Below are 243,793 nucleotides of genomic sequence, written 5' to 3'. Positions count from 1 at the left end.
GTCGTCTGGAAAAGAAGATCGTCTCGATCATCCGCGGGGAGAAAAGCGACTCGCCAAACAACCTACTGTCCCTCTTTACGCGCAAATTCGATCCTCCGTGTATCGGTTATACGATAGACACCAGCAACTTAGTTACGACGAAAGATTCGCCTTGCTTCGATCGGGAATCACGGCCTGCTCTTCGATTTGCTCTTCGATTCCCCGAGACAGTCCGAGACAGTGTTCCTTGCCGCCGCAACCGAGAAGATCCGAGTCTCGACGATTTACCGACGAGAATCGCCGCGGCGACGCCAGCACGGAGGCCGTGGATCGCGTCGTCGTCGACCTGCGGAGAATCGAAGAACGAGGTAGCGCGAGTCGCCTCAGCGTTACCGACGACCCGTCGTCGTCCGTCGAGCGAACAACGAGCACAGAAGCGAGGAGGACGACGACGACGACGAGAAACGGCAGAATCGAGAGGCATACGCGGCGAGCGAACAAGAGCCCCGATCTTTGGTGGCAGCGATGCGGGGCCTTGTGCAGCCAGACGACGGGAACGTACGCGATCGCAACAGGGATCATCAGCGAAACAAATTCGATATCACGATATATCGTCGGCGTCGATATCATCGAAACGGATATCGTCGAGAACGGAAAGGCAACGTGGACAAACCGAAGGATATTGGACCGCGTCACGAGTCAGTGGCGTGGGCCGTCGACGGGGACGATCGTCGTCGGGACGGACCGGGGACGTTAACAACGTTCCCGAGCTTGTGTCCATGCGGCTCGATCCGCCCGAATTCACGGGACCACCATCCACGTCGTACGATTGGAACAACGGCAACGACCGCTGCTACTCGTCCTCGGGCTTGCCTCTTCATTTTCTTCCGTGCCGATCTACCACCGCGGGAATCTCTTTCTTTCGTTTCCGACTCTCGGTCCCGTTCGTTCGTGGTTCCGAGATTTTCCAACGGCAACGACAATTCACCGCAGTTATCGCGTACGGTGTCCATCATCGTCGATTCTTGTCGTCGGTTCGACGTTGCTGCTCGATCGAGCACGGAAACGGATCCGAAACCAGAAACGCCACTGCCTTTCGTGTCTCTTACGACTCGGTTTACCGCAGCGAAGTGCGCCCGCGCATTCGCACGCTCACCAATATTTTGCAGAAAAAAAGCGGTGATTGTCGCGTACAGCGAGGGAACGATCGGTTCGAGTTCGAAAGCGAGGAAAAGAAAAACGTCGATGACTATGCCGACAACGGTTATGACGACAATGACGACGACGACGACGACAACAACGACGACAACAACGCCGACACCGCCGAAAACAAAGATGACGACGACAACGACAACGATGACGACGACGACGATGACGACGACAACGACGACAACGACGACAACGACGACGACGACGACGACGACGAAGACGAAGACGAAGACGACGAAGACGAAGACGACGAAGACGACGAAGAGGACGAAGACGAAGACGATGACGACGACGACGATGTCATCGACTACGTGTGTTACGTCAATGACTTTATTTTATCGACGTGCCAAGCATCGAGGTCACGGTCTTGTTATACCGGAAGCAGGAAACCGAGAACGAGATGGAAGAAAGATGACGATCGGGATCGCGCGATCACCGAGGAATCCGTCAATTTCTCTGGAATTCGTATCGCGAATGTTACGAACGTTCCTTCGGTCGATGTATTTCCTTACACTGCCTACAATGACGAGGACGATGATATCGGAAGCTACCGTGATATCGGGGAGTCGTCGCGTGTCGTCGCGTCGTCCCGCGAGATCGGGAACGTTCGTGTTGGACAGGAAGAGTATCGAGAAGAGACGAAATTTTGTCGAGACGTTGGCAACCACGGGGACAAACTCCAAGTGAGGAAAGTGGTGGACGATGGTATTTGTGACGACGGAGAACGTTTTCGTAAATTTCGAAGCCGTCGTAAGCGGAATGCCGATTCGGGACGTGGTACGCGCGGAAAGGTTTGCGTCGCGAACGGAAACAGCGGGAGACGCGAGAGCCACTACACTGCCCGGTTCCAGAAGCCGATCATCCCCAACGGAAGCAGCGAGAACGAAACGAAACTCTCGAGGAACGGACCAACGACGACGAAGGTATCCAACAACTGGCGCGGCCGAAAGTACGGATTGCTGTTCATCTTGTATTTATTGGCTTGGCCGCTGGTGTGTTCGACGAATCTCTCCGGACAGTTCATCTCCGGTTTTACCCGTAATCCATCCCTCGGCCCAGTCGAAAACCTTCCGCGGCACAATGCCACGCAAATTTCCTCCTTGTTGTTGTCGTCGAGCGTCGCGCATCAACATCAACAACATCAGCAGCGTCAACAACATCAGCAACATCAGCAGCAGCAGCAGCAACAGCAGCAACAACAACAACAACAGAAGCAACGTTATCGGCAACTGGAGGAAGAGCACGGTGTGCGAGAGCAATTGGTCCGGGACGCCGAGTACGCCAGTAACGGACATCACCGTCGCCGTCACGAAGAACAACAACAACAACAACAACAACAACTACAACAGCAGGAAGACCAAGGTCGCGAGCAACGAGAGGTGGAAGAATCGTCGTATCGAGATCGCGGCGAAGCCGTTTTCGAATCCGAATCGACACATCCTTACAACGAATATAGCTGGGAGATGAACCAAATAAATCCTTGGTTATCGGCCTGCGATCTGGCGGGCCCAGCGCCGGCCGATCTTCAGGGTAGCTGCGGTCCACCGGAAGTACCGAAATATTGTCCGGTCGCCTGTGTGGCAAGCTCGAAGGGAAACGCCGGTAATGGAAACGATGCCGAGTTCGTCGAGGTGATCGAGAAGGTCAGGGTCACCGGAAGGAATTGTTATTGGTCGACCGGTGGAAAGAAGGAGGCAACGACAGAGACAGCAGTGGCGGAATCGGAACGGTTCGACTCGAGTTCGATAAAGTCGTCCGGGACGGACGGCGGTGAGGTGGCGAGTGACAAAAAGGGAAGGACCGACCGAGAGAAAGCCGAGGGCGTACGGATGGATCCGGAACAGTGCCTTTTTTATCTCGAGGAGTCACATAAGAGGGACATCTGTCGGGATGATTTTGGCCGGACCAGTACGCGAAGTTTTTTAACCCCGAGGGAGAATCGATATTGGTTCATGAGCGGGTTGCGTCTGCGGCACTGCTGCGACCACGCGGTGGTCAACGCCCTGGCACCTGGCAAGGGTGGTCCGCTCGAGAATGTGCTAAACGGTGGCCAGAAGTGCGTCGATGCCCTGGACAAGCTGTTGCACGCCGATGTGTTAGCCGCAAGATTGCATTGTGAGTTCGAGGAAGTGCTCGCGCGATACGACTGTGCACAGCCCTATTCGGTCATCTTCAACTGCACCCACTGCAAGGTAACTGCTCTTCACGCTCTCTTCTCTTTCCTCTCTATTCTCTCCTCTTCTTTTCTCCGTTTTCTCCTTCTCTTCTTCCTTCGTCTCTTCGTTTCCTCCTCCATCTCCGCTCTGTTATCGTCGGGCGTACTCGTTCGACCAGCCTTTAGCCGATAACCGACCAACTTGCAAAGTAATCGCAAAAGTTGGCGAACGAAGCGCCTCGTCTCGCCGATAACCGTCGTCCTCGTGAAATCTTTTCTCCCCTTCTTTTCCCGCAGATGAGGGAAAACGTGGAAACACGGTATTTGGCAGACGAATCGTCGGGACGCGCCTTCCAACAACCGAACGATCTCCTCGTTCGTTCGATTCAGCGCTAAGAAACGTTTCGCGCAGAAAGTTTGCCAATTAGCTACGAATCCCGTTTCCCTCTCTCCTTGTATGTCCGTTATATTTCTCGTAACGAGTATCTTACCTCGTGCAAATTCTTCGTATCGCGCGCAACTTGTTCCACCTCTTCGCGCTCGATAGCGAGAGTCTCGGGAACATCGCCAAGAAATTGATCCGATTAATCGTGCGATGCTACCGACTATGAAAAATCCTTCGCCACGGTGTGCTTTCGGACTGTCGCTGTGTCAGTGGCGCCAGGTTTAAACGGCGTTCAAAATTTTCGGCCGATCGCGCGGACAGAAGTTTACGCGAGAAGAGTAGCACGAGCGCGATATCGATTCGAGCGATTAGCACGACCATTCGTTTGCCCCATTTGCGGCTCGTGATTTAATGCCGGATTCAGATCCTGTCTTTTATCCGTTATATACATATGTATGAAGCGACGATTCGTTTCTTCGTTCGTTACCTCGATCTGCATCTGCGCTCGGTGCTCCGCCTCGAACGTTCGTCCTCTTTTTTCTCCGTCGATGCTGCGACTATCCGCCAGAGAATCGTCGTAAGCGCGTCGTTGCATCGTACGCGACCGCGACACGTTTGGAACGCGTGCCGGATTCTTCGTGGGACGAAACGTCTGATTGTCGAGAAAAAAAAAGAAAAAAAAAAAAGAAAAGGAAGGGACTGATTAATTAATTCTGTTCAGCGTTCGATGAAAGTTGAAGGATCGTTGACCTACAAATTAGGAGAACGAAAGTGGATGAACGAACTTGGACGAGATGGCCAGGATCCCGGTTACGGTACGCGAGTCTGTTTTATATAACGCGAGAACGCGTTAATTGGCGGCTGATTGTGAGCTAATCGGACGAGTTCGTTTAAATTCATCGGCTCCTTTTCTTTCTTTTTTGCTCGAACGAAACACGTACGAAAAGAGGGCGCATCGTGGTGGCGCATCGACGAGCGAAAATTCCTAGCAAAACGAATCGAAGCACGTGTATCGGTATCCGACTAGAATCAACGTTAAGGACAACGTCTCGGAGATACGAACGTGCCTCGCGTCTCGATCCCAATCAGTCGGATCGTTGCCAGACGGCTAATCATCGAACGCGTTTCCTCCGGATTGATTTTCTACCCTTATAAAGGAACGTGCACTTATATTTGTATTATATTTATAAACCGCGTATTCGCGATATTCTGTGGATGGCGCAATTTCTGAAAGAAACCTTAATTACGCTATACTTGCTACTTGTTCGATTAGAACCGCTCGTCTCTCCTCGGCAGCTACCGATATTGTTTTAACATGCAACGAGTTGGTACGATCAAGTAGTAAACTAATTTGTACGACGTCCCCGACGATTATATCGGAAATCAATTTGCAGATATTCCAGTGCGTTGAACATCGTGGCAGCCGTTATCAGTCACGTGTCGGTCGGTGGTTATCGGTTTTTATCGTTGAAACTTTTTCGGCCCGACCGATTTCCCGTGCGATCCAACGAAACTTTCTACATAACGTGCGAGCATTTTGCGTTACGTCGTTACGTTGCTATAGGTAGGTGATACCGGAGCCAGCAAGGGTTGAAAGGTCCCGAGTGCAGGTGTACCGGAGACTATGACCGGCGCAGTTGCAGTTGCAGTTAAAGTTGCAGGCAGGCGACGGGCAGCCGGTCATTGCTTTTCCGTGCTACGAAATTGACGCTGGCGCCGGCGTCGGTGTCGGTGTCGGTGTCGGTGTTGGCGTCGGCGCGTTTATGCTGCTTGCAGGATCTCTGTGTATATAGGTGCGCAAAGTATACACGCGGATCGTCCGAGACAGATGTAGAGGGAAATCCTCGCGTAACCTTGTTAATGGCTCGTTGTCCCTTCTCGATACCGCTGTCCGAGCGACGTATCGTTCGTTCGACGTAACGAACGATTAGCCTGGAAAGCGAACGTTACGCGTCCAACCGTCCACGATTCGGCCTCCGAAAGTTTACGTTTCTTACTCGCCGTTTCGCCCGATGATGGAAAACCGCGAAATCCGGTCGCGCGATTACTGCGCTTGCTCCAGCCTCGCTTGTCCCTTGGTACGTGCTACGAACATGTGCGTACTGTCCTTATACACGCGTACGAACACGTTGACGCGTACCAAGTGGTTTAACGATTAAACGTCAAGTATAGTCAACCGTGCGTCGGTGCGAAACTGTTGGTTGGCCGTGGCAGCTAGTTTGCTTACGACTTGTTCGTAATCATGCGCGTGCCTCGGATAACCCACGATTTGCTCGTAAACTACGTATCCTTAGCGAACGAAATTAGTTTAGTCGACGAGACTCGAGGTAAGAACTGGCCCGTACTTGATCGTCGGCAAAGCGGCAAGCGTAACAGCGATCTCGTATCGAGAAAACTCGTTAGTACGTTAGTTAGTCGTAGGTAGAAAAATTCGGGACGTACAAGACGAACGGCAGATCGCCAGGTTAAAAGAAGGAGCGATCGGTATGGAGCGTGGAAGGCCGGACAGATGAAAGAACGGTTTGCAAAACGATAGAAACGGGGGAAAGAGGGAAAGACGAGAAGAGAAGCGAACGATCGAGCGTGGAGCGTCGCTCGAGGGGAAACTCGAAGCAACGAAAGATGGTGGGAAAGAGGCGGAGAGACAGAGAGAACGTACGAGGTAGCAAGATCACGTTGCCTGTTGCCAAAGAAACTTTTATTTGGCGCGACCCGTAACTCGTTCTCGTTGCCTTCGAGCGAAATCCGAGTTTGTAATTCCGATAAAATACGTCACGGACCAATAAAAATGGCAAAGATTTGATCAATTGAGATGGCTTGAACGGAACAGCGCAAAAAGCTGTTTATGCTTGGTTACATTTTTGGCGAACGGTTATTACCGATGTACAATATACGCAGTTGCAAGCTGTCCGATGCAGTGTGCGGCCACTCCTCTTCCTCGTTCGTTTCCTACGTGTGTACATTATCCATATACGTGTAGCTACGTAGATATACGCGCATAGCTATATGTCGCGTGTCCTATGCAAGTTATGCATACATGTTACTCAACGATACGACGTTGATGTCTCTCGGCTCTCGTGCAGAATTCGATGTAGGTGGACACTTGGGGTAATTGGCAACAAACTATGCGGATGAATGCGACTCTGCCACGGTGTTCCTTATTATGTCGACTAGCTAGGTGTTTCCTTCCAGTATCTCTCGTTTCCGATGCGCCACTCTATGCTATCTCTCTTTTGTTTGAAATTTTCCCTCATTTCCATCGTCCGTACGTTTCTCGTCGAGTACGTAACGCGCGTCGACCGATCGAACGAGCGCCTTTCCCCGTAATTCATCGTTTCGTTGTTTTAACTAAGCATATCTCGGTAGTGGGCAGATAGACGGATTTGGTAGATTTTAGCGCGGCTTTACGCGATGCATTACGAGGAAACGACGGCTTCGTTGCTCCGACTTTCGAACGAACGAATTACGGTAATCGCGTTTACCGCCGGGGGTCGGAGAGCGCGTACTTTTCAGAAGCGTCGTGACACGCGGAAAGCGTTACATTCGACGAACGTACGGCGAGCTGCGACGAAGCAACGCTACGTGAAATTTGACGACGAAGGAAAAGCTATGATTCGCAAAGAGGGCGAACTGTAGCTCGAAATGAAAATATCGGTCTCTCGATACACGATAACAAGTCGACGAGATAGGATGTCCCCGATAAATGTTTAAGCGGTTAAATCGAGTTTTCGCGAGGTGGCTAACGCGTCTCGTTCGATCGATCGTTCTAACGAAGGCGAATTAATTAACAAAATTGACGTCAAGCTGGACCGTCGACGCGAGTCGACGCGCGAGACGACGCGTTCCTCGATATTGCTGGTAAAAATAAGCTGCGTTAATTTCGGCCGGCCGGAACACTGGTGGAATCGAGCGACGAAAGGTCGCGTTAGCAGTGCTGAATCAAGTTGCCGTTTTATTCGAACGCGGCCCTGTTCGTCTGTGACGTAGTCTCGACCTCGGGTCTCCATCGTTTCTTTCAACTCGCTCGAATTAATTAAACAAAACTGACGTCAAAGCGCGACCGCCGCTTCTCAAACTATCGCGGACGATACTATTTCCTGATACATATTTATTTCCTTGCTTGTTCCTTTAACTCTTGCCATTCGGCTTCCAGTTGCTTCCAGTTATCGATCAGCCTTACGACTGTACGTGATCTTTGCGACGTAACGGTACCATTTTACCATACATACGTATGTACAGGGTGGTTGGTAACTGGTGGTACGAGCGGAAAGGGGGTGATTCTACGCGAAAAAAGAAGAATAAAAATTTTTCTTTTGTTTTTTTTAATTTTATTAAAAATCTACAGTGAGATCCGTTATAACGAGACGCGATAAAGTGCAGGCGTACCGAGCGAAAATTCAAAGTCGATTTTCTCGAAAACGAAGCCTCGAACGAAAAATTCTTATTCTATATTTTCGACTTCTTTTTTCGCGTAGAATCACCCCCTTTCCGCTCGTACCACCAGTTACCAACCACCCTGTATACAGGTATTACTGCGAATTGTAACGCGTACGTCGCGTTATCGCGCTTTTCCCCGAGTAATCGAGAAAAGGAATTAATCGGGCAGAAACGAATCGCTCGTCGGACTTGATAATCGGAACAGTATGTCGCGTCGAAGGAACGAAAGGATACGCGCGTGCCGAACGTCTGTCGCGGAACAGATTCGAATCGAAAGAGTCTAGAAGAGGGAAAGAGGATAGCGGAATAGAGAAAAAGGGGAATCGGAGGGGTTGCTCCGAAGGTTGGGGTGGACGAAGGATGGTCGAGGAGAGGGGAGCCGGTGTAGGAGAGTAAAAGGGGTGGGAGGATGCGAGGTGCAATCAATAGCGAGATTGCCCTCGCTCGGTAGCTACTCAACGCCAATAGAGGAACGTTATAGACACGAGCGTAGAGCTGTTAGCGCTGTTACGATTGTATTATAGATTCGCAGCTCTGTAGCGAATTCTACGTAGCCGAAACGCGTGCCCAAGGTATCGCCATCGGGACTTTTCGATCCGTCTGTCGGATGATACCGCTAGCGTCGCGCTTACAGTTCGATCGGCCACGATCCTCCGTAGCCGATAATAAGAGATAATTTGACCGTGACCTGATACGATCGATCGTTGCTCCAATCTGTAGACGCCGCTCTCTGTCGTAAAACGTTGGTAAGATGATGTTGGAAATATTACGTTTGTTTTCTTTTGTTGTCCCGCACGTGTTCGCCGTAATAAAGTCGTGCAAATGACTTTCGTTCGTGCAAAGAAATTCTCGAATAAAATCGGGGCTTAGCTGCCATTTCGTACCGGCTACGAGTACCTATTATTCTAGCCTGCACTTGGGCGCTACGAGTACTCGAGAACTGTGTTGCACAGCTCCTTTTCGCGTCAAGATTTCGCGCAACTCGAGCGAAACGCGCTTCCAGCCGCGAAATCCTTTAAATTTCTTACCCTCGTCGTGACTCAGCCTCCCTTCATCCTCTTCTCTCTTCGTCCGCTGACTCTCCTTCTCTCGCTCTTCTCTTCCCTCTGCGAGGAACTAGGCAAAATACCTGGCGGCGGAGAACGCCTGCAAGACGATCGTCGAAGAAACAAGGGAAGAAGAAAAAAAAGAAGCGTGTCTCGGAGAATAAGCAGATCGTGTGGAGAAGTCTGGCCTTTTTATAATTCGACGACGCTGTAGCAAATGCGACGAACGCGATAGCGGAAACCGGAAAAATACTCGAAGAAAACAACCATCCTGACCCATATATCGGACGGAATTGCAAGGCAGCGTCGAATTCAGTCTACTCTCGCCAATCTTTCTTGTCGCCTACTTACCGTCCTCTCTCCACTTTTACACCACGCGTTACGTTCCTTCGCGTGACATTTCAACAGCTCGTTTTTACTTTCGTATAGCAAAAATACTAAGTTTACTCGTCGTCGATATTTCACTCTATAGGTGGTTGTTTTAATCGAAAAAATTCCTTGAAAATTGAACTGAAAAGAAACGCTCGCTGACGTTCCTTCTCTTTCCGCCATACGTCGACTATCTGGCGAACGTATCCGAGTGGCAAGCGTCATTTAAGGAATACAATGGAGGAAATCGGAAGTCTGCTGGTCTATCAACTAGTTCACGAAGTTGCAACTATGCGATCGTGTAGTCACGTGTGCGCTGGTTCGCAACTTACCTAATCGATATTGCAGGCATCCTCGTAAAATATCGACGGCTGTGAAATACGTATATGTACGTAGATTTACTGCGAGCGCATGTTGTCGAATAATCAGCGAATAAGAATTCACGTTCGCAGCTTTATACGCGCGTACGAGACGTTCCGTTTCTATTTTCTTTGTTTTACTTTATAGTCGACACCGTTGCGGGACGTAACGTTACCGACAGATTCCCCTCGAAACTTTCTATTATCTTTGAGAAACTTTCTCCTTCCACGAGTATTATCCTTCGAGGTTGCGAACGTTTCTTGCCACAAAATTGCACGGTTTCGCTTTCCTGTCGTTAGTCGATGAACATCGACCAAGAAATTGGCAACGGTTCGTGTAATTGGTAATCCTAGTAGCCGACGTAAGCCTCGTTGAGCGCCAGAGACGTACTCGATAACGACCATCGAGACGTACACGTGCACATGTCTCAACACGAGTGTACTTCTCTGTTTAACGCAGGTACCGAGCCAGGCGAGTACACGCGATACGATCGAAGGTGTTGAAACGCCACGAATTCATCGTCTTTCGTTCCTTTTCATCGTTCCTCCGTTTGCCCATATCGACCTTTTCTTCTCTTCTTTTTACGAACCTTTCGAGTGCAAGCGAAGGATTCGGCACGCGAAATTGAGCGATTAGTATCGTGGAAAAGAGCGTACTATTTATCACGTGTATGGATGTAAACGCGTCTATTACGCGGCGATATTTTAACCACGGATTTAACCTGATTCCAACTTGCCACAACTTTCTATAATTTATAGGAAAGATTCGGCAAGACATTTATTTCGCTCGAAGAAGAAACGACTGATATTGAACGTCGATAACTCGTTGGCAACGGGAGCATCCTATCGCTAAATTTACACGATCGAATTCCTTGTGTTTCGTCCCTGAGATACGCTAGCTTCTCCCTCCGTACTCCCTCGATTCTACTCGTCAAAGTTTTCTTCTTTTCCTTGTCGAAGAGAAAGACAGGAAAGTTGGCGCGTGAGAAGGTTCGCCGTGCGATTCGAACGAGAACGTCGAAAGGGTGTGCGGAAACAGCGACGAGAAGAGAACGAAGGTGAAATACGAACGATGGTACAGCGAACCGGATAACGCAGAACCGGAGAGGCAATGCTGCGCGGATGAAACACGGATCGATGTCGCAAGGGGGCGACATCGAACATCTTTCCGTTAAAATTCCTTCGGTTTGGGACGAGGGAATCGATTCGACCGAGAGAAACCAGCGACTACGATGGAAGGGCCTTTTCTTTCGCGCGACCCCGTTTCTTGCGAGTTCTATCTTCTTCGACCTCTGTCTCCGTTTGCCCAACGATTCTCTGCTAGCGATACGTATCGCGATGGTCGTTTCTAATTGCTTGAATCGCGAGCAAGTGTAAAACGTTGTTTGAAGTTTTCACGGGTGTAACATCGGTGAATAGACTTTGTAAACAACGGGTATCGGTTCTCATCCTGTGGCTGTACAGCCACAAGACTTTCTCGATCGATACAACGAAACGGCACAGAAGATTGAAAAGGTTCTAACAGGACACACGAATCGTCCTCTTTTATGTTGACGCGCGCGAAAAATACTTGCCTCTTCTCTCCACTCTACATCGAATCGCTATACGTGAAAAACGACGGGACTACGAGCGGATATCGTATCGTTCGCTAAGGATTCTTACGCGCGTATATTAGTGGACGCTTTCGTACGATAGGCATCGTACGATCGGTATACAAACAAAAGGAAGTCCTATCGCACGTGGCTGCAGATGAAACGAGGTAAAACAGACCGCTACGAAAATCTCAGCTATAGAAGCTTTTGTTTCTCATCGAGAGGGAAATACATATGTACGCGGATGAAAGTAGCGCGCTCGACTTGCGCTAATCGCGAAGAAAAGAAATTCTTTGTAATCGTTCGGCCTGTGCGTCTTTCAGCTGTAAAACTTACTTGACCGAGACAGCGTTCTCTCTCTATTACCATCGATGCTGGTAGTTCAAGTAGGTCAAAGCCAGAGGTCGCGCGTTACAGGTGAAAACGATATCCGATCGTGCGAAACACGAACGAGCAACAAAGGAGTGGCAATTTTTTCTTTCTGTTTACCTTGTTAGGAAGCTCGAGGAGAGGCGTAGTAACGTCCTGGAGAGAACGTTGGAAGCGAGGCTCAGAGGTAACGTGGTTCGCTTTTACGCGATACGTAGCGCAGGTTGATACTTTGCGAGCTACGTCCCGGGAATACCAGACCGTGTGTGGTCGCCACAGTTCCCTCGCGTCCATTTAAAAATTACAAACTTTCCACGGCTGACCGCTAGGAAATTGCCCGTGAGAAATTCCTGCTTCCCGCAAACCGCTTCCTCGTTTCCTTCTGCCTTTTCACAAATGATCTCTCGGCATCCGCGAGCTCCACGAATAGAGGTACCGTGTCGCGAAACCCTCGCAACGAACGGCGGTCGAAGAAATTAGGAAAACGAAGCTCGATCGATAGAAGAGCGAAGCGAGTCCTGTGGTAGCGAACGACGCGGCGCGATACAGCGCGAGAGGATAAAGGAAGATCGAAGGGATCGTTGTTGTTCGCCATTGGTTTTTCGTACGCGTTGGTCACCGTCGTATCCTCCGCCTGATCGATAACAGCGTACACGTGCAGAAAGATCTTCTCCAAGAGCGTTATTTTCCTCGGTTTAACATCGACGTTACGCCATACGTCTTCACGGGGACGTCCACTTTTCTCTCGTCGTCGTTTACGTTTCTCTTCTCCTTTTCTCTTCCCTCTACGCCCTACGTCCTATCGTTGGACAAAATTAATTTTCAGCATAGCCCGTAGATCGCCGATACGTACCAGCGGATAGTGGTTCCCAAGCTGAAATCGATTTTCCGTGTTTCCAGAGGGGAGAAAGACGACGCTAGTTGGAGGCTGATATTTTCGATTCGCCTAGAAACGGCAGCGGTAGGAAATGACGAATTCTGTCTGTGTTTGCGAGTGCTGCATAGGTATATTTAGATCGTCGTATCTGGCGATTTTTCTGCTTCTACTCCCGAGCGATAAAGACACCGATATAGACACGGTCGGCTGTTCGTAAATATTCGAAAACTTTTATCTGGAAATACCCAAGGGAACGCGGTGCCGTTCTTTCGAATCGGAGCCCGTGAAACAGTCGTCATCGTCGTAATCTGATACGAATGAATTTAGGAAATAGGACGACCGCGTTTAAAAACTCGATCCTTGTTCCAAACTCGCGCAATTGTTCCTCGAATTTGCAACGCATACCGGATGGAGGATGAAACTCATCGACAGCTAGGGAGTGAGCTGATAACTTTTTATTTTTTTTTTTTTATATATTCCAGGATCGAATACGTCTATCGCGCGACCTTCGATCCACGTACGATCGCGTACGTCCTTAAATCCTCTCATCAGGTAAACGTATGTCACGTGGCGGTATCACGTTACCACCGCGTATTCGCCCTTCTTTCGATTATCGATGTTCGTTTCACGTTCTGGTCTCTTCGACGCAAATAGCTGCAACGTAACTAGCTATTCAACGCCGTAAATCGATCTCCGAGTCCCGAATCCGCCGCTCTTTCTTCAACTTTTGCCACGAAAACATTAAACAGGTTTGATCCGATCGGTTCACGGCCCTTCGTCTCTTCCGCTTCTCAAATCTTCGGCGCTGCTCGAACGCTCGACGCGCGAGACGTCTTTAAACCTTTAAATTTTACATCGGACAACTAGTTAACACTTTACCGACCGCTTGCGGTTCAACAGCATACGCACGTCTGACCGTCACCTCAGGTGCAGATTCTCCCTGGCGCCGGCTCTGTTTCGGTTTCAAATTGGTATAAAACTGTGTGACGCAACTGAGCAAGCACCTTAGTACTAAATAACAAATTAAATAAGAAAGATTGTCGATAAAAAGCCGAAATCGGCTATCGGTCGGTAAAGCGTTAAAAAATTGTTTTGTTCCACGAACGGCCGGCTAATTTCAGCGAGGGATACTTGGCGCTCGTCGCAACAACACGTAACGATCTCTGTATCGCGTTAGTTACGAGCTCGCTGGTTCGGGCACAACTCTGCGGTGCATGTCACGCTCGCGCTTTGCAACAATAATTTCCCATTCGCGGCGATTATTTATTCTCGTCGCACGATCTTCTCGTTGTCTGGCTAAATGCCTATTGTCCGTTCAGTGGAATCATCGCTGCTTGATCGTTAACGGTCTCGAGTGGGATACGAGCGACGCTCTCGGTGATTGCCAGCTCCGTCTTTGCCGGTGGGTGGTTTTTACGACGATGGACTGCAGCGAGAAACCGTGGCGTTGCAGTCGCTCGTGATAGGAGTACACGGTGATCTATTAACCTTTTGACGACCGACAGAAACGATAATTTTCGATCGTATAAAGCACGGAATAAAAAAGAGAAGAAGAGAAGAGCAGAGTCTAACGAGTGACATTTCATCGCCTCCTTCTCCTTCCGATTCGACGATATCATCGGAAAGGTCTAAGCGGTCAGAGTGGTCGATGTGAAGCTATACGAACGGTAATTGTCGCGTTTAGCGCGAACCACGTAAGCGTCGTGAGGGAACGTTTTCAATTTTCGCTCGCGTAAGTCGGATATCGGAGATTCTCGGGTCCCTTTGTCGACCGTTGAAATTCATTACCGCTCGTATTTACAGCGCAATACCCAAGTTTAATAAGCGGACGCGTTTACGGCCGACGTATGTACATACATCGTTCGACACGAACGAAGCTTCGCTCAACGACCGTGATACGCGTACGTATCGTTCTTTGTTCGTAATCGTCCGACCGAACGACATCGAATTCTACCAAACTCCGTGCCCACTGAACGCCAATTTCTCCGCGTTTTCTTCGTTTTCTCTTCTCTTCTCTTCTCTACGTCGTACAACTTGATTTATACGATTCGAGCCGTACAGCCACCGCTTCCTTTTCAAACGAAAATTTAGCGATTTAGTTGGACAAACGGTTCGTTGATCGAGCCTAGCTGGGTAAGCAACGGTGTGGGAAAGGAGGAAACGTCGTGTACTCGAGGCACGTTTTGTCGTTCTTTGTTCCAAGTTGTTCGAGCCTTTGTGCGGCCGGAGAAGCGACACTTGCCAGCGGCTGTCGTCTTGCGAGCAATTGTCTCGGTAAGAAGTGGCGCCCGGTCGACGTATAAGAGCGTAACTACATGTTTTTTCATTTGTTCGCAAAACTGCGCCTACTCGAAGAAAGTGAAAAGCCCTCGGGAACCGCGTTCGTCGTAATTAAATCAGGTTCGTCGTCGAACGACCGCTCTTGCGATCGAAAATTTCTTACTACTCCGAGGCAAAGGAGAAACGACGAGACGGTTCGGCTGATCGATACGTCCATCGTCCTCGTTCGCCTGTACAACGTCCCTCTGGTCAGCCCTCCGTCGCTGTCCGATCGAAGGTGGGAAGATGGGAAAATTTTCATCCGCGTTTACACGACGAAACGTCGTCGTCTTCGTCGTCGTGTTTCCAGATGGCGTTTAGGTAACGAGATCGCGAGAATTCATAGACATCTCCGTACGATTTCTTTTCTGTTCTTCTTTTCTGTGAAACAACACGCTGAAAAACGCTCGAAATAATCGATATTTACTTGGCTGGGAATTTCGCCGTTGGAAAATGTCGATCTGCGAGGTTCGCGCAGCTTTCATTTTCTGGGGCGAAACTAATTGGAATTCGGCACGCAGCGACCGAGTAACCAACAATATTGAAACTCGCCTGTTTGAAAGCGGTGCAGGTGTACCTATCCGTTAATGAAATCTACGCGAGAGCAAATCTATGCCCGGTGAAATTCCGAATATCGAACGTCGGAAGAGAAGACGAGCGTGGTTGGACGAAGCAACATTTTCCGTTGTTTTCTCTCTGATCGTACATCGATAGAACGCAGACGAGGGGAAGGACGCAGGAAAGGGGCACGCACGATCGAGAAACGTCCTTATCTGGACAAGGACGACGAACACGCGGAGGCAGGATCCAACAAGAGTAAGAGGAGGAGAAAACCACCGGGACGAGGCTGCAGAAGGTGCAGCAGGAGGCTGTGGAAGCTGGCTCGAGGAGGGGTAGGATTTGGGGTAGCATTGGTAGAACGGTGGCACGGATATGGGCCAGGTAACCAGGTCACCGCGACTAAGGGCATTGCTTTTGCAACCGCCAACCACCGCCGCGCGCCGCCACCGACACCCCGTCACCCCATTCGAGCTGCTCTAACCTTCCCTACCCCTTCCCCTCTGGCCCCTTTTCTTTTTTTCTCCCTTTTCATCCTTCCATCCTTTTCCATGTTTCCATCTCTCTCTCTCTCTCCCCCTCTCCCTCTATCTTTCTCTCTGTCTCTCTTTCTTCGTTGCTTCCTTCATCGTCACTCGATACACGACGCACGACACGACACGTCGAACAACAGTTGCATCTCTCTGTATCTGCGATAGGCATCTTTGTTCCTCGATGTTGTATCGCTTGACGCATCTGGCGTTTCAGCGGTGCTCTTATTTCTCCTTTTCATTCTTCTCGCGTCTTTTCTGCTCGCGGTCTTTTCGTCGTTCCTCTGGAGAACGAAAAATACTTTCTTTCATTCCACCGAGCTATTCGACAGAGATCCGTCGAGGTTTCTACACGGCCGAGGAACTTGCTGCGGGACTGGCGATAGAATTTACCACGGCGTTGCAGCTCCATCGAGGGATCTTTGACGGTGGAAAGGAATCGCGAAATTTTCTTTTCTCCCTTTGCTTCTCGATATTTCAGCTATCGCAGCTACGAAAAATTGCAAAGATCACGCACGGCCACTCTCAGTGCCGCGTGTTCTTCATTTCCCATTCGATCGAGCCCCTTTGCCACCTGCTGGCGATTCTCGCCGCTGATTAATATCGTTCGAAGGATGGAGGTAAATTTCGCGCGTAACGTTGCAAGAACAACAGCGGCGTTGCCATAACCGGCAACACTGTTCGTCGCGAGAATCGCAGGAACTTCGAAGATCGAAAGGCTGACGACTCGTTGACGTTTCAGGTTTGCACGAATTATGCATTCGTCCCCGTGCGATCTGTACATTCGCCGTTTCCCTTTTCTCCTTCTCCGCTCGCTTTCGCAGGTAATTAATCCGGCGCACTCGTGGCACTCGTGGGCCGAAAAGCTCGTTCACGAGCCAAGTGCGGCGTAAACGAGAAACACCGGAACCGAGGCTACGGTTTCCGGTTGCACGAGCATCGTTTGAAAATTTCCCAGCGGGGAAATTAGCACGTACGCCAGGTCAAGCCGAACATACCTCGCGCTAGTCGTGTCACGGTCGTCGCGATCGAGGCTTCGTTCGTCGCGAGACGCTGTCCGATCCTTAGGATCGGCGGTGAAATCGTTGGTTAAATTACCCAGTTACGCGAAACGAAACACAGCGCGGTGGCGTTTTTTCTAGAAAAAAGGGAGAAGAAAGAATCGTTGGCGCAAAGAGCATTACTAATTTCAAGCCTCTCGTCTTTGATCTCGACGGCCTGACCGAGACAAAGGATCACTCCGGCGTATTCCGAAAGAGGGATAAAATTAATGTCACGGATCCGGGGTGAACAATGACAGGCGGAATTACGGGTCGTTGTATGCGCTGTACGTGCATACACGCCGCGCGTCGGAAAATACGACCACACGGATACTCGTGCGATGTACACACGTAGACCTCTGGCTGCGCGCTATCTGCCGCCCGTATCGAAGAGGAAGAAAAGTAGAGCGAGAAGAAAGCAAGTTCGGCGTCGATGTACGTTAGCCCGGGTGAAAAGAAGCCAAGTACGCGGTCCATCGCGACCGATGAAACGTGTATGGTCGTGCGAACAAAACGCACCATTTCCACCGACTATATCCGATTTCCCGTTTCTTTGCTCCTCTCTCTGTTTCCAGTCCGACCAGTGAATCGGAAACGTTGATACGTGGTTGCTGTTTCGTTCGTTATTCGGGTTAAGAACCATCTGGTCGATCCGACGAAAAAGGAGAAAGAAGAAAAAAAGGGACAAAGAAAAGGAGAGAAATTTAGTCGGCGGGAAAAAGACAGAAGATGGGAAGATGGGATAGGAAGGAGGCGGAACGTACCCGCGCAGGTTGCGACTCGCGTCGTCGCGCCACGTAACCGCGAACGCATCGGCGTCGCAGAATTCCGCGGAAGGAAATCGGAAAACGACGTATTGTTTGAAAGCTGCGCTTCGTTATAGCGATCTAATTGTAAGCGAAGGAAGGGTAGGGACGACCGATCGAGGGGGATGAGTCGACAGAGCGCAAGGTGGGAGAAGACTGATCGGCGAGCGACGAGACACGAAGCGGGTAAAGGGACAGGGTGGACGAGACGGCTGAGATGGGACACAGAGGGACGGGGTTGCGGGTGGAGCGAGTGGAAGACGAGCAGCACGACCCGGGGTTGGCAGAGGGACGAAAGGAAGGACGTAGCCCGAAGGGGAGGGTACCGCATCTGCCTAGCTCGAACGTAGATACTCGACAGAGGCTGGAGAGAATTGGGTCAACCAACTTGGAGTGCGTACTTCAGGTGTAGCTACCTATCCGCCGATCTACCGTCCTAGTGTTCTCGGCTATTCCTCTCGCATTTCTTCCCGAGCAATCTTTGCCCTTTCTTTTCTCGTTAACCGTGCGGCGAACTGCCGTCGCTCTTGGCACTCGTCGAGTCGAAGAAGCTGTCGCAGCCTCGGAGTCCTTGCCACAGCTTCGACGCCGATTCCACCGCTCTATCGGTCCGTTTTCCGATCAGACGAAAACACGCGTCGATATCTATACGCGAAGCTACGATACTCGCACCGTGAGATATCGTCGCGTTGCCGGAAGTTTCGGTTTACGAACAGAGTCTCCCTTCCGCGTCTCCGGACCAGACAGAGGGTAGCTCGTCGAGGATTTTCGCAGATTACGTCCGCCACGTTTCTTAGTCGATTCTTTGCAATTCGTAGAATTCTTCAGGAAGCACTGTCATCCCCGTTAACCCGGAACATCGTTCCGTTCGAACCCAGTTATCGACGACTCGTACGTTTTCCATAGGAAAAGAACGAAAGGAAAAGGTGGCATTCGCGCGAACAAAGTCCAACTCCGATAAGTTTCTATCGTATTGGCTTGGCAACTAAGCGATCGCGGATTTTGTCATTAGGTGGCATTGACAAAGTTCGCGATCGCTTAGTTGCCGAACCAATAGGCCCCGTAGTGACGCTCGCACCGGTTCCCGGGCCTCTCTCGATCGCAGCCGGGTCATCGTGGAGGTTTTTAGTCGTTTGGCGGAAGTGTTGTCGCTGCCAGATGAAAGAGAGTTTGCGTTTCGTCCCGGGACTACCGGTGGACTCTAAGGCTATGCCCGGTAGCCCCTGCTTTTTTTTTTTTTTTTTTTAGAGTTTATTTACCAAGATACAATTTTTAATACATATTGGGTATTCACAATAAACTATGAATTTCGATAAGGTGTGTTAGGCAAAAGTACCGATACGCGACGCTACGACGTAGCCATACTATATTATGTGTCGGCGTTTTACATTTTTTGTGATTTTAAATCTATTCTTTGGATTTAAGCCGCTGGGAAGAGCGGAGCTTTTATGTAATTTTGTTTTTGGTTGATTTTTTTGTCCTGAAAACTTGGTCGCAAAACAGGACTCATCGGTAGTCAACGTTTTGGGCGCTGTATGCCTTTGGGGGGGGGGATAATAGGGAGGGGACGGGGGAGGGGCCCGGTAGTCCTATTTTTTTATGATGTTTATTTAACCAAGGATACAGTTTTTGTTACATTTTGGTATTCATAATAAACTGTGAATTTTGGTAATGATGTGCTAGGCAAAAGTACCGATACGCGACGGTACGACGTAGCCATACTATATTATGTGTCGGTGTTTTACAATTTTTTGTGATTTTAAATCTATTCTTTGGATTTAAGCCGCTGGGGAGAGCGGAGCTTTTCTGTAATTTTGTTCTTGGTTGATTTTTTTGTCCTGAAACTTGGTCGCAAAACAGAACTCATCGGTAGTTTACATTTTGGCGCTGTATGCCTTGGGGGGGATAATAGGGAGAGGCGGAGGAGGGGGATGTCAAATAGGTTTATTTACAATATTTACAGATTATTTACAATTACACCTGTGTTATGCGGTGTCAGAGTTGTGTTCTGTCGGTTTACTGGTTTTCTCTCTTGTTTTATCATGGATTTGGAATCCACCAATATTTCTTTGTGTTTTTTCTGTGTTTGTCTTTAGTGTCTTTCATAGGGAGGGCCATGTTGTATCTCCACCTAGTGTCTGCGGTTTGTCCGTTTAAGTTTTCTTCGTAGAGTATGGTTTTGGTTCCTATTTTTCTTTTTATGTGGTATATTACTGGGATGTTATTTTGATCTTGGAGGTAGTTTTTTTCGTCTAGGTATATGAACGCTTCTGGGGGGATGGCCAGGTAGTCCCTACCTTAGACGTAGAGGCAGTCTTACGCTAGGTGCGGTATTTGTATCGTGACACCGTATTTCGACCACTAGCGAGATGGACAGACTCGTCGTCGTCGTAGCCCTCTGGTGTTGACGGTTGGTACCCGCGGATCGCCCGGGAGGTGTTGCGCCGCGTTGATGTTGATACCGATCCGCCACAATCGGTTGGAGTCGGACACTACCACGCCGCTTTCCCCAGAAGCGGCCTGGCGTCCGTGCGGATTTCCTCCACGTAAATATAAAAAAAAAGTTGCCAAGCCAATAGTTTGTATTATATCGTATTGCATTATACGTTGCCTACATGATTCGGCAGCCGAGTCACGCGAGTCTCGGCACGAGCGAAAAATTGCAAGACGCGACTGCTGCCGATGCAATTCCAACGCATCGTTGTATGTCTGGTCGCGCGAACGGTTGCAAATGAAAAACGATGCAACGACCGTTAAATCGTGTTAACGCGAGTACCGCGCGTGTCGTATGCACCGTGTGAGCGTACCCTTCGCCACGGTGAAATTCATATTTTGCAATTGGGACGCGTGCTTGCGTCGCGCGTTCCTCTGCGACCAGCAATTGGCGGAAAAGCGACCTTATCGCGACAGGGATTGATCGTAAGATTCGGCCGTTAACGAGCCGATTTTGGCGGCGAAAAGCGAGCGAGTCGAATCTCCGATTATTCGTTGCTTTTCGTAGATTTGTTCCGGGTCGCTCGTTTTCGTATGACAGCGGTCGTACAGCTGGACTTGCCGGGCAAAGCACGAGCCAAGGTTACGGAAGAAGGTGAAACGCGTAGCCCGTTTCACGCTCCTGTATCGCCGGGATACCGAGCAGCGCTTCTTTCAGCTGTGTACACGAAATACTTAATAAAGCGGAGCGACGAGACGAGAAGCGGGATAACGAATACGGATAGAGAGAAGAGCCGGGGATAAGTCGCCGTGGCGAATAAAAGGGTTTTCCTGCAACCAGAGCGTAATTATAACGCGCTCTTAGAGGATGCGCAGAAAGTGTAATATTTAAAGTAGGTCAGCCACTGACCCGTCTTATTGCCTGCTCTGACCTCCGATCGTCGCAAATAGAAGTCCGAAAACGGAGCGTAGAAACGAGAAGAGAGCGATAACATATTCGTTGGTTGCACATCGTGCAAACGTGTTTTCTCTTTCTAACGGCCGACTGGAATTGGTCGATCCGGCGCATTCTAACGCAGACTAAACAGATCGTTTGTGATTGCAGGAAGCGTATAGGAAATGGGTGTGCAGCTCCCTGGTGCCTTACTTTGCTCATGGGGAACCACAGGACTTGAATAGCTCCAACAACTGGGCCGGAAGCAGACTTAGGCCCTGTCGGTCCTTTTGCCAATCCGTGGAGCAACGTTGTCCCTACTTGCTTCCGGGTGATCGTGCTCCCGCGTATCCCACGCAATACGCCGGCGAACCCACTTTTCTTTGCAGAGGTAACTCTTTGGTCGTAGATGACGATCCGCCTGTACTTTACCACCATCTTCTTACCGCTTGTCGTCCCTCGCCCTCTATCGAACCACGCGCCACATCGCACAAGGGTAATAGCATTTTTGGCACCCTGTTAATCCTCTTCAAAGTCGTCCGACCAAATGGCCGATTTCGAAAGGCGGATAATCCTGCGACGAAACGCGTGGCTGGTTTGAAGGAAGACGCGAGACGTGGCACCTGTAAACGGAAATGATTTCAGATCCGAACATCCCCGAGACCGGAGAGCAAGCCGCGAGGGCATTGCACAGCAGCGAAGAGAACGAGTGCTGCTTTCATGCGTGTTCCGAGGAGTTGCCGGGATCGGGTATTTGCGCGAATTGCACGGACAAGGAACCACGGAGACGCGGCAACAACCACGATCCTCCAACGGCACCCCGTTGCGAAATTAATCCCATTCAACCGGCTTCCACAGGTACGTACACGTCCTTTCTTTACGCCGATTTCTTTACGGCGGTCCGATTCTCCGGTTGAAAGAAAACGCGTCGCAACCGTCGCGGAAGAACAGTAGCGATGGTTGGATCGCGATCCCTCGCGCTACGAATAGCGGATATCGCCAGACGCGCGGATGACTCGAGCCTTCGGTTACTTTCCTTCGTACGTTCGTTTCTTTACCGCGTAGAAACATGGAAAGATGTGGCGTATCGTACGTTGGATCGGACGTAAGACAAAGGTTCTGCGTTTTTTGTTTCGACCAGGTGGAGGATACGAAGAATCGGGATTCACGGACAGCAGCCTGGAGCGCGAACAGAGACACGACTCGTCCACTTACTCCGCAGCTGCGTCGATTTCGAGTACGGGGCGACAACAGGGAACGTTGGTGTGCGGAACCGGCGATGGTGTCGACTCGATCGCCAGCGTTTCCTCCTCCGATCGATCGGCAGCCTCGATCCTTCCGCAACTCTTCTGGCTATGCTCCGTTTTAACCAGCATCCTCGGCAACGTTCGAACGATTCCCGTCCTCTGGATCGCCAAGATCCTTCTGTGGCCGATCGTGCCGCTCGACGGCAACGAGGGTAGCGATGGTCGCGATCACCGTGGTAATCGTTGCGGTAGCGAATCAAAGTCGAAGAAATCCAGCGGCCTGATAGATATCGTCGTCTGGTTGCGCCGTTGCTTTCGCGGCAACTACGTCGGCGCGCGTTACTGTGCGAATCGGTTGCTGGAAAAGTGGCTGGTGATCGAACGTCGATGCCGAAGCTGGTGGTGTCGCTGCTGCTGGTACTGGTGGTGGTGGAGATGGCGAAAAATATCATCGGCGAGCGGTCGTGTCCGATGGAAATTTCCACCTCGACGGCCGCGTGGGAAAAGTCGTTTCGGTCGATTCGTCGACGCGCGTCATCCTTCGACTACCGGTGCTACGCTAACTCGTATCGTTGCAACCGCCACCGCCACCGCCACAACCATCGCCACAGCCATCGCCACTACCATCGTCGTCACCTTTCCAACCACCGTCGTCACCACCATCCCCACCACCACCACCACCACCACCACCACCGTCGTGAAAAACGAATCCTTTTTCCATTTACGAAAGACGTATCGTGATTCGTTGTACGAGCGTTGGATCCAGTGTTTCCTCGTCGATTCGTTCACGGTAAAGTGCCTATGGCGACGATGGTGCTGGCGGTGGTGGTGGTTGCACCGATGGTGGCGATCACGAGAAACGCATTACGGCGGATTTGTCGGAACGGCGATATCGCTCGGCAGAGAGGATCGTTTTCGTGGTTTCCGGCGTGATCGAGACGAAGCGGCCAATCGAAAAAGAAAAGAAAGAAGAAGAAGAATAAGAAGGAGAAGGAGGAGAAAGAGGAGAAGACGGAGCAGAGAGGCTTTAGAAGTTTCCGAACAGTGGACTCGATCTTCTTCGGCTGGAAGGCGACACTTGAAATTATTCTCGAGGAAAAAGGACCCACCATAGAGCAGTTCGTCTACGCAAAAGCGTAAAACACAGGTTTTTTCTATCGGTATATCCAAAGCTCTGTCGGCAAGTACGTATTTGGCCGTACCTTTCTCGATTTTCGACTCTCGAGAGATCCAACGTCTTCGAGCGAAGCACGCATCGCGGATCGACTGGAATCCGAGAAAGAGCGTACAAGCAAGGCTGGCAGACGAGCGTTAGAAAGCGCAGAGAAGAAAACGCGAAACGTTCAAAGTACGTACGTACGGAGATGAAAAATACATGGAACAGAGTGTGAGAAGGATCGGGAGGAAAACTGGTGCGACGTAATTTTCCGAAAATGTGTACACATAGAGGAATAGGGGAAAGGAGAAATGGGGAGAATCCGGGTATCGAAGAGACGAAGAAACACGTCGACGTCTAAAGTTCGGACGTGAGGACAAAAGGACGTGAGGACAAAAGGACGTGAAACAAAACGATGAAATCGTAACGTCTGTCGCTAATAATAATAATAATAATATTAATAATAATAATCATAAGAATAATAATAATAGTAATAATAGTAATAATAATAATAATAATAATAGTAATAACAATAATAATAAAAACAACAATAACAGCAAGAACAAGAACAACAATACACAACAATAATTAATTAATTAAAATATTAACGAGGATATCGACGACAATGACGGAGACGGTGACTGCGACGGTAATTGCAACGACGACTATGACGCCGACGTTTCGACGATAACGATGGAGACGGCGCCGACGATGACGACGACGACGACGATGACGACGACGACGACGACGACGACGACGACGACGACGACGACGACGACGACGACGACGACGACGACGACGACGACGACGACGACGACGACGACGGCGACGATGATGAAAACGATGATACACAAACGATAACGATAATGATAACGATAAAATGGTGACAAAGGACAATGAATAAATAATAGTTTACGGATAATAAAGTAAATGATAACGATTAAATAACGAGATAACGATAAAAGGTGGGGATAATACAATGGAGTAACATTAACGTTAACGATAGAATGATTACGATTACAGTTATTGTTACACGTTCGATGCGTCGTATGCATTCGAATTTAACGAAGAGAACACGCACATATACATTGAACACACGGAACCAGCACGTACACACAGATAATTCGTTATTTCGCGAGGAGATAAAAAGCAAGAAAGAGCGAGCGTAGAGGGGAAGATTGCGCCGTAGTATAACGAAGCGAGAACAGCGTACGAAAGAGGAAGAGCGAATACACGTGGAGACGCGAGAAAGATAGCGAATGCGAGAGAGCGTGAAAACGGTGAAAGTCTCGGGAACGATAGAGGCGAGAAGATGCCAGTACACGTTTTCGTATAAGCCGTTAACGATTAACGAGACATTTAAAAAAACACAAAAAAAAGACGTAGGTAGATAGTACTTCGGTCGTGAGACAGAAAATTGGAGAGCATGTACGAAACGCGCGAATCAAGATTCGAGCAACTCGACTGCCGAATCGATACGAGAAGAGAATTATACGACGGTAGAACCGGCAACGGTTAGCACACGGAGATAAATAAACACGACGTTATCGAGGTATAAATATGTGTTCGTTTAGACATTACGATAAATAAGTATTACATTAATATAGACGTGTAACGATATAAATTATTGGAGAGAAAAGAGAGAGGAAGGGCGCGAGTGTATATGCGTACGATTGTGAGGGGCAGAGAGGAAGAGAGAGAAGAGGTGCGAAGTGAGGAGAAGAGTAAAACGATAGAGTAAACGAAAAGTAGAAAATAAGAAGAAAAAAAAATTGCAAGAGAAGCTAGAGAACATACGTTGACTAGAAAAAGAAAAAAAAAAATAAAACGTAGGAAACTGATGAATTTTTTATAGAGGAATATTCTAAAGAGATATTATGAAAATAGTGGTATAAAGGAAAAAAAATTTTGTTTTTCACGTTCTTTCCTGCACAGTGTACGTGGCTTCGAATTTTTCTTTTTCTTTTTTTTCTCGAAAACGTTGAACGTCACACACAGGATATTTACACGTTACGAAATAGCACGTGTGTAGAAGAGAAGTCTACGAAATCGATTATTTAAAGGAGAATTAAACGACACCTACCCGCAGAATAATTACTTTTTTCATTGTCCTTGAACTTTTAGCGGTAGATGGAGACACGAGAAAAAGATTGTTCACACGCTAGCGTTACCATCTTCTTCGAATCACGAAACTCGCTTGCACATACCGCGGAACACCATGACAGAATTTCAGAGGGGACGCGTTTCGTTTCAGCGTGTGGATCGTTTAAAACAGGTGAAATCGACAAAGTATATTTGGAAAGACGAGGGGTCGTTCGTCTAACGAACGATTTCACGCTGAAACGTAAACATCTGAACGCGCGTTGGAAGCGTAGGATCTCGAAGACGCGAGGGTGACCGAACGAAGCCACGAGAGCCACTATGCGGAGAAAGAAAGCAAGAGCGAGACAAGCACGGAGCGAACAGAAGAATCGTCGTCATCGTTGTGTCGTAAAATTGCAGGAGGTCGTGCACAAGAAAAGCATGTCTTATACACGTACTTACACGCGTAATAGAGGTACACGCATATACATACATGCAGCGTACACGAAAATAAGAAATGCATGCGCGGAGATAAGGAGAACAGACACTGTGTCCCGTGTGTGCATTCATTACGTTGTTAAACATTGTCCAATACATAATTGTTACTAACGTACATTTATAAGATGAACGAAGAGAGTAGCAAAACAGAAAGAGAGAGAGAGAGAGAGAGGGAGTGAGAGGGAGAGCCTGTGTGTGAGTGTTACAAGGAGAGACAGAGTGCGAAAGACAGCGCGAATGAGAAGAGGGAGGAAGAAACGAGTGAAAGTGCGAGAGGAAGGAAACGACTGCAAGCCGAAATTAACAAAGGTATGGCCAATGCACGGGAAAAAAGACATATAAATATTATAAATATATAAATAGGTATTACGCGAAAGAATTGCCAATGGGGGAGAGAGAGAGAGAGAGTGAGTGAGTGAGAGAGAGAGAGAGAGAAAGAACAAAGAAAATAAAACCATGTAGATGAAACGGTCTTAAAAAACACGATTGCTCGACTTTATGTAAATATATGTATTTACATGTATATGTATATATGTAAAGTTTACATGTATACATATGTATGTACGTTGTGTGGGTGTGTAAACGCACATGTGAACGTCCATGTATGCGCACACATGTAAACATATATACACCTGTTCGTGTATGTATGGGAACTAGCGAGAGACAAAGAAAAATACTAGCGATGCGACGTATGCGTGTGCCGAGAGCGAAAAATAACTAGTGAGAGTCTGGCTATCCGCGACTGCTTTCCGTGCAATTTTTGCGGTTGAACGAAACAGTGGGAAAGAAAAAGAAAAAAAGAAATGATATGTATAGCGGAGTATGCGAAAAGGGAAGCGTATGGCCCATAACGATCGAACATCGACGAAACGACGGTCAACGGAGAGGGGAAGGCTGCTAGACACGGTGTAGACTTTAAGGCGATTAATTTCCGGTGAGGAGCGAGAGGATGAAACGCACAATACGCAAACGCAATTACACGAGTTACATTTTTTCGCTTAAACGACAGACGAGTCCGTCAAACGGTAACCGGAGCAATAACTTGAAACGCGTTGAAATGGCAATTCTGTCGAATACGATCGCCGTGACGTTGTGCCTGAGCGAAAGACGGGAATAAGAAAAAAAAAAAAAGAAAAAGAAAGAAAGGAAAAAGAAAAGAAAGGAAACAACAAGGTGAAAGAAAGTTCGTCCGTGTTGGATGGTTAAGAGACACGGGTGTACGCGCAGCCGTCTCCGTGCGTACACACTCCGTACGTACGAACGATGACGAGTGGGAGAAGAAAAATTGAAACGGCCGAGAGGAACGCAAAGCGATAGCCAGCGCCATAAGTGATCTATTCTTTCTTCCTAGGCGACCGCCATCTAGCCCAGATTAGTTTCGGCGAAGCGACATTGGTTGTAAGAATGGTTCAGCCTGACACGAACCACGAACCATTGAATCGTAAACGCGCGTGACTCGTCGGTAACGGGTGCGCGAGGTACGTGCATTTACGCTTTATCGATTCGTAAATACGCGCGCACCTACGCGTACGCGCTTGAACGTAAACATAACCAAGACGGATAAATCGATTTTAAAGGAAGACGCACGTATTACGTTAACGCGTTAATCGTCAGGCTGGCTGGCTTTTAATTCGCGCACGATCTATCTTACTTGGAAAGCGACGATCTCTGAAACAGACTAATCTAACGTAGGGTTTTAACGATAAACGTTTCAGGAATTTGCCGGAACCACGATTAACGCGTTAAAATTTATCCAACTCTCGTAGATCTACTCTCGCGAGCTTCGCTCTTTTCGTTATTTCGTCTCTTCTCTTTCTATCGGTTCGACTCGTCTCAATTTTCTTGTCGATCATGCCTCGTCGATCGACTTCCGGTCGATATTACTTCTCTCTATCAACCGCGTTTCGCATCTTCGAGAAACGATAAACCATAAATCGGTACCAACGCCGAAATGTTTGCTCGCCAACTTTATCGTTCTCGTAGATCGCGTCTTGCTCGTTCGTTCGTTCGTTCGTTCGTTCGTTCGTTTAGAAAATGATAAGCAATGTTCTTGGACCATTAACGAAGGGAAAAATCGACGGAGTAATAAGAATATTTTCGCATCGTTGATTCCGATATAATTTTTTTATAGATTATACTAAGAAGCAGCGAAAGCAAGTGCGTGACGATAGGAAGAATGGGTAAGGAAGCATCGTGCCAAGTACACGAAATCCTTTCCTAACAGCGTATATCCGCGTTCACTGACCAAAGCTCAGCTGCGTTTCGAACGTTCTTTCGATGTTCTCGTTTCTAAAGAGTCTTTAGAGACGCGGTCGCATTTACGTTCCGATCGATCCGAAACTCCGCTCGAATCCGAGGAGCTCTCTGCGGTGCTTCCTCTTTTGTCCATCTCCTCCCTCTTTTTTCCGCTATTCGCGCTCGAAAAGAAGCAATCGATGAACGGCGATTCTGTCTCTTGTTTGGAATTCTCAATCGCGAATCGATAACAACCGTCACGCCCATTCGCGATATCGCGCTGCTAATGCGCCTAACGCGCTTCCTTACGAGAAACTACTCGTTTCTCGAAACCCGTGAACCTTCGCTGTCAAGCTCGTAGACGCGGATTTCTCAACGAATCCGTCATCTTTTGTTTCAAGGGGAAATTCGTTTCTCGCGAACGTCACGCGGACGCTGCACGCGAATATTGTTTTCACCTACAAAGGAAAAATAATAAGGTGCGAATGGGTGGAAGCACGATAATATCGTTACAGAGGTAAAAGGCCTGTGCTTCGAGCTAGACCGTTCCTTTGATCTTCCACATTTTTACGACTGTTACTGAAAATTCATTCCGACCTTTTCCACTCCCGTTTTATCATTCCCCTCTTTCCTTCTTCTTTCACCTTCTTCTTTCACCTTCTTTTCGTTTTGTCCGCGTCACCTCGCGAGATCGACGACGAGACGCGACAACGACCGTGGTCCCAGGAATCCGTACCCATCCGACTCCAGCAAGTTGTTGGTAAAAGAGTTAAGAAATTCCCCTATCCCCGTGCGATCCTCCTAACAAATTCGTTGAAAATTTTCCTTGTCCTCTTCCAATTGTTTCTTATCGTATCCTATCGTTCGTCTTCTCCTTCGTTTCTCTCTGTCTGTCTATCTATCGTCCGTCTTAGTAAGAAGAAAAAAAGCATATCGCGCGACAAGACCAAAGATCAAAAAACGAGCAAAGGACAGTCAGAAAATCGCACAATGCTGACCCTTGGCGTCAGGATCAAGGTAAAAACACTCGTTCGATCGTTCGATCGTCGATGAGAGACATTTATTTACCTAATACCGCAAATTCGCTAGTTTTACAGAAATGTTTCGATCATTCGCAGCGTTGCTTCTCTTCTTTTTCTTCTTCTTCTTCTTCTTCTTCTTCTTCTTCTTCTTCTTCTTCAGCCTTCCACGCTGTTAACGCTTTGAATCAAAGAAATCGAGACTAACGTAACGTGAAAGGGCAGATGTACGCTTCGCGTAAGGGGGCTTCGCGTGTATCCGAATCGTAGAACACGAAGAAAAGGAAAAAGGAGATGGACAACAGCTGGCTATCAGCCGTCGAGAGAGAAGTTTTGGGTGAGGACTAGTTTGAGCGGTGCTCGAGTTTCGACGAGGAGGCTAACCATGGACACGATGATAAGATGAAAAAAGGTGAGAGAGAGGGGGGAGGAAGAGAGAGAGAGAGAGAGAGAGACTGAGAGTACTGCCACATAAAATTAGCGAGAGAAAAAGTTGAAGCAAGAGAGTGTCGAAGAAATAGGGTTGGAACGGTGAAGGGATAGAACACGTGGGTGTGTGTACGTGTGCGTGTACGTGCATACAATGTGTGCGTGACAGAGGGAGAGAGGCAAGAGGTGCAGACTACGTATTGATTTCGCAAGTCTCCCAACATAGAGCGTTTGCATAAAACAGGCCAGCAGCCTGTCGACGTCGACGTCGACGTTTACGTAGTCACAGTCGTGGTGGTTTCGTAACCGGGAACGTTTGCCCGTTTCTTCTTTCCTTCCTTTTTCTTTTTCTTTCTCTTTCTTCGATTATCGTTTCTCTTGTTATCGCGACTTATACCTACGACCGCCTATGAAACAAAGTTTAACCGAGACGACCCACTGGTATGAAAGTACGACGACGAATTAAACTACCGATTTGTTCGGAAAACGTCTCGTTGCGCAACTTCCGATCTAGTCGACGTAAATTTCACGGGTGAAACAAGCACATCGGAAGCGTTTTTTCCTCTTTTTTTTTTTTTTTTTTTTTTTTTGTTCCAGAACAAATCTGAACGAATTCCTTCTCGTATCGTCGAGAATCTTCCAATGACTTTTTTGGTAATTTTGTCATTTGCTGCTTCCCCCCTCCCGTCCCCCTTCCCCTACCCTCTCTCTCTTTCTCGCTCGTTTGCCCACTCAACTGCTTTCTTCACACGAAATAAGTTTGAAATGTAAGCGATTCACAATCCACGTTCTTCGCGGATAAATCCCCCACGTCCTCCCCCTCCAGAAAAAATCCGGCCTCAGGTTTCGGTCGTTTAGCCTGGCATTTCTTTGAAAAGAACTCGATCGTTTGCGCGACCTTCGATCGACCGGAAGTCTGTCACAATTTATCGCGAAACGAACGAATTATATAAAAAATCAAGTACGTGCGTATACAAGTATGAATGCGTGCATGCAAGAGCGAACGAAAAATATGAGAGAGAGAGAGAGAGAGGGAGAGAGAGAGAGAGAAAGTTAAAAGAGCCACTGCCTTAGCGACAGCAGGATTTGTGCTAGAAACAAGGCCTTAGAAAGTAACAAACCAGAAACATAATTAGAGTTAAGTAAGTCTGTTGTTGTTAACCAAAAAAAAAAAGAAAAAGATAACGGTACTTAGAGAAATCAGGAGGACAAAAATGTTGAACGTATTGTAAAACTAATTAGCAGTTGTATTTAAGCGCGTAACGTAAATATATACTTAACCCCTCGTGCCCGCAATTAAATAGGCGTATTAACGCATAGTTTTATGTAGGATTATTAAACGTCGCTTGTCGCATACGAAGATAGAGAATACGAAAGGGCGGGAAGCGAGATGGAAAACAGAGGAGATCGGTGATAAAAAAAAAAAAAAAAAAAGAGAGGGAGAGGAAGGAGGAAAATGGAAAAGGAAGGGCGAACACGGAAAGAGAAAAGGAAAACGAGGAAACGGTGAGAAGAACGCGTCGCTTTTATTATACGAGTATCGGTACTCGCGAAATTCTTTGTCTTTCTCTTTGACTTTGTTTTCTGCTCTTGCCTTACGAAAACAACCATATGAAACGAAACGAAATGAAATGAAACGAAGCGAAGGAAAGAGAGGAAAACAGGACGCGCGCCGATCGTGGATGCGCGTATCGGCCACGATACCAGAGGAGAGAATCGTCGAACGGACGACATGTTCGATGGAGGAAAATGAGATTTCCGATAGCGTGTCGCACTCAAAACTACCACTTTAAATCCGATGTTAGCGTAGCGTACGTATCGTAAGCTGTCGACATTTATACTATGAACTATGAGTAATTGTAGCGATCATTGTGAACATAGTTAATAGTATAGATTAGTTAACCGCACTAATTGTACCGAAAAGTGGATTACATTTAATTCCGAAAATAATTATCGAAGTCTACTTCAATAACGCGTACTTACGTTGTACGCGAATCAAGCCGAGTTAAACGAACGAAAGAGTGACTAACATACAAAAGTGAAGAAGAATGAAAATGTGAGATAAATGTGTGTGTGAGAAAGTACGTTTGAGAGCGTGTGTGTAAATGAAAAAGTGGGAAAAGAAAAGAATTTGGCGAAGGGGAAAAGGATGCAACGTGAAATTCGACGATGGATAAGAATCGAATGTATTCTCGAAGTGAAGGAAGAAATAGAAAGAATTAGACAAATTGCGGGCGCAAATGGCCGTGCATGCATGGACTTGTGCATGTATATTCGATCTGGCGTGTGTTTCTTCAAAATGCGTCGCGGAAATAAAACGAATCTACGAAATCGTGATAGTCGACATAACCTCTGAAACGACGACTCGGCGCAAACCGAGTAACAAGCATCTTTCAGTATATTCGCCTATTTTCGGTATTCGCGATCGTTGTACGGCCACCTACGTACGATGAAAATCACGTGCAAGTACACGTACACGTACACGTATACCACGTATGCGATACGATTTAATTATCAAAAATATGGTTGTTTCGAGCCCATTCATCAGCCTACACGATAATTTACCCCGAGATCTCAAGATATCGGATTGCAACGTCCTTTTTCAAATATTTGCCCCACGAAACAGCGACCATTGAAATGCGATCAATTATCCGTTAACTAATTAGGTTATTGATTTGATCTAGTTTCTAGAGTCTACTACTGGTAATAGCTTCCCCGTACACGTGACCTACACATTATACATTCGTGCACGCAAACACGTGCCACGTTGGACTGTACCATTCCAAGACGCGCACAAAAATCGAGATTCGATCAACTTTCTTCCGTCAAGTCTAATGGAATTTTTCCTAAAACTCGATCTTCTTTTCTCCGATTATTTTACGACGAAATGTTAAAATGTATCGACGCCATTTTCCTCGCACGATAACAGCTCAAAGATCGTCGACTCATCGAATTCGGCGATACGATCAAAGCGATATCTCTAACCTCTGATTTATCGACTAACTCTCTCAAAGTTTGTTCTCTCGACGTAGAAAGAACGTTGTCGGCGAAACCTCGACGTTCGTTTACATTTGCTAGCGCAGCGTTGCTTTATACCAGTGAGAAAATCGTGCAGATTTTTATTGCTTTCGCGAAACGAAGACAAATCTTTATCTAGGAAGGACTTTCACTTTGGTGTATAGCTCTTCCTTGGCTATAATGCACGATCTTGAGATGTACGTGCGGGTGAGTGTGCGTGCGTGTATGAGAAATAAAAAGAAAGGAAGTTGCATCGAAAATACGAGTACAAAGTGCACAAGTAACGGGAAAATTAAAGCTGCCGTTTTAATCCACGAGCGAAACGAGATCACGAAGCTTCCTTTCGTAATCTTTATCGCCTTTTCTTTCTTTCTTCGATCTCTTCGTTTACTACCTAGCAATTCTCGCAACAAATCACTGCTTGTTCGTCGGTTGCTCAAACTTCCAGAATTCGACTTTCAAATGGGAAGTTACGTTTTTAATTCTGATCGAATGTCAATAGGAAACAGAGTAAGCAGCCAAATCGCTGCTTTGTAGATCACAGGAAAGAAAAAACCGGCGTTAAGAAACGTATCTTACGATACTTACAGTATATATATATATATATATAGTATAATATATATACTATATATATACTATATATATACTATATATAGGAAAAGAACGCGTTATCCTGATAATAGCCGATTCTTGGTAACGCTACGCATTTTGGAGACTTATTAACGTGGTCATAGAAATTTGCAAGTTTCTGATTCTTGTGCTGCACGGGGAATATACTACGAGGCATATAAGCATTTATAAAATACACAAGAAATGCGCAACACGAACAACTAACAGCCCTATAAGATGAATAAATCTGTAATTTAAGAGCGAACGCACGAACGAAGGAACAAAAGAAAGAAAAGAGAGGAAGATGAGGTAAATACGAATGTAAGTGAGAGAAGATCGTGCGCGTGGTATGCATATGCGTATGTATGGGCGTGCGAGCAGCAGAGAGAAAGGAACTTTGCAAAAGAGAAACATTAGAGTTCCGTCTTTGAGTGTTGAAGAATGTTCATTTGTAATTGTTTAAATCTAACGAGAAATGTACTGTAAAACTATAAGTACTATAGGCACTAAAAATATATCATTTGTTGACATGAAAAAATAAAAAAATGATCCCAGTAATGTAAATTATTCCTGGCACGATGCCGTGCGAACGATCGGCGTGAGTACAAATACACATACGCGCGCATTGCAGCGATGTAAACGTCTTTAGCAACGACGAAAGTTATAAGCGTAAAGAGAACGATACGTTGTGCCGTGTTAAGGATTATTAGGTAAGAAACGCGATTCTCTACTTTCTAGACGAATCGGTCTGCGATTCGATGGAAAACAAAAAATACGTCAATTAGATACCTCGTCGAGTCTTCGTCTCATCAAGGTTCAGGCTCGGCAATACTAAACTCCTTTCTCAACACTTGTCCCTATCAAAGAACATACCTTGAGGGATAAATGTTCGAAACGAGTAAATTGTTGGTGTTCAGAGTAACGCTTGTGCATATTTTTTTAACGAATTCTCCCCATTTGATCATATTACTGGTCGACATATCGTTTGTTTCATTTTTTAGTTTCTTTTAATTTCCTTTATCACCTTTTCCCGCCTAGTAAGTAACGATGAAACTTTATGTGCGGTAAGTAGGATATCGTTCTTTGTACGATAAATCGTAGCTAATGTATACGATGGTTTTAGTTTAATGTATAGAAACAAAGAATGGCAGGGATCGGTATAGCTGAATGCACAATCAGAAGCAATTATTATGAAACAAGTTTGCATGAAAAATTTTTATTTACGACGTATAATGGATGTATTATGTACAACGATTGGAATTATAAAATTCGTCTCATCGTCATTTTTCTTGCCATAACGTTCAAGTTTTACGTTTCTTGTTTCGAAACATACTTCTAAATACAAACGAACATTTGAACAGATACGACGGATGGCTTTGCTTTCGCTGCAAATAACTTTTACAAACTATTAACGATTATACGCGTTACGATGAATTACAATTAAGATGATTCCAGCATCGACGTAATGACGGCAAATAAATAAGTGTGAATTAAGTAGAAATAGGAAATAATCAAAATTTCGTTTCTTCGGATTATCGCCTAATTGCTTCGATGACGTCAGTGTAGTCGTCGTTATTGATGTTGATGGTGCTGTTGCTGATGTTGCGTTGTCTTGGCAAGAGCTTCCATCTTGGATTGATTCTCCGGGGGAGGCGGAGATTGCTTCGTCTTCTTCTTTTCTTCCTCGTTCTCTTTTACCGATGGAGGTGGTAGTGCATTCAATAAACCTTGTCGAAAAAAGCTATTTGTTATATATTTGTTGTTTGTACATAAGGAAGACGATATATAGAATATACTTTCGTTTTAAGAGATATACCTTAGTTTATACCTTAAAAGTACATACTTCTGAGTAAATTGAACGATAAAGAAGGTAAAAATGAATGGTATAAATGGCTTACCAACTGTTTCTCCTTTAAGGGAGGCGCCTGCAACGATAAAAAAAGATAGAAACAATATTTTCACACTTTAAATATCAAACGTTTAAGATTCTGCTAAAGAGCGAGTCGAGAACATACCGTTTCCACGATATTTGTTTAATTGCTGATAGACTTGCTTCATTCTCTCGATGTTGATCCTGGAGCTCTTGCTGTGATTCACCATCGGTAATGAATAGTCTTTGCCAATAATACATTTGGCTGCACGTTGCACGCTAAGTGGTGCGTTCCACGGTTCATGAATATATCTCGTAGGAAAATTTTTCAAGATCGGCAAGTATCGCCTGTATCAAAATAAAATACAAAAGAAAACAAATCACGAGACGAAGTCATCCGGTATCGTGTAGTATAGATTACGAGATGTCGAAAGTTAAAATCACACTTGAAACTCTAATGCCGAAGTAAACTAAAGTTACCTAATGTAATCGCCATTCGGATCAGCTTTTCTGCCGAATCTCACCGGGCAATAGCAGTGGAAGAATTGTTGGAAGAAAGAACTGCACGACAACCACATCCACATTCCCGCGTTCACCGACCAATCAGCATCTAGCAACAACTCGTCGAACACCTTTGACAAAAATTTCGATTAACTTTGTATCTCACTAAACGAACTGGCAACCAATATGGCAAGAAAGATGATCGACAGAGATGAAACTAATGGGACAAACGTCGAACGAAACGGACTTAAGTAGTTTTATGATATCGCGAGACAGCAAAGTATGCTATAGTTAATCCTCTAGAATGCTAGTCGAAATGTCAATGTATAACAAGTGGCATTTTACCTTCATTCCTTCTTCCCAGGAGATCCAAAGGTCGCCTCTGGTCAAGAAACAGGCGACCGCGTGTCTAGCCAAGTGATGTATCCAACCTTCTTCTCTTAGTTGTGTCATGATCGCATCGATCCAGGGAAATCCCGTTTGGCCCTGTCCGACAAACGTCTTTTATGATATTTTTTATGAAAACTCAACAAATAACGGACGATTTGTCCATAAACGAATTCACTCACGTTTGCCCACTTGGCAAGTGCTTCGACATTCTTGTCCCAAGGGATTTGCACGCAAATTGGATTACCCTGCATCCGATCGAAATTTGGGTTCTTCGTAGCAGCGCAGTAAAAAAATTCACGCCATAAAAGTTGTCCGTGCAACGAAAGCGGTGGTACGGCTTTCTTTATCTATAAAACATTAATACGAATCGAACTCGTGTAATCTTTCAATCGAATGCCGATAATTGTGACTAATTTATAATTTATAATCGCAGCAGTTGCGATCCACATCGATCAAATAATAGATAACGTTACCTTACCTTCTTATAGAGATCAGTGAGCTGATAATAAAACAGCCGGGTACTCAAGCATCCGAATCGTAAATAAGGTGAAAGACCGGTTTGACTGGGCAACAATGATTGCGGGGTCATTTTCGGTCTGCCGAAACTAGCCACCCAGGCCTTCCTTTCTAGATGACGCTCCAACCGTGCCAGAGCCTCGCTTTCGCCTCCAACCCATACAGGCGGAAGAAGACCCTCCGTGTCGAAGCCTGTTAATCATTAGAATAACTAACTCCTTACAACGAAACTCTTGATCCAGTTCCCTCTACATAGCCGACTTACGAGAACGACGTCGCCGTCGAATCACTCGAAATAATATACGCGATAAACAAACACGTAAATTTACCAAGTTCTTCGAGCGTCGGAACACCGTAATGATCATCGTGATCCTCTTTCAGAGGGGTGTAGGCCGAACCTATGCAAGCAGAAGTGACAGTCGGCACCGATGGTTCTGGAGGATCCATACTGGCAACCACATTTTGAAATTGATGATAAGTCAACGGTGGCTTGCCTCCGTTCCTCTCGATGATCCTGAAACGCGAAAGGTACGATCATCGATACTCGCTGACATCGTGACATACGGGAAAGAATATTATCACGAAATTTATAAATATTATTGGAAGAGAAAAAAACATTACACCACTGGAAGAACTAGAGGATAGCTCGTGACGTCTATCGACGACCGATAACCGGCTAGGGAAGAGAAGCGAATTTAAGAATGGAAGGTTGATCGAATGAAAGTATTTCGACTCACTCGTCCAACTTGTAAAGAGTATGCGAGACCTTTTGAACCACCGAGATACCAAGCTCCTTGCAGAGTGCCGAGATGTTGTGGTCTCGGACGCGTCCGAATGGCTCTGGATCTTCCTCGAAGGTCAAATTCGTGGTACCCCATTCCTTGAACAATTTCGGTAGAGCGTCCGCCGGCTGACCTCTTATCACGAATAGTCTGGAGTTTAATTTTCTCAAGGAGCAGTCGAGATCTTCCAAACACTGTAGCAAGAACCTGTGGAAAAACCGAATTGTAAAGCAAACTGTATTCGTTAAACGTTAACTCTCGTACTCACCTCCATTTATTGATGCCAACGTTGGTACTTCCGGCGAACCATGGATCCAAAACGAATACGCAACGAAACGTAGTGGCTCCGGTAAGACCTTCCCTCAGCGAAGGATTATCGTGAAGCCTGAGACCTTTGCGAAACCAATGAACCGTATGCTTTCCACCCTCACCACGCACCGTCACATCCGGATTTATCTCGCTGCTACGACTACCCGTCATTTCCCCTCCTCCTGCTGGGTCGATTTTCTTCAAATTCGTCTTTTCTCCTCTCGATTTTTTCAAATTTTCGGTAATAACAGCGGTGTTCTATCAAACAAGCAGCACATTTTTAAACAACTAAACAGCTCTCCCTCTGCTCTTTGTATCTGTCCCTGCGTGTTCTTGTCACTGTTTCACAGGCACAGAGTACACACACAGTCGCGCGTACATACAGACGCGGGCGCGCGCACACGCACATACATATACGCACACGAACACAGACGCAACATTCTTTAACATTTCTTTTTATTTTCTTGCCCTCCCCTCATTCCTTTTCCCTCCCTATGTTTTCCTTTTTTCGTCGTTCCCCTCCTAGGAGAGAAATAATCCGAAGGATGCACTTCTTTGTAAATTTTTAACTTAACCACCAAAAATGGAGCAGTATCTTCAGTCTTCGAGTATCATCGTCGTGACAAATCGATTTCGTCTCGTTTTTACGTCATCAAGGTCGAGAACAAGATCGATCGATTTACTATTCTCTCGATTGAGATTTTCTACCGTCTATAGAAAGGAAGAATTCCTGCCGCTCAAACGTGATCGATTTATATCGCGCGCCACTATCTATTCTCTTCGTAGTTTCTATAGGTTTGACTTTTCCTTATCTTCTCCAATTGGTCCTTTCTTTTGTTTTTTGCTACGTCTCTAGCGCCTTTTAATCTTATTTGTCTTTCAGCATCATTCGATCATTTAGTAGTAGCTAGAAGTAGCTATTATGTAGAAGTTCTTTAAACAGAACGGTCCCAGGAGAGAAGTTAGAGGAAGAAAGCACGGTAGACGATATCGGGGTATGTTGTCTGGAAATTTGTTTTACTTTGCATTATAATCTTATAAAACACTCTTGCAACAGTAGGTCTCGATCATTCCGATTTAGTCCGATACGAGCTTCGCATACACCCCCAAAGAACAATGAAAAAGAAAGAGAGAGCAATGAATCAACGAACCCGTGCGTCGGTATATCATGCATCGCCTAATTTCTACGTCCGACACATTTCCGATATTTCTACTGTGGTGCACGTTACGCGCCAACTGACGTATGACGTATCACGGTCGACTCTACTGTAGTACGCAGGGAGGGGAATCGATAGTAACAGGCGTTCGGTTTATCGTTGCCGTGTTATTATGTCACACTTGTAACATTTAGAAATGTCTACGCGAACGTAAATACCCTCTGTTAAGTTCCGTTCACCCGTGTCAATCGTCTTCTTAAACCTTCGTACCAGAAAAGAAGAGTGACGATTAACGCGTTATTATCGCGATATAACGTGTTATTTCGATGAATGGCGGCAGGTATTAAGATACAAATTGGAAATTTATCGCACTGTGGCTAGCTACCGCAACTTCTATCGATTACGATTGGAACGATCAATCAGAACCCGAACAGTCAAAATCACAGAAGTATTATATCCCTCTATTAGTTATTTCTATTTATAAGCAAATCCGTAAAGACATTAGAACTAAATATGAATAAAAAATAATGAAATAAAGTCTATCAACGATACGACGTATGACAAATAATATATGTATTGTAGTATTAGGTTTTTCTTTCTGTGAATTAATTCCAGGCCGATTCACGTAACTAGCACTCCCCGTCATGCCCGAATATAGACGAGTATTATATAATTATATGATTGTAATACCTGTTTCTCGGAACGTGAAGTTTCGTGGACGGAGCTCTTTCGCAGCCACTGTCTATTCTCCTTGAAATTGATTTCGGTGATCGATTGATTACCGGCATCCTTCGTTTAACGTGCAAATTGTCACAGCACACATCCTCAACGATAGGTCTTCAACTTGATCTACTACGATAAGAACCAACAGCATCAGCAATATCGAATGGTATATCTACGAGGCGATCGAGCTTTCTGACTTCAAAATTACTCTCTTAAATCCAAAGTTATAACTCTTCTAAGAATAATGTTTAATTTTCTACGGTCTTTTTATAAGATCCCTTTATAAAATCCTTGTACAATTAAAATCGTTTAAATTTAATTAATTAAGTAAAATTCATTTAGACGCTAAATAATTTCGATAATATTTTGCAATTTATATTTTTCCCTATATGCTATTGCTATAATCGCTCTCTTTTAATGGCTTGAAAAATGTGACGCAAATATTATAAATCTCTGCACATAGTCGTGAAGTCGGGGTTCTGTCGATAAAAAAGGACGCGGCATAACGATACTTGCTTCTCAATATGTACTGTTTCATTTAATGTTAAGCGATTCGATCGAAGAGAAAATTTTACATTCGATAATGGCTGTATGTGTTACATATATCCATAAAACAAAAGTGAAACAAATGTAAATAAACAAGTACAACAATTTGATAAATCGTTGCAGCAAAGATTGATTAGATAACACAAAAGCTGCATGTGCTTATCTGCGATTAATGTTTACTTGTAAATATCGATCATCCAATTATAGAATGAATATTGTATCAATCGACAAGAGATCGTTAGATGATCGATGAAAAGCAGGAAAGACACGCTTTAAAACTTTAAGATGATACAAGATAAAGATGGTTGGTTAAGAATGTCACTACTAGCAACGGAAGATTGCGTTGCGATAACCGGAATTAGCAAGGGAGCGAAGGTGAAATACATTGGGAAACAAAACGTCTAACGTGCATTTACGAACGAACACTTACAATCGTGTGGATGCGCGGACATTTTAATGTATCCGAATTCGCGATATTGTTGAACGTTAGTTAAACGACGCACTGGACAAACTTATCAGAACTAGAAAAAACAGCATACACATTCGATTTAATATTCCACGCGTTTAGATGATTGAATGATCATGCAAAGATAATAGTAACTCATTGGCAAGATCGGCGGCGATTGTTGCGACCGGTGAAATTCGATACTTGTTTCGGATAATGGAATTTTTCCAGCTTTCCGGGAGAACGAACGTAAAAGTAATTTGCAACGAACGAACGAACGAACATGGATGCGAAACGCGCACAAGAAACAGTTGCTCGCATATGCCAACGTACAACGTACAACTTGTCCAGTAGACATAGAGAAGGAGAGATATGCTGTAAGAGCAAGGGGACGCGGAGCCACGCCGAATGCAACGTGACAGCGTCCCCGCGTACCTTGCAATTGGCCAACTCGATCACGTGGTCCATCGGTCACGTTGCACCCGCCGTGGTTCTATACGCCTCTTCTATATATGTATATACCGCTTATCATTTCCTTTTTCCTTTCCTCTTACTGTTTCTTTTCTTCTTTTATTTTAGCATTCGTACATTCTGCTCATCATTCGTTCTGTCATGCTCTGAATAGGTAGATACCGTTTTTTTTTTTCATTTAATCAGTCGATATTGTTGCACTTAACTAACACTTTTCGCGGAGAAAGTGCATCGTCTTATTATTTTGTTATTTCATACAACCGATGCAAGGATTACTGTGAGATGCTGCAATTGTTCTTTTTTACTCCACTCTGTATTGACTATTATCGACTGATTTCATGCGAAAATTTCATAGACTTTAATATCAAATCTAATCAAAAATTCTTACTCTGGTCTGTAAACGCATTTACAAAATGATCTCTACTTTACAAAAACTATTGTAAAAGAATTCATCAATTTTTCTTGCTAGCCCATAGAAATCTCATGAAAGCTCATTATATAAATCTCGTACGTTAGGATATTTACCTCTAAGATACCCTTGACCGAATTGTCACGCGCATACGCATTACCATTTTTTTCAGTACATATTACACTATAGATATACACCAGTGATGTAACGCGATGCAGCTGACTCGGCGTTGATACATCGATCACACACTGGATTCCATAAACAAATATACTCTTTAATTCGTTTAACTGTAAATTTTAATATCGACCGGCGCGTTTAATTTAATTGTGATTTTACAGTATTGATAATTTTATTGGTTGATACAAATCTATTCAAGAAACTTAACTATTCAGACAAGTACAAGTATATGTATAAAGAGAAATGTTTCGTAGAATAATTACATCTGTTTATTTGTATTGATACATAAAAGGTATCAGGAAGAACAATAGTACAACAAGGTACTCGATGATTGATTCCTTCCCATTACTTTCGATACATTATTTCTATCTGCAAGTCGTGCAATGTATATAAAAATGACTTTTCAAAAATCCATGTTATTCACCGTTGTTACATTATTCTTGTATTCGTTTTTCTGTTTTCAAATCTGGATTATATATATCTCGCCATTCCTTATTTACTGATACATATTGTTCGACGATATCATGTAATTAATCTATATGTAAATGTTTTCTTTATACATTCGTAAATCTTATAGCTTAGTTAGTTTAATCCCTTTGAATCTTCATCAATACGCACTTTTAGTACATTTGCGCGATAAGTTGTATTCGAAGCTATAATGTATTAATCTTGATTAATTTACTTCCTTCGAAATCGTACACTAGTGTATACGATATTTAATTATATCTACTAATCATATATATACATATATGATTTATGTATCGTATGAATGCATGTATGTATCTACGTGAATTGAAAGACTATCACTATTGACGGAGTAAGAAATAAATCTAACGAGATGTCTGACGCATATTACTCTATTATTGTGTAACAACATGTTACAACGCTGCTATGCAACTAGCGTTGAAGCACCTCGATATCATATTTATGCGTTCGCAAAAATTCTTTCCACTTTCTCCCTATTTTACTTCTTCCACTGCCGCCCCCACTCCGTTCACATTCCCTCAAATCCCCGTCGTTCATCGTTCATCAGAAATAACTTGTACTCTGTCGATGCTATTAATTCGTGTACAACTATAAACGCATGACGGAAATAACAATTAGTAAATCATATGTTTGAAGTCTTCTGGTCGAAACATAGTTTATGTCTGTAATGTTTTGTTCTGTGTACCGCGTATGAAGTTAAAAAGATACACATTTCGATCAAATTAGTTATTACTTCGTCGAAGATTTAATACTTTAGAGTGCGGTGAAAATAAGAAAGAAAGAAAAAAAAACGGAAAAGGAAAGACAGTGTGGAAATGAAAAGAAAAAGATCGGAAGAGAGACAGAAAACTGTTGATACGCGCAACAATTACAAATATTCCAAAATATTGTATATAACAATATGACATTAGCAATATGATTACGAAGCGTACGAAATCAAATTTCTTTCCACTGAAAGATTTCCCGGTCAAATCACTGTGTGAAAAAACAATTTGTCTAACTTACGAAGTTCGGTTAGAAACCGAAAATGCTACAAATTTCTATAAGATTAATAATAATAATATTACGCTTATATAATTTGCTACCAATCGTTAAGTGCGACGTTTTACCATTGTTAATTCAGTGAAATTCGTTAGATTAAAGGACATTAATCAACGTCGCTGTGGTAAATGATAAGACACAAAAAAATGCTCTATAAAACAGGAGAGAAACAAAATCTTAATTTTGCTTGGCCCATAATTGCATTTAGCAGAAAACTAGAGCTCTATATTCTCTTGTTTTTATATAAAAGAAGATAATACTATTTCAGATATAAATGTGATACTAAGTTTTAATGATTACCTTCATTTTTATAAAATGAATACTTAACTGTATAATAGTACCACTACATATTCTGTATGTATTGTTTTTAAACGTAGTAACTCTTTTTAAAGCTATAATTTTAATCTCAAGAATCCCATTTTTTATGCGTCAGTCGAATTGTGTCTCCTATTAATTATTATATAATTTGAAGACAACAAAAAATAAAAATGCTTGAGAAAAAGCTTTGCTTTTGTTTCTTTAGGATTAGTTGTTTTTCAAAATACCTTATCGCTTTGCGATTTAATACAGTACTTTTCCATTTTTAACATCAAATGTAAATAAAATATGTTACAAAACACGATCATATACGTTCATTAAACATTTTCCTGAACGCATTGTGACTTTTTGTCTCTTTTTACGGTCATAATAATATATCCAGGTACGCACATCAAGCCACGCAAATAATTCGATTAAGATAGATAAATTATTGTACAATGTGTCATTCAAACCTTTCTTTTATACTTTATAGGAACATCCATGTGGAAGGTTCGCGATTTGCCGACATAATGATCAATGTTGATAGATTATTTTATACGCTTCGGAGGTCTACCACGTTTCTTAGCCTCAGTGTTTACAGTGTGGTTGATAATCGATGATTTGGCAGTATGCGAATTCATTGCTTTTTGTACATTTCTCCCGGCATCGATTTTATATAAGTCTAACTCAATCGTTTCACTCTCAATCGCCCTCCTAGATCTTCTGGTTCGACCAGCTATTCCTTCCATCTCGTCGAACTTTGCCTGCAATCTCTGGGCCAATTCAAAATCTTCCTTTTCTTGAATAACTAATCTTTCCATTCGTTCCTGCTCCTTGATAATTTCTTCATCCGAAAGAACATTTTTCTCTACAATTATACTTGTTTCAGTAGTATTATTATTCTCTGATATACATGTTTGCATCTCGACACAAGATTCAGACAAATTACAATTGTCCATATTGTCCATATGCTCATATGTTATATTTGTGCCACTATTTATGGAACTGTTTGTGTGTCGTATCTTTCGAGTTGTTCTTTTTAAGCCAGAATTGTTATTCTGGCAATTTAATCTTATAGAAGGATCTCCTTTTTCAGAATTTTCTGTACTAGACTGTTTTTCTGAGCATACCCTTCGCTGTTTCGATTTCGATAAAGTAGCTCTAGTAAACTTAGTTCTACTTCTGTTCTGTACTGTAACAGGAACATCATCTGTCATCTTATATTCAATCTCCTCTTTCCTACATAGTCTCTTTCTTGTGTCTCTTTTCATGATTGTTTCTAAACCTGACGAGGATACTCTATTGGAATTCTTTTTATCCGTGTTTATTTTTCTTTTCTTTATTCTTTCCGCAATATTTTCAATTGTTATTTCATTCTCGCCTCGTATTTCGGATTTCTCATTGTAAAGTGAATTTAGCTTTATAGATTCAGATGGAGAACTCAAATTTCTCATTTCGATATCACTCATATATTTCATATTTGTTGCAGCCTTAATATCTTGTTTAATCCATAAAGATTTTTGTCGTTTAGATTTACATACCATACCGTTTCTAATATGAGATTTCCATGATTTTTGTACCTTTCTAATATCTCTATGCTCTTCTAATATTAAGTTTTTACTGATTTTAGTGCCATTAATTATATTATTCACATTCTTAGCATAATTCTTATTAGAATCAAATGATACCTCTGAAATATATTCAAGTTTATGCATACTATCGTCTGTCTGAAATTTTGTTTGTGATTGATTACAAGATGTTGATGGTTTCTGTTCAATCTCTTCTTTACACACATCTTTCTCCTTAGAGCTCTGTTTAGTTTTCCCTAAGATATTTAAAAGTATGATTGTTTCTACTCGTGTGACATTATATCCTGTAAAAACTGCATTGCATTGTAAAATTAACCTACCTCGAAATGCACTCCAGGAACATCCAATGATTCGTTTCAAATGTGCCTGAGATGGTGGTTTAGGTACAACGTTAGATATTCTTTTAAGTATAGGAACAACTCTAATTAATTTTGGATCTATTTGTCTTCCATCTGTAATGCAATATTATACAAATTATTTAAAAAAGAGTTGAAATTTGAACGTAAGTGTATACAATAAAAATACAATTCAACCTGTAGACATTTTTAATGGTGTTCTTGGCATGGCCTTGATAGGTTTAAAATGATGAATTTCTTGGTTAATGCTATCATGACTGCCAGCACTTTCAGCACTTCCTGTTCTTTCGTCATCGTCTCCCGAAGACACACACACTTCCACACTTAAACTTTTCTTTTTACTGTTTACAATATCATTTGGTACATGCAACTCTTCTTTGCTCTGAGTACCATATATTTTCGAAGTAGATGTTCTAGGTTCCAAGGAACATTTTGAGATACAAGGTTCAATTATTTTAGACACTGTTTGATGCTTTAAAGTTCTTGAAATAGCATTATGTACAGTTGGTTTCTGACAACAAAATTTACTTGTAGGATCATTACATGTTCTAGGCAAGTTTGCATTGTTTTTTATACTGGACGCATATCTTTCTGCACGGATTTTAGATATTAATGCAATATTTGACCTTCTTAATCCAGGATTATCTTGAGAATCTAAAAGAGGCGGTTTTTCATACTTTGAACTTTGCGCTTCTACGTTATATGAATTTACTTCAGTCATAGTGGCAACATTCAATCTTGAAGCATGAAAACAACTATTAGATACATTAAGAGAGTCCTTATATTTAGAAACTTCTTTGTGTTTGCCCACAAGCTGTTTCTTTACTAAAGATTTAGCAAGTAACTGATCTTGAGTTAATTGAGCTAGTTGTTGTTGCTGTTCTTCTTCCTGAATTTTGCGAATTAAAGACTCGCTGGCTATCTGCTCAGCTTTCCTTTGACATCGTATTTCTTCCTCTGCCATTTGAAGTTGCACTTCATATTCCTGCCGAATTTCTCCAGCTGCACTAAGTATTTTTTTAGCACCAGTATAGTCTGTAAGAGAAAAATAGTTTATTACCCAACTATTATATATCACAATAACAACAACTTCAATAACAACAAATAGGAATGATAAGTAGCACAAAATAATTCCTACTATTACGAAATTGCATTTTTTTATTTTTGAGAAGACTCATTTTATACTTTCAATCATACATGCGTATATTTCTATACATATTAATGTTATGATTATATATAACTAAAGAGGTTATGTTACATTTGTTTATCTTGTCTTATAGGAAACTTACCAGCATCCAAATCGATACTTCTGTCGTCACCGCTATATTTGCTTTCAACTTCTTTAGAAAATTTAGTTCGAATTAATTCCCAAAGACCGTTATTAACTAATGTTTCGGTCTTCGTTGCTGTACGTAGCCAAGAACCGACTCGTATTCTACAGAGAGGGCAACTCAAACTATTGTGTTCGAAAGTACCTTTCAAACATTTTAAGCAAAGATTGTGTGTGCACGGTAATGTTACTGGTTCAATCAGGATGCTGCGGCATACTGGGCATATTAAATCTCGTAGACTAATATCCACCGATGGTCGTGTCAAAGAAATATCAAATAATTTTGACGTTCGCTTCAAATATGTCGCCATCTTGCCATATTCTTTAAAGAAACATAACAACCACTATGATCATTTCGAGAACCGTGGTTCTCTTACTGAATGGAACACTCGCAAACAGCCTAATCGAAATTGCAGATCTTTTATAATTAATTGCCAATTCAGTATACAAAATATAATTTTTTTAAATTAGAACCTATTTTGATTTTCGTGGAAATTTACCTGTCTTTAATATCTTTTTCTAACAAGTTTTCTACTACATACTTTTGTCAGTATTCTAATTATTTTTGTAATTTTGCAATACATATTTTCTAAACATGCACGGCAATAATAATATTTATAATTCTATTATTTAACAGTTAAACAATGATTAATATAATATACCATTTCAATAATGAAAAATTAAATACTAACTAAGAAAATAAAAAAATTGTATTCTGATTCTTTAAACTGATCTACTTTAAAATATCATATAGGTGAAAGAAGATATCAATGTATAGATTTTGAACGATATTTATATTGTTTCACGATTTATAAATCAGATTTCTTAGGGAATTTTACCACTTTATGCCAATAGATACAACAATTAATGAAAATCTCTAACATTTAACGTATTGTACATTCTCACTAATACATTACATGCATTAACATAGAAAATTGTTAAACAATTTTAAACAATTTTTTGAGGTCCCCTGTTTAACATAAATTATATACCATTGAAAAGATCTTTTTTTGTACTTTATTCCTTTTGCCTGTTTTTGTATTTAATTATAACATTTATAGGTAACAAGTTGGTAAGCCTTATAATCGATAAAAGATATGTCGTAGGTCTTCCCCAATTTCAGACAGAAAGTAACATAGGTCAAGAACGTGTTTGTAATATATAAGGAAGTACGTGAATTCATAATCTTACGCAAGTGAAACGAAATTTGCGTTTGAAGTATTCATTAAAGATATACATACAAAGATCAATAATTTGTTTTGTGGAAAAGTAGTGAAAATGACTCGGAGTAAGTTGCACGAATATTATAATATTATTGGATGCGTCCGAAAGTTACGCACATTCAAGCGGACATAAAGTAATCTTTCATAAAAAGATAAAAATGAAATAGAATAAGATTTGGTCTTTGATGGATTTGAAAATCCATTTCATAGCCATAACGTATGCAGTTGATGTGGCATTATAAATAAAAATGTGGTCAAGGAACATCGTGCATCAACAAGTTCTTATGTAAAAAAATGTGAATAGCGATTTTTTAGTTAAAGTATTCGGTAAAAAATGTGATCATGTTATATGGCTGCAGACTATTCAAGTCGCGCAGTTGTATACGAACGATATACGTTACACATTGCTCGATTTCAAATTTAATTTTCTGATATGCTGAACCTTGAATAAATATATTTGTTGTTTTATGTGTTCCTCTTACTTTGTCCTGAGGAATTATCTCGTGCCCGCTTTTATGTAACTTTTACATGCATTGTATATATTACAGTAATAATATATTAAGACAGAAAGCAAATGTATTTACATATGTTACACAGAAAAAAAGAACAAACGTGTCCTAACAGATGACATTGACATATCCAGCTCAAAGCAACAGATACATGATTCACAACACATAACACATTCTTCACAACATTGGACGAATTACTCACAACAACAAACAAATGATTTACGAAATAGTATTACATATTACATATTACATGTTACAGTAATAAGAATATGTTTCCAAGCAAAATCGCTAATTTTGAACGTCTCAGAAATTATTAAGTTTAGAAAATAATTTAATCGTAAAAATTGTTAAAATTCTAACAGTTTGTGATCTCCTACATGAGCATAATATGCTGTATTGCATTAGTTCTTTGAGTAATCAAAATCAGTACTTCAACCATAATGATCTTATAAATGAGAGCTAGTAATGGATGATATGAAAGATTTATGATATCTATCTAAATTGGCGATTTACACTTCAGGCTGTTCCCATATAAGGCAAAAGATAAATGTATCTATTTATATCGCACAGAAAAGAAGAGCAAAAGCCAAGGATTACATGACACACAACAAGGGACAAATGGTATACCACAGCCAGGGCCAAGTGGTACACCACAGCAAGGGACAAATGGTACATCACAGCGAGGATCAAATGGTACATCACAGCGAGTGTCAAGTCAACAACAACAACAATCGGCTCATGTTGGACAAAAGCAGACACTTTTATCACCAGAGAGACAGTCACATGATGTCCAACTACAGGCATCTGGTTCAGAACAGCCACAGCAGGTATTGTTTATACTTTACTGAAGTCAAAATGAAATTGTATGTAGAAATATTAAATGGAAATTTGTATTTTACTTTTGTATATTTCTATTTAGGTAAGTGCTGTAGTTCCAAAGCAAAAAATGGCGCTTCCAAAACATTTGCAAGAAATGTACTGGAATCAGATGCCACAAAAAACTAGTGTAGGAACTGTGGGCAAAAAAATTACAGTAGAAACAAACATGTTTAGACTCATCTTTCCTAGAAATTTTGAAACAAATGTTATTCATTATGATGTAGTCATTACACCAGATAAACCAAAATGTTTTTTAAGATCTGTTTTCGAAGAATTTAGAAAAATACAGTGTCCAAAGAGATATCCTGCATTTGATGGCAGGAAAAATGCATATAGTGCAAATGATCTTCCCTTTGGTGATCAAAGTGTAAGTAAATAAATAATGTGCTTTTATGATTATACATATACATAGTTTCTTAGTATCTTATATATTTTTGTTATATATATGTATGTATACATTATAGAAGGAAGAGTCAATAACTCTTTTTGATAATGAATTCCAAAAAGAAAGAACTTTCAAGATATATTTAAAAAAAGTTGCGTTTCTCGATTTGTCATGGATCAAAAATTTAAAGTATGATGCATTTGAGTCTGACGCAAAACAGCAATGTATTCAGGCATTGGATATCATTTTACGCCATGGACCTGCATCACGATATATAACGGTAAGTTTCTTAAATAATTCAAATTTTATTTATGCAAATATTTGATTTATATACTATCATATTAATTGCATGTGGTAATGATATATAATATATAGTATGTTACGATAAATTTAATATTATTAATACATTACTTAACATGTTGATAGGTTGGTAGATCACTTTTTCAAGCACCGGAACCAGGTAGAGTTGTGTCATTATCGAATGGTTTAAATTTATGGTTTGGTGTATTCCAATCTGCTATAGTTGGATCTAGAGCATATTTGAATGTAGATGGTAATATATTAACATAATAATATTATTACCAATTGCTAATTATGTATATAAATTTTAATATGTTTTATGAATAGTTGCACATAAGGGATTTCCTAAAGAACAGTCAGTTATTGATTTGATGAAAGAATTATGTCAGAATCCTAGAACTGGTGCAGTGCTGGAGCAACTAACTCCAAGGGACATAAAATATAATCAAGATAAAATAACGAGATTTTTAAAGGGATTAAAAGTCCAATATGAATTACAAGATCAACCTTCCAGTAAAAGAGTTTATGTCGTAAATGGATTAGTCGCTTGTGCAAGAGAAAACAAATTTACTTTAAAAGATGGAAGTGTTTCTACGGTTGAACAATATTTTTTACAAATGAAAAGATATAAAATAAAATACCCTGAACTTCCTTGTCTTTGGGTAGGATCTAAAAATAGCAAAATTCACGTACCTGCCGAGGTAAATATAAATGAAAAAGAAATATGTTTATATGATTAAAGTTATTATACCTAAATAATAATTAACGATACCTGTATTTATATTTTACAGTTATGTACAATTATAGCTGGACAAGCTGTACGGAAAAAACTGGATGATGTTCAGACTTCTAAAATGATTCGCGAAACAGCAACTAATACCCAAATACGTAAAGAGAAAATTATGAATGGCGTAAGAGGCTTTTTAAATAATTTTTATAATTGAAAACTGTCAAACCAATTTGTTATCATTAACAAAGTAAACCAAAATATAAACATGTTCACAGTTTGCTAAGATGGATTTGAACCATCAACCAAGTTTACTGAATGAATTTCATTTCTCTGTACATGGAGAATTTGAAAAAGTGCCAGCAAGAGTTCTTGAAGCTCCCAAGTTACAATACAATGACAGACAAGTTGACGTATTTAAGGGAACCTGGAGAGCAGACAAATTTTTAAAACCATGTGATTTGCCAGAAAATTCATGGACTATATTAAGTTTAGACAAATACGTGCTTGATGCTGATTTACATAATTTACACGATAAACTACGACAGGATGGTTAGTACGTTAAAAATAAATTTTCCAACATAATATTTAAAATATTCTTTTATAGTAACATAAAATTTTGTTGCTATATTACTTTTTAGGTTCATCTCTGAACATGACAATTAATAGGGCACTAACTCCATTCGCAAGATTAAGATTAGAAAATGATACTACAAACATTAATGCATATTTTCAGCAAAAAAAGAAACAAAATATAAAATTAGTACTAGTAATACTTCCGAATGTGGACAATGCTTACAGTAAGTATGGTATTATTTTATACATATACGAAAGGAAAATTTTTAATAAAATGTTTTATTGACTGTAGGTATTGTAAAACAAATTTCTGAACTTCAAGTACTCGGAGGTATTGTAACTCAATGTATAAAACAGCAAACTATGAGAAAATTAAATAATTCAACGGTTGGAAATATTTTGTTAAAAATTAATTCAAAGCTTAATGGTGTTAATCACACCTTTGCTCGTTCTTATCGGTAATATTATCTCTTATGTCTTTTATAATATGCAATATCTCACGAAAGTATTTGGATACTCCTAGAAACTTTATATGTATATTATACAAAACATTTTAAAATTTCATTAGTACTATAACGAGATACGACTACAGTGATTATATCGTTAAAATTTGATACGGATCTGAAAATGTATATAGGAGTTACAAAATATGTATTTAAAGCATACACTTCACAAAGATGACCAAAGTATTTCAACATTCAATTATTCATTATATTAATAGATCACAATACGCATATAATGAGACCATCTTTAGCGCTAATTGCCTACTATTTATGCTGCATACTAATTTTTCATGTTTGCAATAAATTTCTGGTACATTTTCGTATTGGTTTCAATGCTATTATGATTACAATAATATCTCATTATAGAGTTAGTGAAATTTCAAGAAATTCCGTACAATGAACATTATATATTCATAAGAACTTTTTGTGATAATTGTTTCGTGAGCTACTATATGTATATTGTGCACTACTATATATTTGCGTTTTTATTTATGTTTTATACATAAAGTATTATTTTCTTTAGTCCACCTTGTTTAAGAGAACCATGCATGATTGTTGGTGTCGATGTGACTCATCCATCCCCTGATGCGACGAATATACCTTCGATTGCAGCTGTAAGAATCTTCTCTTCATTATCAAATTATCGAATCATGCAAAAAAAAAGTGTGTGCGCGCGCGTGTGCGTGTGTGTGTGTATATAATACCTTAACTTAGGTTGCAGCAAGTCATGATCCCAATGCTTTCCAATATAACGTTGAAATAAGACTTCAGCCGCCGAGAGAAGAAATGATACAAGACATGGAAGAAATTATGATAATTCAGTTGAAGTACTTTTATGCGAAAACGGGATATAAGCCTAGAAGAATAATCTTCTATCGGTAAATGGATTAGAATATTAAACGATATGTAAGGTTAATGGGTAAATTCAATTATATAGAATATTCTTAACAAATACTTATTTACGCGTGTATAGGGATGGTGTAAGCGATGGACAACTTTTACAAGTGATGCATTATGAATTGGAAGCAATAAAAAGAGCTATAAATCGTTTAAACAAAAGTGAAGAGCGTGACATTGCGATCACATTTTTTGTAGTTCAAAAAAGGCATCACATACGTCTTTTTCCGACTGACAAAAGAAATTCCGATGATAAAAACTTTAATGTACAAGCAGGCACTGTCGTTGATACAGAAATTACACATCCAATTTATGGAGATTTTTATCTTGTATCTCATGCTAGCATACAGGTAAGTCCTATATCTCACATTATATTATATGCCGTTATAAGTAGTTACATTAATAATTAATAGAAAAAAAACACTTATAGGGTACTGCCAGACCTACGAAATACAGATGCATATGTAATGAAAATCATATGCAGGAAGATGAAATTGAGCAACTTACATATTATCTTTGTCATATGTTTGCACGATGTACACGATCTGTTAGTTATCCTGCACCTACATACTATGCTCATTTAGCTGCTTTTAGAGCAAGAGCATTAATACACAAGTAAGTTCGTTATATGCATATGTATTAATGTCTCATATATTTATTATAAAATTATTTATATGTGTTTGCAGTGTTCCGTTAGATATTGATAAGCTCGGAGAGGAGCAGAAAAGAAAAATGACTTTACAAATAAATAAAAATTCACCTATGTTTTTTGTATAAGATATATATAAAACACATGATAAAATAAGATAAAAAAAATGGTTAGACATTATTTTGACTTATTTCAGTTAATACATTTTTAATTTAAGAACTTATCTTCGCATGCAACGTCTGTTCTACATGAGATGTCAGTTAATTATTTCTTTCACGGTTGCTTTCTTCATTACTTACAATACATAAATTACGTACATAAAATTTATCACCTTATTATTAAATAATTATTCTTATAATATAAAAATGTTATATATTCATCGTGTAATTAATTCTATTTGAATGTAAAGATGTGATATGCTGATATGTCTAATATGTCTATACCTGTAATATGACCTACGATGCTATCGTGCCGATATCGTGGGCTTGATAGTCGTGTCATAAATCATAATAAAGCTTAAAAAGAAATATTGTACTTGTTTATATATTTGTGTGAATCTGTTTATATTGTTTAATAGAGCAAGAAATTTTATCGATCGATTTTCTACAATTTCTGCATTCTGATAATACGTTAAGTCTTGGTAATGGAGTTTGGGTAAATTGCTGTTCAACATTCGTGTCGCATTTTACAAATTTCGAAGATAACGATTATTGTCCCTGTAGAACATAGAATATGTAGTCTTTAGAAAGGTATGTTAATTTTAATTTATTTAAGTATTTCACTTTAGCATATGTAATATATATGTAATATATAATAGCTTTTATATCTATCTTTTACTTTTGGTAAAAAAGTAAAGATAATAATAAATTTTTCTTTAGAAGGATTAAAATATACAAGTCGAAAGTAATACATGTATAAATTACTACATATTTATTTACTAGTAATTATAAAATAGATACAAATAAATAATCAAATATACTAAATGTTAAGTAAAGTATATTGGAAACAAAAAAAAAAATGTATGCCTACCCTTTTCTATGATATTAATCACAATTGTTTGAAATGGAAGAACAATTAGTAGGGTGCATCGAAAATAGTTACCCTCTAGTCTAGTAGTAAACAAACGCACATAGCTACAAAAGGTCATCGTACATATTTCTATTCCTGTTGATATAGTAGAAATCGATTGAAATGTATCACTTTATCATCATCATTGTCATTATCATCAATGTATCATTATCATTAATTTTGTGGATTTAAAAATGTTATGCACGTATGTTTAGATGTATAAAGTAAACAAAATGCTTAGGACAAAGTTTAAGTATTAGAATTGGTTCTTTCAGAACATATAAATCCTATTAAATAAATATGTATATAACAATATATATATTATATAACAGTACTTTTCATAATATCATGTAAGAAATCCAATTACTACTTATTAACAGAGGTATAAATATGAATAATAAGAGATATTACATTTATAGGACTTGTTGACTGAATAAAGCTTTGAAAACACGTAGGGTAAATTGCAGTCGTAGTGTAGGGAGAGATCTAAAATTAGAGATCGGTTATTACAGTTACAGTTTTCAAAGTTATCACACATGAGACAAAAATTTATAACTTACACAAATCGGTTAAAACCGGTGTAAAAATTTTATGAAATTTCATTGTTATCTTATAAAATAAATTTAACAAACTTCCATTTCTATAAAAATTTATTAATTGAAATTTTCAAATGAGTTAATTATTTGCGAACTTCTCTGCTCTTGTTCCACTTTAATCAATCTTAGCTCTTGTTCATATCTTATTCTTTCACAGTTTCTCACCTTGTTTCTCTTTATCTCGCTTTATTCGTTTTGTTACCTTTTCTTTCGTTCACCCTTTATCCTCTATCCTTTATATTTTCTCTCTTTTCTCTCCTTTTCTCTTTCTGGTGCTTCTTCCACTATTCTCTTCCCTTTTCTGTATATAATTTTGCCTCCGTCTAAGGTAGGTCTCTGTTCTCGCGGATGCTTCACGTGACCAGAACGTCTATTGATTCTTGGAGGTGAGGTAGTGCATGCGCCCTCGTGCTCGCAATATCTGCTGCCAAGGGGGTATGTGATACGCTGAAAACGCTGCTCGAGTTCCGTTCGCCAACAGAAGAGACGTAAAGGGGCTATCGTTGTATATAGAGACGAAAGGGTGAACGAGGGAAAAGACAGAAAAGGGGAGCCACACGGTCGTAAAATCTCAGTATCGCTTCGTGGGGCGCTCGTGCACGATTCGCTGTAATCGCTATGATTACCATAGTTTTCATGAGGTATGTTTATTTCTGTCTCTCTTCACCTGAAAATCATTGATGTAGTTAGACAGCTTTTTCAGTAATTTTTTCATGGTTTGTGATTACATATAAAAATTCTTCGGAAAGCTCGATATTACTATTTATTAACGGAAACCGCTGCGATAGAATATTACTTGTTGTATACGTGTCTTCAATTCTTTTATTTATTTCCTTAGTGTTATAGAGATGCTTTTCATTGCACGACGGTCGATCATGTGACGTTCTGCGCGTGTTAAAAATGTGAAAAAGCAAGTTAACGAATGGCATAAAAACCAATATTTGTTTAAATAAACGCGTGTTATCGTAATTTGAATTCTTGAGCAAGATGTACGACAAGATTTCAAGATGTATTAGCCAGTTGCTATTGTTTCACTGCAGGTTCTAATGCGAAAGTAAACAATGTTTCGATGACGTGTCACATTAAACGTTCTCCTTTTACGAGTTGTATCATTTCACAGTGAATCTTTCGAACATCAGAGTTATTCATATATTCCGCTAATTAAAATTTTTTCCTTTTCCCCCTCTATCTCCTTCGTACCAAGTTATTACACCATTTTCTATCCTCCTCTATATGTTTTAATGAATATTGAGTTGTTCATATTTAGAATTGAACGTATTGTAATTTTCTATTTTTTGAGCAAAGATTGTTTTCCTTGTAAGTGAGCGTCGCAGAATGTTTCAAGCTCATAAATGAATTGACATTTTTTGCCCGAATACCTATTCACGTAATATATCGTCGTGGAAAGTTCTGGAGTAAGAAACGTTCATGTTTATACTTATCTAATAACAAGGAGAATTATTGTTCAAATCAACTAGACTCTACGAAACTTTCGGTTGAAAATAGTTTTTACGAACCTCATGATCACCGTTATCTATTTACGTGTAATGATTCATTTTCAACGGCAATGCATGAAATTGACGATTTCTGCTTCATTGTGCATCAATGAAAAACTGGCGTAACGTAAGAAAATGGACGAGATGATTGAAAGATTCTTTATTTTGATTTCAGAAGGCAACTACAATAAAAGTTTAAGGAGACACGTGGACCATGCCAGGTTAAGGGGCGAAGTGGTGACCTAAAACTCATCCTTGGTTCTGACCCTCGATGCTTACGCTACGACTGGTGTCGACTCATTTCTTGAAGCAGCCATAGGCAGTGCCCTTCGCCTTACAGAAAGGGCTCGATGCGATGTGCCGTGATAGGGACATGAACCCAAAACTAGTCAAATTAAACGATCTCTTTTTAACATCATATTGGTTGCCAACATCGATTTAAAGTTGCTCGAAGATTTCGTGCGCGTGTCGACGAAGGACTTTTCTTCGCCGGTCCCTTCTCCTTCGAAAGTTTTCATATTCACCCGTCCTTCTAATTTTCATTATTCGCTTACCCCACACATTGTTCCTTACCCTCTGTTTAACGAATCTCTTCCGTGCGGAACTGAAAATTCGTGACTTGCTGTAAACGTCAACGTCATTATCAACATCGGCACAACATCACTATCAACGTCAACGCCACCGTCAACGTTCACGCCATCGTCAACATCGAAAAATCAAGCTGTCACGAAGAATAAACATAAAATACATCGAACAAAAAGATTTCATAACGAAATAGACAAGGTGATACGCAAAGTTTATTAAAGAAAGCTTCATTGAATAAAATACTTTACTCAATAATTTACAAACGAATAATATGCAAGATAATTTCGAAAGTACTTTCTTACCAGGTATAACATATCCACTCGGGAAATCGTCTGCGAAGGAGAGCAAATAACCAAAAAGTGTAACTCGAAGTAGTATCCAGGCTGAACTCCATCTACTTCAACCTGTGGAGGGTCGCGAGGGAGTGTATTGTGAGTTTGCAGTTTTTAACAATTTCTATAGTAAATTTCGGTATACGTGCAACGATAGACGATTCGTCATTGATACTATCCGATACACGATCTCAGATAGAGCAATCGTTGTCGTCCTGATGTACATTAAAGAAGCGCATAGCATAAAAAGTTTATCGATCAACCTACTCTTGAGAGATTGAATATCGCAAAGTCCATTGTTCGATCGGTATCGAATTCTCATCGACAGAGGCATATTGTCTTCTGTTAGATTTATCGTGAAACGCAACTTTGCAGTAGACGTTGAAGAGTTAAAAATTACACAGTTGCTAGTTCAACGCCATAAAAGTATATTTTATTCGTTTGATATTGGTAAACTAGCTTAATAGAGACAAAAAAAAATTGTCAATTTAATCAGTGCGGCGGCGGTGGCGGCGGCTCGCGTTGTAGACAAAGTGGGATGAGACGTCCTCAGCAAGATCATCACCATCTCCACAGCAACCACCACCACCATCATCATCATCATCATCATCATTACTATCATCAGCAACACCACCACCATCATCATGGATCTTCATCGAGTCCTACACGATCTCGACAAGTTCACGACAAGGTAATTTCCTTTAAGTACGTTTCACGTTTTTCAAATGTCAATAATTTATGCTGAAATTCAATTATTTCCAAGGACGAATCCCGTTTAGCGAAAGTGAAACGCGTTCTGACAGTATCGTTATTAAGACGTAACGCAGGATCTACGAGGGTCTTTGGTACTCGACTAGATTCGATCGAGCCATACCTCGACACCGGTGTGCCTTTTGTGGTGCACCGATTGTGTAATTATATCGAAGCTCATGGATTCCAAAGCGCCGCGGTGTTCCGTCTGTCCGGTGGAAGCCCAAGACTGGCAGAAAGATTGAGGGCCGCGTTTGAGAGAAGAGGAGATGCTGACTTAGAAACAGCAGCCTGTCCCCCGACTGCGGCAACGCTTCTTCGCCAGTATCTAAAAGAATTACCACAACCTGTTGTACCATCAACCCTTGTAGCTAGGCTATTGTCCATTCATGCCCGTAAGCATCTGTTACTTTAATTACCCTAGCACGCTGCCTTTTTTCTTTTCCGCTTCTTTTTATGTAACATGTTCATTTGAAATGAAAAAATCATAAACCATTTGTTCACAGAGAATTATGCTAACGATCATGACTGTTGGATTAATTTAACGAAAGAGCTACTGTCAACTCTGCCAACCTCCCACTATCGTTTGCTTGGTTACTTGGCTCTTTATCTAAGCAAGTACGAAGCTAAACATGGACGTAGTGCCGGCGTTTGCGGAGTGTTCGCCCCTGTAATTCTACCTCATGTTCCACCTGCTACCACCCTTCTTCGTGATATCTTAGCCGAAGCATCTGTGCTTTTTCCAGATTGGTAAGTTGCATATATATACCTTTTTTCTTATCTTTTTCAAGTGCATGCATTTGCTGTAAGATGTAGACATGTTAAATTGGTCAAATGAAAACCTGTTAAACCTGTTAAATAAATATCGCGATAACCAATTTTGTAGCTCAATGCCAGATTTGGGCTATCTAGGCCATATGATTATTGACCATAAATATGCATAAACCGCATTATCGTGATTCAACAGTTATATTTTTAATTAATTCTGACCAATAAAAGAAAAAAAAGATAAAGACAAGATAAGTTTAAAATACACGTAATTTTAACCATAAGAGAATGTAATTCCGAAGCAATTATAAATCGCGTTATTATCAGTGTTATCTCATAAAGAAATCCAATCGGTCGGCTTGCAATTACATGTTAGCACGTCTTAAAACTCTTGGCTCGTGTTCGCTCACGTGTATAGCTCAACTTCCTACGGTTCTACGTACAAATAGGCATGATATTTACATTAATTCACATTACGTTCTCAAAATAACATTAAGTTCCTTGTATTTTGTAAACTTATTTTTATTACATATATTCGATACCATCATTATCGCAAATTATGCTCGCTTCCTATTAAAGCATACGTATCGATCCTTGATCTTGTTGGAATAATTCAATACCGACGAATGTTCTTGAAAACGCAGTCGATACTTCCTTTTGTCTTATACTTACTTTTCGATTAACGTTCAAGGCATACGCCACGTGCTCTTGCGTATCAATATCACAGGCATGCGTTTTAGATCGATTTTTTCGGCTAGCATTTTTCTTTTCTCACATTAAATACGTAATAAAATATCGGGTGTTTTCGATCTATATGACTGCATTATTTCAGTAATGCCTCCTTGTATTAATACCTTCGTATGATAGATATGTATAATGCAACGTATCGTCTCTGCTTTCTTATGGTTTGGTCAATGATATCGTTGATATGTATCGTATGAGAAAGAGATAAAGTACGATTAAAATTCGAGATATATATATATATGTCGGGTTATGGTTGGAGTTTTGGGCGCGTAACAACTCTTCACGCGAATTAACCATTGTTTTACACAACCGAGATTATATTTACACGTATACACAAGTCTACTACAAAGATTAACAAATAATAAGTCTAGTGAATAATAAGCTTAACAAATAATAAAGTTAGTGGATAATAAGTTGAACGAATAATAAGTCTAACAAATAATAAGTCTAATGAATAATAAGTTTAACGAATAGTAAGTTTAATGAACGCTATTAACAATATTTTTGAGTTCAAACGAATCCACGGCCAACGGGATAACTCTTTACTAAGCGTAGACTGATCTTAAGCACAGAAATACAATAGTTGAAAACTCGACGTGTCACTCTCCAAAAGCAATCGCAAGAATGCCAGCCTCGTGGAGATTTTTTTCGCTATACGCTTGCATTTGTTTTCTATACTCGTTTGGAAGCATCGAGAAGGTTCCAAACACCGCTGCTAGGCAGACTCGTTGGAAGCATCGAGAAAATTCCAAACGCCGTTGTTAGGCAGCTTCTGCCTGGAGTTTGATTAGTAATACAATGTATGACCCATTGTATCCGCACCTCCGAGACAGCATCACACGTGGCTAGGCCCGCTCCCGAGGCCGCATGCCGCCACAACCACATTTCTCGGAAAACCCATACAACCACTCCAGACCTCTGTTAGGCAAAACGTACATCCCGTGACCGTGGCTACGTTCGGCGACCGATTGTCACCTCGAACCCAATCTCGCTATCACAAATCTCGAACAATTACAGCTATGATAAAATCCAGGCTAGAGTACTAGAGGATGTTCCCAAAATTTCCAAGGAACGGCTTCGGCTTTCCTTTCATCTCCGACATATATATACATATATTGTATAATATTTAATAATGAGTAATTTATTAATGTAAGTACTTTCATCTTTTACGCAAAAAGAAAAAAAAAGAAAAAATAAAACAGTAACAAGGTTTTTGTTATGTTTATTTACATACATATAACGACGAGTTTGTTACATTTACATGCAAGTCAAAAGAAATATTTTTATTTCAGACTGGAAAACTTAAAAATTTCTTTAATCTTTTGTCTCTTTCTTGTCAAATTCAAACATTAATTGCAAATATATACATAAATTTTGCCTTATTTTATATGTACGAAACAATCCTTAACATTGGATTTAGTGTATTCTATGTCATTTCATAGCGTGGAAACTTTACCCAGATATTTTAGCTAAAATTATTTTAACTTTACCACTAAAGTGCGTAGTTCCTCAATTTAGCCTGAAGAGATCATCCAGTCACGCGGTTCATGTTATTCAACTAACAATGTACTGTTTAGTACGACAAAAAATACGGAGAAAAACCTGTTTTTTATGCTTATAGAAATAAACGCTTAAACTCGTTAATAGTCATCGACTCGTATGAAACTGCGACAAATAACGTTTTTTCTGATTTTTCGTAAAGTTGTAGAGCATGATTTTGCATAAGTTATCAAATCAAAAGACAGGTTACGATAAAAAATTCTTAACTGTTATCTTCGATAATTGCTAAAAATTATAGACAGAGAAATCATCAAGTTTCCTCTTGGAAAACAGGATTACAATAAATCCTATATTAATTTTTATCAACCTTGAAATCCAAGATTCGTCGGCTGCTTCCACTCGTCCTGAAGGAAGACAAATTTCATCGATAAACGAAAATTAGCTATTTTACAAAGAATTGAATTTTTACGTAGAAGAATCGAAAATATGCTTTTCGTTTAGGATACTACGGACACCTTAGTTTTGTCTATCCTAAGTAAGAATTATTATTGACTGATTCAGAGATGCCTGAATCAATCATACGCGTTTATAAGCTCTAAAGTAATCATGAATCACGAGTCATTGTGTTTTATAATCGATGCGTTTGCAACATATGTATATCATGCAGTCTAGTCGTTCGAGGCACTGATCCAACAATGACGTAATCCTCCTTAATAAGTTTCGTCCATCTTAAACACAACCATAACCATGTACAAATACATACATAGAATCGTTGCGTAGTTACGTGTTATGTATCCGTAGTTGAAGGAAGAGCCGTTTGGCACAAGCCGGTTTCAGCAAGAAACACGCCTACCAACGAAAATAGTTCAGAAATCGAGATCCCTCTACACGAAAGTTGGCAAAGTATATATGTATTTAGCATACAAATGGAATCGTTCATACACATGCAGTTTGGCTTTACCTTCGATCTTTCGGCTATTTTTGTAAATAAGTAAACGACAAGTTTTCAAAAGAAAATGTTGACTGACAAACGTTATCGAACGAGTTTACCTAAAAATCATTGGTATTCTATTACTAGTGATTTTACGATGTAGCTCCGTGCTAAATGTATATACATCGTCGACCAAAAATAATGTTTCGTTGACGTCAAGGTGTCAAACATGCGGTCATAGATATCCATGTTACATTTGTTATAGATCGTCATTTAATACAATTTCATACTAACGAAGAAAATGATTTTAATCTTATTTCATTTCGATAGAGGCGGTTATATTATTGCACGTATGGAAGAAAGAATTGGAACTAATTCATGAATTATCTGTCATAAATTATAAATCATCGTAGGGATCGACGAAGTCATCGTTAGGGACATCGTTGGAACCACTGGGTATCGAGCTATTATCGCTGTCATGTAAATTACAAAGTCTCATTTATCAGATAAAAGTATTTTATATTGTCTTAAAAGAGTAGGATTCGTATCGAAACTATACTCATAAGTTAATCACGATATTGCTAGTGACAACAAGCTCCAAACCGGTTTCGAAGGGTTTGTTTCTTCCGGTGCAGCATAGGAAAGCAGACACCGTAGTGGCTTCTGTGTAGTTTAACATGTGAAGCATTGCAACAGAGCTATGGAGTTTAGGTGAAATTCCTATGTTAATTATGGTCAATTTTACGAACGCGTAACCAGTGCCAACAAACATGAGTCAACGAGAATATGGATAGAGAAAGAGTTTCCATTCGATCGATTCTCGAGGCTGTCACGTGTATTACATGTATATTCGCTGTATATACACTCACGGTTGATAGACAGTAAGTAGTAACGCTCGGGAAGTCGCGTGCGTCACGCTCGTCACGCGCAAAGACGAACTACAAGATCGGTGTCAGTTGAAGGAACAGAATATAGAGAAGAGTCGATCGGCAACAGCCGCAGTCTAATTTCTGACTTGTTCGAAACTTCCATTCGGTCAACGCGTACCATCGAATCGGAAGCAACGTACAACGCGCAACGCACGCGTTTGTGAACGTGAAATCGACCGTGAATCCAACTAATTTCTTCCTCGAAAATTCTAGGTTCTGTGTTTAGACTCACGACTTCTAAACGTGTACTTTCATACGAATCAGCAGACATATATCTTGACTAATTATGCGGGAATTAAATGTTGTCTGTTCGTTGTGAACGACAGTAGTTCTTTGGAACTTTCGATCGAAAAGTGTTCGCATTTCTTGCGTACGAGTCAACTGAGAACGCTCTCTCGTCTAGTTCTACAAGCAGACGACTATAAATGTTCCATCGAATCGCCGAGAGACTTGTGTTCGCGCCGGTGGTCCGCCATTGGAAAAGAAAGTTGGTGTTCGTGATTACATGAATAACTTCTACTGCAAAAGGGATACGCGTACAGTAAGTTTATTGCACGCTTCATCAACATAACAAATGCAAATAAAGGGTCGATTCCTTCCCCGTTTTCCGTATTTATCGACGATTCCTCTTCTTATATTTTCATGTTCATACTTCTTTCCGACGGAAATTCTTTTCTAAAAATACAGATAGACGGGTCGCAATTGGTCAATTCCAAGTATTGCAAAAATACAACAAGGTTAAGAAGTTGATCCATTTAATGTGACAAATTATACAACTTAATCATGCATGATATTAACGTAAGAGGTAATTCGATTTAAGAAAGAAGTCTGAAAATAGGAATATACGATGTGTTGTTATGTAATGTCAGCGCGATACGAGATCTCGCGGTTTTATTAAAATCTGCTAAAAAAGCATCCATAAAAATGCCACTTTTCTTTGCTTTCATGGTAAACATGTACTATGAAGGATGTTAATTATTTCTGAGGACACGAGGGTGTATTTCTTACGTACTTCGTTGCTAAATAATCCTTGCATTACTGGAAGCTTTTTAATCGATTCCTTTTAACGGATATGCCGACAATTTGTTACTTACGATTAATCGATAAAACAGTTTACCCTGATTTAAAATACATAGCTTAAGAGGAAGCAGTTTCTTACATTAGAATTCTAGTAAAAATATTTTCTCTTTTTAATTTAATTGTTAGCCTGTTCTCACTTTTTATCTTGTTTATCTTTATTCGTTCGCCACTAGGATATGTGCATACAATATAAAATATTATTTGGGACGATTATAAACGTCGATGTACCTTGAATGTGCTTTTCTGTACCTATGGCGAAAATAACGTCGTTACATTGTCAAATATGAATGTGTTTCCATGGGACAGCGAGAAAAATCTTACCAGGAAAGCACAATAAAACGCGTACTGACGTGACCTACCTCGTGGTTGGCGTTCTCAAAGGCATTTCTCTCTAACGCTGATCGATCACAGTCCACCGTACCTTTTTTCTCTTGTTGAAAGAACGACTCGACTCACTCAAGTATGTAACTTTTCAATTTCCCAACGATGCATTGGGTGCTGCCAGACAAGTCGAATCTAAACAAAAATATGAAATTTCGTAGCATGGTATTTTTTTTATTTACATCTTAATATTTTAGAATTAAAATTAAAAAGAATTATGTTTCATTTGATTTATAAAACTTTTGTATATCTATTCTTACTATAGTTTTTAATACCACTTATTTAGTATCTACATATTAATTTTTCAAATGTTATGTATTGGTATTACGAGCTTCTTTCTTACTCTTACTCTTTCTTTCAATACACTCTTACTTTTAATTATCTTACGTTTCGATTATTTCATTCGACATGGTTAATTTTTTGTACATTCTGATCAAGGCGGTCCTCACTGGCGTGGCAATGGAATTTTCCAATACCTCGCGTATAACGAAGGATAAAGTAGCGTGTGTAAAAATAGGAATGTTACAATGTGTATAACAAGATTGAGGACTTTGATTTCGTAAAGCACATTTTACTTCTCACTGCATTAGGTCTATCTTTGTTTCTAATATAAGTTTTGGTTTAGTAGTATCGTTCTCGTGAAAAAGAAATACATTAGCGCAAGAACCGGTGACTCACTTGCAATTTCCTCATCTTATATTATTATTATTATTACTATTATTACTACTACTGTTAGTACTATTACCATAACTACTACTACTACTACTACTACTACTACTACTACTACTACTACTACTACTACTACTACTACTACTACTAAAATATCTTTAATAATATCATAACATAAAATCTTGACTTAGTCCTTTTACTTATTGTATTTATAGAATTCTGATTTATATAGAGTATTTTTCGGATTCCTTTATCAATCATAATTCAGTAGAATAGAAGAAATAGCATTTAACTCTAATGATGGGTTTGTTTTCAGCATCCGAGATAACGTGGTGAACGGCGTGATCTCTGCAAGTGATTGTAAGATTTGCAAGGATACAAAGGACGAACCAAAAGATTTTGAAGGAGCGTCGTTGCTTTGCGCGCTGAAACCGCGTAAGCGTAAAGAACGTCACGAATCCTGTTGTCAAGAACGAAAACTGATAAGGTACGATAAACAAATGGAGAAAGAAAATGCTTTAACGAAGTTATAAAGATTATATATAAGACCAGTTTGACTTTTCCTATTCTCTCTCACGAATCGAACACTTTTAGAAGTAGTAGCGAGGAGCGTGTTCTTGAAAGTCCCGCTGAAACCACGGACACGATTAGACGTGTGAGCAGTCACGAAGATTTTAACAGTGAAAAACATTTGCATATTTTATCTCAGCTCGGACAAGACATGGGTCATGGTGTGGTGAGTTTTCTCCAATATGCAAGTAATGTTTATTACTTTTAAATTGAGCTTTACACATGTAAGGTACTTCATTTACAGAGATGCGGAAGTCTTCCCTTACATGAAAGAACAAATGTTTCACCTGTGTCCAAGAAAACTCCACCAACTTCGTCACCGTGCGAGACAGCTTTAGAAACAGAAAAATTTGAATGCGATGCCGAGAAATTGAGAAGCAGCGAACGTTTCAGTCGAAGTATTACTCCGAGAGGACGAAGGCAGGCTCGACGAAGGAGGGTGCATAAAGTTACAGACGCAGAGAATTCTAGTAAGGTAAAATTTCTATTTGTTCTTTACATGTGACATGTAACAAAACAGAATTTATAGAATTTGTATTAAATTGAAACAAAAATTCTTTCGTTAGGAAAACGAAGAAGAAACCGATAATATTTATGTCTCATCGAATCCTAATAGCTGCAATGGATCCCCAGCACAAAGTTTTTTGGAAATGTTGAGCAGTGGACCGAGCCGATCGCCATCACCGGCTCGTCCTCCAACAGTTAGTCATGAAGATCTAAATAACCCCAGCCTAACTAACTGGACTTTTCAACGACAAGAAAATGTAAACAAAACTAGGATATTAAGCTCAATTATATTCAATGACAATATTACATATCAATCTAATATTTGTAGGACGAAGCTGCCGATGCACGAGTAGAAGCTATGCTTTCTCCAAGAAATTCTTTATTACTACCTAGACGTTTTTATTCTGAAAATGAAATGCAACCTAATGCTCCGAATATCGCAGAACTTGGTTTAAAAAATTTAACCAAGTATATAAATGGCTTGAAAAAAAAGATAAAGAAATACGAAGACGAATTTGAAGAAAATTTTGGTTATCGTCCAAGTCATTCTGATAAGATGAGCAACAAGGACATCAAACGATTGTGTACAGAATTAAGTAAATTGCGAAAGGAGCATAAGTTATTAAAGGAAGATCCGGTGAGCGCGTTATTAGCTAATGCAAATAACAAAACAAGAACAACATCTAACGGTAGTCCGACGAACAACAATAACAGCCAAGAAAAATCTAGAACAGTTTCGATGGAAGAGATGATAAAAGAAATAGAAAAAAAACTAAGTGAAAAGAGATTGAAATATAATAGACCCGAAAATATGGAAGAACTAACTTATGAACAATTAATAGATGAAAAAACTGCTGTTCAAAAAGCTTTGCTTCATATTGAGAATACTTTTGGGAGACCAGTTTCTAAAGAAGATAGAGCTGTCGTGCGATCTTTATATGATAAATACAGAACTTTAAAAAGATTACTTATTAGAGCAGGCGTGGTAAGCGACATATTTTATAAATCTAATAGTAATCTTAATTATATATATAATTGTATGTATGTACATATAAATTATCTTTAAACTTTCTTTCTGTTTTTCTTACAGAGCAAAAATAAAGATAGCATTTCGGAGTTGGCTACTATTTTGGAACATGAAGCAATGGATTTTACATCATCTAATTTACCTAACAATCCATCTGATACAGAAAGGAGAGCTAGCGAACCTGATATGTCACATAGAGGTATTTTGGATTGTATAGATTCAGTAGATCAATTACCAACTGATAGTGATAGTCAGCACAGCAGTAGCGAAGGAAGTCGTAGTAACAACGAAAGTCTTCACGCACTTCCACAGTAAGTTTTTAGTATATATAATTCACTAATATCTATTTCTTAGAAAGGTATTAACAACTACTTAATTTGATATTAGAGAGGAATTATTGGTACAACAGAAATTAACTAGAGAAGAGAAAAAGCGTCTGCGACGTGCTTTAAAAGAATTAGAAGCACAATTCGAAGCTCGTGCCGGCCGTAGAATGCAAAGAGAAGATCGTGGCCCGCAAGTCACAACCGTTTACGAATCATATAAGCAGGCTAAAGCAAAGCTTCGACTGATCGATGCTCTAGTAGCTAAAAATGCTTGACGCAGTATTTAATGAATATCTTGAAATTTACATACATCTAACAATAAAGAAAACTTCAAACATTATAAAACATCCGAAATATATGCAGTGGTTATTATAAAACCGAAATTTCATACAACATTCATAAAAAATGCTATTGTGCAACAGGAGGCAACAAAAAACATCTATCCAAAATGAAGAATATTAAAACAAGACACTAGTATATATGTCTGATAATTTGAATTTATCCAAAAATCAAAATATTTTAAGAGAAGAATGGAGAGGCTGTCTCTGGCTGTAATACTTTGACTTCGTATGTATTGATTATAATTGGCCAACGATCTATTTTAAATCAAAATATCAAACCGATATAAGAACATGTACGCAAAACTCTATTCTCAACTACTCATATACTGAAATCTCAGTTATTGAAATCAGTACATTGATAAATTAATTTACCTTTAATTCTGATAAAAATGTTTATTGCGTGTAATATGATATTTGTACGAAATATTTTCAACGACAATTTCAATTATTGTAATTAACTAGATTGTTTTGATAAGACTCTTGTTATTTTAATGACTCAGTGAAGTGCATATTATAAAACGATATCATACGATAATAAATAATAAAATTAGTACCAGGTTAGTATTCTGAACTCTAAACACTAATAGTTAGAAAGTAACAGTGGCTACCGCGTTATAAACAATCTGTCGATTCGCATTCAATTTCCTTCAAATACTCAACGTCAGATTCAATAAAGTAAGGAAATGCTTATTGCATGGTTATTGTAAACTGCCAATTTATACGAATAAGTACATCACATAAAAAAATATTAAAGAAAAACATGCCACTGACCTGCTCCATTTTACATATTTCTACCAATGTTATTTAAAATTTTGTCACATTTTAATAGAAATTTTAAAAAATTTACTTCTTCCTATTTTATATTATTTGCATATACACGTATATTGCATCATATTTTTCCATGTTTGTGCATTTCTTTATGTTTGATTAAATGTTGAGTATGTAAAAACACAAAGACATAAAGAAATGAATTATTGCTTGAAAATTATTATATGTACGTATCTTGCTATATATCAATGGATGCTAACATGCAAAAGTAAACTACAAAAGAAGTATTAAGGACGAACAGTGACAAATTATGAAAATAATTTCATAATTGAAACGAATCTAACGAATACATTGTATGTTGACTTCTTTTTTTAGTAGGCATTATATATTTACATACGTCTTTGTACTCTATCGATTAATAATATTATTGCCATTTTCAAATTACTATTTTTAACAAATTTATATCTTTTTTTATATTACATGACATAGGATATCATCTTCTTTAAAAGCTAATACATCAATTGAATGAAAATAGAAAGAGCAGATATCTAGATTCTAGATTATACATTATTTAAACTAAAATTGATATTTATTTCATTAGTCGAAGATTATCATCATATTGAATGTTGAGAGTAAAGAACGGATCTGTGGGGTTATTTGTAATGTAAGTACCTTGTAAGAAATATCACATGTTATAATTGTAGAGTACTATAAACTGTTACAGTCTTATAGCTGTATTAAACATATTCATTAAAACCTCGTTAATTTTTCCGTTTTATATTTGTGCAAGTAAAATTTTAAGGCAATTATTCTGAAATATAATGCAGGTGTGACGTATATAAACAGTAGCCTTAAAATTCAACTTGATAAAGCGTCTTAAATGAAGGTGCTAAAGTTTCAGTTTTAATCTTATTAAACGAAAGAAATGCTTTGCGAATTCTAGCAACATGGAAGTGCGCCGAAGGGGTTCGCGTTTTTAATATTATGATTTTGCAGCAAACAAGAATTACAGAGCTTACCTAGTACTTATGTATTAAGAACTAAAAAATAAAACAATATAGGAAATATTCTATAAATTATTATATATTTATACATATATGTATATGATTTTAAATCTTGACTAAAATCAACCGATGTTCAAATTTTTAAATTGATTATAAAAAATTGCTGGAATATATGCGTAGTTTCAATTGGTTCCTTGCAACATATTTTGGTTTAATCTATGCTTTTTTTGTTACAAATAAATTTATGGCGGCCCCAATTCTTTAGCGCTAATCCATTTCGCACACTCGTATGAAAAATCTGATTTCTTTGAATATATTAATATTGCATTGATCCAGTCGACATTTGTTATAAAACTTACCCGCTGAATTAAAATATGCGGAATTAATGGAACAGAAAAAGATTTTTTAGACCAAAGCATTTTTTAGTCTGTGATATAATATGAGAGATATATTATTTATGTTAATATGGGAGAGTGTGTGTGAGAAGGACCTCATTTTTTTTGTGGAAACGATTTCTTGACGTGAGGAAATGTTTTCGGTCATCTCCTTCGTAGAAGGTAATCGAGATTGATGATCTGTTTAAAAGATCGTAAAATAAAAGTAGTAATTTAAGTAACGTTACATTCTTTTATACGAAAAAAAAGAAAAGAATGAGAAAGAGCGACTGAAGTAGAAAAATCAAAAGTGAAAAATCCGAATAATTTAATTTAATTTAATAAAACTCACAATTTTTTGTATTTTTTAATAATCCAACAAAACTATATTTTAACGATTAATTTCCTTTCACACGATTTTCAGATTTATTATTGTATTTACGAATATATTTGCAGAAATAGACTCATTATATTTTATTAGTCTTTTAAAAAGACTAATTTTGTATTAAACATCATAGATATCATAAGATATTTAATCAATTTTGGATGCGTATTAATTTTTATGATAAAAGTAAAAAAAAGATACTGCTTCAGGAGTAAAATAACATTTTCTATTAACGTTTTCTGAAAGAGATCTCGTACATAAAGTACAAGAGACATATCTGTTAATGTGTGATTTTGTATAATCGCTTACAAGATAAATATTATTGCCACTATTAGATTGAAATTTCGTTTACTAAAAATATAAATTACTTTTTTATTTCGTAAAAATAATTCGCTCTTGACGATGTATTTAAATATTAAAGGTAAAAATAAAAAATAAATAAACAACAATTTTAATTATTCTGCAGCGTTTGAAAACATGAAATTGTGTATATACGTATAAACGGTATGTATAGATGAAAAGCAAGGGCGTATATCAATATACGAAACTAAACAAATCTATTAGTCGTTATAACAAGTAGCATGTAGAATTGAATAAAAGAAAAATATGATCTGCTAAAAATATTGTTTTTGTTATACTGAATAACCTTAACAAAATCCTTGATATTTCTTTTATAGTGCATATTTTATATTTTAATATTTAGATTAATAATCTTCTAAGCATTATAGTGATGAGAAACAAATCTCTTATTGGGACCACACAATTGCTTACTTAAGAAAAAATATTACAAATTTTATTTGCATTATACTTTATATATGTTTATCATGTTTTATCAAATTTCAGACCACTTTTTATGACAATACTACATAAAAAATAGTTTCAATTAATATCATGTAACAAATTTGTTAATAATTTCAGCTTACGTGATAAATATGATCCACATTGTATTGTTACCATGATGTTAGTTTCAATTGCTTCTGAAATGTTTGAATTTGCCGTAAGAGACCAGCTAGGCGAAGAGAAATAGGTTCCCTTGTGACAACACTATTTCCCCTTTTGTGAAAAAGTTTTTGCTGAAAATTTGATCCATTTGATCCATTAGATTTAGTTGATGTAAATGGCATAGCTGCATACAATTTATCTGATCCCAGTGGAATTTCAGTTGATATACAAACATAACTGTTCTTTTTTTGTAATAATTTCATTTGATGTTTTAATGACATCACCTAGGATTAAAAACATCAAAACATTTTTTATAAATATTGGTATTGTGTATAAGCTGTAAAATATCACGATTTAGTCTAAGTATAAATAAAAAATCTGCAAAATAATCTTACCTCTTTATACAAGTTAACAACAGCATTTATCTCATCTTCTTTAATGCTTAATTCTTTTTCTAAATGTAGTATTTCTTCTTCTAAATCTTTATCACTGTATTTTTTTGCTTTTGCTTGCAATCTTTCATATTTTCTATAGTGTGTGTACATATGTTAAGAAATATTAGATTAATATAGATTACTGAGTTTTACTTTATCATTGGTTGACTTAACTTACGTGTTCATTTCCTCGAACTGATCATGAAGGTTAATGAGAACTTCTCTTATTCCTTTAGAATCTTGAGAATGATTAACTGTTGAGGTATTAGAAATGTGTTTATCACAAATATCGCCCTGTAATGTATTCTAGATTAATATTTTTAAACAATCTATTCATCTAGATAACTTTACCTGATATATTTTGGATTGCATTTCTGGGTTTTCCATCTTTGTGTTTACATTTTGTTGGGAAGCAAACAATTTCAACATTTTATTGTCTGTTACATGTAGTATTGTATTCAGTGTATTCAATTGATTCTCTGATCTAGTATCCTGTAAATAACAAGAAATATTTTTATGTTCTGAAATGAAAGATGAACATTTCCAATGATATTACATTTAATATTGTCTACTAAGCAAACCTTTTTCTTATGAAAATTCCCATATTTATTTACACTGCCATTAATTCCTTTTTGTAAATTCTGATATTGCTCAATATTTGATTTCAAATTTACATTTAAATTACTTACTCCTTTCCTATCATATTTTAAAAACATATTTTCATTTTCTAATAAATGATCACCTTTACTCATAAACAAATTTTCTTTCTGTATATGTATATTATTCATTTGGGAATTTATATGAGACAGTTTACTCTGTTGATTGTTTATTTGTTCTACGAGAACAGATGCAGGCTTCATACCTCTGCTAATTTTACGAATAAGAAGAGGTGTCACTCCTGTTGCAGCAATTTGCCTTGTTTTCATAATGCTCAAAACCTTTTGAATAAAGAAAGATTGTAACAATAAGCATAGCTTACTTTTATATTTAATAACATACTTGCTGTATATTTAAACCTAAATTATGACTTGGGGTTACAGAAGTACCCACTACAAAGGGTATATTTTGAAAGTTAAATCTACCGAAATATGAACGATTGGCTCTCTTTAATTTAGAAGCTAAAGTTGGCATTTCATAATTATGAGTAACTATTGGGTCGCAATATGATGCTTGTATAATTGCATGTTGACACTGATGCAAATTGTACTTTTCCATGGTACATGCAGGACTGGTTGAAATTTTCAAATTATTACTTAGATCATTATTAATTGTAATCCTTCCTCTGAAAATAGAAGTTAATATTATATTTGATATTATATAATATCATTGTTATAACCACTACCATGAATCCTTACACTGTTTTCTGACCAGTTTGATGTTGCTTTTGAGAATAATTTTTGGGACAATCTACATTAACATCACTAACATTTTGATAATTATTATCTTCATATTTTGGTTTTATGGATATGTTTTGTTGTTTATTCATAGCTGAAGATGTTAATATGTTAATATAGTTCATGTGATGTTCAAGTTTTGAATGTTTACTAGGAATAGCAGATGTGCTACCACTCTTTGCTGCTGCATTATGATAAATTTCCACTACATCATTAGATGTTTGTTGAGACTTGAATGTATGACGATTACTTACACTATCTAAAATATACATAAAAATCAATATGAAGTTTTCAAATGAACATCTTTATATGATACTTTTTTGTTTTCTTTTTTTTGTATCCTTTTTTCCTAAAAAAATTGTATCTCTTGTAGTTACAGTACTCCGTGAATTAGAACAGTGTATTTTTTTTCTTCGTCTTTTAATCTTCAATGGAACAATGTCATCTAGCTTACATAAGGAGCCTTTCTTGCTTGATAATGCTGAAGAAATAGCTTTTTCTTTTTTTTCGTTTTTTGTAGAGACTTTACTTTTATCCACGGATCCATCTTTAACATTACCAGAAATATTTAGTTTAATATCATCTTTTGCAGAAAATGATTCTTGAAGTAAATAGCTATTTTGATTATCCAGATTTAATTGTTCAAAAGATTTGGTTAAAGTTTCATTATTTCCTATTAATTCTGTAGAATATTCTGTTAGATGCTTTTGATATGGGAATTGCCAATTGTAATTGTGTTCTTCACACTGCTAATAAGATTTTTATGAATATAGTTATGAAGAACAACTTCATTTAGAATGCATATCAAATATATTCATAACTTAAACACAATATACATACTGCCATGTTATCTTTCTGAGTTGGTAGTAACGATCTTGATTCTGTGTTCTGTGAAATAGCATAAGTTTGAAGTGTAATAGAAGATAATTCAGTTTCTGTTCCTTTCTGTTTATTTAAGTTCTTTTGTTTTTCTTTTTCTTCTTCTTTCTTCTGCAGATTATTTTCTGATAAAATATTGGCTAAATTTGAAGTTGTGAAAGGTTTATCCTTGTGGATCTTATCATCTGTAACATAGAGAATGCATTTGAATTTATTTTTTATAGTTCACAATAATAAAAGAATATACAGTGAAAAAAAAATGTTTTATTGCATTTTATTGCATCATTTTCATTTAAAAACATACATAGCGTATCAGAATACTTTTCCAAGGAATTATTACAATTCATTTGTCTGGAAACTATAGTTTCATCATTATTAGAAGTCTTTATTTTATAATTTTGCCAATTTGGATCACATAAAGTCTTTTTAGTTTCTTGTATTTTTGGCATATCATGATATAACATTTTCATATATTTCATATGAGATTTTAACGAATCGCATCTTTCTTTTGTAGAATAGAACCATTGTTTTACATTTTTCACGTCTAAATGAATAAAACTCAACATAATTAAACTAAATTATTTCTATTACTGTAGTGTAAATATAACATATAGATTAATACAAGTTATTTTGATATATTTAAATCACGTATGCAAAATATATAATTACCAGTGTAATATTTTTTCTTGTAATTAACATCCATATTCTGTTTTTAGTTAATTAATATACATAGTTTAATTATCAAACAACCATCATTAATAAGATTAATAATAAAAGTTTTTTGATGGATAAAAGAAATTTGTAATAATATAAAACTAAAAGAAATCTATAAAAAATTCAAAGAATAAGAATTCACAGGTTACGTTTTTATTGTTTATCGATTACATTTTTACTTATATATCTTTTGTTTCTAACATGTTCTTCTTTCATTAAAAGAAAATCGTCTAAGGGAAAATTTTAGTTTTTAGTCAGCTTCTTACAAAAGCTCGTAAAATATTTAAATATGTATGTATTACCCGTTCTAATATTGACTTTCATTTAACTTTTCGAACATTTTAAAAATTACATTTATTATTCCAATGTTATTATTAACTAAAGCATTTGATTTTTATTAAATGTACCAAATTGTAAAAATATTAAATTGTTTTAAAAGTTGCCTATAGATTTCTTAATATTAAACGACAATCAAATTTATTTCTAGACAAGTAGAATGCAAAAATGTTCGCAATAAATATAAATAAAAATCATACTTTTTAATTATAAGACTATGTAAGTGCTACAACAATCTAAAAATACTCAGAAATAATTAAATTCAAAGATAAGTTTAAAATGAAAAAGAAAAATCTAGAATAGGGAAATCTCTGGTAAATTTTTAAATTGAATTACTGTAATACTGGTTTGTAATATTTAGCCGTTAGGTGCGCTGAAGTCTGTTTCTTGCTTATAGATATGTTGTACTTTAAGAAGACGTAGTTCGGTTTAATCCTGAGTTGTAAATGGTGGATGGCCTGTCATCGTTGTTGCGTTAACATCAGGTACGTAGATTTGTATCTCATTTATGTTTGATTTTTAATTATGACATTAACGAAAAATAATTATGATTTTTACGAAGAATTGTTGATCGCTTTATAAAGAATATCAGTTCTAATAATAAATATTATTCTTTCTTGAAATCTTGTTTCATGACACCTTTGATTACGTAAAATTATTGCACCAGACGAAAATAGTCACCTGACTTAAGAGATATAATTATTTCTTTCGTATTTTTTGTTTTAGAAAAGATCCTTAATAACTTTTAACATTTATTTTACACTTTCATATTAACCCATCAATAATAAAATATTCTTAATGATTGAATTAAATAACCTACAATATGATTGTGTTCAAATGAAAAATATTATCTTTCATATATGTAGATATAAATATAATTGTGTAGTTGCAATAGGTATTTAGAAATCTATCGTAAATTCTGCACTTTTTTTCGTAGTTTCACTTTTAATAAGATTCTTAGATTCATTTGTTCTTGCTAATCCCTATCGGTATGCCAAAAAATTGACGTTTGACCACGTTTTTCGGACAAATGTCATATGTTTCTGATATTGTCTAATTGACAAAGGATAGCTTCTTATTTGCATAACTGTTCTAAAAACTAGAAATATATTTTAATAATCCTTTGCTATTTATTTTTTACTAAAACTATTATATGAAGTAATTGTAAGTACGTATTGATATACACGCTGATTACTGATGTTGTAATAATAGATAATTCGTTATCGTCTGTATAGCGTAATTAATATGAATAGTTTTTGTTAACTTCAATATGAGTTACACAATGTAATACCATAATTAGTGTTAGTGACACATTGAATTTTGATATTATAAATTATAATCTAACCTAATATTTTTGTTTTAAACGTATATCTACTCATGTTTTGTAACATGTCAATAAAGTTGAATATAAAGAGTTTATTATGAATCTCCTTAATGTGTTTTGATTTTCTTGTTAGCTTATCTGTCTTACATTAGTCATTTATTATGATAGACTATGTCATTTATGCAGACCAGTCTGCATTATAATGCATATACATGTATATTCCCTGTTTTACCGTTAATATACTTAAATTCATATCCATATATATTAATATCTTAGTTTCAGCTTATACAAAATTTTTGTACATTTTCTTAACAACATCTGTTACACAAAAATTATTTTATGTTTTATATGCAATGTAACATTAGCATCTTTTGGATATTTACCATTTCTCAAGTATACCTCTAACATTCTAATGTTCAGGAGCATAAAAAGAAGGTATATTTTATACATGAAAAATATATAAATATGTATGTACATTTCTAATCAACATAATTTGGGCAGACATGCAGATTTAGATATGCTATATCAGCAGATTACCACTTATATTATTTCAAAGAAATATTTATCAACAACAATATCTTAATTATTACTTTCAAAAATGTGTATCTTCCATAATTGTAAGTGGTATACATATACTTAGAGTTATTGATTTCATCATGTGCTAAGTTTTAAAGTTGGCACATCATACATGGTTGTGCAACTGAAATCTACAATTAAAATTAAAGGGAAATTTAAAAATATTTTTTTATAAATAGATTAAAGTCTTGCAAAAGACTTGATTACAAAATTTTTTTACAAAACAATAGGACATATTTGTTCTTATTACACAAACATATCCTATGGTTTTGTAACAAAAGGATTGTGTAAGGAAATATGCTGTTTCCTTTAAATGCAAAATGTATTATTGATAATTATCTACCTTTTCCAATTTTTATATGAAGTAAAGTTGATAAAATTTGATAAAAGCACTAAAGATTTACTAGTAATTTTAAATAAAAACAATTAATTTTATGAGTAATTACAGATAGAGATCTTTGTACAATACAATCTCAAAGATAATAATGTACTTATATACTTGTAGTTTTAATCATATGAATTATATATAAATAGTTTAGTTATACCATAAAATAATGTATAAATATATGATTTATAAGTTTTGGATACCTAGTGAACATATATATTGATACTAATATTTGTTGCAGGTAAAAATGTATAAGGCAAGGACCCTATTTAGTACATTGGCCCCTTTAGCGCCACGAATGTGCAGGCCTGAAAGGTTTGCATCATGGTTGGTTCGAAGCCATCCTCTGACAAGGACCACACAGGTGATAGTTATCGAACCAATTAGAAAGTATAGCAAGGTAGCCACAGAACCTTTTCTCAATGGCAGTTCCAGCACTTATGTAGAAGAAATGTATAATGCATGGCTACAAGATCCTCATAGTGTACATGTGGTTAGTAGTAAATTCATGGAATATATCCTTGTTATTGAAGTAAACATTAACTGTAATTCTTTTATGAATTTTATTACTTTTATTTTTAGTCTTGGGACTCATTTTTTCGCAGTAGTACTGCTGGAGCTGCACCAGGTCTTGCATATCAGGCGCCTCCTTCTCTTGCTCCAAGTCATAACCAAGTTCCATTAGGAGCATTATTACCACTTGGTGGAGGTACACAATTGAGCCAAATACCTGTTAATGAAAAGATTATTGATGACCATCTGGCTGTTCAAGCTATTATTCGTTCTTATCAGGTATGTTAATTTTATATTGCGTATTTAAAAAAACTGGGATAACAACAACTATGTTTCAACAAAATATTATGTTTCCAAGCACCAAATTTTTTATATGTGTGTATTATTATTAAATACATTAAAAAAATTTAATTATATTTTTTATTTTACATAAGATATTCAATTTAAGCGAAATTATATAATGTTTTATGGCTTTATGTTAAAGCTTTTAGATGTTCTATCTTATCTTTTTGATTATTAGAAAAAGTGTCTTAATATTTTGACTATAATTCAGTCATTATTTGATCTTGAAACATTATAGCATGTGTTCTAGAAACATTGTATGTATGTTTTATGTTGAAGGGAAATTTCTACTATCATATTGCATGTGATATCAAATAGGAGTTTTGTTTCAATTTCCACATGTCCTAATCTTTATTTTTTTTTCTTAATACCATATTTATATTCACTAATCTAGTTGATATGTTAGTTCTGCAATTGATAAAAAGAAAAAAAAAGCAAACTTATGAAACATATAGGACATAAGAAATTGATACTGAAACTATTTCATTAAGGGCTATCATGTATTTCATGAAATAATCCATCATTGCGTCCTATCATTGAAAAAATATTTCGAGCACTGATTAAGAATGTCAGATTATATTCAAGTATTGCATAATAGCCTTATTTTATTAGATGCTTATTGCATCTATCACCTCTAGCATGTTTTACAATTAAATATTTCCCACAAATTATGTGTTAGATTTGTGATGTAAATTATAGCTCTAAATTATAACTTATTAATACATATCTAAAAAAGAGGGAAACCAATAGAGAATTAATAAAAGCATTAAATGATATTAAAAGGCAATTGATCTTCAGAAAGTAAATTAAAGTTATATTTTTATATTATTTTATATTTTGTAAAATTATAATTATACAAATATATCAAATGAAGTTAAAATTTTACCCAAAGGTTACGGTAGCTTTAATTTTAAGAAATATTACAGATTTCGTTTAAAAAATTATGATGCTTATTTTTATATGGGTTTAGAATTAAAGGTTAATTTAAAGGGGTTAATTTAAAGGTCTAAATTGAAAGTTTTAATGTGCTATAGAAATAATTAGTGAATAGTTAAGGGGTGATTACACTTTTAATAGCAATATTGTATTTCTATAATGTAGTAATGTATGATAGTTAAAAAAATAGAAAAACTGATATACATTGGGGTCCTTTTGGAATTATTCATTGGCATATAGGCTCGAGGTCACTTAGTTGCTGATCTGGACCCACTGGGTATCATGCAAACAGACCTGATACATACACATTATGCAGCCCGCAAGGGATCTCCTGAACAGGTTCTGCGACAATATATGCTTGGTAAGGCTTTTACCCAAACCAATTCCTTAAAGTATTACTTTAGTTTTTATATGTATAAAGTAAAGGTGTGTTTATAAATGCTATATTACAATCTTGGTTTTATATTATATCTGTTTAGTTAATTTTGTCAAAATTTATGTGATTATTGTGACTTTTAAAGTACCAGAGCTTTTTAAAACACCTTCATCAAATATATGTCATATTTCACATCATAAAAACAAACATCATGGTTTCTATCATATGCATTAACTCCTTCTTAACCACTATCATACCTTCCTTCTTCATAAATAATTGGAGTAATTTATGTGTATGTATTTCAAGAAAGAAGATTTTATGAAATACATGAAATTTATAAAATATTAGTAAAATACAAGAAAGAAGTTGTTGGATTGAATATATTAAGAAGGTGTTATGTGAATGTAGATCCATGATAAGTTTTACTGATACTGAAAATGTTCTTGACCCTCTTAAGGAAGAGTGAAATGTTTATCGGTTTATATTTTGCAATTTGTATCGATAGTATGTTACATATGTGTGAATAATGTTCTTAAGTTGCTACTTATGTATTAGTATTTATGACGTATTTTCAAATATCATGCACAAATAAACTGTCTAAGGTAAGAAAATGTATTGGAAATCATTGCTATGCATGCTTGCAGATGATGTTAGTAGCTTTGCTTTTACATGTTTGCAATTATAATTTGGAATGTTTGTTTCTGGAACAAGTTATTATTTAATTTAACTATCTATATCATATTACAACCATTGGTTTCTGTTTTGTGGAAGGATTTTTGAGTTATGTTTGCTTAATTTAATCCTTAAAAAATAATAAAATATTCTTGTTCTAAATACATAAACTAGGTTTAGTTATAGAAAGCATGTATATAACATGCTTTAACTGTTAACATATCAATATTAACGAATATTTATTTTATCAATAGGTATGTTTGCTTTTAATTACTGTGATGTGATGTTTTTAAAAGATAATTTTTCTCTTTTTGTTCCTTGAAAACATATGAGTCAATATTTTAAGACACATTTAAGTGAACATTAGTCACAGTGATTTATTTTAATGCTTGTAATGAGTTAAGAAGTTTGAAGAATTAAAAACTACTTGGTTCGTATGAATGTGGCGTTAAATTGACAGATTCGTGGCCATCATATTGCTAAATTGGATCCACTTGGCATCAACAGCGCTGATCTTGATGATAGACACCCACAAGAGTTGCTCTATAATTATTACTCATTCGGTAAGCCTAAATGAATGTGTTTCTGCATAAATCAAAGGAATGAAGGTTCAGAGTACACTTTATGTGAGGTATTACTATGTATTAAAAAGACTATCAAAAATTTAACTGCTTGAAGTAAGCAATATTTTGCTTCATTATTTCTTTAACATTCTCCTAACTTGAAGATGTTTGTGTAATAATTTAATTATTTCACCACAATATGATACTTGTTATTATTGGAAATATCATTTTTATTATTATGATTCATATTTCATCTCATTTCCTTCCTGGACACAAAGTACAGCATAATAAACAGAAAAGATATCTTAAATCTAAACAATATTGCAAAGTTAGTTACAGTAAAAATGAATAAAATAATATTAATATTATTTTTAAATAAATATATTTAGTGGCGAAACCTTATTGTAATACATATAAAAAGAGTTTGCTCAATAATTTAATTATTCAGTTTAAGCATAATGTCCACAGGGAACAGAGCACGTACTACTACTTACTCACAGGAACTACAATACAGAATAGCTACACTTATGAAAAGTATGTAAGAATAATAATTAAAATGAGAGTTCAATTTAAAGCTTTTGTAAAATATTTTGTTCGCTATGGGATTACATAAAAATTGGCATTAAAGGTAAATTGTAAAGGTGCTTGGGCCTTTTATATGAACATTGATCTAAAGATTGCTATATTTTGCTGTAAAGGTATTTGTGCCAGGAATAATTTTTGAATATTTTTTTTTGGAAAAATTGGAGGAAGTATAGGATAATAAATAATATTATTACCACACCTAACAGTTTATGTATGATGTAATAAAAGATGTATGTATAAGTATTTTTGTAGAGCATACTTTTCGCAAATACTTCCTCCTCAAGTTCCTATTTATTTATTAAATGATTTTTGTATAATCTATATGTTTTAATATCATTTTTCAAATTTCTACACTTTTCTATATCTTATTTTATTTTATAAATTGTGTGGTCAATGTGTAAAAATTTTGTCATATTATTGTACTGTTATCATTTTAGTATTTTTGGTGATTGCTTTTATTAATAATGCTTTATTGAGTTTTACAGCTTTATATTTGAATACTTTTTTCAGTTTTCCATTTATTTTCCTCCTTACAAATATTGTGGAGAGGTTTTGTTATAATCTTAACTATTTGTTTTTTTTTTAAGAAGTGATGCATGTAATATCATGTGCCAAACATTTTGTATACATATATTCACATATGATATTAAAAGAACTATTTGCATATATTTATAATGCAAATATAGAAAACACTGCATTTGAGTTTCATGCCATATAAAGTTCTCTTTTTTTCGCTTCATAGTTTACATTTTCAGTATCAGTTACAAAAATATATACACTATATTTTAATAAAAAGAAGTGCGTACTATATATAATAAGTAGTTATAACAAAAGAGATGTCTTTTTAGATATATTTGGAATTAATTATCCTATATTAATTCTATTATAAATACATACATGGCGTGGCATTGCATTTGCCTTTTATTATGTTCAAGTTTTTTTAAAATAAGCAAATATTTTATTGTTCGATTTCTACAGAGGAATCCGATATGGATCGTATTTTCAAGTTGCCATCCACCACTTTTATTGGTGGCAAAGAAAAATCATTGCCCCTTCGTGAAATCTTAAAAAGACTAGAAGCTGCTTACTGCGGCCACATCGGTGTGGAATTCATGTTTATCAATTCTTTGGAACAATGCAATTGGATTCGACAAAAAATGGAGACTCCTGGTATTATGGAAATGACGAATGATGAAAGAAGACTTATTTTGGCTAGATTAACTCGCGCAACTGGGTATATAAAATATCAAAATGTAAACATTTTTACATTTACACCAACAATAAAATGTTTATTGTTATATTTTGTATTCTCACTGTAGATTTGAAGCATTCCTTGCACGCAAGTGGTCATCTGAGAAGAGATTTGGATTGGAAGGATGTGAAATTCTGATTCCTGCTATGAAGCAGGTAATTGATAAATCAACTGAGTTAGGAGTTGAATCCATTGTCATGGGTATGCCTCATCGTGGCCGTTTAAATGTCCTTGCTAACGTTTGTCGTAAGCCCTTGAGTCAAATATTCACTCAATTTGCAGCTCTAGAAGCAGCTGATGATGTAAGTGTATATGATATTTACAATATGAAATTTGATCTTGTCATTTATATAGATATGCTTTACTAATTCTTAATAATCTAGGGTTCTGGTGATGTTAAGTATCATTTGGGAACATACATTGAGCGTTTGAATCGAGTAACAAACAAAAACATTCGTTTAGCTGTTGTGGCGAATCCATCTCATTTAGAAGCTGTCGATCCAGTAGTACAAGGAAAGACTCGTGCAGAACAATTTTATCGCGGTGATGGCGAAGGCAAGAAGGTACACTATACGGAGTAATTTACATTGATAACAAAATTTTATTACTTCTCTGGAAGCTTCATGATTAAACTGATATTAATAGGTCATGTCTATTCTTCTGCACGGCGATGCTGCATTCTGTGGGCAGGGTATTGTTTTTGAAACAATGCACTTGTCAGACTTACCAGATTATACAACTCATGGTACTATTCATATCGTGGTGAATAATCAAATTGGATTTACTACAGATCCAAGACATTCACGATCCTCTCCCTATTGTACTGGTAAGTATCTCATCATACACATAAAAGATAATCTTTTTGTGTTCTAAGGTTACTCTAATCATTAATGATTTTATGAAAGATGTTGCAAGAGTAGTGAATGCACCCATTTTCCATGTAAATTCGGATGATCCTGAGGCAGTAATGCATGTTTGTAAAGTTGCTGCAGAATGGAGAGCAACTTTCCATAAAGATGTTGTTATTGATATTGTATCATATAGACGAAATGGTCACAATGAGATTGATGAACCTATGTTCACACAGCCTTTGATGTATCGAAAAATTAGAAATACTCCACCAGTTTTAGACATATATGCCAAAAGTCTTATTGATGATAGTGTCGTTTCTCCTGAAGAAGTTAAGGTACTGAAATAAGAAATATTTTACTTATTTGAGTATATGTGACTAAGTTTTTGTAATGATATTACAGGATGTTAAAGATAAATATGAGAAAATTTGTGAAGAAGCATATGTCAATGCTAGACAAGAAACACATATTAAGTACAAAGATTGGTTGGATTCTCCATGGTCCGGTTTCTTTGAAGGAAAAGACCCATTAAAAGTATCTCCTACTGGTATTAAAGAAGACACACTCATTCATATCGGAAAAAAATTCTCTTCACCACCACCCAACGCAGCTGAATTTGTGGTTCATAAAGGTAAATGTCTTTCTAATTATGGATGAATTAATTAATTAGATATATATTAATTTGAAACATATAAACATACAGGTATCGAACGTATTTTAAAATCTCGTATGGAAATGATAGAAGCGCGAACAGTTGATTGGGCTCTTGGAGAAGCTATGGCATTTGGTTCTTTACTTAAAGAGGGTATTCATGTTAGATTATCAGGTCAAGATGTAGAAAGAGGAACTTTTTCACACAGACATCATGTTCTCCATCATCAAACTGTGGATAAAGCTACTTACAGACCACTGTGTTATCTTTACCCAGATCAAGCTCCATATACTGTATGCAATAGTTCTTTATCAGAGTTTGGTGTACTTGGTAATGTTATGATATTACTTAAATTGGCTTTATATATATGTGTTAATGATATTAAGAATAAAAATATTTTTTTTTGTTAAACTTTTAGGATTTGAATTAGGTTATTCTATGACTAATCCTAATGCACTAGTGTGCTGGGAAGCACAATTTGGTGATTTCAATAACACGGCACAGTGCATAATTGATCAATTTATCAGCAGTGGTCAAGCTAAATGGGTACGTCAATCTGGTCTTGTAATGTTACAACCTCATGGGCTTGAGGGAATGGTAAGTTCTTAAATATGTGTTTAAAAAATTTGTTATATGACAGTATATAATTATCTACACGATTGTCTGCCTGTTCTAGGGACCTGAACATTCCAGTGCCCGCTTGGAACGTTTCCTACAAATGTCTGCTGATGATCCAGATTATTTCCCTCCTGAAAGCGAAGAATTCGCTGTGCGTCAGTTACACGATAGCAATTGGATTGTAGCCAATTGCAGTACACCAGCAAATTATTTCCATATTCTAAGAAGACAGATTGCATTGCCATTTAGGAAACCTTTGATTTTAATGACACCAAAATCATTGCTTCGTCATCCAGAAGCAAAGTCTAGTTTCGATTTGATGCTGGAAAATACAGAATTTCTTAGAGTGATACCAGAAGAAGGTGTAGCTTCTCAAAATCCCAGTAATGTTAAAAGGATAATTTTCTGTTCTGGTAAAGTTTATTACGATTTAAAGAAAGCACGCGCGGAGAAGGAATTGGACGATAAAGTCGCCATTGTGAGAGTCGAACAGGTAAATATTAGTTGCTATCAAATTCGAAAACCTTTTTGTTTATTTTCATTTTATTAATTAAATTTACTTATATTCTTTTGTTTTTATAGATTTCACCTTTCCCATACGATTTAGTTAAGAAAGAAGCCGATAAATATGCTAATGCAGAATTAGTATGGGCTCAAGAAGAACACAAAAATCAGGGTGCATGGACATACATTCAACCTAGATTTCATACAGCTTTGAATGGAGCTCGTTCTGTATCGTGAGTATCGAAATTCAAACAAATATTAAGATCTGTCTTTTGCAATATGTATGTATAATTTTAGCTTACAAAAATACGTATAAATTGCTCGTGTTTTCATTATAATGAATTTGTGTTGCAAAATCACCTAATTGATACTTGTAACATAAATTATAAAATTACGATATTTTGGTTGTCCAATACGTTTGTCATATGTTTAGCTGTTCACGTGGCCCAAATTTTTTACTTTGTCACAGTTTCGTTTTCGATGTAATTTATAAAATTTTGATGTGTGTAAATATATCACTAATAAGCAATGTACTTAAGCACAAAATTTATCAATAATTTGTCTTGTACGCGTGCTTGCTAAGCAAAGCAAAAAATTGGGCCATGTTACAGCAGCGGAAATACGTCATACGACAGTAGGGGTAGCGGAGGGTGGTTTAGTGGTTGGTTCTCATCAACTAAACCAACGAATGTGTCCGAGTCGCTGTCAATAGAATCTAATAAACCCAAACAGAGAACATTAAGGTAATATTGGTTATAGTATTTGAATAGGATATTTATTATAGCTTTATTTATCATACTTTAATGTAAATATATGATAAGGTATAGCTGTAGAAGGATATAAATGTATATTTTATGATTAACTTGATCCGTAAATCTAAATTTTTGTTTCAGGTACATTGGTCGCCCAACAGGTGCTTCACCCGCAACAGGAAGCAAAATGCAGCACCTCAAAGAACTAAAACAATTACTTGATGACTCCTTCGACGTTTAATTATTCTTCGTAGCACTATGTAGAACTCATTTTATTTATTTTCTCTTATTATATTTGTCATGTTCCCTTTGCCCTGCTCTATATACATCCTAAGAGGAGATTAACATAATTTGAAATAGTTTCTTCATTACTGATTTATTTAGATGAATTAACGTACACGCACGAATACTTTCTTGATAGTGATAAACCTAGTTAAAAACTTTTTATCTAGATTCAAGTCATCGGCTTTCTTTTTATTTGATTCCTATTTTACGATGCTGTGGTCCAATCGTAAAAATTAATACCTTTTGAAACATTTCCTTGGTTTCATTAAAAGAATAAGTGATTAAAATATGAACTTCACGAGAAATTTAATCTAATACAAACAAACATATACGCAATGAGTAAGCCATGTAAATATATGCATTTCATTCTTATTTAATGCTTGAATGCGATCCTGTATATTTTTTCTTTTTAGTAGGTGACATATATTTATGCTAGTATGTGAGTTGTGTGTTGAGTCTGGTGTATGATTGAGTTAGCAGGAACATTTTATTTTATTATGTAAATATATCACAAGAACAAAAATTACATTAGCAAGAAATCTCCTAACATGATTTACTCATTGTCTAAATCTTGAAAACTGTCGTTACAATAATCGAAAATATTCGTGCGTTGACGTTTGTATTTTATTCGTTTGTTAATACATAACTTTATGAAACGGATAAGATTAAGAAAAAAGTATTATTTTTAATTTATACAACAGTTTACTCAGAGTGTAAATATATCGATTGTTACGATTGTGGAGACTTAAATGAAACTTTTCGGAGTTTGATAATGTTTATTTACGGCAATTTTTTTATTCATTTATTTATGCCGTAGCGAAAGACAGCCAATTCATTTAATTCTTTATCCTTGCTTTATTTTTATAAAGAATTAAATAATTGGTAGGTTGGTAGAAATATATAAAGGGACATGTTGTAGCATTAGACTCGATTACGTAATGAATTGCGAAAATGTAGATTATATGAACTTAATAGGAAAAAAAAAATGTTTACGAGATCGAGTCGTAATGTTACTCTTCAAAAAGTTTCAAAGACTTCTCTAAAAAGATGGAAATAGAAGACAATTGGCTAATGCTAGTTGGAATATTTAAAGAAAACTATTTTATTATTATTTTATCTTAGCCAATGATATACATTGGTTGCTCCATAGTCTGCGAAGGCACAGTATTTATATTCTACATGTAAATCATTTGAAGAATGAGTTTTATGAATGGAATATCTGTTGTACCATGTCACTAATTGGGAAGTATTGTATCAAATTTAAGTTATACGTAATAATAGTACACGATATTTTGTAATCCGCTAGAATACGATAGATGCAATGTGGTCCTATATAAACTGCGGTACTGTTATTCCACTCATCATTTCTTGTTATTACATGCATAATAACGACGATATATACATGTATGCTCTGATATTAAAGTTTAATAGGTCAAAGTTACGAATGAGAATAAATTGAAGTTTACTTACGTTAGTACACATATGTCAGTATATCGTGGTAAATATTGTAGCATCTTATGAAATTAAATTATATTAGCCATTATCAGGTATTTTTAAATAACCTTTCCCTTTTTAATAAAATCTAGTACTTTTTTCTCTTCAATGTAATACTAACTATTATTTAACATCATTAAAGACTGAAAGAAGGACATAATAAAATCGTCATTTCGTCATACATAATTCACACTGAATGTTTATTTAATTGCATAATTTTTTATCAGGATGTGGTTTAAGGAAAGATTTGACATGTTTCGCAGCATATAAAATTCCCACCACCTTGTAGAATTTGTAGAAGAACTACAAGTTTTATGTTTTAAATATAATTAAATGTAATATCATGTTATTTTAACAATTTTTTATCGCGATTAATTCTTGATCAGTTTTAATTTAACATTTGTTGCAATGAACAATAAATAAAATATATATTTATATTTTATATTATATAAAGTACATTTATAACGTCAGTTCGCAAATTAATAATCAGTTTGTCCCAAAACACTATACATGATCCTCTTGAAGCTGTTACTCTGGTGGATTTTTTCACCGTCGTCATCAAGAATATTTACCTAGAAAAAAATTATAAATTACCATTGTAGTTGAATAAAGTGATATCGTTAAGAAATTTTATAAACGCTTGGCATTCATAGTAATACAATAATAACTGCACGGTCACTTTACATTTTGAATTTTAATCATTTCAATGAATTATAATTTTTGAATTGGTTTTAAATATTTAAGGAGAACATTTTTCTGTCACCATAAGATATCTTATCCAGTATTTATAAACAAATGTATACGTAAAAATATGCAAGTGACATATACGAATCGACATCAAATTTATGTAAATAATCGTTTGTGATTATAATGTGTTTATAAAAGGGAAAAGAATTTCTATATTCATTCAATTTATATAATTACAAAGACTGCCGTGAGTCTATTAAAATTAAAGTGTTACAGTCAAATGGTGACATCGAGTGATCTAGCCGCACTCAGCCAGTAAGCATTCCTGTGGCTAGAGTTACCAGCAAAATCTTTGCACCGGCTGCCTAACTGCCCTATTTGAAGAAAAAAACTAATTCTGTGTTGACATCGTACAGCCCCGAACAAGACTCAAGCTCTAAAGTCTCTCCTAAATTGTTTCAACTTTCAACCTAAGTATGTATGCTGTGATGTATGGCTTCATATACATACATACATACATTCTATACATGTATGCACATATAACACGGTCAAATGACGTTGATATAAAATCCGAATATGTATTTAAAGTTTTACTTACGTATGGTCCAGCTGGACTTTTTGGTCGAGCGTGGTATATCTGAAAATATTTATTGATCAGACAAGAGTAACGTTTAGATAGTAAGTAGAATTTAACTATTCTATATGCATACCCTATTTTGGTTAACCTTTTGCGGAGAGAAAACACCGGTGCGCGCCGGTTGTCTTACTTCCTGTACTACGTCACCGAGAGCCTCCTCTTGCAGAGCCTTGTAAGCCTCGCTCTTACTCGGGTCGTACTTCACCGGTTTCTTCGAGCTGTACCATTGTATCGCATGTGTACACACGGACTATTTTTAATTCATTTGCCTCGATTTTGTCAGATCGGTTAGCAGCAGCCAGGGTTATATCGCCAATTGTTTGTTCGAGAGCGACTTTCGGACCGCTTCCATGCCCTTTTCATTAATCGAGTCACAAATATGTCTCAACTAAATCTTTGATGCTTTTCTCGAGAATTACATGAGGTGTCGATTCTTACATTTAAGATACTATATTTCACTAATAGGATACAAATAGCTGCTTTTAGTGATACTGATTTGTAATTTTCGAGAATTGCTTCTTGATTGTATGAGTATCAAAATTAGTAAGGCTACTAATTTGCATGAACATTTACTCTGATTAATTATTGATTACTTTCAATGGTACAGCATGCAGAAAAATATATAGTATGGTTATTCTAAGAATTTCCTTTGAAACTTGTTTTTTTTCTAGCTTTTCTGTCGATTTTATCGATTTACTTGAAGTCACAACAACAAATTGCAATATGTATGTATCTATGTAGTTATATGCATCACGACCCTATAATTACGATTTATAGATATTAAACTGTAAAGCAAAAGAGTTTGAATCAATAAATACTTTATCGAACGATTATCAAGAGCTTAACCACGGATCAGTGGCCACGCTCGTTTGCCTTATTAAAAAAGAAAGAAAGAAGGAAGGACGATAAACAATTTTAAAAGAAAGAAACAATTGTGAGACAAGGAATGTGACCAATGATTCTCGTGAAAACAATAGAATTTGAAACTATGGATATACTACGACGTGCGAGAAGCATCGAAAAACGTCTCGAACTGGATATTAATTTGGTCTATTGAATTGCGGCCACACATTCTTCGAGGCGGCGGCTATGGCCTGCTCTTTCAAGATTCTCGCTTGCTCCTGTATTTCCTGTTTCTGTTTCACGAAGGAAAAGTCTATGAAAATGCTGGAAAACAAACAAACTGCACGTGAGTGTTATCCATTGTGAAAAGGAAACAACAGTGTAAGGATTGACAGCTGCGTTTTCTGTTCTACGTCCATACTCCCGTTCTGATCACGTGCCCGACAGTCTATCACCAATGAATTGATAAATCCTCGATTTGCAACTTCCGATTAATGTCCCTCGCACGTAAACTATGGGTCATTTTTTCGATGCATTATTATTCAAGTTATAATTTAAAAATATCCGTTAGTTAATGGCGCCAAGATCATAACTGCTTAGAGTTAATAGTTTGATAAGTATCAGCATCCAGCAAAAATTCAATAGTATTAATGCTTATAACTTTAGTAACTTTATTACGCTACTGCAAGCTGTACGGCGTATTAATATTTGTTTTATGTATATCTATTTATTACTTACGGTATAGCGGTTGTTTGGCTCTTTATAGTGTCGGCAATATTTTGTTCGGAATAGAGTCCAATTGGTGAGTTAAATTGCTTGTGGACAACCTAAGAATAAAATTGTACGAGATAAAAAATAATAACTGCAGTAACTGCAAATTTATCACAATGGTATTGTTCGTTTAAATCTTTTCTTAAGTCATAAATTTACCACTAAACAAATTGAAAATATGTATTAGTTGGAATTTCATAATTTATCATAATAATGCGTGTATCAGTTATTTAATAACGTTTTAACATGTATTCAATTAGTTATTTGAAGCTTAATAATAACTTACACTATAAAATAGACTTAAAGTTTAGTTAGAAGAGTACCTTGTAGAGATGATATATAAATTTAAATTTAAAAAAACCGCTTGATAGGAACAATATACAATTTTAAACAAAAATGTAGATTACATGCCACATAATGATTGTTTTTACTAAAAGCAAAAGCATATTGTATTGCACGGAAGCAAAAGCGATTTGAGTATAAAGTAATCCAAACCTTTGGAACTTCATTCGGTCCCAAGACACGTTGAAGTACCGTTTCTGCCACCTAATCAGATGTTGTACAAAATATATATACAAATTAATATAAAAGATTGTCCTTTGTTTCAAGCAAATCGAAACATAGGACAGTTTTTCACAAATGAAGCATTTTTCAGCGCAGGATTGAATAAAGCGTACCTTTTGTTTCATAGCAACTTCAGGATGAGCTTGTTCGTAATGATGCGGTGCCGCTCTGATCATCGGATTGGGATGATGGCGCAAGTAGCATTCTCCAAGCGGAGCATCCTTCTTTATCTTTGCACCTGGCAAGACCAGAGGAGTTGTGCGGTATGGCTAAAAATCGACGCTATCAATAGTATTCAGATCATGTAATATACTCCTTTATGTTTATCGATTATGAGTGTAACTATTGTAACAACTGTACCTTAAAATAATGCTACAAATAATGATACGAATGGTAAAAATAAGGTACGAGTAAAGTTGTAATTAATCGATAAAAATAATTAACGAATTATGTGTAACGAAAAAGTGTTTAATAAGGTAAGTAGGCGTGAAATATTCTGCCAGAACGGTGTCAATTACCAACCAACGAAAGCTAAAATAAGCCATTATTAAGAGGCCATGATGACCGATGACACCTCGTTAATTTTCGACACTGTTGCAATAACAACGTATGGCTTTTATCTTTAAACGTGATTAAAAATATATTTACCGATCATTTCCTCGATATTGATGTGTTATTTTTCCGTAGGTTCTCTATTTACGTTTAATTGCTTTTTACGATGACAATTCGTTAAACGATCAAATATCATTACAACGAAGATGATATTTTTGGCCAACTATAGCAACTGGAAATGAACACGCACTGTGAAATATAATGCTCGACCACCATTAGTTTCAAATGAAAGGTATAAAAACTATTTAAAATTGTTAGTACTTGGCTCGTATCTGTACAATGAGAAAATTGCATAAAGCCGTGGCGTTACGAACAAAGCGTTTGCCAAGTATTTCCTACGATTACGTTATCTATCGTTCTACACGGAGTTTTACGCAGAATTACGAAATTATCAAAAATACAATTGTTACATTTCCACGAATATCAAAGGAAAATACGAGAAGAGTCGAGAAGATCGAAGAACAGAAACCGTGGGCTATAAAGATGTAAGATGATTATGCTTGCTTGATGTTGTTTGATCGGCTGTCGTCATTGCTAAAAAATGACGAAAATGAGAATGTCAAGTGGAACGATGTAGAAAGAGAGTGAACAGCAGGATAAAGTTACGCGTCGTATTTATAAGACGCGCTTGCAAGAATAGAAGATCGAATTTGAATACAGTCACTATCGACTTTGTTTCGAACGAACGACGATTGAACGACCGATGCAACGATCGATGCAACGATCGATGCAATCATGGCTTTCACGAGATCATTAATTATATCAAATAACGATTATTTCATTATAAATGGGTCAGAAACATTATCTTAGAGGGTGAGTAACGGCCTCTCTCTCTCTCTCTCTCTCTCTCTCTCTCTCTCTCTCTCTCTCTCTCTCGAAATAGATGAAGGACCCTAGCCGGCAAAAATAACGTGTACCCCGTCTGCTGCGAAATTTTTCTCCGCCACGATCAATGCTTGTCAACTCTTGATTAATTTTTATTATTATTGATCTTTTTAATTAAAAAGTTGAAAGCACGATTAAAGTACTTCCATCGAGTATCTATTTATGTCATATACTTATATCATTATTAACTATCCGTCGAAAATATGTCATTTCGGAGAAGGAAGTTGTTTTTACGTCGTTTTATAGAATGTCCCCGAACTAAATTCGGACACACCGAAACAGTTGTTTCGAAAATTGTTTATCGTTTGGCTCGGTTGCGATGCACTGAAACTTGAACTACAACAATGAAAAAACTTTCTAGATTCTGCTGGCAAGGTACACAGAAAAGACAACAAGTGTTTCGATATTTTGTAAATTGAATCACAGTATCTGATAGACTAAAGGTCTCGTAAATTAAAATGTTTCCACATAATCAACAACGATTCTTTTCCTATGTATTTCTTTCGTGTTTATTCCCTTAGCCTGTGATAACGTTTTTGAACGTTGCCGAAATAATTTTTTAACGAAGCAAGTTCTTTGGAAAGTCAAGAGGACAAGCTGTAAGAGTGTCGTTGTATGACCCTCTTGTGTTTGAGTAACCCAGATCTCATTTACGAAAATAGATTAAGATTCCAATGAATAGTCGGTAACATGCTTACATTCGTTTTATTGCATCGCGTTATTAGTCAGTCATACCCCCTGTAATCTTTTTTCAATTGAATCGTTCTTCCTTCCGTTGCATTCGTTCTTACAGTGTGCACCGTTTCATGATAAGCCGTATGCAAGTTCGCTTGCTTGTGTCTTTTTCAGTGTCATTAGGGTAGAATCAAGACCTAGCCCTACTTTTACGGAGGGTGTCAAGGTTGGCACTCGGCGACGTAATTCAAAATTTAGATCATCTTATGTTACGTGTTCGTTTCTAACGAGTAATAGTCGATTTCGATCGCTAATCCATATCTTTAAATTCTTTATGGAAAAAACGATTGCTGTTAAAATATCCGTTCTGAATCAGTGTCGACAGATACGAGAAAAAAATAATATGAGACGGATGAGAGGGAAAACGTCGCGTTAAGAACAACACGGTCTTCTTTCTCGATGCTGTGTTGTTTTATTTTGAACAATGATAAGATATTTTATCTTTTTAACTGATGCAAAATGTCAACGAGACGATAAAAATTCTTTTTTTGAATTAAGACTATTCCTGTCCGGCAAGGATCGATAATTCAATAAAAGGTGAAAGGAAATTGCACCGCCGTAGTAACAAAGATTGGATAGATCGGCATAAAGTTCTGATTAATTAAATACTTTAATGATATTGTAACGATGGTGAATTATCGATATTCGACGAAACATGGAATAGGTTTCCTTTACTTTTAACGACTGATAACTGTTTCGTACCCAAAACACGGCAGCCTCCTCCTCTTTCGGCTGGTGTTCGATGTTGTGACGATAAATGGTCGTGTAAGCCGGCATCGTTTTCTTAATCGAACCGAAGTTCGTATTCCTGCAACTGCGGTAGCACTCTTAATCGAGAATCGCTTTCTTTTTTCCCCTCTTTCCTCCCGCTTTCACCGAGAAGTTACTTCACTTTTTTCCTGTGGATCTCTCCCTTACGAATATTCGCTAACGCACTGCCTCGTTGCGCGGGCGGCACTAACTCTGGTCTTTTCCACGCGACTCCTCTCGCGCTCTTTCTTCTCCTCTCCACGTATTACCGACGTATCTCGATCGTTCCTACGTTTTATCCTCTTGATCGGCGATATAATTTTCTTGTCAATCTCTATCAGCTACCACAATCCTTTTTGTTGCTAGCAGCATTTCCTCTCCAATATAAAAAATGCTTACCGAAACGATCCTTTCGACGGAATAATTACAATTCATTAAACGATTAATTTCTATTTCGATTGCCATTTGTATGTATTTTTGATCGATTGTGTCACATCTGGATTCGAACCAAATCCTGAGAAAACTAGAAAATAGGTATTCTTAATCATTTCAAATGTGAATTATTCTTCGAATCCATCATTCTCGGATTCGTTTCCTCTTTTTTTCTTCTTTTTTTATTTGTACATTCTGCTTGTTACATACGTCCGTGAACCAGGCGATGTTTTCTTCGATATAATGATTGGTATATCTCCCGACCTTGAACGAATATCCGAAACATCGTGGAAAATGTTTTCCTTGGCTCAACATGCCTTTTCATCGCCAGTTTAGTTACTTGTCATAAGCAAATACAAACGTTTTGTACCGAGTTTCGCTATTGTATTTCCCTTAAAGTAGTCATAGGACTACTTCGGAGGAAATGTAATACTCGATGAATCGTTTATTGCACGAAGAGAGTATAACGGTTAACACGTACCGTTCTCTTGGAATTTCTCTAAGTTGACATTTTGTTGTTGCAATCGGCAGAACAATAAGAATATGTATTTTCAAGCGGAGACTAGGATCGAAATAGTGTTCCGAAATCGTTCTGGATCGCGTAGTATTGGATCGGAGAGGTGGTTTCGATGCAAAAGCGATATTTATAGCGTGGCAACTGCCTCTACGTGGACTTTCCGGCATCGTGGCGGGCCAACAAAAATATATTCACGCTTCGGACGTCTCGCGAATAAAGGCGTCGTCTTCGTATCACGAAACTACGTACATATATAGCTATTGATTTCTCAAATCTTCCGAGACCGTGATTCCATCTGACGAAGTCAGCGGTAATCGTGTCCTCGTCGAAATCGTAAGCTTAACGAAGAGTGTAAGAGAATAAGCCGCTACTTAGCTAAGAAGACAGAACGATACGCGGGGAGTGGTAGCCGTATAAATGGATGGATTAACAACCGAACTAAAAGCTCGACTAAAAGCCAAAGACGAACGAGTAAATACTCTCACCGTTTCGACGAAGTGGTTCAAATCGATCTATGTTTAACGATCATGTATGGATAGCTTGCCCTAAATTCGTTATTAAACGACTGTAAGATCATTTTTCCACTTGAACCGAAATCGAATACATCGTACAGCTTGTTGACATCTTGAGATAGAATGCGGAAATAGCAAATTATATTCGACGGATATTCTGTCATTCCACAACTACTCGGTGATCCAACTATGAGTTATTGAGTTTCAAAGCGTTCGAATGACATATTTCGAAACGGTATGTAACTTGCCAAATGCAATATACCGTGTACTTTGAAATACAATAATTTATATTCTAGTCGCATGATATACATATAAATTCATTACGAAGAACGATATTATGCGGAGCATGCAGAAGACGATGTCACTTTTCAACAATTATCAAAGTTTAATCCAGTTGCTCTATTTATTTCTTATTTCTTTATCTTTATCTTTATTTCTCTCGAGTCTTCGATGGCATGGAAGCCATAGAAAAAAATATCTAATTTCATAGATAACGATCTCTGCTCTACTTAGCGAATGATTTTGACGTTTCGCCGGATGGGTTTGTTATTTGCTTGTCAATCTTTCTATAGAGTCTTTTAAACGATCGACTTTCCAATTTTATTTATCTGCGAATCTCGAGCAATTTATCGGACATTATGATATTCAGAATGTACAGCGGCGACGAAACGTCGTCGAAAAGAGTTACAGGGTGTTGGAAAAGAATTATAAATACATCCAACAAACGTGAAGACGTATCGTCCGCTTCATCTTCATAGTATTGCATTTACGGACCAATGAACTACTCTGCAAGTATGAACTAATCAGGCGACGTTTACATTCTCAAATTTAGGAAGCGCTATAGGAAACAATTTTCTTTTTCTTTTCAAGAATCGATGTCGCAATGAAATGCTCCGAGTGAATGGCAATCCGTTCTTACTATTGTCTCCGAGGCCATACCGTGTGTTACGTGGATTCTATTGTTTGTTTAAAATACACTTGCTAAAATTAATTGTCGATGAAATAGAAGCGAGCAAATACTTACATTCGCTTGATCGTTGTTCAAATTCTCGGGCAGAACGTTGAACATAATATACATATATTGAATGAGTTTATTACAACAGGACGAATAGCGATGTAGATTGCTTGCTCCTGCGTGTGAATTCGTGTTTCAAAGTGTATCTGCTCAAAGTACCTGCGACAAATTGGCTCTCTCTTCGCGAACCTCATCGAGATGTTCGTGCGGTAAGTTAAGGTGTTCCGGTGAAGATGCAGGCGGCCTGTATTCGTCGATTAAAGGCGGCGGTACGGGGCTCTTCGGTAATTCCGACGGTATTTTCCGTTGTTTAGCTCTATAGCGGAATGGGAAAGTATCTTACTAACGAATCAATATGAAACAAATTCCTCTCACGAGAGCTTCGATGATACTTTCGGCGATCACTTTCAAACATCTGAATTTACTATACACAAAGTAGATTTTATTTTAATATCGGTATGTACAGACGATAATGCTTCAACGTTAGAAATTTCAAAGCGGACCAAAACTTGCTTTATCGATCCCTGAAGTTATCAGTGGTTCTCCCTGGCCCTTCTTAATATAATACATCGATTAAAGGATACAAAGACGTGCATTTTTCGCTTTTACTTTAATTTTCGAAGATTTTCTATGAAACGAAGGATTCGAAAAATTCTATTGTAATTGCAAGAAAGAAAGTGATCGTCGAACTAACGATGATGTTTCTTGATGCGATGAGCTGTCAATCAGGCGCTGCGATTAAAGTATGTATAAAATAAGGTAGGGAGAAGTTTAATACGAAGCGTTAATAGTCATGTTACGTAGCAGTAGTAGCGTGCCGATAGTAATGCGATAAATCGAACGCATAATAATAAAGGTGGAATTGCTTTCTGACAGACTAGTGACCGCAGCCCTGTCGCCAGTGTTCAACTGGATAATCGGAGATGACGTGGTAATGTTGATACGAGATGCATTCGACGGCTCAGACCTTTCGACCACGAGCCTTATTGATTCAGAGTTTTGAAGAAGATTCTGCGCGTCTACATGCCTCACATCTCGCGTGTCGTAATCGTCGATTTTCTTGATCACATCACCCCTCTGAAGCGTCTCGTTCTCCGACTGCAAATACAAATTCTATCGTAAGATAACCACGCATCGCTGATTTTCAAAGGCTTGCTATTTGTTAACTAACGTAAGAGAATTCTACGCTCGAGGCATCGTTTTTTAATAATTGAAATAACGTTAGTTCGACTCTCTCTCCGACTATAACAATTAAAATAACAGGCATGACATCGGACGTTGTAAATCTGTATTAGTTACATTATCAACAAAATGTTGCTATCAAGCGAATATCAGAAACATAAATACTGCGAATATCAGTGTTTTTATATTCTAACTTATCGCGCGAAAGATGCGAAGACTTGCCGTTTAATTAGAATACGTAAAGTAATATGCAATGACGATTAAATGATAGAAGCATTTGGATAGCGTTCAAATGTGTTTACGATTTCTCTGTGCTGTATTTAATAGTCATGTTGGATAAAATGCAGTTGAGGCGATCAAAAAGACGCACAAGATTAGGTCACAAGTGTCAGCTAGACATGATTATGATTTAACGTATACAGTATAATCTACAGGCATCTTGTACTTGTTTAAAAGCGTGACGATATTAGGCGATAGTTAATTGCTTTGCGAATAAGATAAAAATCCGTTTGTAATAAATATTCGTGTATTTTGAATTGGATAGATATCGTTGTATGTAAGCAGCAACAGCAGCAGCTTATGTACATTAGAAAATGATCTCCATTCCTTGCTGTTCTCTGTTATAGATAGATAAATAGATTTGCTGCAGATCCAATAATAACCATAAGCTGTATGCATCTAACAGTAACAGTAGACATGAAAGAAGAACTCACGCGGGTGACGACGATCGGTGTACCCAAATCAGCGCCTCCAGCGATACGTATTCCCCAAGGTTTGCCGGTGCTGGATCTCTTAAGCTTCACGATCACCGTTTGTTTCCTCGTCATGCTCTACTCTGTCTATCAGAAGAACGCAATCGCGTGTTTATAACGAACGGAAATCGCAGAGACCGATCGCTAATTTGAGTATTAAGAGCAAGACGATAATGAAAGAGCACGAAAAAAGGTCAAAGAAACGAAAAGCTTTTCCAATCAAATGAGAAAATTGATAAACTGCGAGATCGTTGAGAAATGTACGACGACTCGAGGCAATATCGAACCCGTGCTTACGCTCCTTACTGGCTAACGAGGACTACTGGCTGCACCGCCACTTTATTTTGACAGGCTTTACTTTTGTGAGCTTAGTTACCCAACTACCGGCTCGCCGCTTCTGCTATTCTGGCCCCATTTCGAATTGGCATACCGTGTGTATTGTTCTGGTCCGACCTGCACTCATTTCTCTGGCATTTGCGGCCTCCCTACCTTTGCTATGCCTACCGATAGGATCAATGATAGTGCATGAAATTAAATATCACAATATTATAAATTCTTAGTAATTTTAACCCGCAAACATTATTCTTCCAAAATGATCTTCTCTTTATAAAGTATGCTTTAAACGACGAATGAAAGTAAATATATACTTGTAAAAATACTTGTAAATAATATGCTTGTGTAAAAATACTTTAATTATATGATTAATTATATGACACGTCTATAAGGAATCAGAAAAATGTTGCCAGATATTGAATGAATGTACAGAATTAAACACTGCACGTAAATCATTTATTAAACACATTCATAAATTACAATGGGTACTTTCCTTCAAAGTTACAAAGGAAAAATATGCCTGTGGATTGCACAATATAATCTTTAAAAAAAAAGCGATGCAGGATGAAACATAGTCCATCAGATTACATCATCGTAAATTACAGAGGAGAGAAAATGAAGAAAAATGTAGGATTTGATCAGGCTGCTACATATGTACTCACATAGGTTTCGTAAAAGTTGCCTACGGAAAATTTAAGAGACATCTTCGCCTCAAGCTCTTGAAACTCTCAACCGCACTTTCTTCTCTTTTTCACTAATTGTAAGTGATACTATGAATACTTGAAAGGATCTCTTCCTTATGTTGTTTCGATCTAATTGACTGCACCGTGATTAATGAGACTACATCAAGAAAGGAAGAGAAATAGTAAAAGAGAGTACATCAAATAAACCGAGAGGAAGAGATTGTACGTAAGTTTGACTTAAATTAGCAACCTATAGCGCGAAAGGTTAGTCAATCACACTTTTAAGAGTGTACCGTTCTAGTGACTCATTTATCTCGATTTACACGATACTAAGAAAGTATATACATAACCGCCGCATTCATCGGAATGATATCGCATCTAAATTAGTAATATTAATTGCCTGCTATTTGTTAATACCCCGGTAATATTGCTAACTGTTAAAAATGAACGCCTATAGGAATGGAGCTAATTGTATAAAGGAGGAAACCTTAAAAATGTTAAATAACTCTACTGTTGACGTAGATAGATTGATGATACACAGATAGATGTTAATGTTACAAACTGATATACAAATTTAATATAGAATATACGTTATTTTATACAAATTATTTAATACAATTCTTTCGAGAGATTCAAAGGAGTGTCATATTTTTGTCTATGAATATTCTTCACTAATCGCTCTACTAATTACCATTCGACGAATTTCACTGGTGCCAGCGCCAATTTCATATAATTTGGCGTCTCTTAAAAATCTTCCAGTCGGATAATCATTTATGTAGCCATTTCCACCTAAAAGAATTCTATACATTTCAAGAAACATTTTAAATTAATAAATTTTTATCGGAAATTAACATTATGAATAATTTACCAAGTATCTGAATTGCATTCAACGCAGCATTAGTAGCACACTCGGCTATGTAAAGTATCACCGCGGCACAATCTTTTCGGTTTATATATCCTGCATCGCAAGATCTAGCTACAGAATACAAATAATTTCTGCAAACGCTTAAACTTGTATACATATTTGCTATTTTTTCCTGAAATATTAATGTCAATTTGAACTTTTAGAAATTTCGAGTGTAGAACTTGTGAACAAGAAGAAAAACTAATTTTATACTTGGATCATTTGAAATTCTGCTATTCGTTTTCCAAATTGTGTCCTCGTATGTGCGTAATCAAATGCCACATCGCAACAAGCCTGAATAAGTCTAACATGTGAAATATCAAAATATAATAACTTTATAAAACTTAATACATTATCTTAATCTAAAATAGAAGATCTTACCCTAAAGGCCCCGCCGATAACGTTAGTCGTTCCAAATCTAGACCACTAAATAGTACGTAAACGCCTTTGTTTACTTCCCCGAGTATATTTGTAACTGTAATTATTCATTTATGAACAGAATATAACAAAATCATATAATTTATTATTATATATAATTATTATATTATTTTATTATATATAAATTACCAGGAACTTTACAATCTTCGAATACAAGTTCACCAGTGTTAGAACCTCGCATACCTAATTTATCTAACTTTTGAGCAGTACTAAAACCTTCAAAACCTCGTTCTATGATAAATGCCGTAACACCGTGTTGCGGTTTAGCCGCATTTGGATCCGTTTTCGCATAAACGACAAAAGTATCAGCATCGGGACCATTTGTGATCCAAAATTTATGACCGTTTAAAATGTAGTAGTCACCCTTTTTTTCGGCTTGCAATTTCATAGAAATTACGTCAGATCCAGATGTCGATTCTGACATCGCTAGTGCCCCGATATGCTCTCCACTACATAACTATAAAAGGTATATACGTAACAAGATTACACATTAGATATAAATTCGGACATTACCTTTGGTAAATATTTGTACTTCTGCTCTTCCGTCCCATTTCTGTGAATTTGATTAATGCACAAGTTTGAATGAGCGCCATAACTAAGACCTATAGCACCCGATGCCCTGCTCAATTCCTCTATAACGATAATATTATCTAAATACGTACCACCTGTACCACCGTATTCGGATTTTGCTGTTATTCCTAATAAACCTAATTTGCCAAGTTTCTTCCAAAATTCCTGGAAATAATTTCTAAATAATTAATATAGCTGAAACAATATTTCATGCTTCCTTTAATGTTCTATTACTTACACGGAGGTCGTCGAAATTATTTTTTTTATCGATCTCAGCCGCTTTTGGAGCAAGCTCCTTTTGTGCAAAATTAAATATTAATTGTCGAAGCTACAAAAAACAAGCATGCTTTACTTTATTAATACTCGTATCTGTGTTAATTGAATTCAATAAATGATGTAAATGGAAAAGATCAGACTTCGGTTATAAGATTAACGTAGATTATTAAAAAATGATTTGTTCCAAACATCATTTTAACAATGTTAGTATGCACGTATAATCACTCAATTCGAATTCTATTCTAATTTTACTAACCTCTTTCTGTTCTTTGTTTAGTCCAAAGATATCGTCATCTACTGTATAATATTTTGAAGAATATCTCACATTAAATTTATTATTTGACTTTAAGAACTTCCATAAGAGGGGTCTCATAAATTTATTAGTATAAAACTCCATGTTTTTAAAAATCTACTATGAATTTCAGAATTGTGTATATATAAAACTGAAAGGCGGCTTTAGCGGTATATATACGTATGTATGATAATTTTCTTATCTACTATTTTACATTTAATCAGTACTACTACTACTAGTAGCAATACTACTAAATATGTACTAGTTAATATATTGAAATACATATCAGATATTTTCTTCCCAAAATTATATATATTTGTATGTATTTACATAAATAAAATTGTTATCATATTTTCGTTTTAATATTTCATGAAATATTAACATAGATTTTGTAACGATGTATCTAAAAACTAACATATATTTTACATGTAAACTAATATGTACATACTTAGAATCTAACATGGCTTGCACACAGCGCTTACAAATGGCGTATATTATATTACGTTAAGTTTGAGTGCGCTTTAAACGTGGCTCGTATCTAACGCCAACGTCATATCAAAATTTTTTTCCTATTTTATTTTACTACATACAATTAATAATTTTTATAGACTTCTATTACGTTACAATATCGCAACAATCAGATGAAGATGATTCGATGAAATATAGGTTAAGAAAGTGTAGTGGCGAAATTATTTCTTCATCAAGTTGTTTTAATTCTTACGCTATAATATATACTTTTCATAAGCAGAAAGATGGGAGAAATGAAAATTAATATTAAGTCGGAAACAAAATATAATAAAGTAGTAAAACATATTCAGGTATGAAGGAGGTTGGACTGTGGTTTATTTAACAAAATTTATTATAAGCAATTAATTATAAAATTACTTTTTTATAGGATAAATGGAAACTTGTGCCTGCCTTCCTCAAGGGCAAAGGTTTAGTTAAGCAACATATTGATTCTTTTAACTACTTCATAAATGTAGAGATAAAAAAAATTATAAAAGCAAATGAGAAAGTACTTAGTGATGCGGATCCTTTATTTTATGTAAAGTAAGCAATATTATCTTGCATATTAATTACACACTATTGCACCACTTACTACATTATTTTCTTTTGTAGATATTTGAATGTTCATGTAGGTCTACCAGATGTTGAGGAAGGTTTTAATGTAACACGTTCTACTACTCCACATGAATGTCGTTTAAGGGATTTAAATTATTCAGCTCCAATTACAGTTGATATTGAATATATAAGAGGTCACCAACCAATAATCAAAAATAATTTACTGATTGGCAGGTATAAACTAATAAATATCTTTGAACTATTAATAATTAAACAATATAAACTGAATTAACTGTTACTTTCCTAGAATGCCTATTATGTTAAGAAGTTCTAATTGTGTATTAACTGGTAAATCGCATTTTGAATTGTCAAAGATGAATGAATGTCCACATGATCCTGGTGGTTATTTTATAGTGAATGGTCAAGAAAAAGTAATTTTGATACAAGAACAAATGCTTAGAAATAGAATTATTTTAGAGGAAGATAGTAAGGGATGTATTGTAGCATCTTGTAATAGTTCCACTCATGAAAGAAAAACCAAGACTAACATAGTAGGAAGAGCTGGAAGATATTACATGAGACATAACATTTTTCAAGATGTACGTACATTGCAATTATGTAGTAAAACTTGTGTGAATAACGTTTAATGAAATATAAATATATTGTTATATATAGGATATACCTGTGACAATAATATTTAAAGCAATGGGGATTGTGAGTGATCAAGAAATTATGCAACTTATTGGTACAGAAGAAGAATTTATGAAAAAGTTTGCACCCACTTTAGAAGAATGTCACGTTTTAAATGTATTTGCTCAAAATCAAGCATTAAGGTATTTCATTAAAAAGTATAAGAAGTATTAATATATATTATGAACATTGATTACAAGCATTGTTTCAGATTTCTTAGCAATAAAAGAAAGCAAAAAAGGTATTCAGTCATAAAATCTAGTGTTACAGATGAAATGAAGGATATATTGGCAACCAATATTTTGTCGCATGTTCCTGTTAGTAATTTAGTAATTATAATCATAATATAATATCTAAAATGGTATTACTATGATATTTGGTGTTACAGGTTATAGATTTTAATTTTAAAATGAAGGCAACCTACATTGCTTTAATGATTCGTAAAGTTATGAAAGCACAATCTGATGGAAAACTTATAGATGATAGAGATTATTATGGAAATAAACGATTAGAACTGGCTGGTTCTTTATTGTCTTTGATGTTTGAAGATTTATTTAAAAGATTTAATTGGGAGGTATTATATATGATAATATTAAATAAGGATCATAATTCAAATTATGATATTTAATATTGTATTGTATTGTATTATATTTATTATGATATTTAATGTTTGCAGTTAAAACAAATAGCTGATAAAAATATACCAAAAATTAAGGCTGCACAATTTGATATTGTAAAACATATGAGACAAGACCAGATTACCAATGGATTGGCTTTTGCCATATCATCTGTGAGTAAATAACTAAATTCAATATATAGATAAAAGTATGTTAATATCAGATTACACACAAAAAATATATTAAACAGGGTAATTGGACGATTAAACGATTTAAAATGGAACGACATGGAGTTACGCAAGTGTTGTCTAGACTTTCTTATATTTCTGCACTTGGTATGATGACACGTGTTAATTCTCAATTTGAAAAAACCAGAAAAGTATCTGGTCCTCGATCTTTGCAACCATCTCAATGGGGAATGCTCTGTCCTAGTGATACTCCTGAAGGGGAAGTGAGTGTTACTTCCATACATATACTTCAATCAAGATTATTAATCGTGATACATACAATTATTTATACAATACTTTTTATAGGGTTGTGGTTTAGTTAAAAACCTAGCTCTTATGACACATATCACAACAGAAATTGATGAAGAACCAATTATTAGATTGGCTTTTAACTTAGGAGTTGAAAACGTTAATATACTTGGTGGAGAAGAAATCAATAATAAAAAAGTTTACATGGTATTTTTAAATGGCAATATCCTGGGTATAGTAAAGAATTATCAGAGACTAGTAAATGTTTTTAGATTATTACGAAGGAAAGGTCTAATTAATGGTTTCGTTTCTATACATACACAGCACCAGCATAGGTAATATTTATCTAAAATTTATATAATGTATGACATTACAATTTTGTATAATTGTTACAATGTTCATAGATGTATTCAAATTAGTTCTGATGGAGGACGATTATGTAGACCATACATTATTGTACAGAATGGCAATCCACTAATACAAGAAAAACATATAAAACTACTTGAACAAGGAATACGAAGTTTCGAAGATTTTTTACAAGAAGGTTAGTAAAAAATATAAGAAACAAAATTCTGTCATGTTTTTAATAATATTATGACATTATTATTAGGTTTAATTGAATATTTGGATGTGAACGAAGAAAATGATAGTTCTATTGCATTCAATGAATCACACATTAATGAGAAGACAACACATTTAGAAATTGAGCCATTTACATTACTTGGTGTTTGTGCTGGTCTAGTACCATATCCACATCACAATCAAAGTCCAAGAAATACTTATCAATGTGCTATGGGAAAACAAGCAATGGGAACTATTGGTTATAATCAACGTAATCGTATTGATACACTGATGTATAATTTAGTTTATCCTCAAACACCTATGGTTAAATCCCGAACAATAGAACTAATAAACTTTGATAAACTACCTGCTGGTCAAAATGCAACAGTAGCTGTTATGTCTTATAGTGGCTATGATATTGAAGATGCTCTTATTTTAAACAAGGCTTCAATTGATAGAGGATTTGGTAGATGTTTAATATATCGAAATGCAAAATGTACATTAAAAAGATACGCAAATCAGACATACGATCGAATAATGGGTCCATTGATTGATTCCAATACAAAGAAACCTGTTTGGAAACATGACATAATCGATAGTGATGGAATTGCTGCACCTGGAGAAATGGTGGAAAATAGAAAGGTATAGTTTTAAACATTGGTAGTAACAAGCCAGCTGAATTGCATATATTTTTTCTTTTTGTAGGTAATGGTAAATAAATCATCGCCGGCCGCAAATATAGGTCCAGTGAATGCTGGTAATGTTCAAACGCAAACAGAATACAAAGATGTCCCAGTTGTTTTTAAAGGACCTGTTCCTGCTTATGTTGAGAAGGTTATGATTTCCAGTAATGCAGAAGATGCATTTTTAATTAAATTATTATTGCGACAAACTCGACGACCTGAGATAGGTGACAAATTTAGTAGTCGACATGGACAGAAGGGTGTAACTGGTATGTATTTACACATACTTTATCATTTAATTTTGCAAGTGCATTAATATTACTATCGACTTTTATACACAGGATTAATTGTGGAACAGGAGGATATGCCATTTAATGATTATGGTATATGTCCTGATATGATAATGAATCCACATGGTTTTCCTTCACGTATGACAGTTGGGAAATTGATAGAATTGCTTGCTGGTAAAGCTGGTGTTATAAAAGGAGAATTTCATTATGGCACAGGTACAATAATAAGAAATTATTGTTTTGATAATTTTTTAAAATACTAATTTATAACAATCTTCATTTTTATTTAGCATTTGGAGGTTCAAAAGTTAAAGATGTTTGTAACGAATTGGTAAAGCATGGTTATAATTACTTGGGCAAAGATATCTTCTACTCTGGTATTACAGGAGAACCATTACAAGCGTATATTTATTCTGGACCAGTAAGTCGATGATATCTTAATTTTTAATTTCAATTTAATATTGATCATGTACATTATTATAAGGATATAACTTAAAACATAGGTATATTATCAAAAATTGAAACATATGGTACAAGATAAAATGCATGCTCGAGCACGAGGACCAAGAGCTGTGTTAACGCGTCAACCAACGGAAGGTCGGGCCAAAGAAGGTGGTTTAAGATTAGGTGAAATGGAACGGGATTGTTTAATCGGATATGGTGCTAGTATGATGTTAATAGAAAGACTCATGATATCCAGTGATGCATTTGATGTTGATGTATGTAACAAATGTGGTTTAATGGCATATAGTGGTTGGTGTAACAGTTGTCGTTCTAGTTCATGTGTTTCTACGATTTCTATGCCCTATGCTTGCAAGTTACTTTTCCAAGAACTTCAATCTATGAACATTGTACCTCGTTTAACATTAAAAAATTATTGTGAGTAGTTTGAATCAAGGTTACTGATGTTCATATGTAAATACAGGGTAACCCAGTTAAATGCGATCGCCTAAATATCTGCCCAAATAATTAAATATTACATCACTTTACATTATGTTCTTATTCATTAAATATTACATATTTGTCACAATTTAGCCACAATATCTCGATATTATCTAAATATTATCTCAATATTGTAAATATTCAGGTCGTTGAACTTGTCTTTTCGCACTCTATAAAGATATCCAATATAATTATAATAATATAATAAATAATAAATAATTCTATCTAAAAGTTCTGATGACTTCGAAATCCTGTAAAAGGATGATCATGAAAAAAAATCACTTTCACTGTTGTGGAAATGTGATCCTTGAAATAGCTTAAGATATTCAGGTGATCCCATTTAACTGGGACATTATATATCCACAGTATCTGTGTGTGTAATTTAATTTCGCTGAAATATTGATAAAAGTATTTTTTATTCGTTAAGTTACTTATAAAAATATATAAAGTAATTATTTTTTACTGGAAGACATTAAAACATAGATTTCTTTGAATCAATTAAATCATATCATTTGTAGTGTACTATATATGTAACTTATATATATATACACATATATATATATAACAAATTTAATCAACATGTTATTTTATAATTTTAACTACTGGAAAGCTTATTACATATGTGTATAATATATTAGCAAATGGGTTTTGACCATTTAGTTTGTTGATACAATTACTTCAGCAAACAAACAGATTTCTGGAGCTTCAATATAATTCTTGCTTTGTATTAATTTTAATTCAATTTTTCTTGCAAGTTGGGATTCTTTATCTTGACATGCTAGTAAAAGTTTTGAAAAAAGTTATTACCATTTATTTTATATCTTTATATAAGGAAACGATGAAGAACAAATACCTTCAGAATATTCATAAGTTTTTAGTAGGACACTGTATAAAGAATTTATAGTTTTTTCAATGGCAGTTTTCATATCATTTTGTAAATATGTGTGAGCTAAAAATAGAGCAGCAAAAAGATCTCCAGAACCTGTGAAACTAGCTGGTATTTTTGGAATATTGATTTTTATTAATTTATTCTCTGAAATTAAAGTAAATTTTATATGGATTTGATATTTTCAAAAATTTTATTTATACTAAGTGTCAATTTTAATTACTTCATTACCTTTATTTGTACTAATTATTGCTGTTAGTTTATCATTAATTTCTGTTGATGAGACAGCTACTGTTTGGGGGCCAATTTTATGTAATACAGTTACAGCATCTTGTAATTCAGACATTGTATTGATTTTTATGTTACTTAATAATCTATAATAATTAAAATGATATTATACATTTAATTTATATTAGATTTATCAATGTCTATAACTTACTCCAATTCAAATTGATTTGGTACTACAATATCAGCCAATGGTACTATTTCTTCTCTATAAATTTCTTTCAATGCTTCAGGAACATACATTTTTCCATTATCTCCCATGACAGGATCACATACTTTTATTAAGAAGTGTATGATTAATAAAATAATATTTTCAACAAATATTACTTATTTATGTAAATTGTTTACCATATATAAGATTTGGATTTTTATGTTTTAATACACGAACTACTTCTGCTATTTTTTTTAAAAATGAAGCAGAACCAACATATCCAGTAAGTAAATGAGTATAATTGTCTAAATTATTTTGTACTAAACCATTTATTAACTCCTCTGTAAAGTAATTATAGGTAACTTACAAATTTAAGAAATATTTAAACTATTTTGTATTGATTACATTCTTTAAATAAATTTTATCTTACCTAAATCTTTGTCATTTAGTACTTGGCCTTTAAAGACCTTGTAGCCAGTATGATTGGAAAGCTGAACAGAATTAATTGCATCCACTTCAAAGCCCAGCAGCTACATGGAACAGATTTACGATTTTATATTTTTTATTCTGTGTTCAAGCGATTGCAACTTTATTGTTAAAAATATTAATCATGTAATTATTAAATAAACATGCAATGAAGCATGAAAATCATACTTAAAGTACGAAAGAATGAACTTACTGATAAAACTTACTGATAAGACGGTGATAAAAATATGGTTTCTATAATAAAGAATATATTGTTTACCTGTAAAGGAAATACTGCACTTTTATTACCAACGTAACCAGATACTACATGACTTTGTATCGAAAGAATTCGTGGTGTTTTTTTAAAACACATGCTTGATCAGCTGATATCTAAATACAATTCAGAGAACGTGATAAAACTACCTATGCAATACTTTTTCTTTGGTATAATTTGTTTACACCTCACACCCTTTTAGTCCAGAGAGATATAAAGATACGCGAAAGAATACGCAAGTCATATATTACCGTGCAAGTGGATGCGATATGAGAATAGAAAGAGAATGTTACATAGAGGCGTTTTCTATGCTTGTCTAATCAGGCATGACACTAACGTCGCTTACTATAGTTATAGATTTACTATACGAATGTGCATGTGTTATTAGACAAGGACGCAAGAAGTATCTATGCGGTGTTCTTCTTCTATTCCTGTATCGCTTTTTCAACTCTTTCTCTACCTCTATCTTTATATTACTATGATTTAGCGTCACTAAATACTTTATTATACATATGTATATTTATATAATGCTTCAGAGGTGCATAATATTTTTTCCTATCTTTCAGTATTTCATTATTATTGGTGCATTGAATCCTTTATCGACGCTGTTTTCATGTGACAAATCTTTTTTTAGATGTAATATGTAGCAAGTATACGTAATATCTCGTAATTTTAGCATACATAAAATATATAAAATATATAAGACCTAGCATCCAATGTATTTCTCTGTTATACATTCTAAAAGTTTTAGAGCCCTCCGCGCTGATGACATTCTGACTATTTTTGTGTCAATTTCAACGTTACCGATTCGATTCCATCAGAGAAGAAATATTAGATACAAAATCAGATTATAATATGTATCGCCATAGTAATTATATTTAAAATCAAATGCAATGCAAGTTACAGTATTTTATACATCTTAGTGTATTTTTATATAACATATAAATATTACATTTTAATAATTATTGAAAGAGTAAATTTTTCTAGAGCAAATATATATTATATGGCTGATGGTAAAGAAAAAATTTAATGTAACGATCGAGTAACTTAAAAAGATTGTAGTATTTCTAATAACGCGTCTATTTTAATGTTATTTCATGATTTGTTTGTACAGCTAAGAAAAGTATGGCGACGTGGGAAGGCGAAAAATTTCAAGAAATCGGGAATGCCGATGATATCGAAGAGAACTTTAATAACATTCTCGTGACACATGATCTTCAAGATTGTCTGGATGATAGTTTAGATTTAACCAGTTTTGGGAAAGTGTATGAAGAAAGTGGTGTGTTTGATTACGAGAAGTATTCCGATGACGATGCTCCTATAGACGAAAAACTATCAAATAATAATGTTACCGAGTAAGATCACATAAACTTTTAATATTTATTACTTTGTTTATAATACAAACTTCCTTTATATGACCTAGATACAAATATTAGAAAATCAGTGAGTAAGATATAAATTATTAACCTCTTAATTTGTAACAGCAAACAGTGTTTTGTATGACATCCTTATAAGGATATAAGATATATAACGTATTTTGAAATTAGATTTTTGCTTTTCAATATAAAATTTTGTATTTACACAGTGAACGAAAATCCTTTATACATTATTGGAGTTTTTATTGAATATATTTAATTATACAAAATTTAAGTAATTTCATTTTCTTTCAATTATAGTTCAGAATATATTTTTTTCAGTTTTAGGTATTAAGTGTATTTTATATTTAATAACTTGTGTTACTATTTTAATAATTTTGTATACTTTTGTATTAATGTGTGGCAATTAATATTTTATCATTCAAAGTATTTTTATTAATAATGTAAATACAATTGTTGGCATGACATATATGTATATAAATATATATTAATATAGGTCAATACATTCAATCAATCCTCATGAAATTTATATGCGTATCCATTCTGGCCGAGATGATATTTCAACAAGTAAATCTTCACATACAACTACTGCAATTCAAAGCATAGTTCCAGATGCAAATCAGAAGCATATTGGTCGATATACCTGTGAATATGAAGGTTGTAATAGGACATATAGTACAGTTGGTAATCTACGTACCCATATGAAAACACATAAAGGTAAAAATTTTATGTATGCATATATCTTAATTTATGAATAAAACATAGATTTTTCATAAAAGGTTAATTTTTACTAAGTGTGTATAAATAAGGAATAAAAAGATCTTTTATATTATTAATATCTAATGTGCTTTATATGTAGCAGCATGTCATGATAATTTTATTTTATACTTCTCAATTATTTAAAATATCAATAGTAATGCTTTAAAATTATTCTTATCTTATTTGTGTAATAAAATAAAATTATTATACGCTTTGCATGTTATGCTTGTAGTATAATGTATTATATTAATTTGTCTTTCCTTCTTTTTGCCTGCTAAGTCTGAGGAAAATAAGGTAAGCTTATGAAATGTTATCAATTGGTGTGGTTCTTGTTATTAATGAATAAAAAGGTATAAAGTCTGCTCATGTTTTACAAACTTTTCATGTATACTTTTTATTGGTTATAAAGTCATCAATGCTGGTATAAAGGGAACGCTTCGACCTGCATGGCTTTCAGATACTGCAAGCAATAGGTAGCCCAGCAAACTTTTTATGTGGAAGGAATTCTCAAAACTTTCAGGCGAGTATCGATTTAAATGTGCAGAACCAAGTTGTGGCAAGGCATTTCTTACGTCGTACAGCCTTAAGATTCATATTAGAGTACACACAAAAGTGAAACCATTTGAATGCAACCACAAAGGCTGTGAAAAAGCATTCAATACCCTTTACAGACTGAGAGCTCACCAAAGACTTCACAGTGGCAACACATTTAATTGCGAAGAGACTGGATGTGTTAAATTTTTCACTACTCTAAGTGATCTCAAGAAACATATACGTACTCATACTCAAGAAAGACCTTACAAGTATGTTTTTTGATACTTTTCAACTGATTTTCATCTTCAGCTATGTGCTGAATATAAACACACATTACTGAAATTTTAATATACAACTGCAACTGAAACACTAAAACTATGGATTTGGTTTTGCACTATTCAATTTGTATAATCTCTTCTATCTTATATCAAATGTGAATTACATAAAGCAGACTACATATGCATATAATATGTATAATGGATAACAACATTATTTTTTTAGATGTAGAGAAAAAGGATGTGGTAAGGCTTTTACAGCATCACATCATTTGAAAACGCACAGAAGAACACATACGGGAGAACGACCTTATGTATGTACTGTAGGCAATTGCAAACGATCCTTCACCACACCTCATAGTTTAAAGAGTCACTTGAAGACTCATAAGAGAACGACTGATATCGACGAAACGGTACATAACAAATTTTGCAGGGTTACTATGCAGTTTTTAATGTTTCTATCATATTGTGTTACTTTATTACAGAAACATGAAGTCAATAAAGATGATTACAGAAACCAAAGAAACAGTGAGATATTGAAAGCCGAAATCGATGTTGATGAAATAACGTCGAGAAATACAAATGTGCCATGTTATGCCATTATACCGTTATCTTCTAGCAATACACAAAATAAGGAAAGTATTACTTATTTATCTATTGAAAATCCAAATGATCAGTCATCTTCTACAAATGATATGATAGATATCTTAAATCAAAACAGACTAACCAAAGAACTTGATTATAACATCACTAACAAAGATGCTGAAAATTTAAATAAATCAGCAAATGTCACTGTTCTTGCGTCAGAAAATATTGTCATAGATAATTTTACTGGGCATACAATTGATAATTTTAATAATAATGAAAGTTATGACAAATTTAAAATATTCAATGAAGTAAATAATTCGAATTTACAACGGGATCAAAATCAACAATATAGTTCTAATCCTTCAACGAAAGTGCAAGATAGCAAGGCAAATAATACAAATAAGTCCAATTCACTAAATTTGGAGCAAAAAATTATACAAGACGGCCTACAAAATACTATTGTTCACATCTCAGAAGGAACGAATTTTACAAGTGATGTGCAACAATATGTAAATGATAATACTATTGCTAAGAAAGTTTATGATAATAAAACAAATGTAAGTGCGGTTGCTGAAAACAATAATGCGACTTTGTACAACACAAATTCTGTTACTAGTCATGTATCAAATATAATTAGTTCCTCTAGTGAGACTCAACTCTTTGATAGTGAGATAGGAAATTTACCATTTATTAATGATAGTTTACGAACTGGATCTCTTAATGAAGTTGAACATGTATTGAATTGTAATGTTATTACAACTACGCAGTCGGAAGCTATTGAACTAGCCATAGCATCCGAGGAGGAAATACCTTCTCCCTGGATAGATGTCATGGCATTGGCAACCCCATCTGCTTTAAGACGGCAGTCCTGGTCGGAATTGAACGCTTTTCCAACAGCGGTTCACTCATTAGTCGACTTAGTTGAACCGGAACCGTATCCTTTACAGATAGAAAATGACTTGCAACCATTACAAGTAAATAACGTAAATTTAGTAGACGTGGAAAACATTAATACCGAATGTACCGAAGTCACATGTAAAGAGAACGATAAAGATAAAGAAAGCGAAAATAGAATAAAAATAAAAAAAAGTAGAAATATCCTACAGGAGATTACAGCCGAAGCAGATATATGCAAATGTATTGATTGTAAATGTGATCATCTACAAAATTGTCAAAATTGCTCAAACAATACAATTCCTGAAATTACTAAAAAGCACGTCTCATCGAAAATAGTAGATGATTTAGTGTCTTGTTTGCAAAGCGAATGTGTTTGCGACAATGAGCCCGGCGGTTGTGGGTCTTGTTGTGTTGTGATTTGTTTAAAAACATTGCAGCAATTGCAAAAAGTATTCAGTCGTAATTGCTGTAAAAGTACTAACAGTATAACGTGTTGTAGAGAAAAATTGTTATCCCCATTAATGAAGTGCCAGTTAACAAAAAACCAATGAGGCAAATACTTTAGTGTGTAACTAGTCATGTTGAAAGAAATATTTTTACATAAATATTGAATAAGAATCTGTTATTTATCGTAATATATAAGCTAATTTTTCTTATAAATGTCAATGTTTAAAAATTTTGTCTAGAACAATCGAGAGTATGGGACTGTGTGTATATATTTGTATTATGTTTCAAGATTTTGTTATATAGATGCAATATGTAAATGTTATATATTTTTAAAGTATGTCAATTTATTTGTAGATTTTTTACTTAAAAGTTTTTAAATGTACATCGCCGTTGAATAGTTTTGAATAGTTTATAGAAAAGGAAAAATTGCATTGTGTGCTGTAAAAAATAGAGAAATGTCATTGTAAGAAACGAAAATGCCAAATTTGATATTTGTATATTAAGACGAGGGTATAACATATTTTAATGTGCAATTACTATGTACATACAATTCTTATACATAATGATTGTTGTAAGATACTTAAATTCATATAATATTGGGAATCAACAATATTTATGAATTTATGTAGTATTTAGAAAAAATAAATTATCTGTGACCATGCGCGTGTGTGATGTACTAAACATATTAATAGTTAAAAAAATAAAATATTTATTGTTTATCAACTGTTTTCTAATGTACAACGCTCAGAAGAGAGGTAATTCATCAACTTAAGGAGGTTAATTATAAAAAAAGTGTGACGAAATATGAAAATAATGTTAATGTTGTTAAATATATGAATTTTTGAATTGCTTACAAAGTAAATCACAGAAATTTTTTAGTCTTTGTTGTATTAAAAGTACTTGTTAAATGTAACAAAAAATCAAAACGTACTTTAAAGTATGTCTTATGGAAAAAAAATTGTTTGATTAAATAAAATTTTACTAACGTGTAATAAATTATTACATAAAAGTACGTATTGTTATTTTCTTTCTGTAATAAGTTTGATTACATGTATGCATACATATATATATACACACGCACAGGCGTGCTCGCGCTCGCGTATATATAATGTAGCTGTATAGCTTTAATATTACTGTATTTTCACGTAGGAGTATGACAGAAACATGGAAAATATGTTGCCTAAGGATTTAATGTTATACAGAATGATATTTTAATATATACACAATGGTTGCACAATGTTTACTGCACAGCTTGTACTAAAGCTTCTGCAACTTCAACCGCAATTGCTGCTTCAGCCTTATCTTGTTCCGATGATGCAGATGAAAGCTGTTGCTGAGCTTTACTAAGAAGTTCTCTAGCTGCAGTTCCATCAAGATTTTCCAAGGGGTGAGCTTCTTCCGCCAAAATCTATCAATATTTTTTAATTTGCAATATTTTAGGGTAGAATAACATTAAAAACTATTTAACAGTTTGCTGCTCTTATTTAAATAATATAATATATCAAACATATACCTGTACGCTGTTGTTTTCATTTATAGTGACTGTCCCTGAAGAAACAAAAACCTTTTTGACTGACCCATCTTCCTCGTATACTGTGACTACGCCTGGTTTTAATACAGCCAAGGTAGGAACATGTTTTGGTAAAATACCAAAAGAACCAGAAAACGATGGTACATCCACTTGTTTAATCACACTTTCATCATAAAATACCTGTAACACAATTTCATTAGAAATTCATAAAATTGAAATTTAAAAGAATATGTACATGAAAAAATCATGTGTTCATTTATACCTGATTAGCCCCAGCCAATGTAAACTTCATTTCATTGCTAGCGGGTGCATCGGCGTAAGTTCTTTTTTGATTACGAATATATTTTAAATAAGGGCGTAGATTGCGTGCGATAGTAGCCATTTTAATATACTGTAACAAAAAATTATTCGTGAAGTTTTATGTAAAATTGTATGAAATGATAACTGGAACTGGTTACATCACAATTCGATATACATGTATTGTCCATCTCTTACATTTATACGAGTTAAAGAGACAAGATACATATATGGAAGGCAATTAAATTTGACTGCAAGTTCAATACATTCATCTTCTATATTTATTTAAATATCCTCCATACTGTAAATACTTACGTTATGGCAGTTATTGAAGATGTAAGTAGAAATTGGTATCGGCCACTGCAAGGAGGCAGACGAAATCCAAACCAATTAATACATATACATAGTACCAAGTAGTATAGATGACAAGGTTTTTATTATGCTCAAACGATGGCGTTACTATCGAAATGTTTTAGTAGCGTCCTCTTTATTGTCTACAGTTGCTAGATTTAAATAAAGCTACGCGAATTTAAGTTCTCTTAACGAAAATAATTAACTTGATTGAAATAAAAGTGTTCAAGAAATTCAGTCTGTGTCTCAGACATGCAAAATTAACAAAACTTTTGCATTTAGAAAAAAACTTCACACGTGAATTACTTGTAATTATTTATTTAACCACACAATGTTCATATATATACATATGTATGTATGTATATATATACATGGCTGTGACGTTATTAATTCTTCATGAGTGTTAACAGGTGCTGGTATCATGTATGTTTGACAATTATGATTTTTCATTTTTTGATCACATAAATAAATGTGACATACGTTTTAGGTAGATAGATCGGTGTCATATATTATGTAATACATTCAGTTTGTATAATACATCTTATATCTGGACTAGAACGATCGATTTTTACATATTTTATATACGGTTCTAATTTCTTGTTAGCTATTTAAAAAAAACATCAAAGAAATTACTTTAAAGGCTTAGTATATTTAGCTATAAAGGTATATTGATGCGAGATGACAGACATCTATCGATCAATAAATATAAAATAACAATTTCACTATAATATTTCGATTATATATTAAGATAACAAATGGCCCTATTTCTAAAATTTTTAAGTGCAAGGCTCATACTTTAACCAGAGCTTTATGTATCACAACGAATAATTATCAGAATCAATGAATCATAATGTATGATATTTTCTGAAAAATGTTGTCCGTGGTAATACAGCTGCTGGCTATAGATGTTGCTGTCGGGGTAACTCCGGTTTTTCTTTTAATTTAGATGCGTGAAAGAAAAATCGGAGTCCAGTCGCTGGGACTTGAGAACCCGGGTCCCAAACGTTCGAAATCTAAGGCGTAACCCTGCGTTGCCGTCGTCTAGTACTACTTAGTGTCGAGTGGTGGTGTAGTTCGAAATCTAAGGCGTAACCCTGCGTTGCCGTCGTCTAGTACTACTTAGTGTCGAGTGGTGGTGTACTTGCTTATCGAGTATCGTTACATATACTATGATGCGTACTTAAATATATTTTTTATATTGAACATCCTGCATTCATTTAAATTTCTTATTATAATTAAACATTTACATAATAAAATATTTACAATTATTTCGAATATTAAAAAAATAATTAATTTTTGATCATAAAATTTATCATAAGGAAACCAGCTCTCCTATTAGCGCGTCAGCTTCGACGACAATTTATAAGATAAATGACGTTCATGGGAAATTCCCTTTATAACTACATATGAGCAAATTATCTCTGACATCAAAGATGATTAGAGTTCTATAAGCCCATTGTAGCGCGTAATATCTTCTCTTTTTCTACTTAAACGTCAGCGCCATCAGACGAAGTATCCGTACTCTCGTTTACGTTTTCTTGGTGTCTCGATTTTAAATGCCTCTCAAGATCTCTTCTTCTGACCAAAACTTTTCCACATAAGTCACACCTGTATGGTGTTTCGCCATCCGCGTGTAGCCGTACGTGTTTATTCAAATTGCTAGGATCTCCGAATGGTCGCAGGCAATATTTGCATTTTAAGGGTTTGTAACCGGTATGGGTTCTGCGAATAGAAAGAATGCAAAATTCAGAAATATTTTCCACGAATATTTTTCGTGATGAACTTTTCGATAAGAAATTCGTCGAAAATAGAGAATGATTGCTTTGAGAAGAAAGTCGAAACCTTGGAGCGCGTAAGTTAGATACTAGATAAAACGAAACTCTGAAAGGTATACTAACCTGATGTGGATTTTTAAACCATATTTCCTCGAGTAAACTTTTCCACAATAAATGCAGAGGTGTCCTTGCTTCGATTTACCGAGATTGCTGACTATGGTTTCCACTTGTGCTGCATGAACGTCGGTACTGATCGGTGCGGCGGTCGTTTGAATATTGTAGGGCGTTAAAACAGTCTCGTTCCTTGTTAGTGGATAGATCTTCTTAAAGATGTTGTTTTGATTCGAGTATGGCTGGAAAGCAGACTGTCGATGAAGTATATCTCTCGTTATAGAAGACTCTCTTGTCGACATGCTTGGTGAAATTTGCGTGGATGAAGAATTAAAAGGTAGCGAATTTGAAGAAGATGGAGAGGGATGATCGGAACACTCCGATAAATTGTTATCTGCAAGCTGAACGGTATTATCCATGGTTCTTATTGAGGCCGGTGATGTCCTGGCAGACGGAGTTTGCGACAATCTGGTCAGTTCGAATTTGAAAATCGGATTGGGGAGCAGGTTGAGATACAAGCTTGGTCTCGGCGCCAAGTTGAACTCTTTGCCTAGCATGGACCAAAGATGATTACTGTCCAGTCGATTGCACATTAGGGCTAAATGTATCTTCAAAGGATTTGGGAACTCGAACGAGTTGTTGCATATGTGACAAATGTAGCGATTCTGATCTGAAATCAATAATATACACGTCTTTAGGTACAATTTTACAAAATGCTTATTCGCTGATTACGCAATTCCATCGCTTCCTACTTTTATTCTATCCTATTTGCTGATATATGCTTTACCTTGTATGTTACATGGTGTCAAGAATGGTATATTCAACATAGCGAGAATATTTTCGGTAAACCATATCAGCAGTGGTTCACCGGGATTTATGTCCCTTATCGTTCTCAGTATTACACCCTCGGTTGTAGCCATCAAAAGCACGTTACAGGCCTGACAGTCATTTGCAAATTCGATGATTTTTAACCAGCAAGGAGTGCTCACCAACCTATTTGCGCAAATCAGGCGACCTTCGTCATCGATAATTTCAACCTGCAATCCATCGATTCGGTTGAAATAATTTACACGAATTCGCTTTTCTATTCCGGGAGCCTATTTCGATATCACAAACTGTATTTTTAATACGTACATATTGAATTCCCGATGTAATATCCTGAGACAGTTCTTTCACATCAACGATCTCCGTCGAAGAATCTTTTCCAATGGGTCCAGCAGCTCTGACGATAGGTCTGTTTAAATATCCTTGGGATAAAACGATCTGTCTGTACGCTTCACTGTTCATCATCAAATTGTCCTCACTGCACTAGATACTTCACGCAAAAACGATAGGTCAATTTCGATATGGCTAACACTGATCTTAGTCGGTATTAAAGTTTCTCGATGATGATAACACGATGTCGATCTGTCAACTAAGTTCCAACTGCATTCCGCACGTGGCTTAAATATTCGGTGGGCTCGTACCCCGAATTCAGTACCAGGGGGTTAGACACTCGCTCCCCTCCACTGTTACACCCCACACCACTGTTAGTATACGTGTAATTGTATTTAAAGGACTGGCCAATGTTAAATCGGCCCATGTGCTTACGACTTGCAAATCCTGATGCTTTACAAAATTTTGGGGATGTAAAGGTAGGTATGGGTGTGGTTAACGTTAATGAACGAGGCGGGGCTTTTCAGAGATTTCGAGAAAACGCAAGGTATACTTAACAATTTTGAAATTATCTTCGAACGTTACTTCAGCGTTACGCTAAAAGATTCAATAATTTTCGTTTGTTAAATTGATTAATATCAATTTATTCGATTCAATAATATTCAATATTCAATATTCAATATTCAATATCAATTTATTTCAATTGATTAATATTCAATTTAAATAAAATTAAATTAATAATCAGATATTGTTATTGTAATCGTTTATAACAACGAGTAGATTTAAATACATTTGTGAAACTTATTCTACAATGGTTCGCGTGATTCATTGTTTCAGGTAACTTTTACCTGACAATACGTTAAAAACCAGCCTTCCGGAACGAAGCTTAAGAAGAATAATTCCACTAATTGACCGCCCCTACTTTTCCTGATTTCGAGACGTTTAACACGAGTTTAACGAACTTGTTACCACAGGTATACGGAGAAAATTATATCCTTAACCGAACAAAGTAATGGTTAAGCGATGGTTATAACAATCCCACGGTTGTGATCCTTTTTACTGTTCAAAGCTAATTGTAAATATCATAAGCGCCTGATTGTTTGACCCTACTACTGTTTATGAATGACTTATTCTCCGTAATCTCTGACATGTTTAAAGATCTTGTTGAAATATCGTTGAAAAATGCAAATGTATATATTTTGTCTACAATCGTGTAAATAAGAACGATTTCTGTAACATTTCACTTATCGCCGTATCATTTAATTTTCTCATGGTTTCAAAGGAATCATGCGTGTTCGATAGTTCAGCACCACGGTTACCGCTATAAATTTATAGTTGGTCAAAATATCGATATTCAACGCTAGATCTCCTACATCTATTCTTTCGAACTATATACTTTTTCTCTGGATCATCGTCGATCTTGGTTCGCGTTTGATTGTGATTACGGAGCACGTGACACGTACAGGTCATGCAGCCGTCACCAGGAGCCAGTCCTGACTGAGTGTTTCATGGGGCTATAAAAGCCTCATGTGAAAGGACATTGTTTGGCTCAGCTGCAAACCAACATAGCTCCCATATCGAGGATGGGGGATGCTGCCGAAAGGTGCATCTGAATCAACTGTTGATTAGGAAATTAAGTGGCTCATTCTTCTCGCACGCGTGCGTAGATCGCGATCGAACGATATCGCTTGGATTTACCTAATCGTTCTTCGATCTTTACGTTCTCCTCGCGAGTTAACCTATTGCAATTTGGATTTTGACTTATCTCCGATGACCGATTCTCTTCTTTTCGCAAAAGTACTCTTTTTGCTTATAATGTATATGTATACCGACTTACACTATCAACGAAACGCAAGAAAGATTTTTACCTTTTAAGTTCGATGCATTTCGCAATAAGGAATCGTTCTTCCTTTAAGGGGGTATTCTGGTCTAGAGGCATGAATTTCGGACGATTTTTGAAGCTCTGTACAAGCGAAACAAAAAATATTTTTGCTATCCTTTTTTTTAGCATTTGTTTATTGATATTTCGAGATTACGTAAAAAATTCACTGAAAAATACAACTCAATATTTAAAAAGTTACGAGCTGGCAAAATGGGTGCTGCCAAAAAAATGGGGTGTCGTGGCGTGCATGATATCGACCCTTCTGGTCATCTGAAATAAAAAATGCGAACGGATTCTTAATTAGTATGGATGCCGCTATCGTCTGAACCTTGGAAAAGTCAATACAACATTTTTTCACAGAATGACGGCCATTTGAAAAATAGTAATATCAAAGATTTTGAGCTGAGCGTGGTCCGGACGATAGGAGGAGTATATAAGAAATATTCAGACCAAATTTAAAATAAATCGGTTCATTAGAACTTGAGATATCGTGCACGCTAACTCGAAAAAAGTAGTTTCGAGAAAAACGCGTTTAAAGTTTCGAGACAAGTTTATTCGGGCAACGTCTACCGTCTACTGTCCATTTGTTCCGGTCGGACCGGAGCAGATACCGCGTCACAAAAATGGCTGTAACTCATAAAATAATTGAAATTTTGAAAAATCCTTTTAAGGGCATATTCTTGAATGTCTAAACTTTGGAAACATGAAAAAAAAATTTTCGATTTTTTCAAATTTCTAGACCAGAATACCCCTTTAAAAAAGGATACAACCTTACAACGACAGATACAACGGAAGACAACCTGTCGTGTGTCAACCCTCTGCATTGATCTGATTTGTAAAACAATCTACGATAGTAGACTTGGCTCGACCTAATAAGTTACGTACACGTATGCATATGTGTCTATATGTGTACGTGATTTGACGAAAACTATTCTCGGCGAACAGTAATTCTTTTTGATGAGTTGCTGCCTTCTGAGATTTGAACTTGGGACAGTCAAAGAAGTTGAAAAACGCTTTGCAAGCCTAATGAGCGCCTCCATCTTCGATATGACTTGTTTGCAGTTACATAGTTACAGGTATCTCTAGTACTAATACCTAGTACCGACCGAGGTTGCTTGATATTTATCTAAATCTGTTAGAGAGGCGTTTCAACGTTATTACAGCAATTTAGTTTCCGATAAGGACTAGATTGTTATTCGTGATAAATTACTGCTACGGTATTATCGCTTAAACCTTCTCCAATTGCTGTATTTAGGATAGGTACATTAACATTTTCAACAAACGTATCTACTAGACAGCTGATTAAAAGAACATTTAATTCGCATTTTCGTTTCGATCTTAGGGTAAGGATTGGTGCAACCAAAGTAACATATTTGTTAAACCGAAGGAAAGATAACCAAAGGAAGGGCATAACATTTCCTCGATGGATCTCCTCCGCGGGTGAAGTGATTCATGCCGGATGAATGGTGCCGGACCAGGGAATGACACGAGTGTTCACAAGCTGCACCATCCCTTGTACCAACCCTTGTCCTGGTCCCTCGAAACTCAAGCACAAGTGGTCTTTTGCCATCAACCACATAATATTGCGAACCGAGCTAAGTTGTGGCAAGCGTTCTTCGAATCTTTTATACTTTCTGTTTCGAGCCGACGTAAGCGCAGAAACTTTTTCTCGAACTTGTTCTTCGTAATTTATTAATTATCGTAGATTGTTTTACAAATCAGATCAATGCAGAGGATTGACACACGACAGGTTGCCTTCCGTTGTATCTGTCGTTGTAAGGTTGTGTCCTTTTTTAAAGGAAGAACGATTCCTTATTGCGAAATGCATGGTACTTAAAAAATAAAAATCTTTGTTGCGTTTCGTTGATAGCATTTCCATGATGGCTTAGTTCGTCTCTTAGATAGTTCTTGCCATCGTCCGAACTTGCAGTTCCACCCTCTCGTTGTCTCTTTCTAAAATCAGGGTGCATTGAAAGAACCGCAAGCCAGTCAGCGAACAAGTGTTCCTCCGTGACCAATGGACCCTTGCACGCATGTGCGCGCTTCCCAATGCGATATTAATATCGCGATTATCATCTACGTATTATTGCCTGCCCCTCGTGCGACGCTCAGAACAAGTCTGTAAGAAACACCCTGTTCAGTTTGCGCGTCCATGCTCTGTTACTTGCAACGCGTACTGTGACAGAAGTATATACCGTTTACGAAGGCACTTGCAACGTCACGTGCCTTGCGATAGATTTTCAACAACGACTTTTCCGTACATTCCTTTTTCAACGCATCGTCCATACGCTCTGTCCTAATTTTACTTAAAGGCTTCTTTATATCGTTCGATCGTTAGACGATCAGTATGAATTTCAATACTCCATAGGGAAACTTAAGTACAAATCTTTGGCTTCGAGCCTTAGGTGGTATCGAAAATCCAAGCGCGATCCCTTCGATACACAGAGACGTAACAAATCTTATTGTTCAGCGCCCTATTACGAGATTCTATAGATATAATTCAAGTTGTATGTTACAGGGTAAAGGCTGAGTTATGGTTGGCTTTACGGGGAGGTGACTATAAATATGATTCGTTTTGGTTCTGCAAGTGTCGAAAATATGCTTCTGATAGCTCTTCCAACGAGACACTGGTTCGCGTGTTGTTAATATTTGCGAAGAATCTTTGCAAATACCAGTTGTTTGCCAGTCGTGGATTTAATTTAAAGATAAAAAATAATCTACAGATAAAGATGACAACGAGTACATGTAAAGGCACGTTGAGATTTGTTGCAGTTAAAACTTCGTTGCTTCGGTCACGTGTCGTTGACATATTGCTCGTGTCTCTCGACGTCGAGTGTTCTGTAACGTGACACGTGCCGATCGAATACCCTATAACACTATTACTGAGAATGCTTCACCCCGCGTTCAGGTTCCTATTTAACCATTATATACCATTAGGTATTGTTTACTTGATTTTAAGGGAGTCACTTCATTCGATGATTTAACACAGACAAATACGCGAAGTCTGACCAAGTTCCCATTTCACTTGCAGCATCGAACTTTTCGATTATCGGCTAACTGTTGTTCGAAAAATATTTCCCTCTGCTTATTCGTATGCTTATTCGTAGACGTTAACGATATTTCGTTTTAGTATTTAGTTTTTACTTTAAAGACGTTCCTTGAGCCGACCATTGAGTGGCAGTTGCGTAAGTTGTAGAAAAAGAGATCATTTTGAGAGGAATGTTCGCAACGAAGGTTACCCGCGTATTGATAGATAAAAGAAACGTGCTGAAATACAGGTGGCATGGATCACATGGTGGAACAGCGTAGGAACCCCCTATGACCGATTAGACTCTATCACGGTACTCCCTTCTTGAATCTCCCTAAAAACACGATTCACTTGGCACACGAGTTTTGTGCATATAATGCAAGGTATCGGGACAATTCCTCCCTCTCCTTACTGCGCTTAATTTAATCCAATACGATATGGCTCCCCTCACCTTGTCGTGTTCATCGCCGGAAGGGGTGCGTGGTTTAAGAGGGTGGGTGGCTTTTTAAAACTGTGCCGATCTCAATTCACCATGAAACCTCATCCTATTATCGTCTATTTAATCCTGATTGAGCCTGACAGGTTTTTTTTACTTTCGCGGTGTACCGACGAATCTTATCTCATTTCGAGAGAACATCGTTCAATCTTTTCTTTTTAATTCTCGCATTCTGTTTCTTTCCTCTCCTTTTCGAATATGAATACGAATAAATTTCAGCGAGGAAAGCAGCGGCATATAATGACACACGACGTAACGTAAAAAAAAAATTTGCAAGTGTACGTGTATATTGGTAAATATACAGGGTGGTTGGTAACTGGTGGTACAAGCGGAAAGGGGGTGATTCTACGCGAAAAAAGAAGTCGAAAATATAGAATAAAAATTTTTCGTTCGAGGCTTTGTTTTCGAGAAAATCGACTTTGAATTTTCGCTCGGTACGCGTGCATTTTGTCACGTCTCGTTATAACGGATCTCACTGTAGATCGTTGTCTCGATGGATATTATCGCAGTTTAAGTTTGTTTTTGCCGTAACGGAAATCGACGGTGCGCTTGTAACTCTTTCTTTGACCAAATGAAAGGACGGTTTTAACCCTTAGAGTGTTATTATCGCATATATGCGTCTGGCGAAAGCTATCGGTGTGGACTAAGGACACATATATGCGTTTTCTGTAAGTGTTCGGCATGGACTAAGGACGCATATATGCGTTTGTCAATTTTTCCGAACACCTACGCAGAAGTGATACTATTACGTTTGTGCGAGATAAATATAAATGCATTCCTTATATATAATGCATATATTTTATATCAAAAATCTACTGCTTCGCAACAAAAATTTAGTGAATTTCATTTAGCGTTGATAAGAGACATTTTACGAAAATATTTCCAACGTAGAAGAAGCTCGTTAGGAGGAGGAAAGAGAGGAAGAGAAGGAAATCTGAGGATTTACCATTTCGTTCGTCTAATCGTGCCGGCACAACGCAATTATCAAGAAAAAAATGTGTTGTTTGTGCGAACAATAAGAGAAGGAGCGACACGCGATACGAATGCGGAAAATGCGATGTCGGATTATGTATCGATAATTGTTTTGAAATTTTTCACACACAACTGAATTATTAACTTGTCTTAAATTTAGTTTTTTAGTTTATTGTCTTCTAGTTTATTACCCAAATTCTAGTTTATTGTCAATTTCGATGTTTATAATAAATAATTAATACTAAAAAATAACGCTCTTGAATCATTTAATCTCGTGCAAAAGAATTACTATAACTTATTACGATTTGCGCTTTGAATAGTCGATTAACGGAGTTCGATTAACGGGCTGCGAGTATTCAGCACTCTAAGGATCAACCCTAATTTCACCTGTGCCTTTCCAAAAGGCACATAGGCACAGGTATACGTAGTAGACCGAGGCACGAGTCGCACGGTACAGATGTCGATGGCGCCAGGTATACGCCTGTTTAGTATATTTTACTGCTGCTATAACTTTCATTTTTCGAAGATAAGAACCTTATTTTTCTCTAAAATACCCAAGAATTGGTTTTTTTATTTTTACCTATCTCTGTTAGAAACAATGTATAATTATACGAGAGAAAAATAGGATTGCACGTTGTATTCGAGTTTCTTCCGAAGTGCGCATAGTTTATCTTTGTAATCTGAAATAACAGACGAGCTGACAAGTAAAATTACGCCGGACGGTTTTAGCGACGTTCGTATTTTCGACTTAACGATCGCCTGCACAGCTGCATTTCCGTGTACAATAAAAGATAAAAAGATAAATTGACGAGAAATATATGGAGCTCGATTTTTCCTAAATTATACGAAGGGAAAGTTTGTCGGTCAGAAGTTACACCGAAAGAATAGAGGAAAATAAAAGGAACATAAGTAATATACGATACAAGTAATATATAATATAAGTAATATAAGTAATAAACATTTCGTTTATTTGCATCAATTGAAGTATCTTTCGTGAAACTAATTATCATTGTGAATGTTTTGTTCTCCTATGAATCTCAGTCGATCGACTCGTCCTTGTTCTTCCTCGATTCGAAACGAACCTGGAAAGAGTAATTAATAAATTGTCATTGTTCCACGTGTGAGAATTAATAGAAGAAGATAGAATTGTTTTTAAAAGTCCAGCACGGACGGATATATTAGAAAACGGATAATTAATTTCTGATGGATTTTCGTGGAATACGGTTGTGGTAGTTGGTGTTTGCTATGGGGATCGAAAACGCGGCGGTGACCTGTCACGGAGCGCAACCGGACGAGATGGATTTGTCTCGCAGCTGTGTACACTGCTTAATGTAGAAGCCAGTGAGATGGGGATTGCTCCGGTGCTGGTGGAGGTGTCCCTAAATCCGAAAGCTAACTATGATATGCTCGTTTTTCAGTCGCAAGATCAACGAGTATCAAAGCTTTGGCAAAGGACGATCCGAATAGTAAAAAATTCACCGACTTCGTCGATCGCTCGATGACAGTTCGTAACGCGTTAGTATAGGAGCTTATTTCGTTAACTTTACGTACGAGAATGTTTGGTTGACTAAACGGCGTCTGAATTTTCGATAACGGGTGGTTCGTAATTTACGAAATTTGGGTCATCCCCACCATCCTCGATATGATCCATCGACGGTTTCCTTCTCCTGGAGACGTCGTACTCTTCGCCAAGCTTTTTGTATGCTTCTGCACGATTTTCTAGAATTTCTCTGACGATCTCTGAAAGATTACAAGAGGACAGAAAAATTTGTTACGAATGTAGGTTAAATGGTTGGAGATTTATCGTTTATGGTCTATTTAAAGCGACAATAGATAGCGACAGTAGGAATTTGATTCGTTATAACGCGACGCAGCGTTGTTGCATCAGAATCTCGTCGTTGATTAAATTTGATGTTTATGATTATTAGTTTCGACTTAAATTCTTTGTGCTTCTTAAAAGATTATAAAGGACGAAATGGATCGCATTCTTCCACACAATTGTGCGTTGTCTTTGTTAGTGAAAGCTCATTAGGGGTACACGAAGAAGGGTAAGTCCTTATCTAGGCGTCATCAACACCTCTGTAAATCTTGAACAAACTTCCGGTGAGGTGAAAACCGTGTTGTACGAAGGGTATGCTAAAACTTTCCATTGTCTTTGAACCGTTCATCTTGCGAGAACGTAATAATACATATATCAATGTCGAGATTTTCAACTGTATAATTTAAATTGAAAGCGAAATTATCTAGAATCATGGGAGTTTTCAGTATGTCAGGCCAAGTTAGTAATAAATCAACGATATTTACCCATGAGTAATTCCCTGCTTTCGATCATGTAGCCCATTTCTTTTTTAACCTCCTTCATCAACCACGGCATGAAACCTTCTTCGACATCTGTGAAAACGAATATTACAGCTTTTTATTAGAACGAGTTGTTGCTAATCTAGTTGAAAAAAAAGGAAGTAGGAAAAATGGCTGAACGCTTCTTTCGTTATCGAATTATCGGATAAAGATTATAAATAAAGAAAAATTAATAAACCTTTCTGAACGAACTAATTCACAAAAAGTAGCAGTGTTCTTGAGTGTTCACGAACCAGCCTTGATTTCGTCCAACAGGAACCCGGACATCTTCAAACCTTCCAGAACCGCTGGTAGAAGTTCGGCTATATATCCTGTTAAAAGAGTAGCCGCTGCGATTCGTTCTTCGGTTTCCTTTCGAGCTATCATCGCGTCCTCGTGTTGCCTTAATCGTTGATCCTATCGAACGAATTCGAACAGCGATGCTTAAGAACGAAACTTTTCAAACGATTAATCGACGATGTACAAACCTTCTCTTCTCTCAGCCTCCTTTCTTGTTCCTCCAGTCTTCGCGCTTCAGCTCTCTCCGCAGCGCGTAGTTCCAAGAACTTCCTCTGTTGCTCCCTCAAAGCGGCAATCTCCTCCTCTTCGAGAACTTCTATCAATGCCTGTTCTATCGTTTTACCAACAAGCATCTCGAGAATCGGTTGCACCTCGAAGTCGAAATCGAACAGCTGAAAGTAAGGTTGTTTGCTCGAACGATCGATAGCCGATCAAATGTGTAAAATTTCCAAGAAGAAGAATCGCCTGGATTTTCTCCAACTTACGTCACCAGGCTCGATTTGAGTACTAGCATCTTGGCCAACTTTATCCGGGCAATATTTCGGTGTTGGCGGTCTATCCAAGAAGTAGTCTGTCTGTGTCGCGACATCGGTTTCGTCTGGTTTGTCGAATAGCTGCCAAATATAACTGTTCGATTACGAGCTGTTGCAAGACACCCGAGAGGAGAGTTCGATGAATCGTCGAGGATAGGGCGACGTTGCTCACCTCTTCGAGGTAAACTTCCGTTTGCACCGGCTCGTGCTTGCGACCAGGAACCGGCGGTGGCGAACCTGCTCTAGCGACCAGAGCTTTGGTAGCTTGTGCTTGAGCTCGTTTCCTCGCCAAATTTCTCCTCCTGGCTTCCGCTTGCCTTGCCGCTATCGATTGTTCTCCATCGATCTAAGCCAAATGCGTAATTACGTATTTTTCCATGTACGTGCACGAATTGCGGATAGTTGGTTCAATTCGTTACTTACAAGGATAGGAGGAGTGGCAAACGTGCTTCCCCGGACGACGCGACGGTCAAACATAATATTCCCAAAAGGAATCGGTTGATCGCTGTAAAGGGAGGAAACGAAGGTACCTTACATATTTCGCGAGCTAAGTTGAAAATCTTGGGCAAGCGTCGATGAATTACATATCAGGGTGTATTTTAAGTTGTACACACGTGTACGTTACAATACTATCAGTATGTATATATGTATACAAACGTATCTACGATTCAAGTGCACGCAACCACACTCGATAATCTTCAGCGTCTCCTCCTTACACGCAACGAAATTATTTACGACCTTCTCGTTTCTACCGTTCCTGACACGCTTTGTTAAACGCTTTACAAGCAAACTTTAAGTACCCTTTCGTGTTACTCTCTCTCTCTCTCTCTCTCTCTCTTTCTCTAGTACGTAAGATAAAACGCAGCGAGAATAAGTTTCCCAAAATGTTGGCAAACTTACGTCGCGTCGTTTCTCTTCGCGGTCTTCGCTCGGTCGTCCAAGGTCGAGGCAGCCATGGTCGTCGCGTTCATCATTCCGAGAGTAAAGTCGACGGTGGCCTTGAGAGCAACCGGACACCTGGCAATATGGCTGCTATGACGTACTTCCGGCCTTTTGGTTAACGACGCGAGTGATTTGAACTTGGAACGCAGCGGACAACTATCGAAGTCCTCGGTGTCGTTAGAGTTCGATGCGATGCCGAGAAGAGACGCAACTTCCGGCGGTGGCATCAGAAATTCGCCTGTCTTGACGGTCGTGATGAATGGTTTTCTACGGAAAATTTGACTCTTCTTTGCGCTTTTACGCTGTTCTTCCTTCTCTTGCTCCTGTTCCTGAAGTTTTTTCAGCTTCGCGTTTAGAACTTCGTTGAAGTCTTCCGTAGACAAGGTCATACTAGGTTTTATCGTTGGTATTTTATCCACCGATCGTGAGCTTTCCTGGCTTCTGCTTCGTGCTTCTCTCCTCAATGGATTCACTTGGTTCGATTGCAAATTCGCTTGGACCAAATGATCGTTCGATCTGCTGATACGTTTTCGATCAAACAGGTTGTTTTTCACGTTTTCCAAACGATCATCGACTACCGATCGATCCATCTCGCTGCAATCGTTCGCACGAAGAAGAGGCAGATTGGTGTCCAAGCCATCTTTCTGAAGAATGGTAAATGCCGGAGAATTCTTTCGTTCGAGATCAAAGGGATCTCCGTTGGCTGTGGGCGCCAACGCGGAAATTCCAGCTGGCATGTTGTCGGCGTTTTCAGGAAATTTTACAGTAACTTATACCGCGCATTTTCGAACCACACGGTACATTGATCGGGTTGCCGTTGGTTTTCTTCAGGTCTCTACGTACGTACGTTTCATCTGTCTTGCTTTTTCTGTTTTTAAACAGACGGTGGAATCGAGATCAGTGATTCGGATCCAGGACGATAGATCGAGAAGAACGAGACGATTTGAGCGCTTGCACGATGACCACTAATAGATCCGCAATCGTGCGAGCGTGTTCACGGACTGGACAATGTCCTTAGAATCGACCGATATGTACCGCAGACATGCTACACGTATATTTTTACCCAGCGGCCACTCAATAACGCTGACCATCGTGAACTTTGCGCATGCCTAAGTCATGCTAAAGGGGCTCGAAATCGGTGGTAACTATGACCACGTATGTCCGTTGGTGTTTTGCAAAGCACCGCGACCAGAATTTCCCCTCAACTATCCGACCTCCTCCGTCAACCTCTTCTAGATGAAACGTTCGCGTTACGTTTCTACTTACTTTGTCGCTGTATTTATACCCCAGCAAAGATCAACGACATCGTTTTAACTGCTTGATCGCGTGTAATCGTCAATTTAGTCCTTCGTCTACGCTTCTTCCCTTTTAATAACCTTGCTGTGTATATCGATCATAGACGTTATTGCGTTATCTCCGCTTATTTCTTATTCTTGAAGAAAAACCTACCCATCGTGTTCAACGTTGTTTACGCGTTTCTTCCTCTCTATCACGGTACAAGTTTGCAACATTTTCCTACTACAAATTAACCTTTCGTTTCTCTTGTATTATATGTATAAATCGCAGTGTCACGTTCGTCCTAAGTAAGAAGCCGTGCGTGGCGATGTTTGAAATTGATTAGCAAAACGTAAGAACAGCCAGCTATAACAACGACGAACATAGGCGATCGTAGTAGCAGTTTTCCATGTCAGAAAACTGTGTAAAGATTTCATGAGTTGATATATGTACGTGGAATACGTTGAAAGTTCCAGGCGATTGAGAAAGTTTTCATGAGAATATAAGAAGAAGTTTGAAAATTGGCAAATACGATAGAAAAAGGTGCGAAGAAGGTAGAAATAGATGGAAAAATAGAAACAATTTATTTCGTTGATGCTTGCCCATGATCTTTTAAAAGACCTCCTAACCAAATGTCGCGATTTTTTTATAATTTTTTGAAACGTTTCGAAAACTTACGTGGGTGGATTTCTATATTTCTTCTGAACATGTAAAATTGCCCTTGGACTCTTGACAAAAGTATAAGTTTCTTTTTTATCTGCTTCCCTGGCCGGTATATTGTAAGAGTGAAGCCCACGATTACACGTTCGGCACATATCCGTTCTGGTAGCCATCTCGTTTCCTTAATATAGTTATAAATATAAATATTAATAGATAGTTTTACTTCAGCCAATTGTTATTATGTATTAATCGCTCTTTTTGCAAAAAATTCTATGAAATGCCTGCTGTAAGGTTGACCACAAATTCGTAATGGTTTCAAAGACCATCTACTTGTGTACTTCAGTTGTCAAGGAAACGCAAAGAGGAAAGAGTTTTCCTTATGTGTATATTGATATAACTTTTACAATAGTCAACCAAGATTTTATATTAATTAACTAAATATAAAACTTAAAACAATTTTTAGTAGCAACATTATTAACTACCGTTATTTTGCACTTATCTATTTTTCTGTAAAAGAATGGAGAGTTTAAATATTTTTAAAACATTGGTTGAGATTGATAACAATTATGATTAGTTTTAATATTTTGTTTTAGAGCGTATAAAAATATACATTTATGGTTAATACAACTGAGAACTATTTCATCGATACTATTTTTTAGGCCGAAACCACAGTCGGTATAGATGGTACTCATCAATATCTACCGTACGATATAACGACGACATATCGATCGAAACTTCGACTGTACCGTTGTTTGATTCTTTCTGAGCACCGCTTATAGTCGGCATCAACGAGATGGCTTGTGGGTACGAGCGCTGCCTATAGTCGGCATCCACGAGATTGCCTGCGGAGCGCCAGATTCGTGGTTAACGAATGGCTTTTAACAGTATGCAGATGTTCACACTGCATCTCAGTGTTGTTTCACGATAGAATTGCGTGCAGTGGTCCTTGTAACTCATATTGTCGGGCACCAAATCTATAATTTCGACTTGTCTGTCTCTTCTTGCGAAGAAGAAATGGGATTAAGAAATGAATAAAATATTTAATTATTAATAAGAACTTATATGAGAATATATATTAAGACCTTATAAAATCTTATATGGTAATATAATACAATGATAACGCTAACAACAGGTAACGCAATGGAAACAATAACGCACGAGAGATTTCATATCGGAAAGGTAAAGGTGCGAACTCGGTTGATACAGACCTTTTATACCCTTCGTCGTAGGAGATAGGCTGGCCTAACCTACGTGGAGACGGCAACTTCCCCATTGACGGTTGCTGATATCAGATGCAAGCCTCGGATATCAAATATGCAGCAGCCTTTTGTAGATAAAGGAGTTCTTAGCAATCATATCGGTAAAACGGCAAACCATCGGTAAGCACAAATGTCACGCCTATTCTGTATTTGGTCGATATAATCGCTGGAGAGTCGCTGTGATAATTCCTATGTTGTACCGTACGAAATCGCAGAGGACTTCAGTTAATGGCTATACTGAAACGTTGAATGGTCGCTGCACAGCCGACTGCCGGTTTTCACCGCTGCCATGGCTATGATAGACACTATCAGAGGTGTGGCAGGTTTACTACAAACAGTCGAGTAAGCAATATAATTTTTTGATTTACATTGCGTGAAAAACATAAATGTACATGAATAATCTCTATTAATTGTCCATTATATGCTTTTTTAGACGCGGCGATACTTGGTGGGGTAATTACATATATTGCAGGTTTATTGTTAATTATAAATAAATAATTTTCAAACGTTAAAGTTTCAATGCTAATCAATTGAAACATATAGTGGATGTCTTTAGTACTATTTAATATATGACAGAATATTTTTAACAAGCATAAGTTAATTTACAAATATTTTGACGGTTAAATTAATTTAATTTCAGTCCTTATTGGATTAAATCTTACCAGGAGATTTCAGTACCTTTAAACATATAGGGCTTTGGGAATATTGTTTTGAATAGTTCAGATATCCATATTATCAGTTTGACAAAGAATTTGATGGATGTCGCCACATTTTCTCAGAAGAATACTATCCGCTTATAGTATGGTTATTGGCAAGGTGGTTAATGGTTGTGCAAACATTTTTTATACTTTCTCTCCTACTCTAGTTTTTAGCACAAGCTGTGATTGCATTAACATTAGTCTGTTAGCCTTTAAAATTTATATTGAATTACGAGTAGTTGTTTTCAGCCACTGCTTTTGTGCGTTGTGTCATAGCAGGTAAATAAAAGTTTTCAATATCGTATCATGACAATATAGCAAAAAATGTTTATGACATTCAAATAACCTTTGAATTTTAGGTACCTTATTGTTTTTAGCAGCATCAATATTTGGAGGGCAATATTGGCGTAGAGACTAGTTAATGTCTCCAAACTTTAACCATTTATCGTGGTCATACGGTTTGGCAGTTATTTCATTCGTGTTACATTGGTTAACTACATGTTTGTTGTATCTGGGTGCGAAAACTGGTTATAGACTGCGCAGGGAATTTCGAATTTTAGAGATGCATATGCAGCCCAATCTACACATTCATCAAGGATTATCAAGGGAAGGATATATATAATTTTTTGTTATATATAGATAATATCAAGGCAATATTTGGATATAAAACGAGCTTCAACTCTGTTTGACAACATTAGTTACAAACGAAAACTTATAGATCTGCTTTCAAAGTTTTCCTTGTTATGTGACATAGTTCTGTAATTCAGTTTTCAGTGTTCTCAGCGATAGTATTTAATTCCGTGCATTTTTTATAAAAACCTGTATCTCTAGATTAAGAGAACTATTTTTACATTTCTATATCGTCGTTTTATTTATCGTTAGTATTTTAAATATATATCTAATTCTAAAACGTTTTAGATATTACGAATGTCTTGTAATTACAACAGAAATAATTGAAATTAAAAAATCACAAAAAATAACGTACTTTTGTAATCATTTTTTACTCCACAGTTTTACGTAATAAACGTTGGTATCGTACAGTATACTTTAAAAGTAAGCTAAATATCTTACGAAAGTAAGGTACTAATAAAAAAAAAAAAAAATATCAAAATGAAACAAGAACCTACAGAAGTATCTACGCGGACTATTCTCGAATCAGAAATAATCAATGGTTCTCCTTGTTATCAAATTAAATTTGAAATTGAAAAAGATGATTTTGAGATACGTTTTAGATGAAATTTCAGACGGAATACGCGGAACTGGTTTGAAAGTGAAAGCGGGTATCGAGTTACTGGTCACATCGGTACGATAGATACCAATTTTGTTAGTGATAGTTACATTGGAAACGTATCTTACCGATTCATGCCAAAGTTGCTTGAAAATGCAGTCAGAACCGGCAATTTCGCGCATTCGTCTGATTTAACGTATTGCAATTAAATGGAGTGCAGAGGTTAGAACGTTGGAAAACACAGTTTTACGAAAAATATAAGTTTCGTAACCATGAAACATGATACACGGTTGCTTCGTACAGATCTTCGATACCAGAGAAGATAGAAATTGTCGAATTATACCAAGATAACTTTAATTTTTTCTTTATATTTCTTGTTGTTACCCTAAGGTATTTTATGTTCCTTACGCTATGTAAACACTGGTGGGAATTTATCCTCGCGAATTAATAATAGTAACGATGAAAACGCCGTTATAGGTAATTTTTAGTATTCTTTTAGAATATCCGTGGTCTTCGTCGAACCATTATGACGAAATATTTGAAATGCTTGGACCTAACCCCAAAATCGACATTAACGTTTGTGTGGCTTCGAGGACATCGGTTCCTGCATTAATACCATGGTATATACATACGCACACATATAATATATATGTAGACATAAATACGGGAAAGGGCGTTTTCGGTTAGTTAGACGATTGAGAGGTGGGCCGAGAATGCTTGTTCTTCCTGATTCGTTCGAAAAGAGGAAGAAGAACGTATCGAGATCGATTCGAATGAAAACGAAAAGAAGAAAAAAAGAAATAGAAAAGCAAGAGGAGAAAGAGAAGGAGGGTAAGAACGGTGAGGGATGCGAAAAGGGGGACAGACAGAGGATAGAGACAGAAATGCGAGAGCAGAGGCGTAGGAGGAGATGCAACGCGAAGAAGGAGGGACGAGGAAGAGGGCAAAGATTTTGGCACCCTGCTGAGTCCCCTAATTGCCTCGCCATCCTTCCCTCGAAACGTCCAGCACGCCCTTGAACCCTCTCCTCGGTCCAGCTAACGCGGTCCTAAAAGCTTACCGAGACCCGAATCTCTTCGTTCTTCTTCCATCTCTTCGGACCACGCGATCTTTCTCTTTTTCCTCGTCTACCACACCTTTCTCCTCATCCAGAACGCTGAATAAGCAACATCATCTATCACACTGCGCGAAACGATATATTTGTTTTCGCCGGACCTGTTTAATTATTTACATCCAGCCCCCAAGTGGAACCGTCTAGTTTGCTTTGCCCCTCCTGCCAGCTTTGTCCCATGTCTTCGCGGCTCGCGTTGGTACTGTTTCACTTTTCGCTTCCCCGATTCTTTGAAAAAAATTACTTCGGTCTTATCCCTGTCGTCCGTCAGCGAGGTCAGTTCGCGGATCTTGGCGTTTTCGCAGTCCCTTAGAAATCGTTGCAATTACCACTTTGCATCGCGAGCTATCGCGTCGATTACCGATCGAGTCGCCAATCTTTCACCGAATAAATTTATTCGATGGGAAAAATGTAAAAATGGAAAAACGTTCGAAGGGAAGATCGTAGCGCAGCCGGTGCGGACGGATGGTCGTAGGGAAGACCAATTATCGCAGTGGAATGTCCGTTCTGGAATCCGTGATGAAATTTGATCTCGCTATTGGAACAACCAGATAATGACTAGGAAGTCTAGGGGCGTGGTAATGAGGGCTGGGTCCGAGCAACTCGCTCGATTCTCTCGGCGTCTCTTCGCTATTTCGCGTTCCACGACCGGGCCCCCATGCCTGGCCCCATCCCGCCAACTTTCCTAGTCGATCTTCTACTCGGTCTGTGCTCGGTGATAAATTACGCTCGAGATATCGGCACCTCCTCTTGTTCATTTGCCAAGGGTATGTATGTTCGCGTTGCTTCTCTAAAGACACCCTTTGCGGTTAATCCCGAGGCTCCGTCCAGTCTCGAAGGTCGCTACTTTGTCTTCATCGTCAGTTTCGTACGGATCTCCTAGACATAGCGCGTCGATCTCGACAATAATTCGGATACATACAGCCAGCAACTGTTATTCGACGAGAACCTCGTATCATCGCGTGAACTACTCGAAATAACTTGACTTTTAGGATTAACGCGGCGCAAATATCAGCTCCTACAAAATTTCTCGATAATTAGCCGTTGGAAATGTTTGACGACGTTCGAAGATATTTTATGGAGGAAGGCTCGTTTCGGTGAAAAGGAACCCTTGTTTGTTTTACGCGACCCGTCGATCGTTCGGTCGACCAAACAACAAGGATAAAGGGAGGCTAAACAGGAAAGTATCTCGTAACTGGCAAGCGTTGCGTCGTCCTGGACGCGTCCGCCACCCGAGAGGCTCGTTTACACCAGTCGAGGCAGCAGCTTCTCGCCTGCTCGCCACCTTTGTCTCCATTTCGATTCTCTTTCCTTTTCCTCTCTATTCTCCTTCTGTTCTCTTCTGTTCTTCTTCCGCCTACCGAGAAGACAGTGCGTATGTATATGCGCGTGTGTGCGCAGGATCGAAACGTTGCATTCTTCGCAGATAGAGGAGGTCGCGCGACCGCAACTCGAATTTGGAACAAGGCCGATCTAATGTACGGACAATGTTAACTGATGAGCAGAACTGGACCCGTTGCAAGAACAATGCAGTCCGGGGAAAACAGAGAAAAAACAATGGGTTCCTATTAGCATCTACCTGAACTTGTTGGGTCTCCCGGTCTGACAGTGGTGGCTGCCTTTTTCTCTTTTCTCTCTCGGTCTCCGAGCCCTCCTACCTTCTACCCTGTATCTTCCTTTCCACTCAGCAACTTTATTTCCGTGGAATCGCTCCACCCGCTCGTTTCACGGTTTCACCGCGCCCTAAATCGATCGTGCGTTCGACCTTTCGACGGTACGCCGCTATCGATAGAACCACGTTTGGATGTTTAGTTAGTTTACCTGCGGTGCGGTCGTCCCACTCTTCCAGTACTTTGTCCAATATTTCGTTCGAACCACTCGGCATTTGACCGTTTCGTGAAATACCATTAGGCTGATACGTTCTTCGAACAGTTTTATTTCATCGAAATCGTCCAATCGGTGGACTTCGCAGCGGCAGCATAAATTCCTGGAGAATTTTCCGCGAGAATGGAACTCAGCTTCCCCTTGAACCGGTCTATTCGTTGGAAAATCCACTTGGAATGAAAATACTTGGAAAGTTGGAAAATTTCGTCTAGACGTCTTCTCGATCGTAATGAAAGAAGTCCGGAGGCGCGTGCGGAGAACGTTGCGAAACTTCCGGGCTGCGCGTTACAATTTTTTCGCTCCGAAACGCGACGAACGATGACGTCGCGTTTCTATCTACAACAGCGAGCCTAGCGTTTGGCAAATGGACGACGAACGCTCGATCGAAGGAACTGGACGCCACGGGACAGAGGGAAAGCGATAACCGGGGTGCGTTAAAAAACCGCAAGAGCCACGGTGGTGCGTTGTGGATAGATTAACGCGACCGTACAGCTTGTAGAACAACGGGTCTCGTAGTAAACATTTATTCGTGGCGTTACCTCGCGTAGTCGATGGAAGCGTAGAAGAAAGGCCGCAAGATCTCGGAAAGGATCGAAAGGGCGTTCGTTCGTTTTTCGGGGCGAGTAAGTATCCTCGATCGCCGCGAGATAACGAGAGCAGCGCGTAGATCATGTAGCAGGTTCGCGATCGTGCGCAGATAGGTCGCGTCGCATTTTGTTCTTTCGGCGATGAGAGCAAGGATCAGATAATCTTCCGGAGGAAAAAAAAAAACACCCTGAATAGTCGTTCCGCACCAGTTCCTGGTACCGGAAAGCAACGGCGCAACCTGCCACTGGTCAACCTGTTGTTGCCGCTGCTGCTGCTGCTGCTACTTCTGCCGCTGTTGCTGTTACCGGTCGTAAGATTTGCCTGGTCGGTTTTCAGTTCGAGAACAGGTAAAACAAAGAGCGACCCTCGGTCCGCACGTAGCCTGTGAAAAATGGAGTTTCGCTTCGAGAGGAAAGGTGAAAAAACGTGCGTGGTCACGAACGCGAAACAGTTAGGGATCTGCTTGCGTTTTCCTCTTCCCTGTTCTCGCGTTCATCGATAATTCTTATCTGTCCGAGACTGGTTCGTCGCTGGTAGAAGGGCCGAATCTTGGACGATTCGTTGACGCTGTTTCGAACGTAGCTTGACACGTGTTCTCTCGTTTCTTTGTCCCTCACGACCGCTACCAAATCGATAAACGGATAACGCTAAGACGAACGAGAAACGCGAGAGAAACTATGATCTATTATAAGCGGAATGGAACGATCCGTCGATCGACCGTATCGCGATCGACGCAACGATCGATCTCGTGAAAGATCTCGGGGAATCGTGGTGACCAAACCACCAAATACGCAATGTAAATTGATCGACGGAGAAATATTTGAACGACTGGACGGGCGTGTTCGTCCGTGAATATATCGAAGAGAGTGAGTTCGAGAAGGGGCGCAGGGGAGACGAGGAAACGAGCACGACACTGCGGACGATGGACGGACGTCGCGTCGCATCGCGTTGTCGGCAGGGACGGCCGCGATTTTTCGATCGAGCATGGTAACGGTCGCGACGACGAACACGGAGACCGAAAAATGAAAAGCAAAGAAGGACCGATATCGTTTCGATCGCCAGAGATACATAAATGCATTAACGAAGACGTTGGCTGTGATTTTACTTCTGAACGTCTCACGCCCTTTGCTTTTCCTGCTGGTCTGGCGAGACCTCTCGTTATCTGAATCACGTCGCTCGAGGGATATCGACTCGCTGTTCGATATCCCACGTCGATGGCTACCGCCGCTACATAGATAACGCCGAAATACATCCATTATTCAGCCATTTGATCGCATATTAGTAGGTATCGAAATGCGTGCCACGGGCTTATCGGTTAAGCCGCGCCGTATCGCCGCTGTTACTTTTACGTAAGGATACGACTTAACGCATGCGTTCGAAGGACGTCGAAATCCGTCGCTTCCAAGTCGTGTTTTCCTTTCTTGCTTTCCGCTCTCGTCATCTTCCGAGATCGCGTCTCTTTTCCGTATCGCCAATTGTTATTTCGCAAGTTCGCGGTATGGCCGTATCGGATTTCCGTCGATTCGCCTCGTGATCGATCGCGAAAGATTTCACCCGTTCGTCCGCTAGACGATCCAGAGACGATCTATCGACGCGTTCGTCGACGAAATCCGGCGGATACTCGTTCGATCGAATACTTGAGTCGAATACGAGATTCGATCCGTCAGTCACAAAGAGAAGAAACTTGACGATCCAGTGTGCGGCACGATGAACGCGAATCGCGTGTACGTACACTTTACGAATTCTTGTTATCGGATTTACAAGAAGGCGTTAGGACGTCGCGCGGCGGAACAGCGGGATCGAGTCTCCGCGCGGGAATCTTAGAAAGTGTGTCGAAACGATAAAAGAGAGCGAGTATCCCTGGAGAAGAAAAGAACGCGTCAAATTTCGATGGGGGAGCGGACACGAATGGAAAGCGGGTAGTCGACGAGCGATCGGTTGGAAAATAGGAAATAGAAAGCCGTGAGAGAGTGGTTCACCTGCGTCAATGGGACGATGCTGTTGCGTACCACCCTCGCGCGTCTATCGCGTCTCTCGTCTTTTCGCGGCATCGTCTTCGTGGCCGAGACAGCAACCGAGGCCCATAAATTCTCCGCTTTAGCTATTTAAGCGATAGATCATGTTTTAAACAAAAGTCGCTCTGATCCGCGTCGGATCGAGAGAAAGAAAAAGACGGAGGCAGTGCGAAGGGACGAGGCGACAGGGAACGCCCTGAGTTTTACGCCAACCATACGCGCCATATACCGGACCAACCCCATAAATCCTTCATCCGCCTCGACTCTGCCATCCTCGCCGCTGTTTTCTAATATTTTGATTTATGCCGCTTTCACTCGGCTAATTTGCCGGCCTTTATCCTTTATTTGCGTGTTTAGGGGTGAAATTTGTCCCTCGAGCTCCGGGGTCTCTCGGCTACAATACAGCGCCGAGGATCGCCTTCCGTCGATCATTGTCGACCAGGCTCTTCGTGTGGCGTTTTTGTCCAACGATACCACTTCCAACGAGCCACGCCACGCTCGAGAACGGCGATCGCTTGCCAAACACCAATCCTCCCTAGGGATAGGGAAAATATTTTCCAAATACGTGGCTCGACTGTTTCTTGCACGCGAGACAGGGCCCGGTAGCCTGTTCCGACTTTCGTCGATGCAGGATGAAATTGCACTTGGCGCGATTCGGTGTACGCTCGCGGAGAAAGGAACGGCGAACGGCGGCCGTTTTTCGAGGGCGGATGCACGAACCATCGAGATGGAACGACGAATCGTAAATTACGCAGCGCGATTTCTCTTTCGTTCCGGGCCCGCTATCCTCGAGTTCTGGGTTTGCGTGTGCGCGCATTACGACCATTCGAAGGAAGAGAAGAAAGAAGGGCGGGTGGAAACCGGGGGTCGATCCTCCACGCTAAACTTCCTGTGGATCCACGTGGCTCTTCTATTGTGTCGCAACGGTTCTAATGATTCGTTCTGATCCGGCCTAGCCCATTCAAGCCGAGGGGGTTAGGTTGTTTTCATGGCGCGGAATTCCGCGACCCATCGTGCTCTGGCATCGACCGTGCCACGTAACGACGATCCAAGTACATACTTTGGTTGCGCCGCGTATATCGCGAAAAAGAATCGAAAAAGAAAAGAAAAAGATCGCGTCTTCTTCGTAAGACGCAAATGGTCGTCGACCTTTCTGGAATCGCGTATCACGCTAAAAAAACTCGGTTGCGCGAGAAACACGAAAGGAAGGGTCACTGCGAACCCCTGTATGGATCTTCCATATGGGGTATTTCCATCGATGATTGGGGTGAGTATTCCGGGGTATGGAGTCGTCCGTAGACGAGTAATGGCTCGGTAATACGACGGGGATGTAACACGCGGCAACCGGAAACGATTCAATCCGGAGTCGTCTCTGCTCGTCGTTTCACCCTAACTGTTAATTCATCCGTTCGTTAAGTGACACAGCTTTGCGCGACGGTTACCGGGATCGTTCGCCAACGATCGTTGTTTCCACGGCAGTGTCTTCGCGTCCAAGGACGATCATCCTCTCTCTAAAAAGATTTAAAATCTCGAAAAAAAGATTTAAATAGACTTCAAATACGGGGGACATCTGTTCGCGGATACCTTTGTACCATTTTCTTCCGACGTGTCGCTCGGAGCGTTCCTTCGAAGCTGGTTAACCGCTTCGACGTGGGAATAATAGAGCCGCGGTGACATTTTTCAGAGCATCTGGTCGATAAGCGTAAGGCAGGATGAGCGCCGGAACAGATCGAAGAATAGAAGAAGAACGAAATACTGTTTGCGTTGTACGGTGATTCGATTAAACGTTCTCGCGGTTTTCTTGGAAGAAAGAAGCGCATGCCCCGGCACTGTGGCATGTTTGACGTGGACCGTTGGCTGAGCATTAATTTTACGGTCGATGATTCTTTTTTTTTTCTCCGTTGAATGATCGCGACGCCCAAGAAGAAACTCCTATTTGGATTCGTCAGCATTCCGGGCCCGTCACGAGGAATGGGCCGTCGTTTATCAGCTGGGCGTGGGTGTGCAGCCGGCCGATAATAAATTATTTAATTAGTACGCTATTTAATCAACGTTCTGGCGGGATGTCGGGACAACGCGCGTCGCGAGATTTCACGGCGATCGATTTCATCCGCTCGCGGAGAGCAGACGAGGTTCTCGGCATCGGTCGCACGATGATATCAGAGATATTCGGTTAGGAGAAGAGGTGGAAACGGAAAGACAGAAACGAGGGGGAGGATAGGAGTGGCGCGAGTCCCGAATCCAGCGCTGAACCAGGAATATCGGGATAATGCATTGGGGTCCGGACAGGCCTTGTTTATAATGGGTTGAACAAGGGTGCTAGAAGCCAGTGGGGGCTCCGGCCCCCCTAAGGCGCGGGTCTTATGGGGCCCCATAGGGACCGGCGGTGTTAACCGGCGGGCAGTCTCACTGCGGTCGGTGTTTGCTCATGAGCCGCGCGTGGTATTTAGGGATAACAAGAGGGCCACTTCATCATCCGCAGGAACGACGACCCCACGATTCCGTTCTTTCTCTCTTCTCGGTGCCCTATCTCCTTTCTCCTCCGCTTCTCGATCGTTTCCTTCGATTCTCGTCTCTTCTCGCCACTCTTCCTGGCTCTGTTCGCTCCCGCTTCCCGTTTCGCGAGTCTCCTCGTTGATCTTCGATTCGATGCCCAGGATCCGATACCGTCTTGTGAACGCGTGTCTCCTTCGGGATGCTTCGCAGTCGTATTCGGATGTCGAACCATCGTGAAACACGTTACACGGTGGTTCGTCGATTTCCAAAGATTCGAAGAATGCGCTTTGGTCGAAACGATTCGTACGTTGGCCACGGTATTTAGAGAGTCAGGTCGCGGTAAAAAATCGTGGAGACCAGAAGAGAAGCGCGAAGAGCGGTGCTTGGCTGCGAGCTGGCCGTGTGTATCGATCGGGAGATCGACGAATGAAAATTCATTGGAAGGGAAGGTTCGAAACGCGGATCGATCGGTCGACGGCTGTCCGAGAAATAGATTGCCGGTACTCGGTTGACGGTTGACCATGCCAGCGTACCGGTTCGTCCCGAAAAATCGGCGTTCTCGCCTGGGATATGGATCCCCTTTATGGTAATGCCGTGTTTATGCGTTGACAGTCGCCGGCGCTTCCGAACCAGGGAAAGTATGCAAATCTGTCGTAGTCAAAGATTGAATTTCATTTCGTGTCTCTAGGAAAGGGGCGACCTCGATGTCCGACACAGCCGTGTCCGCGTCCGCGACGGAGATAACCTTTCGACACTCGAACGACCAACGACTCGACGACCTTTTGACGAGAGCCTTCCTGCTTCCATATGCATCAACCCCGTCGACACCGGCAGACGGCCCTTTTGATTTCCACCCATCGGCCACGGCTCCGTGCCTCCGCCACCGTACCCGAGGTTTTCACCCCTTTCCTCCCTTTCCCTCTCGTTCCCTCTCGTTCCCTCTCTTTTCCTCTCCCGTGACTTATTTTGCCCTCTCGAGCGCGCCGAAATTACGCTTCGTTGTTTTTCGCTCTCTCCGCCTCGCATGCCAGCGGGACGCTATCGCCTTTTATTTTTCGCCTTCTCTCGATCGATCGCCGCGAATCTCGCGAATCACGCGAAAAACGATATCGCGTCGGATGGCGAATTCTCCGATGATAGGGTTTCTTCGGGACAGAACGAGACAAGGAGGCGTTCGTACAAAAGATCGGAATCTCTCTGGATGTTCATGAATTTCAAGGGACGAGCTTCGAACGGGTATAATTTTTCCATTTAGAGCCGGCTGCCCGAACGAATCTGCCGACGACTCGCTCGATCTATCGTACGATCGAGACGATACGCGTAAACAAATGCGCGCTAATGCGAACTAATGTCGTCGGTTCGAAACTAACGACCCGTTTCTGTGTCGCATCGCTTTTACCGATCCTTGCGCGGCCTGTCTCGTCAAAGGTAAAATATCGCTGGACAGGACGAGACGAGAGGTCCGAGGCGGTTCGAGATTTCCGTTTCTTTTGCATTCTTCGTGAATATCGTACGGTCTATCGGTCTGTTCGACTTCCTATCGCCTGCGTTTTTATACGCCGAGATTCCTCGATCGGTCGATTTTTTCCAACGTCGATACACGCTCCGTGTATTTCGCGAGTTGTTCGATTCTTCCGTGCTGGAAATCGCGCGACTATTCTCGCACGGAAAGTAGGAAAAAGAAAAAAAAAAGAAAAGAGAGAGGATAGCGGGCGTTCGTTGCGTTAGAGGAACGTTAAACGACGAAGCGGCTCGTTCCTCGAGAAACGTTCCTGTTGCCGGCCTTGACCAGCAGGAAATCAGAGTCAGCACGAATTGAAATTTGTACAAGCTGAAACATCGTCGTCTCGTCGGCTGCACGATAAACTACGCGTTTGATCGGCTTGTAAACGTCAGATCTGTGGGATTCGAGCAGGCTGCTCGAGGGAACCATCGACACGGTCGCATCGACGCATATTTAACTAAGCGATGGCAGCAGGCGCAGCAACCACGAGCGGAATGTCTCGGGGCTGTGGCGCGTATCGCGGTGAACGAATCGCGGGAGAAAATATCGATAACGGAAAAACCGATTCCAGATATTGCGCGAGCTATTTTTCAGCGTTTTTATTAATACCCTAGCCCGGCTCGCATGCCCGGCCTGTGCCCCGGCAAATTAGGGTGAAGCACCGCTTACTCGTGAATCTTTTCGACCCTTCGTGAAAGGAGATGACTATCGTTTTGTCCTCGAACGACTACCGTTGCTACCGACGAAAACTCATGAATTCGACGCTAATTTATCGTCGAGGACCGCTCTTCCCTTCGTCCCCTGCATCCGGGATGACGCCTTCTACCTCCTCCGGAGTAGCTTGGAAATTCTCGCTGAGTTCAAGAGATTAATCGCGCACTGCCTTGGAAACGATCTCGCGTAGCGAATCAGCCCGCTTTGATTTTTATCCTCGTGACGCGAGACGACGCCGCGTTTCCACGAACGGGAAGGAGAGAAAGGAAAATAGGAAGCAAAGTCGTTCGTCGATCGATAGGACACGCATCGAAAAGCGAAAAAGGAAAGTTAGAAAAGAAACGACGGCAGAGAAGAAATTCAAACGCGAAGGGGAAGAAGAAGAAGAAGAAGGAGTAGGGGAAAGAAGAAGGGGAAAGAGAAGGGGGAAAAGAAGAAGGAGCAGAAGAAGGAGCAGAAGAAGAGAAAGAGATCCGTGGCGAGCTCGTGATTCCCTTTAGGCTCGAGCTACGTGGATCCGCGATCCGGCACAGCATCGCATACACACACAGCCGCGTGCGCCAGGGGGATAATAACCAATTATTTTGGAGTATATAATTAGAAAATTACGGAGTCAGCTCCGACACAACGCAGGGACCCGCTCGGTCTTTCTGTCCCTCTCTTCTTCTGCCTACCGAGCGATTTCTTCTTCTTCTTCTTCTTCTTCTTCTTCTTCCTCTTCTCCTTTAGCCTTTTTCGTCCGTCCCTTTTCCTCTCGCGGTCACCTCTTCGTGTGGCGTCAGAATTGAGATACAGATACCACGTAGACCCAAAGTATAGAGCGTGTGTAAGTTGCAGAGTCGCATGTGCTCGATCTCTCGGCTTCCCTCTGCCTCTCTTTTCCGCGTGGTTGTCCGTGTTCCTTCTTCCCTTGTTCTTTTACCATCGCTTCTTGTCCGTTTTTCGCCCTTTCCTTCTTCGGCTTCGTCTCGGTCCTTCTCACTCTTCTACCGCTGCTCGTCGTCTTCTCCTCCTGTTCGTTTTCCATTGCCGTTGAATGCGTGTAGGTGAGGGTGTAGAGGTGGGCCGACCTTATGGCCCTGGGCTACCGGGCTTCGTACCTAAGTTGCTCCTCCTATACGGGGTGTCTCGCGTCGAAAAATCTCGTTAACGCGTTCCCTTCGTCGAATTCCCTCGCAAGAGTATTCCGATCGCGAAGCGCACGAGAAATAACTATACCGTTTCGTTTACCGTTTTCCAGTCTTTTACGTAGTTCGTAACGCCGTGCAACGCCTATTTCGCCTTGTTTCTCGTCGGATCGTCGGATAGAGACGATCGACTGGAAAGCGACAAAGACTCGGTCGAAGTTGTCCCGTCGGTACCTGTTGCGCGATTCTTTCGAGAGATTTCACGCTGTTCCGTTCGACGAGAAACGTCCGATTAACAGATCGTTTCTGGAGTCGGCGACACGACGCGACGGTGGTTCGCGCGAACGAGTTTGGACGCCGCACCGTGTATAGAGAAGAGCGAACCACTCGGCATGCAGCTCGCGACGTGCTAAATTATTAATCCTAAATTCTTTCGCCGCCATAATTCTCGTCAGGTGATTCGTCTCGAATTAGTTCCTATTAGGTGGTAGTCGGCCGGGTTAATTCTCGGCCTCTACCTGGCCAGTGCACTCGCAATTTAAAATCGAGTTGTCGTCGTTGGCGGTTTCAGTGGCACGATCGGCCGTCGTGAGCACCAAGGCAGGTTATTAAGAGGATTTCGCAACAGGGAATCGTCGCACGATTACGATTAGAGGAGAAGCGGCTCGTTACTCGAAGGTAATCGACCGAAACTCGTTGGCTGGCTTTATTTCATTTTTTCACGAATGAAACGAGCTTCGATCTGGTCGTCGCGTCGTTAACCTGGAGTATCTAACGGAAACTGGTAATCGACGATTCGTTCGATTCGGACGCGAACCAGCGTCGACTCGAGACTCGGCTAAAACGGTTCTCCGACTCGTTTCATCGTCGTAGTCGGAGTACCCGCCAGTTCCTATTGGAAACGCGACAAAGTTTCACGGTTGCGAGGTTGTCGGAGTGGCGAAGAACGCGTCGCGACACCCAGGTAAACTCGATACGCAGCCAGATAGGAAATCACGGGTTTCATCGACGATAGATTACACACCCGGTACAGAAGCTTCGCCACCCACTCGAAGGCAGGTACAGCCTCGACGGATCGTGATACCCCGCGGACAAATGCCGATAATTGCATTTTGTAGTTCGTGAATTCCTTCTTTCCGCCCTCGTCTCTCAGCCATTCGCTGCTTCTTCGTTCCGACTCTTTCTCCTCGCCTCTTTCTCATCCGTCAGCCACCGACCCTCTACGCTTTGCCAGAAATCTCGTTTTCTCCTCTCGTTGCTCGTTGCTCCCCTCTGCCACTCGGACTAGTCACGAAATCGGCGATATTCGATTAGACGTACGGTCGACCCGATTAAGCTCGAACCGTTTAATCGTGCGTGCTTGGCCGCGATTTCGTATTCTCGTCGTAGGATTGCGTTCTCATGGTGTGTCGTGTACGCTCGCTTTGTCCCCTGTCCACCTACGCGATGCACGCGCGACCTTACGAGAGTCACGGCTCGTGTAGCCACGTCGTTACTGCCTTCTTTCACGCGGTAACCACCTCCCGATCGCGTCGATCTCGTCCTAGGAGTTCTTCCAGCTAGCTAGTTTTCGCGGCTACGGGATGCGAATACGGCTGGAAGTTGGTAGGATGCGACGATCGAAAGTAACGCGAGCGCACGGCAAAGGAGGAGACGCGACGGTGCGTCGTTTATCCAACAAGATGGTATCTAAATCATCGGGTCCGTGGTCTCGCGGACCGTACTTGGAAAAACTAACTTGACGTGGAATCGTTGGAACACGCATAGCGAGATACAGCCAGTCGGCTAGACAGATTAGAATCTAATCGTTTTTGCCATCCGTTCGTATCTCGCGGGCGCAGCTTAACGCGTAACGCGGTACGTAAAACGACCGGTCGACTCGCGGAAGTCCACCAGCCGATCAACGTTATTAACGTGTAATGCACGCGTACTCGTTCGGTTCGATCTACGATTGGCCTCCGTATACCTCTCTGTGTGGCTCGTAGCCAACTTGTACCCGCGGCCATGCCGTCGTAAATACGTGGTTGACGGCGAAAGCGAAGGCGAAGGAAGGCGAAGGCGAAGGCGCTCCGGTGCTGCGACTTTGTTCGCTCTTTGCGTTTTTCTGTCCGTTCGGGATCACCTTCTCTCGCGTGTTCGGCGTGGAAAAAAATTGCAACGAGAACAGCGGGAGATTAATTTAAAAGCACGACGTAACTCACGATCGATTAATGCCTCGAGATTACTCGATCGAAACGTCGATCGTTGGAAACGCTCGCAGCGTTTCTTCCACTTCTCGGCATCCGTATCCCTTCGTGTGGAATAGTCGATCGAACGTGTTACGTCGTGTACGATTCGACGGTGGAATACACGCGTACGCGTTCACGGTGGAACGCCGATGCCTAGGGGATGCGTAACGCCAACTCCTTCGTTCTTCGCGTTCGTCTTTCGTATTTTCCGCGTGCTACGGCGACGAGCTCGATGACCGGAAGAAAAACTCGCAGAAGCAGAGTGGCTAGTCGGACGGCGATAAACTTTGGCCGAAGGATCGAACGATAATAACGACTCGCGATCGTTTAATTTATCGTCGCAACGGCTACGATTCTTCTTTTTCCACGCGATCAAGGACATTCCGTGGATCGACCGCGCGCACAGGTACGTAGCCAAGAGGTGGGAAAAGACGAGGTTCGCCGCCTCGTCTCGATAAATCGTTCGATTAGCCGAGCGTAAGATACCGGGGCGAGTGTGGGCTAGCGCGCGCGTTATCACCGACGACAGGTTCAACGATATCGCGACTAAGGATAACCGACGGGCAGAACTGGTCGCCGTATCCAGGAGGGATGAACGCGCGCGACCACGGATGCCCGATGGCCGTCGGCCAGCGGGTTTCGAATCGAATGCGAGGCCGTTTGCCGTTTGCCGTTTCACCCCCGACAGGGACGTACGACTGAACGAGCGTTGCGAGGAACGAGGTAGGAGGATATTCTCCTTCGTGTACGTGCGTGACGTCAATATGTCCAGGGTAATAAGATGGCCGGCGATAAAGTGGTGGGTGTAGATACAAGATAACAATCAGCTGCAGTAGCTCCTGGCAATCTCGTGATTACAGGCTTAGCCTGCAGTCTCTCGGTCTCTGTTTCGCTTTACAGCGAGCTCGCGCGCGCGCGCGCCTCTTCTTTCCCTTCTTCCTCGGTGCTCCTTGGTTTCTCCCCTTTCCGCGGGCATCCGTCTTTCCTCGCTGCATCCCCTTTTTTCTTCTTTCCACTTTCTTCCAAGGTTTACGACACGTTTGACAAGGGATACGCGGATAGAAGACAAGACTCTAGCGGCGTACGGCCGGTGTCTCGCTCTTCTGCCTGCACCCGACCGGGACGACGTCGCGGTGTCCGATACCGCCGTATTTACCTTTTATCGCGTTGCCTGTCTGCTTTTTTCGATTTTCGCACATGGAATATTACGAGCCGACCGTGCAAAAGGAGAAGAAGCCGCCGCGCCACAGTTCGCTACGACGGCGACGGTGGTAGGGCGTTCCATCTCCCCGACCTCTCGCCGGCCCCTTCGCCAGAGGTACCTCTTAATAATAATTTTGATCGGCAAATTGGCGTGGTGCATATTTCAGGCTTCGATCGTTATCTCGCGAAACTTTCGGCCCTTCCTGCGGTTCCGCTCTGCGACGGTAGAGCGACGAGGAGGCTGAAACCGGGCAACCAGCCCGCGGGTTCGCCTCGCACGAAACAACGCTTCGCGTTTTCGTCCCGACTCCTTTCGCCGAGATCCTCTTTTTTTTCCACGTCGAGCCGCGCGTCGTCCTTTTTCCTCCCTTTCCGACGATTTTCCATCGCGTCGTTGCACTCGCGTTCCTCACGGGACACGCTCCGGTGTCGCGGCAAGAGAAGTTTCTCCGGCAATTGCCGCTGATCCTCGGAGTTATCGCGACTGGCGTGCAACTTCGAACGTGTCCGTCAGTGGGATCGACGTAGGACGAAAAATCGCGGTTTCTGTGCCGGATGTCACCCGCGCTTCGGTCGAGGATCGCCGACGGTAGCTGGCTCGATGGAAGTTAGCTCGGCGCGATCTCATCCGCCTCGATGAACTCGCGACGATCTTAATTCGGTTCCGCCACGAGAACCAACGAGGGACGGCGTTTTCGTACCAGCGTTCCCCGTATCGAACAACGTAAATGGTCTTCCGAATTCCTCGAGAACGAATCGTCGCTCGAATCGTCGAAATTCGGGTCACGAATCTCTGGTTGTAAGTAAAACCATTGTCTTTCTCTCCCCTCTATCGTTGACACATTTCCTCGCGTTGGTCGCATCGTTCCACGCGCGTGCCATCGATTTCCACCTCGTTCGACGTTTAAACGAGCAGCCTACGTGAATTTTGTCATCTTCTTTTCCTCCGTGTTGTCACGGACGCGGACGTTCGACGACGAGAAAGAAGGTTCTGACGAATCTTCGAATCGCGCGTGCGATTATCTCGGACGAAAACGTTTGCCGCATTCGTCTCGCGTTGCGTTACCGTCGGTTCATTGCCGCGGCAAAAGTAGTTTCTCGCGCTACCGCGCGATGGCGGCACGGTTACCGCCTGGTGTTCGTCGATCCTTCGGGAAACGTACTCGCAAAGGGGTTGCCCTGGCTGATTTTTCTACCCTCTTCGAACGAAAAGCCCGTGCGCTGCTGCCACCTATCGAACGACTTTTTCACCGACCATCCTACCCATCCTACTCTTCGAAGAAACATGCTCCCTTTCCACCGACGTTTGCGTTTCATCCCCGCTAAAAATACCTGCTTTTCTCTTCGTTCGCTCTTCGTCCTACATTTTCCCTCTCTTTGATTCCTTTCCCTTCGCGGACTACGTAGTCGGCGGTCGCCGAAAGTAAAGTACAGCTCGACGATGACGTTGGATTCGCGAGGAAACGCCGCGGTGCAGCGTAAAACCCGTCGACGTATTTCGTATTAAAATATTAAAATATTAAAATATTCATTCGAGGCATAAAGCCGTCCAAATTACGCTGCTTACACAGTCGTCCATTCACGAGCAGGGCTGTTCGAGTATCCGTTCTCTTTCCGCGATTCCTACGACCTACCGCACGTTCGTAGACGCTTGGCTCGCGGAACGTCACAGCGAGTCGCGTCGATCTTTCCACAGCGAAACGCCAAACATGCATATGCGCGTGCACGATTTTTTGTTCGCGTCATCGGCCATCCGGCTCTTCTTCTCCGACGTAAGAAACGAACCTTTGCTCTTTTCCCCCTCCATCGTCCGGCGAGACGGTGAAATTTCATCGCGCGCGATCGGAAGCGTACGATCGACGCACGGATCTTGCCGACGACGCGCTTTGCGACAGGATCGGCACGAAACACACGGACCGTTTCGTGTCCTGGTGTTTTTCACGAATGTTTTCGCACCCCACGGAGAAGGAAACGAGGGACAAGGTGCAGTCAGGGCACGCTCCCTAGGGTCGTTGGGTCAGAAAAGAGCGGCTAAATTATGCGAGCAAACGTTCAGGTAGCGCGGAGTTTTCGCGTAGTCGTGGTCGGGCCGTTCTCCTCCTGCGTCTCTGTTTCTCCGCGGAAGGGCATCGACTGTTTCGCGGCGTTCGCTTCGCTTCACCCTTTGCGTCACGCAGCCACGTAGCCCGCGCTAGTTGGCTACCTGTTCCGTCGGGTCCTAAGCAAATATTTCAGGGCCGCGTTCGATCCAATTTGCCGGAACGGTGGTACGCGAGATCGAATTAAAAGCGGCCGACGGTCGGTTCGGGAGGGGTGGACGCGAGGGGCGGAAGGTGGCGACGAAACGCGAAGAAGGAGGAATCGCGAGAAGGTGGACAAAATCGCGAGCGGGAACGATCGCGCGTGTAATAAAGTTGGCAAAGAAGCGATAATGGCGGGCCTGCATTAAAATGCTCGTAATTCCAGTGAAAGAGGCCTCGGCGGCGTATAATAACGGGCCGCGTAAATGACAGAGCCGAGGATAATTGGCATCGGTGGTGCGCTCGAAATTCCTAGGTTCGGTAGGAGCTCGGCTATACTTAGCGAGGGAATCACGACAGGCATCCCCGTGTGTCGGTGGTTGCCGCTCGCACTCTTCCGCGATGTCAGTCGATATTACGACGCGCCGTTAGCCCGAGGACGTGCGTGCTTACGGTGGACGCGAGTTACAGCCTGTGCGGCGATCCGCGCGTCCGTTCCATGCCGACTATCGGGCGGAGGTGAAACGAAAAGGGTGAAAGCCGGAGAAAGGTCCGTTCGGTGCCCTCGTACGACGAGGGCCACAGGTGCGAAGGCGCGAAGCCAGCTGGGTAGTTGAAACGGTACGACACAGGCAGATCTCGGGCACACGATCATCTAACTCACCCCTCCCGAGGGGTGGCTGGCACGTACTGCATAATGCTGCTACCTGTGGCTCTCATTTAAATGTACTAAACCACCTTCCCCCTCTCTTTCTCTCTTTCGCCCTGTAGCACGGTCGTTCGACGTACGCCGTCGATTCGCACCCGGCGAAACAGCCTTTTTTTATCCCAACGTTTCTATCGATACGTCCCCCCCCTTGGGGCCCTAATTAATTACGCCCCTCTCCTGCCGTCCACCGGGGGGACCTGTTGCGTACGACGTTGCGTTTTCGGATCGACGCGATTTCGTTAGACGTGCAGCTTCTCGTCGCGTCTAGAAGGAGATACCGCGTCCAGAAGGAGAGGTGTCGCGGTGCGATCGCCGCCGACGTTCGTCCACTGCACCTGTTGCACCGTGTGTTTCGCGAACGCGAGAAACGAGCTCGTGCGTGCGGTTCCACCGTCGCCCGAAGACTCCGACAACGAGTCGAAACGGTGTTCGCCGGTGCTATCGATATCGAAATTAGAACCTGTTGCGCGTTACGTTTCGTTCTTGGACTTTGGCGAATCGTGTTCGCAGAGACGGCAAGCGAAGAGAAAGAAAGAAAGAAAGAAAGAAAGAAGGGAAAGAATAGCGCGAAGGAAAGGAGAAAGCGAACGAGAAAAGAAGAGTTCGCCGTGAAGGATGCGAGCAGAGACGGTTTTAAATCGCGTGGAAAAGGAAAAGTCTGGCGGTTTGGTGTTCGTAGGTCGGTAGACGTTGAACGGTTGTGTAGCGGCAACGGCGTCGGCGGTGTCGTCGGCGGTGGCGTCGGCGGTTGCTGCGTGAACGTCAGCTAGCGAAGGTAGTCGAGCGGTGGCTCTTGAAACTCGGCGGCGGCGGCGGCGGCGGCGGTGGCGGCGGCGGTGGCGGCGGCGGCAACGGCGGCGCTGGTCGTAGGAAGGCTGATAGTATGGACGAAGGGGCGAGGGGTGAGCCGGGGTGAGAGCAGTGGCGCCTGGGGTGCGTAGGCTGCCTCGGAGGCGCGGTCGGTCCAGGTTCCGCCCGACGGTGACGTTCGTCGACGGCCACCTTGCGACCGGGGCCAATGGTAGAGCGAGCGGCAGGCTTCGGTGGGGATGTGCAGGACGGTGGCGCGCATGACTCGGTTCCACCGAGCGCTCCGGGAGCCTCGGGAACCTCGAGCGAGCTGCGAGGCGAGGCAGTCAGTCGCTCTCAGCTACGACATGCATAACGCATGAGAGAGCCCGAGCGAGATCTTTCCGAGCCGTTGTCGTCTCTCCTCTGGCGCGCGCGCGCTCGCACACACACACACACCGACACAGATAGAGAGACATCGCGCGAGGAAAACACACGCGCGCGCAACCCAAGACACCGCGCCGTGCATCGACTTTAATTCTCCTACCGTGATCGTGCTCGTCCGCGACATACACCACTCGTCCTCCCGTCTTCGCGAATCAACGGGCCACCGCGAGTTCACGGCGCGAGTATATCGCCCCATCGACTTCTGTCGCGAGTGTCGTCGGTCCGTGCCGTTTAGTCGCCGTCTTTCGACCGATCGCGATGATAACGCGTCACGGCGTTCAGTGATCGCAAGCGCAACGCGAGTGATATTTCTGCGTGTCGCCTCGAGTCGCCTGTCGGAGTACTGCTACGTACTCGTCGAGAGGACGCGACGCTGCACGACACGACGCGACACGACGGTGTGCCTTTCTTCGGTTTTGTGCAGTTGCGAACGAAGAGTCGCGGAGCAGAGCTGTGCAGAGCCTTCGCACACGGTGGTGAAAGCAACGTCTCCGTTGCGCGGGGTTCCTCCCCGGAGGAATCGATATCGTCCGCGTGAACATCGGATCTCGATCGTTTCGAGCGCGCATCCGCATCGCGGAAAACTATGGACGAATCGTTCGTGAGTTCGACGATGCCTGTTATTCGGGATTTGGTGCGTAGTCGCGAACCATGGACTGTGCGCTAGCTGCTTGTGATAGGTGATCGTCGATCGAATCGGACGAGAGTAAACGATCTTGCCTCGAGGCAGGAATTCGCGATCTGTGTGCCGCGTTCTGTTCCGGCATCTACGTCCGCAGCATTTGTGCGAGATTTTGCGCGAGATTTTGCGCGAGACTTTGCGCGATCGTACCGCACGTCAACGGCGAACGGAGGATATCGCAGCGTGGCGAATCTTACGCGACAGACACCCCGTGGACGGTAAGCTGAGAACGGGGAGAGCGAGAACGACGGAACACGAGTTGCATGGGTGAAAACAGAAGAAAGAGGAGAAACAGAGGGAAGAAAGAACGACGAGGTACGTGGACGGAAGCAAGAGGAAAGGAAGGAGGAAAGGGTGCCCTGTAAGGGCAGCCCGAAGGCTGACAGCGAACGAAGGCGGCAAGAGGATAGTTGGAAGGACGGGAAAGACAGGAAGAACAGATAGAAAAATCGGGAAGACAGATAGGAAAGAAGGAAGAAGAAAGGAGAGGCGAAACCTCTGCACGAGGGGAAGTAGATGGCCGCTACCACGTACATGCCTATTAGTAGCGCAGTGTCGTCCGAGCTGGATGGTGGTTCGGGTACCGCGATCGGGATGAACATCGCCGTAGGTGGCTACTCCTCGGGCTCGCCTCGTAGCGCCGCCGATGCCGGGGAGATGAAGTACATGCCGGCGCCGCAGCATCATCACCACCATCATCACCATCATCAGGTGACATCGTCGCCGTCGCCGAACGGATTGTCGCATCCGACGGCCAGTCTCTCGTCGGCGAATCCCTGGGTGAGCCTGCAACCGAGCAGCGATCACTGGGCGGCCTCGATGGGCATGCACCACACCAGTCATCATCCGCACCATCATCCGCACCAGGCGAACGCCGCTGGACTCGATGTGAAGCCGCTCGCGGCAGCGGCTGCTACCGCGGCAGCGGCCGCCGCGGCCGCCAACGACCAGTCGATGCATCCGCATCGCGGCGGTCCTCACCAATCGCCCGGAATGGCCTCGCCGCATTCTTGGCACGCGCCCGTCGTCCCGTCGGCCCATTACAATCCGAGCGGTGGCGCGGCCTCGCCCACTACCCTTCAACAGTACCACGCCGCGATGAACGGCATGCTGCATCCGCATCCGCATCAACACCATCCGCAGCTTCACAATCACCAGACCGCCGGTTTACATCCAAACTTGAGGGATCCCGGGTCGCCGGTCGGCCACGCGTTGCATCCCGGCCATCCGCACGACAGGGATCAGAGCGCCGGAGAAGAGGACACACCGACCTCGGACGACCTCGAGGCGTTCGCCAGACAGTTCAAACAGCGGCGCATCAAGCTGGGCTTCACCCAGGCGGACGTCGGTCTCGCGCTCGGTACTCTCTACGGCAACGTCTTCTCGCAGACGACGATATGCAGGTTCGAGGCTCTTCAGCTGAGCTTCAAGAACATGTGCAAGTTGAAGCCGCTGCTGCAGAAGTGGCTCGAGGAGGCGGACTCGACGACCGGCTCGCCGACGAGCATCGACAAAATCGCCGCCCAGGGCAGGAAACGAAAGAAGCGAACGTCGATCGAGGTGTCGGTGAAGGGCGCGCTCGAGCAACACTTCCACAAACAGCCGAAACCGTCCGCGCAGGAGATCACCTCGCTCGCGGACAGCCTTCAACTGGAGAAAGAAGTGGTGAGGGTGTGGTTCTGTAACCGACGGCAAAAGGAGAAGAGGATGACACCGCCGAACACGCTCGGCGACGGAATCATAGAGGGCGTGCCGCCCGGACACCAGAGTCAGCCTAGTCTTCACCAGGCATATCATCCGCAGGATCATCTTCACGGATCGCCGATGGGCCACAGCCACAGTCCGCCGATGCTCAGCCCTCAGGGTCTCACGGCGCACTCGTTGGCGGCTCACTAGCGTTCGCCCGGGCCTCCCCCGTTGGGCCTTTCGATAACTTCTCAAAACTCGGCGAACAATCCGGCTTCCTCGCCGCCGGAGACGCTCCCTCCGTTCTATCATCATTACCTGCAGGCGCGCACCGGCAGCTACTCCACCACCTCGTAGTAGCTGTGGCCAGTCGACCATCTTCTTCGCGTGCCACAGCCGCGATGCGTTTTCGCTCCTAGTCGAGCTCGCTAGTAGCGTCGCCGTCGTAATCGCGCCACCCCTGCCAGGCTTTCCTCCGTCTCACCGACGAGGTTCAACGGGGTACAACGAGGCCGAGTCAGAAGCCAGCCAACGGGGAGGCTTTTTTTTGGCGCGATTCGAATCGCGTCCACCCAAACGCTCTCGATAATCGCCGATCGGCTAAGAATCTCAGGGATAACGCCAATGTCGTCTTCGCCGTCGCCGTAGCCGCACCATCAACAGCAGCGTCAACCAACAACTACGACCAGAACAACAACAATAACAACGACAACAACGACAACAACAACAACAACAACAACAACAGCAGCAGCAGCAGCAGCAGCAGCAGCAGCAGCAGCAGCAGCAGCAGCAGTAGCAGCAGCAGTAGCGACCATCGTCGTCACGAGCCTTCGCTACAGGAAAATTCATCGATCGAATTGACTCTCTCTTCTCTGTTCGTTTCGATCTGGAAGGAACGAAGGTCTCGCGGCCGCGATCGTCCTCTTGTTTTTCTCGGCGTTATTTAACCGCGCGATATCCCGGTGTCGAAAGTGCGCAGTATTTCTCGTCTACGGTTGGTTCGATCCGTCCGTCTGTTTGCTCGTTCGTTCGTTCCAAGGATAAAGGACGTTTGTTGTCCTCGTCGTGACCGTTGTTGTTATTCTCGTTGCGATTGTTTGCGACGTTTCCGAGACGTGAAAACAGATAATAGAAAGTGCGAGAAACGCTTTTGTGCATCGACGAACGACGAACGCGCGCTATTCCCCGCGACTTGTCCCGAATGGGGACCGACGGACGGATGACCATACCGAGGAAAACGAAAGAAACGCAGCCAGAGGCGAAGAGCGGTGTATTCGCGCGGGATTTGTTCCAAGCAAACCCGCCGGATGATGTAACATAAGTAAATATGGACTGTAAATAATGTACTAGATAAAGCTAGTAAGTTAAGTAAGATCGCACATCGCTGTCTTCTTCGTTGCCGTCGTCATCGTCCTCCTCTTCGAAATCCCCGTTGCCGTTAACGCTGGACGAGAAGCAGGTTTCGATTGTGGAAACGAAAGAGCATGGAAGAAACAAAGTCTCGGAGGGAACGATACGGCGCGACAAAGCAAACGAAAAAAAAAAAAAAAAACGAGCAGATTGTTAAGAGGGACAAGACACGCGTGAAACGGGGAAAATACGCGTGTCGGAAAACGTGTGCCGAATCCTAGCGACAGCAGAACTCCCTCGCAATGAAATACCCCTTCTGTATAAAGAGTAAGTATATATACGCACGTATAAATAAATAAATAAATAAATAAATTATATATATATATATATATATGTACACACACACGCACACACACACATATACATATATATATATACATATATATATATATATAGAAGCTCTAAAAGTCGATGTATATAAGAGAGAAACATATGGCAATGTGGAGAGGTTGTAGCTACATTATGTTATCGAGACTTTTATCGTCAAAAAATCGTTTCGCGGGAAAAGAACTATTGTAAAGGACAATAGACCTGTCATTATAATTTATCATTAATAGGACGATTTTATTATTATCGTTATTATATTATTCGTCGTCTTTATTGTCATTTATTATTATTCTTTATTATTACGATTATTATTATTATCATTAACATCGCTATTATTAATGTTATCATTAGCATTCTGTTGCCCGGAGGCTAATCGCACAGAGCGAGTATTTTGCGTTTTTCGTCGCCGCCGGGCATCGGTCGCTCTTCTTTCCTCTCTCTTCTCTTTTGCTTCTCGCGTTATTCCGTTTTTCGCACTTTCTCGTTTCTCTTCCTCTCTTCTTTCTGTCATTCTCCCGTGCTCTCTGATCCTTGCCTGCTCGTCTTCAACGTTGCCCCGTTGCTTCCGATCGTACCTCGCAACGAACGCCTCCGTAATCGAAAATGTCGCCTAGTTCGCGGTCCTTCTTAATTCGAACGATCAAAGTTCGAGGTGGATCCGACGCGCGTCCCGTCGAACCGATATTTTTTTCACTGCGGGCTCAGTCACGCGCAAATCGGTGTTCTCGCTGTACGATTGGCCAAGATACTCGTTTATCGGCATCAGAGGTTGCTGCGACGAAGGCGTTTCGCGTCGTTTTCATACGGTTCGACGGGTCTCGGCGTCGCGGTCGCGATCTCGTTACATTTTAAAGTTAGGACGTCGTTGTCGCGATACGCGGAAGAAACTAGACGCACGTCCGATGACATCTATCTTCGCAAACCGTTCGGAAAATTCGCCAGAGTATTTACAAAACGTAATCGCCGTCTGTTCGATCCTTGTTTTTCGTTTTCGCTCGGTCGTACATACGTCTCTCTCTCTCTCTCTCTCTTGGTTTCTCGGTTTTCGAAAGAAAGCTGCGTGTCTTTTCGCCGGCTTGTTCGAGCGTTCCCGTCGTCGTAACGCGTTCGTTACGATCGAACACTCGATAAAATTTTTTATACGTTCAATTTTCTCGCCGCGTAATTGACGCACCTACGTCTCCGAATGCTCGTGTAAAAGGACAAAATATAACGGCAGGTCGAACGGCCAGCGTAACAACGTACGATTTGTGTCAGGAATGTCTAACTTGTCGCGATCAAGGGTCGGACCACCCCCTCGATATTTCCCAACGCCTCGAATTCGTCCGGTGGACAACCGGTGCGTCCTCGTTCCACCTTGTTTCCCGAGCTACCCTTCGAATCAACGTTTCTACTAATACCGGAACATGGACCAACGACGTTTAAAAAATCATAAAGCTGACCGTTAAACCGTCCCGGTACCTATTACGAATCGTTCGGCGGATCCGACTACGAACAACCTGAAATAGGTAACGCGCTCGTCCCGACGACTCTATTTAGGGGCGGCTGGTTTGGAAAGCAGAGTGGCCGGAGTATGTATAGGAGACAGATCCAAATCGCGGCGATGATCACGGCGCGAGCTGCTCGTTAGAAGGCGTTTAACGTTTGGGACGCGGCTAGTTTCCCTGATCCGTCGTCCCGTTTCCGCTAATGATACGTTCGTACAGGCGGGCGAATCTTTCGGGCTCGTTAAGACGTTGCTTTTTCTCCGGGCGGCGGTTTCTCTCACGAAAATCGTCGATCGGGGAGAGAAAGAGAGAGAGAGAGAGAGTAAGAGAGAGAGTAAGAGAGAGAGAGCGAGAGAGAGTGAGAGAGAGAGAGAGAGAGAAAGAGAGAGAAAGGAAGAAGACTGTCTCGAGCCGGGAGTCGTTTCTTCGATTTCTCCGCGCGATTAATACGACTTCATTAGGCGACAATTCACGGAGTCGACGTTTCGTGTCGGGATTACTCGCGTTATCGGTGACACGGTTTCTGTGATTATTTGCTCAACTGGCTCGAGTGTCGGCGCTTTATCCGAGTCCGGCCTCGGCTATCATCGCGAGGCCGCGATTTCGATACGAAGCGGCCTGACGCGAGGACGATCGGAAGCGAAAGAAAACGCACCCCGACCAACGATTTCGCGTTTCAAAGTCGAGCGAAATCGTTTGTACGGTTGTTTCGTTGATCATTGTCTGTATAGCGGCGCGTATCCTTTCGCGCTCGGTCGCGTTTGCTTCTTGTTGTTCGATCGTTTGTTTCACCGAAGACGGCAAAGGATAGAGATCACGGATCGTTGTATAGTACGGACACCGTGTCTAAACGTACGCGATTTTATTGGTGCAACGAATCGGCGTTGTTTTCCGGCTCGACACGCCGCGCTACGAGAAACTGCGACAGGATACGCGAGGCGTTGCGTTCAATTGCCGTTTTGTAAATAGAGAGAAACGATGTGTGCGAAGAAACGATAGAACAAAGTGTCTTGCTAACACGACGCTAAAGGGAAACGGACGGAATCGAAGAGCGTGACACGCGACGAAGATTATTGTTCGGAGAAAATCGCAGACTAACCCGCGTCTCGACCGTTTCCGCCAGCCATCGCAACGATTCCGAATTTCGGCGACTGTCGCTCGTTAGCGTGATCGAGCTCTTCGATTTCCGGCTGGTTTTCAGCGACATGCGTGAAATTTTATGCCAAGGACATAAGGATGCGCGCGTGAAAAGTGCAACAGAGAGCGTGAAAGAGTGTGTGTGTGTGTGTGTGCGTGCGTGTGTGTGCGTGCGTGTCCGAGAGAAAGGAGAGAAAGAGAACGAGTGGCAGAAGTATGAGAGAAGAGGAAAGAAAGGTAGAGAGGCCGACGACGAAAAGCATGTAAAGATCGTACGCAAATCACGCGTAATACGCATAGGATGAATCGAATCGAAACGAAACGTAAAAACGATCACGAATGCGCGCAAACTGTAAACAGCTCCTCCTTCTCCCTGTATATTATTATAATTAAACATTAATTATTATTAACGTAAAATAAAGATCTGGCGAATGGTGGTGACGTTTTGTTAGAATGGCAGAAACTAAATTACTACTGAATTTTAATTAATAAACAACATGAAAGTAATACAACAACGTACTTCACGTCTTATGCTTCTTTTGTCAAGAATCATTTTACCCGAATAAAGCGAACGACCCACGATGGCGGACGATCAACGCTAGGGCGTCATTCGCTGAGCGATCGGTGATCGAGTAATCGGTAAAGATCATCCGTGGTTATTCGATGGTTCGCAAAGTCGTACGACTCGCGTGTTAAAACTTGGACGAATCGATCAGAAACTTTCGAAAAAAGTTGCTAGCTGATTTCGAAGCGCGACTAAGCGCCTAGTGAGCATCCTTCTCGTAACGATTATTAGCCGGGATAATGAAACGAGCACGCGTAACCGTTAATCATGCCGATAGGCGAAGCGACAAGCGGATAATTAATATTCAGAGAAAAAAAAAGGAAGAAAAGAACGTTCGATCGACGCGGAATAAACAGCGAATTCTATTCGATCGTCGATTTCGTTTCTTCCATCGACGTAACACGCGGACGAAGAGAAACGCGAAGAAATTGATTTTCAGCGTGCGATCGCTCGGTTATCGTTCGTCGTTTCCCAAAGTATCCTCTCCTCGTACGACGATTCTTGGACGCGCGTGTGGACGATCGTCGATGTCTCCGCGTCGATCGTTTTCTCCTGGCGAAAAATACTCGGCTGTAGATCGATTCGGTGCAACGACTGCGTCGTTTCTTTCTCTCGAGTATCGCGCGTCGGATTAGATTCCACTTTCTATATCGGCGAAATTTTGATTGCCGCGCGACGAAACGAGATTGCACGATCGCACGCACGGCTCGTCCCTAACGACGGAGTAGTTAGCGCGTTTCCAATCGCGTAGTCATGATTCCAATCGGCCGCGAAATAATTGGAGGTAGAGTCTGGCTGGTCCAATTTTTGCTCGCGGAAGCGAGACGCTCGATTGGAATCGGCGGTGGAAAGACGAGGCAGCTCGCTGCGTTGCGCAACGTCTTTTGGCAAAGCAAACGCGACGCTAGATTCGCGTCGATCGACTACGATACTTTGTACAGCTGGGATTTCGGGATACGCTGGAAATTTCCTGGAACGCCGAGAGGTCGTCGATAAGAAAAGATACGGTCGAGCGAAACGCAAAGAGCCACGTCGTACGCTGGTTTAGGGAAACGCGCGTGACTCGCAGCGTCGTTGACGCTGGCGTTCGGATCATCCTGATTCGGAAGCCGATCAAGCGTCTCGTAAATCTCCGTGCAGTTATCGTTTCGCAGTTTGGTCGAATCCGTTTGATTTCGCGTTTCGCAACCGAGCGACGGAGTTTCCTCTTTATTCGCAAGTTTATACCGCGTGTCGTGGAATAAATCTCGCGCCGTGTCCCAGAGGTGTTGCTAAAAGGTGTCGCGTTACGATCTTCCAGCTACTTGAGCGGCGTTCGCGCGATCGGGCGGTGATATTAATAATCGGACGGACGATGGTCGATAGCGCCGACAAGTAGTAATCCAGCGTTCTCGCGTAGACAAACCAGTCGGTCGTTCGGCAGATTTACCGACGCTCTCTGCTCGAGAGCTATAACGATGCTCCGTACGCTTCGGAGCGAACGCGCGCGCGAGCTAGAAACGACCGATCGATCTCGGGCGAAACCGATAGTCGATACGAGCGACGAGTCACGAGTGACGGGCAACAGGTTCGTTCGGAAATCCGCGGATGAAGACGCGTAAGGCGGTCCGATGGGAAAGAGAAAAGAGGTTGGACAATGAGAGTCGGTTGGACGTTCCGTCGGACACGCGCTTCCGGTTTCTGCGTGAAAGACGAGGCGAGACGTTCGGCTCGTGCTGCTTCGGAGCGCATCCACGCGAGTCCGATTATTACGTGGAAGCGCGAATTGCCTTTAATTATGCATGGCAAGGAGCGTACGATTAACCGGCGAGATACCGCGCAGGGGTGATTATTCCTTTCCTCGGGTGAGGAATTCTTTGTTCGGTTCGTGTTTCGAGGGAAATCGACGAGCCAGCCTGGAACGGACAACCGTTAAATCAATTTTAAGAACAGGTTTCGATCCGGCGAGCGCGCTTCTCTATCGATTCTAGGATCTCTCGAGACGCTGTGGCGCAAAACGAGGCGACAGAATTTTTGCGCCGCGGAGTGACATAACCAACAGAGTCGACCAACCGGTCCCCCGTTGCTGTCGTCGTTGTCATCATCGTCGTCGTCGTCGTCGTCGTCGTCGTCGTCGTCGTCGTCGTCGTCGAGGATCTTTGAATTCGTCCTCCTAACGAGATCGCAGCGCGATTAGTCGGTCTTTCTTTAACCCGCGAATCCATCGACTTGCGTAATATCCGTGTGTATCGGACGACGGCGAGCGGAGAAGGAGAAAAAGGGATGGGAACGGGCGCGGGAGTGGAAAAGGCGCGAAACCAGGTGTCGAGTAGGAAATCGTCGTCGGATGGTTTCACCTCGTCGGTGCGTGACACGCGCGAATAATGAGTGCCACTTGGAAAGGGGGTGAAACCATCGTCGTCGGTGAGGTGGGAGCCGATTCGCAACGACACGGTACAGACACGGTGAGCAGCGGTGCGGCGTGGCACGGCGGAGGGGAACGGAGAGAGAGAGGCGATGGAGGCAGAAAGACGATAAACAGAGCCGAAGAAGGAACGGCGAGAGATCGCGATGAACGAGGAGAGAGAGAGAGAGAGAGAGAGAGAGAGAAAAAAAGCAGCTGGAAGGGAAATAGAAAGCAAGGCGGAGGACGGTGATGGAAGAGGAACGCGACTTCGGGAGGCGGAAAGTGTGGCGTACTGAAACCAGAATGGAAGATGGGAGCTGCTGGGAGCGGGAAAGAAGAAAGACTCGAAAGAGCGAGAGCGAGACGAGGGCAGGGAAATTGAAGAGTGGCGGAGCGAAGCGCAGGCGCCGGCTTCTACCCCCTTCGAAGCCGACAAGACATGCGCTCTCGGAAGCATTCTTGTTTCCTCCTCGTTCCTCCTTCGGTCGGCACGTCGGCGGCTCGCAACCCTTCGCTCGCCACGGTCGTTTCGTTCACACCTACCGAAATTATCGTTATAGGCGTACCGTGACGTCTGCGTATAACACCGCAGATTCGCGGTTACCGTTCGTCCCCCAACGTTCTCGTCGTTAAAAGGGCTCGTCGATACGTCGGAAATATCGTCTCGCGAATTACGCGTTCGATCGGGACTGCCATTAGACGTTGAATCGTCGTCATCGCACGATCCAGCTTTCCGACCCGCGTTCGAACAGCTTCGGCGTCCTTCCTTACAGGTTTTTTCGCCTGGATGACTTACGGCGCCAGACCAATCGGCCGGTTGACATTCCACGACTCGCGCGCATTGGCAAAGCGCGCACGGCGTTGCGTCGGTTTAAACAGTCGGTCGAGATAAAAGTATAGAGAGGAAACCTGGTAGCCTTTCGAGGCGCGCGGCGCGTAACGCGCGACCTTAACCGGAACACCGTAATTACAGAAACACCTTTCACGAGGTCCTCGAATCTTTCTCGTCCGTAATCGAGCGTCGTCGTCGCAGCCGTCGCTGCGTTCGTTCGTTCGCGAAGACGGTGGCGGAAAACAGCCAGCCATCCGGCCCGTGTCGTTCTTAACGTATCCGCGAAACTGGAAGCGCGTTTAATTTACGACGCGTCGTCGCGTAATCGGCGAGTGGCTCTCCGGGATCTGGAGAGTTTTCGCGAGCGCAACGCTCGGCTCGTTGACATTCCACGAACGCATTAGCGAGGCGTGAACAGATCGTGACAGCGGCGCATTGATTTAATAGCCGATGCCCACACTAGGAACGTACGGCGGTCGTCGTTGTTGGCCGTCGATGCGCCTTCGGTGGCGACGCGATCGCCGTCGGTCGTCGTTGGTCGTCGTTGGTCGGTCGGCGTGGTCGCGCACCGATCGTCGCGATCGGTGTCGCCGATTCTGCCGTTTCTGTTCTGTCGTTCACGAACGGACGTAGGTATACGTACTTACGTCCATCCGTGGTCGAACGTGCACGGCCGAGAAGGAACGAGCGACGTCGACGACACGCGGCACTCGCGGCACGCGTGTGCGGAGGAAACAATTGAACCTCGTCCTTCTCTCTCTTTCTCTCGCGCTGTTGGCCGTGCTAGTTCGCGTCGCCTCTTCCTTTTCGTCTCTCTTTCTCTTTCTCCGCTCGTAGCCGCGGCTCGTCTCTTCCTCTCCGGCCTGGCAGCGAAGCTTAATAAGCACAGCTACCTACATTCCATTTCCGGTGCGCTGACGTCACTTGACAATCCGGCTACGGACAGCTCGTCGAGCCACGTACGAGCCTCGTCCATCCTTTAGGTATACCCACACCTCTCGCGACCGACGTTTCACCGGCTACGATTTCCTCTCGTGGCCTCCGATCGACGCCCAACGCGTTTCACTCCTCTCCGTCTCTTCTCCCCTCCTCGATCCTCCATGTTCCTCGTCCAGCGAGGACGCGGCTCGACTCGTCGTCGGTTCGATCGCGTCTCGCGCGTTTTCCGACCCGTTTCGGATCCGCTTGGACCTCGCGTTCCGATTTTCAACGCGAACGTCGATTTCGCGTGGTTCCCGCGTCCATCTCCACGATCCGACAGTCGCCACAACCGGGTTTCGACACTCGGGCACAGCCTCTCGTTTCGCGTCTCCGGCTTTCCGACAGTTTTTCTCACGACGCGTGTCACGATATTGCGTAGCGGCTAGAACAGCAGGGACGGAGGGAAAGAGAGAAAGAGAGAGGCAGAGAAGCGATCGCGCGTCGAAGCAAAGCAAGCAGGTAGGCCTTGAACAACTCCGGACCCACGCGCATAGCTCGCTAGGAGTGTTGGCTCGTATATAGAGGCATTCTCGGTTGGCGCTGCCGGGCAAAAGACAGATAAATAACTCAGGTATGGCATTGGCTAAGTAAACGAGCCTACGCGCGCATTCGCGAAACGTACACCTGTACGACTCGCGCGTACAGCTTCGTTCTCCGTGCGCACGAGTACACGTTTAGCCACACGTAAACGCGCTTCTCTTCGCCTCGCCTTACCTCGTTTCCCCCTTGTCTTTCGCCTTTCTTTGTCGCACCTCCGCGGTGCTCGCTTTCTCTCCCTTGTATTCGTTGCTCGCGAGCGGCAAACACGCGCGTAGGCGTGACTCGCGAGAGTGCCTCGCTGATTCTACGGACGACGCCGTTTTTATACGCGTCGAAACAGCGGCCCCGTCGTCCGTGTGCGCCAGCGTACACGCGTGCGGCCAGAGCCGATCGAGGCCGTAGGACAACGGCGATCGAAAACCGCTCGTACGGCGCTCGTTTAGGTAGCGGATGATCGTGACGGGACCTGCCAACGCTCGCCGTAGTCTCGGCGTCGAACGACCTGCCCCGTTCTCCAGGAAAATCTCCGTTCGTTTCGTCGCCGATCCGCCACAGAGCGAAGCTTCGCGACGGATCTCGCTGCTACGATATTCCCTTCGTTTTCCAGTCGTTCGGCATGGTCGGATCGCGTCGAATTCACGCGAGTACGCGTAAAATACGAGCGAACCGGCGTGGCGGTCGGTCGGCTGGCCGCACGCCTTCTTACTCACTTATGAAGTTAATTGAGGGCAAACGTCCACCACCGATCTACTGACTAAGCCAAAAACATATGCAACCGCGAAGCCGCGCGACGCGCGACGCCCGCGTAATTGCTCGCTCGACCCGCTCGCGCGACCAGTCGATCGCGTCGAAACTTTTTCACGGGAAACGCGACGATCGGTGCCCTCTGACACTCTGGCACCGTTAGTACGTTACGTTACGGCCGCCTATGACGCGTGGGGTGCTACGTTGCGCTTTCAAGGCCAGTTTCTTCGTTTTTCTTTCCTTCGTTCTTCTTCCCTCTCGTTCGATAGGTGCCGTTTTTGCTCGCGTGCACTCGCAAAGATTTATCGCTCAGCCGATCTTTGACGCTTGAATTCTCGCCGTCGACCAATCAGTTTCCGGAGCACTGTGTTTTCTGCGCAGCTCTCGTTACTTCGACGAGTATTTTTGCGCCAGCCGTAGAAAATATCGAATCGTGTCTCCCTCCCTTGGCGCTTCCACTTTGTCTAGCGGCTCTACGGACAGCCGAACAAACCGTACCGGTTGGATGAATTTTGCTAATGACGTGACAAGTTACAAGTATTGAATTTAATTATGGTAATGCGCCGCCGGTGATCTATTTGCATTGCTAAATAACGAAAACACAGGTGTCGCGGAAATATCCCATCCCAGGATAGGGTACTCGTGCCAATGGGAAAGAAATTCGACCGATCTTTATTCCTCTTCTTCGCTCTTCGCCACGATTCGCGAATCAACGTCTAGGTTTAGGTTTGCCCGACGAACGATCGAACCGTCAGGACTCTTTGCCTAACCGGATGGATGTTTGAGAACGAGGCGAAACGCTTCGCTGGAAATACCGTATTCGTCGATTCGTTCGTAATAACACGCCTTCGTTCGTCCCTTTCGCGAATCGACGATCGTTTCGTCTGCTGGATTTTTCGGGTGTCGTTCGATAGTCGAATCGACGCGTTTCTCGAACTTTTACAGTTTTTACGTTTCTCGTCGACCGTGTCGTTTCCTCGCAGGGTCTGGCTGTCGGCCACAAGAACGCGAACGCTTAATTCCATTATACGTCACACGGATCGGCGTTGACTGGAATTCGTGCCGTCACGCTTTCGGTTGGTACGCGCGGCTCGATCGGTGACTTTTTTCCACGGGTCCTCGGCCCTTTTCCGCTTACGTGACGCAACGTGCTCGTGCTACGTGCATTTCCACTCTGTCGTCGAGGCGATCGTTTCGTGCGTGCGCCGCTTTGTGCCCGGCAAACAGAGCCAAGCCGACCCTCGAGACCGATATTAACCATCGGATTACGGCGTTTCGTGCGAAAGCTTCCTGCCCGACCCAGCACCCTTCTCTAGCGTTTTATCGCGCGTCACGCTCTTTTTCTTTCTTTTTTTTTTTTTTTTGACGCAATCGGCTTTGAAGGTCTAGCCGTGCACGACCCGACGGCGAGGTTCCGAGGTGTTTTCCGAACAGACGGACAGAGTGCTCGTCGACGGTAATTGGATCGACGAGTATATTTATCGGTGGCGTTGCCGCGCGCGAGCAACATTTGCAGACAATCGAATCCACGGTGCAGTCGCCGACGAGTAATTCGATCGAGCTTTCGGACGGAAGAGAAATTTGCAGCTGTACCGGCTGGACTCTCGATCGGAAACGAGCGGATCCCGGATGGATTTATAATGGCGCGACGCGTCGGAGATCGGGGAAGGACGCCGGTATGCGAAAAGTTTAAAAGGACGAAAGGCTGCTGGTCTAGTCTGGAGGGTTGGAGGGAGGGAGAAGTCGGGCGAGCGCGTGTCTGGTCCGCATGGAACGCGTGTCTCGTGCCGTTGGCACATTCCGCATGACCGCGGGAGGCCGATAAAACGTATGCAGATTAAAACATTTTATTTGAATGATAATATAACACTTGTTGATGCAAGCGCGTTGGCCTAGGTTAGCATAATAAACATTATGTAGATCTGTACGGACGCGGCGAGCTATCCGTTCCGGCTACGTCCCGCCGTTATACAAACGCCTGTTAACTCTCCTCTATGGCAGAGGCGTGCGCGCCGCGTTCCAGTGTTGTTTCTCCGCGTACCAACGTCCCCCCCCCCCTTCCAGTGGCTCGTTCTTCTCCGTCCGCACCCCTCCCCACTCCTGCCTGCCCCTTACCGCATCCACGAGACGTTCATTCATTAAAACCGGGAGACCGCGTGCATTCTCAATTTTATCGATGCCCCGATCGAGCCGACGCGCGCTCTTTTCGCACTTTCGCCTCGCCGCATCCTCCGTTTCTTCCTTCTTCGCTGCCCATTGATCGACCGCCGTCGAACGCGGTTCCTCGCGCCGCTATCAACCCCTCGACTATATCTACCTCGTTGCTCGCCGTCACTTCGTTCGACTCTGTGGCTCGTCCTCGCGTCCGTCGCTCGGCGACCGGATTCCGCGAACCAACCTCGCCTGTCCGTAGGTGTCGAGGGAAAATGTCAAGGAGAAGGTGTCGACTCGGCGATAGGAAGCGATACGAATCGATACGAGACGATAGAAATCGCGAGTTTGTACCTCGGTCGAATCTGCGTCTCGTGTGCCGTACGTATCGTTTTGCCAGCTTCTCGTCGTTCGAACGATTCGTTGCTCGTAAGATCCAGTTACTCGATATACGTACGCGTCGATCGCGGTTAAATCTGGTGCGGAAATCTGGCAGGTCGAATCAGTCCGGTCGCTATTTCGCAGCGGTCGCCCACTTCCACGTTCTTCGTGGCCGCGTGGAAACGTAATATCGCGCGCGATCTTGCTTGTCACGTCGTTTCGCGGAAGCGCGTCCTTCGATACGGGCCCATCGTCGACGAACTCGTTGAAGCAGACGCGGAAGGAAATTCTATCGCGCGAGCAAAGGTCGAGAAGGAACGAGGGTGCTCGAGGGTTCTCGCTAACGAGAAATCGGAAACCGCGAACGGTCGCCGCGCGGGTTAATCGGAATTCGATTCGATCGAAGGGACTGCTAACCGGTTCGTTTAAAGAGTCCTGCTGTTGTCGCGTGATTCCGGCCGATCGACCGACTCCACGAGCCGAGAGACAAGAACGCGGCCGACACGATTTTCGTCGCGAAGCTCGTTCTAGGCTTATCCGGTGGAAGACGAAATGGGTCGAACGGTTGCGGCGCGAACTTTAGCTGGCAGACTCGTACAGTCGGTCCGTCCGGCACAGAGTGACCGCGATAATAGGACCTATGACACGCACGTACGCGCACACACGCGGTCGCCCAAGTTAAGTGGCCGGCACTCGCTGAAAATAATGTTCAATTCCGACGTAACAGCACCTATGACCCTGACTCTTCTCGGTTTACCTTGAGCGCTCATTCGGAAATCCAGAGGAATGCTCGATCGTCGAGTAGGCGGTGAGTCGACGGTACCACACGACGTTTCGTCGAATTCTACCGCTTCCGCGTCGGTCGTCTAATCGTCGTGTTTCCGCGATTCGCGATCATCGTGCCGTCTCTTCGAGAACGCGATCCACCGAGCTAGCCAGTTAGCCGAAATAGCAACGGTCGATTCATAGACGCGACCGTGGCGTCCCTGACCCTCGAAGGGCAGAAATGGGGGAGAGAGAGAGAGAGAGAGAGAGAGAGAAAGAGAGAGAGAGAGAGAGAGAGAGAGAGAGAGAGAGAAAGAGAGAGAGAGAGAGAGAGAGAGAGAGTAGAATCTCTCGGGCCACTTTCAGCCCGCGTTGCGCCGCAATCGGATGTAAATGCGATGCAAATTTCGGGGAGCGAGGGACGAAGAGTCGGAAGCGCGGAGCGGCGCTATCGAGCTAGCGAATGTATCGGGTGGCGCGATAAACTAGAGCGCCGTGAAGCGGAGCGAAGCCGGTTCGATACCGGCCCGAAGGGATTGCGGAGCACGAATTCCGGCCACGGGCCCGCTGACAAATTTAACGACCGTTCTCCCCGTCAGTCGAACCACGCCACGCCGACGAAATATTTACCTGCGGGAAACTCCAGCTCGATAGCCTGCATTTAGTGTACCGACACGCTCGATGCGACGATACGCTCTCTCTTCCCGCCGCCGCGTTACGTATTCAGAGGACGTCGGTTCTGGCCCCGTCGGGATCCTATCCATGTCGCGCGTCCCCTCTTTAATTGCTCGATCGAGCAACGGTTTCCCGAACGTTTCACCGATTACCGCCTTTCCCGATATTCGAATCGATGCTCCACGCCTTCCCAACGAGACCTCCTCGCGCTTTCTTCGTCGCAGTAGCGATCGATCCGCTCGGCAATCGCCCTGGCTACCGGGTTCGTGACCGAGAACCCGAGCCGATGGCGTTCGGACCAAAGCCAAACCCGAATTAGATCGTTATCGGGGGACGATTATCGTTCCTCGGCCGTGGAATTCGCGAGGAAAAAGCGCGCACGAGCGACCGTCCTTCGGTACCGGTGATCGTGGAAACCGCTGTCGAGAAACCGGTACGACCGTTTCTACCCATCGAACGTAATTCGGCGGCTGGATCCGCTGGAGACCGTTTCGTTCCGGACTCGTCACCGATGGAAAGTTGTCCGAAAATCGAGTTACGTTCGCTGAAATCGGCGTTCGATGGTGAAGAACGTGCCGTGCGATTTGCGCGTCTCCGTGGCGTCGGTTCGTCGAATTTAGGCTCGTCGATTCGAGACACGGATCAGCCTTCCCTTTCGATCAGCCGCGTGGGATTTTCATCCAGGCGGTGTACGATCGAAGACGAATCTCGTTTTTTCCACTTCCTTTCTCGAGCCGTAGCTTTCGTCGTATTTGGTAAACGCGACACACGGAAGCGTGCCAAGCAGATGGGACGGAGGTCGCAAAAAGTCCTTCCTGAAATCCAATTCCAGGCTCGGCCACTGGGACGGTTGTTCGAGATCTTGTCCGAAGGGTGAGCGCCTCGAAGAACGGGAAAAAGATGGGGCGGGGATGAGAAGAGAAGGGAAGCTAGGCGCGTAGAGACAGAAGAGAGGTGGCGAGGGCAGGGTGTGACTCGGTAAGAGCAACACGGACCGGGGGCGAAAAAAAAGAAACGCGTGGAATTAGCGGTCGGACGCGTGCAATGCGGACGGGTCCGCATTGTTGTCCGGTCGTATTAGCGGTGGCTACGGTAGGCGAGAAAAGAGACGCGGTGTTCGCAGGAAGGCGGAACAGGCAGAGAAACGAGAGCAAGAGATTCCAGAGCGCAGCGTCTCCGCTGCTGGTTTTTCGCTTTTGTTCGCAGCTCGTGTTACAGCTTTGGAAAAAGAGACGCTGTATTCGCGGCTTTTTCGCGTTTTCCGTTCGCTTTCCTGTCCGTCGAGTCATCGCGTCGTCGTTATTATGGCCATGTTTGTCGCATAAACGTTCGGCCGAGTTCGCGATCCCGCTTTTTTCACTCTTCTTTTTTCGCATCGAGCTTTATTGCGTCACAGGTTTTTTTCCGCTGAACGTCTTTGTTCGAGTTATTGGAAGTTTGCCTTGAACTTTACCATCGGTACGCAGCGAGAACATGCATCGTTACACGCTATCCGCGACTAGGTATTGTAGAGTTAACCGTTTCAAACACACACACACACACATACAGAGCGTTAATCACGATTTAAATTGCCGTGTTCGTCGCGATTATAAAATTTGTCACGTCGATGGTTTCTCGATTTTTGATACGCACGGGGCTGCGACTGTTCTCGGTGCCTGCTAGATCGCCGGCGTCGAGCAAAAGTTTCGACAATGCGATATCTTGAAAACTTTGCGGAGAGACACGAGCACCGGCGGAACGACGTTAAAAGCGACGACAATTTATTCCACGGCTCGCATCGGTGATAAATACGAGGCGACATTGTTGCGTCGAATCGGAAGACCGGTGGCGCGACATGTGTCCAGTGACGCATTCCTTTCTCCGTTTTATGGACCGAGCATAAATTCCGCGGGAGCGGCGCATCCGTGGGCACGATTTCAATCTCGGGCCCTTTCATAAAAGAACTCGCGCGCGCCCGTAAGCGAGCAATAATTCTCCCTATTCTACACGGTGTTCATTAATTACGGATGGTACGCGCGTTGGGAAAAGAGAAAGAGGAATTATGGATCCGCGTTTATCCGTGCATCGGCCAGCCATGCTCCAAAGCGAAAGATACGCCAGTTGGCAGTATTTTTTTCGCGGTGTCGCGCGATAAGCCTTAGCAGCCGCGCGATTATTTATTATTCTCGAAATTGCTTCGGCTACCTGGCGAGCGAAACGCGAAGCGGCGCGGAGCGACGCGTAGGAGGCTGCGTCTGCTGCGGATGACATTGCAGACGCGAATCCCAGCGTTTCCGAACGGAAGGACGCGCGAACGTTCACGTTCGTCGACGCGATCGTTTCCAGCGAGCGACAGTCGAGGGTTTCGTGCGCGATCTGCGAAACGGGAGCGAGGCCACGCGCAGCGGGAGACCGGACTCGCGACAGCCATGCCGACAGGAGCTGGATGGAAAACTCGCAACAAAAACGTTAATGCCCGGCAGGAAACAGTTTATAATCCGTAGAAGTTAAGATGGAACGACAATGGGCCGCGCGAAGCGTAATAAGGGGCGCTTACAGGATTACACGCAACCAACGGCCAGGTAAACGCGTTTCCCGCGCGTCGCTTCGTTCAGGCGGCGTTTTTCACGGGACGACGACGAAGCGGAGTGTCGCTGCAGCCGACGTACGCGCGACGTACGCGTTTTCGATGAACGAGCAAAAACGAAAGCACGGAGAAAAGCTCGAACGACGACGTACGACGAGATTTGAGCTGGAAGCGGGTGCAGAGAGAGAGAGAGAGAGAGGGAGAGAGACGAAGGATTCGTACAAAGCGAGATATCAATTCCAATCGATCAATGGGGCTTCTCCGGACGATTAGCAGGCGAACGGCGTTTAGCCGTTAAATACGACGTTTCAGACCGTAATAGCGGCAATTATCGTGTTAGTAGCTATATTCCGAAGGCATCTGTCGCTTCGTACCTTTCGCCGTGTAATTACGTCTCGTTAAGATCTCGGGAATGTAATCCGGCTGGCGGACGAAACTGGAAAACCGACGCACACGCTAGCCAACCCAACTATCCGATCTCGATACGCGTCCTTCTTTTTCTCTGCTGTTTGCTCCCTCTTTCTCTCTCTCTCTCTCTCTATTTTTCCCCTCTCCTACCTTCGTTCCCCTCGTTGGCTTTTTCTCCGTTTCTCTGGCCCTCTTCCGCCATCGATTAACGATCGAGTTCGTTTCTATCCGAACTCCTTCTAGGGAAATCTCCTTTTCGCGCCTTGGTCGACCTTGGTAGTGGAACGCGCAAAGTCGAGGACCGAGGCTCGAGAACCCTTCGTAGCGAAGATCGAATAGGAAAGGTTGATAGGGCGCGGTCGAGACGCGGGACGAGAGAAGGAACGAGGCTTCGTGGCGCGTTTAGAAACGGCACGTGAACTTTCACGCACGAGTCTCGGCTGTCTGTGCCGGTGACGAAGCCCACGGACGAGAGTAGGAAGAAGTCGGGTCCAGAATGCCGAAGGTGAGCTCCGAGGGATACGTAATCCTTCGAGCATGTTCGTTGGGCACGATCCTTTTCGGATCTCGGTCGTATCGAAGCGCGGTACGTGCCGCCGGACGATCCCGCCGTTTATCCTGTTCTCTCTTCCTCGACGACGGCGAACCGTCGACGATCGTCGCGACGATCGCAGAGCGCGCGTTCAACGTCGCGATTTCACCACGATGCCGCTTTCGCACGGCGAACTGGATACGTGCCAGTTATCGATTCGCGGGCCGTGATCAACGCCGTAAAGTCGGCGAAGTTATTAAGACACCGTGATAAACGTCGACGCGAACGAGAGGCGAATGGAATGGTTGGCCGGATCGGGATCCGCGTGCGCTGTACGCGTTTCTCCGCTAACGGGAAGCGATAACGCGCGGTCGCTTGTCGCGAAACGGAGCGTCGCTGTAAAGCGATACGCGTAACGACCGTTCTCGAGACCGGGCATCGGTAAAGTTTTACAGCGACGTCGCGCTCGCGATTATCGTAAAACCGAGCGTATACGATTTCCGCTGCGTTTACGCTGGAAAGAACGATGCGTGGTGTAGGATTTCCGAGAGAGAGAGAGAGAGAGAGAGAGAGAGAGAGAGCCGCGGGATGCGAGAAACCAACAATGGGAGGTGACAACGGGAGCGAACGGTCGCACCGAAACCAGAGGCTCCACGTGCGCGCCACGCTACTACACACCTTTCCGTGATAGAATTTAATGGTGACGGATCGACGAGGTGGATCGATGTTGGAAGGGTCGTGGGTCAACGCGAAACCCGGTGGCCGCGTAGTCTTTGTCGCCGCGTCGACAGCCACCGGTTCGTACCGGTCTCTCGAGTAAGACGAATCAAGAGCGAGAAAAAGTGAGAGAGAAAGAGAGAGAGAGAGACAGGGCAGGTGTCCTTAGGTGGTTCGCGCGGTGACTCGTCATAGGCGTGACCCAACAACGCTGGCTGCTACGACGACGACGACAACGACGACGACGACGACGACGACGTTCCATCCTGATCGCGTCATCGTCGTTCACGACGCTCGACTTTTTCTCCTCGCGTAGATAATATCTCGCGACGTTGTTACCGCATGCCGTTCGATACAGGACGGCGGAGCGTAGAGAGACCTTCGATTCGAAGCGGAGTCCGCTCGCGGCCACGCGCAGGTGACTCGCTTCTGGCCTCTCTCGACCGATTCTCCGCGACGAAATCTCCGGTTCGATGTGTGCATCGCGCGCCCGTACAAGAATCGACCCGTGTATTTACGCAGTTTCGCGGCCGAGAATTTTTCGAGGAGAGATCGGACACAGAGAGAAGGAAGGTTCTCCTAGAGTGTAGAGACGCGTTCTCTCGCGAGAGCGACAGAGAAGCTAGAGACCAGGTAGTAGAGTGGATAGTAGGCAGCCTGGACTGACCAGCGGGTGCTCCGGATCCGACTGGACCGGTTTTGCTTGAATTCCCTAGGAGTTCTAGCCTTCGGGACTCGCGAGAGTGCTCGGAGGATTCTCACTGGCCACTGGTCCGCGCTGCTTGTTGTTGCTGCCGTTGCTGCTGGTCACCGGTCGCTACTGCGACGCACAAGACCGGACGAGGACCACTCTTTGGCCAGTTCTGCTCTCTCGCTCGGCTTTTTTCTCCCGCGCGATCGCTCTTTCCTCCGTCTTCGTTTCTTTGGCCGTTTCCCCGGCTGGCTGTTACCCCAGCGGGGAGGAAGTTTCGCGCCGTATCGGCGGACTCGTTCCTCGGTGCTACCTACTACGTTTCAGCGTATCATTTATCATCGGACGAGAACGCGCCTCGTCGCGATCGTTCTCTGCCTCTTTTCGCTGCTCGCTCTCCACCGGCCGGCTGCCTCGTCGATCGCTCGATACCAGGCCCGTGAACCAGCTTCGCGACACCGATACGACCGTCGCGTACCCACTATCCGCCGATCCGTTCTCGGAAAAAGCCAAGCGACCGAAAGACAGGCCGAGTGGACGAGTCGATGCACCGTTCGTTCCTCGTCCAGCGATCGCGACAACGCGACGCGACGCGACACGACGCGACCGCGGACACACGGCTCTCGGATTCTGCGCGATCCAAGATATCGCCGGTCCGTTGCCTGCCGCCGCTGGATACCGCATCTACCGCAACTTTAATTATAGCAGTAGCCGCGTAATTTGTCTTGTTATCGATTCGAGATTTCGCGACCAGACGGCCCCCTGCTTGCACGTCTGCACGCCGTGCTCGGCTGCGCTGCTTTATCGCGTTTACTTTCCGTCGCGGAATCCCTCGCCGCGCCTCTTCTTCCTTTTCTCGTACCTCGTTTCGCTGGCTCTGCTGCGCTCGCACGACCGTCACCGTTCTAGTTTCTAGCTGGCTATTATGTTTCCCTCCGGAAGGGAATCGCGCCGGTTTTTAGCTCGGCCTCGGCCTCTTTCAGGCCGCATTGGAATCCAGTTTTCGAATCGAGTTCATCCTCCTTGAACGGTCCAGGATGACCGTTGCCCGCAGAGGAGAAGTCGCTAGACACGCCACCGGCCATCCTAACCGTCGCTTTGCATCGCGTCGCCTCGGTTTTGCCTCTAACGGCAGCTCGCACGTACGCACGCACGCACGCACGCACGCACGCACTCGCTCACGCACGCGGACGAGGATTACGTTCGCTCGGAGGGTTGACGAATTCGCTCGTCGATTAACGTCGTCCAACCGGCGACACTCGTCGACTCGAACGAGTCGAGCCGCCTGCTCCGATAGCTCTGGGCTGTGGGAGAGAAGATTTTTCATCCTCTCGTGGTAGAGGCGCTGCTGATTCTTTTATTTACGGCGGGTTCTTCGTCGCGGCCATTTAAATTAATAACGTCGCGTTTCCCTCGACCGCGAAGATTAATAGCTCCCGTGGCCCGTAACGGAAATACGAGCGAATTGCGGAGTGCTGATTTCCCGAGTCGGCAAAGACCGGAGAACGGGTCCTTGTTTACGCTCCGGGCAGCTAACGCGCGAAAATTCCAAACGACACCGTGAAATGCGGTTTCGGCTCGCTTTTATTTCGCGTCTTCCGTTCGTTCGTTCGTTCGTCGCTTACGTTCGCGTTCCGTTGGTTTGTCCGTTTGCATAACGTCCTCGAGATTGTTTGAACGCGATCGAAAGTTCCGGAATATTATTATGAAAATGAGCTGGCAGTTACGCTCTCGAACGTCTTTCTCGCGCAGCACGGATGCAGATTAATGCAGGCGAGCGTTCATTATCGGGTCGGCCACTTAGCGTCGCTAATGTCCTAATAATTCCGATCGCGGCTATTATCCAACCACGGGAAACCTAACGTGTAATCGATCGGATTACGTTAATTGCACGTCGGTTGTGTCGCGACGGTGGGAGGGCCGTGACCGTGTGGTTGCAGCGGCTGCTTCGGGGAAAACTGGTAATCGAGTCAAGACGGATCAGAGCAGCTAACTCTTTCCGTAATTTCGCGGGGGAGGGGCGGTCGGTGCTACTCGTTACCGTTCGATAGCACGATAGAAATCATCAGTCACGGCAAGAAACGTCGTTAGCGCGGCATTAAACGCGGCCTCTTATCGAACCACGTATCTCGAGAGAAATACAATCGCGTACGACCCTGAGATCCCCTCGGATGCGAATAAATTGAAGGAAAAAATGCGCGCAACTGATTCGTTAATCCGTATCGCGTCATCGAGAAGACGCGGCGCGAGTTGGTCCGTGGTTGGTTGGAAATTTTTGTGGTCGAGGTTCTCCGGATCCGGGAATTCCATCGAGGCCCAACTATGTAACGAGTGAACACGCATAATGATATTAATCAAGGCGGCGCGTTCGGCTTCCTTAAAATTGCCGGCAGGCTCAATTTCTCACTTAAAATCTAATTAGAGCTCGGCGGAGTTCTCGGGCTGCCGTGGGCCAGTCCAGAGAGAAGGAGAGAGAGAGGGAGAGACAGAGAGAGAGAGAGAGAGAGAGAGAGAGATCGTCGGCAGGATGGGCATGCCGAAGGGTGACCGGTCGGGAAAGGGGTGGGCTGCATTCGAGCGGGAAGAGGGGGAGGGGAGGAGGGAGCACGGGCCGAAAGTGGCCCCGCGACTTCAACCTCGACAAGCCACAACACCGACAGCCCACGGAGCCCAAGCTAAGGCACCACTTTACCAAATTGCAGTTTCCTGCCTCGTGGATCGTCGTCGATCGTCGATCGTCCCGTGGATCCCTCCTGTGGACCGAGTATCATCGCGGTCGTCCTCCGGGATTCGATTTTCGACGGTCCTCGCGGCGCTTGGAACGTGCGGAACGAGCGGTCCGCCGATTGCTCGCGATCCAGACCCTCGGACCGCCCTCATTCTCTTCGGATTCGAGGTAAGACAGCTGTTTCTCTTATTCTATGCGCGGTTCGGTCGCCATCGGCTTTTCGAGAAACACCGTATTGCAGAAAAAGGGATCGCGAACGCGAAGAAGGTCGTACACGGGGGATGCGGATGAAAGCGAGCGTTCTCGGAGCCGCGCCGCGGGGGAATTTACGATTGGAAGGCGAAGGGTAATCGGCAGTCGCGGGATCGTGGATCAACTCGTTGCGATTCGTTAATTATTACCATCGAGTCGACTAGAACGAGTCCGTGTATAGCGGATCCGGCACAGGGATGGGGGTGGGTGGACGCGGAGAGGACAGGTCGGCCGCGAGGGGGGCCACGATGCAGAGGAGCAAAAAAGACGGTCGATCGTTAGCAAGGTACAAATTTCGCCATTTGCCGCAATAAACCTTCGAACCCGCTTGTAACTTCTTCTTATGGGAGGCATGAGTAATCGCCTTGTTAGCCCTTATGGCCTATAGCGCTCATACGCTCGCTCCCTTGTCCATGGGAGGGGACAACGGCAACGGCAACAACAACAACAACGACGACAACAACATCAGCATCGGCATCAACATCAACAACAACGATGGCAAACGGCAACAACGGCCGACATGCACGCACAACGATTGTAAAAAAACGAACAGACGGGTGGAGGGGGGGGGGAGAAACTGCGACGTACCGCTGAGAGAGAAAGCGAGACGAGAGGAAACGATAGGGGTATGAAACGCGAAACACACGCGATATATATACCCCATCGACACCGGAGACTGTGTAACGAGCGACGCAAAGGATCCGCCGATCCTCAGGTAGTAGAGAAATCGAGAAGGAGCGAACCGGAGAATCAGGGGAGACCGGAGGAAGCAAGTCCAAGGCATTTGCGTTGTAACCGAGAAACGAGCAAAAAACGAACGCGCGCCAACCATGCGGACAGGAACCTGGAAAGAGAGAAAGAGAGAGAGAATAGAGAAACAGAGGTGGCAGGGGTGGTAGCGAACCGAGGAATCCTTTCGTATTTTCGCGTTTCTTTCCTCCTCTCGCTCGTTCTGCGCCAAATTTAATTACCTCGCGCGCCACTCCACTCTCTACCACTTAATTAGCGACCTATAAATTAAAATATTCTCTCGACGCCGGAGAAATTCTCGCGATCTACGAAAAGCAACGGCGCGCTAAAGAATCGATCGCGTCGAATCGCAGCAAAGATCCTTTTATCGAGCGCCGATCGTGTTTTATCCACGCGAACCGCTTGTCTTCTCGGATCGGATGTCTCGTCGTCAAGGTACGTCGGTATCTCGCGAAATTTCGATTGGACGAAGGAAAACGCGCCACACCTATGCCCAAATTGTCCGACGTTCTTCTTCCTCGAACGTCTGCCACACCCGGGACCTCCGACACGAAGATACGCGGCGGAGGCGCGGATACGTGGACACGCGTGTGCGTATCCTTGCCTCCAAGTCGCGTGGCCCCATATCTTCAGAAGTAGCCAGGGGGGGTCCGGCGAAGGACAGCGAATGGGGACTAACACTGTTTTATCGTGTAGCCAATTAATAACGTTTCCCTGGCCTGCTCCTCCGTCCCTTTCCTCCTCGCCTGCTTTCGCTGGGAAGAAGAGATCTCTGCTTAAAGATACCCGGGGACCGTTCGGGACCCCCGGAAGGCGATCTCAGACTCGTAGCTGGCCAACTCCGTGCCCTGCACGCGCTTATTCTTTACCTACTATTCGCGTATCGTCTACCTGGAAGCCCCGTATCCTTGGACGCGAGCGACGACGGCCAAATTTCGGAAAAATGTTTGCGGATGATGACATTAAGAGGATTTTGCTTGTGATGTTGCAGCTTACAGATTTGTCTCGTAGCGTGCTGCTGCAAGCGATCGTTCCAGAGTCCTGTCGCAGCCAGGCGCATCGTGTCAGTGTGGAAATGCATAATTATATAGAATTACGGTATAAGTTGTGTTAAATCAATGTTAATCGCTGTAGCGAAGTGGGGTATTACAATAAATACATTATTTTATGTAAAATGTCTTTTGTTCGTTTAACCATCCAGGACGCGAGTGCGCGAACGTACGGTTCGTCTACGCGTTCTCGGCCAGCTGCCGGTCTTGCAATTAATCGTCTTGAGTCTTTAAAGTATGCACGAGACGGACAGTGATCGATTATCGTAAAAAATTGCTAAAAAACCAGTATTACTTGAAAGTTTGTTTTATTGATAAATAATAGAATATTCTCTTATTCCTTGTAGTAGGATCTGCCATTTTTGTCAAGTAATCATTTAACGTCATCGTTAACAAGCACGATGCCTATTTTCAATGAAAGATCCCACGTCAATATATTATGAAACAGTTCTTTCGTATTTCCATTCCTTTTCGTCTTATTTTCTCGAAATCTTTCAATATCCTTACGCCTTGCTTCGAGAGCCAGTTCGATAGGAAATAGGAACGATCTTACAATTTTTGCCATCGTCGATTACGATACTTTACGTACAGTTAGAGATCACGAAATACCACGCATAATGTTCCACGTGTAATCTGCCGTATCGTAAGTACATTTTTCAAATTCTTCCGCATTTACTCTATGGACACTCGATACATCGCTCATCGAAAAATAGCAGAACTGTGATTTAAATTTTTGTCGACAAGCATGTTTACGACTATCTGGTCCACAGAACTGAGCAACTCGACCACCATACCAACAAAGTACTACGTATGCAACAGAAAAAGATTCGTCGCACAAATTGCACCTGCCATCTAAATAATTCATCCATCGTTAATGCAACGCTTAAGGCCAGATTTTCTGTTCTTTAAACGATTTGACTTAGAAATTAATTCACGAATTCACAAGATTCATTTTAATTAACTTTCTTCTCTGTTTTTGTCCCATCTGTTACGAATATCGGTCACTGGGCGACGAGACGCAAACGCGTTACGATTACGAGGCGACGTGGCAGTCGTAATCGACGGAAAGAGAGCCACTTTCGGAGCTTACGAGGCCAACTTACGCTCTGCACGAAGAAGCTCGATCATTTCGTATTTTTTCTAGGGTCGTTCGGCGCGTACCGAGGGAAAGAATAGCTCGTAAAGAGCGGCTGCAAAGGTCGGCATCTGCGATGCGCAATTAACGAAAGGGTTTTCGCCTGGCGTCCGTCTCGTTCCTCCGGCGCGCGCGAGATACCTTCTCCGGCACAGCCGCCGCGCTCGTTGACAAGCCGTTTGATTTACAACGAGCTTTTATTTTTTAATCTCGGCCCAACTGTCACCCTTCCCTCGCTTTTGTTCGTTTCGCGCTTCTTCCACCGCTGTCGCAGCTTCTCGAGTTCGATTCTTCGCTCGAAAGCGAACCCGCTTGGACGATAGAAAAGTGGCGAAGAAACCGCACGACGAACGATCGCGTCGCGAAGCTCGAAACACGCCGGGTTCTCGCTTAACTCGGGATTTGGGACTCGAGGGTACTTAACCCTCGGGATGGGTTACGAAATGACTTTATGGCAGATCAGAGGCACGGCTCGGATTGCATAAGGGGGTGCGCGTTGCGGTTGCTCCGCGTCCAAGGATCGTTTCGACCGTCTGACAACGAGCAGACGGACCCTCGAGAATTTCGCAAATGGAATCCTGATTGCGCGTACGCGCGACGTCGGTTATCCTTTGGTCGATCGTCGTTTTAACAAACGCGGCCGCGTACCCTCCTCCTCGCGAGTAATTCACGGACACGAGGGAAAACGGTTAGCGGGTGAGAGGGAGAGGGCGAAAGTGCAAGCTCGGTGGATTCCAAAGACGACGGTTAAAGGAGCATCCGGGTAGGCGACGAAACTCGTTCGGCCGTTCGACGAGGCAATTTCGCGTGACGATCGGCGCGCGCGAGAAAGCCCGAGTTTGAGCACCTCTTTGTAATTTTACGTTGCCGTGGGGTGGCTAAAGCTGACGCAGTGGGGTAGGTGGTCGAGGTATGCCCAGTAGCCAATTCCCGACTCTGGCCTCGACTCGCCGGGTCCATTCATCGCCGAGCACTACGTGACCGGTTTACCAATCCAGCTCTTCCTACACCAACACCGACGCCCCTGTCCCGTCTCTACCTTTCGCCTGCCACCGCGTCGTCGTCGGCCCGCGCTACCTTCGCACACGTCTACGTGTATCTGCCAGACAACCCTCCGAGTCATATCGACCGACCAGCTCGCCGTGCTTCGAATTCCCCTCGCGCGCGATACCGAACTCGTCTCGTCCACCGTATCCCGTAGGTTTCCTTCGACTTTTCGATTCTTCGGCCGAGCTTGGCTCGCGAACACGCGGTTACGAGGTTCCTCGCGAAACCTCGAAACGCGTTCGAAGATCGACGCCTACGCGAACCTTCGTTAGAAGTTGGACGAGCGCGCGTGTGCTCGCAGGGGGCGTCGCTCGTCGCGCGTACACGACCACGACCACGGTACCAGAAGGAAAAGGAATAGAAGAAGAAGGTGGAGAAGCAGGAGGACAGGCCCGATCGGCTCGGTTTCCACGCGATGATGACATGTTAATGTATGGATACGTAGTACGTAAGAGCGTGTCTGGATGGACGGAGGGCAGGCGAGGCGAGGAGGAGCGGAGGCGAGAAGGGCACGGTGGTGGCAAGCACGAGCCAAAGGAGGACCCCCTTTCCTGCCGGATGAGTTTCTTTCGGTTCAAAACGAACGGGTCCTCGGCCCCGACATCCCGAGTCATTGTCGCCCTGCCTTCTTCATCTGCATACAATGCCGGAGACATCCGCGGCTCGAACCATCCCCCCTGCCGGCCCCCGCGCCCCGGACCGCCCTCCGTCTCCCCCGACGTCTCGACGACCCAACGTATCATCGGAATATCGTTAATATGCCCGCCCATCGAAATTACCGAACGCGCGACCGAACCGAGAGCCAAGGAGAGGCGTCGAAGCCTCGTAGCACGCGCCGAGACCTACGAGCAGTTGTTTGCTTACGAATACTTTCGGCCGGGCCTTTCCACCGACGACTCCAACGATCGCGTTCCTTCGTCACGAACGCAGAAAGAGGAGCGACGCGCGCCAACTGTTTGGGAAATTGGAAAATCCGGACGTCGAACAGAGGGGAAAGAAGAATCCTCGATTAAGAGCAGAAGGTCGAGCTCGTAACAGTTAGTCGTGTGCCCCCTTTCGAACCGAATAGCGGCAACAGTTGCGGTTTATGAAATTACATCCACCCTGATGCTCGAGACACCGATGCGTCGCTACGCCACGCGTTTCTCCACCGCGAGCTTCCAGCGAGTTCTCGCGTGACGAGACTTCTCTTCCTCGTGCAACGCGTGAATCGTGGTCGCGCTGGCCGATATTCGCGCGGCAACGAGGTAAAGCGGCGCTGGAAATCAAGTAGAACGGCAGTTTTGCAAACGTGAGATCTCGGAAGGGTGTCCCTCGTCGTATTTGTCGCGAGTACCGCGCGGCACAGGGACGATTTATATTTGGGGTCGAGCGTGGAACGCGTTTCTCGGCCACGCTCTATAATATCCAGCACGAGCATAGCCATCTTTATCTCTGCTATTAACCCCCGGCAAGTAATTAAATTAAATGATCCACGGTCCCTCGATCATCCGGCTCCTAAGTGCCTATTTATTCCGACACCCTTCGAACGTTGCGCGATCTTCCATCGCCGCGAACGTTGCGTGAATTCCGAATCGCGTCCCTTCGAATTTCTCCAGCTCCCCCCCTGTCGATGACGATCGACGGCGAAACGCGTAATTGCCGTTCGTACGTACTCGCCCTGAAGAGATTCGGTCGCCGAAGACGAGCGAGAAGGAAAACGCGTTCCGTGAAAGCCGGTGTCTCGGTGCAGCTGGTTCGAGATCGTCGAAGGATGTATGCGAATAGCGAGGCAAAGGGGGGCCCCATCCGGGGCCGATCGAGCTTTCTCGAGTAGCGACGCGCAGAAAGAAATCGGAGGGAGGGAGGGAGGGGTTGGCAGCGAGGGGCCTGCCGCGGTACGAACCTCGCACGCGTTATAGCGTAGAGCGTAGAGGGTCGAACGGCGTTGCTGGCTAGCTCCCGAGGGAGCTGCGTTCCATTTTGCATAAATCGCGAGACACCCCGCCGTAGCGAAACCTCGGGGAGTTGGCGGAATAGCTCGAATCCGCCGGCACAGCGATCACGAAGGGATGAAAGTGCCTGAGCCAACCGACTCGTCCGATATTTCGCTCCCTTTTTCTCCGCAGTCGCAGAGACGCGAAGCTACTACTCTACGTCGGTGAGATTTCCTCGACGATTCATCGAATGCCAAAATAGTGGACGCCGTGGTTCGACCGAGCGGACACGACAGGGACACGTCGAGTGGCTCGCGTCCCTCGGAAATCCAACCCTCTTTCGCGGGTCCGCTTAATTCAACGTCAACGGCAATATGCCTCCTCTGGCGGCCACGGAACAGTATCGTTTTATAGTCGACGCGCGGTAACTCGGAGGCAGCAGGATGGCACAGGGGATGCGAGATCCCTCGTATTCGCGAGATGCGACGAATCTCGTTCGATGGCTCGAAACGAAACGAAACGAAACGAAACGAAAGGATGATTGTCGATGCGGTTAACGATTCGAGTTTCGCGGTTCGTCACACGGAGACGTTCGACCTTCGAATCGCAGATTCGCGACAGCATCGAATACACGGCAACTGGTAAGCGTGGAAAAAAGTGAAACGCATTTGGCTGCGTCGCGTTCCAACTGTCTGACGTTCGTTAGTCGCAAATCCCCGAGCCGGGAGGTAGGTTTTTTTCGAAAGGATCCGCACAGTCATTAGCGGGAACAGTCGTTCGGCGACGCGATCCAACGATCGATCGATCGAAGGCGATCACGATTGATCGCCCGATAAGGTTCGTCCCGTGGAACCGGTAACGCGCGGTATCCTTAGACGTACTTTGGGTAAAACGGTAATCGAGCAGCTGCGACCGGTTGCATCACTTTCGCATCGGATTTAAGTCGAGTCTTAAACCTTGGCTTAGCGTCTCGATACGTCGCTTCGTTCGACGGGAAAGTTTGGCCGTGTTCGAATATCGGGAACGTTTCCCCCGACCGGCGCGTTTTCGCCTGCTTAGCCCGCTTTTGTCGCGTGATTCTCTAAGCGCGAATCGCGACATCGTCGTCGTCGTCGTCGTCGAGCGTACGCGAGCAAAAAGGTCGAAGCGATCGGTCGAATCGAAGACTCGAGAGAAACAGAAAGGTCGAAGAGAAGCGGTCGGATGGCAGAACAAGACAGGCTTACGCAAGTCCCATACCTGTAAGTTAAGATTAACCTTGCTTAGCGGCGTGGAGCGTGGAGAGAAGCACGGGGACTGTCGGGACCCGGGCCGGTTAACGAACGAGGACGTTTGACGGGATTAATTTATGTCCAGTTTGGTAACCGAACGAACAGATACGAGCGCCCATATCAGGAGAGAAGACGCAGGAGAAAGGGGAGGGACTGTTTTCAAGTCGCGCGCACGATTATCGTCGTTCGATCGGAGACTTTGGTTTTAGGAAATAACGTTGGTCTCTTGCCACACATCTTTTCCTCCGATCTTGCGCGTTTCTTCAACCCGTAATCCTATCTCGAGGGTTATACGATGTGTAGACGACGATCGCCTTGCCAAACCGACCACGTCCATTTACTTTCAACTTTCGCTCGAGGTGACGAGAAAATTCGCATCTCGTCGTTGGACGGTCTATCGTCGACGTAAGATTCGCCTCGAGCCAGTCGACTAAGATACTACCGCGAGTTCCAGTGTCTGGCGACTAATCCGCCACAGCTTCAGCCCTCGTCGGCGAAAGGAGAGTCCTAGGGGAGACCGGCGACGCTTCGAACGCTCGCTCGGCGGCTACGCAGAGTCGGCGGAATTCGGCTGGAGCAGCTATCCCTCGCGTAAAGCTGCCAGCCCTGTTCTCGAGCGTTACGACTTTTCTCGAGCGACACACGCCCAGCGAAGGAACGGCAACGATTCGAAGGAGAGTTGACGGACCGTTTAGTCGGAATCGCGCGTTCGACATAGGTCGATGCAATGTCCGAGAATAGAACGGTTTTTTTCAGCGGGATGTCAAACGATCGAACGATCGAACGATTTAATCGAGAGGGGGCAAGACACGCGCATTTGTCCAGCGTATGGTGCGCGCGACCGTTCGCCTAACGGTAAGCGTGCTATTGGCAAGGGTTTGCTCCTGTCGCGCGGCGCTTATACTTAGATGGTTTATAAATCGCGTGGCGATAGTATCGGCGCGACGATAATAAAGGCCCGGTCTCGGGCCATTGCGCACCGGTTGCCCGCTACAACGATCTCTCGTGCTACGTAGCACGCTGACAGCGGTTCGCTCCCGAATCGAGCAGCCGCGTCCTCGATCGCTCGTCTCGCCTTGCCTCGCCTCGCCTCGCCGCCGAACGAGAATCGCGGCGAGTCGGCCCGATGAAAAATTTCTTTTAAATCGTCCGTCTAATTGCGATTTGACGAGCTCGGTCTGGTTAGCCGGAGGCTTCCGTGTCAGCGATATGGTCGCGCGTTGTTTCAAGGCCCATCAGCGGTATGATCGATGATCCACGAGCAGCGAGCAACTTGCCAAATTTCACGGTGAAGCTTAACGAGAGTTCGCGGAGCGGCCGAACCAGTCCCGAGCTGGGCGTACGGGCAACGCCGAGCGAGCAAACAAAATTTCGACGGTTATCGAGCAAGTCGTGATCCTTTTTATTTGCGCGCGTTTGATCCTCCACTACCATTCTCCTTGAATCGAGCTTGTCCCCCGGAAGAAAAGAGAAAGGAAGAGAGACGGCTCGTTAAAGTCGCTAGTCCGATTTATTTATCGCGAGAGGAAAGGTGGCTTAGCGGGGATCGGTTCGAAGGTTGGTTCATTGAGCGGCGGCCGGTGTCTGGATCGGCGAGTGATTGATAGTGATTTGGCAGATAGCGATCGGAGAACGCAGAGAGGTGTGCACCTGACGGTGCGTGCGAGACGAAAAGAGAGAAGGAAGATCGGGTCGGATCGACTGGATCGGCCGGATCGGTACGGCGTGGCTCGGCCCGGCTCGGTTCGACTCGCCTCGGTTCGAACGCGGCTCGAGAGACTAACTAAAAAAGAGAGAGTCAGAGAAAGAGAGAGAGAGAGAGAGCGAGGGGGGGCAGGAGCTAAGACGATCCAACAGACGAAGGTGGCTTCTGCGTGCTTCGAAAACCCATGGAACCTATTATCCGAGGTAGGCAGCGGCTATCGGCGAGGAGCATCTTTCCGTGTGGGTGTCCGAATACCCTTAAGACCCCATAAGTCGAGTGCCACCCTGCCGAGAAAACCGCCCCCGCGAACTGTTCGCTAGACACCTCCTTAGACACCCTTTCAATTTCCTATATGCCCGATAATCATCTATTCGTCCGGATCTCACCGCGGGTGGAACCTCCTCTATCTCTTCCTGCCTTTCTTTCTTTCTTTCTTTTTACGTTTCTCCCCGTCCTCCCCCCTCCTCCTCCTTTCTTTCGTTCTTCTTTCGTTCGTTCTTCCTTTTCGATCGCTCGCCGTCTTTCGCTCTCGAGGTTCGCCTATCCTGGCTTTTCTCCAGGGTATCGAGGACATCTTCGCCGGACATAATTGGAAGTATCGAGATTAAGGCGGTCGATAGCCGAAACGAGAATATTAGAGGCACTCCGAGCTCGATAAATTACAAAGGTGACGTCGGAGAAGCGGTCCGGCCGGAAATCGACGGTGAAATCACGCCACCCCGGAAATCGTCTCGAAAATTTCTCGCAACGCTCCTCCCGGTGGTCACCCCTGCTGCTGGCGTCGAAGGAAGCCAGCTCGACAAAGCTGGCTTTGACAAAGCATTGTTTCCCTCGCGCGGTTCGTAATCTATAGCCTTTAAATTTTCTAAAGTACTCAATCACCCGGCGTATTTTTATGCAAACGCCGTCTCACGAGGATCCCCGGACCTTAGCGAGGCGTCACAATAAAGCCATGACGTATGAATCTACCGGCGACATAAACTTGGCGCGCATATTATTAACCGCTATTTCACGAGACTCGCGTCAGGACCGCTTACCTGAGACCCGTCAACCTACCGTCCCGACGCGCTTGCCACCACCACGGAACGAACACCGCGGCTGCCCTTTTCTGCTCGGGCCCAGCCGTTTCTAGCCGTTTTTCGCGCAATCGAGTTCACCACGATTTTTCTCGAAAATTAGACGACCGATTATGGCATCGCCGGAACGAGGCCAGGTACGCGTCGCGTGTCCCTTGGAACGGTGGTGTTCGTCGATATACGAACATTCGCGAGGGAAGAGAGACGCGAGCTCGTATAATTGGAAGTGCGCCGGGGGCCATGAAAACGCACGGCGTGTAAACTGTCGAATAAGTAAGGGACCGAACACGAGGGCCGCCCGTACCCGTTCGCTTCTTGTAGTTTGCGCCGTGTGCTGCTGCCTGCGTTTCATAACGTACGGCATACGTATCGAAGAGGGAGGGCCGAGGGCCTAGGGATGCCACCGCCGCTATAAAGAATATCCGAGAGACCGAGAATAAAAGCGGCTTGACTTATTTGAACCACCACGACGGAAGGAGAAAGAAACGGAGACGGGGCCCTGGACGTCGAGGGGCAGAGAGACGCAATTGGGTAAAGACAGAGGAGAGGGTCAGGGACCGAGATGGAAGACGGGAAGGAAGAATCGAGGGGGAGTGAGGCCCCGGTCTAACCGGCCGCGAGACCTCGTGCAGCAACGAGGACCAACAGCCGCAGAAGCGGTTGCCGAATGCTGCTATATCGTTCGACCTTTGCGATCCGAGCACGCGTGCCCACACACGTCGGTCTTCGCTTATCGAACGACCGATTCGCGAAACTCCGTCCGCGAGGTCTCGATATCGGATGCAAGTAAGTCGAAAGCGTAAGTCGGTTGGCGATAAGACTCGTCGTATCTAGCGTTTCGACTTTTATACGCCGGTATGTCGCTGCCGGTATCCAGCGAGCGGAACAAAAGGTCGGGCGCGTTAATTGCAGAGAGCGGATAGAGTAGCTACGATAGAGGCGTATGTTGGCCGACGTTGGAGAACGCGATGCAGGGAACCGGATAGGCGGCAACGCGCGTGGACGTACGGTGAGACGCGATGAAAGGAGCAGGGCCACTAAGTGACGGTAATTATCGTAAAAACAGTGATTTTTCGCAGCACAGCGGTCGACTATTTATAGAGGCCGACTCACGTCGATCGTCGCCTATGCGACGTTCGTATTCGCAACCTCGTAGCTCGTACACGCATTCACGCACACCGCCGAGTCGAAAGATCGCCGAACAGGAATTCCTTCTATCGGCGAAAAAGTATCCTCGTCGTTGGCTGTTTGGACATTTTCTTTCGGTCGACGATCGTTCGACGCCTATTTCGACCGACTTTCTCCGACCTCGTCGCGTTCGCGATCTTTCATTACCGACACAATGTCACCGCGTCGCGCTACGTACTTACACACTTTGCTCTTTAACGAGTTACGCAACGTCTGTTTGGAAGATGTCAAGACGCTCGTATCGTTCGCCGCAGCGCTAAATCTTCTCGCGGGTACGGAAAGTCGGAAAGTACGGCGCGATAAGGATACGGTCGCGTTGCTTAGATCCGATAATTTTCTGTTCGCAGGACATCTGGAGTCCCGGCGATAGACTGGAAGGAGAGACGAAGGAAAAGAGAGAGAGAGAGAGAGATAGAGAGAGTTAGCGGAGGCTGAAGAGCGACCTTACGCGACGTTACGAGACACAGCGAATCCTTTCAGAAGCGGCTATGTTTATCGACGTAATATTTGCTCGTACGTCCGCGTGGAATGAAGCGTACACGCAGCGGTGAAATTTGTTTAATTTGTCGAGTGATAATTTAATATAATTTTTTGCGCAAACGTCGCGCATCCGCGCGGCCTGTTCAGAACACGGTCCAAACGACCACGGCGAATCGCGATACGAGATTTCGTGGCGATCGGCTGATCGATGCGACGCGTCCTTTTCACCCTTTCGACCCTTCTTCACTCTCGCGCGTCATTTTATTTTCGCCACGTTTGTCGTAACGGCGATTGTATGGAAAAACAACGTGTACTGTAAGGTGTCTGTGTAAAATTGTCTCTTTCAAATATATACTTGTAACAACGTTGCTTCGTGTTTGTTTTATCTTCCAATTACAACGACCAACCGACCCGTCATTTTTCGAACAAACGATGGATCGACCAAAGATCGATTCACCGTCGACTTTGCCTCTCGAAGAGATTAACCTCGGATCGTAAATACTGGTTGTCAGAGTCCGGAATCCTGACGGAATGCTCGCTGTTCCAGCCTCGTTATCCGCACTACGTTTCATGCCCCGTCAAACCGTGGAAAGACGTCGACGACGTCTGCCTGGGTACGTCACCGTGTAAAAATCGGCAGCTCGTTTTCGAGATCGAGTTCGATGTACGACGAGGTCGCTGGAGCTCGCTCGTCGTCGTCGAATCGAAGCGAGTGAACGCGTTTCGATTAATTTCGTCTATCAAGGGACGATCGGAGCGAACGATTATAGCTCGATGGTGGGAAACGGGAAGAACGGAAACGCGTAGCGTTCCAATAATTTCATTAGACCTGGCAAAGGCCCGCTGGCTAGTGGTGGCTGGATTTTTTTCTCCAACGACGTCGCCACCTCCCGGAACAAACAAATTCAATTTCCCACGTACAAAGAATCGCTCGTTAAAATCGGAATCGCGGATAGCCCCGATCGTAATTGTTTTCATTTAATAAACCGGCCGGACTTTCGTTCCGATATCGGGAAGTAATAAAGAGATTTCGTTAAAATTCATGACGGGCCGATGGAGCCGCGCCACGGCTTACCACGGAGGTAAGTAGAGAGCGAAATGCATCAACAACGACTCGATCGATTCGGTTTTTAATAACGGGGACCCCCCTTCCTTTCGTAATGTGACGCGAGACCGAGTTCGGTCGAGTCACGTGGTGTGCCGTGTCGATTAAAATTTCCGCCGAATATCTGCTTGCCGGCGAACGACGCGACTTTTCGAGCAGCGTAAACTCCGTTAGTTGGAAAGGAGCGTCGCGCCCATCTGACCCATACGCGCCAGAATTCCACCTAGCTGACCTAACTTCGCAGTTGCAGTCGCACCCACATGGTCGCCTTACCCGAACCAACGCACACGTTGACAAGTTTTCTGCTTTTCGCGTACATAACGGCTCGCCGTTGTCGTACGTCAAGGAGGAATTTTTCGACGAACCGCGCGTCAACCGTGCAACGTCCGATAGACGCGCAACGGACAGCGGACAGCGTGCGATAAGTGGCGGAAACCGGTAAAACGAAGAAGAAATCTGACGGGACAGAGCGGGGAAAGGGGGAGATCCGCGGTAATGGCAAGTGGAATCGCGAAAATGACGTATAGCCGAACGGTGAACGCGCGCGAAACAATTTTCGCTGGAGGACGCATAAATCGCATCGCTAGCAGGAAATTTATTAAGCGCGCCTAACGACAAACACGCGCATACGTTACATCGTTCGATGGCGATGTGGCGTGGCGTGGCGTGGCGTGGCTTGGGTTTTGCCGCCGCGGCTTATTGCGAGCTCAGTAAGACGTCAACTCGCATTCTTCTATGAAACCGCGCGTCTCGTTTTGTCACGGTTAATGAAGTTACCAGGCTCTGTGCGAGCAGCAGCGTGTAACGGGCTCTCGTATTCATCGGTCAATTCGCATTAGCATTATACGTCCGCCGATCTGGTAGTCGCGGCTATAGTCGCCATTAATCCTTCACCTTCCACGAGGTACCATTAATCACCCGCTTTATCATTTTCCTATCGTTTTAATAGAATACACCAACACGTGGCGGACGTGTGCCCGTGTTCGGCAACGCGTTTGACCTACATATATCGGCGAACGACTTTGAACGACGCGACGCGACATAACGCAACGGTCTCGATCGTAACGCAGTTGCGTAACGATTCGGCCGCTAATTAGAAAGCGTTTCTTCGGTAAAAGCGGACGCACGCGATCCAACGAAATCGCGATATGCAACTTGCGGTTACGCTATAGCAGGTGGTCAGTGGGGATTGCGGCAACCGGCGCAATATCCACGGTTGTCGCTAGACAGATCGATGGACGGCGAATTTTCCGCGGTGGTGCGCGCTACTTTTCGTCGAATCGCCACGGCCTTGGACTCGAACGGATAGATGGAAAAGCGTCCGCGGCTCCTTGGCACGAGAGCGCGTTGCACGTGTGCGAAGGTGCGAAAAAGAGGGAGGCGTTGAAGGGTGGCGGCGGTGGCGGCGGCGGCGGCGGCGAGAAGGAAAAAGAAACGCGAGTTGGAGAGCGAGAAGGGAAGGAAGGACGAACGGTGCATACGCGGCATACATTAGCATAGGTTTGCTCGGCACGGGCTGTTTCATAGGTGGTTAGTTGGCACGCGACCGTCAGAGGTTCGACGTAGCCAGTCGATGAAGAGAAGGGATTTCGAGCAACACGCAACGCTTTTTGCCGGCTTCGAAACAAAAGCCTCGACCCGGCGCGGTGGCGATTAGCCGAGGAAACCGAGACGCGTGTCGCGTACACGCGCGCTACCTCCGAGGAAACCTCGAAGAAACGGTCTGGTACCGCGATGAGATGGAAAGATGAAAAGAGAGAAGACGCGCGCGCGCACTCAGCCACGCAGGACCGACTCTGCTCGACGGCCTTAGAGGTTTTAATGTTATGCGGGATTCCCTTACCCCGTGAATGAGACGAGAGAAAGAGAGGACTGAACGGCAGAGGGTGGGGGGAGCGGGGAGAAGGTCTGGGCCCCGAGTCTCTCCTGCTCGTAGGAAGCCGTTAACCCACTTGTTCGTCGTATACTAATGAGGATGAAAATGAGATGACTGCGTTTATTTTAATTTCATCAGGTGCAAAGGACGTCGGCCGTGCGCCTCGACTGCACCTGCCTGGCTCGTGCCGACCTGGCCGTTCGTGCTCGATGGACCGCGTAGCGCCGCGAATTATCATTCTCGATGACTCTCCTTCTGCTTTTTCTCCGTTTCGACGTTTCCGTCAACGGGCTGAGACAAACGCCTCGAACGAATCGAACGGCCGAGGCGGTTGGAGGGGGGTGGAGGTTGGGGGAAAGTGGAGACGGCTTCGATCGGATCTGGGTTAGGAAAAGATATCGTTGTCGTTCCTTCGGCGGTTACTTCTTCCACCAACAATAGCAAGCTTTCTTCTTCTTCTTTCTTCGTCTCTCGTTTTCTCTCTGTCGTCCCCTCTGCCCGTTACGTTTTCGCGCCGATTGATCCCGATTCGAGGAGGCAGCAGCAGCAGCAGCAGCATCGACGCGAGAATACACCGTGCGTTCGAGACGAAGGCTATTTACGTATGCACGATTGTCTCCTCGAGAAGGAGAGGAAAAAGAGAGAGCGTCGAATGGCTGAAGGGTTTGCGAAGGGGTGCGGGCGAGAGAAAGGAAGGAAGGAAGGAAGGAAAGAAGGAAAGACGGAAGGAAAGGATTTCGGTTCGCACACGGTTCGACGACGATGCCTCGGAGACGATCGTCTATCTCAGGGGTGTGATCTTCCCAACCCCTCGCTCACCCCCTTCGCCCCGGTTGAGCAGGAACGAACGCGGGGGTCACAATGGTTTGCATACACTTTCCCATAGGGATGACACCGTTCGAACGTATACCTGGACCTTTAAACGTCGGTCGAAGAGAGAAAAGGGATACGTAACGTATGGAGATCTATGCAAAATCGCGCGTACCTGAGCGGAGGATATATCCGTCCGATAGCACGGGGTCACCCTTTCCACGGTGTTTATTGTTCCAGATCGGTAGGAGAAGGGTTGCGCGCTGGCCCGTACCCTCTCCACCCGTACACCCCTTTTCTACGGCCGTCCGCGTTGCCTTCTTCCACGCAGAGTTTCTCTTTCCCGGCAGAGCAGCAACCCTTGAATTTTAAATTATGCAACGACCGGGCCACTGCCACTGGCAACCAGAAGCCGAGACAGAGGGGTAGAGGAAGAGGCTGAACCAGGTATATTCAAATGGGCATATTACCTGGGCTCTTCCTATTCAAACAGCCAAGCTACCTCGTAAACCCCCTTCCTCCTCCTACCGATCATCGGAGATTTATAATAAAAGCAACACGGCTTGCCACCAGCGAAGACTCTCGGAAAGATTCTCACGGTGTCTCCTCTCGACTTCCGCTCCTCTTGTTCCCGACCATCGCTACTTTGCCTATCGGACCGATGTCGGCGGGAGAGGGGGAACCATCGGCGGCGAGGACATCACGGCACCGATGCGTTTGCATCTTCCGAACGATCCGCAGTCGTTTTCAAGGGGTTCGATCGGTCGACCACTCTCACGAGAAACCGTTAACGTCGCGTTATTCCGAGCGACCGTTTCACGCTTTCCAACGGACTTTCTCCGATCCGTTGACTGTTCGATGCGTTCGTTTTCGACTTCGCGTCGCGTTACGTTACGTTACGTTTTGTCTCGAGTTGCCACGGTCGATCGGAGGTATCGCGAAAAAAAATCGTTTGCCGGAAGCGCGAGGAACGATCGAGGCGGACGATCGAGGCAGCGCGTGGCGATGTTTCCGCCGCACGGCGATCAGACGCGTCTGGTCCTACGGTGGGTTAAGGTCATCCCCCTTGTCGCGGAATCGGAAATTAATGCAACGCATCGCCGGGACTGGCTACCTAACGCCAGGCGTAATATGCAAATGTCGAGGCCGGCTCGCGCCTCGTCGAAACGAGGAAGAGAATGGAAGATCCCCACTTTCTTCCTTTCGCTCGCTCTCTCTCTCTCTCTCTCTCCCTCTCTCTCTTTTCCGCTCGCACTATCTCGCCTGGCTCGCGTCGCCTTCCGTTTCGTTCTGTCTCGTATCTCGCGAGCCGGACCAGCATCCATAGCAGCTCGTGGAAGAAGCGAAGAACAGCGACCGTGGAGAAACGAGACGAAGAAGGAAAGACGGATGCGCCGCTATAACGCTACCCCGTACGTGTTCCTTCTCCTTTTCGACTTTTTCTCTCTCCCCGTATCTCCGTCGTACACACCGACTCTTCCGACAGATAAATAATTCATCGAGGCTGCATGCTTTATGACGATTATGCTAATCCACGTGAACCTGTTACCACCGCTTACCCGTGCGCATGCAGCCTGAATGGACGATGCAGGAATCGTAGGCGATACTTCGCACGCGTCCATCGAAACGTCCAACCTACGACACGAGCCCGAGAGGATGCAACTCCTTCTCTCCTCTCTTCCTTTCTTCCCGCTCCAGTTCGCCCGATTCATCGTACATCAAATAATATCCTTGGAACGCTCGTCTCGTGCCGTCGGTAGTATGCGTGAACGAGAAAAGAGGCGGACAGGTGGCCTGGGGAAGCTTCAACAAAATGTGGGAAACCGATGACCGACTCTCCTTGTCCCTCGTTCACGCTCTTTTCCCCTCTCGCTCTCTCGCTCTCACTCTCTCTCTCTCTCTCTCTCTCTCTCTCTCTCTCTCTCTCTCTCTCTCTCTCTCTCTCTCTCTCCCTGACCGTCCATCTACGCGCACGAGCTCGCCGGCCCTTTTCTCCGTCCTTGGCACAATGACCCCACGAGATTCCTTTTTCGTTCCATTAAAGTTGCATCACTCCGCCGTACCTCCTCGTAGTCGATATTTATCGCGCGCGATGGAAAAAGCCTGTCAGCTTATCGTCAAACGACGCGAACGACAACGACAGCCACCGCGTAAAGAACGCTCGACCGACGGTTCGTTTGATTTACGCGCGAAACCGGCCGGGCATTTCGAGGAGGAAAAGATTTTCGGACGCACGACCGGTCGCACGCGTGCAAGCTAAGTAGAACGCGTTCCACTTGATCGGTGGTTTTCGTGGCAGTCGTCGTCAGTCGATGCGTATCGTAAAGAGTTCCGCGCTCGAACGATACACCGCGATTTACGGGTCGCCAAGGAGGTGTTGCTCAACGGTTTTCGAGCGACAACGAGCGGAATGTAACGTCGCGCGTACCACGCTCGATGGACGCGTAAATCCAACCACATTTACCACCGCCTTGTCCACCGCGCGCTCCTTTCTCTCTTCTTTCCTCTTTCTCGTTCTTTTCGCCCGCACTCCGACACGCTTTTCTCACGCGAACGAACGCCTTTCCCGTTTTTCCACGGTAACTCGTTGATCGGCGAACGTTCGCGAGCGTCGCCGCCACCGGTTAATTACGTCGAACGACGCGGAAAATGTCGCGTTGCCGGACCGATCTATCGATCGATCGATCATTCGCCGTCAGTTTCAACGGTCGCTTCGTCGACGTAGTCGGCGGCGAGGAACGATCTTTGCCAATTACCGGAGCAGAACTACGCAATCAGCGGTGGTTTCTTTCGCGCGGCTGAACCAGTTGCAAGGAATCGGAGAGCATATCTTTCTCTTTCGGCCAAGCAAAGACGAAACGCCGCGCGGTCGAGAGCGTGGGAGGATAGTCGTCCGCGCGGCGCTCTAAAGTCGAGTAGACCCGGAAACCGAGTCGAAGCCTGGACTCTCTTATCGCGTTTCAGCTTCCCCAAGCAGGCCTTTTATTAGCGTTGCTAGTTATCCGGGACTATCTAATAAATTGTTCGCGAAGGGGCGCGAGTGCGTGTGTGCGTTTACGATTAGATTCGTCGTCGCGGTTTCCAGCTGCCAGGCGTTCGCGTGGCTTCTGTGGACTTTGCAGTTTCTCGCGGCGAAACGGTGCGCGTTCGTCTACTAGAAATTCAGTTAGCAACGTCGACTGGAAATTCCGACGGTCTATGGTAAAGTACACGGTTCGCAGAGGCAGCATCTCGTTCGTCGCGTTCGAGTCGCGAACGAACACGACGCGACTGCTTTTTCGGTGGAAAGCGGGCCTCTCGCGACACGCGAGACCGTGCACCGTAGGGACAGAAAAAAGGACGATTCAGGTTGCACCGAGCGTATACGCTCACCTGAAAAACCACGACTTCCTCCAGGTGCGCGCGACCTGTTCCAAAGGCGTCTCTCTCCCTTTTGCCATTACAGGCCTGTCAATGGGAGATAGGCTCGACACCCCGTAAGCGGGACATCCGATCGTTCCATTTCTCCTCGATTAAAATCGTGGCGCGCGACGATGCCTACTAGCGTTTTTCTAACGACTTGCCGCGGAATCGATTCGATCCCGGCGTCGCGTTCCAACGACCCGTTCGTGCCGATCGTGGCAACGAAATCGGGCGAATCGATTTCGTGCGCGATACGCGAAAATGCAAATTTCCTTTCGATCGAAGGGCCGGAAAGGGGTCGGTTGGAAATTCGAATCGAACCCAACGCTGGTCGCACCCCGTGCCACGTCAATGGGGAGCAGGTAGCAGAAGGAGCATTACGATCGACAGGCAAACACACACGACAGTGCGCTCTTCTCTCGATCGGCAAGTGGTGGTGGCTGGGACGACGAGCGACACCGCGACTCGGCCGAAGAGGTAAGCGTATCCGGCGATGGCTGCGGGCCGAGTTAACGCGTTTCTTTTATTATGACACGCAACTGGAGCCGACCCTGCGCAACCGTTTAGGGAAATTTCCTTCCACTGTTATTCAAACGAGGGTCCAACCGAAAACGCGACCCGTTCGCGCTGCTCCGTCAACCTATGCATATCGATCATTCTTCGATCCGATGAATACGCCAACCAACCGAACCAACCCTTCTGCCTCTGTCGAAAAGGCATCAACGGTTTTTTCTCGTTCGCGTCCTTGGTCCTCGTTACGAAACGGCGACGATTCGTTCCGCAAGCATTCGCCAAACATCGCCGATGGTACTCGGTCAGCGACGCATCCTTTTGCCGCCGCGAGTTGGTCCGAGTGTTTCGTCGGTGTAAACTCGTTTCGCCGCGACCTTCGGTGGCGTTAAACGAACTCTATTCATCGAACTTCGTGCGCGTTCGTTCGGACGCGTGTAAACACACGGAACGACGGCGAAAGGGAAGCAAACGGCAGACAAGGTGGAATCGGGGGAGGAGGTTTCGTGGACCGCGTTCACGAATTTTCCAAACGGGACGCGTGTGCGCCGCGTAGAATCCAGAGACGAGGTACGCTGCTGTTCGTGTTTGAGAATGTAAATTACAATAATCGAATAGACACGGCTAATTGCCCCTTTGGTTTCCCGTCTCCAGCTTACCCCCGTGTTAACCTCGTGTTATCCGCGCGATCGGCGCAGCCAAAACCAGGTTTTTGTCAACGAAACGGTTCGGCAAGAAACGCGGGAAATAAGCGTATCGCGTCGAAGGAGATTTTTTTCTTCGCTAAACGAGCAAAGTGGAACGAGCGAACGGCGGAGTCCACCGGTGTTTCGAAATACCAGCTAGGATTTCCGAAGGATTTATTTCAAGAAGCCGTGTTCGCGACACTCGGTGACCGGTGCTTATAACCGGACGCACTGGCGTGGCATTAGATATACGAGTTAACGACTTAGAAAAAAACGCAGGCAGGAATGTCACCTGTTTGTGCAAGTATCGACATTATCCCATTGCGACGCGATAAAATCGAGCTTAAAAGCAAAACAGGATATTACTTAAGCGCGAAAACATTTTGTCTTGAGAAACACAGCCGTCGTCCGATTGATTTATTATGTCGACCGGTGTTCCTCGCCGAGATACGCGCAGGAATACCGCTGAATCGTTGGCGATGCGAAGCGCGAGAAAGAAATTCTGCCGATGCGTTGTCCAGCTGTTTTTCGAATTCCTGCACCGTAGAGACGGCCAATGGTGCACTTGGTCGACAGCTATTATCGTTTTACGAGCTCGTAAAGGAATTAATAGGCATCGACGTCGTAACGCTTAAAATACGTCTCTTTGATTGGACAAGCGCGATCATGGTGACCGATAGCACGGCTATCTCGATAGTAATCGCGGTAGTAGTCGCGGTAGTAGTCGCGGTAGTAATCGCGGTAGTAATCGCGGTAATAATCGCGATGCGATCGATCGGAAACGTTTGACGCGACGGAAAATTTGCGATCGAAACGGACAGAAAATAAAGCGACGTGGAAGAAAATAAAGAAGACCGTTGCGTACCGTCGTCGACCTCTGGTTCCTGCGTAGTTCTAAGTTGTTCTCTCGCGCGCATTGTACACACTGCGCGATCAGTGAGCAAAGGTAAGCGCGAACGCTCGCCGCCACGGCGAACCGAGAGACGTATTTGTAGAGGCAGCAAAACTAAAAGAAGAGAAGCACAGAGAGAGAGAGAGAGAGAGAGAGAAACAGACAGAGAGGAGAAGAGATACGTTGGCCGAGGAGGATAAAGTTGAGTCGACGCTCGCCATTACCTCCGAGATTCGTTCTAGCTTCCAAGTATTCCGTTGTTCGTTTGCTCCTCTCGGCGGACACCAAGAACCGCTCGACTATTTCGCCCGTTGCGACGACGCGCCGGTCCCATCTTCGCACCGGAGGGGACTCGTCTCGCTCCGAATACCGAGAATTTCGGCATAGAGAAGCCCGCGTTCGTGCGCATCGCGAAGGAGCGTCGCGACCCTCTCGAATCAAGGTCAGGCTGTCGGTACCACCGACGCAACCATTCCGTGCCGTTTCGTCGACTCGATAGAGGGGGTTAGATTGGGGGGAGAAAAGCGGAGGGAAGAATGGAAGAAATGGTTGGCTGGTGGAGCACGGTCGTGGTGAAAAGTTGGTCGAAAGAAGGTCGAGAATCGAGTTTAGCAGGATTTTGGCGGCGAGGTGTGTAGGGCGACGGAGCCGAAATAGCAGCGGGGAATGCTCGCGGCTAGAGGCGAGAGAGGCCAGCCTTTCGGGACCCGGTCCCCGGTCCCCGGAGTACTGGCGACTGGCGATTATAAAGAACAGTAAAAAAGAAACGAGACGAGAGACACCGACGGCGAAAGAGAGACGGGACGTGAGCGAAGAGAGGAGCGGCACGGCGCGTATAGGCATCGTTGTTGGCTGCGTTTAAAAAACCAGTTGTGCGAGCCGAGCCGACAGCGACGGCACTCGCCGGGCCATCGAGAAAACCGGCGAGAAGGTGCGCGTGGGCCGCACGACTCCTATAAGGACCACGCTTTCGAGCCCTTCGCCGCATTCAGACGCTTCCACGGTTTGTTTTCTGCCGGATAGGTGACTCGACTCTCGGCTCGGCTCGGCCCCACCAACCCTTCGACCGACTTTCGCTCGGTTCGATCGTTTCGCTACCTCGAGACTCTACCTTCCTCTTTCCTTTTCCCGTTTTCTCGGATGGCGGGCGATTATCCACACGCCGTGCGTATTCGGTAACGACGACTCGTTCGCCGGGTTCTCGAATCGCGGGATCGATGACGACGTCGCTGTTGCTCGAAAGATTACTCGAGAGAGCGCCGGCATGCAACGAAAATTATGCAAATACGATGCAAATCCCGGAGCAGCGTGACGCTAATCCGCGTCACAATATTGAAGGTAATTGGTCGATCTGGGATTGCTTGGCCCGCCTTTCTCTCGCGGTCTTTCCTCCGTTCCGCTTTCACCCTCTGCCCGATCGCGCCGCAAAGTACTCGGTAGCCCGGAAGTCTTCATCGCGGAATAGATTTTACGACGTCGAGATCGTACGGGTAACAACGGCGTGAACCAAATGCGAGGCTCGACGCTTTCGTAAAACCGGGATAAGTCGCTGCTAGATCTCTCTCGGTCTCGTTTACGACTAGCTCGTGAAACCTTTCGTAGACGCGAGACGCGCGATGTGTTCGATCGGATCGGCCGAATCCGGAGGCAACGCGCCAAAGAGCCTGCGCTCGATTATGCCTGAAAAGATCGTCCTTCGGTGTTCGCCTCTTATCGATCCTCGTACGGATCTCGTGTTACGGTAGACGAGGGGGAGGCAAAGGGGCGGACTCGAGGTTCATTCATGCTGGCCGGTGGAAGAAGAATTATCTCGGTCGGGCCCGTTATCTGCGCGACGTACGTGCGTGTAAGTACGTAGCCAGCTCGAAGGTAGTCACGAACCCGAAAGAGATACCGCGCGATTCCGAGCGGAAAGCACCGGAGAGTGGCGCTCGGCGGAGAAAGAGGCGCGTCTAGCCCGAGGCAAACGAAGAGAGAGAGAGAGAGAGAGAGAGAGCGACGGTCCGTTCTCGTGGGGGTTGATGAATGACGGGCGGTTAGCCACGACCACGCTAAAGTTATCTCGGTAATCTGAGGAGGCGAGGTCCCACTGTCTTACGAGGAGTTTTATTATGGTGTTTCTACTTGGCAAGGGCGAGGTCAGCGCGGGCGTGCGCTACGCCGAGGCCTGAAAACGAGACTGGGTCAGTCCCGGTTGCATCAGAGACTCATGGAAACGGAGAAGAGCTTCCCTTCGTCGTCCCTCTCGAAACTCGAATCGTTTCGCAGCTACGAGCTGGCAGTTTTCATCGTTCGACCTTTCTCGAGGCCTTGACCCACTCTCTATTATAGACTCTTTGCCGGCCACGCGATCGTCGCTCGGTATCGCCTGTCGTCGCGTTACTTCACCCGAACTAATCCGACGTCCGACTTACGGCCGTAATTCGCTGACCGATTTTCATCGGAGAAACGGGTTCTCGCTCGTTTCCGCGAAAACCACGTCATAGCGACATCTACGAGCGCAGGAATCGGAGCAAAAGTTGGCGGCTGCCCTTCGACATCGGTAACCTTGAGTCGGATAGAGAAGGGTCTGAGAGAAAACGGCAGCATCCCCGTTCGCCTCGCCGCTCCATCTGTTGCCTCTCGTCGGTAAGGGATTTCGTCGCGGAAACAGTCCCAAAAAGACGAGGAGAAAGGGTGGGTCCCCTTTCGAGTCCACCGTCCCTGCCAAGGTGTCTTACCGGTCGTGATTCTTATCCCTCGTTCGTTTGCAGCGATCGCGTTGCAGCTGGAAAGGGTTGGAAACTTCGGCGTCGGAAGATGCCGCCGGGTCGGTCTCGAAAGTAGGCCATCGGCGCGCAGTTTTCGTTAGGTCGTTCGCCAAACGATCGTACCCCGGGCGTCATCGTAATTTCTTGGTCCGCAGATAATTCCAATTATCGTTTAGACGAGCGCCGGTAACGTTCCTAATAACCATAATCAGGGTGGCGATCTACGTCGTGCGGTTATTTTCGTTCCGGTGTTTTTCTCCGTCGTCGGTCGCCGTGACCGGCGCGTAGATCCTCAAGCCATCCGGCTTCGACGTCTGCGGCGAATCGACGAAGCGTTACCGGGAACCGACAGCAAACTCCGATAGGCTACAATTATCTGCGGCGAAACATCGTCGTTTCTCGGAGTAACGCCTCCAGTCTTTTCGAGAATCCACGGTTTCCTTCACGGCGATTTTGTTTCTATCGTCGCGTGATCGGGCACGCGCCACACCGTGTCTATCAACTTCCTATCTCGTTGCAACGAGTTTTCGGTAGGGAGTTTTCGGAACGAGACCTTCTAACGAGCCGATCGAGCCTGCGGCTCCGACCTTCCGAGATTCGGCGATCGTGGGGTCCGTCCGTAGCGACCTTTCCAACCGACTCGTCCCCGAATACTCGGAAGCAGCACGCAACGAAACGGATCGCGATGCATCGGGTCACGCGCGTCCCTCGAACCGCCACGAAGGAACACCGACGTCGGCGGAGATCGGCGGATCGCGAGCTCGCTTTTTGCTCGCAAAACTGCCTCCTTCGCCGTGACACGTCGGCGAAGCCGATGACCCAGCATCCCGTGGATTTGTTCGCGATCGTTGGCTACGAACGAGGCAGAGCGCGAAAGCAACGCTTCGCAGCGGGTAGATACGTTAGCGCGGAGATACGCGCGTTCGCTGGTAGCTGGAGAAGGAAAATCCTTGCGTACACTCGTTCGTCGCGTTGTTTTCTCTCGAGTCTGAAAGGTCCGCAGAGGCGAGGAAAGCGCTTCGAACGCGAGGAGAAGACGGATCGTCGAACGATCGTCGTGGAAAGCTGAAAGATATCGAAGAAACGACGGAAAAGCGTTCCCTCTCTCTCTCTCTCTTTCTCTCTCTGGAGCGCAAACGCAAACGCAACCGTGTATACCACGATGCGTTTACTACACGCTTACCGACGCGCCATTCACTGGACCCCTATGAATGAACACGGACGAACGCGCGATGGCAACTTTATACGCTGTAACGCGACCAGGCAGAGTGGTTGCCGGACCAAAAGAAGGAGAAAGAGGGGCCCGTGCACCGTTGGATAGAGCGAACGGCGCGTCAGATGAGAGAGGGAGAAAGAGAAAGATTTCTGGAGGAGGGAGAAAATGGACGGAGAAGGGAAGCTTGCGTGGACGCGAAACGTATGCACGCACACGCCGATCGATCGAGAGGTTGCGCATTGTATTATTATTCAATAGCGATAGAGTAATTGATCTCGCAGTGTCTTTCTCTCCATGCCGCGAGGCTGTACGCATTCGTGTAGCGTTGCGCGCGTGCGTGCGTGGACAGCTCGGTGGAAGAATCGCGTGCAAAGGAGCCGCGAATAGACGGGAGCGAGGAAGAAGGCGAATCCGGTCGTTTAATGAGTTTGATATGGAAGGGCCGTCTCTGCTCGCGATCTTCGTTATTCACGGGACGTCTCGGCTCGGCGGCTCGTCACGGTCCCATCGATCGCCGCGCGTCGTTAAATCGCCCTTCGATATCGATCGAGAGGACGACACCGATGATAAACCGCGGCTCGTTCGCGATTCGTTTCGCCCCCGTGGATCGCCCCCTTCCCCCTTCTCGATTTAATTTCCAGAACGATTCGCGTCCGAATTCACCTGCTTTCGCTGCGCGGTATCGGCATCGGTTCCTAGCTCGATCCGCTCGAGGAACGTTTCTGCCAAATTAACGCGCGTGGAGAAATTCCCCAAACGAGGTGTTAACTCGTTCGTGGCCGGTCATGGGGATCGAAGAAACGTCGCGTCGCTCGGTTTTTATCGCGTCTCGAGCGGCACGATCGGCATTTCGAGTTTCAAAAGTTCTCTTCCCGATGATTTACCGCTAGATTTCTGACCTTTAAATACAACCGGCGGCCCGTGTTCCGTTCTCGACCTCTCCGAGACTACTTATCACGTAATCGGGAGTAGTTATACGGCATCCACTTTCGTCGATGCGAAATTGTCCATTGGAAGCGAAAGGTACGAGGCGAGATACGGGTCGAGCATGTATATTATTGTGTATTTGTCAGGCTGCGGCAACGGGCCCTCCCATACCGAGTCCTCGCTCCTCCCCCGCCTTCTCCTCCACCTTTTCCATCTCCTTTCCACCCCTGTCTCCGTGTGTCGTACGTACAACCTGCATTCCCGTAAGTATAATTCCCGCCGCGTTGTTTGTATGCACATGTAAATGCACGGGTATTGTGTTTGCCGATGCCACACCACTACCGCTGCCGCACCGACGACGTTCCACCGTGTCCCTACACGAAAGCGTTAAACGCCGAGCGCTGTCTCGAATTCGAAACTAAACGCTCCACGTCTTCGTCCTAACGCGATCTCTCGATCGCCTCTCTCTCTCTCAATCTCTCTCTCTCTCTCTCTCGTCGACGATTCTCCGGTTTTCCATCGTATAGTCGCGATCCGTGATCGCGTCATCGCGAGATGACGATAAGTTCGATCGGCGCGCGCGACCAGCGATCGCGCGCCGTGAAAGCAACGCGAAAGATTCGCGAATGGCTGGTCCGCGCGAGCTGCGCCGCGTCCAAGGTTCTACGCCGTGGGACGCGTTCGTACTCCGTTAGCCGTGTGTAAACCGATGCGAATATCGCGTTGCATCGAATTCCCCGTAACGATAACGCTCGGTCGCCACGAGGCACCGCGCGGCTCTCTTGTGAAGCAGACTTTAACACCAGCCACGTTGCCAGCTGAACCATCCCGGGGCAGCCCGACAACAGGAATGCCGTGTGTTAAAATGCCTTCTGCGGTTGTGTGTTGGAATCGTGTGCGTCTCGTGCGTCGCGTTACTGTGTGCGTGCCTGAGTAGGATGCGTAAAACGTGCGTCTGCGTTCTCCCCGTGCCCAGCCTCGGGCCCAGCATCACCTGTCTTCCCTCTCCCGACCCTCCCCTCCTCGCCCTTCTACAACCACCTAACTCTCTTCTCTTTCCTGCCTTTCCTTTCCCTTCCTTTCCTTCCCCTTTTCTCTTGCCTCTCTGAACCCTTCGCGCATCCCGCTCCTCTCCTTCTATCCTCCGTCTTCGCTGCTTTCTCCTGCGATCTCCGCCTCTACCACAGAAACAGCAGATCCCTAAAGAGAGCCTGCAACTAGTTCGATCTCGCATCTTCGATTTCACTTTCCCGTTGCCGTTCGATTTACGAATCACCACTGTTCCCAAGTAACAGCTGCAAGAGCGCGAAACGCGAAGCGAAGGCAGCGAGCGAAAGGCAATTTTTCCGAGATGGAAATTTCGAACGCCGCGGGTCTCGGGTCGATCAGCGGTTAACCATCGGCGATCGAAAATTGGAAATGGCCGTTCGCTTAGAAGGGGTTACGAACCAGTCGAGATTTCCACGTGGCTCCAACAGGCGCGTGCTTGCGTTTACGGTGGTTGCGGTTTTGCGGTTTGTACGACAGGCATCGTCGTTCCTCGGCATCGCTGTTGCCTACCGTGCGCGCGCTTCCCAATCGTCTTTAACGCGTATCCGCGTAACGTTGCCGCGGACGTGGCTACCGAACGGAAGACCGTTGGCGGCGGTTATACTTGACGGCTGGAAGGAAGTTTCTCTCGGAGGATCGTGCACGAATCGTCGCGAAGCGAGCACGAGCGAGCGTGCGAAATCCTGTAATTTCGAGTAAATTCGAAGGCGGGCGTTTCGCGTTATCCCGTCGCGTCGGTGCCGTGTTCAGCTATTCTCGGCAATGTTAAAAGCCGACTCGTTTAATTTCCTTTTTTTCGTCTGCGCACGGCACATCCCACCCTTTTGTGCGCTGCACCTTCAGAGGTCTGCACCTACTCCTTCGGGCCCGTTTGAGCGTGCTACGAGCTAAACGTGCCCCGCGGGGGCCCACGGTCCGGCAGACCCTCGCTTTTACCCTTGACCGATCTCCCTTCGGACGCGTCTTCTTCGACAGTGCTGCATCTACTTCGTTTCTCGCCCTGCACACCGTGTCGTCGTCGGTTCTTCCACGGGCACCGCGTCAGAAACGTTTGCCCGACTCGTGCACGTGTACGCGCAGCGGATAATCGAGCCTCGAAGTAGCCAAAGATTAAGTCGAGTTGTTGTCATCGCGGCAGCGTAACTCCGATCTATTAAGGTTATTATTCTAACGGCGTGTACAGGTAATCGGAGGATTATGATTTCGCGCACAGCAGTGGAACTACCGTGCCTTTCACTTACCACGAGGAGACACGGATAATAGCTCCGATCGGCGGTGTAGTCGGTGACGCGTGCATACGTAACTCGTAAGTTGGTGCTTCGGAGGGATCTGTACGGTGCGTTTCTACGCTTACGTCGCCACGAGGCGGCACGGAGAGGGAGAGAGAGAGAGAGAGAGAGAGTAACAGAGAGAGAAAGAGAGAGAGAGAGAGAGAGAGAGAGGCCCTCGACCTCGGAACAGTGTTACGTGTCAGGTACCATAGCCATACGCGTGAATAAGTTATGGTCGGTCTGCCATATCCACGAGGCAGCACGCGTGCATCAGCTCCGGTCCACGCTTCTCTCGGTCTCTTGCCGACAAGACCGAGAGAACGTCGTCGCGTTTCCTAGTATCGAAGACGTTAACCTTGTACAACCGGTGACCGACGACAGCAGCATCATCGAACCGACGTATCGGTGTGTACATCGTTGTTCCGATGGCGTCGCATCGTATCGCCCATTACGAAATCCTCGTGAAACGCACGCAACGATACGTCCAAGTGTCGCGACCGCGCTACACGCCCGAAGATTACGAAAAGAGAAAAAAAAGAAAAAAGAAAAAGAAAGAAAGACGGTGTCTGGTTGGAGAGCAGGATGGGCGGAGCAGAGAGACGTCGTCGACGGATCGCGTAGAAATCGCGTGGACGAGACGAGAAAGGGTGGGCGGAGGGTGGAGGCCCAAGGACTCCCCATTGCGAACGGTGGCGCGAGTTATTTTCTGCGGAACGTAATTCACGTCGGAGGGTTGGTGTGGGTTCTGGTGGCCCCCTCGGGCTCCCGTCGCTCGCTGGCATTGTCCTCCTCCCGAGTCGCATCTTTGAGCTGCCGCATTCTGCGTAGCGTCACTTTATAATATTTACAGCCCTCCGCCAAATTCCTTCCGCACCGTTTTATCCTGGTGACCGGCGCGGTGGCTGGAACAGAGGGAGGAAGCAGGGCTGGCCCCGCCGGTGTGCCGCTTCCTCCGGTCCCCGATTCGAGGAGAGGGTCCTATCGAGACCAGCGGCGGCTTTTGCTCGATTTTCTCCTCTTCTATCCAGCTCTCGGCCCTCTCGGAACAAGCGGAGAAACGAATTTCGGGAACGGTCCAGCAACTTGGTCCAGCGAGCAGGAAGGAAAGGGGAACAAGGAGGGAGGTTATATCGGTGCTTCGGGGACGGAAGAGAGACGACGGAGAGAGAAGAAACGAGGGAAGCGATCGTGCATGCGTCTTCTATTTGTTAGGAGTTAGGAGGCAGAGGCTTCGTCGGCTCGTAACCGCGGCCTCTTATAAGCCCCCGATGGGGGCCCCCAATCGGACACATGAAAGCCAAAAAGCCGAAACTTGTCGTTGATCTAGTGCTCCAGCGGCCGCTTAACTAGGGCCCGATACCTTCGGATAAGGGCCCCCGTACCCGAAACCATCGACGTTTCGACTGCGAGGACCCGCCGTCATCTATTATATCCGCCAACCACCCTTTATCGGGATTCTCCCGCCGACTATCGGCTACCATGATTCTTTTCGATCCGTTTCGCCACGACCCAACACGGGGGTGGATGCACGCTCGTGTCCCTTTGTTGCGAAATCGGCGAGACGAACGAACCACTGCTCGGTCGCGTTCGTTTTTCCTGGCCTGAAGCACGGCACGGCGTTTCCACGTTTCTCGATACCGGCCAACTACGTTACGCTCTATCGGACCGGCGCTGCTCTCTCGATTGGCAATTAACGGAATCGAGATAACGATCGGCGATCTCGTCTCGTAACTTCCAATCAACCCGGTGTCGTCGATCGACGATATCGCGCAAACTTCGAAGCGGAGATCGTTTTTCAGGTATCTGAAAAAAGTGCGGAAGCGTACTCGGGCCCGTTGCTTCTCAGTAGCAACGGGACAGACGCGCAAAGTCTCTTTCGAACTCGCGACGCAACGGTTACGGACGAAGAAAGAATCGTAGCGGCACTCGACGACGAAACTTTCCAACGGTTTCGTCGGTACGAGTAACATCGCCGAAGCGTAAGTGACGACAGACGTAACGCGTCATCTATATCCCTACGGTCCTTCCGCCGAATACTTGAAAGAACGAACGCGTGCGTAGCGAGAATATCGTGGGGCGACGAAAGAAACGAATCGGATCGAGTAAACGGTCGAGTCGTAACCGAGCAGTGAGAATCGAGAGTCGTACGAAAAGAGTCGAAAGCGAGAATCGTCGATAAATACAGCGTTAAACACCGTCGAGTATTTCATTGGCATTCCGCGGGTCCTACGCCAAAATCGCCTGAGAATTTTTCCCGGGTACGTCGGATTTTGCGAACGGGCAGAGAACGGGCGTCCGTAAGTTGGCAGTCAGCCGAGATTCAAAGGATCGTCGTGTTGCAACGACTCGCCGTTCGTCAAGGCTCTTGGCGCGGCTGTACAGGCGTCCCGTAGGCGTCGAGCGTTAAACGCATTCCAACTTAGAGGTTACGCGTTGCGAAATCGCAGCGCGTGAGCGTTGCGTCTCGTTAGCCGCGATTCGCGCGACCTTGCCTCAAGTTCAGCCGAGTCACGGTGCATCGCGACCGATAAGGAAAAGGCTTCGTGACTTCCTCGGCGAGACGCGGCCGGTTCGCTTCGAAATCTTAATGCGAGATCGGAGAAATCGATCGCCGGCCTTAACGCCGACCGTGTGTCGTCCGTTGACGAAAGCCGACGTGTTTTTTTTCCCCAACCTGGCTCTATGCAAATGTCGCGGGTCCGATAAAAAGTGATCGGTCGAGCGAGGTGACAGAAGCGGTTGTTTTCGAGTGGCGCAATTTCCGCCACTAGCATCGCTCCTCGTGTCCAAGTACGAACACGGGTTTCTCCTCGTTCGAGAAAAAAAATCCGACATCGAAGCACGGATAGCGCGGACCGTGCTTATCTACGGCTCTAGCCGAACTATAATTTTAGTCACGATTCATTATTTCGGCGTGCTAGCTTTTCGAAGACGCTCGGAGAATTTATATTCACGATTTGCGGCTGTCTCGCGCGCCACCTTCTGCGAGAGAAGGAACGCGAGAACGAAAGAACGGTATAAGCGGAATTTCAACGTGTTGCCATCAAGGTTGGCCTAGTCGGTCGAAATGTCACCCGGCGTGCTAAAAACAAAAGACATCGATAGCCTGTAAGTGCCTGGGGATACGTGTACGCGCCTTAACGCCTCTGCTCGTCCTGCGGAAGACGAGGCGCGTCGCGTCGCTTCGAACACCGGGCCGTCTCGAACGAGGTCGACTGTGCGCGCCAGCTCCGGGGGAAAGTTCGATTTATGACTACTCGGTTTGGGAAGAACGACGCTCGTGTGTGCCTCGAAATCCCACCGATAATGTTTGTTAACGAAAGGTCGCCTTCGGAGACGGGGGAATATCGTGGCCGGGCCTACTCGTAGCGAATAGCCAATTTTAAGCGGCAACTCGTCGCCGCGATCTCTATCTCGATTCTTCCATCTATCGACGTCAAGTATCTAACGTATCTCGTAATGCGAACGTTACGAATCGTTTCGTGGACGTTGGACGCACTTACGATCGAACGCCGACTTGATCGCTGACTTTGGACTCTTTCGCGACTTCCATGTAACTGGAATAATCGAGCGATTCTCACGATCGACTCGAGAAGCACTGGCGTATTAATCGCGGTCGTACGAATCGCGAAACGACTCGCGATATCGATGTTGTGCGCAGCACCGAGTCGTTTCTGTCTTCGCGAGGTTGTCCAGCTCCGTGGAAACGGCCAACCAGCAGTCGAAGCCAACCAAACGACTTCTACTTATTGCGTAATTCCGCGGTGACGAAGGCGAGCGGGATCGCGACTCTAGACCATTTATAAACGTTTGTACATTATATACGTATATATATATATATCTATCTATATATGTATAATATATATAGCGTATATATACATATGCACACGCATACATGTTCTATACGGAGCTACGTATACTCGTAAAAACGATGCGCGCGCACTCTTGTAGCTCGGTACGACCGATGTTCGGTCGCGTGGCAGTACATAGGAGAGGACAGGTACACGTACATGTGCAAACAACCGATGCTTTTTTTTCCTAGTAGCCGCTCGTTTTCCTTTTGCCGTTCGAACGAGACCGCTCGATCCACGATCGCTGTTCTTTTTCGCAAATTCCACGAGACCGCGACGAAGCGATTCGCGGCGTTGGAAATTTCCTACGAGGTCGGTTGCGCGTCGCGTGGAACGAGCTTCGAGATATCGAAGGAAAATGATCGGGCGAAGGCGATCGCAGGTACACGCTTCGGGGTGAAGACGGCACGGCGTCGCGCTAATTCAAGGACCGTGTCGCGGAACGAGCGTGAAGCGAAACGAAGCGACACGTGGAGGCATCGAGGCATTTTCTCGCGCGAACGGCACCGTATCACTGGGACGGGCACCGTGCTGAGCGTAAATTATCGTCGACTGACACGACCTCGAGGCTCGAGTATGGACGAGAGTAGGCAGTAGCTGGACGATCGAGTGCCACACGATCGAGATAACGGGGCTTGAACGTACCTAAGGCGTTTCGTCCACCGCGAGAGACGGCAAAGTGGGGCTCTCTCGTGGTTCGCTCTCTCCTTGCACAGGGCTTTTACCACTTTAACCTCGGATTCTCGATACTTGGCCGCGATGGAATTTCTTTCGAAAATAGGCACGCGAGATCGCCGATTTTTCGCGACAGACTCGGACAAAATCGACCGAGATCGTCCGTCAGCCGTGGCAGATTCTTGGTTTCGCAAGAGGAAGAAATCTCGTGGAATCGGTGCCGACGTCACCGCCGCCGCCACCGCCGCCGCGTGGTCTGTCGCAATAACGTCCCTTTTACCGCGAAGAAGGTGAACTACATATTATTCCAGCGTGGACGCAGAAACCGGGAAAAATAGAGGAGACAAAAAAGAGGCGAGAGTCACGGATTCGAAGGTATCTCGGAGTGTCTAAAACCGGTACGGGCAGCGGTACGGTATCGCGTATCGGGGCGGAGGGGGCAAAAACGAAGGAGAAAAATGAAACCTGAATTTTCGATCGGCGATCGTCGTAGATCGAGATAAAGAGCGGAGGTAAACGGAAGCCAGGCGACACTGGTTCGTGGTCAGGCTTTCGGCCGGGGAGCTGTTAAAGAGTTGGGAGCGGCTCCGTGACAGAACTGGTCTTAGAGAACGCTCGGACCTCCGAGACCTTCCTCGAGGTGTATACGAGGGAACGTTTAACGTTGCGTTTCGTCGCGGACCATGCTGTCGCTGATGCGGCCGCTACGATTCGCCTTGCGCGAAATTAGTCCCCGGTGCCACCACCCACTCTCTCTTTCTCTCCTTCTCTCCTTCTCTCCTTCTCTCCTTCTATCCTTCTATCCTTCTATCCTTCTATCCTTCTATCCTTCTATCCTGCCTCCGACGACCACGATAATAAACGTTTCTTTCGGCTGACGTTGGTGCAAATTATGCAAGAGTTAACGCGTCGCGGCGAGTTCTAGGTTGACCGCTTCGTTACAAAACTTCGTTATAAGCGCGGTAAAGGCTCGCTCTCGTATCGGCGGAGAGGAAAATCGAGGGAACACGTACGAATTAATTAATTAGGTGCTCGTGCGAACTCGATCGGACGTCGTTTCGTTGTTATTTAGCGGCGGAAGAAACATAAAAACAAAGAGTAGGAAATTACGTAAAGCGTTAACCGGTTAATTTATCCGATTCCCACGTTGGACGTTGAGCGTGGTTGCGCGTTTTTATCGAAATACGTTTATCTAAGCTCGAACGAGTTTGGAACGGTTGACGGGAGGATTCGCGCGGAAGCCGAGCGATTGCTCGTAATCGATGGTCGGAACGGAGCGGAACCGATACCGCCCGGATTCCTCGAATCAATTTTCGCCGATGATATCCCGGTCGATCTGTGGATCGATCGGTCGGTCGGTTGGTCGGTCGGTCGGTTTAAATGAACTCGTCCGGAGGAAAGGGTGACGGAGGTATTTATGCGCGGCGGTGTGCGCCGCACGAAAGCCACAAGGTCGAGCCGCATTAATAAAACAAACACAATGTACGACGCAATTCTGCATTCAAGTAGGCTGTCCGTCCCCGAGGCGACGGTTTCCACGTACGATCGACAGCTACTATCTCGAGAGTGCCGGACACCGTTCGTGCCTCGCCGTTGTCTCTCTATCCCTTGCCCCGTCATTTCACTCTCTACCTTACACTACCTCGTATCGCGTAGTTTCTCCTTTCCGGATGCCACGATCTTTCCCTCTTTCGAATTGGGTTTCGCACGAACCTCGTAAAATCTAGGTAACGGTAAACCGCTGAAACGACGTCCGCGTTTCGCCTACTAAATTATCATTAACCTCCGGGGAATCGAATCGCAAATTAACATTTCGCGTAACGCGCGCGTCTCGTCGCGTCGGGTTACCGGTTCTAATTAGCGCGGTGATTTTTGTCTGCGAGCAAAGTAGCGAGCGTCGTTGTAACCGCGGTCGTCGTCGTCACCGCCGCGGCACATCCGGTACCACGAGTCGTTTCGAGATCCTTTTATAGGAGATGCCACACCGCGTTATTATCCAATGCATTCGTAATTAGCTCCTTCGCTCCTCTTCTCTCGTCGACCAAGTCTCTCGGCGGTCTCCCTTCTTTCTCTTCGGCCCTTTTTTTCCCCGTTTTTTACGAAAAGAGGAAACGATCGCGGCCGATCGTTACCGCAAAAGTTCCGATTTATCCGGCAAAACGGCGAACGGCGAAGTTTAGTCACGGCTGATTTTCTCTGGTATCTACGACGATCTGGTTCTGTCGATGATGTAACGACGACTCGAAATGTCGTCGGCCTTCCAGGCATTCGTTCCCTCTAGACTCCGGCGGAATCCGAAGATCGAGTCTTTCCCTTCGCTCTTTCGTCCCTGGCACGTTTCCTCATCAACGTTTCGTAAGCTCGAATTCCGAGGTACCCTCTTTTTTTCTCTCTTACTTCTGCTTCTTCTTCTTCTTATCTTCTTTTTCTTTTTCTTCTTCTTCTTCTCCTCGTTTCGTCTTCATTCTCCTCGTCGTGTTTCGCGTGATTTCACGTCGTTTTCAGCGACCGATTGCGAATCGATGAATACCCGGCTCGTAATCTCTCGGGAGATCCATGGGCAACCAGTGCCACGAAAATCGTGGCGGCAATTGGGTCGCGATCGCCGATCGAACGCGATAAAAGTCACGGTATCTGGTTGGAGTTTTCGTCTCGCTTGGCCGTCGCATCTTTCCGTTCGATCGTACTATGCCCATTTACGCAATCGAGCGCGTTAAGTACGAGTTTTGCCGGCCGTTCGAGCGAACCTGAACGAGCGCTCGTTAAGGTGTCTCTCGTGGACACAGATGACGTCGTCGAATGAACATTGCGACACGTAGCGACAACTTGCACCGTGCTGGACATCCTTGACTACTCGCGCATACCGTAGGGAAAAAACCTTCGTCCGAGAATACGTTGCGACGTTTCGTCTCGCAAAATCGTGCAACTTCGATTCTACGACCAAAGCGAAAAACAATCGAAGAAACGGAGTTGCGTGGTTCGATTGGAAACGCGGCCGCGTCTGTATTCAGAAATTATTCAGGTTGGCGATAAAAGCAACGACGCTAGTCGCCGATTTTTATCTTGGACGTTCTAGACGAGGAGACGAGCGCGCAACGTAGTTTTTTAAAGTACAAGGTGTGCACATCGATGATGTAGTCGGATGGAAGTTGCGACACGAGCTGCGTAGCTCGCATGGATGGCGGCCATCCTTGACAGCTCTTGGCTCGTTCCAACCACGGTAAGACTCTCCGTATGAGACCGCACACGCCCGACCGACCGACCGACTGACTAACTCGTCTGGATCGCCGTGTGGGTCGTCCGACTGCCGACAACCGCCTGATCCAGCCGTTCGTTCCGAACGTCCGCGGAAAAACCATGATCGTCATCGAGCAGTCGCGGCCGTTCCGCCACGCTGATTCTTCGCGTTCGTTCGTATCGTCGATTTCGTCCGAGATACCGTTCGAAAGGTTTCCAACTAGGCGACCGCTCCCAACGATTCCAGACGGCACGTGATCGTTCGCCAACCAGGCCAACCTCCGTTTTCCATCTTTCCACGCTCGACACTCGGCTAAAAGTTCGTCCGTCTTTCCGTCGGAAAATTCTCCCCTCTGTTCTCGATTCGGTGGCCGTTTAAACCCGGCCACGGGGAAACTTCGACGATTTTAGCCGAACAGCGGCTAGTCTCGATTTCGAACTCGGTCCGACGGCGGACGCTCGATCGAGCTACGTTTTCGACCAACGACGGCATATGGTTAGTGGAATCTTACCACAGGCAGTAAATCTGGCAAGAAAGCCGATCTCGCTGACCCTGATTGGACCATCGGACGTGGACGAACAAGCTCGATATCGAGGTTCGCTTAATTTCCTCTCAACGGAACACGACGACAGGAATTATTGGCTACGCGCGGCAGTTAACTATCAAAAATCTGAAGCGATCGCCTGCCGCGACCGTCGTTTCTCCGGGGAACGACGTTGACCTTTTAGTTGGTCGCGCTCGGTTCGTCCAGGCTGTTTCACGCTGTCCGACGAAAATTAACCTGCGATGTCGCGCCAGGTGCCGCTCGACCAGCGAAGAGGGGAGCGAATAGCCGTGTAAAAAAACGCCTGTGTAACCGTTGTAACGTGCCGAGGAATATGCGTGTCCGATACATATTTCGGGGTGAGGGCTAATTAGTCGACACGGTGTAGGAAAAACTGGCCACGTAGAGGAAGATCGGATGGTAGATAGAAAATATTCGAGCAGGTGAAGTTGACGCGTCGACCTTGCGTTTCGTTAACGCGTCTGCGTAAGTTACAGTTCCATTGGAAAGGATCGGCCGACGTAACGTACGAAAGTTTCGCAGCGGCGACGGTAACGGTACGGCACGTCGAATCGAAGATCACGCGGAACCAAGGTTGTTTTTCCAGATACGTGAAAGACGTTTGCACGCGCTTTGCGTATCGCCAACCGGTTACAGTTTTTCCTCTCGGCGGATACGTCGCACGATTTCATCGTTTTTTTTTTTTTATTTTTTTTTCTGTTTTGGATACTGACGCGGAAGAACGAAATTCGAGGCACCGGTGCTGGAACGGCGAGAACGGGCCAACGATCGGGTCGTCGCAAAAAGAAAGAACGGGATGGAAATTATGCCGATGCCGGTGTCGACAATGCGCGCGTTCTCGGTTCTATACGCGGATGACCTTTGACCAGAGCCTGCAAAATAAGGCATAAATTTAAACGGGGGCCTTTTATCGCGTCTAAACGAGTTCAGCTCGAAGGAGGCCTCGGTGACATAGCGAGCGTTGGGCGTGCTCTGTGTGTACACGCGTGCGTACGAGCCTCGTGACACCTGTGTTCTCCGTTAACTCGCCTATCGCGGACACGAACACGCACGTCGAATATCGCGCGACACCGTTCACTTTGCCGCTGAACGTGCAGCAACCCGAAGCCACCGTAAACCAGTATTCGTCAAATCGGGAGGTGTGTCTGACGTAAAAGTGGGAGGTACGAGAAAGTTTGAAAGAGGCGCGAAATCGTGGAATCTTGGTCGAATTCGATGGCAGATGGAACGACGAAAATCCGGAAAGATAAGCGAGCGGTCGGACGGGACGCGCGTTACGTTCGCGGAATCCAGCCGTTTCTTCTGGTAGCGCGCAAGCGATCTAACCTTGACATACGTGACCAGGATCGATCGGTATCGTCGCACGGAGGCGCGTACCTGCCGTAATTTCGAATCGCAAACATCAACGGGTTACGCATTATCGTATTGCTAATGTCTACCTTTGACTTTCAACAGCCGTATCTCCGTACGTGTAATTGGTAGCGCTAGATGTAACGTTAGCAGCTACATAATTGCAACGTTCGAGCTTCGAGTATCGCCAACTCGTAACTAACTATTACAGCATCGTTCGGAATATCATTAACGCCCCGTTAAATAGCCACGACTTTATCTGCTCGCCGTTGAAATGGTCGCGTCTCTGTCGAACGAGCGGCGTCGCTCGTCGCTCGCGAAAGCGCCGTTGTATATCTCTTGGAAGGCGAGAGATATTTCAGAAGTCGGCGAGAGATCGTTCGACGAGGCAGGAGAGAACGCGCGAAACCGTGATCGCGTTACATATTTAAATACGACCCGTCGAGTTCTCGCACAATTTTACGTGGCGATCGGCGAGCGCCGTGCGGGACTATTTACAGCTACGGGAAGTGGTCGACGGGAGGAGAAGAGGAGGATATGCAGATCGTATGGTAATCGTGCCGCAAGACAAGCGCAACCTGTGTCTCGAAAAACAAAAAAAGAAGAGAAAAAAAGGAAAAGAAAGAGAAGAATGGACAAGGAGGAAAAATGCGGGAAAAGAGAAGAAAACGCGGAGGGATCGTGACGCGCGATCTAAAGTCAACGACGGAAATTTTCGAGATCGACGACTCGTACGCGTCGACGCGCCGACGAATGGGAAAACGATGCGCCGTAAAAACCGCATTTGCACACCGGCATCGACCGTTTTCGATCGTCGTCGCGTCGTTGATTCGCCAGCCGACTACCACGGATCGTAATCTTGTTATCCGGCAACGAAACACGATTTCCGACTTCTCTTCTCGCGCTCGGTGTTTATCACGTTCGCGCTGTTTTTTTCGATCGCGTCTCTCCGTTCGTCGTCCGTTTATCCGGTGAAACGCAAATCGCGGAATAGGCGCGCGCGACGTTATCGCGTATTCGAGACGCGCGTAAGACGGCACAAGGTAAACCGCGATCGGACGGCTCCACGGCCTTTCGAATTCAGATCGAAGAAACGATCGGCGATACGATTTTTGCGCGATTCTTTCGTCGCCGGCACCGTCGCGGCGGTACGTTACGCGGACAAACTGGTTTGCTTACGTTGGCGTTTCTCGCGGTTGAAAGGACGAGCAGGACGAAAAAAAGGTACTTTACGAAACGGGAAGGGCAGGTCGTGTCACATACCGGATTTTCCGGTATATCTAGACGTAACTAAGCGTGGCGGAGCGAACCGGCATGGGGGAACAGGTACGACGCAGGAAGCCGGTATAGCTACGTACGTACGTACGTACGTACGTACCTACGTACCTACGTACATACGTGCTCGTGACTTTTCGCGATACGCGTTTTGAATTAAGCGGCTCTTGTCCTCGCGCGATTTTACACGCGGTAGCGGGCCCCGGGGCAAGTGTCAACGGGCACTGTACAGCGTCGACCCCGCGCAAGACCGGCTCTTTTCCGCGCGAAATCGCTGCCAACGAGTCGTTGGCCGCTCTTAATAGCGGAGAGAAACCGAGAGAGAGAGAGAGAGAGAGAGAGAAAGAGAAAGAGAGAGGTACACGTTGCATCGTGACTCTGAAACTTCACCGATGGCGAACGACGCGGTCGATTAATCTCCGACGAAATCGTCGATAGGCGATAAGCGATGACCGCGGCGATGGCCGTGCAACTGTTGGCATGGGATCAATTGAAAATACGGTAGCTGGTACACGCAACGATTCGGTTGCAATCGGTTTGATTAACGAACGGCCATAGCAGACCATAAATAAAGTTCTCCTCGCGCGCCGCTCCGCGTTACGTGACCGCGTCACGTGCAAATTGCGCATCGAGATACAAGCGCGGTTTAATAATGAATTTCTCGGAAGCGACAAAAAAAGACCGAGCAACGTTTATTAATCGATCTCTAGTTCTCGGCTCGTGTACGCGATAATCTCGTTGGTCGGCTGTTGGCCGGTATCGCCGCAGCGTTACGGGTCAGCCGCGCTTTCGTTCTTAGCCGAGCGAGCGCGGATCCTGCTTTCTCGCTTTATGGGTCGACCACGCGAACCGAAATCGCCGTCTCGTTCGTTACTTCGTCCATCGCGACGATCTCCGAATCTCGCGAACGAGAATAACGTAACAGGTCCGGGTGGTAAAGAAACGCGTGCTCGTTCTACTCGCCGAGTGGTTCGATTCGCGGTTACTTGCGAGTACTCGCGCCAACGATGGGCTCGCGGCAACTGCACGGTCCTCCGTTGTTTTCGCCTCCTTGGTGACCGGCGCGCACGGCCACTGGCTAGAGCTTAATCCGTGGATTAATTATTTATGAGGCGTGTTTCATTCATTCGTTAAAGCTCGGTCTCGAGATCATTATGACGTGATAATGTCTTAATTAACGATGGTTAACGAAGTCCTATCGCTAGAATCATTTTGCTTTATAATGCAAGCGACCGACGGCCTCTAAACGGCGAATTAACCCACCACTGATAAACGAACCGAAGAAGCACGTGCTCGCAGGATCGCTCGCTACATAGGTTACGACCAAGGCCCGCATATTTCCCGAACGAGCTCTTCGTGGTTAACGCGTTTAGCTCCGGGTACCAATCGCGCAATCTCTCGCAACCTGTCTGCCTCCCCTGCTACTCTTCTCTTATTTTCTGACCTGCCGTTTCGTTCCCGCTTCTCTCGGCCCGCACGATTCTTCGTGTCCACGGTTCCAGCTCTTCCACGACCGACGTTTCCTTTCCTTTCCCCCTCTCGCCCTTTACCGCCTCTTCGCTTCAGGTTTCCGTTTCCAGTTTCTAGTTCGCGTCAAATACCTGCAGATTTGGCGAAACGTTCGTGATCGATTATCGTCGAAACGCAGGGGACAACGACGACGACGAGTCGACGATCGACGTAATAACAGACAGAGGATGACTCTGTGATTCTGGTTGTTTAAACGGCAGCGTACCGCGATCTCCGTGGTACGTAGGCGCGATCGAATGAAGCAGTCGTTCGTACGCGCTCCACCAAAGTGGTATCGCGAATCGCTTCATTAATTATTTCAGCTTCTTTGCCAGCCAGCAATGGTATTAGTTATTTCGACGTGCTAGATCCGTGTTTGTACGAAGCTCGAGGTCTACTCGAGCGATAATTAATAGCGCCAGACGCGAATGAAATCATCGTAACGTGCCGTGACTGATTGCGTTAGGGTTACCGGGTATCGAGCGTACTCGCTACTCGACGCCGCGCTACGGGAATATAAGATTAATATTAGTTGCTCACGATTCACGAGACCACGTCAGCAACGACGTTCGTTACCCTCGGCCTCGCGTACCTGCTAATTACCACGTCGAACGATCATCGAACGATCAACGGCGAACGATTATCCAGGCGGGATCGTTTCGTCGGACGTTTCGCGAAAAGCAGAAATCGGATGGACGTGGCGCGGAAACCACGAAAGCGATACGACGCGCTCCTATCGAAATTCGCCGTACGATTTCTTAATTGGCAAGAAATTCGAGTTACAAGTTGGTGGATCGTAAACGAGCGGAGCCGCGAAATCAATAACAACTTTATCGAGCAAGTGGAAAGTAATCGGTGGATCGCGTAAGCCGTTCGCGCGTTCGAAACGAACGAAAAAAGAAACGGGGCAGACCGTGTAATCCGCTGATGGAGGTGTCTATAAATAGAGAGGGATTCGCGCGCCAAGTATTCGATTTTCACTCTCGTAACGGAATCTCGCCCGGGCTCTCGACCACGCTCTTTCTCGCTTCCGTTCCCCTTCGTCGATAATTCTATTATGTACGGTTTAATGTACAATTAACCGATCACTTAGGGCCTGACGTTACGCCGAGTCACGATGTCTTATTAAGTCTCTACCACCGTGAGCAGTCTCGACCACGCACGGTGGCAACCGGCGCGGCACGCCTCGATCCGGAGCGAGCCTCCGTTGGACTCGTCCCTCCCTCCCCCTCCCCCTCCTCCCCCATCACCCCGCTTAACGATCCTCGTCTCTCGTTCGACTCGCGATTTTCGCGGATAAACTCGTGCTCGCCATTTATACGATTCGTCGCGTCGTACTCTCGTTCGGTCTCCTATCGGGATAAATTCCGGATCGACGCAGTGTCTTTTATCGTCGCGTTGGAAATTAATTCGGCGAGAAAACACGTCGATAGATAGATAGATAGATCGATAGATAGATAGAGAGGGAGAGAGAATGAGAGAGAGAGAGAGAGAGAGAGGGAGGGGGAGGCGATCCGAGTCGATCGTCGCAGTGCTCGCCCGCAGGATGCAAGTTCCCGCGTAACGAGTAGCTTGACGGGGAGTTGGCGCGAATCGGCGAGCGGGGATCGGCTAATTTAGGAGTCCATAAAATTGGCCGGTCCTTTGGTCCCTTGTCTCGAGCTCCGATCCCTCTTTCTCCTTGGAAGCCCCACCTGAGACACACCGTGTACCGTCCCTAACGGACCCACACCGATGATATTTCAGTGTTAATTGCGCCCAGTATCTACCGTTCGAACCCGGGGCTGACTTCTAATCTCGGGTTCATTAGGGGCCCCGACGAGCACCGAACTATTTTCAGATCGGGACACACGAATGGTAAGCTCCGAGTCCGCGGCTGCTCGGCCGGCCGAGACGGAACAGCAGGACGAGCAAGAGGAGGACGAACGAGTCGATAGGGTCTCTGCCGACGATGCCCGCAACGAAAAGCGCAGGAGGGAGCAGCAGCAGCCTGTGCAAGGATGAGACGCTACGAGCGAAAACAACCGACTGTTTCGTACGTGTGGGATTCGAGGTGGTCGAGGGGCAAAAACGAAGACGGGACAGCGAGAGCAACGAAGAGCGGATGCCATCGCCGATTTCCATTTTAATTGAACTCAACGCAACATCATACTTAATGCCAGGAACGCGTCAGAAGCTCAAATTAAACGGCCACGCTGTCCCGCTTTATCTCTCCGTACATTCGTCTCGATTGGCCGTCCGATCGTCCGCGGATGCCCATCGATTATCCGTTCTGGAATTCACGCGGGAAACCCGTTCGTACGTCGGCCAAACCACGCAACGCGCTTATTCGTCTTTCCTCGACAGGGATCGTCGTCGGTTTCCTCGAACGCGCGCCTACAGTATACAATCGCAAGTAGAAATTCCTCGTCTTTCCGGCGAACGATCGAACTTTCGCCCGCTAACGATTCCACGGGACTCTGACGCGCGCTCCGACCGTCGAAACCCGCTTTCCACGAGCAACGATTCGCTCGGTTAAGAGGAGAAACATCGGGACCGTCGTTGGTGGTTACGCTTTTTCCGACAGGGGGTCGTCGCTTCTTGCGATCGCCACGATCCGTCTCGATCGCTCGATAACCACGGCGAAAGCAAACTCTGCTCGAGATCCAGTCGGTTGGCGCGAGGAAGGGTAACCGTGGAGTTGCGCGTGTCGAGATTACGCGTTCCACGGTGGAGTTTCTGTTTTTCTGGTTGTTACCGAGCAGCGACGTAGGAACCAGACGTGCAACGACGTACGCCACTCGTTTGAGACGAGGACGAAGAGAGTGGCGAGCGGTAGGAACGTCGAGATTGCCTGGCGCACCGCTGCAGGCTTGATTTATTGACAGGAAAATCTAGTCGTCGTGTTCGTCGGCGTCGTCGACTCGGTTTCGCTTACCTCGGCCCGACTTCTGCTCGTCTCTCGACGAACGACGACAGAAATTTTGCCAAATCAAAAATCACGATGACGAATCGATAGCGAACGGGCAAATAGCGTCGCTCAGGCAAGAATCTCGACGAGTTCGATCGCTTGTTTATTTATTTATTTATTTAATTATTTATTCATCGAGCGAAAATCCTTCAGCGTACAGAGAAAAAGATACGGAATGATAGTGAACCGTCGTAACCCGATAAAAATGAGAGATACGTTCGGTCTGGAAATAGCGTGTGAACGGAGCGAGTTGAGAAATATGCGGAATTTATCGACATCAATCGATACCCGATCGAGGCAGCTAAACTGGCCATAAAGGGTACTTCATTTAGAACATTTAACGTCGACAAAGATGCGATCAGTTCGAAGAAAGATACCGTTTCGGGACGAGTAACAGCACGGTGGAAGAACTGTCGTGGGCGAACGATAGGTCAAACGTAAGACGACGACGCTCGAGAGACGCCAAGCTCAAGACGAGAGAGTACCGCTGTATATAGCCCATAGTGGCGGTCGTAAATAGACGAACGCGTAGGACAGCTCGTATTACGAACACGGTCCGAGAACGAAGAAAGCGTTGCACCAGCGAATTAACGTTTGCAGGCGTTTCGGAATCCGATGAAACGATACAGCGGGTTACACGGTATCGGTTTTTACGGCGAGGGAGAGCACCGCGGCTGGGCATTGCCTCGTTCGTCCCTCAACGACGGACGAGCGTGTCCGACTGGATCGAAAACAAGTACAACCGCCGCCGCCGCTGCCACCCCCTCCCCTAATTTGATTCCTTATAATCCGATTAAGCTGGCTATTAGCGGAATCGACGCGTCGACTCTGCCGCGATCGTAGCTCGTTCGGCACGAGCGGATACGTCGCTAATGGATTTTTCAGATTGAGATATCGTAGCTGGTACGCGACCGTCCGATAGCGGTCGTGGATCGTGAAAGGCCGCGAACGGTTACGGTAGCTACGCGCGCGGTTTCTCCCCTTGTTGTTCTTGGGTCGAGGCAGCGAGAGACAGGCGTGCGTGGATTTCGCTTCTCCGACAAAGTCGCTGGATCGAAATGGAGCGGACCGAAATCGCAAGAAAGTCGAAGGGAGAGGAGAAGGGAGGAGAAGAAAGGAGGATCTTCGCGGTTGATCGCACCAGGACGAGGGAGCAGGTCGGCGCGAGAGGAGGATGCCGCTGGTGGAGGATGCATCGGGCCGGATCAGAGAAGAACGCCGCCGTAGGCTACCGGTGTTGGGCAGCTGCAGGGCCGGGCGCAGGACGTGGCCAGCTTTTTCTTTCGGACGTCGATTCTTCGAGGCGAGAGACGCGGTAAACTGCGCACCGATCACCGAGCGCGGAACGACGCTTCGCGGTGGAAGGCGCGACGAGCGGAGGCGAGGACCGAAAAATCGGTTACGTTCGGCCCTCGTCTCTCGCGTTCGGCTAGGGGCGAAAGCATTGAGATGCAGAGAGCGTTGGTGCTACCGTGCGATGGTCCCGATACCGCCTAATGGACCGACCCCGCCCTCTTTTCCCTTCGCCCTCGTCCTCGATCTTTCTTCTCCGCCTTCCAGCACCTTCCACCTTATCTCCCTCCCGCCGACCCTCCATCCCTTTTCCTCTTTACCTACAACTGCATTCTAACGCCACTTTTAACTTCCACCTTCGTCGCACCTCTCCTCCTGCCGCTGCCCCTCGACCACCTCCGCTCCCGCCCTCGCTCGCTCGCTCTTTCGCCTCTACCCTCGTCTCGTCTCGTCTCGTCTCGTCTCGTCTCGTCTCGTCTCGTTCGCCCTTTTCCATCGAGTTTCTTCCTCGAAGCGCACCAAAGAACCGATCGGCCGCTCTTCGCTGGCTGCCCGAGGTCTCTCCTTCTCTCCGTGCCTTTATTCCCCGCTTTCCAGTGATAACGACCCGTCTTCCGACCTGACCTCGTGACTTCCATCACGGTGAGTCGCCCACGAGTTCCCGTTCACGTGCACGACTCGTCCATTACCCTTCGCGGTCGGACAACTGATCGAGAAGTTTTCAGGCGGCGAGCCGTGGCGGTGGCAGAGAGAATCGAAGAGGCGCGGGAAAGGCGGGAAAAGGTGGAAAGAGGAGAAAAGAAGACGGGAAAGACGGAAAGCGAGAAATCAGCTCGTCCACGCACCTTACGTTTTATGTGCGTACGCGTATCCGCACGGAGGGCCGCACACGGTAGCACGGCTATAACCGCGTCGCGGCATCATTTATATTTACGAGACACCGCGAAGCCGAGCCCAAGCCGCATTGTTACCGCCCAAGGGCCTTATAGCCGCTGTCTGGCCCTTATAGGGCCGCCACGATCTCCGGCTTCTTTCTTTCTTCGGCTACCTTCGTGAGTTCGGACAAGAAGGAGGACGGTTCCTTCGCGGTGTACGGTCGTATCGCGTTGTCTCTTCCGATCCTTCGATCGACGCCGCTTCGATTTATACCCCTCGTCGTTCGTATACCTCGTGGTTCCCTGGCAATTTACTCCGCACGGTGGAGACCGCGCGATTCGAGCGCGATTTTCTAGCGCCGAAACGTTTAAAACGGTTTGGCGAGAGCAAAGATACGCGAGGCATCGAGCCGTGCCGAGACGACGAAGAAGAGATTTACCGCGATGCAACGACTCGCGCCAATCAGCCACGACACGGCGCGTCGCCGGTGTAGATATTTCACAGTTATTGCCAGATAAACCACAACCTTAGCGCCGGATGTAGCACCGCCGTTTGGGGAATAGACCGCATCAATGATGCAACGTTCGACCTCGCAGCATCGGCCGCGCGTTTGTCTTCCTTTGGCAAGTTTATAGTCGTGCCTATCAGGCGGGACTTTGCTTCCGTGATGCGCATCATTCTTCTCGCCGCGCTCGCCGCGATCGAGATCCCTTCCACCGATATTTTACCATCCTTCCGAACGACCGTGTAATTGCTTTTAATCGAAAGACGAATGGCCAGGACGCAGCGAATCGTCGGAACGAGCAAAAGTGGCGCGAGGAGAAAGTTTACCTTGAAAGAGCTTAGCGTTTCGAAGATACCTCGAATCGATCGCTTTGACCGAGGAACAGGCGCCAGAGGTAATCGAACGATATAATTCACCGCCGGCGACTCGTTCGGTTCGTTGGAAAAATTCCCAAACCGGAAGCCCATACTTTTGCCTCTTGTTTCCTATATATGTTTGTTGTTTGTTCGCCTTGACCCTGCGAGACGATAATCGTCCTTCTGCGTCGTCGAGCTGTGACGAGGTACGTCGAGAACGACGGCGATACGTAGCAGTGCGAGAAGGCGAATTCTAGTTTCCGCTGTCATCGTTCTCTCCCTTCCTTCCTTTCCCGTTCGCGGAACAAGAGGGGTAGCCATCGACTGTAAAGACATCGACTCGTACTCGAGGGTAGCTCTCGTGAGTGCAAGTGAAGGCAAGGGCTGTGCGCGTTTCTGCTGATCAGCCTGCTGAATCCCGAGTTCCTGATGGGGTCGTCGCCGATCGAGAAGAGACAGGGAAGGGAGAAACGACGAGTTTTAAACCGCAACTCTATATCTACACGTTCCTGGATCCTAACCAAACCCGCGTTTCCCTCGGGGATTTCGGTGGAAACGACATGTCGCGACAGGGGTAGCGCACGAAACGCGCGCGGATACACAAAAATTTGCAAAATCAAAGCCGTTCCCGCACGAGAAATTGCTCCGATTAAAACCTTTGTCGTTGGAACCTACTTTGCTCAGAGAGAGAGAGTCAGAGAAAGAGAGAGAGAGAGAGAGAGAGAGAGAGAGAGAGAGAGAGCGGAGGAAAGAGAAGCGGAGAAACGTAATAAAGCGATCGACTTATTTTTATAAAAGAGACGAATCTTCGGGGAATAGCGTTGTTCGACGATAAGTTCAAAATCGTGTCGCGATGCTCGTCGTCATAAATCGCGCGAGCGGAAAGTCACTCTCCGGTAAAGCAAGTGCCGAGGAAAACCGAAAACGTGACGGTCCGTGGAAACGGGGATAAGAAATCACGCTGGAAAGATATAAAATTCCATCAATTCGCGGCAGCACGAAACAGTTGCCGATACATTTTTCTCGTGGGTTGCGCCGGAGAGCGCGCGACGAGCCGGCACCGTGGCCAAGAGCAACAGAGACGGGATGCTTCGCCTTATGTATTTGGGGTTTCAGGCCTTATTAATGATTGATCGAGGGATATCGACGTCTCCCCTCTGACGCGACTGATATATAGACGCGGAGGGGCTGCTTGGCATGGCTTCGCACGTGACACAATAAAACGACGTTGCCGCCGTATCGATAGCTTATTGCCAGACTTTTTATCGATCCTGATAACTTTCCGTCGCTCTTACTCCGGCCTGACGCGTCCGATCGATCGGTCCAACTTTTATATAAATCGCACGTGTTTCTTCTATCGGGGTCCCGACGTTGTTTTGCCAACAGATTAGCCGGAAGCAAACCCCGCCAAGCTACACTGGTGTAAATCGTGCGCGCATCGATCTACGGATGGTCCATAGTCGCATCGATTTATCGTTATTTTCCCAAGATCGATCGATCGTCCGGCATCGACGATACCATACGCTCGTACGAAAACGTCGATTGCGGAGAAACGCGTCGCGGCTTACGTTCCCACCCTTCGCCCCTGTCGAGTCCAAGAGCCGAAGAGAGGAAACGGTAAGAACCGAGGGCAATTTAATTCGCAGGAAGGAAGACTAATCTTCGTAAGAGGCGTGCGCGCGAGTCTTAAAGCTACGAGGCATAAAACTGCGAAGACGAGACGCGCGGGTACGAGAGCGAACGCGGCGAAGGTGGAAAAGCCACGTGAATCCCCGAGGGTGGCATTAATCCCAGTCTCGTCCTCCCCGATGCTTACCCATCTAGACAACGGAGACGAAGCAATCATATTTTCTGCCCCAGAGGCACGATACGTGTCAATGCGAATCAAGCTAACCGATCTAATGCGAATTCCGATAGCGTCTGATTTACTTCCGACGTCTCTTCACGCGCCAATCCTGCCCTTTCCCATCCTCGCCAAGATTACGTCGTTCGTCCGAGATTCCAGCGAATCTTTTTTTCCGCTACGTTTCGCGTCGTTTCGCTCGCCGGGACAGCGTCCACAAGTAAACAACGACGGCGGCCAAAGGAATTGGCACGCGAGTTCGCTAGCCCGAACGCAATCTCGTCGTCGCGATGCCCACGGAAATTCGCTGGCGACCATTTTCCCTCCGGTTCTGCTCTCTTCTACCGCCGCTCTTCCTCTCTCCAGTCGTTTCTACTCCCGTCACGTATGTAGCGAGAAAAATTGCAGCCGAGCGCTTTACTCGGTTCGCGTTCTTCACGCTCCACTCCCTCGTCGCCTCCGCTACTCTCCTTAACTCTCTTCCCGAATACGTTCAGCGACCACGGGGGGAAGAAACTCGGCGTTAGTTCCCCGCTGCTTCGTCGCTCGGTAAGAGGGCTTAACAAATGAGAAGTGGTTCGCAGCGTACAGAGAGTCTTCCCCGCGTCGCAGATTTTCCTTCGACCGGGAAAAGACTCGACCTTGCGATCGTACCGGGCGTCCATTCAAATTTCGGGCAACGCGCTACTCGATCCCCTAGGAAATCGAGCGTAACCGGTTACGACGTTTCGATGGGATCGGAACACAACACCCTCCACCGCTCGGTTCTCCCGCCGGGCTACTTGCGTGCTCCGCGTTATTAGACGCTCTGCCGGGAGTACGAAAAGCTTCAAAGTTCAATCGTACTCGATGACCCGCGACGTCTTCGGTCGTCAGAGGGCGGATTTCGCGCGCGTCAGCGCTTTCGAACCGCTCGCCACCAATTGCGCGACCTATAGAACGAATTCCACCCTTCTCTCTCGCCGCGTTTCAAATCCTTTTATACTTTTCAGCGTCGTTGTCGACTTAACCGTTTCCCGTCAGACTCCTTCCACCCCCGAGTGGAACGAAGAGCGAATTGCGGGTACAAGCTCGTTGGAGAAACGATCGCTTTACGATCGCGCGCGTACGATTTGCACGTATCCAGTGCGATTTGTAACGAGCCACGGATACCGCAGAGTGGCAGTGGCGTCACGAAATGCTGTTATTTCCTCGGCGATACAATTACGTCGTAACGCGGTTCGAGCAACGTGCACGACCCGAGGTCGCGTCGTCGATCTTTCGTCTTTGCTCCATGCGCTGCTCTTAATTAACTTCTACTTGCCGAGACACTTGACCCGCTAACGCGCTAATTCGAACGCGACGCGACCGCAAGGCCGACACGCTGCCTCGCGACTCGCGCCACTGCGACGATTTCTTTGGCGCGCGTTCTCGAACGCGTTGGCAAAATTTGTTCGCGATAGGCACGTGACACCGGCGAGCAACGCGCGATCCGCTCGTTCTCACGCACTCTATTCGTACGTTCGACGAGATGTTTTCTTAATCGTGTCGGAGGAAGCGGCGGTTCCCTATCGGTCGATCTCGGAACAAATCCAGGGTATCTCATTGCCAGGTACATGGCGTAAGCGACAGACCGGTCGCACGAAGCTTTATGTAACCGACGGTACGTGTTTTTTCCTTGGGCGATTTCCATCGGGATGGACAAGAGCTGGCAAGGGAAGACACGCGCATCCTGGGTAATCCGTGACGACGCGCGCCTCTGCCCGGCTTCCTCCCTACCCTCTCTACCATAAACCGTCTTCTTCTTCGCCGCTTCGTGTTGTTCGCTTTCGCCCATGCCCGTCGTGCCGCGAGCATCGCTGTTCCTCGTAAATTCATACGAATTCGCTATAAGCTTCTATTACCGTCGATTAACGGGTCTGTAATTACCACCGTATACGACCGAGTCCCGTCATTTCGGTTCTCGTGAGAAACGTCGGATACGGTAAAGTGATTATTTTTGTGCGCGCGTCGAGACATCCGAGGGGAGAGTTTAAACGCGCCGCGATCCGTGTTAAGCTACGTAGAACGTTGGAAAATCCAGCTACGACGAATCGATCGCCGGACTGCCGGTAAGGATCGGACGCGATCGAAAAATTCGTGAAATAAAACGAAATGCCGCGGGAAATGACTCGATGCTCGGCGAACGCGCCGACCGGGTCAAGAGTCGGAAGACGATGCGACGCGCGTTGGTGAGGATCGTCGGACGCGTCGCTTGTTTATGTCACAGCGGTGGAAAGGCAAAGAGGAGAAATCGACGGGTACGACGAATGGGTACGAGGATACGGGAAGACATCCGGAGCGCTCTATAATCGCGCGATATACGCCGTCGTACCTGTCGATGGAAGCTCGCGCGCGTGCATCGTCGAGTATGCAAATGACGACTCGCCTGTCCGTCACCTTAAGACCGACCGGTGTTGGCAACCGAGACGATTGCGAGGCGTAAAACGCGCCTTTGTCACGGCTTCGGTTACTCGCTTCACTCGCGACCATCGCTCGGTTAATATCGTGGTCGGACGAACCAACGATTATCCGGAACGGCGAAACGAACGTAAAAAACAGTGAAACGGCAAAGTCGTCGACGCCGTCAGCGCCGCCGTCGAAAGGATGGAAGGCTGGCGAACGGTTCCGCTATGGCAAAGAAATCGGTCGCTTTTAGTCTATCCGACTCCTTTGAAAAACGTTTCGCGTTTAACGCGCCGCGCGTAGCGAAAGTTTGGGTAACCGTGAAAGGTCGGATAGCGCGAGAACAACCCGGAAACGTTCCACTTTCGCGAGGAATCCTCACGCTTTCGTCTCACGTGGCATCCTCGTGGTGATTTTCAACGGCAACGTGGAAACGGCGCGTGCTCGGGATGCGCACCTTCGCGTCCTGATTAGCAACCCAGACCGAGCGAAGGCCAATGGCACCCTGGCTGTGCCTGGTGGATGGCTGGCTGGCTGGCTGGCTGGCTGGTTGCCTTCCTGCTTTTCTGCCTGGTTCTCCGTACTGCCACGCCGGCATAAGGGGTGGTAGCACGAGTCGAGTGCGAAACGCTAGCGAAGAACAGAGAAAGAGAAAAGGAAGCGAAACGAAGCGAGAGTGAGAGTGTTCGAACGAGCAAGTATGAGAGAGAGAGAGAGAGAGAGAGAGAGAGAAAGAGAAAGAGAGAGAGGAAAAGGGGGTTGGTTGGTAGTACGGTGGAGGCGCCGTCGATGGTGGTGCCGGTGGTGGTGGTACGCGGTGCACGACATAAATATGTATGTATCATCCGCTGCGACCTGCCCCACTACCCGACTAGGTCAGACTCATGCTTCATCACAATGAGCACCTTGCCTTGCCTCGTCCTGTTCCTTTCCTCTTCCCTCTATTCAAGTGGATGGTACGAAACTATCCGATCGAAAACCGAGACCAGCTGATCGATTTCTCGTCCGACCGAACGAGTTCTAGAGGGAAAACGGAAGAAGGTGTGCGAGCGATCGGCGGTACCCGCGTCGCTTAACGAGTTCGTTTCTACGCGTGGCCATCGATTGACGGGAAAATCGGTGGAACGGTGACGGCGAATACGCGCGAGCCAACGACCGAACGAAAGAAGCGAGCAAAGTTGGAGCGTCTGCGGCTTGGTCACTGGCACACGGTCCTTTCAGCTGTGTTCGATCACTGACGTTGCACGCAGCCAGTGACGTGGGCTCTCTGACGTCACCCACGCTTCTCTCACGGGGGTTGCGCAAGGTCTGGGGAAGACGAGGGACGCGGCGAGAGGGCGGAGGGGCGAGCAAGCGAAACAGGAAGAGGAGGCGGAGGGACGGGGTACCGAAGGGGGCTAACGGCTCGAAGGGGGGTAGCTCTTACATATTTATGCCGCGTTCTACGCGCAACACCCATCCCGGGGGCGGTTGGAACCAACCCCCTCTGCGTTTCCTATGCCGGTGGCTAGGTATGTCGACCTTGTGCGCGCTTTCACGAGGTGCCTGCCTGCCTGCCTGCTTGTCTGCCTGCTTGCCAGCCTGCCTGCCTGCCTGCCTGCCTGCCCGCCTGCCTGCCCGCCCGCCCGCCTGCTTGCCTGCCGATGCTAATCAGCTTGCTTGATAGTGCGTTGTTACCGAGACTACATGGATGCGCCTCTATTTGGGATTCTACGTAATTCTTGGGATAATGCGGTAGTTGGCTGGTAACCTCGTTGAGAACGACGTCGGTGCTTTGCCAAGGAAAGCATTAACGCTTTTGTATCCGGTGGATTTCGCCGCCTCGGTATCGTTCCGACTTCTCGCCGGAATCGAATATCCGCTTTAAACGCTCGCCAACGTTTATCCGTTCGTCATACTTTTTTTCTCTATCGCTAATAGACGCCCGCGGCGGTGTTTGGCGTGCGTCGTTTCGTCGTCCACGGCGAATCTCTCGCACGGAGGAGATTCCTCCGGGTCCTGGGCGAAACAACGACGCGACGGTTACGGCGGCGGAACAGAGGCGTGGTTGCTCCCCCGAGGGTTATCAATCAACGGCACCGTGTTTTACGTTACTCGGAAGGTTCGCGAGAAACTGTCGTCCTATTAATCGTGGCCGCTAATGACGACCGGATCGCGGGAACGGGGCTCCGCTACCGGAGCAACAGCCAGCAGCATCGAAGGCACCTTTCGCGTCGTCGACGCTACCATGCGAACAGTCACGCGATCCAGATCGCGTTTCAACTGGCCGACGTGCAATTATAACGAGAATGCGCCGAGAGCACGCACTTTCAGCTCCGGGAAGAGCGCGTGTCCCGTGCCGGAGGACGATTTTATTCTGTGGACGGGAACCGCCTGATCGCCTCGCGGAGAAATCGATCTCGCCTACGGACTTTTGCACGACATCGAAAACGGGAGATTCGAACGCGCCTGACGTTTCGCGTTGCCCGAGGATGCTCCTCCTGCAACACCGTTGCAATCCTGTTGCGATAATGACGACAGGAGGCCGCGATCTCCACCGCGTACATACGTATTCCAACTGCCGTGCGCCGGGGATGGATTAAATGCAAATTAAAACGTATCCAGACCGAAACACACCGACCAGATTCCCCGATAAAATTGCACTTTACTCTTCCTCGGGTCCGTAGCCGTTCGTCTTCGGACAGGATCGGAGCGGACTCGTCGTCGATCGTTAACGTCCCTTTCTTCCTTTTGAATACGAATCTGTCAAGGATTGGCGCGCGATCCCAGAAAATCGTCGACTCGAGCGAACAGCTCGGTTCGATCGATCGAAAGGTACGACACGACGCGGAGAGAGGTGTCGTTAGCGGTGGCGAAACGAACCGCGTTTCCGAGAGGCTCGATGATCGACGATGGGTGGATCCATAGAACGGATACGGTCGGATAAGAAAAGACAGCGCGTGTAGGCTACGATTTATCGATCGATAATATCTTTGCGTAAAACGTTTACGTCGCGAACAAACCCGTCGATGAAACTGTGTAGCGCGTAGCGAGTCTTTTGGTCGCGTCAGCTTCGTTCGCGATAACAGCCTGCAACAGCCGTGCTCTCTCGGTTGTTTCTATTCTTTTGGCATCACCCTTAACCGGTCTCTTATCCGGTGCTTCGCGACGATCCCGCTAACAGAGATTTTTACGACTCGGCAGGCGAATCGTGCAACGCGGCGGCTACGCTCGACAAAATTACTCGAAAGATCTCTTAATTCTCCGAGGATCGACGCATCGACGCATCGATGCACGATGCATGCAATGGAAACGAGGTTGATCGAGGAGAGACGGTTTACAAACAAACTCGTAGACGCCCACGCTTGTACACGAGCGCACTTGGCGCAGAGGTGCACGCGATCGTTGGACAACAAGGTGGACGTCCCGTAATCCGTGGGTTAGCGCGTCGGGTATCGGGACATCATTTCCCAGGAAGTTATTGGCAATCGCAGCTCTTCCACTCTGCACCGCACTCAGCTATTCCCGTTCGACATCGACATCGACACCGAACCACTTTCTCGACGCGTAATTTCGTTCGTTAAATCCCAACGATCGATTTCTACGCACGCGAGGTAGCGTTAAACCGATATACACATATATGTAGTACGCGTGTGCGTATTACTTATATATATATCGATATCGAGTAGCAGGTTATTACGAAAAAGTTAATAAGCGGGAACGAAGGACACGGGTCCGCTTGAAAGTGGAGTGACAAACCTCGGACAAAAAAGTGAGAAAAGTGGGACAAGTAGGTCCCGGACGCGAGTTAAAACAGGGCAAATAAGCGGTTGCCGGTTCGAGCGATCGGTATCGATAACTGCGATTAACGCGATTACGTTGTTCGATCCTTAATCACGAAGGATTTCGACGGCCAGCGATTCGAGCCGGGGAACGACGTTTTTTCGCGAGTAATGGCGCGTAATGAACGCGCGGTGGTTCGTACGCTTCTCGCCACGGACTCTCGTCTTTCCTTCGTTTTGCCTACGTTCCTCCGTTGACTTTTCCGTCTCGTTTCAACCTTACGGTTCGATTACGTGGACGAGGACACATCTTGCCACTTTGCGACCGGACTGCAAACCGAGCAGGACTCGACTAGATGTCCTTGTGCTTTAAATAAATGCGAAAACAGTGCCTGAACGACGTCGATACCGCGTAGCGCTCCTCTTACGTTTGCTTCGAGAGAGGCGAGTCTCGTACGCCTACGCGCGTTCTCTAACGCGTCTCGTCGTCGTTGCCCGCTCTCCCGTTGCACTACTCCGACTATCCGCGTTCGTTTAACCGCATCCCGTTTCCTCTAACTCTCCTTTTCCCTTTCCCCGCCTATCGCACCGTTGTCGTGTCATTCGCTTCGTTACGCGGAGAATCGATGTTTCTGGCATTTCTTTAGAGTCGCGCTCATGCAAAACGCGTGTAACAGGATGCGGTTATCTCTCCTATCCACCCTTCCGTCGTGTACCGCTCGATTTACCGATAACTAGAAAGGGAACTTCCGTTGCCAATCAAATGAATCATGCCAGAGATCCGATCGCCGATCGGGCGTTGTTGCGCGGCTACCGCCGCGAACGCCAGCCAACGACAGCCAATTCCTCGCTCGACGAGCGAACGTACGAACTTGTACACGAATCGCGTATACAAGGTATAAACGGTGCAACGACGATTAAGATAAACGGGGAGGAGGGCACGAACGACAACGTTAGAGGGCCGATAAACGAGCGAATCGAAGGACGAACTGCCACGGCGACTGTCGCTCTTCCACCAATTGTGCGCGCGTAGCTTCGAAAGAGAAGCGAGAAACGAGAAGCGAGGAGGCTACTACGGCGGAAGACGATGGAAAAAGGAGAAAAAGCGAGCGAGCGAGCGAGCGAGCGGCCGAGTCGAGTAGGAACGAGGCTCGGGGCAAACCGATCGCTTCTCTCCCACCGCACCCCAATTTTAATCAGGACCCGAAATATGCAAGCAGGATGGATGCCTGCGAGCTCTCCCGCCGGTACTACCGGGCGTTACGATGCATGTAATTTATTTTTATTGCCACCAATTTTTTTTCTACCCCTCGATCAGCTCCTACTAATTTCGAGGAGGTGGTGCCTCCGCGAGAGCCGGAGAAAATACTGCCAGCCGAGAGGAGACCGTGCGACGCGTCAACGCCGTTTCCCGATCGTCTCCGTTTGCGAAGGTTCGTCGGTTTGGTTCGTTCGATTGGTCGACGTCGATTACGTCACGAAGAATATTCCGCGATACGAATCGATCGTCGAACGATCCGCCGATGATACTCCGTTCCGTAGACCCTAACGAGCCGCGATTAAATTCGAGAACCGATCTTTGCTTGGCTCTGCCCTGCACCGAATTACAGAGGGTACGTGGCAAAATTATAACATTAGACCGGACTCGAAGGTAGTTCTAGTTGGTAGATCAGGTTAGATAGCGCATAGACGAGGTAGCACCCAGTAAACTCGTTATCAGATCGATGTAGCGAGATACATATCGTATGTACGGAGATAAACGACGAGACGACGGTTATGAAATTCAACGACGTAGGGCTGGCAGTCGCGAATCGCTCGAGTTAACTCATTCGTTCGACTTTTTACGTGTACGCCCATAAACGCGACGATATACAGGAACGCGGTTATTCTCGGCGATCGCCGTTTACCTTCAATTTCCTCGAAGCCACCGGTCTTACTTTCCATCTTCGTATTTCCATCTCCCTCGACTCGATACGAAGCGCAAACTTCGCCGCGACAATTACGTCCAACGATATCGTACGCGCGGCGATAATTAATCGGCGACGAAGCGACGACGATTCGGAAATATCGACGGTTTCTTTTCAACCGCGAGAAGTTTTCGCCGAAATCCTTCGAATCACCGTTTCGGTTTCGGGTTAGGTTTGGTAAACGGCACGGTTGATCCGCTATCGGGAAACCGACGACGAGCGCTCACGGTAGTTTTTCCGATTGGAGGATGATGCCGCGTGTCCCGGTTGCTCGCTTTAAAGGTGGCTAAGATTTATAGGAAGCCGGGGACGCGTCGGGGGTGGAGCAGCCGGGGAAAGGAAAGTGGGAGGAGACATAGAGGGTAAAAGAGATACACAGAGTGGAACGGTGGGTTTTGAGTTTGAGCCGCGGGGGTTATTGCAGTAAGCCTTCTCTTGGGGGTTCAAGAATATTACTATCCGCGCCAAGCCTACCCTACGCCTTCGTCTAAACTACCCACCCTCCCCCGACCCTCTCGAGAACCCGACTCGGATCCTATACGAACGCTGTTCCGTGGCGCTTACAGTCACCCCGCTTTCGCTCCGTCTCGCTAACGCGAGAAGGAAAAGCACGCCGAGCGAATCGAGAGCAACGGAGAAAAAGGGAAAGCCTTCCCTCAAAACCCGACCGCTCATACATGCTTTGCCGATCTTTTTAAACGCGGCTCGCTTAAAAGAACACGGTTTACGTTTATAGCCGTTCATTCGGCGAGAGATCGCAAGGGAGAAAAAGAGAAGGAAACGGGACGCGACTCTACGCAATTCGGCACGAAGCAAGGGCGGAAATGCCAAAGCCTGGGGTGTGCTCTGATAAGCAATAATGGCTCGAGAGGAAAACGAACCGGTCCGATACGGTTTTCTCCGTTCGTTCGTAATTTTCAATTTATCGATAGCCCTGCGAATTAACTAATTTTCTGCTACGCCAGAGGAAAGCGTCTCTCGCTTTCGAATCGCGATCGTTACGAAAACGAACGTTGCCAGGGAGCGAGAGAGAGAGAGCGAGAGAGAGAGTGAGAGGGAGAGGGGGTTGGGAGAAGGACGAAAGCACGCGAGAAACGCGAGGAATCCGATTTGCATGAAAAGATATCAAGCGACCGATTGTTCCTGGTGTTCGCGAGACTTACCAAACGACTCGATGCGGTTTGTTTCGTTTTCGTCGAATGGCCGCCGACCGATTCTCTCGACAGAAACGAGCGGCGCCGCTTCTTCTTCTCCGATTCGTCGACCCGCGACACGGTCGAATTAGTTAGAAAATGAATTAAAAGTGTAATCCACGGCCTGATTGAGAGGGTCCACGTGCCATCGAAGCAAGAGGAGACTTTGCCGAGATGGAGAGCAGCTCGGTCTCGCCTCGTGATTTCTTTCGCTCTCCTGGGGACCACCTCGGAAAAGAAGCCGCCTAATTAAACGCGGGGTCGATTCGCTACGAATGAGCTACCTCCTTCCGGAAAGAGTATTCTTTTTCTTCGGGAAAAGGCTCATTTTCTTCTGAATCACGATCTCCCCTGAACGACGCGCCATTAACTTCTCTTGTTCCCTTCGTTCGCGAGAACTTGTATTATCGAGAGAAATATTACGGCTTCGAGTCGGACCATCTTACACGTACACGTAGGTCAGGTACGTAGTGGATCTACGCGGCAAATCGACCCGGCTGATGCAACGAAAGGGAGGAGAAGAGGAGATATCTGGCCGATATAATTTTCAAAGTGGCTAGTATCTTCCGATTTACCTACAATTTACTAGGCAGTTTCCCCGTTTCCAGAGCTCACGGAAATCTTGCGTTTTCGACGAAATCCCTCCGAACGGAAAAGGGATTCGACGAGGGTCTCGCCCTTGCTACGGTTCGTCCTAAAGAACGTTTACGTCTCTAAACCACGGCCCGATCTTACGGCCGGCTTAGTCCCGTTTTATTTAACGCGTGTTTAAAACTAATAAAACCGGAGTCTCGAAGTTGGAGAGTCGCGTCGCGTCGCTAGATCCGCAATCACAGCCGAGATCCTACAGCGGACAAAACGCGCTAGTCGGTTTTCTCGTTTAACGTGGCTTCGTTCGCCGACGAACCGCCACCACCGCCACGAGGAGAAAAAGCAGGGAAACGAAGATGACGAAGGCTAATATCTGGTTACTCCGGCAGTTCTGACGAAACTTTAACTGTGCAAGCTAAACAATTATCGCTTAAGCCTGCGGCAGCTTACGGCGCAGTTTCTCGTCATCCTCGCCCACGCGGTTTACTCCGCCGAGGTAAACACGGATCGTTAACGCGATTAACCTGCTCCGAAGTTTCCACAGAAACGTTCCACCGATCTGGCATCAGGCGAATATCGGTTTTCGCTTACGAATCGGTTCCGCGTTTCCGATCGTACCGATTCGATGTGGACGCGATCGAAAGAGCCGCGAAAGCAAGCCATACGGCGCGTTAAACGGCGACCGGAGAAAAGCATTTTTGTTGAAAAGCGCAAGGTGCGTGATAGAAGAAAGCACGGCGGCGCAAAAAATCGATAAGCGCGCGTTAATTTATGCGTTCGTTCCTTTTTTAGGTTATGCCATGAATCAAATATACCGACAACTATGTACACGCAACGTTCGCGCTATAAAAATGCGTGGATATTTCCATAATGTGAAAAAGGCCGATTAGAATCGTGTATAGTATGCATTCTTTTTTTTTTTTTTTTTTTTTAGCGCACGATTAGCCTATTTTTTTATTCATAGAGGAAAATATACCGATCGAGAGAAACGCAACCGCCTAGAAAAAAATCAATGGTACGAAGGTGATTTTGCCATGGGACGCACGATCGTCTGGCAGATTCTTGCGAAAGCGGAGTCCGTCGTGCGCACAATACATCGGTGCGCCGAGAACGAACTTACCGATGCCAATAAAACGATTTAGACGGACGCTAGCGTTAGCCCGTGCGCTTTCCCACGACTCGTTCCGGCGCGTTTAACGCCGGCCAAAGGAAGGTCCCGTGTCGCTAATGCGAAACACATGTTGAGGATTCGTCTCGCACCTGAGATTCGCCCGTTACAGAGCAGTAAACGAGAGTGGACGCTTGCAGGGGGTTGTTCAGGTGGTTGTGAAAATAAAAACATTTTCGGGGATGAACACCTGAGGCGAGCCCACGTGTCGACCAGATGCGACCATTCACCGGTTCTTTCTACCTACCCTGACGGCGACAGGTACTTGCAAAAACCCTGCTGTTTACGTTACCGTGAGTTTCTACGTTTTGTTTGCCGTGTCCTCGGTTTCCCTTTTCCTCCGTCGAACTTTATGGCCGTGATTCATCGACACGACCATCGATGGAAAGCAACGCGGAACGAAACGGCAAATGGATTCGTGATGTGGCGGCGGCGTTTTTGCCCCGGCCACTCGCGGCAAAGTCCATCCGTAGGTTGTAAAGATTTTATTCGCAACGAGCGTTTAAACGCCACGTTAATAAGAGGATCCCGCCATTCCGCGGTAGCCTACTTGTACGAATTTAAACTCGTCATTCTCCTTGGCTCGGTCGCGCGGAAAGAAGAAGAAGAAGAAGAAGAAGAAGAAGAAGGAGGAGGGGGAGGAGGAGCAGAAGAGGAAGAAGAAGAAGAAGAAGAAGAAGAAGAGTCGTATAAATATCTTATCGCGTGGCTCGCGTTCGGTCGTCGTTTAGCACGATCGTTAGTTACGTTTCTCCTGTCGCGTCGGTTTCGACTCGGAGTGACTTTGGGGGTTGAAAGATGGTCGGCATCGTTTCGGCGCGGCTAATTTCCTCGTCGGCGCACCATTCAAAATCCGGATCGCAGCTGTCCACGCCTCGAAATCATTAAAAGCAAGTTAAACGCCCCCGAAGGACGGCTTTACGAGTTGGCTGCATTCACGGGCCTAAATTATTACGTTATAACGCAGCAGTCGGAGATCCGAGATTGGGTTTGGCCGTGAACGAGCCGTGTCCCTGGGCGCCCAGAAAAACGGGCACGTACCTGACACGGCCCGTTTTCCAGTGACTTACGTCGAAATCTATGACAGTGGATGGCCTCATGGACGAGACGCTACGGCCACCGACCCGACATCGTCCAATCGTTGCGTCCCACAGATTTCGGGAATTTAAGACGAGATCCCTTTTTCTGGATTCTATTGGGCGGGCCTGCTCGATACCAGGCTACGAGGATCCCGTTAATAGACACGGATCTTGTTTATCAATCTATTACGCGCGCTCATATAGGTATAAATTAGCGTTTCGATCAGATAGCCGTGCGATATTATTGCACACGCATGCGCGCGTATCTGCCGATCTGACGGCTTACTTTACGCGCTCTCGTGCAAATATTTCACGCGGTAATTAGCGCAAATCGTAATTTAACCGGGCAGACGGCACAATACAAAAGTGGATAAGTCGGGAGATTAACGAGCCCGGTGCCGTAAGAAAAATGAAATATTCAAATGTTCTGGAAAAAATATTTTTTTCTTATCTCCGCCGCGGTAATATCTTCTGGTACGCCGTGCCGCCCTGGTCGTGAAAAACGCGCGTAAAACCGAATAAAAAGCCGAGTCTTCTAAGCTCTTCCCAATTATAAATGAAACGCCTTCAGCACGTAACCGCGCTCATAGAACATTAACATTAACGATAACGTACGGTGTCGACTTGGCTTAGACTAATCCCGTTCGTGACTGCTTCCTAAAAAAATACATATGTATGTTAGGAAGAAAAGTCGACCGAAACAAACGAGACCGTTACGAAAGGAAGGTTTAGTTGCGTCTAATTGTACGATACTATTCGTCGTACAACGCCGTTTTTCATCCGTCGTTTTTCTCGATGATCTCGAGCAACTCGAGCAACGAGCGACGCTCGTTTGGCCGAATCACGGAATCACGCGTTCCATGGTTCCGTAATACGGCGATAGCCTGAAAAAGAGAAGAGACGAGGGACAGAAGGAACGGAATCGACCGACCAAGAGGTATCAGGGTACCAAGAGGTGTTCTTCCTTAAAAGCAATCGGTTGTACTACTATTTTGAACATTTCGTCGGGGTTGAGCTCTGAGATATAACCAGCCGAGATGAAATTATAGTCGCTCCGTTTTAACCGAACCTCTAACTTATGCGCCGTACACGCCGCTAAATTATGTAACGCCCCACGTAGATACTCGACGGTCCCGCTGCTACAGGATGTTTCTGTGTACCCATGTTGTGCCGCGATTCCGCCTTTATCCTTCCTTCTCTTCTCTTTAGTTTCTTGTTTCGCATCGCTCTTCCACCGTCCACCGAGCAATTTGTTCGCTAGCCGCCTCGTCCCTTCGCGAACGTTTTGTCATTTTGCGCTTGGGAAATTTTGTCAGAAACACGTGGCTATTAAAAATAGCCGGGTGGGAAAAAAGAAAAGGAAAAAACGTAAGCACGTACATAGAACGACGGTTAAAGGATCGATTGGTCGTCGATATTCAAAGCGCGAGCCCGATCGCGCTTTGTCGAAGCGAAGCGCTCGATTCCTTCCTCAGATAGTAATAAGAAACATTTTTTTTTTTTTAGTACAATTGCTTTTTAAAGAGATAACCGCGAAACGAGATCGAGGGCACGCGGGCTCCATAGGACCTCCTTGTCTCTGTCTTCCGAGACTGCTCTTCTCCGTTCCCCTCTCTTTTCCCGGTTCTTGTCGTTCCGGACGGAGGAAGATGGAAAGAAAGAATGAAAAGAGTCGAGGGAGTACGGTATGAAAGAAAGGATCGAGTAGAGTCGGTGCTCGCAGTCTGGATGTAACCAACAAAGAGAGTGTCGAGAAAGGCAACGATTCCCTCACAATACCGCTCTGATAAACGAGGCGACATTGTCCGTCCGTCTTTCCTCGCGCTCTCGCGCCGCCGCTTCTCGTTTCCTTTTGCCCTTACGACCGGCAAGCGGCACAGCTCCTGTCACTTCCATCGCCACGTGAAAAGACGTCTCTTCTTTTCGACGAATCGAACACGCGACCCACAAGTAGGTCGCGACACGTTCGCCGCCATATCCGTGCGATTTCTCGCCTTCGTGCCAGCACAGGACGGTGCAGGGATTTCTCCGTGTTTCGCGAAAATCGTCGGTGTTCTCCGTACGACGAAGAGGCGAGAGGAAAAGCAGGAAATGTCCTCTTTTCTTCCTCCTATCGAACTTATCCCCGAGATAAGAGCGAAGATCGAGAGACGCGACGATCGATCCGGTTGATTTTCCGAGACGTGGTCGCGCGGCATCTTTTCGCCGCGTTGAAATCGCGTATCGACCGTCCGGTTGGCGCGGATTTAAGGCGAGAAAGCGAGGCAACACGCGCGGAACGCACGGGACACACGCCAACAGAGACACGGTTCGAAGCTGCAATTTACGTTTAACTGCCCTGGCAGTTCGTTAACGAGGACCCGCTACGGTCTTTATAAGCGCGACGTGTATCTACGATCGCCCGGCTCGAATTGGGTGCAGTGGACAACACGGTTCCCGCGGCTTTCCTCTCCTTCGTCTCTTCTTTTTCTTCGCCTTCGTATTTTCGCTCGTTTAATATACCCACAGGCGCATAAATAAACGCCTAATTGGGCCACAGCCGATTTGTTTCTCCGCTACGTTGCACGGCATTCCGTCTCGCGCGTTCTCTCCACTCTTCTCTCTCGCTTTCCTTCGTCTTCGTCCGCTTTCGCGTCCGGCCTTTCCCTCGTCGATGAAAACCATCCGCAGATTCTTGGGATTTAGCTTGGCCGCCTCGCCGATATGCTAATAGCCGGAACCGCGGGCATAAACGGCGCACGTTGAATCGATCGGTTCTAGACGCGCGTTAGACGTTTAACGTTTATTTTATTCGCGATAAGCGTTCGAAGCGTCGAACGTAACTTAATTTCGTCGGGTATCTGCGGAGCGCGCGGAGATATGTGGACGTTTGCTCGCCGTGAATAGCTGAAAGACGAGAAGTTATACCTCGTCGAGGGACTTATCGAATACGTCAGTCTGATTAATGGCGCGTATTTTGGACGATCGAGGCGAAACCCGAAAATTATTAATTTCGCGGGGGACGTTGACCTCGCGCGCTTGGCCATACTCGATGATTTTTATTTCTCGATACGGTGAGGTCAATGCATTATTCATGCCCGATTCGTTTCGTCATTCTTTCACGATCACGTACACGTAGTTTTGTCGTAAAATTTCAGCAACGATGATCCGCAGGAGGGGAGGGAAGAAACGTGATATACAGTGCGCTCGCCAATTTCTTCGACGATTCCGATCGCGCAGAGTTTCTATTTCGCGGCGTATTCGACCGACAGTGGAACGTGAACGAGTGAAACGTTTCGCTGCCGAAGAACGCGCCGTAAAATGTGCAAAATCCGAACGCACGAGGAATAGGTAACGCGTTTCATTAGCAGGTATCTTTATTAACTAGCGGCATATCTTTATAGAGAGCGGCTAAAATTTGTTATCGCGTTCGCGTACGTTTGACGCGCGTCTTAATGACACGGCGGTTAACCAAAGAAATTTTGCAGAAGACAAGAGAGAGAAAGAGTCTGGTGGAACGGCTGGAACGGCCGCGCGCTCGTAATCTCCATGGCTCGCAAGCCAAACGATAGACAGGGTGTTACCGCTTGTTTTTGCTACCGAGCATTGTCGTCGGAATTCTCGTAAAATAATTAAGAGAGGCTGGTAGCTGCCGCGACGATGGTATTTTAAAGGGTCGTAAAAGGGACGTTAAAACCTCGCCGTCTCGGTCCTCTCTATCAGAGACATTCGCCATCCGGATGATCGCAGGTTTCTCGACGGGTACTCGCGCCCAACCGCAACGGATACGCGGGGAAAACTACGCTCGTGAAAA

At 44.3% G+C, this 243,793-nt stretch overlaps 17 protein-coding genes and 4 long non-coding RNA genes across 59 annotated transcripts; 11 read left to right on the top strand and 10 right to left on the bottom strand.

Moving 5' to 3' along the window:
* The first annotated feature begins 758 nt into the window (after window positions 1–758).
* Window positions 759–24,190, top strand: Mid1 (calcium-permeable channel component Mid1). Its single transcript, XM_069111279.1, has 4 exons — window positions 759–3,380; window positions 21,569–21,788; window positions 22,043–22,255; window positions 22,539–24,190. The coding sequence occupies exons 1-4, from the start codon at window positions 759–761 to the stop codon at window positions 23,756–23,758; spliced, it is 4,275 nt and encodes a 1,424-aa protein (XP_068967380.1). The 3' UTR covers window positions 23,759–24,190.
* Window positions 24,191–34,890: 10,700 nt separating this feature from the next.
* Window positions 34,891–41,320, bottom strand: phr6-4 ((6-4)-photolyase). 3 transcript variants are annotated; one of them, XM_069111282.1, is made up of 13 exons: window positions 41,086–41,320; window positions 40,915–41,005; window positions 39,906–40,067; window positions 38,018–39,062; window positions 37,705–37,956; window positions 37,297–37,481; window positions 36,930–37,159; window positions 36,631–36,798; window positions 36,407–36,547; window positions 36,041–36,192; window positions 35,706–35,908; window positions 35,589–35,615; window positions 34,891–35,417 (listed from the first exon to the last, which is right to left on the bottom strand). In XM_069111282.1, the coding sequence occupies exons 4-13, from the start codon at window positions 38,227–38,229 to the stop codon at window positions 35,263–35,265; spliced, it is 1,725 nt and encodes a 574-aa protein (XP_068967383.1). In that variant the 5' UTR covers window positions 38,230–39,062; window positions 39,906–40,067; window positions 40,915–41,005; window positions 41,086–41,320; the 3' UTR covers window positions 34,891–35,262. The 3 variants fall into 3 exon arrangements, with proteins under 3 accessions (XP_068967383.1, XP_068967384.1, XP_068967382.1); XM_069111283.1 differs by having other exon boundaries at window positions 39,906–40,064; XM_069111281.1 differs by having other exon boundaries at window positions 38,018–38,316; window positions 40,915–41,320.
* A 914-nt stretch (window positions 41,321–42,234) lies between these two features.
* On the bottom strand, window positions 42,235–47,504 carry LOC138178931 (uncharacterized). The gene is made up of 4 exons (XM_069111280.1): window positions 47,045–47,504; window positions 45,933–46,790; window positions 45,720–45,851; window positions 42,235–45,635 (listed from the first exon to the last, which is right to left on the bottom strand). The coding sequence occupies exons 1-4, from the start codon at window positions 47,394–47,396 to the stop codon at window positions 44,359–44,361; spliced, it is 2,619 nt and encodes an 872-aa protein (XP_068967381.1). The 5' UTR covers window positions 47,397–47,504; the 3' UTR covers window positions 42,235–44,358.
* Window positions 47,505–47,993: 489 nt separating this feature from the next.
* LOC138178713 (uncharacterized) lies at window positions 47,994–49,046 on the top strand. The gene is made up of 2 exons (XR_011172788.1): window positions 47,994–48,373; window positions 48,933–49,046. It is a non-coding gene; the product is annotated as an uncharacterized LOC138178713 (long non-coding RNA).
* A 470-nt stretch (window positions 49,047–49,516) lies between these two features.
* On the top strand, window positions 49,517–54,260 carry AGO2 (Argonaute 2). The gene is made up of 14 exons (XM_069110887.1): window positions 49,517–49,644; window positions 49,737–50,063; window positions 50,161–50,361; window positions 50,508–50,634; window positions 50,709–51,082; window positions 51,173–51,292; window positions 51,387–51,660; window positions 51,750–51,908; window positions 51,977–52,142; window positions 52,711–52,801; window positions 52,902–53,065; window positions 53,161–53,434; window positions 53,515–53,699; window positions 53,771–54,260. Exons 2-14 carry the CDS (start codon window positions 49,764–49,766, stop codon window positions 53,859–53,861), a joined length of 2,526 nt encoding a protein of 841 aa, XP_068966988.1. The 5' UTR covers window positions 49,517–49,644; window positions 49,737–49,763; the 3' UTR covers window positions 53,862–54,260.
* Window positions 54,261–54,646: 386 nt separating this feature from the next.
* On the bottom strand, window positions 54,647–55,729 carry LOC138178710 (uncharacterized). Its single transcript, XR_011172785.1, has 2 exons — window positions 55,362–55,729; window positions 54,647–55,287 (listed from the first exon to the last, which is right to left on the bottom strand). It is a non-coding gene; the product is annotated as an uncharacterized LOC138178710 (long non-coding RNA).
* Window positions 55,730–55,896: 167 nt separating this feature from the next.
* Window positions 55,897–71,485, top strand: LOC138178703 (protein FAM13B). The gene is made up of 13 exons (XM_069110859.1): window positions 55,897–56,038; window positions 57,069–57,676; window positions 57,784–57,909; window positions 58,307–58,501; window positions 58,574–58,955; window positions 59,067–59,310; window positions 65,879–66,049; window positions 66,157–66,298; window positions 66,377–66,607; window positions 66,699–66,896; window positions 66,968–67,624; window positions 67,730–67,977; window positions 68,054–71,485. The coding sequence occupies exons 4-13, from the start codon at window positions 58,349–58,351 to the stop codon at window positions 68,265–68,267; spliced, it is 2,640 nt and encodes an 879-aa protein (XP_068966960.1). The 5' UTR covers window positions 55,897–56,038; window positions 57,069–57,676; window positions 57,784–57,909; window positions 58,307–58,348; the 3' UTR covers window positions 68,268–71,485.
* Window positions 63,666–75,866, bottom strand: LOC138178704 (putative leucine-rich repeat-containing protein DDB_G0290503). 11 transcript variants are annotated; one of them, XM_069110860.1, is made up of 15 exons: window positions 75,530–75,724; window positions 75,370–75,457; window positions 75,183–75,219; window positions 74,818–75,057; window positions 74,475–74,698; window positions 73,951–74,383; window positions 73,596–73,893; window positions 73,240–73,522; window positions 72,822–73,178; window positions 72,592–72,732; window positions 72,419–72,546; window positions 72,202–72,334; window positions 71,788–72,090; window positions 64,872–65,028; window positions 63,666–64,761 (listed from the first exon to the last, which is right to left on the bottom strand). In XM_069110860.1, exons 3-13 carry the CDS (start codon window positions 75,214–75,216, stop codon window positions 71,815–71,817), a joined length of 2,547 nt encoding a protein of 848 aa, XP_068966961.1. In that variant the 5' UTR covers window positions 75,217–75,219; window positions 75,370–75,457; window positions 75,530–75,724; the 3' UTR covers window positions 63,666–64,761; window positions 64,872–65,028; window positions 71,788–71,814. The 11 variants fall into 11 exon arrangements, with proteins under 11 accessions (XP_068966961.1, XP_068966968.1, XP_068966962.1 ...); XM_069110867.1 differs by lacking the exon at window positions 74,818–75,057 and having other exon boundaries at window positions 75,530–75,722; XM_069110861.1 differs by lacking the exon at window positions 75,530–75,724 and having other exon boundaries at window positions 75,370–75,516.
* Window positions 75,867–75,942: 76 nt separating this feature from the next.
* Nc73EF (oxoglutarate dehydrogenase Nc73EF) lies at window positions 75,943–88,292 on the top strand. 9 transcript variants are annotated; one of them, XM_069110849.1, is made up of 17 exons: window positions 75,943–76,048; window positions 78,090–78,341; window positions 78,431–78,640; window positions 81,148–81,250; window positions 81,719–81,784; window positions 82,814–83,069; window positions 83,155–83,389; window positions 83,471–83,650; window positions 83,733–83,913; window positions 83,993–84,273; window positions 84,341–84,569; window positions 84,642–84,920; window positions 85,009–85,187; window positions 85,267–85,701; window positions 85,791–85,945; window positions 86,324–86,455; window positions 86,606–88,292. In XM_069110849.1, exons 2-17 carry the CDS (start codon window positions 78,096–78,098, stop codon window positions 86,703–86,705), a joined length of 3,267 nt encoding a protein of 1,088 aa, XP_068966950.1. In that variant the 5' UTR covers window positions 75,943–76,048; window positions 78,090–78,095; the 3' UTR covers window positions 86,706–88,292. The 9 variants fall into 9 exon arrangements, with proteins under 9 accessions (XP_068966950.1, XP_068966951.1, XP_068966953.1 ...); XM_069110850.1 differs by having other exon boundaries at window positions 75,961–76,048; window positions 86,327–86,455; XM_069110852.1 differs by lacking the exon at window positions 81,719–81,784 and having other exon boundaries at window positions 75,961–76,048.
* Zasp66 (PDZ_signaling and DUF4749 domain-containing protein Zasp66) lies at window positions 86,735–100,224 on the bottom strand. 11 transcript variants are annotated; one of them, XM_069110877.1, is made up of 9 exons: window positions 100,133–100,224; window positions 98,078–98,301; window positions 97,363–97,519; window positions 91,859–92,014; window positions 91,677–91,727; window positions 91,149–91,237; window positions 89,641–89,785; window positions 89,529–89,567; window positions 86,735–88,815 (listed from the first exon to the last, which is right to left on the bottom strand). In XM_069110877.1, the coding sequence occupies exons 1-9, from the start codon at window positions 100,172–100,174 to the stop codon at window positions 88,723–88,725; spliced, it is 996 nt and encodes a 331-aa protein (XP_068966978.1). In that variant the 5' UTR covers window positions 100,175–100,224; the 3' UTR covers window positions 86,735–88,722. The 11 variants fall into 11 exon arrangements, with proteins under 11 accessions (XP_068966978.1, XP_068966987.1, XP_068966976.1 ...); XM_069110886.1 differs by having other exon boundaries at window positions 98,231–98,301; XM_069110875.1 differs by lacking the exon at window positions 100,133–100,224 and adding an exon at window positions 99,099–99,224.
* LOC138178711 (uncharacterized) lies at window positions 92,014–99,150 on the top strand. Of its 2 annotated transcripts, XR_011172787.1 has the most exons (3): window positions 92,014–92,352; window positions 92,433–93,170; window positions 99,012–99,150. It is a non-coding gene; the product is annotated as an uncharacterized LOC138178711 (long non-coding RNA). The 2 variants fall into 2 exon arrangements; XR_011172786.1 differs by lacking the exon at window positions 99,012–99,150 and having other exon boundaries at window positions 92,433–95,847.
* Window positions 100,225–100,701: 477 nt separating the features above from the next.
* Window positions 100,702–102,738, bottom strand: LOC138178707 (isovaleryl-CoA dehydrogenase, mitochondrial). Its single transcript, XM_069110874.1, has 8 exons — window positions 102,598–102,738; window positions 102,304–102,393; window positions 102,009–102,230; window positions 101,625–101,952; window positions 101,439–101,532; window positions 101,271–101,361; window positions 101,022–101,190; window positions 100,702–100,942 (listed from the first exon to the last, which is right to left on the bottom strand). The coding sequence occupies exons 1-8, from the start codon at window positions 102,736–102,738 to the stop codon at window positions 100,809–100,811; spliced, it is 1,269 nt and encodes a 422-aa protein (XP_068966975.1). The 3' UTR covers window positions 100,702–100,808.
* A 452-nt stretch (window positions 102,739–103,190) lies between these two features.
* RpIII128 (RNA polymerase III subunit RpIII128) lies at window positions 103,191–107,905 on the top strand. Its single transcript, XM_069110848.1, has 16 exons — window positions 103,191–103,451; window positions 103,529–103,683; window positions 103,753–103,929; window positions 104,003–104,294; window positions 104,371–104,528; window positions 104,597–104,702; window positions 104,774–104,959; window positions 105,062–105,175; window positions 105,253–105,453; window positions 105,536–105,813; window positions 105,883–106,022; window positions 106,089–106,681; window positions 106,745–106,991; window positions 107,064–107,228; window positions 107,303–107,433; window positions 107,516–107,905. Exons 1-16 carry the CDS (start codon window positions 103,386–103,388, stop codon window positions 107,897–107,899), a joined length of 3,393 nt encoding a protein of 1,130 aa, XP_068966949.1. The 5' UTR covers window positions 103,191–103,385; the 3' UTR covers window positions 107,900–107,905.
* A 674-nt stretch (window positions 107,906–108,579) lies between these two features.
* On the bottom strand, window positions 108,580–110,351 carry Pdxk (pyridoxal kinase). Its single transcript, XM_069110924.1, has 7 exons — window positions 110,022–110,351; window positions 109,707–109,806; window positions 109,474–109,617; window positions 109,280–109,400; window positions 109,072–109,214; window positions 108,808–108,987; window positions 108,580–108,732 (listed from the first exon to the last, which is right to left on the bottom strand). The coding sequence occupies exons 1-7, from the start codon at window positions 110,112–110,114 to the stop codon at window positions 108,611–108,613; spliced, it is 903 nt and encodes a 300-aa protein (XP_068967025.1). The 5' UTR covers window positions 110,115–110,351; the 3' UTR covers window positions 108,580–108,610.
* Window positions 110,352–110,364: 13 nt separating this feature from the next.
* Window positions 110,365–115,609, top strand: LOC138178733 (uncharacterized). 7 transcript variants are annotated; one of them, XM_069110917.1, is made up of 6 exons: window positions 110,365–110,553; window positions 111,130–111,370; window positions 111,888–112,108; window positions 112,671–112,953; window positions 113,186–113,372; window positions 113,445–115,609. In XM_069110917.1, the coding sequence occupies exons 2-6, from the start codon at window positions 111,141–111,143 to the stop codon at window positions 114,993–114,995; spliced, it is 2,472 nt and encodes an 823-aa protein (XP_068967018.1). In that variant the 5' UTR covers window positions 110,365–110,553; window positions 111,130–111,140; the 3' UTR covers window positions 114,996–115,609. The 7 variants fall into 7 exon arrangements, with proteins under 7 accessions (XP_068967018.1, XP_068967017.1, XP_068967019.1 ...); XM_069110916.1 differs by lacking the exon at window positions 110,365–110,553 and adding an exon at window positions 110,765–111,028; XM_069110918.1 differs by lacking the exon at window positions 110,365–110,553 and adding an exon at window positions 111,028–111,046.
* A 454-nt stretch (window positions 115,610–116,063) lies between these two features.
* On the bottom strand, window positions 116,064–117,169 carry ATPsyndelta (ATP synthase, delta subunit). The gene is made up of 4 exons (XM_069110925.1): window positions 117,035–117,169; window positions 116,685–116,813; window positions 116,405–116,602; window positions 116,064–116,299 (listed from the first exon to the last, which is right to left on the bottom strand). The coding sequence occupies exons 2-4, from the start codon at window positions 116,802–116,804 to the stop codon at window positions 116,132–116,134; spliced, it is 486 nt and encodes a 161-aa protein (XP_068967026.1). The 5' UTR covers window positions 116,805–116,813; window positions 117,035–117,169; the 3' UTR covers window positions 116,064–116,131.
* Window positions 117,170–118,470: 1,301 nt separating this feature from the next.
* Prdm13 (PR/SET domain 13) lies at window positions 118,471–120,243 on the bottom strand. Its single transcript, XM_069111573.1, has 4 exons — window positions 120,091–120,243; window positions 119,744–119,993; window positions 118,969–119,626; window positions 118,471–118,792 (listed from the first exon to the last, which is right to left on the bottom strand). The coding sequence occupies exons 1-4, from the start codon at window positions 120,241–120,243 to the stop codon at window positions 118,558–118,560; spliced, it is 1,296 nt and encodes a 431-aa protein (XP_068967674.1). The 3' UTR covers window positions 118,471–118,557.
* A 6,677-nt stretch (window positions 120,244–126,920) lies between these two features.
* Window positions 126,921–131,630, bottom strand: Rsph3 (Radial spoke head protein 3). 2 transcript variants are annotated; one of them, XM_069111325.1, is made up of 9 exons: window positions 130,560–131,630; window positions 130,083–130,164; window positions 129,832–130,005; window positions 129,612–129,740; window positions 129,315–129,518; window positions 129,081–129,243; window positions 128,794–128,880; window positions 128,032–128,229; window positions 126,921–127,571 (listed from the first exon to the last, which is right to left on the bottom strand). In XM_069111325.1, the coding sequence occupies exons 1-8, from the start codon at window positions 131,336–131,338 to the stop codon at window positions 128,057–128,059; spliced, it is 1,791 nt and encodes a 596-aa protein (XP_068967426.1). In that variant the 5' UTR covers window positions 131,339–131,630; the 3' UTR covers window positions 126,921–127,571; window positions 128,032–128,056. The 2 variants fall into 2 exon arrangements, with proteins under 2 accessions (XP_068967426.1, XP_068967428.1); XM_069111327.1 differs by lacking the exons at window positions 126,921–127,571; window positions 128,032–128,229 and having other exon boundaries at window positions 128,796–128,880; window positions 129,026–129,243.
* A 2,220-nt stretch (window positions 131,631–133,850) lies between these two features.
* On the top strand, window positions 133,851–135,132 carry LOC138179121 (uncharacterized). The gene is given in 5 exon segments (XM_069111572.1): window positions 133,851–133,896; window positions 134,229–134,285; window positions 134,414–134,461; window positions 134,464–134,772; window positions 134,853–135,132. Coding segments are annotated over 5 exon segments (723 nt in total). The 3' UTR covers window positions 135,116–135,132.
* Window positions 135,133–155,700: 20,568 nt separating this feature from the next.
* Window positions 155,701–157,739, top strand: vvl (ventral veins lacking). Its single transcript, XM_069110872.1, has one exon. It carries the CDS (start codon window positions 155,975–155,977, stop codon window positions 157,352–157,354), a length of 1,380 nt encoding a protein of 459 aa, XP_068966973.1. The 5' UTR covers window positions 155,701–155,974; the 3' UTR covers window positions 157,355–157,739.
* Window positions 157,740–158,086: 347 nt separating this feature from the next.
* On the top strand, window positions 158,087–181,344 carry LOC138178709 (uncharacterized). The gene is made up of 3 exons (XR_011172784.1): window positions 158,087–158,821; window positions 179,142–179,335; window positions 181,161–181,344. It is a non-coding gene; the product is annotated as an uncharacterized LOC138178709 (long non-coding RNA).
* The last annotated feature ends 62,449 nt before the right edge of the window (window positions 181,345–243,793 follow it).

The sequence above is a fragment of the Bombus flavifrons genome, chromosome 4, assembly GCF_040668555.2.
Source record: "Bombus flavifrons isolate JBK064 chromosome 4, iyBomFlav1_principal, whole genome shotgun sequence".
Lineage (NCBI taxonomy): Eukaryota > Metazoa > Arthropoda > Insecta > Hymenoptera > Apidae > Bombus > Bombus flavifrons.
Note: the sequence above shows the minus strand (reverse complement) of the source record. Positions and strands in the feature narration are given on the sequence as shown.

Excerpts from the sequence above, each read along its gene's own strand:
- Mid1 (XM_069111279.1), top strand. The coding sequence starts at position 759 with ATGCGGCTCGATCCGCCCGAATTCACGGGACCACCATCCACGTCGTAC. Across the intron at positions 21,789-22,042 it reads ACCCACTTTTCTTTGCAGAG|ATCCGAACATCCCCGAGACC; the intron begins GTAACTCTTTGG and ends AAATGATTTCAG. Across the intron at positions 22,256-22,538 it reads CATTCAACCGGCTTCCACAG|GTGGAGGATACGAAGAATCG; the intron begins GTACGTACACGT and ends TGTTTCGACCAG.
- phr6-4 (XM_069111281.1), bottom strand. The coding sequence starts at position 38,229 with ATGACGGGTAGTCGTAGCAGCGAGATAAATCCGGATGTGACGGTGCGT. Across the intron at positions 35,909-36,040 it reads CCGAATGGCGATTACATTAG|GCGATACTTGCCGATCTTGA; the intron begins GTAACTTTAGTT and ends ATTTTGATACAG. Across the intron at positions 35,616-35,705 it reads AAACAAATATCGTGGAAACG|GCGCCTCCCTTAAAGGAGAA; the intron begins GTATGTTCTCGA and ends TTATCGTTGCAG.
- LOC138178931 (XM_069111280.1), bottom strand. The coding sequence starts at position 47,396 with ATGGCGACATATTTGAAGCGAACGTCAAAATTATTTGATATTTCTTTG. Across the intron at positions 45,852-45,932 it reads ACCATTAAAAATGTCTACAG|ATGGAAGACAAATAGATCCA; the intron begins GTTGAATTGTAT and ends ATTGCATTACAG. Across the intron at positions 45,636-45,719 it reads TTCCTGGAGTGCATTTCGAG|GGAAAACTAAACAGAGCTCT; the intron begins GTAGGTTAATTT and ends TAAATATCTTAG.
- AGO2 (XM_069110887.1), top strand. The coding sequence starts at position 49,764 with ATGGCGCTTCCAAAACATTTGCAAGAAATGTACTGGAATCAGATGCCA. Across the intron at positions 50,064-50,160 it reads TTCCCTTTGGTGATCAAAGT|AAGGAAGAGTCAATAACTCT; the intron begins GTAAGTAAATAA and ends TATACATTATAG. Across the intron at positions 52,143-52,710 it reads ACCTTTGCTCGTTCTTATCG|TCCACCTTGTTTAAGAGAAC; the intron begins GTAATATTATCT and ends TATTTTCTTTAG.
- LOC138178703 (XM_069110859.1), top strand. The coding sequence starts at position 58,349 with ATGAGACGTCCTCAGCAAGATCATCACCATCTCCACAGCAACCACCAC. Across the intron at positions 66,050-66,156 it reads CAAGAACGAAAACTGATAAG|AAGTAGTAGCGAGGAGCGTG; the intron begins GTACGATAAACA and ends GAACACTTTTAG. Across the intron at positions 67,625-67,729 it reads TACTTATTAGAGCAGGCGTG|AGCAAAAATAAAGATAGCAT; the intron begins GTAAGCGACATA and ends TTTTTCTTACAG.
- LOC138178704 (XM_069110860.1), bottom strand. The coding sequence starts at position 75,216 with ATGGATGTTAATTACAAGAAAAAATATTACACTG. Across the intron at positions 75,058-75,182 it reads CAAGAAAAAATATTACACTG|ACGTGAAAAATGTAAAACAA; the intron begins GTAATTATATAT and ends TTATTCATTTAG. Across the intron at positions 73,523-73,595 it reads CAAACTGGTCAGAAAACAGT|AGGAAGGATTACAATTAATA; the intron begins GTAAGGATTCAT and ends TTCTATTTTCAG.
- Nc73EF (XM_069110849.1), top strand. The coding sequence starts at position 78,096 with ATGTATAAGGCAAGGACCCTATTTAGTACATTGGCCCCTTTAGCGCCA. Across the intron at positions 81,785-82,813 it reads AATAGCTACACTTATGAAAA|AGGAATCCGATATGGATCGT; the intron begins GTATGTAAGAAT and ends CGATTTCTACAG. Across the intron at positions 83,651-83,732 it reads GTGATGGCGAAGGCAAGAAG|GTCATGTCTATTCTTCTGCA; the intron begins GTACACTATACG and ends TGATATTAATAG.
- Zasp66 (XM_069110875.1), bottom strand. The coding sequence starts at position 99,212 with ATGACGAGGAAACAAACGGTGATCGTGAAGCTTAAGAGATCCAGCACC. Across the intron at positions 91,728-91,858 it reads AAGTTGCTATGAAACAAAAG|GTGGCAGAAACGGTACTTCA; the intron begins GTACGCTTTATT and ends ACATCTGATTAG. Across the intron at positions 88,816-89,528 it reads AAAGTCCAGCTGGACCATAC|GTAAATATTCTTGATGACGA; the intron begins GTAAGTAAAACT and ends ATTTTTTTCTAG.
- LOC138178707 (XM_069110874.1), bottom strand. The coding sequence starts at position 102,738 with ATGGAGTTTTATACTAATAAATTTATGAGACCCCTCTTATGGAAGTTC. Across the intron at positions 101,191-101,270 it reads CAGAATTTCAAATGATCCAA|GAAAAAATAGCAAATATGTA; the intron begins GTATAAAATTAG and ends TTAATATTTCAG. Across the intron at positions 100,943-101,021 it reads GAATGCAATTCAGATACTTG|GTGGAAATGGCTACATAAAT; the intron begins GTAAATTATTCA and ends GAATTCTTTTAG.
- RpIII128 (XM_069110848.1), top strand. The coding sequence starts at position 103,386 with ATGGGAGAAATGAAAATTAATATTAAGTCGGAAACAAAATATAATAAA. Across the intron at positions 104,703-104,773 it reads ATATTTTGTCGCATGTTCCT|GTTATAGATTTTAATTTTAA; the intron begins GTTAGTAATTTA and ends TTGGTGTTACAG. Across the intron at positions 105,814-105,882 it reads CATACACAGCACCAGCATAG|ATGTATTCAAATTAGTTCTG; the intron begins GTAATATTTATC and ends CAATGTTCATAG.
- Pdxk (XM_069110924.1), bottom strand. The coding sequence starts at position 110,114 with ATGTGTTTTAAAAAAACACCACGAATTCTTTCGATACAAAGTCATGTA. Across the intron at positions 109,215-109,279 it reads CCAAATCAATTTGAATTGGA|ATTATTAAGTAACATAAAAA; the intron begins GTAAGTTATAGA and ends TAATTATTATAG. Across the intron at positions 108,988-109,071 it reads AATAATTAGTACAAATAAAG|AGAATAAATTAATAAAAATC; the intron begins GTAATGAAGTAA and ends CTTTAATTTCAG.
- LOC138178733 (XM_069110916.1), top strand. Across the intron at positions 111,371-111,887 it reads TCAAATAATAATGTTACCGA|GTCAATACATTCAATCAATC; the intron begins GTAAGATCACAT and ends ATATTAATATAG. Across the intron at positions 112,954-113,185 it reads ACTCAAGAAAGACCTTACAA|ATGTAGAGAAAAAGGATGTG; the intron begins GTATGTTTTTTG and ends TTATTTTTTTAG.
- ATPsyndelta (XM_069110925.1), bottom strand. The coding sequence starts at position 116,804 with ATGGCTACTATCGCACGCAATCTACGCCCTTATTTAAAATATATTCGT. Across the intron at positions 116,603-116,684 it reads CATTGGCTGGGGCTAATCAG|GTATTTTATGATGAAAGTGT; the intron begins GTATAAATGAAC and ends ATTGTGTTACAG. Across the intron at positions 116,300-116,404 it reads ATGAAAACAACAGCGTACAG|ATTTTGGCGGAAGAAGCTCA; the intron begins GTATATGTTTGA and ends AAATATTGATAG.
- Prdm13 (XM_069111573.1), bottom strand. The coding sequence starts at position 120,243 with ATGAACAGTGAAGCGTACAGACAGATCGTTTTATCCCAAGGATATTTA. Across the intron at positions 119,627-119,743 it reads GACACCATGTAACATACAAG|ATCAGAATCGCTACATTTGT; the intron begins GTAAAGCATATA and ends TATTGATTTCAG. Across the intron at positions 118,793-118,968 it reads GGTTTAAAAATCCACATCAG|AACCCATACCGGTTACAAAC; the intron begins GTTAGTATACCT and ends TTCTATTCGCAG.
- Rsph3 (XM_069111325.1), bottom strand. The coding sequence starts at position 131,338 with ATGCCAGCTGGAATTTCCGCGTTGGCGCCCACAGCCAACGGAGATCCC. Across the intron at positions 128,881-129,080 it reads GTTGGACGAAATCAAGGCTG|ATGTCGAAGAAGGTTTCATG; the intron begins GTTCGTGAACAC and ends TCGTTTTCACAG. Across the intron at positions 128,230-128,793 it reads AAGCAGGGAATTACTCATGG|AGATCGTCAGAGAAATTCTA; the intron begins GTAAATATCGTT and ends GTAATCTTTCAG.
- vvl (XM_069110872.1), top strand. The coding sequence starts at position 155,975 with ATGGCCGCTACCACGTACATGCCTATTAGTAGCGCAGTGTCGTCCGAG.